Source organism: Sander lucioperca, chromosome 22 (genome assembly GCF_008315115.2).
Source record: "Sander lucioperca isolate FBNREF2018 chromosome 22, SLUC_FBN_1.2, whole genome shotgun sequence".
Taxonomy (NCBI): Eukaryota; Metazoa; Chordata; class Actinopteri; order Perciformes; family Percidae; genus Sander; species Sander lucioperca.
In genome coordinates, this window is record NC_050194.1 from 15,554,813 (window position 1) to 15,798,287 (window position 243,475).

The 243,475-nt window shown below is 39.9% G+C and overlaps 13 protein-coding genes and 1 long non-coding RNA gene across 35 annotated transcripts in view; 6 read left to right on the top strand and 8 right to left on the bottom strand.

The window, feature by feature from the left end:
- Window positions 1-5,212: 5,212 nt before the first annotated feature.
- afap1l2 (actin filament associated protein 1-like 2) lies at window positions 5,213-44,770 on the top strand. Of its 3 annotated transcripts, none has more exons than XR_004896339.1 (20): window positions 5,213-5,399; window positions 21,783-21,911; window positions 26,048-26,113; window positions 27,765-27,856; window positions 36,119-36,230; window positions 37,653-37,873; window positions 38,624-38,803; window positions 38,906-38,992; window positions 39,184-39,268; window positions 39,380-39,484; window positions 39,964-40,175; window positions 41,247-41,392; window positions 42,017-42,128; window positions 42,288-42,542; window positions 42,666-42,948; window positions 43,369-43,542; window positions 43,626-43,813; window positions 43,937-44,110; window positions 44,239-44,327; window positions 44,360-44,770. XR_004896339.1 is itself a non-coding variant. In XM_031315136.2 (19 exons), the coding sequence occupies exons 1-19, from the start codon at window positions 5,384-5,386 to the stop codon at window positions 44,263-44,265; spliced, it is 2,664 nt and encodes an 887-aa protein (XP_031170996.2). In that variant the 5' UTR covers window positions 5,213-5,383; the 3' UTR covers window positions 44,266-44,770. The 3 variants fall into 3 exon arrangements, 1 of the variants encoding a protein (XP_031170996.2); XR_004896338.1 differs by having other exon boundaries at window positions 44,239-44,324; XM_031315136.2 differs by having other exon boundaries at window positions 44,239-44,770.
- Window positions 27,852-30,586, bottom strand: LOC116061177 (kelch repeat and BTB domain-containing protein 13). Its single transcript, XM_031315138.2, has one exon. It carries the CDS (start codon window positions 30,343-30,345, stop codon window positions 28,828-28,830), a length of 1,518 nt encoding a protein of 505 aa, XP_031170998.1. The 5' UTR covers window positions 30,346-30,586; the 3' UTR covers window positions 27,852-28,827.
- Window positions 44,771-46,235: 1,465 nt separating the features above from the next.
- Window positions 46,236-60,865, bottom strand: vwa2 (von Willebrand factor A domain containing 2). 2 transcript variants are annotated; one of them, XM_031315786.2, is made up of 14 exons: window positions 60,693-60,865; window positions 57,347-57,408; window positions 53,615-53,689; window positions 52,922-53,055; window positions 52,726-52,835; window positions 50,635-50,832; window positions 50,424-50,557; window positions 50,126-50,255; window positions 49,054-49,109; window positions 48,857-48,964; window positions 48,188-48,766; window positions 47,237-47,788; window positions 46,956-47,078; window positions 46,236-46,653 (listed from the first exon to the last, which is right to left on the bottom strand). In XM_031315786.2, the coding sequence occupies exons 2-14, from the start codon at window positions 57,396-57,398 to the stop codon at window positions 46,523-46,525; spliced, it is 2,382 nt and encodes a 793-aa protein (XP_031171646.1). In that variant the 5' UTR covers window positions 57,399-57,408; window positions 60,693-60,865; the 3' UTR covers window positions 46,236-46,522. The 2 variants fall into 2 exon arrangements, with proteins under 2 accessions (XP_031171646.1, XP_031171645.1); XM_031315785.2 differs by having other exon boundaries at window positions 60,624-60,864.
- Window positions 60,866-61,869: 1,004 nt separating this feature from the next.
- Window positions 61,870-75,605, bottom strand: tdrd1 (tudor domain containing 1). 6 transcript variants are annotated; one of them, XM_035997772.1, is made up of 26 exons: window positions 75,474-75,605; window positions 74,971-75,138; window positions 74,786-74,808; window positions 74,635-74,695; window positions 73,104-73,218; window positions 72,902-72,968; window positions 72,687-72,767; window positions 72,404-72,583; window positions 72,149-72,292; window positions 71,838-72,003; window positions 71,603-71,686; window positions 71,105-71,281; window positions 70,913-71,020; window positions 70,352-70,522; window positions 69,646-69,915; window positions 69,180-69,311; window positions 68,813-68,920; window positions 68,496-68,660; window positions 68,060-68,410; window positions 67,850-67,966; window positions 67,644-67,772; window positions 63,535-63,702; window positions 63,029-63,427; window positions 62,633-62,695; window positions 62,455-62,498; window positions 61,870-62,259 (listed from the first exon to the last, which is right to left on the bottom strand). In XM_035997772.1, the coding sequence occupies exons 1-26, from the start codon at window positions 75,514-75,516 to the stop codon at window positions 62,188-62,190; spliced, it is 3,606 nt and encodes a 1,201-aa protein (XP_035853665.1). In that variant the 5' UTR covers window positions 75,517-75,605; the 3' UTR covers window positions 61,870-62,187. The 6 variants fall into 6 exon arrangements, 5 of the variants coding, with proteins under 5 accessions (XP_035853665.1, XP_031171448.1, XP_035853664.1 ...); XM_031315588.2 differs by having other exon boundaries at window positions 62,633-62,698; window positions 75,474-75,604; XR_004896405.1 differs by having other exon boundaries at window positions 62,187-62,259; window positions 62,633-62,698; window positions 63,040-63,427.
- A 713-nt stretch (window positions 75,606-76,318) lies between these two features.
- On the top strand, window positions 76,319-106,038 carry ccdc186 (coiled-coil domain-containing protein 186). Of its 5 annotated transcripts, XR_004896348.1 has the most exons (17): window positions 76,319-76,484; window positions 78,171-79,156; window positions 79,631-79,757; window positions 80,633-80,761; window positions 83,958-84,170; window positions 84,606-84,725; window positions 85,539-85,643; window positions 86,500-86,598; window positions 89,771-89,857; window positions 89,947-90,089; window positions 91,383-91,638; window positions 91,924-92,113; window positions 93,755-93,853; window positions 94,064-94,292; window positions 99,976-100,195; window positions 103,098-105,033; window positions 105,064-106,038. XR_004896348.1 is itself a non-coding variant. In XM_031315082.2 (16 exons), exons 2-16 carry the CDS (start codon window positions 78,189-78,191, stop codon window positions 103,179-103,181), a joined length of 3,069 nt encoding a protein of 1,022 aa, XP_031170942.1. In that variant the 5' UTR covers window positions 76,319-76,484; window positions 78,171-78,188; the 3' UTR covers window positions 103,182-106,038. The 5 variants fall into 5 exon arrangements, 4 of the variants coding, with proteins under 4 accessions (XP_031170942.1, XP_031170943.1, XP_031170945.1 ...); XM_031315082.2 differs by having other exon boundaries at window positions 103,098-106,038; XM_031315083.2 differs by having other exon boundaries at window positions 93,755-93,835; window positions 103,098-106,038.
- A 5,999-nt stretch (window positions 106,039-112,037) lies between these two features.
- On the bottom strand, window positions 112,038-116,450 carry adrb1 (adrenoceptor beta 1). Of its 2 annotated transcripts, XR_004107714.2 has the most exons (2): window positions 114,775-116,450; window positions 112,038-112,048 (listed from the first exon to the last, which is right to left on the bottom strand). XR_004107714.2 is itself a non-coding variant. In XM_031315576.2 (1 exon), exon 1 carries the CDS (start codon window positions 116,407-116,409, stop codon window positions 115,111-115,113), a length of 1,299 nt encoding a protein of 432 aa, XP_031171436.1. In that variant the 5' UTR covers window positions 116,410-116,450; the 3' UTR covers window positions 114,231-115,110. The 2 variants fall into 2 exon arrangements, 1 of the variants encoding a protein (XP_031171436.1); XM_031315576.2 differs by lacking the exon at window positions 112,038-112,048 and having other exon boundaries at window positions 114,231-116,450.
- Window positions 116,451-122,050: 5,600 nt separating this feature from the next.
- Window positions 122,051-140,458, bottom strand: nhlrc2 (NHL repeat containing 2). Its single transcript, XM_031315019.2, has 12 exons — window positions 140,220-140,458; window positions 137,717-137,869; window positions 134,802-134,851; window positions 133,825-134,230; window positions 132,868-132,989; window positions 132,650-132,779; window positions 130,388-130,481; window positions 130,002-130,233; window positions 127,152-127,274; window positions 126,738-126,947; window positions 126,398-126,611; window positions 122,051-124,252 (listed from the first exon to the last, which is right to left on the bottom strand). The coding sequence occupies exons 1-12, from the start codon at window positions 140,428-140,430 to the stop codon at window positions 123,990-123,992; spliced, it is 2,208 nt and encodes a 735-aa protein (XP_031170879.1). The 5' UTR covers window positions 140,431-140,458; the 3' UTR covers window positions 122,051-123,989.
- Window positions 140,459-140,531: 73 nt separating this feature from the next.
- On the top strand, window positions 140,532-166,091 carry dclre1a (DNA cross-link repair 1A (PSO2 homolog, S. cerevisiae)). 2 transcript variants are annotated; one of them, XM_035997392.1, is made up of 11 exons: window positions 140,532-141,317; window positions 146,951-148,345; window positions 148,439-148,572; window positions 150,009-150,127; window positions 150,733-150,876; window positions 151,152-151,297; window positions 152,253-152,407; window positions 153,499-153,640; window positions 155,290-155,476; window positions 161,001-161,011; window positions 166,068-166,091. In XM_035997392.1, the coding sequence occupies exons 1-9, from the start codon at window positions 140,903-140,905 to the stop codon at window positions 155,454-155,456; spliced, it is 2,817 nt and encodes a 938-aa protein (XP_035853285.1). In that variant the 5' UTR covers window positions 140,532-140,902; the 3' UTR covers window positions 155,457-155,476; window positions 161,001-161,011; window positions 166,068-166,091. The 2 variants fall into 2 exon arrangements, with proteins under 2 accessions (XP_035853285.1, XP_031170875.1); XM_031315015.2 differs by lacking the exons at window positions 161,001-161,011; window positions 166,068-166,091 and having other exon boundaries at window positions 155,290-155,777.
- LOC116061482 (pleckstrin homology domain-containing family S member 1) lies at window positions 157,812-169,312 on the bottom strand. Of its 3 annotated transcripts, none has more exons than XM_031315713.2 (16): window positions 169,226-169,312; window positions 168,702-168,742; window positions 168,188-168,285; window positions 167,971-168,089; window positions 167,725-167,859; window positions 166,956-167,031; window positions 166,742-166,771; window positions 165,397-165,447; window positions 164,739-164,810; window positions 164,506-164,621; window positions 164,297-164,347; window positions 164,063-164,188; window positions 162,043-162,165; window positions 160,375-160,470; window positions 159,161-159,296; window positions 157,812-159,039 (listed from the first exon to the last, which is right to left on the bottom strand). In XM_031315713.2, exons 2-16 carry the CDS (start codon window positions 168,727-168,729, stop codon window positions 158,968-158,970), a joined length of 1,329 nt encoding a protein of 442 aa, XP_031171573.2. In that variant the 5' UTR covers window positions 168,730-168,742; window positions 169,226-169,312; the 3' UTR covers window positions 157,812-158,967. The 3 variants fall into 3 exon arrangements, with proteins under 3 accessions (XP_031171573.2, XP_035853286.1, XP_035853287.1); XM_035997393.1 differs by having other exon boundaries at window positions 169,201-169,296; XM_035997394.1 differs by lacking the exon at window positions 168,702-168,742 and having other exon boundaries at window positions 169,226-169,296.
- A 645-nt stretch (window positions 169,313-169,957) lies between these two features.
- On the top strand, window positions 169,958-174,326 carry si:ch211-28p3.4 (E3 ubiquitin-protein ligase TRIM39). Its single transcript, XM_035997856.1, is given in 7 exon segments — window positions 169,958-169,965; window positions 170,379-170,439; window positions 170,567-170,656; window positions 171,537-171,770; window positions 171,891-171,910; window positions 172,007-172,149; window positions 172,344-174,326. Coding segments are annotated over 7 exon segments (1,134 nt in total). The 3' UTR covers window positions 172,922-174,326.
- casp7 (caspase 7, apoptosis-related cysteine peptidase) lies at window positions 173,912-183,101 on the bottom strand. Of its 2 annotated transcripts, XM_031315321.2 has the most exons (7): window positions 182,886-183,101; window positions 182,609-182,730; window positions 178,853-179,004; window positions 178,625-178,753; window positions 177,117-177,292; window positions 176,679-176,817; window positions 173,912-176,525 (listed from the first exon to the last, which is right to left on the bottom strand). In XM_031315321.2, the coding sequence occupies exons 2-7, from the start codon at window positions 182,728-182,730 to the stop codon at window positions 176,299-176,301; spliced, it is 945 nt and encodes a 314-aa protein (XP_031171181.1). In that variant the 5' UTR covers window positions 182,886-183,101; the 3' UTR covers window positions 173,912-176,298. The 2 variants fall into 2 exon arrangements, with proteins under 2 accessions (XP_031171181.1, XP_035853363.1); XM_035997470.1 differs by lacking the exons at window positions 182,609-182,730; window positions 182,886-183,101 and adding an exon at window positions 180,139-180,326.
- On the top strand, window positions 180,017-180,571 carry LOC118494239. The gene is made up of 2 exons (XR_004896345.1): window positions 180,017-180,091; window positions 180,267-180,571. It is a non-coding gene; the product is annotated as an uncharacterized LOC118494239 (long non-coding RNA).
- A 504-nt stretch (window positions 183,102-183,605) lies between the features above and the next one.
- Window positions 183,606-205,456, top strand: LOC116061349 (nebulin-related anchoring protein). 2 transcript variants are annotated; one of them, XM_031315499.2, is made up of 45 exons: window positions 183,606-183,689; window positions 185,464-185,539; window positions 185,722-185,816; window positions 186,397-186,491; window positions 186,675-186,762; window positions 188,206-188,310; window positions 188,741-188,848; window positions 189,029-189,136; window positions 189,282-189,386; window positions 189,634-189,741; window positions 189,848-189,955; window positions 190,386-190,493; window positions 191,144-191,260; window positions 191,939-192,043; window positions 192,198-192,305; window positions 192,630-192,734; window positions 192,916-193,014; window positions 193,148-193,252; window positions 193,373-193,480; window positions 193,619-193,726; window positions 193,822-194,019; window positions 194,123-194,227; window positions 194,335-194,433; window positions 194,522-194,626; window positions 195,669-195,776; window positions 195,938-196,095; window positions 196,518-196,671; window positions 196,779-196,883; window positions 198,310-198,408; window positions 198,637-198,741; window positions 198,866-198,973; window positions 199,247-199,360; window positions 199,463-199,660; window positions 200,032-200,136; window positions 200,426-200,524; window positions 200,637-200,741; window positions 200,870-200,977; window positions 201,299-201,610; window positions 201,689-201,793; window positions 202,133-202,231; window positions 202,383-202,487; window positions 202,611-202,718; window positions 202,932-203,243; window positions 204,120-204,275; window positions 204,408-205,456. In XM_031315499.2, exons 2-45 carry the CDS (start codon window positions 185,530-185,532, stop codon window positions 204,690-204,692), a joined length of 5,448 nt encoding a protein of 1,815 aa, XP_031171359.1. In that variant the 5' UTR covers window positions 183,606-183,689; window positions 185,464-185,529; the 3' UTR covers window positions 204,693-205,456. The 2 variants fall into 2 exon arrangements, with proteins under 2 accessions (XP_031171359.1, XP_031171360.1); XM_031315500.2 differs by lacking the exon at window positions 188,206-188,310 and having other exon boundaries at window positions 183,607-183,689.
- A 2,532-nt stretch (window positions 205,457-207,988) lies between these two features.
- LOC116061087 (dynamin binding protein) overlaps window positions 207,989-243,475 on the bottom strand; it is a 56,557-nt gene continuing 21,070 nt past the window's right edge. Inside the window, exons 1-16 of one of the 4 annotated variants that reach the window (XM_035997383.1) lie at window positions 243,156-243,170; window positions 241,921-241,963; window positions 237,950-240,187; window positions 217,974-218,182; window positions 217,162-217,261; window positions 216,138-216,285; window positions 214,648-214,665; window positions 213,467-213,666; window positions 213,243-213,373; window positions 213,031-213,135; window positions 212,365-212,493; window positions 211,926-212,261; window positions 211,581-211,769; window positions 210,884-211,082; window positions 209,416-210,116; window positions 207,989-209,144 (exon numbers count right to left, since the gene is read on the bottom strand). In XM_035997383.1, coding sequence (XP_035853276.1) covers window positions 208,959-209,144; window positions 209,416-210,116; window positions 210,884-211,082; window positions 211,581-211,769; window positions 211,926-212,261; window positions 212,365-212,493; window positions 213,031-213,135; window positions 213,243-213,373; window positions 213,467-213,666; window positions 214,648-214,665; window positions 216,138-216,285; window positions 217,162-217,261; window positions 217,974-218,182; window positions 237,950-240,187; window positions 241,921-241,945 — 4,914 coding nt within the window. In that variant the 5' untranslated portion in view covers window positions 241,946-241,963; window positions 243,156-243,170 and the 3' untranslated portion in view covers window positions 207,989-208,958. Of the gene's footprint in view, window positions 209,145-209,415; window positions 210,117-210,883; window positions 211,083-211,580; window positions 211,770-211,925; window positions 212,262-212,364; window positions 212,494-213,030; window positions 213,136-213,242; window positions 213,374-213,466; window positions 213,667-214,647; window positions 214,666-216,137; window positions 216,286-217,161; window positions 217,262-217,973; window positions 218,183-230,997; window positions 232,868-237,949; window positions 240,188-241,920; window positions 241,964-243,155; window positions 243,171-243,430 lie in introns of those variants that run through there. The other 3 variants (XM_031314978.2, XM_035997382.1, XM_035997384.1) reach the window with 3 other exon arrangements.

Here is a 243,475-nt window from a genome sequence, read left to right on the forward strand (position 1 = left end):
TGGCAGATGGAGCATGGCATAGTGTTGGGAATGAAAAAAGGCTTAATTCTTCAACTGCATTTTCACATAATAGATCATGTTTTTACTCAATATAACAGAAAAGCAAAAAATAACTTTCAAATATGCACAAAGTCAACATTAATATTCTTCATTTGTCATTTTTGGTTAGTTAAAAAGATTAATTTATCTGGAGCTGTCCACACTTCTACATCAACGCCTGCAGGTGGCAATGTTGCACAGCAACATACAGGCATGGATCCACAAATGCAAGAGAGTGGGAAACTACAGCTTTATGGTTTAGGCCTGGAGGAATAGAGCAGGAGAAACTGACCAGAAGTTTATGTTCTAACTGTCTAATAACATTAGTGATGGCTCTGTTGTATCCAAGTGTCACAGTAAGCCATAACATGGGAGACAGTCCCTGAAACCATTGTTGTTTGTACTATTTACACCTCTGCTTTTTCTGTGACATGTTGAAATGCGTTCTCAGGAAAAGGCCTATGACTGTAACCACTGTTTTTTCCATATGCAAAAGTTATGCCAAAATAATATTCCACTATGGCAACAAAGCTTGTCAAGAATTTCCATCTAAAAGCAATATTTATAGCCTAATAGAAGGGATTTTTGTTTTTGTTTGTTTATTCCATCTTGATTTACAGTAGATCGTCTATTGAGATACAAGTCTCTTGAGAGAGATGAAAATGGCAGCACAGTTACGGTATGAGCCAACACAGACACTATAGGATGAAGTGTAAGGAAAATAGGATGTGAGGAAAGAAATACAACTTTAAAAAGAATTGTTGATTCAAAGGGATAGGGATAGTTTACATTATTACATTATTTCATTAATGTAAATTGTACAGCTCAGCTCCTTTTGTAAATTTAAGACAGTCGCTCAATTAGCTAAAGACGATCTAGGAATAAATCCTGTAGCTGCGTTCCAGACACAGTAAAAACAACTAATGGAACAACTGCTAGGGCACCGTGACACACAGTGTCACATGTTGTCATGTTACCCACAGTGATTCTGCTGAGATATAGAGACTTTTCTGTTTCACAGCTGGAAGTCTTTGTCTGGAAATAATCAGCTCCAAAAGTCATCTAAAGACTTGTGATTTTTATAGAGACAGATAGACAGATAGTCTTGGATTGTACTGTACTTCAAAAGTCATTGGAATTGTGCAGCATACATCCTGTTTGACAGACTTGATTAATGTTTAAGACAAAATAACTTTAACACAGTATTGGTTACAAACAAGTAAAGCAACAAGTGTATTTCGGGCATGTTAAATTTTGTGAATCATCTAAATACCTGTCCTCTTCTAGATCTTATTTAAGACATGACTGTTAGGACATTCAACTTCTATACTCGCTCTGTGTTCCCCAAACAAAACCCCAAGATTTAAGCTGTCACAACAAGTATCACCTCGATATTTTCACGAGTCATCCGCACACACTTTGAAACCTGAAGAACCTGTGTTTACTTTCCACAGAGGTTACCATGAACCTGAGCACACATAAACTAAAAACAATATTATGGCGCTATGACTTAACACTCTTCTACTTTAGCCACAGGAGAGCCTCTTGACGTTTAGTCAGGTGCACGCACCTCTGTGGTGCGGGGAAACAAGCACCATCTCTACAAGGTGTAGTGTGTCTAAAAGCCAGTGCCCTCTGCATTCTTGGTCTAAATGTTCTTAAAACAACAGGGAGGTACAGCAGAGTCAGTGGATTCAACTTTCTTTGGAAATTCCCAGACGTAACAGTAAGAGGGGGGCGCATGGTTTAGACTAGAATTAGATGAAAATACCTAAATAAATGGGGGGTCTCTTTTCAGGGGATCGGTGGTGCATTATGTGTCTGTGTATATGTGTGCAAACATGAGAAAGGCCCCTGAATCAAAGAGGGTCCAGTGTTAATTTGGAGTTGAGTCAGTGACCCTTGTCCTCTGATTCACAGCTGAGGAATGCTCTTTGTGCTCCAATCCACAGCAGAAAAGAGGAGGGAAGCCCACTCTGCAGTTGCACCTCTAACTCAAAAATGTAATCTTGTAAAGTTCAAGTATGTCTGACCCACTCAGAAACACCTACACACACATACCTCACACACACAGGCAAGCATGATGACCGTAAATCATTCGAATCTGAATGTTCAAGACCTGGAGCCACCCGTAAAGCCAGGGGCTTCCAAATGTCTGCTACACAATAGGAATTCCCCAGCTGGATTAAAAAAGACAGTTCTTCTGCTGTGGACAGACAGACAATAGAAATACCACCCTTGTATTGCACTCATGCTGAGCCATCATGCCTGACTCACATTCACACTTTCACCATTCGCACAAGGCTATACGATAAAGTGTAAAAAAAACTGTGACATCACCACTTGGCTTTTAACTGACCTGTGAAGTCTGAACAGAGATTCAGACTAATAAACACCCTTCCAAGGCTAAGAACTGAATAAGTATTGTACATTGTAGAAGGTGAAAATATTTGTTCAAGAGCAAATTTTCTTTTGTATTTGTGCATAATAAACAAAAACAAATTATTGAGCAAGGAAGTTAATTCTTGACCTTGGAAAGTAGTTTGACACACAATGTATTTAATACATATGGTATCAGCCTTTGTTACAATAAATGAAGACACAGAAGCAAGCATTTCTTCAGATTGAAAACTAGCTGTGCCAAATTTTTGAGGCAGCTTACCATCCTGAAAACAGACCCTGTGGAGTTTAACATTTAGCTGAAAAGGAGTGTGAGGTATGAGGACTTTAGGAAGATTATTCAAAATGCATCTTTAAGACCTTTACAAACAACCCAGAGCAGGCTCACATTATCGGCTTCGGTGGCTACCAATTAACCAATTTCTTATTACTAAAGCTTTTCATAAATTGATTGTTTGTTTAAGTATTATTATTATTAGGCCTACCGTTAACGCACAAAAATAATGAAGGCTAGATGATAGGGCTCATTATATATATCAAGTATATACAGTGTTATATGACATTACAATGTTTTGGCAGGTTTTAAAGTAGACAATTTAGAGTATAATGTTATTACTGGAAAATATGATTTACAGAGATGGATACAAACCTGCATGGTCTTTGGTGTTTTTTGCCCCCAACGTCTCCTCCCAGGCAGCGCGGCAATGGTTATGTTTAGGGTTAAGGTTAGGGTTAGCTACCTGGAAGGCACCGTTGGAGGCAAAAAACACCATCGAGCAACCTGCATCCTAATAGGTTTACACTAATAAAACTTCCCATATGAACACTTTTTTCTCAGACACCGGGTTTAAGCTACTACATAGAGGAAAAGCATGCCAACACACAAATCACAGTGAGTTTAGTTTGACTCACAACATTGTATTTTCACATGAGAAAATGTCCAGAGGACAATGCTGCTTTTGTAGCTCATATTCACATGCAGAGGCACACACATACACTGCAAAGATAGTCATCAATGCTCATAAATAAAATTGTATCAATAAGTGTTGTGTGAAAGACAAAAAGCAAAAGAGATATCCCCCAGTGGAAATGTTTGTATCTTTGGAGAAACTGGGTTGTGATGTACAAGTTGAAATCAAAGCTGGGAAAATATATAGCACTAGATTTAAACAAGACCTTCTCTTAGGTTCAGACAAACTAGTCATGGGAAAGGACAGGGATTCTCATAGGATTGTCGGTAGTGTGTGCATTACTGAAAAATAGCAATGACGCTAAATACTAGCAATAGCTGTTTGGTTTTTTAAATGGCATGAGTTCAAAAGTCTTTTCAGAGATCTTTAAATCTTGGCACAGACAGAAGGGCAAAGAGACATCACCTCTGATGAATATACTATTTTACAATAATTCTTCATCAAACTCATGAGGCTAGAAAGGCAGGTTTTGCATTTGGATATATTAAAGGTCTAGGGAAGAACCTCCATTTGTCATAATTTCTTGCAAAATTTCAGCAGCAAGCACTCACAATACTGTACAGTGGGGAAGTCCTCATTTCTGATCTCAGCCTCTGCTGTGTTGAATTTGGATCTTGGCTTGGCTTGTCTGACCCTGATGACTGGTGACTCCTTCAGGGTGCCAGTTCTGACCATTGAGCTAGGAGCCGCAGCACCCTGTGACCCTGACTGTAAAAAACAAAACAAGAGGATGGATGAATATGTAAGATGTTGTTGAAAAACTGAACCCTCTATCATGACTAAAAAATGACATTTTTTTTGTGATTAACATTTACATACAAAACATACAACTTGCAACATGACACCCCATGACACCCAGACATGATGTGATCAATCAATCAGATATCCTTACCAAGGGCTTATAGGGGGACACTCGGAATCTAACAGACATGTGCATTAAAGTCACATGTATAGGCTATGTCACCTGTGAGAATGCAAAACAAAGTATCCTGTCTGCTGCCATTAGCTTATAGAGTGTATCATTAACCAGCATCAGATGACATCACAGCACTACCACCTGCCTTTTTTTCTAGCTTCAGTTAATGTTATAGGCGTGACTGGTGCAAACCGTGACCAAGTGGTACTCTGGTGCTCTTTTACTACTCATCCGCGTAATCTCCTTGATGGCGGCTGCGCCCTGTAGTATGTTCAAATAGAAAACCCTCAGCCAAGTGGAGGCTTTATACAAAACACTCGTTTTAATCATCTTCTGGAGCATGTTGCGTTTCTCTGCGTGACATTCCTCTCATACCTCCACGCGGTTCTCCCACGGAGGTGCGTGAAAGAACAGTAGGCTATGTAGGCTATACTCTCCCAGTGTTTTTAAGAAAGCCACAAACTGTACATGGGTAATGATATCTATAGCCTACCATGTACAAAGTGTTGTCCTCAGACACCATTTCCTCTGTTACTGTCAGATATGGCGGACTTTACCCCTAACTTGGGGATGAACTGTGTTATGACAATTTATGCAAAATTAGACAAATCCTTACTTCTGACGATAATCGCGCAATTATTTAGTATTATCAATCAAAGATGTGTTTGTTTTGTTTTTAAACCAAAATGTAAGGGTTCATTCATAGCAGGAAACAAACACAAATCGAACCTGATTAGCAGATAACAAAAGTAGATAGACGTCCTAGTGAAAAGTGAAAACTCTTCCTCACTTTGTTATGGGACCCATGGGAGTCTCTGAATGACCGAGCTGCAGTGTGGATGCTGCATACGGGAGGAGGTGCGGCCAAACTAGATTAGGAAGACGAGGAGAGCGCTGTTGTTCCGTCAAACCTCAGTGTGTCTGGTCTAAATCCAGCAGCCAGCCACTCAGCGGGTATTGTTGAAAACGGGAGCAACTTGTCCGCAAACTTTTGACATTGTTTGTTTTTATGAGAGGAGGAAAGCAAGGGACAACAAGAAGGTGAAACAGCAAGGGAATGGAGAAGCACAAAGGTAAAAGGAGGGTTTTCTTTTTTAAACTGTGTCAAAAACATGAACTGCTGACTTCTCGAGTGTCTCCATGTCCTCGCTGACAATGCATCTTTATGGGAATGACTTTACAACTAATGCAACCGTATTTAATAATACATGTTTGTTTTTTTAAATACACCAAATTATGAAATATAGATGTTGGCTGCATTACAGTGATTTGCATGTTGACAGAGCCGGATAGAAAGACAACTAATCTGATGTTTTGGCTACCAAAAAAGAGGTTTGAGACATAGGCATCTACATCTTGATTTTAGCTGTGGTTGGGCAATGCTGAAAGGAAACATTGTTTCACACTTTGGCTTGGACATGGTCACCTGCCACTAATACTGATGATTCAATTTCCTCTGCGGGTAGGAAATAGGTAGCCTACCAAAATAGACAGACTGTCTTAAGAAACTAGTAAGCTGCCTTTGGTAAATCAGTCAGTTGAACGCACCCTGTGAATATGAAGAACTGCCTTGCTATCCAAGTGGGCTCTATAAATTAGTTTACACTGTGGCCACTGATGAATTGCAATAGCAGCAACATTGTTCTCGCAGCATTCCTCATATCCCTGTGGTTATTTGCTCACGAGGGATGAGCAAGGCCGTTTAATACTTCCTGAATGACATAAACAAAGAGTTTGAAAGTAGTCATTGGAATGATTGGCCATGCAGTTCACCTCACATTGCTGTCAGAAAGAAAACTATTTTGCTATTAGATTTATTATCAATACTGTTATTATTATTTTATAATTAGCCTATACTGTAGCCCATTAAAATAAACCCAGATTATGTTTAGCCAATTTTCCTGATATTCTGATTGCTCTTATTGATGTGGCAAGGTGTTTGAAAATAATCTGCAATAATTGCTTTAGATGGGATAAAACTGGGAGGCCCCTGTTGCCACTACGACAGGGCCACTGTGTGTTGGACGTTCCCCTTGTTTAGCTGGGAAATCTGCTCAACTTGATAACAGTAAGTCGACATATCAGGACGACAATCATAACAACACACTAAAACTCCATATAACAACGACAGAGTGAAACGACACAAAGCAACGACAGAGTGACACGACACAGTCATGACACAGTCAGCATGGACACAGCAAGACAACACAGTCAAATGACAAGGAGGGCAACAGACGACAGGAATAAGTTGAGTTGACACAGACAAATGTTTTGTCATGTGAGCAATCAACATAGATAGACAGACATACCCATAGACAGTAAGCATATACATAGACATAGACACATTGACACATAGACATAGACAGTAGACATTGACACATTGACACATTGACACATAGACATAGACAGTACACATAGACATAGACATTGGCACATAGACATAGTCACTAAGCATAGACATAGACATAGACATTGGCACATAGACATAGTCAGTAAGCATAGACATAGACATAGACACATAGACATAGACAGTAAGCATGTTGACTTAATTTTGGCACAAATGGAACCCTATGTAGGATCACCACAATTTGAAATTCTTGCTGCAGCATTCCTGTTCTCCAGCTGACCAGAGAGTCCAGTATGTTCACTCCCACACTCTGTCAAAATAAATGATAGCCAGTGTTGCAATTTGTTTATTCATCTATCCGTCACGTGTTGAGCTGACACAATAAGTCAATGAATTAATTAGAGATCTGCATGTTTGATTCATTTTCAAGCAAAAATGTCAAATATTCTCTTGTTCCAGCTTCTTAAATGTTAAGACGTGTAGCTTTCTCTCTGTTATATGATTGTAAATTGAATAGCTTTGCGTCTTGGTAATTGTAATGAACTTGTTCTTCTTTCTGACATTTTATAGGCTAGATTAAACCCTTAGTCGACTGAAAAAGTAAGATTAATCGATAACGAAAAGTTTCAGCCCTAATCACATGTAATATATCAGTATACATCGATTGATGCATCTTATGTAATGTCATGTTTCAGAATTGATGAGATTACACTGATTGTCCACCAGGGGAGCTACATTGTTCACTTGACTGTATCCTTAACACTTTTGATTGTTGAAGTTAAATTGGAATGGACTGCCTATACGGCATGTTACTGTATTTTAAAAGAAAGGTTATCATTACAACATTAATTTGTTTCTAATCAACTCATCAGGCTTTGAAAGCTTAGATAATGGTTGCACTTTTTAAATCGAATCTATTGATTTTAGATAGGAGCTCCAATTATAAGCCCCAGACATTTTTGCAGGGCATGTAGAGACCTGAGTAATGAGGATGTAATTCATAAGAGAAAGGGAGAGGGCAGGTGGAGTGATGCAGGGAAGGATCCCACACCTGGTAGTTACATTGTGCAGAGAATGAACCGTGTGTGGGGCTGAAATAAGGACCGGAGTGTACTCTTTTGGCAGCTGTAAGCAGCAGCACCAGGCCACTAAATTAGATATAACGGCCACAGACAGCCAGTGGAGGAAGTACAGTGAAGGGAAACCTGGGAAACTTCAGGGAAGCCAATGACAAGGAGAGGCATTGTTTAGTATCCTGGACATGCGCCGTTTTTCTCAAACCTGATTTATGCAGGTTTCATTCCAAAGAAACAACTTTCAGCAGCTCATGTCACAGATTCTCACACCTTCTGCCAGAGATAGGGATCAAATTAGTGAAACCACCTGGAGCTGTGTATGGTTTGAAAGACCTTTGGGCTGGGGTAGGACATGTTTGAGGATCACTATTGCAGCAGAGGACTTAAAGCAGCTCAGCAAAGAGATAATAGGAGCATTTTTCAATGCAATTATTGGCTCACTTGCTACTTTCACCAGTAATACATATATAATAATTACAAGTGTGATTTCCCTAAATATTCCCATAAAGGGAATGGAAATGTTTGTTTATTGTTTTAGCAATATCCTTTCCAGTATTTATTATCTTCCTTTACTTGTCAATCAGTGCCTTCCATCTCATGCCCTTGCTTGTTTTGCTTTCCGTGTTATCATTGATCCCACCAGTTTCTGGTTAAAGCATGTCTATGTTGAATTCACTGTGCACGTTCTTTGCAGCTGGGTTTCACCCAGATAAGCAGCGATAGAGTCTGTGATGACGGCTCCTTTTCTTGCCTCCAGCGTCAGTCGTCTTCTCCAATAATAATCTGATTCTGTGATCACTGCCAAAATAAAATGTAAGACAAATGGAGACAGACTGACAGATGTATTGAAGGACATTTTTGAAGTGGATTGTTAATTGACCCACAAGCAACTACACAAAAGTCGACTGACTTAGAATATATATATGTTTTTATATTTTTATATATATTTTTTTTTTTACAATAAAATGGTTTCCTGTCTGTATAGTGTCCTGTAGTCAGGAAGGTTTGTATTGGATTCAAACAGCCTCTCAACATAATATAGTTCAAATACAGCTTTCACCCGTCAGCAGCACCATTTTTATGGTTTGTGTGCGCTGTATTATTTGATGTAGTGTCAAAAACAGTCGTTGTTGAAAAGTTATTTTCACATTTATTAGCATGTGTATTCCATACTGGCAGCGCTTTCAGAGCTGGTGTTTTAAAAAGCCTACACTCTGTGAACTGCATGTCAATCAAAATTACTCTCAGTCAAAATAAAGTGTGCAGTTTGAGTATTATCAGTTGAAATTTAGAGTTTCAAATGTGCTTTTTAGTGCAGTATGACAGCGTATGACAGAGTCAGTGGGTTAAGTGGGTTTGACCTCCCATAAGCTCAGAAGAGGCAGGCTAAGATGTAGGCCATCGGGGCTGGCATGGGGTCTCCTGCTTCACGTGTGTGTGTGTGTGTGTGTGTGTGTGTGTGTGTGTGTGTGCGTGTGTGTGTGTGTGTGATGGGCTGTACTTGCCAATGGGGGAGTGAGTCGAGTGTGGGTAATTCAGGAAGCTGGACTGAGCTATAAAAATGATGAAAAGAAAGACGGTCTTCCTGATCTGTGGCAGTGCAACGCTCCATGCGAGTTTGGCCCTTTTTCACCCTCTGGGTCTCGCTCCTGTTCATTTACAACACATCAAACGTGGCTTTGTTTATTGGATACAGGAGCTCTGGATCAGACCTGTATTGTGTTTTTATTTCCTCACCAGGTACTCTTTTGAAGAAAATGGCACTTAGAACAGGAGTTTACTCTCTTGTAATCACACACATGTGCACACTCACTAGTTCTTACTTTCCCTGCAGCCCTCCTGGCCTCTTATCTGTGGGATAATAACTAGCAGAGAAGCTTTTATGTGGATGACTCTGAGGCGGCATTGCTAGTTAGGTTTTTATTTGTCAGCATCTGCTTCTAGTTTTGTCGCTTTCTTTCTCATCAAGCCAAGACTGTGGAGCCTTGTAAAGCTTCACTTTTCCTTAAAAAATAATCTGCACGGTATACACATGCATATACACCCCCCACACACACACTTCAGAATATCTAGAGGACGATGCCTTTGACTGTTGGTGGGGTCCTGTGGCGCAAGGGAACATAAGGACAGAAGAAGATTGAGGGAGGGATGTAGTCAGGGTGCTGCATTAAGAGGATGAGGTGGAACCACACTGAGCGTCTTCTGCACCATAGCCCAGGGCTGACCGGTTTTTCATCTCTGTGTGTGTTTGTGAGGAAACCCAGTGGGAGTGAAAGAGTTACAGAGTTGTGTGATTTTGGAACAAGTAGTCTGGAATCACAATATTACTGTCATTTCCTGGCAAAACAAGCATTGAGTTTTCTGCATGTCCTACTGCACAGATCAATTAATTGATGATTGATATTAACTTATTTTAGATGCAATAAGAAAAAGGCTAAAACGCTTCTTAGAGCTGAGGGAAACTGCAGAGTGATATTTCTAGGGCTGTCCTCGACTAAAGAAATTCTTAGTCGACTAACACTTATATGATTTGGTCGATTAATCGATTAGTTGATCTAATCGACAGAGCTGTGCTCTTTGAGAGGTGTTTAAGACTAGAAAAGCACAATATAAATGTAGTTAATGAACCATCTGTAAAACTGAGTTTCTCCACAATTAATCCTGCAAAAGCACCACTTTAAATCTTGTGCTTACCAGAAATGTATTCATAAGTTTCTTGGAAATGAGTAATTACGCATGAATAAGCATAAAAAATGACTCATCAACTAAAGAAATCTTAGTCGACTAAGACCAAAACGACCGATTAGTCGACTAATCGACTAAGAGGTGGCAGCCCTAGATATTTCCCTGTGGGTTTGTCACCACGTTCATTTTACACAGTCATTTGATCCATTGTTAATATATTAATATTAGAGAAGCCGATGACATTTTAAACTTTCAGTTTCCATTTATGACACCATTTAACATAATTTAAGAAAAGCTTGGCTTTTGTCCTACAACTCTCTAAAAATGTTTTTTTTAGCATCATTAACATTCCAGTCCATTAAAACTGCAATACAAACTGTCTTGCTTGTTTATTTGTCTTTATTATAACTGCTTCATATTTAATTTGCCATTAAACTAAGGCTACAGAAATTCAAAAGAGGAAAGAACTTGTTAAAGAAATGTAATTTGTTAAAATATTAATACCAGTATTAACGGCAGATTGTGGCATAATCTTTCAAACTTTATTTTCATTCTGCTCTTTTTCTCACTTCCCACATCTTTGACTTTGCTCTATACACTCTATACACACACACACACACACACACACACACACACACACACACGCACGCTTGCACGGACGCACACTTCCTGTCATCAGCTATGCCAGAATGTTGATCCTTCAGCTCAGGCCTTCATCTGCAGTAACGTACTGTACACTGCATCCTAATCAAGTTTCTCAAGTACACCATGGGCCCTTTCTATATAAAAAAGTATTTACTTGGAGCCTATTAGCATGTTTCAGCTATGAAAACTGCCTGATTTCTCTAAGGGCAGAGCAGCTGTAAGCCTCGATATCACCGAGACAGCAAAGACTGGAAGAAAGAAAAGGGTGTTGGGAAAGATAAAGTGTGAGATGAATAAAGGCGAGATTCAATAGTTGGGGCAGAGGGAAGATGAAAGAGGAGAAACTTAAAAAATAACTATGCTTTATAAGTGACTCCTTTACTACTGGACAACCTTGAGCTCCTCCTACATCACATTTTTTCCCACAGTGTAAAAAACACTTCCTGTCACTAGTATTTGATCTACTTTATGACCTCAATTGACGACAAGACTGACACAGATTTTATTTTTTACTAAATTTTAACCATGCCAAAGTGGTTTCCGTTATGTATATAATGGAGGAAAAAGAGCCATTATTGATTTATTACTGTAATTGCAACTTTTGAGTCTGTTTTGCCTCCAGTCCCCATTGTGTATGAATGAATGAGTCCTTGGCCATTAGCTAGTAGATAGAAGCTAAACATGCAATCAATAAGATAGAACCATGCGGTGTTTTACTTAGGTTGTCACTCACTCTGCAGAGTCTGTTGGAGTTGCTGGAGTGTGAGAAACTTCCCAGTGGTTTTCAGACACAGCAAGACACTAAGACAGGAACTTGTAAACACTGATAACCGTGCACCTCAACATAAGACTCAGAAGTCATCCTAAAGCCCAGCAAAGCAAATAATATATTGCATATGAATACAACTTAAACAGAGAATGAAAAGTGACAAAGACAGGGAAACACAGAGGCTCGCCTTTGATCAGATGAATACTGCAGAGCAGAGGGACTGACGAGCAGAGTTTATCACAGTGTTGCGTGAGGCATGGAATCTGAAATGACGCACTGTTTGCTGTGAATGTGTCTTGCAACCAGAATTTGAACAATGTTGCATGGCCTTTTTCGACACTCAATGACTGTAAATACAAGTCAAGAGAAATCCTCTTCATCCTCCATCAATCTATATTCTATATTATCTTACTTAGATTCAGGGGTCATGGTGAGAGATATTTCTAAGGAAGTCACAGAACAATGCTTAGTTTTTCTCATTGACTGATAAACGTAAAAGATGTTCTCGGCATTGTGACAAGGACCTGTTAAAACAATAACCTAAAGTGAAATATAATGCTGAAGACACTGAAGATTTTTTAGGTAGATCACCATTTTAATGTTCCTTGCTTTTTGTGGGGGCAAAGTACAGCTGTTTGATAGATAAACAGACAGATAAACCTGTGATTACTCTCATTATAGGTGAGGTGTCTTTATTTGCACTCACAAACAAATCAAAACCACCTTTATGTTAGAACTGTTGACTTAATGCTGTGAGAAAGGGACTTATGTGCTTTTACCAGTAACGTTTAATATTACATCTTGCTTCTAGCTTCAATTCATTCTTTCACTTTTCACTCCTCTCTTGTGTCACTTTGTCCACTTCTTTCCAAAGTTCCTTCAGTGCTACTATCAGACACAGACGGCCCCTTCCCTGAAGTCATCAAGTTGACACCCGCTTTTTAATTTAGGTTTCTACGGCAATAACACCAAAACACAGCTTGGATTAATCCAGCCATGTCCACGCAGTCCCTGCCTCACAGCTGAACCCAGCATGTTGCAGGGAGACAGACCTGTGCCTGCCAATAGCATCAAACACCATTTAAATCAGTGTTTTATCCTTTATTCGGCTCTTCCCATCAGCCAATTATCTGCCACACTTACCAGAGCCAGGCCAGGCTGCAATCATACGTGGCTCCTTCTCCCAGTTGTATTGCATTGAAACTGACTCAAAGGTCAATGTCATTTGGGTGTTTTTCCTCTAGACGTTTTGGTGTGTAAAAGTCAAATGATAAGAAACAAATCTGCTCCGCCTCTGTCAGTTTCTTTCCTGTCTGCTGAAGCAGAAACAGCTTGAATCTGTTTGTGTACAAACCAAACATTTTACTGTCATAGGTGGTCACTGGTTCCAATTCTCCTTCTTTCTAGCACTTCCCTTTTAGGTGAAGTTGTAGCTCTGTCATTATCAGTCACAATATGGCACTAGATATCAGCTCGGTGCTGACATAACTTTGGTTGACTACATCTACCAATCATTGGTTTCTTTAAAAATGGAATTATGTAAGTTTATGTATTTTTCAGAGCAGGAATATTAATGATGAATTGTGTAATTCAACTTTTAATTGAATCTACTCACAAATAGACAACATACAAGTACAGTTTACCAACTCAACACAGACTGGGACAAAGTAGCACAAATGCTTTACCCAGCACCTATGGGTAGAAAGCCAAGCAAGATAATGGGTTGTTTGTCTTATTTTTTATATTATTGTTATTTATTTAGCCAAACTAAAATATGGTATGGTCGCAAACCGTTATAATCTGCGTCGAGGCATAAACCTCCAAGTATGTGTGCGCCTGCTCTACCCACTGAGCCAACCCGGACACAATCTATGAAGGTAAAACTTGAGCTTGTTGTTGCGTCTGAGACTGGGTCACTATAACCATATTTTAGTTTGGGTGAACAAACCAACCATAATATAAATATGATATTGCTGAGCATGTTTGCAAATCAAAATTACAATAAAGCACAGTGGCCTAAAACAGCTGTCCCGTCTGTAGAGGATACTGGGGCAGCTGCTCAACTGGGATGCCAAATAGATGGAATCACATTCAAATAAACTGCCAGTTAATCTCCTAACATGAGTAATGGTGCTAGCTGTGTTGTAAACAAGTTTTATGAGTTTAGAAAATGCTTGCTCAGGAAAGAGAAAGATGATTTTGCAGTTAGCTAAGCTAGTTGATTGTGATTTAATGTCCCTTCATTACTTAATCATGTTAAACAAGTAAACACTGTGGTGGTTTCTTGGTTGCCAGTGCAAAGTCAGCATTGTTTTCAGATTGATTAAGGTTCTTCGTCATTTGTTACAGTAGGCTATAAGAAAAACATTTGATACACTGTACTGTAAGAAAGAGTTTGACTTTTTTCACCATTGACATATTGACATAAACTTGCGTGAAAGCAGCACAAATATTGCATCAGTGGATATTTCCTGGAGCATGAATTGATATGCTAGAGTTGTTTTGAAAGTAAGACAGATGGAAGGAGATGATGTAAAGATGAGAGGAAACATGAAAATGGGGCCAGTTTGATTTTAGAAAGGAGAAAAGAAGATAGAAGGTAGAACACACCAGTCACACATTTAAAGCTTTAGTGCGTAACATTTTGATATTAATAAACGTCCGTTACATTCAAGCCATTGCCAAATGAGTTGCTACAAAGCTAATTAAGACTATCAGCTCCACACAACTCTCGGTTATGTTCAGAAGATTATGCTGTCCGGTGACTTTCCCGCGCAGAAGCTCGAATGAAGATAATTACCTCTTCTGAAGAGTCCATCATGTTTTTTTAATCCTTTAGTCCTCCTCGGCTACTAGCAACTGCGTGGAGGAGGGGTGGGGGCGCGTGTGCGATCACGGAAGGCTTGTATCATGTGGACGAGCTGACAGTGTTGTTGTCAGTACTTAGAATTCCTCATGGGGGTGACAGAAACTACGCACTATAGCTTTTAAAAATATGTGAGTTTGTTTTGGCTATTTAGTAGCCTGGCTCCGCCCTCCTACGTACTTACACTCAATTTTCATTTCCCTTCAGTACTACTCTCTGTACAAATGAAATGTACAAGAGTCTGGTAGGACCAGGCTAGCTATTTAGAGGACTTGGATGACAACTTAAGGGTTTTGTAAACATGCTACTGATGTGAAATTCTCACTGTGATGTCCCAAGTCACGAATTCAAAACTCAACTTAGCACAAGAGAAATAGTGTGTTTGTGTTTGAGATATCCCTACCGGACATGGAACAAAGCACAACAATGTTTTTCATATTCTCTTAGGTCTCCCACACATGACATGGGTTTTAGTATAACATGTTTTTACTACAAAAGTGGTTAAACTGACCTAAAATATTGTGACATACCCCATAAACAAAACAAGTAAGATACCTGAAGAGCCTGCTCCTCCAGCCTCCACCTGCTCTGCTTTTTCCAATATATTGCATGTTTACGCTGGAGGGTCTTTGTCCTTAGTCTTTGTTGTTAATGTTGGTGGGACTTTACATAATCCTGCATATCCAGTAGTAGAATGTAGTATCCTGGAGTCCAAGTTGAGCCTCCTCTGCCTGCAAAGGAACTCATTACTTTTTAGATGAAGACACAAAAATATGATCATCTTAAAACATATGATGCATTGTTACAGATTTAACCACCAAGCAGTATATAAAGCAGTTAAGATTAGCTACACCTCGAGCAACTACAACATTACAATTATTTTTACACGTGAATGCATAAATAATACTGATCCAGTAATGGAAAACAGGGATAGGGGAATTCTGCTGTCTATCTACTGTTACATAATATTTTTATTTTTCTTGTATTTATTAGTGAAATTTTCAATGCAGGATTTGACTCCTGTGATGTGCACGCACCTCTCTTCATGTCTGTGAACTCGGCACACATAGGCGAGAGAAAGGAGCCCTGAAAGTGCTTTAGTTTTCGAGATATCCCAAGATTCGAGATATTCCCTGCTGGAAATACAGGATTATATAAAGTCCCACCGTCATTATAACAACAAAGACAAGAACAAAAACCTCCAGGCTAAACATGCAGTATACATGTAGCCTACATATGAAAATCAGAGCACGTGGATGCTGCAGGAGCAGGCTCTTCAGGTATCTCACCGAAATGTTGAGGTGCTCATGCTTAACAAATCTGCTTTTAACCAGAGCAGCACAGATCTGTTGATCATCCAGTTGCAGAGGTGGAAGAAGTACTAAATTATTTTACTAAATTAAACAATACCACAACGTGGAAATACTCCGTTACAAGTAAGTTCTTCATTCAAAATTTTAAGTATTCAGTATTTCTTGCTGTTGTGGGAGATACTACATTTAAAGGGACACCTAATTAGATTCTTGACAGATAATATTAGCCCAGCATGTTTTGAGACCAAGTAGTATATCAGCAACGCGGAAGCAGTCTGATTGAAATGAGAGGCCATGTCTGCCTCGTTCATTTAATCAAAGGAAATGGCTGCACTCGTCTCTGCTGAGATGTGGCCTATCAGTGTTGAGTTGAGTATTGAGTCTCAATATAAGAAATGCTGCCAGGATCCTGACAAGACCCTCTTGTTCAGCAGATTTGTTCAAATTTAAGAAGGAGAATGGTGGTACAGACCTAAGTTCAATTCATTCTCTTCTTTGAATGAAAAGCCCTTATACAGAAAAGATTTTGACTTTTTGAACTCCCACTGTCCCATTTTTGTATATTTCACTCCTTAACTGACCAATTTTAGGGCTTGTTTCAGTTAGTTTTGGTTTTTAATAAGCTCTTGTTGTCATCTTCCTACTCATAGGACAGACAGGAGGTTAGCAACTGGGCTGGACATCTGTTAAAGATTAAAAAAAATGCTATCATTTGTAGTTCTGATGCACATATGTGCATCAGAACTACAAATGATAGCATTTTTTTTGCAAAGACATTCTTAGATTCTGTTTGCTATTTTTGAAGGGTTAAATAAAAAGATGTAGCCAAATTGAAAGAATGAGCCTTTTTTGTATTGACCACAGACAGACAAGGTAAACAGATCGACATGAGCACTGATAAAAGATCTAGTATCTTGAGTTCAGATCTGCCGACTTATCAGAGCACTTAATCAAACACAATATGAGTGGATTTTTTAAGGGTTTGAGAAATCAAACAAAAGCTTAATTATGTTTATTGTCAATGAAGCAAACCAGGAAGTACAACCTCAGGCACGAGGAAGAGAAATTCCCCTAATGCATGCTGTATGTGTTGTGTGTTGAAAAACTCAAATCAACTGATTACTAGGGGTGGCAATCTCTTGGCACCTCACGATTCGATTCCGATTCAGAGGCAAACGATTCGATTCTAAACCGATTATCGATACATCTCGATGCAACAATTTTTTTTATGTACATTTCCATGCGTGATTTTTAAAAATATACATACAAATCTGAGTTTGCTAATCACTTCCTAGACAAAGCAGCTAGACAAAGCTTAGATTTTGACATATACAATATTTGTCACACACAAGTTTTAATGAAATGTCTTGTCTACTGAGGTTTTTATTTTGTAGTCATTCCATGCTTAAGCCTTAAACATGCTTGTGAAAGTCACCTTCTCTCACAGTAATCTTCCATGTCAGAGGCTCAGTCATGTTTAAAGGTGGCTAATTGGCTTCTTAGAACATGAAACATGAGGTGGTCAGATGTAATGTGATAAAGTAGATGAACAGTCTATATGTGTTTTGCCTAATTATTTTATGTATGTCTTATTAGATCATGTGTTTATATACAAAAAATGTTTTTCCTTTTGGCCGTTTTTTTTCTGCACTCTTGCCTAAACTCTAAGTTGTTGTCCATTATCCCATCCTCTTTCAGTCACTGTTTTCTGATTTGTACTTGTCTGGATACAGTAAGTAAGTAAAAAAAAAAAACTTTAATAAAAATCAACACATTTGACAAAAAAAAAAAAAAATTATTATTAACTATAATCAGAATCGATAATTGAAAAGAGAATCGCGATGATAGATTATTGGATAATCGATTATTTTTCCCACCCCTACTGATTACTGACGCAAACTTTATGCAAAGTGTTCTCTTTGTTTTATTCTTAACTTCCTTTTTTACTTTGTTCTAATTGCATCACACAACTATATATTTTTAGTTGAAAACAGTATAGCACTCTGGCTGGCTGATGGTCTCTCAGATTCCTTTTGGACATTCTACAGAAGTGAATTGTTAATGCTGTGGAGGCTGCGGTCACTCACTGGATGTGCAGTTGGTCTCTGGCCAACCCATGGACCACAGAGACAGCCTGCTACAGACCTCCCTGTCCTGTCAGCTGACTCTGTTTCCCAGGGTCCTCCAATCCAAAAGGCCATTAGAGTCAATCTCTGCAAACACACAAGGAGGAGAAGCTGGAAAAATGTTTAGAGTCATACTGAACAGCCAAACATCAGCAGCTAAACAACTATTTAAATGTAATGAAAAGTTTTAATCATTATAGTAACATTTCATTTTAATTACTTTATATCCCCTATGTGTGTGTGTGTGTGTGTGTGTGTGTGTGTGTGTGTGTGTGCGTGCGTGCGTGTGCGTGTCCAAACCAGTGATGTTTTTTCATGGTGCAGGTCCTTCTACCACAGGGCCTCTCAGCAGACGTTGACTCAGCTTGAGCAGGAGTCATTAAAAACAACCCAGCTTGCCATAGCTTTGGGAAAAGCCTCTCGTCATCTCCGAAAGGCAAAGCTTACCGGTGTCTGACACCTTATTTTGCAGAAATTTCCCCCACTTTGCTTTCTCCTTTGAAGTGTGGGAGCGTAGGAAGGAGGGGAGAGGGCATGAATGTACTCTCCCCCCCCAAGCGATCACTTTGAGCCGGAAGGAGCCACTAAAACAAACAAGCTGACAGTTTTAAGAGTTCAGACAGAGAGGAGCAGTTTACTCTCCTTAGAATAGTTTGGATAGAATATTTAGTAGAGTTACATTCTTGAGTAGAGTCTGATGTTTTTGACATATAAATGATAGTTTTTGTATAATTTCAGATTTAGTTATAGCAGTTTGGTTAATATGGGTACAAAAAAAATTTGATGTGTCTAGTGTCTCAGTAAAAATGCAGTCACCTCATTAGTATGTATGTGTTAATGAAACAAAAATGACTGTACAGTATAGTGCTATTTGCAGTACTTGCAGACAGGATTAAACAGTGTGTGTTAAACAGTGTGTGTGTGTCTGCTCCAACATGAGCTGCAAACGTTATCATGTCCAGCTAACTAGCTTCATGCAGTAGTTACCGAACCCAGCATTACAGTTCCTAGCCAAGAAGCATTTTGTTACATTAAAAGGCTAATGTTGGCTAAATTTCTTTTATAACATTAAAATTGATTGTTTTAATTATTTGATTTTAAAAATATGAACAATAAAGTATAATTAAAGCTGCAAGCAGCGATGGACAGGCCCTCGCGCCTCAACGCGTGTCAGGGTTACTGGCGGACGCCGCTCCTTGCGAGAAGGAAGTCTCTGCTGAGTTCAATGATACCTCACACAAGGGTCTACATCAAATGGGTCATTAGTTATAAAAAGGGGCGTGGCTGAAGCTTAGGGGGCGGGTCAAACCATCACCAATGAAGAAGGAACTCTCTGCTGAGTTCTATGATACCTCACACAATACTCTACCTTAAACGGTTCAAATGTTATGAAAGGGGGCGTGACCTGAGACAGGGGGCGTGGTTAAAGTATAGGGGGCGGCTCAGTATCACATGTAGACCACACATTATAAGTTTCATGTAAATCAGATGATGTTTGTCATATAAGGCGCATTTCCTGTTGCCAGCGGGGGGCACTATGACCAAAAGTCAATTTTGGCCTGTAGATGTCCTTAGGCCTGGACCCTTGTCAATCCTGAGAAATTTCAGGCAGATACGACAACGTATACTCAAGTTACAACAACTTCTTTGTTCATCGCTAAACACTCAAAATGGCCGCCACGCCCACACTGTTTGACGAAAAGTTTTTCTTTTAATAACTTTTCATCTTTAAGGTGTTGAGATGGTACAGACCAAATTTGAAGTCCATCAGATGAAATCTCTAGGAGGAGTTCGCTAACGTCGAACAACTTGAGTTACACCCACTTCCTGTTTCGGCGGCGAAACGTACAAAATGGCCGCCCCGCCACGGCCGCCCCGCCACGGCCGCCCCGCCACGGCCACGCCCTATGACGAAAAGTTTTTCTTTTAACAACTTTTCATCTTTAACGTCTTAAGATGGCACAGACCAAATTTGAAGTTGATCGGATGAAATCTCTAGGAGGAGTTTGTTAAAGTACGACGTGGAAATGGCCAAAATCGCACTAATTTTGAACTTTGAAATCAAAATGGCGGACTTCCTGTTGGGTTTAGGGTATAGCTCTAATGGTGTTTTTTATACGTCTTTACATGCTACATAAGTCTACCAAGTTTCGTGAGTCTACGATAAACGCAGTGCAGGGGCTCAATTCTTTAAATTTTGTAGGGGGCGCTAGTGAGCCATTTTTGTGCGCCTATTCCCGAAACCCTAAAAATACATACATTTTCACCAGACTTGATGCGCCCGCCAATTTTGGTGAGTTTTTGAATATGTTAAGCCCCTCAAAAAGCCAATTCATTTGCAGAAAATAATAATTCCTTCAGTTCCAATAGGGCCTTCGCCGCTGTCGGCGTTCGGGCCCTAAATATCTAACCTATGTCTTGCTCGTCTAAGTGCGTAAGCTAAGGTTTAGTCAATTCAGCCAAAATACCAGCACCTCTAAAGCTCAGGAATGAACATGTACATTGTTTGTTTAATCTTACACCAACAGAAATGAAGCAGTCATTTTAACCCTTGGAGAGAGCTAGGCTAACTGTTTCCACCTGTTTCCAGGCTAAGCTAAGCTAGTCGCCTCCTCACCAACTCCATACTCAATACACTGACATGAGAGTGGTATCGCTCTTCTCATCTAACTCTCAGCAAGCAAATACTTTTCTCATGACATGTCATCTGGGGTTAAATTTGTGTCTATTTTTAACGTTAGCCAAGTAGAAGCAATGCTAAAACTAAAACAAAATAACAAAAGTTAGTGGTGTACATTCCGTGGGTGATTTCATACATTCTAGTATCTAAGAACAGTATGACATTGCCTCTGATATTAGCCCCACCTTTTCCTTTAATAAACGTCTCTTTTCTTTATCCCCCTTATGTCTGGTCTTTTGGTGAAGTGCTCACACACTGAGGCCCAGTGTAGCAAGGGGTCTATTCATGAGGCCAAGAGACAGTGAAGGGAAACACAAAGAACTCCCCACACAGTGGAGAGGGCTGTGAGCTCAGCGCTGACCCCTGAAGGATGTGTGTGGGCTGCACCCAGACACAGAGGTCCCGCCAACTCCAGGCCCAGGCTCCTCCCTGCTCTGGACTTGACCTTTCACTATACCCCTGCAACTCCCTAAACAACCTCAAACAGACGTGTAACTGTCAATAGCTACTGGATCAGAGTAATGACTGAATCACATAAAGTCTGCATGGTTATCGACTTGTTGCCAGCTAAAAACCTCTGAAGAATCTCTCCCATGTCAAATGTTGGCATACAGCACAGCCTGAGGCATAAAAGCCAAGCAGTGAGAATAAAATAGCAAAAACAATTGCAGCTGAATTCAGTGTTAAAAGACAAGTCATTGAGTTTAACTCCCTGTTCTCAACCTCAGCCGTAAATTAAAGTATACTATTCTAAATATTTCAGCCTGGAAACTTCACAGGCTTTATGTTGCTTGTAGCTCTTCTCTTTCTTGCTGATGGGAACTGTCACAGTTCTGGTCTGGAGTCATTATTTTAACACGCGCTCCAAGAAACGTTTAACACCATTTAGCATAAAGGAATTTTTATTATGCCATACCTTTGAGACCCTCTTGTCTGTCTGTGCTTCCAGTGCTGGACCAGCTCCTGATGGAGCTCCACCACTTCCTGCTCATCCTAGACAAGGAGAACCTGAGTGGGAGTGCCACCATCCAGAAGGGCTTGCTCTCCGATCTCCTCCAGTCCTACAGAGCTTCCAGTGGTATGAACAAAAATCTCCTTTCTGAGTTTTCAAAGTGTAGTGGCTACACATACAGCTGAGCACTTATTTGCATTAAAAAAAAAGTAGATTAATAGGCTCACCGGCTTAGTTTTCTAAACAAGGAAAGTAAGGAAGGGAAAATAGCCTGGGCTGACCAGTCCAGTCAGTAAACTATGAGGAGTGCATACCAGTAGATGATAACATTACTCACCCCTTAACTTAACTGACATGTATTAAAACTCTGCAGTAGTAGTAGATATATAAGGAAATACAATTATCACACTGCATGATCTAGTTCTTACTTTAAATGTATTGAGGAACCTATTTTGATGGATATTTTGGGGAAATTGGTCAACTTTTTTGACATGTGCAACTAAAAACAAAGACAAGTAGGAAGTGAAAGGTTGGAAACATCTTCAATGTGATAATACCTCATGTAACATAATATTGTTACATGAGTTGTAACAATAGTGTTGTATTTGGAAAATTACAGTAGAGGAAGAGAACGTTGCTCTGCCTGGTTTAGGCAAGATATATTCTAAAGTCTGCAAGAGAGTAGATGTAGCAATGCAAGCTATGTAACTGTATTGCAAATACCCCAGAATTAGACGGGAACTGAGAAAAGATTTGTGTTTCCCCCCCAAAATGTTGTTTGATTGTGTAAACCACAGTGGATTTTCCTTGTTGGTCTTTACTGTAAGACCACCATTCATTCCTTGTCTGCACTGTGTTATGAGTTGTCATTTACCTCCCACGAAGGCTGCTGAATGTCTAAGAGTTGCTTTAGACTTCCAGCTACAAGAAATATAAGATACTAAAACACTTTTCATTAATTAAGGCAGGTTCATTTAAAAGGTCAACCATAGCCTGGTCTTGGTACATAGGGGTATCAAGATGATGGCAATTTCCAACGAGAGCTTGGTCATTTCTAAAATAATTAAAAGAAATTGTCTCAAACATTTACTCAGTGTTCCTCATTTATATTTCCTAATGTTGTGGTATTTGGTATTACATGACAGTTACATTAGTTGAGGTGTAACCACAAATCTTTAAATATGGGTGACTAGAAGTTAATCTGCCTTTATGCATAGCACCTTATGTAACATGTGGTCATGCCCTGCGTTTCCCACAATTCAGTGGGCTTACATTGTCGTCTATCGACCCACTCTGGTATTATGTTGCTAGTATAAACTCTGAGTAACCACCATGTAATAATTATACTCTTGCAGGCTTCTATTAAGAAATACATTTGGGGTCTTTTATCCCATTTTTGTGGCTAAAAACCACACTGTGGCAGCTGAATTAAATACTTTTGCCTGCATTTCTACTTTCCTTGCAAAATTATCAAATTTACATTGTTTTTTTCATGTTGTGAATGTTTGAGGTTATTATTTTTACGCTTACAAGCAAGATATAATCAAAGTGCCTCTTGCTTCATCATAAAATGATGCATGGGTCGTTAACGTATCCTGTCAAACAGCTAAAGACAAGTTTGTTGTTCTTGCTCACTGGCTCTGACACTCAACATGAAAATGTGGCAACTGCCGGCGGTGCTGATGATGTGATTAATGGCGCCTGGAAGTCAGTAAGTTACGATGTGAACCAGTGCCACACAAGCCTCAGTCCCTAGGTGTGTGATTAATTGGGAATAATAAATGACACGCTGCTGCTCCTTCAGAAATCTTAGCTCTGTGTCATGTAGGGAAAAGTTGCAAACTATTAAAAACAGACGTCTTTACTTTATGCTGATCTTTATAACAACTTTCTGGCCATTTGTTTTACATTCACTGTCACTTTTGGATTGAAAAAGCCAACATGAGTTGTGCTACTACTCCTTCTTTGTCTTTCTCTGTCTCTCACACACAACTGCCCACCAACACACACACACACACACACATACACACAGCAGTCATGCTTTTCCATGTTCAGGTCCTGGACTCGTCTCTCTGTACTTCCTCTCCTGGCTCCAAGCTGTATCATTTTTCCGAAGCTACATTTATCCTCTGGGGACGCTCACTTCCTTTGAGCAGCAGTTTATTAATAGCAGTTCAACTCTGTTCCCCGAAAATCTGTTTTCACTGTACAGGCAAAACATAGTTTGTATCTGCTGTTGTTTGGTTTCACCTCTCGATATCTATTTCAAAGGAGAAAGCTTCTCCAGAGTATCACCCAAGGTTAGAGTTTTGTTTGATTTCCTCTATATATAATCGGTATAATCTCAAGTCAGCTAAAATATTTAATTCAATGACTTTCCTTGAAACTCCAGAACAAATTCCCATAACAGGTTATAGTAACCAGCTGGAGCCTGCTATGCTGAAACTGCAGGGTTTATTGCTTGAGAAAAGACATTCATTCAAACTGTTTATGTGGCAATTTTATGGCGATGTCTTCGTCAACTTGTAATTACTACACCATGCTAGAAACAACGTTTAACCAAACACAGCCCTTTTCTCACTCAGCTGAGTTCAGCACTGGTGTATGACATGAGGTTTCATCATCTCCGCTTATTGACCAAATGATTCCATTGCTCACACTGACCCATAAATATTTACGTTTGAATTCAAAGAGAAGTGAAGTTCAGTCTCTATGTTTAACTCCTCTCACCATGTGAAGCATTTCCTGTGCTTCTATTATTGTCACAGAAAACCACATATTTTCTTCTTATTTTCACTTCAATCAAATATTACTCTTTCTGGCTTTTTATGCCTATACAACTAAAAACTGATTGCATAGAAATAAACTGTTGTCCTACTTCTTGTTTGTGGATATAAATTCCTGCAGATATTGAGTGGAAGTATGATTTCAAACTTAACCACAGTCATACTTTTGGTTATGCAAAGTCTTTTGGACTGGTCTTAGCAGATGGACCAAGTTCAGGAGCTTCATCGTATATATTAGCTGTATTATCTTCAAACCTTCAAAGATAGAATTGACACAGTGCTGTATCTGTGCAGGCAAGGAGTTTTCTGACTAATGTCCGATGAATGCCAGTCACGGTAAGAGTGGGTGTCAATAATGGGCCCATCTGTCCACACAATAGGCCACTTGTTTGGGTCAAGTTCCCCCTTTTAATCTTGGACTTTTGACAAACATGTTGACAGTTTGTTTGACACTAAGGTGGAGCCAGATTTTTTTCATCAGCGCTACAAGAAATATGCATGCTCTTCTTACATATACGTTACATATACAGTTAAAGCTTTAGTGCGTAACTTTTTGATATTAATAAAAGTCTGTTACATTCAAGCCATTGCCAAATGAGTTGATACAAAGCTAATTAAGACTATCAGCTCCACACAACTCCGTCTGTATTTCTCAGTATCGCTATGTTCAGAAGATTGTGTCGTCCGGTGACTTTCCCGCGCAGAAACTCGAGTGAATATAAACCTCTTCTGAAGAGTCCATCATGTTTTTTAATCCTCCGTGTCCTCCTTAGCTGCTAGCAACTGCATCGAGGAGGGGTGGGGGTGCGTGCGCCATCACTTAAGGCTTGAATCATGTGGACGTGCCGACAGTGTTGTTGTCATTACTTAGAATTCCTCATGGGGGCGACAGAAACTACGCGCTATAGTTTTAAGTTACTTTGTGCACATTATACTGAGAGGTCTATCTCAAGGCTATTCACTATAGTGCAACTAATAACAATATAGGAGGAGTGAACAAACCTGAGTCTTGCAACAATGCACTAGTCTGAAAAAGTTGCCCACCTATACTGTACTATAGGTAGGCAACTTTTTACAATGAAATCCAGAGGGCTCTTGGAGTCAATGATTAAATCTACAATGCAATGATTCCTAGGTTGAAGAAGCATGCATGGACCTCTGTCCTGTAGATTAACTGTGCATGGGCTACTTTGGACAGTTCCATTCATTCTCCACCCAGTCACCTTCCTTCTTTAATTATTATTATCAAATGTAGAGACATTAGAAGTATATTTGTAAGAATACTGTAACTGTTTACTACAGATGCAAAACATGCATGTATTACTATGGTACATATTTGTCTGGTGTTTTGTCGAGTGGTATTCAAATGGCTTTTTCTAGTTTCTTCAGTTTAACACAATGTTAGTGTTTGTGGTAACTAGCCACAATGTAAATTTCCAGAAGTATGTTAATGAACCTTTTACTCTTTTCATGCAGGTGCTGATGAAGAGTATATCTACATGAACAAAGTCATTGTTACTGGGAAGGACAAAGGCGGCAAAGGTGTGAGTTTCAAAAGGTTCCTCTACAAAGTGTGATACTGATACTTGGTGATGATTTTTTTCTTCTTCTGAAAAGTAGCTGAAATATAATCTATAAAGAAAAGGATTTTATCGTTCCTATTGACAACGGTGGATACTGTCACGATATATCTTTTTTAGCCTTGCTGGTGACGTGGCTCTGTGGATGGTAATGACAGTCAGACCACTATTTTGGTCCAGACTGAAATATTTCAACAAATGTTGACTGGATTGCCATTAAATTTTATACACAAATTCATGTTCTCCAGAGGACATGTATGTGTGACTTTGGTGATCCGCTGACTTTTTCTCTAGTGCCAACATGGCGTTGAGATTTTTGTCTTTGTCTCAACAGCTTATTGGATGGAATGCCATACATTTTAGTAGGCCTACAGATATTAATGGTGCAGACATGGTGAATCCTAATGACTGGTGACCCCTTATCTTCATCTTGCGCCACCAGCAGGTCATAATGTAACCCCATCAGCCTCAGCTATATTTAGTTTGGTGCTGTTAATTAGCAAATGTTAGCATGCTAACTCACCAAAATAAGAGGGTGAACATGTTATGCCTGCTACATTTTTAGCATGTTAGCATTGTCATTGTGAGCATGCTGATGTTAGCATTTAGCTCAAAGCAACGCTTTGCCAAAGTACAGCCTCACAGAGCAGCATGGCTGTCGACTCTTAGTAGCAGACATTACTCCATTTAGGTCGCATTATATTTTCATTAAATTATGGTGTAATTGTATGCAACCTGGAACTAAACTTTTGGTCAATTCAGTCAAACACCAGTGCATACTTGTTATGTCATTGCATTTTATACTCCTTAATTTGACATGATTCAAGTGAATAGCAGATATGAGCATAAGCTGCCACAAGCAGCACCGTGTCCCCCCCACAACTGCTCTTACCCACCATTTCCTGTATGTTTCTTTCTTCTGAGACTGACCTGTTTTGTTTGGACAGTGTTGAAGAATGTGGTTTCCACGAACACTAGACTTAACACACACATATTTTCAGCAGTGACGCTAGCAAAGCCACAAGTTCTTTTCTCACAGACACTGAAAGAAAGTGGGGGACGATGTGAGAGAATTGAGAGTTCTGACTGAAATCATTGATCATTTGGTAAACCTAAACTTTCTCTTTCAGATGAAGTGCAAGAGAAAAACATTTTGGACTTAAATGTTAGTGTAAAATATTTTGAATCAAAAAATACAGTTAAACACATAACTGAAAGTGTTGATCCTCATATCAATATTCAAGTAGAAAACAGGTGAAAGGTTTGAGGAGAGAGGAAGTAGTAGTGGCCTAGACAATAGTATTGGCAGAGATATCATCCTAACCTGGGGGTCTGAGCTACAGTCTAAACCAGCAGAACGTTAGCTTAGCTTAGCGTAGCAGACAGATTGACAGCACGGGAAACTGTGCTAACAGCACATCTGAAGCTTAATGATTAACATGTTATATCTATGTTGCATCTGGACATCTGGAAATAGTGTTGAATAAAAAAATGGACTGAATTTTGACTTTGATTTTGAGTTATTTAATTTATTCAAAATTCCTGTACATTGATTTCAAAACAGCCAATTTCTGTTATTCGCTGACCTCCCTCTCTGTACTTCCATGACCTAGATGACAGATCAGATGCCCTGGTCAATGGAAAAGCAGCTAAATATGTCCCTGTCCCACAGAAGAGCCTTCCCGACCTGCCGCCCCCCAGAGCAGTAAGTGCTTTATTGCATCAGAGTGGATTAACATGTGAAATGATTTGTTTTTTTGAGCCACTGCCATTGTGGTGGGAATGGTAATAGTGTAATTGACCCCAGTAGGACTGCTGTACTCAACAAATTACGTGGGAAAATTCAGAGGAAATCGTGATTTTCAAAAGTATGCCAAAGGAGCCCAAAGACAAATTCGAACCTTAAATGTAATTGGCATTATTTTGGTCTTTTGTTACATTAAGAAAATTACTATCCATAGTAAGCACCAAAGTATTTAAAATAAAGTACTACGGATTGATATCACATGTTGCCAGAGAATTCCATGGGTTTTTATACACCAAAATAAATGCAGTCTGTGGTCATACAAGCCAAAAACATTTCCCACAACCCTCAGAGTCACAAGCTTGAGGCTATGTGTAATGTATTCTCCCACAGAAAGGTATTATAATCACTCATGGGGGCAGCAAACCTGGGAAAGTGAGTATCCAAGAGCGTGTGTGTGAGAGCTGTGGTGTGTTTTATGTCGACTGGGAGGCCGGTGGCTCCTGAATTGGCCCAGTGTGACTTCAGGAAAAACGTAGAGAATGAGAGGTTTGGAACATCCCGTCAGTGCCTTTGAAATTTGCACACACACACACACACACACACACACACACACACACACACAAACACACACACACACACACACACACACACACACAGACACACACACACACACACACACACACACACACACATGCACAGTGGCCTCCCCTAAAATAAACTACTGTAGCAGCTGTTGCTAATCAGAACAAATGTGTAGTGTCAGCACGTGTGCATGTGTGTGTGCAGTCTTAGTGCATTGAAACGAAGAACATTTGTGTTACTATGCAATCAGAATCATCTAGTATGAGTGTTTTTTTTAAATCTCAGACTTGTATTCTAGCTTAGAAACCCCTAGAAGCAAAACATTGTTTTTCAGTCTTGCAGTAATTTCATAGTTGCGGTACAGCTTCCACAAATCCTTCAGATGTGTCTGGCAAAGACATCTCTTCGTCCTCCCCATCTGCATCCAGCTGTGGTATAACGGGTCCTGTCTTGGGAAGCCTGAGTAAACACGTCCACAGTGAACCACTTTTCGGAAACCCCTTCATCTGCCTGCGCGGCTTCCATCCATCTCCCGTAATGGTGTATTCAAGAGTTAGCATGTGTTTCACAGTGAACACGGAGTCCCCCCTTATCATTGCAGAGAACAGCGCCCCCTTGCTGTTGATGTAGTGTCCAGGCATGGCTGTCCACTGGCCTGTCGTGATGTTGTAGCTGTCCATTAGACAGCGCAGGAAGTCGTCACAAGGCCCGTTGCGCATCACATATAAATTGTCTCTGTGGGCTACCATACAGTGGCCATAGCTTTGAGGTTTGATCATTGTGGTTGCAAGTTTCCATTCATCTTTCACTTGTATGTATTCATATATGTCTGTGGTGTCTGGTGGTTTCCAGAAGCAAACAAACATCCGCCGTCTTGCAACAGCACATGCTGCAGATAGTACAGGTCTTGGTGCATGTTGTATAAATGTCCACTCCCCCTTCTCAACGTTGTAACTCTCTGCTGTGGAAATTGTCCGTTTTTGGAATTCGCCGCCAATGGCGTAGAGTCGGCCCTCATGCCCTAGCAGGGTGAAGTCATATCTTAGTTGCTGGGGACCTGGAAGAACAGTCCAAACCCCTGATTCAGGGTTGTAGCAGAAGCTGCTGTCCACTGTGTCCTTACCGTAACCGTAAACTCCCCCCACAATGTACAATCGATTGTCAAGCACTGCCACTCCAGCCATGGAGGTGCTACAGAGAGTTGGGAGGTTTGTCAGATGCTTCCAATCTCCCTCTTTTTCATCAAGGTAGCAAACAACCCTAAAGGAGTCCTCTAGCAGTTCCATTGAAGGAGAGTGTGTGCCTAAAGCAATATAAGAAGCAGGAGACAATGATTGAGAATATTGAAGAAGGTCTTCAGGAATCGAACTCTCTGCAGCATCCTTCAAATCATCAAAAGCATCACGAAGGAAAAGAGCAGCATTGTGAAAGAGTGCATGCACCCCGAAGATGGAGGCTGCATGGTAAAGCAAGAGGCAGTTGTCTGAGTCAATAATGTCACAAAGGTGCTGCACCAAACATGCAACCTGCAGGAATGCAGCACACTCTACAGCTTCTACAAGCTCATCTGGGTCACTGATAGTGGGGACCTCTCCCCTGCAGACACCAAGGGCAATGAGGAAACCCCTTGCATGCACTCCTCCCTTCAGGTAGAGCTCGTCCTGGTGACATTCCGTCATCCCAGAGTGAAAGAGGGCAGAGAAGTAGTTGCTGTATCTCACGAGCAAGGCCCGCTCCACAGTGAACCAGCTCTCCTCCACCCTCACTCTCACCCAGCCCATCTGGTGCTCTCTGTACTCCACATCAAGGGACACATTCTCTGCACGAATATCCGGGTTGACTCCCAGGCCTTCAGGCACTTCCATGATCTCTTAAACCCAGGTCTGTTCTCTTCCTAAATCAGGCTCTCAAGTGACAATGCAGCGTATAGCTCGACTGTTTTGACACTTTTTCCGCAGAACTGGACGGTAAATAAAGGTTTGTGAGACTTCCATTGCGCCCTGTCTGCATGGTCTGAAAATAGAGTTGTACTATAGATAGCAGCTCTGCCACTCGCAAGTGCCAGGCAGGGAAAGGAAAACTGTTGACATGCACACCAAGCGGTACTGTGGCTGCCGGCAACTGGTGATTATCATAGCCGCAATATAATTGGCGAGCATAAGTATTTGCTGAATTATTCATGATTACATTACCTGCCAGCACTGCCCCTTTGCATTTTTTTCTGCCTCCCCAACTGGCTTTTTCCCTATTTTCATTCAGGCTTCAAATATAATTAGAACAGGTTTCATTTTAGTGTTTCTAACCAAAAATATATTTATGTCACAAGTGGTGGAGGGATAGCAAAGGCCAAGAGAGTTCTCCTGAATCTGGCTTTCCAAAGCCGATTATTTTTATCACTACCTTCTCCTCTGCTCTGAGCTCCCAGCAGACTTTCGGATACACTATGTGTGTGTGTGTGTGTGTGTGTGTGTGTGTGTGTGTGTGTGTTTGTGTGTGTATGTGTGTGTGGGTGGGTGTGTGTGTGCTTTTGCTGTGCCGGATTCTTGGCATGGGAACCAGGGATTTTCCATGTTGCTCTGACTGTTCGTTTTTTGGGCTCTTTTTCCCACTCTTTACTCAAAGCCCCTCCACCACACCCCTATTCCTCCTTAGCTGCCCCTGTCTTTGCTTTGTTATTTATGCTTTGACTCCTCGATCCACTCCTTCTACCCAATGTTTCTGTGGTGAGGATGTGTGTGAGAGAAGTGAAAGGAAAGGGCTAAAGTGACTTTTAGAGAGCTGGAGTGATTGCAGTCTTCTGGAACAAAAAAACATTCACTTACAGACACACACACACACACACACACACACACCTGCCGGCATGTTCTTTTCCCTTCTAGGTTTAATATCAGTCCTGCTGGTTTGAGGAATGGCTCACTATACTCCTCTTTAACCTTGGCCCAAAGAACAGGCAGATTTAGTTTTTTGGAGATGAGAGAGAGAGAGAGAAAAAGAAAGAAGATAGAGATATGGGTGGGTGGGTGGGCGGTCGGGTGGCTGTTGCTGCTGCTCTGGAATGCCTGGCTCTTTGTTTTAATTAACAACAGATGCCTGAATTGCTGTTGTTGTTTCACTGTGGAGCAGTTTACACTGTAAGTGCTGTTGTGTGTCTACGTGCGTGTACTTTTCTCAGAGGAAACACTTTTTCTTATGAAATTCATGTCAGCTTTTGTAGCTGTTTCGCTTACTTTTGGGGTCATGTAATCTCAAAACTCTCTTTAATGGTCATTCAAATAAATAAAGTCTAGTTTTTGGTCATATCCAAACCACAAAATGACACAACATACCCTTTTCCATATTTTTGTTGAGATTTAGTTTCAAGGTTTTTAATAGATTATCATTTAATTTAACTAATTCATCATTAAAAAAATGATTAATCGGCAAGCGCAGCGCTGTGGAGATAGGTCTGGCAATGCGAGACTAATCAGCAAGTAATATGTTAAAGTCAGTGACACATATTCTATTGGATCCCTTGAGCCGAAGGCTTATTTATTTCCATCATTGTGAAACTGGCTTAATTCATTTTGGTGATTGGTGGCATTGTCCATCTTGTTCTGTATAGACCAGGCCTGCGTCTGAAAAAAAAACAATTAAGCGTTGTCCCTTCTAACTTATTTACAGTATTTATGGGGCTCAGTCGTGTTGGCCTCTTTGTTTTGTGATGCTTAAAGGGTTTATCTATGCATACCAACGTTCAAAGCTGATAAATAATAACCATTTTAGCTGAGCAGCTTGGATGTAAATACAGTAGTTATAAGCAAATCAATTAGTAACAGTATAGACTTTTCCATGACAGACATTGTGTCCTTGTTATCGGCGTAACTGGTATCATTAATGATGGTTCTGTTCCACTTCACTGTTGAGCCACTATGCACAAAACTACTGCTTTGGCGCTAGCACACCTAAATGAGTAATTAGTTACACCTATGTTTGACAAGCCAGGGACATAAGTTTAACCTTCTCAGTTAAAAATTTGGTCATATTATGTTGTTGTTTTTTTTATATTTGCTCAGCATCGCATCAAATCATATTATATTCTTACATTTGTATTTGCTGACAAAAATCTTCAACAGCTCTAACTGATGTTACCCTCCTTAAACCGCAGTGATAACACTCCCACTCATTTCTTTTCCACACTCTCTAGCATGCAGGCTAATCACAAAAAAACAAGTATTTGTCACTGTGACTGTATGCTTACCATGACATGACGCCTGTTATTATGACAGATTATTGCATCTGCTTTGTATTACTGGAAATGTGTTAGATATGGTGGGAAAGGAGCTCACAAGCAGGGAATTCCCAGTTAACTGGGATCTGACTGTCTCTGACAGCCCACATCAGAAATGATGATTTTTATCCAAACAGATTTGTTTTTCAGTATTTTGTTGGTCTGTAAATCTAAACTTAACCAGTAACGTTATTACCACTATACCACCAACACAATATATTATTGCCTCTTTTCTCTTTAATTTGATTCATTTTTCGTTTATAGAGTAAGCATTGCTACACACCAAACATCATCAAACTCCCAAAGTTGATTTCAGAGTCATATTACAGGAAGGGAATAGCTTTTGCTGTATCAAACATTGAATGGAAGCAGTTTTGACCAGCTGATTTCCATCCTTGATTAAACAACAAACTCTAATCTTATGAGATACTTTAAGATGTTCAACTCATACTTTTACACAGAGCCAGCCTCCCACAGGCATGGTTTGCATGATATATGCAGCTCCTCTGCTTAAGGGTTATATTTCATATTTCTATGATCTTGCAGAGAATGTGACAGCCTTGGGGAGAAGTAAAATGAATATGAAGTAATACAGACAGCGTGCTCAGATCATTGGTTGGAGGAAACATTAGACATAGTTAAGAAATTGCTTTTTTGCCATTCAACTCGTGGGGTTTCACAGAGTTCACTTGAGAAAAACTTAAAAAGTAAATCCAGCAACCTTAGACTTCTGCGACATGAAAATATGAGCTGCATCCTTATGTGACTTATCCTACATGTTTTGCCTTTGCCACATTAACAGAATAGTTGAAATCATATTACATAATAATATGTAAGAGGGTATACATTACATCTTTCTCCATCATTCATCTCTTTGCTTCATGATGTTTCTCTCTTTACACTGGAAAGAATACACCGATTAAATCTTCACTGGCAGCTAGTGAATTTTTAGAGCTGGTATGTCATCTTAGTTGTAGTATGTACCAAGGCAAAACTTGCATATCTCCCATCTTCTGCTTGCTGCCATATATATGTGATAGCTTGAGACATGTGGTCACAGGTTGAGGAGATAAAGAAGAAATTCATACTGGTGGGAAGTTTGTGTTTCAACATACTGTTTCAGCATGAGCCAGAAAGTCAGCTTTCAATGCCTAGAGGGATAGTTCACCCCAAAATCAAAAATACATATTTTTTCCTCTTACCTGTAGTGCTATCAGTCTAGATTGTTTTGGTGTGATTTGCCCAGTGTTGGAGATATCAACCATAGGGATGTCTGCCTTCTCTTAAACAGATGGCACTCAGCTTGTGGTGCTCAAAGTGAAGTCCAAAAGCCAGAAATCATGACCCAGTTACTCAAGATAATCCACAGACCAGGGGGTATTGCACAAAAGTAGAATTTATAAATCCAGGATAACTGTAATATCCCGGCTTAATCCCTTATCCTGGTTTTGTGCAATAGCCCTCAGGTGGTAAGTAGTTTCATGTAGGAACTATTTTCTTTCTATCGAACTACACCCATCAACTGCATCACCGTGCAGGAGGAAGCGTACCCATGGACGATAGGCTCGTGCTCCTGACAGCACAAGATGTAAACATTAATGGCATCCTCCTCGGCTGAGCTGTAGCGGTAGCTAGCTCAGGTGAGCTAGCAGTATCAAACTACTATTCCACAGCAAGTCGGGTGCCATCTAGTTCCATTATTTTCGAGAGAAGGCACGGCCGATATCTCCAACACTCACACCACATATTTCCAAAACTCACACCAAAACAATCTAGATTGATAAATAGCACTACAGGTAAGATGAAAAACATGTATTTTTGATTTTGGGGTAAACTGTCCCTTCAAATATAAGCACCTAATGATGTAATTCCAGTGTGGCCTTTAAATAAACTGCAAACCAGGAACATAAGTAAGCTGTTTAAAGACTGGCTGCAGAATAGCCATTGTGCACAATTTCACTGAGAAGAAATCTGTGTTTATCTACCAAATAACGACTGTATCCCTGAAACATCATTTATAGTGAATGTGACGTGGTTTTCTCCAAAATTTCTACAGAATTTGCAGCAATTGCCAGATGTGTGGATGTATTACACCCTACAAGATGAAGATCAGCAAAACTGTTGCCAAGTGATAGATGATGATACGCAAACCTTCAAGTTTAATAGTCTAGCTCATGGCATGTCATCCTAAATGCTACGAAATGCCAACAAGTCTTTTTAATTTTTTTTTAATTTTTTTACATTCATATATGACAAACTGAATTTAAACATACAGTTTAACGGTTTAAAGGTTGTATTCAAAGAAATACTTCAAGATTCACAACTTAAGGAAAACTAAATAAGAAAAGTAATGACAGATGTCTTACAAAAAAGGATTTTGGATCATGTAGCTGATCATATAAGTATTGGAGATATTCTAAATGAATTGAGACACACTTAAGCAGCCACGCAGCAGAGAGTCTGGTGGTTTCCAGCAGTATGGGAAGGGGCAGACAGACTGTCTTTACCACACAGGAGATATGAAGAAAGACAGAAGTGAAGCCAGACTGCGCTACGCACGCAAGCGAGCGAGCACGTGCGCGCGCGCACACACGCACGCACACACACACACACACACACACACACACACACACACACACACACACACACACATTAAAATACATGCTCTGCCTCTCTTTTCCATGCTCACAGACATATACTCCTCCCTGAAGGCAAACATGTAACTCTCTACTGCACAGGGTTAGCCGAGGATTGGTTACATGAGGAATTCCCTACTTACTCCTGAAGTGACTGCTGAATTAGCCACATGTTCAGCCTGGTCGAACCCATGTTGATAATGTGCGTGTGGATGTGCGTGAATGTGTATTGTTGTTGTCATGGCCTGGCTCAAAGGTATGACAAAAGGTGGAGAACACACGTTTGCTCAATTAAATTAAATTAATTCAAATAAACGTAGTTAAACGTGCTATCAGTTTATCAGTAATGTGTGGTGTATAGATGTGTGAAGGTGTAGTGAAGTAAGAAAGCAAAAGTGACTCAACCAAAGTCCAAACAAACCAAGCAACCTTGGTGAGGGAGAGAGGGAGCAAGTGACTGCCCAGGCACTCCTATTCATGGACATGTGAGCAATCAACTTATCCAGTTGTCAATCATCAGTCCTTATTAGCCAATCCCCAGATCCCAGCAACCATGGGGACTTGGAATAGGTCTTGAGGCCTATGAGCCGTCACATTGTTAACCTAGACATTTTCCTCTTCAGGGTATTCATTAAACATACTTATATGGAGGCTGCCATGTCCCTTAAGTTGATAGATAAAAACGCTACATCTTAAATTCCCTCACCCCTCTCTCATCCTCCTTTTATCCGTCAGGGTGTGGTGTGTCGGGAGCCGTTCCCCTTACCTGCAGTCCCTGCTCCAGCCTGTATAGACACTTCAGAGAGTTACTACGAGGAGGCTCAGCCCTACGAGGAAGCTTTCAATGGTAAGAACTCTTTCTTCTCACCCATACCTGTTTCACAGGAACACATCTTAGTATACTCTCAGTGAGACCAAGCTGAAGGATTGCCAGATTATTTCGATTGCTACACTACTCCTGCAACGGATGCTGTATCTAAAAGCTCACCATCATGAGGCCATTACCAGAATCCCTGCTTAAAAAAGAATATGCTTTTCACGTATATTGTAGCTGTATTTTCCAACCCAAACCAATGACTTGCGTGTCATTTGTCAGGACAGTCATCTGCTCTGTTGTGTTTCTTGTTCTTCAGAAAACCAGAGCCTCTGAGATGTTAACCATAATAGAAAAAGCCAGACACAATAATGACACTTGTTTACGTACATATTCTCATCAGAACAATATCTGGTGTTGAGAAAGCGGTTTCATGCACTGCAACAAGTATGCCACGATAAAAACACAAGCTGTTATCATGCACTGAGACACCATGACCACATTCTATAAGAAGCTTTGTTCTGCTGTAACGGTGCAGCAGTATGTGAGACTGTGGTAAATAGGTTACCGTAATTGCTCATATATAACACAATAAGACGTGGCACATTTTTGTGCAGTGCTGAAAGCTAAAATACCTTCCGTAGTACTTCATAATTGCTGCATTGGTTAAATATGATTATACGACAGCCGTGGAGTCGTGGATTGGCCAGAGGATGCATCATGTTGTTCACACAACCTCATCATGAGCACTAAACAATATTTTTAATTAAAGGCAAGTTTTGATATTTTATGATATACCCAAAAAGGTTCATTAGGCCTACACAGTTTAATTTTACTTTTTTATATTTATCTTTCCTATAAATATTTTTAAAGGCATTTTTCCTTTGGATTTTCCCTATCTTGCCTTCTTCTTCTTCTTTCTTTCTTTCTTTCTTTCTGTTTCTTTTGGTGTTGTGTAGATCTGGACTGTTTCGGCCTCCACTCAGGGCCCTGGATGCAAGTGCAGAGCTCTGACAGTGTGGTCTATGCTGTTATCAACAGGGGTAGCTACCCTTCTATCACTGGAAGCGTGTGTTTATGTATGGCAGTCATGTGCACGGGCCAGTCAGCATGCCCTCAGCCCTCATTGTCCAGCATGACCAAGCGTCTTGCATGTAGAGAAACAACTTCATGACTTGTGACAACAGTCATCAATCAGTCCCATCTTATCATTTTCCTCCATTTGTTGTTTTCCTTTTCATCATATCTTCTTCCTGTCACCATCTTTCATCAATACTTTAACAGCTCATTTGCAGCCTGGCTGTTGCAAGGAAATCCTCTTCCATTGAAGAAGATCATCATGATAAAGAAGTCAGCCTCAAGCTCATTTAACAGTGTACTGTGTGTCGCTGCTACTCATACCCTTCCCACCTCTTTGTTTTAGTTTCTTATCAGTCTCTGATTTTTGTTTCCTAGATGATGGGGATGCAGTTAGCAGTTCGTATGAGTCCTACGATGAGGAGGAAGTGATCATCAGAGAAAAGTCACCGTCACCGTCAGCACAGCACCAGTGGCCTTCAGCAGAGGCGTCCATTGAGCTCATGAAGGACGCTCAGATCTGTGCCTTCCTGTGGAGGAAGAAGTGGCTGGGCCAGTGGGCCAAACAGCTGTGTGTCATCAAAGACCATCGCCTGCTGGTAGGTAAAAGATTACGTGAAAATCTGAATTAAAGCCCTGCTGAGGTTTAGTGTACAACAATTAAGGTCATGACCAAAGAAGGTTTTATAAACGTGGTTTGGTTGTTAAAGTTCATTGTAACTCAACATGGAAAAAGACTAAAGTAAGCAAACCCTCAGAATATATTTAAAACTCACTGAGACTTAGCTGTCACATGCTGTCCTTGTTTTGCCACTTATTTTTAGAATGGAAAATATGAATCCAATAAATCAACCTGTAGACAAATGTAGTAGTAGAACAGTCAGTATTATGGTTCTCTCCTCGTTTGGTCTTAGAATGACGTGAAAGGCCCTCATGCTACACCTAAATGCACAATACCAGGGGCCTGGACCTGGGACATTAATAAATATTAAAACATTTTGGGAAATATGCTAATTGTTCCCAAGTGTCCAAGAATTCAGTTAATGCAGATTTAAGCACAGAGCTAGAGCTCTGAGGTGATTAGCCTAGCTTAGCATAAAGACTAGAGGCAGGGTAAAACAGAGTCAAAAAGATGCCTTTAAAATAACAAAATACCTCTAACAAATTGTATCCTACTTGTACGTATTGCTTTAACTATTTCTTAATAAAGATTACCCGGGCTTAGTTACTTCCCTTCTCTTTTGAAAAACACGGATAGTATCTGCCCGTACGTGTTAAACTGTTCAGCGGGTGCCTGCATTCAGAACTTGTACAATCATAAAGTCCAGTGTTACCTCTGCCTCTCTCAGTGCTATAAGAGCTCCAAGGAGCAGACGCCTCTGCTGGATGTGAGTCTGCTGGGATGCAGCGTGGTCTACAAGGAGAAGCAGCTGAAGAGGAAAGAGCACAAACTGAAGATTATTCCGGTGGGAGGGGAGGCCATCGTGCTGGGCCTACAGAGCAAGGAGCAGACTGAGCAGTGGCTGAGGGTAAGACTCAAAAATTGTGTGGGGCTGTGTTTTACAATTATGTTTTAATCATATTTTAATTAAAAGGAATCTGTCGACACTAATCAGCCTCTTGTACATTAGGTGATTCAAGAGATCAGTCCCAAGCAGTCTGAAAACTGTGACTCCCAGCACTCTGTGTCCGACTCCCCAAGGCTCATTTGTTCAAGGGTACACTTACCTCAAACTTTTGTGCTTTAGAGTACTTGTCGTTCTATAATTGGACAATTTCTGGAAGAGGTCGAAGGAGCTTTTGATTGGCTCTACTTAAATCATAGGGCTCAGTAACAGTTTTTGTCATAATTTGTATCTCTGATGAACATGCCTCCTAAATAACCGGAAATGTTAATCTGAACTTTCAGGGAGAACTGAGTGAGAGATACTCAGTGGCTTCAGAGAGCGGCAGCAGCACTGATAGCCATGCTGAGACTCCCGAAAACAAAGATGGTGAGTCACTCCTTAGCGTTATTTCAATCAGTCCAAAATATGGGTTTACATGGTCCAGCTGAGAGTATCTTTTAACGAAAATGTCAAGAATTCTTCTCTTCCCCTCCACAGTGAAGAAAAAATGTGGTGCAGGTTTGAAGTTTAGCAACCTCATGAACATTGGCAAGAAGAAACCCTCCTCGTTGGAAAGCCAAGAGAAATGTGTGGACACCTCAGGTGAGCAGAGATCTACTGTACATGTTGTGCCAGATTATAAAATCCCAAAGCATGTACTGATTGTCCCTCAGGTGCAGTTCCTATCCTTTGACACAGTTCATTTCTTGGTATTCATACCAGCGGGGGCCATCTGGTGAAGGTGAAAGACTAAACATGTCAATATTTTCCCTTATGTAGCCTTCCGATTAAAAAAAATAGTTATTAGACACTCTTATAAGAAACCTATGAGGTCCTCAGCACTTTACATTTAATCTGGAGAATTAGCCTCATAGCTTTAAATGAAAAAGCTACACACTTTTGACACAGAACATTTGATCATTTTCAGTCAAAAAACAATAACCAATAATAATCAATGAGTTTATGACAATACACATACATAGATAACCATTGTTGAGGTCTAATGGCCATGGAACTAGTTTTGGTTAACATAAACATCACCGGTACCTCATGATTAGGTTACCTCCTCTTTTCTCCATCAGGCTACCTCAACGTGTTGGTGAACAGCCAATGGCGGACCTGCTGGTGTCTTATAAAGAACGGGCAGCTATGGTTTTACCAGGACAAGGGCAAGAACAAAGTGAGCCAGCCAGCTGTGACCCTGGGGGGCTGCAGTGTTTTGCCCGACCCCAGCCCCGAGCACCTGTACTCCTTTAGGATCGACATGGACGGCACACAGCTGGCAACCCTAGAGGTAGACACCCACTGTCTTTGCTGCTGCTTTGCAACATCGCTGGACCTGAATAAACGATTTAACACTTTAACACACAATGGTTTGACACCTTGATGTCTTTCACCAGTGACGGGTGTCAGTTGGTTGGGGGTGGTTTGTTACTGTGCGTTTCCGGTCTTCCTGTTTGCCTCAGATGAGAGCTCACTTCAGCGTTACTCTGTAGGAGAGGACGGGCTGCTGGTAATCTGAGAAATAACCAGAAATCTAACATGTTAGGAGAAAAAACAAATGTCAGCATCTCTCAAAAAGAGAAATGGTGTACAGCTTCTTATAGGAAACTCTAACATGTCCTCATTTGAAAATCACTTTCTGCTGACATCTAACTTAGCATGTGTAATATACACAAGGGTGGTCTGCGTGTTTGTGTGCATGTGTGTGTGTGAAGGGTGTGGATGTACTGGGATTTTGGGGACTAATGCTACGCCCTTTTCCATTAGGTTTACAGTACCACCCTGCTACAGTGCATATTTGGTCATGGAATTCAATGTTTAGTCTTGAGGTCTCTGATACATTTCTAGGTGTTTTTTGTTGTTGTGTTTTTAAATTTATATTTGACAAATTGAAACTTCCCCAGTCAAGTAATTACCAAAACAAACAAAAAAAATTCAACAAGGTTATCACATATAAAGTATGTGCCAAAGCATCCTCTGTTGCTTGCCTGAATCTCCCCAGATAATAATAGGCTGTGAACATGTGTCTCTTTATGAAACTGTCTTATTATGGGTGTAATTTAGTCTGGTTATTGTAAAGAGCTGTTTTATATGTATCACTCACACTGTTGTCTGTTCTCAAACTGCAAATTGCTATAGTTATAGAGTATAACTGGCCAATTGTGGATATTAGACATTTCACGTCTTTAAAAGGTTTTGCATATTGAAATACTGCTGGGAACAAATGCGTTGGAAATAATTTTATTAATACAAAGTGACAGATAGCATGCAACATAAACAATGAGCTGGTTTTAAACTCATGATGTTGCAAATGCATGGTATGTACTGAATGAACTTTGATCCACTCTTTCTTTTCTTTTAGGCTAAGACGTCTGCAGACATGGGCCACTGGCTGGGCCTCTTGCTGTCACAGACGGGGAATAAGACGGACCCCGAGGAGCTGACGTACGACTACGTCAACACTGAGAGGATCTCCAGCATCATCAATGCTGCCAAAGCTTCCTTATAGTAAGATCCTCCCTTCTGTCCTCTTAAAGTGCTCATATTATGCTTTTTGGCTTTTTCCCTTTCCTTTATTGTGTCATATATCTTTTTTTGTGCATGTTATAAGTTTACAAAGTGAAAAAGCCCAAAGTCCACCCCAAAGGCACTTACCATCTCCAACAGAAAACGCTGTTCACAAACTGCTCCAAACAGCTCTATTGTAGTCCAGCCTTTACTTCCGTGACGAACGTGCGTCACTTTGTAACACGTTGTAATGCCCGCCTAGCTGCTAGCGTGGCACGCCCTCATACTCTGCTTCTGACTGGCTGGTAGTCTTAACCTAGGTACTGCACATGTGCGACTCCCAACAAAGATGGAACAGAAGTGAGACGCCTCACTCTGTAGCTAAAACAGAGAGCTCAACACACAGGATGAAAATAGGAGCTGCAGCAATGTGCAGTACAACAAAAATAGTGTTTTTTGAAAATGAAACCATGTAAGCCTATTCTGATATAACCTCTAAATACAATTATGAACCTGAAAATGAGCAGAATATGAGCACTTTAAACACTGGTCCCACTGCTGTATGCATGCTTTGGCACATTATTCAAGTGGCACCTCTCTGTGTATTTGTGTGTGTCTCTCTAGCTTGATGCAGAGGAGGTATTCAGAGCCAAACACCTACATAGACACCCTACCGTCCATCGCTCACAACTCTGATGAACTGTATGATGATGTGGCGTCTCTAGCTGATCCAGAGGTATGTTATCTAGAGCCAAAACAACTGAGACATAAAACCCCCAGCCTCTCTGCCTGGTTTTGTTTTCAAATCAATTTTCAGTTTCAGTTTCATTTTTACATGGACTCATGCCATCTGGCCGCTTTCCATCTCATAACTTCCTCCTCCTGTGTAATGCAGGATGCAGAAGAGAGCAATCTGCCAGACAGTGAGGACAACAATCCTCAGGAACATAATGAAACATGCATGCAGGACATCAAGGAGTCAGTGGGAGCAGAACAGGACATTGAAAACAGGGTTTACCTGGACCTAGTCCCTCTACGCTCCTTCCTCCATACGTCCAGTGGGGGTAAAGCCCCGCCTGCCAAAGAAATGTCTAGACATTCCCCAGTCCCAGAAGAAGACCAGAAGGACCCCTCATCTCAAATGAAAGAGGTAGGCTCAGTAGTAGGGACTTATTTGCTGTATTTGGAGCAAGTAGCTTTTATTTTCTACTTGCATGACATTTAAATGTTATGTTTTGTGCTTTAATTCTATATTTTATGCATTCATTTCCAGGTCATTTCAACTAATCGTACTGAGCCTGATTCAACACCTGTGTTAAATGGAACAAGTTCGACCTTTGTTAGCAAACCAGAACAAGAACAACCCCCGACTCCCACTCCACAGCAGCCACAACCAGTTAAGACCTCATCCCAAAGCCAGGATACCCCCAAGAGGACCAGTCTGGGAATCCCACAGGTCATCAGCTCCTCTGGGGTACAGATCCATAAAGGCCCAACAGTTTCTGCTGGGCTTCCTCACAGTCCTCAACCCCTGCGGCCCAAGGCACATACCATAGGTGAGGACAAAAAAAACCTTGGGTTTGCTGGGTCATGTGTTTAAAGACCCATCGGTATCACTATCACCACCTCCACACACACTTTTAAGATATTTGTAAAGAACATTTTTTTTAACATTAAGTGAAAAATGGTCTAAAACTAATGACGTTTTAGTGAGTAAATGTAGCTATTTATTGTGTGCTGCCTCCCTTTCTCTGTAATCTTACATTACTACAGCTCCCTCTAGTGAAAAGCTGCATCCTCAACAGTCAAAGGCACAGCTTCACAGTGGAATGCAGATTCATATTACAACAGAAATGAACTTTTTAATAATGAATACATCTTTTGTTTCTATTTTTGGGCAAATTTAATGATAAACACTGGATGTTGTTTGATGTGTATGAGCTCAAATTTACACAATCTCAATCTTTAATTCCCAGGGTGTCCCAGTGCATTCGAAGGAAAACTGGGCAAGAACCGCACAGAGGCAGACATGCGCCGTTACATCGATGAGCGCGACCGACTGGAGAGAGAGAGGGAGGAGATGAGGAGCAGTCTGGCAAACCTGAAGAAGGAGAGGAGGGAGGCCAAAGAGGAGCTTAGTGTCTGCCAAGGTGATCTACACTTCCTGTGACACATTACTACTACTGAAGGTTTACAGTGATCTGTGTGCCTGATAGCTGTCTGTTATCCTCAGATCCCAAGCAGCAGGCCTCATTAGAAGGCTGTTTGAAACAGAAGGAGGAGGCGTGTCGGGAGGCAGAGCAACGCAGGGTAGAGGTGGAGCTACGATTGATGGAAGTGAAGGAAAGTCTGAAGAAGTTGGAGTCAGGGCCTTTCACACTGGGGACCACACTGGACAGCAGCCTCCAGGACACATCCACGGTTAGTGTACAGGTCATCCAGGTGAACACAGGAAACTGATTCCAAGCCTTCCACTCTCTATCAGAGAGTGCTCCTGCTGTTTTCTTCTCTCCCTAACTACCCTCTCTACCATTTTATCCTCAGCCTAAAGCAGTAACCCTGCCTGCTCCCCAGACATCATCATCATCATCATCATCCCAACCCTACAACAGTAACACCAATGCAGACCCAGCCTCCCCAGTCAACTCTGCCTCTGCGCTAAAGAACAGACCCGCCTCCATCATGGCCACCAAAGGAAAAGTCTTGCAGAAAGCTAAGGTGAGACTGTGAATTTCTACGTATGTACTGAAAGTATATTTGAGTTCCACACAGCACAATAATGTGTTCAATTTATATTTGTGTATACTTTCAAAATACCTAACTGTCATCCCTTTTTGTATTAACAGGAGTGGGAGAAAAAAACCACCACCTAAAGGGGAACCTGAATACCCTTTCACTTCTCAAATGCACAAGTTTCTCTTGGTCTGGTCTGCTGCCCACAACAGGAAGCGCAGTATTACCAGACCAGACATTCATATCAACACCCTTCATCCTCATCACCTCCTTACCCAGACTATAAAGAGCCAATCAGAGAGATGCACAAGCTGTCTTCTCAGACACCACTGGCTCAGCTTAGTTTCAATGACTTTTCAAGTAGTTTTTCTCCATTTGCTAAAGGAAAGACATTGATGTGTAGTAGCATTTTGGCCAGTCTGACAATTGTTCTTGATGATGGAAAACAGCCAAACATTTGAAACCACTGAGACAGAAAGACGCCCCTCTACTAAATTGGCCATTTTGTTCACTAGATGTAGCTTGGTTCATATATGCTGGTAGCCAAGATGTAAATATATTTACACCTTTATGCAGCCTCATTTGGCTTGTATTGCTAGCTAAAAATGCACTTTTTATTCAAATAAAAATGTACTGACAACAATACTGGCATGAAATGTGTTTATGAAAATGTCTCCTTTTGCCTTTAACGTTACATCTGTCAGTCCAGCTCGTCTGATGAAACTGGACCAAAGGTTCACTTTAGTACACTTTGAAATTTGCAAAGGACACTGGAAGCGTGCAGCATTAGAAATTGAACACGATAATTAGAGTCAACTCAGTCACTTCTCACTGATGAAGTAATAAAGCATTCATGATGGGGAGTCATTTGATAACAGGATGTTCATCTGGAACATATTAAAATTGTACTTTAGGTTAATAATTGAAATGACTTGCCATTTCAAATATATCATTTCAGGGTTTGTTGGGTGTTCTGTTTAAAAAACTGGATTGGCAAATCATGTATTATGGAAGTTTGTTTCTCTTTTCCGCAAAAGAGATATCAGTAAAGTAAAGGGTAAGTTAAAGTACAAAACCAGCCTTATTATCTAAATGTTATATAGCACTAATATAACTGATAATGAAATACATATATACATTAGGGCTGTCAATCGATTAAAATTTTTAATCTAATTAATTACATACTCTGTGATTAATTAATCGAAATTAATCGCATACATAATTAATGGTGCCTGAACCGATACTTTTTAAGAAAGTAAAAAAAAGAAGAAAAAAAAGAAGGGTACTAAACAACAGTCGGCGACATTAAAGAACGGCCTGTTTATTGCTAAGGCCATATGGTCAAAATGAAATGATTTAATAATAATTATTAAATGACAAAAACAACCACCAGATGGGAAAAGGACATTTAACTGTAGTTTACCAGTTTCATTGAACGCACCGTCTGTGTTGTTTTTCCGACAACAGCAGCTGCAGATTGTTACATCCTCTACAGTAAAACAGTCAAACTTTAGACCGTTCAGCGTTAGCTGTCACATTGTAACCGTTTTTAATCCAGCTACTAGCTAGCGGTAGGCTAACGTTAGCTGCTGTCGAGTATAGTGTTAACTAGCGTCACGTGCAGCGGTGTTTTTGTTCCTGTATTGTCTGTTTCAGAGCATCAGAGAGAATTTCGGTAGCCAACCCTATTCAGGAAGAAGATTTTTACAAGTAAATGTTCCAATCAATGATCCAGGCAGCGCATTCTCGTCTCCCTCCTTCATTTTACAGTCCAATGGTGGCTAGAACGGCTCGGGGTCAAACGTCAATATGGAATGGATTAATCTTCGTTTATTTTTTTCTCAGATTAATTAATCGAAATTAACGCGTTATTTTGACAGCCCTAATATACATATATTTACACAACAATGTTGTGAGAGCAAACAATCTTTTTACCTTCTAAAAAAACTCAATGAGTTAAGTGAATTCAGGAGGGGCCTTTTGTAAAATATGTTGAAACAAAAATAAAGCACTTGGTATAAAGCTTTTTTTGGCACAAATTTGATTTTTTTGTCTTGTCTGGAAGAAGGAAAGACGGTTGTGGTGATTATACAGTATAATAAAAATAAAATGACACAGATATACACTCTAATATAATATAAAAGTTTACATCTTTGTATAGACAAGAGAACCATGTTGAGACAAATGCACAACAGTGAGCACAGTGACAAACTAGGACACAGATAGACACTGCAGTAGAAGTACATGCAGTTTGAAGGCACTGGTTGAAGTTTGTGTGCAAGTTTAAATATTGAAACAGTAACATCAGTTTTCCCTTTACTCCATTGTGTACCCGCAAACATCCTTGGTTCTTAGGTGTCCATAGGTGACTCGTTTCTATGTGTGTTTATGTGTGTATCAGGTAGCATGTGTCCTACGGTGCAGTTTGTAGTGATGCAGGAGCTCCTGGTGACTCTTCTTCTGTCTGCTCTTCTTCCTGAGACCAGCAGGCCTCGGGAGATCTCCTCTGGATGAATTCCTGCTGCTTCCTATGGACAAACCACAGAAAAAAGTCATGCAAATGCAAATAATGCTGTTGCTGCAAGGACTTTTTGGTAGCTGTGAACATGGCGATCACAACATTAAAACAGAGTCAAGTTGTGCAAGTGACAAGAGTGGAAAACCACCTAACCGCATGAATAAAAAGCTTTGATTAGATAGACAGATAAGAGGAACGGTTTCTTTAAGAAGGAGTACGGACAGTGAAATTATTATAAACGTATGGCAGGAAGGTGGAAGCAAAGTAATGAAGTAAGAAAATAAGGAAAGAAGACTCCTTAATGCCACTGACTTGTTTCACAGTGTGGTCCTTCATAGCCTTGGCACTGACAGCGGAAGCTCCCTCCGGACAGGATGCAGGTCCCATCATTCATACATGGGTTGGGCTTGCACAGGTTAACTGGCTTTTTAACCTCTAATAGAAAGAAATGTATCATAAATGAGCTGGCTACCACAACAATAAGTTCATATTTTGTATAGGTCCCTGAGCCTTTTATATCTTAATTTCTCCTATCCATAGAAAAGGAGAGAACAAGCTGTCCTGCTTTGTAACATCCTTTCCTGCATTCTCACCTGAACACAGTATCTGCACCAGCACATCCTCAAAATAGTTGAGATCTTCATAAGACGACACCGCGATCATGTGCTCCTCTGAACCAGCAATCTGCAGCAGCCTCTCTCTCTGTATGTCTCCGATACCGATCACAAACACTGAAACTCCGTTATCTCTGATCTTTTGAGCTGGGACAACAGCGTCATCCCCGCCTGAACCGTCTGTCACCAACACCACAGCTTTGTTGACTCCGGGCCGTGCACCTTTGTCCACCGTCAGGACGTTGGAGTGGATGTGAAGTAAAGCCGCGCCCGTTGAAGCCACTCCACCCAAGTAGCTGGCGTCATCAACAGCCTTGAGGATGGCAGAACCGCTCTCATGGGTGTCCAGGTTGAAGACGGTGGTGGCTCTCCGACCGTAGGCCACAAGTGCCACTTGAGCTAAGTCACGGTTGATGTCGAACTGGACGGTGAGACTGCGCACAAAGTCGCGCGTGGTGGCAAAGTTATTAGGGCTGACACCACCTGAGGCATCCAGGGCAAACACCAGGTCTACTGCTTGGCCAAGACAACCTAAAAAATAAAAAAAAGACAAAAGAAATATGTTGTTTAAATATACAGACAATTACTACTAGTTGAAACATGCAAAACATGATTTAGAAGTGGTATTTCAAGACCCTAGAAATGTTTTTTTTTTTCTGCCAAAGTTTCTTGATCTACATGTCAGCCAGAAAAGGGAGATATTAAAGATTAAATATTATCTGTTACATCTTAGGTTTTTAAGTAAGTGCTGATCAAATTATTTTTTGATTATTTTTTTCTGCATGATATTTCATGCATTTCATGGATGAAAATGCCTCTCAAAAGGAATGACCATAAAATAACATTGTTATTCACATTCGGAACAGCTGGATCCTAATGGCAATTTGGATATTTTATAGGGTATTAAGCAGTCAGTCAATCAGTCAGTACCTTGTGTATCCACACTGCAGATCTTAGCCTTGAGCTCAGGGATCTTGGCACTGAACTCAGGTGGTGTGTAGGTGATAGTCCTCTGGGGATTTCCTGTAACATTATTCAGTTGTCCCCTTAAGAAGTCTGGTCCCACCCCTATCAGGAAGATCTCTCTGTCTCGTGCATATTTAGAGGGCTCTACCACCTCGTCCACAGCAGGAGTGGCAGTGAGCAGCACCACCACGCGGGGCAGGTCGTCTGTAACGTCCGCAAAGACTGGAGCGCTCACGAAGCCGTGACGTGTGACGTAGCGAAGTGCTTGACCTGTCCGGGTCTCGCCGCCAACTGGTCGAAGTGCCTCCACAGTCTTAACCAGACCCCTCAGGTCCCCTTTGAACTTATCCACCGGGACCTCGACTCTGGTCTCTCCACCAAACACCGCCAGGCCGACTTTACTGGGGCTGTCAGACCCGATCACAGTGTGCAGGAAGCGTTTTAAGAAGGACTTAAGGCGGAGGAAGCCTTCCAAGGTGAGTGTGGCAGAGCCTTCCACCAGGAACAGCAGGTCTACAGCGCAGTCCAGTGATAATGCAGGAGCTGAGGAGGGATGGAGGGTCAAGTTAGTTCATTTGAGTTAGTATGCAGCCAGTAAATATATCTCAGTAAGTCTGAAGACAGTGTTCGGACCACAGTGTGGGTCTCCTCCATAACCAGGTGGGCATACGCAGTGGTAACCCTCTGGACCTTCTGATACACATGTGCCACCATTCAGACAGGGCTGAGAGTCGCAGGGATCTACAGCATAGTAGAGAGAGTAGAATAGCAGGGTGTCACACAAATACACATCATCTCAAAAAGAGAAAGAGAAAGAGGAGTGTTGTTACCTGGACAGATAGTCCGATGGCAGACTGTCTGGTGTCTCTTGTACACCTTGTTGTACCTGCAACACACACATATGGACAAACACAACATTCACTTGTTTTGTCAGGTTGAAAATGAATGAAAAATTTATATTTTTCTTCTCTAAAGTAAATTAAGTTTTAATTTTCAAATTGGCAGACATCAAGCCTTGACTATCAGCTAATACACTATACAATTTGATAAGCATACACATTATATATTTACATTTATTTATGTCGAAAGTGATGTACACATTTGGTATCTCACTTGGATTGCACCTTCATTTATATGAATATTATATAGACCCAATTGTACAGTATTGAACAAGCAGCACTCCTAGTTTGTGTGGTACCAAAAAGTGCTTAAATTTAGCTCTTAACTAAATTGATGGGCAGTTAAGTGGATTTGTGAGAAAAAAAGATTTGGAAGATCAATTGAAAAGTTGTGATGGTTCTTTAAACAGTGAGCTCTATTTGGTTTCGGCCATTTCACTGTGGTAAAGTTGCAATGTGCTGTGAAATGAATATAGTCAAAGGCCATTTTAAATTTGCCCTGGGAGGGTCTGACAGAAGTTCACTTGTTTTTATTAACACCCTCACACTGACACAGCACATTAACAGATGGGAGTTGCCCTGTTAAACAACCACAGTCTAATGGTTCATTGAGCAATCAAAAACAAGTGTTACATATTTGGTTCCACTGCACAGATTGTTCTCCCCAGTGTGACCCAGAGCGACACCAGCATCCTTCTTTATCATCAATCCATTTCTGTGGCCTTTCAATACCTGCCAGACACTGCTGTGGGTCCATCATTCCCACCAAACATCGCCTGGTTATTTACAGGAAAGTTTGTATTGTACAATTGTAAAGAAATTGTCAGGAATTTTGGTTTTGAGGTGACGTTGTAGCTATTAAAATTATGTCTCCAGTTTTAGTGAATAGGGGTTTTCTCTTGTAAAAGTGCAAAGGTTCATCTTCTTATAAAGACTATTTTTGACTTCAGATGAGGAAGACGACGACAACATTTGCATTATTTATGCAATCATGTACACTTGCCTGTAGTATGGACAGAGAGACGTGTATGGGGAATACCCCTTGGAGCCTTTCCAACACATGTAATTCGCCTGCAGCTCTTTCACTGTCTCCAGTGTTTTCCTCTCACAGGGAAACAACTCCACCTGACAGCCTGGGGAACAGGAGGAGAGGATTGGGGAGGGACAGGTGGGGGTATGAGGGAAGTTACATATGGACAAGAGTTGGAAGGAGTTAGGGAGAGAAATACAAAACAAGGAATTTAGTGATGGACAGGGAAGTTATAATTTTTCTCCAGTGAAAAAGTGTTAAAGAATCCCACCTGCAGGTGTGGCATTGCAGACAGAGAAGGTGCTCAGTGTGGTGTACAGGCCATTGACAGCATCGTAGAAATGCTCTGCAAAGAAAACATGGCTCTCCATCGGCTCACTGGCCAAAGCATGTAGCTCTTCCCACCTAAGAACAAAACCATTTTTAAAGACTGCACTGCAAACATAAAGTAATATTATTATTTGTAATGATCATTAACAAACCTAGGGTAGCGAACGCCCACGGCAAACAAGACCACACCCATCTCTTTGAGCTGCGTAGCCGCCTGAACTGCGTTGCCCTGAGACCTCCCATCTGATAAGAGGATGGCGATCTGGGCCGCAGTGGAGGAGTTACGGCCACCTGGGAAACCCTTCCTCAGCACGTACTTTAGAGCCAGGCCTGTCTGGGTGCTGCCTCCCCTGGGAGTTCAGAGATTGGAATAGTGTTTTTTATGTTATTGCTAGAACAATACTGAAACAGAACAATTAGGGAATGTGTACTGTACTACAGAAGCCAACAGAGTTAATAATCTACCGCATATCCCTGCCAAAGTAAACCACAGACCAATTTTGGTAGGATTCCTCTTTCACGTCTTAGGACTGAAAATGCACAAGGAATTGTCTGAGTGTTGGCTGAAGTTTCATCACCCTAGGGCTCAAGAAACCCATTTAAAACCTATTATATATATATATTTTAAAGACAAAAATATGAGTGAAAGCAGAAGCCTATTTTACTCATCTCACCACTAGACACAAAGAAACAGATTCACAGTGTCTCGTGATTGTTGAGAGACAGAACTGCTGAAACAAAGTAGTGCAGGTAGTGAGGTGCTTAGATGGCATCCTAACATATCTCCCATTTTGATCCTTTTCTTCCAGCTGTAAAAAACAATATGTCTGCTTGGAGTGCTGAAACTACAAAACAATATAGTGAAAGGTTCAAAAGGCCTTCAGGCATGATTAAAAGAGCTTAGCTACCTTGAACAACACAGGGTATTGGTTTCTTAGCAATCAAGTACAGATTGAAATGTTGTCCTTTAATGCTCCACAATCCATCTTACATAACACAAACTCTAGACACATGTAGGACAAGTTATATCTTAGACACTCATAATGTATTTGATAATTAGCTTTTGCAGCTGTTTACAGTTTTTATCCCAGTTGAGACTTGCTGTTACAATATATCTTTTTATCTATGCTTACAAACTAAATCCTTGAAAAAGCAACTTAAACACAGACAACTATTTCCACCGAGTGGATTCAGCCACTGAATTAAAAACAAAGTGGTTATTTGGGAGTCTCTTACACACTTATGTTAAACTGTTTACTGCAGTGCTGCCATATGTAACCATGTACGCTATTCTTATTTTTAGTAATATCAGGAGTAGAGAGGAATATTGCAAAGTAAAAGTTTTATAGTGTTTGTAATGTAAAATATACAAAATGTAACTAAAACAGTGGAGTCCCAATAATGCATGAATAAACATGTGCCTACATTATACTGCAACTCTCTAAGGTACTAGTTGGATTTAAGGCGATGTGACACGCACGCACGCACACACACTTTATGCCCTAATCCAATATCCAGTGACTACCTGTGGTGCACCCCTCTAATCTGAAATTAATTTGTTTTCCTTTCCAGGGAGCATTAGCAAAAAACTACTACACTAGACAGACAATTGTGACAAGTTTCAGCATGCCAAAAAAGTTGAGAGCATAAAAGGTTCTCATCACTACAAACAACTTGTTTGTATATACAGCAAATACATATACTGTACATAAATAGGGTAATAACTGTGATTTCTGTCCATGTAAAAGCCAATTCCCTCTCATCTCTGACAGAGGCTCATATAAAAATTAACACTTGTCCCAACGACTTTGTCCTTCTTTCTTATGTTTTTTTGTTGTTGTTTTTATTACCTTTATTTATAGGACAGATTAAGTCAGGAAAGTGGGAGAGAGCAAAGGGCCGCAGGTCGGAAAAACAGAACCCATGGCCGCTGCGACAAGGACTGAGCCTCTGCACATGGGGCGCATGCTCAACCAGGTGAACTAACCAGGCGCCCCTAGAACATGTTTTTAAAAATGTATACACAGATCTTTTTTTAAAAATGTCCAAAATTAAATAAGTGTTAATGACAGAAATGACAATGAAGGTTCATTCTTGACCATGGGAGCAGATATCTACAGTATGATACAATATCCTCTCATGGTTCTCTTACTAGCTTTTTTTATAGGCCTTCTTGAGTGAATGTAACTTGCTCAGGTGTCATCAACATAAAACAAGAGGGTGAGATGAGAGGAGAAACACACCTGTGAGAAATCTTCTTCATCTGCTTCTTGAGCTCTTGTTTGGTGGTGTATGTGTCCAGGGCGAACTCCAGCCGAGGAGTGGAACCAAACTGAATCAAGCCGACTCGCACCTGGACAAGGGTGGGATCAAGTGAATATTGATTGTCATGTGAGAAAGAGAGGTAGGAAGACACAAAAGAACAGAAAGAAAACAAACCTTGTCTGGTCCGATGTCAAGTGCTTGACAGAGCTTGATTGCGTAGTGTTTGCACCTCTCAAAGCTGCCCTTCCCCACGCTGTAGGAGCCATCCATGAGGAAGAGGATATCCATGGCTGCTGAGCACTGCATCACTTCCCATGAAAAACAAAAACACACACACACACAGTCTAGATAAAGACATAGGTCTAATCTCATTCATTGTCTTCATTGCATTTCTGACAAGTTCCTATTCTATTGTTCTACAGTATATGGGCATTATGAGATTATCTTGGTTAGTGATCGAATTGGCTGGAGCAGATGAAAATAATACCTTGACAGAATAAGAGAAAAACAGCTTAGCATGCCAGAGCTCATTTATTTCCCAAGGAGCACACTCACAGAGCAAAATGCATGTGTGTACTCGCTGGAGGCATTAATAATCAGCGGTGCTGCTGTCATGTTTGAAATGTGTAGCTGATCATGAAGAGGGCCATTAGAAATGGCGAGAGTGTGTCGTCTGTCTGCGTATTCACCTCCAAACACTTTCCTCTGTGACCACCCACGACCTCAAAGGATTCTTCCAAAGTCTTGTCACTCTGCTTCACAATTTATTAGCTAATTACTACACTAAATAACGGCATTAAACTTTAACGTGTTTGTGTAACCCTGTCAACGGATTAATTCTCCCAGCAGAATCTTCACTCTACTCACTTTCTCCTGCCGAGCTGATCTTTACGATGTTTTCATGGCTGGTTTGGATCTCCTGCACTGAGGTGCCCTGCTGGACTAGGAGGGACAAACAACACAGAGGTCAGTCAAATGTCTAATAAATCTAACTTCACAGTATTATGCACATAACATTTAGATACAGAAGTTGGGCCAACCATAAAAATCAATGTGCAACCCAAAACAACATACACAGGTGATGTTTTTTTTTCAAGAATAACATTAAAGAAACATACTTCATTACCAGTGGTGGAATGTAACTAAGTACATTTACTCAAGTACTGTACTTGTGTACAAATCTGAGGTACTTGTACTTTACTTAGGTCTTTTCTTTTCAAGCCACTTTCTACTTCTACTCTACAACATTTCAGAGGGAAATATTGTACTTTTTACTCCACTACATTCATCTGGCAGCTTTAGTTACTAGTTATTTTACAAATTAAGGTTTTTTCACACAAAAGACATGTAGTTTTAAACACAAGGTATTATAAATTAAACTACCCAACAATATACAGGCCTACAAGTACAGCTGAAATGATTAGCCAATTAAACACTAAGTTGATTAACAGAACTGTTTTGAACGTTTCCAGTTGCTAAAATGTGAGGATTTTTCTACACTGAGTACTTTTACTTTTAATACTTTAAGTACATTTTCCTGATGCTACTTACATACTTTTACTTAAGTAACTTTTTCAATGACTAACTTTTACTTGTAGCAGAGTATTTTTACAGTGTGGAATTAGTACTTTTACTTAAGTAAATGATCTGAATACTTCTTCCACCACTGTTTATTACAAACAATAGTTTGTAAATGTCCCTAAGCTACCTGTAACTGTAAGTTAAAGCAGTGGCTCCTATGCTGAGGTACGGGACCCCCCACAAGGTGTTGAAAGATGATCAGGAGGAATGGAAGTTTGACAAAAAAAAACAAATAATCTTTGCAACACAAATTTATACTTATTTTAACTTTTCTCTCAGCTTTAGGAGCAAGAATTAAGCAAGAAAAATAATCACACTGATCTGTAAATCTCAACTCTTTTCCATGTTAGCTGTGTCTATTTAGTGCCTTTAAAAAGCAATCAGAGCCTTCAGAAGTACAAGAAAATAACATGCTGTCCCTGAAGCCAATACAGTGAGTCCGCTGTATCCAACTTGACCTATTCTGAAATGGATAATTAAGTATTCAAAGCTAATGTGAGTGGACAAGTAAAGAAAACCATTCTTTGGCTCCATTCACTGAAAGAACGTAGCTCTATTCAGGCACGTGTACGGCCCAGAGAAGAGCATGTGATGCCCTGTTCAGAACTCCATTTGAACACACCGTCTTGTTGTCCCTAGTAACCCCAACAAGTCACAGAGGCATTTGTTCAGCGCAGAGACGGAGTGCTCGAATGGTTTTACATGCATCTCCACATTAAACAGATTCCACTCTCTGAATAGCAAAACAGAAAGAAAATGTGAGTTTGTTCCCGTCAACTTTGCTGTAATGCCTCAGACTGTCTGCCTCATGTTGATTTAGTGCCTGCTAATCAGGTGAAATAGGTGAAGGTGAAGAAAGACAGAAACATCAAAGAAAGGTTCCATGTACTGCATGAGAGGATTTAGTGTTAACGTTGACTTTGTCCTCCTCCTCTGCTCATCTTTCTGTCACTGAAGTTGTGCAGTGAGGATTTAGGAGAAGAAAAATATGACAACAATGTTTTTTTTGGGGAAAATGCAATCCATTTTATCAGTATCAAAAGTAAAGTAAAAGATTTATTCTGAAAAACATCAGCTGCAACTTAACAAAGACTTAATAGTGAACTTTAGGAGAGTAGTGGTTCATGGTATCTTAAAGAATAGGGCTTTTTCATCGTATAAAGATCAACAAAAAGATTATTTCACTACAATTACAATCACCTAGAATTAAATATATGATTATAAATCAAAACCTGAAAGAAGTATTAAGAGTTTCATTGTTACTAAAATACGTTGATGTAATTTGTACCAAAAGACTTTCATGTCAGAGAAAAAATAGCCACTGACTTCACACTCCTCTTTAAATGTTGCTCATTAAATCCAAGTCTGTACACAAAGTCTTCCATCAACAATTCATTAAAGAAGGAGCAAACTGCATTAGGTCACAGAACATTAAAGTGAAATGTCCACCAATACTCCTTTAATAGAAGTACCACCTGCAACTCAGAGGCCTCAGCTCCCATCTTTTCTCATTCCTGACCATTTCATCTGCCCCTAATACCAATGTCAGTCCAGCCCCAAAGTCCTCCTGACAGTGAAAGTTTCAGGTCTTGGCAGGCTGCATTCACATGGTCTGCGGGGCCCCACTGCTCTGAACAAAAAGTCTGTCTGTTCAGCCAAATGCCTCTAGCAAAACGACAGTATCTTTAATGTCTGTGAATGAAAACATAGCTGAAAAAAATCAGAAGCAAGATAATGAGCAGGAATCCTCAGGCTGAGGAGTAAAATTCTAATTTGCATTAATCCCACCACCATACTCGCTTGAAATCAAACATAAAAACTAGGATCCACTCCTACCTATCTGAGCAATTTATCTTAACAGGCTGCATCACATGGATATCTAGCTGGTGAAGCACTGCAACATGTTATCTGTGTTGTCAGCACAGGAGGAAAAGGGGGCGTCTTGACAAGATGAAACAGTCTGGTTTGCTCAAGTTCAAAGTCTTAAAACGGCCAGTAATAAAATCCTCAGATGGTGCTAAAGCTGTCATTTTTGAAAACAACTCAAAGATTATATAGCCCCACAACTCTCGCCTCTCCCCTCAGGCAAATACCGACACTCCCAGGTCCGAGAGAACAATTGACCATACCCTATTAAAAAAAATGCAAAATTTTACTTGCCTGAAAATAGGCAGCGTTTTAAGCACAGGAGGAAATCACTTTGAAGAGAATATAATGGGAATTCTTCAGCACTGACAGGGTTAAGCAACATCTTGTAAAGAATCTCATTTTCCACCATGCAGTCGACGTAGACCTCAAATATGCTGACAAATGCAAATACACTGAACATTTGAATCCCTGTATTTGTTAAAAAATTACACTGACCTCAGTCTTTTTAGTAAACACTTACACCCATCCACATATGCCTAATATTAACAATAATTAATCCATAAACGGCCCATTTTAAAATCCTGAGGTTCATAAACACAAACTAACGCCTTTGGACAGAGTTAGGCTGTTTCCAACTTTAAGCTAGGCTAAGCTAACTGGCTGCTAGCTGTAGGGTCATATTTACAGAGTGGTATTAATCTTCTCATCTAACTGGACAAAAAAAAGACAGACAAGCGTCTTACCCAATTTCTTTAAATAACTAAAGAACATTTTAATTAGTGAGTTTAAGAGGTGTTGGTAAGCGGACTTTGTTACCTTTCGACAAAGCCAGGCTAGCTGTTTCCACCTGTTCCCAGTATTTATGCTATGTATAAATGTGGTACCATAGGTGTAAACACGTAACAGGGTCTCAGCCAACATCGTAGTTTGTAAAGATGACTCAAAGGTTGTGTACGAACACATTTAGTATATTGGCTGTATGCACCAAATTATTTTTAAGTGACCAAACATTAGTAATGATATGGTACATTAAAACCTTCCAAAACTGTGCTAAGGACAGTATTTGATCTAAATGAATGAATACCAGAGAGGTACAGAAGGCAACTCCTCAAGTAAAACTGAAAGCAAACAGTAATAAAACCAACCAACCTTGAAGAAGCAGCAGCGTTAAGAGAAGGGAGAGATGGATCTCAGGATGCATGTCGAGAGATCTGGAATGATAAACAAGGGCACACACTTACAAAAAAGGAAGAAACATGATACACCAAAGAGCAGAGGAGAGATTGGGTGAGAGTTAAAAAAAAAAAAAAGAAATGGGTACAGAGGTCATGGCGTTAGTGTGGACATAAGTTTGTATTTTATTTCATAAGGTTGTTGTGAAATGATCAAATACTTCAAGAAAAAAGGCTAAAAATATAAAAAAATATATTACTTTCTCCCTTTAATCATCCCGTGACCCTAAAATGACAGGGGAGAAGTGAAGAGAGGTCAGTGTAGCAGTAAGCTGCCTCAAGGACCCTGAGTACACCCTCACCATGTTTTCACAGCTAAGTGTGGGTCGAACCCTGACCTTTCAAAGTGGACTGTGTGAAGAGATACTGGAGACTGACAGCTGCAGTTCTGCACATCAGAATGATTTGGTTATTGTTCCCCATGGACCAATGAGGGGAGAAAATTGTTAAACAGCAAGTTTCACAAATTTTACCACAATGCACAGGTCAGCGCTTGTATGACAGCGTACAAAAAGGGACCCCCCGCCCATCAACTAAACCCACTGGTGTGTACCAAAACACACTAAACTGTACAAAGGTGTCCACGACACCCAACATGTGGACCATTCTGTGTTGTGTCTGGATCAGCAAGATAAGCAATATCAAAAAAACATCTTCCTTTGATGTGTGTGTGCGCTAAAGGAAGCTTAGAAGAAAGCATGTTTTAACAGGAATGTGTCAGACTTCGTGGATGCAATGAGGGCTGTACAAGTGTGCGAGGACTGTATGTCCTCTATGTTGACAGTGTCATCATCAGTGTGCTCACCTGGGAAGTGGGTTGTCAGCAGTGTGTAGGCTTATCATACAAGGTGTGCGGATAAATGATAAAGGTGCCACCCTGTGGACAAAAATATGTTAGAATTTATTCTGAATCACTATCACAAAAGGTGTAGAGTCAACTTTATGGTCATTTTTAAGCACCACACTTAGTGATTGTATGCTTTAAATATTCTGTTCCCCTTCTGTATGAGTGGACAGAAAATATATAAAACACCTAACAGTCCAATATATACATAAGTATGAAATATTCTGGCTGTGGCAACAAACTATTAAAACTAAACAAACTATTATAAGTGTCACAAAGATAGGACTTAATGCAAGGTTATATTAATTCAATCACACAGGTGTACCTGATTAATGCAATGTTATATTTGTTTAATCACACAGGTGTACTTGATTAATGCAAGGTTAAATTAATTCAATCACACAGATGTACCTGATTAACAGTTAATTGATTAAACAAACCCCACCTGCCTTATTCAGTATGGTCATTGCTGGGTACACATAAGAAGTTGAGGGGCTGCAGATAAGGTTTGATTAACTCTAGCTGCTGATAAGCTTGGCTATATTATCCTCTGTGTGTGTGTTGGGGTGGGCTAAAGAGGACGGACGTGCCAGAGAAACCCTACAGCTGTGTGTATTTCTGAGACAGAGATAGAATTGTGTGCAGGACGGAGTCTCTCTTTAAGAGGAGTCTGTGTGTCTGCGATACAGATCTGCAGAGCTGACATGTAGTGGCTGTTTGAGCAGCCACGGGCTGATAATATCACCAGGCGCTATTGATGCTCTATTTGTGCACTCGCTGGTACGTCGCGAGGACAAGAGATTTCATTACTGCCAGGACACACACACACACACACACACACACACACACACACTTGTAGGAGGAAGCAGTCATGCATGCACATTACACACACCTGTCTCAAAATTGGCTCCCTCTTCACAAGCATTCTTCTGGAACCCTCCACCCCTCATATTTCTGTCTTCCTCACTTTTTGCCTGTCTGTGAACACATTTCTTCTATGTTTGGCTGAAAGTTTAGTCCTAGCTAAAAGTCCTCTCTTGCTTTTGGGACTTTTTGGGACTAAATCAGCAATGACAATAAATGCCAAAGCAGGGTCATTTTGTGAGGTACAATTCCAATTTCTGACTTGAGATGGTTAAACTAATGGGCTATCAGTCCTTATCTAATAGAAACACTAAGATTCCAAACTGGGACATACCTAAAAATGTAACCACCTTAAAAAACAGGAAGGCCTAAGCCATTGATGTGCCGTCTGCTTTGAATTGGTTGGCAGGTAGGAAAGTGCTGCCTCTGTAGTCTATAATTAGAAAGGAGTGCTAGTTTTTGGACCAACTTCATACAAAAATCCCAAGCTAACCTTGGAGGTGTGAAACATCCTAACAGTTTAAATTATTTCAGGGTGAGTCACCTGAAAATAGCCACTTTTAAAACAACTGAAGAACAAATGTGGAAACTTTTTTTCCACAATGTGACATCTGTCTGATTAAAAGCCACAACCAACTATAATTTGAAATGTCCTAGTATGCATTTAAGCATAGGAATGGGTTGCACGAGCAAGCTGGCACTCCACAGAGGATGTAAAGTCCCAGACTTCAGTGGGCAATTACATTTCTAAAACTACTAGGAAACTGAATTAAAAACCCAGTCTAGTAGAATAAAACTTCACAATAACCACTACGTGGTGGCTCATTCTCACTTGATCAATTATCTGTCTGCAATGTAGATTACACCTCAAATTAAAAGATCCGGGTGCAGATATTAAAGACAAAGTCATGCAGACTTGAACACACAGCTATGCTCTTACAACAGGTAAACATGAGCTACCATTTTAAGATGAAATATCTCAAAAATCTACCAACATCTGGCCACTCTTAAATGTGTCAAGGGTCAAGGCAGGTCTAAGATGGGGCCAGAGGTCATTACCCTCACATGCAACAAAGCAGAAGAGGTTTACTGAAGAAGCCAAAGTGATGCCTGTCAGCCTACTTAAGTAGGAAGTAGGTAGATTGAGTTGTTGTTGGTCTAGTTAGCTTCAGCATTCCTTTAGACTTGTATTTAAGACTAGTCTGATGTAACAACTTCACTCTTACAGCATAATGCTAATCTTACACCAATAAGAGCATGGTAATGTTGTGACGTTTTCGTGCAATGCGTCACACCGACGGACTTAATCACATTCCTTTCAATTTATAAAGTGTACGATAATCTGTCGATGCACGGCTACTTTACGTTACAAATTTAAAAGCAAAGTCCATCCAAAACTCTAATGCTGCGCTACAGCAGGTTCCGCACTGTAGTAAAATATACGCTCTCCAGCTTTCCTCTATGACCTAAACATTTTTTCACTTACCATGCGCTGTTCAGGGTTCACAATCCTTAGTTACTCTTACAGGCAGCAGTCCTAACCGGCTCCCCTCACCTCTTCGTTTCCGCGCTGGTGTGTTCTGCTGGAGCCTTCTGGTCCCGACAGGAGGAGAGCAGCGACCCCACCTACTCGCCATGCCCACCTCTGATGTACCTGCACCGGTAGGGTCAGATGTCCTCCTCTCATCCTGCACACGATAGGTATGGAGACAGGGAGTGACCAAGCCACATTGTAAACGGTACCCATTTGTATTAGTTAGAACTTTCTTAATTTAAGATAATTGACCATTTTAAATGACTATAAAAGCCGATTTATAGGCTATTAATATACCATACAATATATTTGTAGAGCATATTTGGCACGCAAAGGTTTCCTTCTGTAGGTCTATTTGATCTAAAATGGAGGAATGTATCACAAAGCAATGATTTTTAGAGTTAAATCCCCGAAACTAGACATAAAACTTGGACCAATAACTGGAAATGTGCCAAATCTTCCCAAGAAATATGACCCTAATCGGCCAGATCGTGGCGCTGTAATTGACACCTAAAAATGAAATTTTGGAAAGGCCACCCCCTTTACACCGTGAATCCGATTGACTTGAAATGTAAGGTGCTCCACAAAAAAAACCTCTTGGACCATAAAAGTCCATCATGATGGATTTTTTGCCAATTTGCATAATGTAAAAACAGTAATGTGAATAGACTTTTTTTCGATTTCAAATTGAATCAGCACCAAATTTGGTATACTATTGGCGGACGGAGATGCACATTTCTACTATAAATTAGCAAGATTAGTACAAAAAAACATGGCAACCATCAATCAAAAACTCTTAAGTTGCTGCTTGCGGGTTCAATTGTGGCATTTGAGCTGCTTCCTTCTGTTGACTGAGAAAGGGTTTGAACCCTGGATTGCTGCTTGCTGCTATATTTATTTATTATTTGCTTTAAAGCAAAAATGTCCACAGAAATTCCCTCAAAAACATCACAAATTAAATCACTGTTAATCATAGAACCTTTATGTAAAAACTGAAACATGTCAAACATAAATCAATCAGGCTGGACATCCCACCTGAACAGGTGATTAGGACTGAACAAAGGAACAGATGGTAGCACAGCATGCTACAGCACACTTACAGGAGACACAAACACACTAATAATAATAATAATAATAATAATAATATAATATTATATATTATAAGATGATAATTGAGGTTGATCATCTTTTGTTACAGTTTTCTGCCAACTTACACAAACCTAAAGTGTTTTATGAAAACCTCCAGAAATATTAAAAAATAAAAGTCACTGGAATTTAACCACAGGTTAAAAACCTAAAAGTCCTGGATAAGGACACAACATTAAAGCTAGAAAGCAAAATTAAAAGCTGGATGGCATTAAAGGTGACAAAATTAAAATTACAAACTGTGTGGCTGCGTCTGGAGACCACATTCAGAGTTAACCTGTTCTAAATAAACAGGGTTGGAAGAATAAACAACATGCTTGGTTTTAACAAGTTGGCAAACAAGACTATAAAGTTATGTAATTGGTAAATCTTATTTTGTCTGTCCCACAAACTGCTTGATGAGAGAAAGCTGCAGCTGCACCAACTGTTCCAGGTGGTCAATCTGTGAAAGGTAACAAAAACAATGTTATCCATTTGCACTTCAAATTTCAACTGCTCAAGCCATTTCTTAACATGTATGACATAACAATGTAAGTCAACGTTGGCCATTAACTCCTAGCTTAACAAACTAAAAAACAATGCTCTATAAAATTAAAGTTCAAAGATGCTTTCCAAAAACAGTGAAGCCAGCTTTGACCTTAGTTGTCAGGTTCAGACAGCAGCAGCTAGAGGCCTGAGGATCTGGAATTCAAACAGAAAGCCAAGTCAATGCTATACCATCCAACTAATTGTAGAACGAAAGTGTGATAAAAAGTTTTAAAACATTTTAAGTTAGGCAGTCGCAGATCACTGTTCTCGTTTTAAAGCATACATACCGTTAGTTTTGGTATCAATTTTGCATGGAGGTTCCATTTGCGCAATTATCTCCTGAACGGGATCTTCTGAAAAAAGCAAGATATCAGTACAAATGCTGCTTGGTTTCAGCACTTACCATAACTCGTAAGCCATTATGGATAATTCTTTATTAGATTTTTTTTATGAAGATTCAATGATTAATCAGTAAAAATGAATAGATTAAACCAATGATTTAAATAATCATTACTTGCTGCACTTCTTTCCAGTATTTTGAATCTAATTAAGCACTTAAAGTAAAGCAATATGATGCATACCACAAATTGTGAATATAAAAAATACTGGGATAGCTAGGATATTTTGTTGAATTTATAATGCATGGAAAGACAAGCAACAAAATATAAAAAACAACAACAAACCATTGACTGACACAGCAGAGGTGTTTTTCTTCTGCTGGGGAGTCTGGGGTTCCCGCTCTGGGATGGTTAGGCCGGTGGTAGCAGTTGTATGTTTCAGCCCCTTTTGGGTTTCAGGTATGACCATGGGTTGGGGGGGGCAGTCATGTACAACTGTGGTGCTGTCAGTTTGGTCAGCATTCTGGGTGGTGGATGAGCAAGGATTACTATTGGCCTGGTCCTGTAGCGCATCCAAGATCATGGTGGTGAGGTGCCCCCCGCCCCTCTCAGTGGGCAGAGTGAGTGAGAGCACGTTAACAGAGCCATTGAAGGACTGGACAGTGGCGAGGACACCATTCAACAGCTGGCTTTGAAACATCTGCAGCACTTCCTCTGGCAACTCTGTAGGGAAGTGTTCCTTACCTAGAAACGGAGGACAAAGGGGGGGGGGGAAGAGCGATTACAAATAACACTTGTTTGAAACTTTAAAATAATTTCAGAGAACAGAAATAACGTCCCCTTTGTCTTACCAGTGAGGGTGCAGCGAGTGATCTGAAAGGGGAGCTGCAGCAGGTGCTTGGTGATGGGCAAGATACGGGAGAATGGCACCTTCTCACTGTTCCCGTAATCTGCATAGATGACACTCATCTCATTGTCACCGACCTCCAGGACCACTGCACGGTACCAGTTATTGTCAGCTGAAAAAAAAAAGTTCAGGGTTTTTAATTCCATTTATTGGCAGTTTTGTGAGCACCAACAGATGCTTATTAGATTTTGACAGGGATATCTGTTTACCTTCATGTCACAACCTCCAGAAGTTGTTTTTTGTGTATTTTACTGCCATGATCGGTTTGTGTATTCATGTATCTACGAAATGGGCTAAATAAGAATACATATTTTCTATTCATTTAGAGCAGGGGTCTTAAACTCCTGGCCAGCGGGCCACTTCCGGCCCGCGACTTGATGTTAAAATAATAATGTAATTCGGCCCTTGAGGGTATTTTTTTTTTAATTATTTTTTTTTTACCCCCACAATAATTAAGATACATTTTTAGATAATAAAAAAAACATTTAATTTTAGATAAAAAAAACAAACAATTTCATTAAAAAACACTTATTTTGAAAATGCAAAATAATTGCAAACGAAGTGCGCAGGTGTGGAACAACACGAAATTCACGACACAAAGACGACGACGAGGAGGGAAAGTATGTCGCTTTCAAAACCCAAGAGAAAGGTGGATAGCGAGCATAGACAGTTTCAAGAAAGATGGAAATCACAATATTTTTTTGTTGAGTTTGGTGGAAATGCGATCTGCCTCATATGTAAAGAGAAACTCGCTGTTTAAGGAATACAATCTCAGGTGTCATTATTCGATTAAACACGGCGAGCAAGATGAGAAATACATGGGAGATGATGACAGGAGATAACGAGCCGAGCAGCTACAAAAAGGACTACTATCCCAGCAAGAACTTTTCCACAAAGCCGGTAAGGACGCTGATGCTGCAGTTGAAGCAAGCTATGTGGTCAGTGAATTGATTGCCAAAGCGGGAAAACCATTCACCGAAGGGCAGTTTGTGAAGGACTGTATGTTGCGAGTTGCTGATATTCTCTGTCCCGAAAAGAGCTTATTCAACAACGTTTCTCTATCAGCAAACACTGTGGCCGAGCGGATTAATGGACTGTCAGGTAACATCTATAAAACAGTTACAGGACAGAGCCCGCAGTTTAATTGCGTACTCTGTTGCGCTTGATGAAAGTACTGACAAAACGGACAATACTCAGCTAGCAATTTTCGTCAGAGGTGTTCATGACAAGTTTGAGGTGACAGAAGAGTTGCTGAGTTTGTGTCCAATGTATGGCCGTACCACAGCAAAAGACATTTCAGCAGCTGTGCGGTGCGATTGAGCGGCTTGGTCTGCCGTGGAACAGACTGATGGGCATTACCACTGATGGAGCACCGTCCATGACAGGCAAGAAAAATGGACTGGTAGCGCTGGTACAGAGAAAGGAAGAAGATGCTGATCCAGCTATTGCTCTGCACTGCATTATACATCAACAGTGTGGCAAATGCTTGAATTTTGAACATGTGATGTCTGTCGTCCTGAAATGTGTTAATTATATCAGGTCCAGAGGTTTACAACACCGCCAGTTCCGGGCCTTTTTGGAAGAAATTGAGGCATCGTACGGTGATGTGCTGTACTTTACTGAGGTGCGCTGGCTAAGCAGGGGAAACGTGTTGAAGAGATTTTTTTTGAGTTAAGAGCTGAAGTGAAGAGATTCATGGAAAATGGCAGGCTAGATATTCCAGAGCTTGATGATCCAAAATGGATAGTGGATTTGGCTTTCCTTGTGGACATAACACAAGAACTAAACATCCTGAACCTAAAGTTGCAGGGCCCTGGTCAGCTCATCACAACAGCCTATGAGAGTGTGAAAGCTTTCTCCACAAAACTGAGATTGTGGAAAACTTTGATGAACGTTTTGCGGACTTTAAAAAAGGTACACCGGACACCTTTCAGCTATTTGCATACCCCTTCTCAGCTGATGTGGAGAGTGTCCCCAGTGTTTTGCAAAATGAACTTATTGACTTGCAGTGCAACAGTGACCTAAAAGCTAAATTCAGAGAGGCACAGGGAAAAGCAGACAAGATTGGAATGTTTCTGAGAGAGCTGCTTCCATCATTCCCAGAGCTGTCCAGAGTTTTCAGTCATGTACTGTGCCTTTTTGCAAGTACATATGTGTGTGAGAAATTGTTCTCAACAATGAACTTTACCAAAAGCAAGTACAGATCAAGGCTTACAGATGCCCATCTTGAAGCTGTACTCAGAGTTTCAACTGCAACGGCCATTAGAGCAAATGTGACTCAACTTTTGAGCACAAGCGCTGCCAAGTATCTGGCAAGAAATAAAGCACAAATAGGCTCAAAGATGATTCGTTTGTTGAGGGAAATACAATAAATTAAAATAAATAGTTTACAGTTAAAGAACAGTTAAAATATGGATACAAATGTATAATTGTGTTTGAGTGTTATTTGTTGTGTTAGCAAGAAGTAATGCATTCTGGTATTTCATTTATCAGTTCCTTGCCAGGTTTAAATAAGTTATGAGAGGAAAATATTTTTATTTGGTGTGAATCACACACATACCTGTTTTTATGCTTTGTTTTTATAATTTGTATTAATATTTATTTTATCATTATTTTATTTATAAGCTAAGGTTGCTAGCACAGGTGTCTAAAAAGACTTGCACTTTGCTTGCGGTTTTGTGTTATACAGTATTTAAAAAAAAAACTAAAAAAACTGCACTTTCAGAAATATCCGTTCTTTTTTTGTATTATTCTTGAACACTGACATGGCCCTCCAATCAGATGATGTTGGCAGCAGTGGCCCCCAGCTCATTTGAGTTTGAGACCCCTGATTTAGAGGCAATGTCTAAAGTCAACAACATGCAGAAAATGTCTTAAGTTCAGATTCAAATAGCCTTGAATCAACCCTTTAAGAGATGACAAATATGACTACCTACAAAGCTGCCCTTAAAAATAGATGAGCCTTTACCAGCTACAAACCTACAGACAGCACTGAAAACTCCATTAAAACAGACCCTGTTGTTAACTGAGCTGCGGAATGTATGCCACGCTATAGTCTCCTTCTTGCATACTGTGTTTACAGAGGAGCCGCTCCTACGCTCTGCAGCACACGCTGTGTAATTATATCTACTAGCAGACACCAAATTACCAGCTTAGGTCTGCAGGGGCAACAACTGCAGGTGGGGTCTCAAGAACAGAGAGCGAACATAAAAACTGGATGTAAGAATGAGAGAATGGAATTCATGGTGGCAGATTGTGTCTGTGTTTCCTCTGAGTGAATGATGGATCAGCTGGTCTGTCCTCATATGGTCTCTTGGCCTGTAATCAAACGATGTGTGGGAATGATACTGCCTGAGCGATGGGGCTTTCCCCTGCTGACAGTATCTATCAAACTCTGGATGCAATTTCCTTATAAACCACGATGTTGACTAATCCACCTACTCAACTGTAATCTTTTGTCACATACATTTTCTCAAATAAGATTACATTGTTTTAGCATAAAAGCAAAAAATAGTGTTTACCAAAAGTCTAGATATATCAATATGATTTTTCAACATTATTGTTAGCCATTATGCATGGCTAAATTTGAAGTTGCATTTACTAACTTTTTTGTTATCCATTGTAAAAATGACACTTAAAATCTTGTTAGGATGTGAAGCACCATGAATTCAGAAGCTTGTTCACAGTTACTCACTTGTAATTACCTGTCTGACACCTAGTGGTTTTAAGGGTCATGGCAATGCTCACAAACACTGAACTAGTCTTGCTCACTCACTCAATTTGCGTCTACAGTAGTGCAGAGAGCTTCGCATCTATTGTCTGTTTCCTTGTTACTGTTCGCTACCTGCCTCTTCAAAAGCTTTGATGGTTTAACAATGTACGTTGTTGCTTTAAGAAGAGCTGCATGCTATAGCAGTGTGTGTTACATTTTGGACATACACTTTATGTCTATCTGGCATTGTGATAGAAGGAATACAAATTGAAGTTCATCTCTGGACCTATTTTTTTTTATGATGTACAGAATGTATTTATGGAGTATTAAGTGTTCCTCACCAGAGAACTGGGCACAGCAGGCAGCCCCAGGAACTGGTCTGCTCAGGACAGTGGAGGATAAACAAGCACGAATGTTGCTGCAATAGGCAACCAGCTCCATCATCACCTCCTGAAGCTTCTGCTGGTCCACTGCACAAGAACACACTGAAATTACAACAGGAAGGAGTATCACATTTTCACCATTTGTGCAAACCGAGTGTTCTGACCCTGGCTAGGAACGAGCAGGTAGAAGAGGGAAGGACTCGTGACAGCTGCAATGCAAGGCTGAAAGGTGTCGTTGAGAGGCAGCTCCACTGTCTTCCAGTCCACTGGAAAAGATGGGGCTGAAACAAGATTACAACACACTATTTCAACTGGGCTCCTTAAAAACATAAACCATTGCATTTCATGTTAAGAACACCTCTATTCTTGCAGACCTTCTGATGGCACTGCAGAATGACCCTCTGTTGGCATCTTTTTGGAACTGATTCCTGTCTGGTCGGAGGCTTGCACATGCATTTGGCTGTTTTCATTTTCCTGTATGTTCTCTTGGTGTTTGTGTTCAGAGCCTGTGGTTGCATGTGTCTCTTTGGGAACCGCTCCAGGAACTTTGGCTAGTTGCGCAGAAATGAGGGCAGCTGCCACATTCTGCCCTTTGCTCTCTAGCTCCACACCATAGCCTTGTTCAGTGGCACAAAGGACACGTGCAGAGAGCTGCTTGCCATCCACCAGACTCTGGAACCACAGCAGGGCTTCACTGCTCCACTCTGATCCCAGGGGCTCCACACCTGATTCCAAACATACACACTTTGTAAGACGCATAATGTTGCAAAGTTGAATGCCCCTTTTATTCTCACACACACACACACACACCTGTGAGCCAGCAGCGAATTGCCTGGAAGGGTAGATTCAGGAGTCGGGGTGTAATGGATCGAATGTGGTCCTTTTCCACTTTCATGCTATAACCATAGTCCACGAAGTTTACAGACACGTCTTCAGACAGCTCGTTTACCATAGCCCGATACCACTCTTTATCACCTGGGGAGCAAAAAGCACATTATGTACAACTAAATCCCCCAAAACAAGAAGAACACAAATAATCCTGAATGCCATCTGATCAAGGCTGTTAGGAAACAGTTCCATTTGTCAACAGTGTTTATAACAACCAGTGGTACGTTAAATAATCTCACCTGGAAACATGGCACAACAGGGCTCCCCCACTTTGGGCACAAAAGGTGAGGCCTCTGCCGCACAATGCTGTTTCAACTCAGCCCCGAGCTCTATCAGCCGCTGATGGTCTGACAAGCATGAAATGAGAAAAGGTCACAATTAAGTATTAAAATAGAAAAATCAAGTCTTATGTGGACATCTGAAATTACCATAACCATATTAATATAAATCAATAAATTATAAAAAGGAATATAACAAAAAACAATAGAACCTATAATATACACAATGCAGTTTTTCCCATAGCTTTTCAAGTTACTTGCATTATTCTGGAAGTGCAAAGAATTAAATACTTAAAATAATTAATCTAGGCAGAAGAAACAACTATACCTGTGGGATTGTTGATCCGGCAGTAAAACTCTTGAGGGTTCTCCAAAACACTGGCCAGCAGTGCCACTGTCTGGCCGTCACATGGAAGCTCACTACAAGACCACACCAGAGGCTCACAGGCTGGGGCCGGTACTGAAAAGCATTACATAAGATTTAGGCCTTACTATCTTCCCACTTGAACAATGTATTTTAAAGAAAAAAATATAAAGTTAGTCATAAAATTCTCTAATTAAGACTATGGTAGGTACATTTGATAGAATGACTCAAGTGACATTTCAGTTAAACTAACATTACCCTAACATACAATATCCTGAAAAGGTAGAGGCAGTCATCATCATTGTTAAACACCCAAAAGGGTCAATCACTGCTTCGATTTGAGAATTTTCTCCCCCGCTATGTTTTAGATAGAGAACTGGATATAATTTTAATGTAATTATAATTAAGTAATTTAATGTTAGTCACTTACCACCATGTGGTTCCGCAGGAACAGTTGCTGTCTCGTCAGCCTGCTGGTCACTGCTGGTGGGAACAGGAGGAGGAGCAGGTGCAGCGAAACCAGCAGAGATCAACAGCTCGGCTACATTGGCCTGAGGATCACTGGCCTCGTCAATCATGGCCACCAAAGCCTTGCCCTCATGTGCTCCCTGGATCTCAAGGCGCAGTATTCGGTTCGATACCCTTCGCTGCAGGGCCAGCAGGCAGTCCTCTGACCAGCTCTCCCCAACAGGCTGCACCCCTGGAATGGAGCCCAACGACAGATGCTTGAGAGGATGTGAGACAACGCGTTTCAGAAAGACACAGATGTGCGTTTTCAAAGGTTTATTGTAAAAGTTAATAGTTTCATGGGCATTAGGGCTAGATTTGCTCTAATAAAAGGAATGTATAGGTCAAGGCATTTTCAACTATCTGAGATTACAACTACATTTTTCAGGTACCAAAATAGAATAAGTTACTTTATACACTATAGAGTGAAGGCAAGGCAACCTCCTGGTGACATACTGTCCTACATAACCAATAAGGTAAAGCGTTTTTTGAGTAGCTTTCTTTTGAAAAGTTGGGTGACACTACAAAATAAAGCAGCAGAAAACAATTAAAGAATATTCAGCCCTGTGACTCAAAGCAGATCCATCAAACAAACTTTGGTAAAGTTTGATTTACAGCGCATATACTACCTGCAAGACCACAAGCCATAGCCTGCATGGGCAGGGCCAGTAGTGAAGTGCTGATAGGCTGCAGGTAGCCTAAATCCACCTCCTCAGAGTTGCCAAAATCAAGGTAGCCGACACAGACGCGTTCCTCTGATGAATAAGCCAGAATTTTAGCCCTGTACCACTGCTTGTCCTCTAGAAGAAACACAGAGGTCAGAGCTAGATTAGGTTCACAATGCAGGTCATCAAAAAGAAACTAATTTGATATTATACTGTATGACACCATGTTTTAAAAGCTGAATTTAGAAATGTATACACACAGAATCTGAATTGGTCAGTTGGAGCACCTTTCAAACCTGAGGCATTTACAAATCATGAAAACGCATTTATAAAAAGGAATACACTAATCCTGTGGCAAATAACTCTTTGTGTGCGTCATGTATTCACTTGTTAGGCTACAATAAAAACACAGTTTTACTTTAGTAAATGGCATAATCAATTGCGCATATTCTCAATAACCCAACTGTCACATACTGGAATGTGTTAAAGGGTGATATATTCTCAATATGCACGTATGTGTTGTACCTGAGAACTGGGCACAGCAAACTGTGCTGGGGGCTGGCCTGAAGTTGTGGGGGGCTGGGGCCTGGCAGCAGTGTTCCCTCAGCTTCAGCTGCAACTCCTGAATCACTCCTGTAAACCAGAAGCTCTCAAGTTAAAGATACATGTCAAAGTCCAGAGGTTTTAGTTGCGTGTACCAGATGAAAAGCTACTTACCAGCGTTCTCCACCTTCTGTACGATAATTTCATTGGGTGACTGAAGATGAGTAACCACAACAGAGAAGGAGTCACCTACTGCCAGTGTCAGTGGCTCTGGTGGCTGAGCCCAGGTGTTGTCATCCTTCCCATCGGAGAGACGCCTGAAGTTATCCAAGGATGCACTTACCATGGCATCTGAGGAAAAAAAGAAATATATATAAAAAATATTGTATAATGCAAGACACCTATATATAGATAGATATACAGATATATAGATATCTTGATATCTTGCATTGCTCTAAATATTGGTTGCAATGCAACAAATCAGATGCTGAAAAATCCCATTACGTGTTGCCAGGGTTCCTGTAAAATCTTTGGATATAAATTAAATTACCTTCATGACTTTCAATACCTGAAAACAGGCACCTGTGTAATACATATTTCAGCAAACTTCTTTGTCACAGCCCTGGTCTGCAGTCTGATTTCAGATGGGATGGTTAAGTACATATGGCTTACTTATTTTTTGCTGAGTTGGTGTTTCGTTGACTGTTTCTTCTGCTGCATAACCGTGCTCAAGGAGGAAAGTGCTCAACTTCTTTCCTAAAAGACAGGTAGAGAATTGTCTTTATGGCTTCAAACTTCGGCAAATCCTTTATCTGTATAAAGGATACAAGGATTGTATTCCTGTCACAAATGACACATTTCCCATCATAAACATGTTTTTCAGCATTCCCAACTCAAGATAACCTACCCATGGAAAGCAGGATATCCACAGCATGGATGCGGCCATTTTCTAGTGATTCCACCAGTCTAACAGTCACAATCTTGCCGGCCAACAGCTGTTTCACTGATATACGGCACTCGCCTGACCAGTTGCCAGTCACTGGGACCACCCCAGCGATATGGCACTCCATTGCCTGGAAGTAATAGATGCAAGTGCTAGTGTCATCATGCAAGACACTGCAAACTGTCGGCGTGAATGTTATGTAGTGGGAGTGTGTTATCATTACCATGCTTAAAAAAATAAACAAAATAAGTTGAGTGGTGTGAATATGCACTCACGCATGGACAAAATGGCTGGATATTAGCAGCCAGGGGCTTGATCCTATCCACAGGTACATCCTCTTCATTGCCAAAGTCAATGTAAAGGATATTAGCCGTCTTCTGGTCAGCAGCTAAAGTCTGGACCAGGCCTCGGTACCAGTTCTAAACACAAAATAAAGGCAAACACACAAAGTGGCACTGTCAAGAACTGAGCCAATGTGCATATTAAAACATGCGTCTCTTATCAAATTGCTTGAGAAGACCTCTGCTCACCAGATCACAGGAGAACTGAACCGCGCAAACCTCACCAACATGTGGTACATATGTCCTCATTGATGGGCAGCTGTTAGTTTTCTGAAGCTCTGTGCTGATGTACTGCAGAGCTTCCAGCAGCTCAGGACTTTGGGCAACGAGAAAAAACCTGCCAGGGCTGTAGAACTCTACAACAGATGCCTAAAAGCCACACATAATTACAGCAAAAAGACATTGCGTGTTCGTATTAAATAACGTTGGCTAGATCAGTCTTTACAGTTGAGGCAAACTGGGAATGTTGTACCTGGATGTCTGTTCCCTTAATGATTTTAGTTATATGCAAGTCCTTGAAATAGACCCTCTGGAGGCTGGATGCATCACCGTGCTTCAATAAACAGAGGTTAAACATGGATGACAAAACATTGACCACAAATCCTTTACATTGCGTTATTTCAAACTTTTAAATGTTAAGCTTGACTTTTTACTTGCATAAGAAGATCTCCAAATCACTGCAATTACCTTAGACTCAACCGGGCCGGCTCCGTCTCCTGTCACCAGCAAAGCTGTTGTTTCCTTAGTTGTCTCTCTTAAATTAAAAGAAACAAGTGAGTGCACTTTGTCTATTAAATTCCTGACTGGTGAATCACAGTGATTGTTTTTTGTTGGTATTAAATATTATCACAGCTGACAGTTAATGGTAGTCAGGGTCTACGCATCTTACTTTTCAGGTTCTAGATCAATGGACTTGCACATGTGTCTGTGTGCCTTCCAGTCTTCTGTCTGACACACCACAGAGCAGTAAGGAGTCTTCTTGCAGCGCTTGCACCGAAAATTTCCTGTCAAGTGAATACACTTTTACTGCTTCCAACATTACATGATGGCCAAGCTAACTTTTCTTCATTTTCCAGGAGCACGAGCAGATAGCTGACAGGAACATCATGATGAAAAAGTTTAAGAGGAAAAAAAGGCATACCATAACACTGGCTCTTCCGTGTCTACCCTTCATAATAAAAGCCCAGCTTAAATTCCTTTACAGCATTTCGCTAAGAGGAAACTCAATAAAAAGCCATTTTGCCAACACTAAATATCAAACAAAAGCCAGACACTATATCGTATTAAGTTGCTGTGAGCTGTAAATGCGAGACTATATTGGAGCTGACCAGGCAAAGACAGCCGTTTTCATCAGACTCACCCTGGGTCCGTTAATTAAGTGGACTGCTAATAACTAATTACTGTCGGCAAAATACAACCGCAATTAAATCTATTCTTCAACGTTAACCATCAAGCCACTAAGCCTGCTTGGAAATGAACACCTCTGCTGAAGTATTAAATTTGTTAATGATAATGACTAGACGACACAGCACCACCGTCATTAAACGCTGACTGTGGCAATATCAGCATGCAATATCGTTAACGATAAAGACAACACTAAAATGTAGTTGAACAAAAACTCTCACTCTCACTCTCTCTCTCTCTCTCTCTCTCTCTCTCTCTCTCTCTCGTAAAGGTAGTAGTATAATGTCTTCCTCTGATGTAGAAGTACACTGTAAATCAGTAGTAGGCTATACAGTGGAGTTGCATATTAAGTGGTTTGGGTTCCTTCTGTAAGTAATTTTGGAGTACAATTTGGTTCTGGAGAATGCTACAAGTAGCAATACCACAGGCCAAGCAACGGCCGTTCCAAACAGGCATATTTTGAACAGGCACTGTACTAGTTTAAAATCATTACATAAAAGGCATGGCACACTCCATGATCTTTTTTATATTTTCACTTTTATAAATGTTTATTTATCTAATAGGGTCTTAAATATTGCAATTGATTTGCCTTCACATTTGCATGTTATCATTATCAATATGCCTTTCACCAGAAAACATCTTGCCATAGGTAATATAACACACATGATCTGAAGACAATCTTAACAGCTTGTCAGCATTATGTCCTCCATGAGTCTATAAGTACGATTTTTTGGAGAATGGAACGCTCCAAAACTGTATCTTAGCAAAGCCACTCTGATGTGGGACCAGTTTTGGTAATGCCAAAAAACCCAAAATATACATTTGATGTGAATCTGCTCATTAATAATCATAATGTAAATGTTTCAGAATTTGCCTTTCAGGTTGATTCTCATCAGTTATTTAATGGCAGGTGGATAAAAACTTGTATACTGTTGGCACTCCATGGTGCAAGGCTGCAGGAACTTTACATATGCCCTTCACATGGAGTTGTGCGACTTTAATGGCGACAATATTACCTTGCTGACCACAGAAGTTGCAGAAGTATACAGTCAGCGCTGGTGGTATGGATCCTAACACCTATGAAGACAGAAAATACTTGAAAAATGTCAATGTTCAGCAGAACACATTGGTTTTCCAATTATGAATAACTGCAAGTGTGTTACATACTGCAGATTGATCCCTGCTGATTCCTGCAAAAAATAAAAGAGGAGGAATGAACATCGTGGAATGTAGCTAAGGTCTGAGGTAGTGGCTAATAATATTGCCATGTTCTAGGATTAGCATTGTATTGCTGGTATGCCAGGCAGGTGTGTCCGGTAATGAACGATCAGCGAATGATGGCATTGATTTACCGTCTCCAATGGCGCCTGAGGCGGGGCGCACAGGTGTTGCATTGGGCATGGTTGGATGTCTTGGAGAAGGCAATGCGGTAATAAGAGCCACGGGGGTCGATGATGGTTTCCTCAAGGGCTGGTTAGGTCGAACCAGGTTTGGAGAAAATGAGCGGTACATGGTGGCAGCTGTGAATGTTATAAATACTATGTAAAGTCAGACTTAGTCAGAGTTAATTGAAATATATTGAAAAGTGCACAAAATGTCGTTTTACAAATAAAAAGTACTGCATTCTTAGCTAGCTAATCAGCGCCGAAGCAGCTAACGATTATATTACACTTGACGGTGATTGATGTTAGCTGGCTAAGTTAACGTTAACTAAAGTTAGCAAGCCAAAGCAAACGGCGACAAATACAAAACTTACAAAAACATACTTAAATAATGTTATATTACGAGATAACTGAATAAATAAACCAAAACAAATGACTATATCTGTACTTTATGGTTTAATATTGCATTTTACCTGTGTGCACGTGTTGATGGTAGAGGTAAAGTGTGTTGCACATGCGCAGTAGCCTCAATTGCGGATAGGTCAAGGGCAGAATGAAATTACCGTAATTCTCAACTTCTGCTTCTGTCCCAAGAATAAAGACACATTCTTTAAGACTAATTATATGTAGTGGGTTTCAGTATTGACCTGGGACATTAGTATCATAATTGCCTTTCATTTGCCCGAGCTGTGGGGACCTTAGTTTCTTGAAAATATTATAAGTGATCATGTCTGTCTGTGCATTGGATGCTGGCTCACTGCCTTGGTTATTGCACAATGCACACTGACTTAATTAATTGCATTTGAGTCAAATATAAGTCAAATATGACATTGTGTGGATGCCACATACAGTAACTGTACAGAAAATGCTTTTTTTCCCTGTTTTTCTTTCTTTATTTCAACAAAACACAAAGTCTGCTAACAAGGTATCAGCTAAAGGGCCTGTGGTGTTCAAAAGGCAGAATGCAGCAATCACTGTCAATAACAAGCATATTGCAACAAATATAATATATAATAATGACAGAAATAACAATTTATTCAAACACTGAGGGTTTAGGCTACATTAAACATTATAAGGGTTGGGGAAAAGTTTAGTTTTGGAATTGGTATCAACTTGGCAACATATACCCGCTACACTATCTCATATTAATACGAGACATATGTGTGATGTTTAATGTGGTTTACTGGTGTATGTGTGTTTATGTTTGGTATAACATTCCATTTAGGTAAAGGTGCATATATATATATCGTATATCAATGGGTGAAGGTGTATCTGTCGTGTGTTAACGTTACACTGACGTCATTTCTCACCGGCCCGTCATTGGTTTATATCGCTTCATCGTTTCTCCCGCAGTGGCCATATTTGTTGATGTGTCATATCAAAGTGACTTGTTGGGGCTATCAGCTGGTAAGGCAGAGAGCCCAAAGTTATCTCTTGTCTGGGTTCTCTCCGAATTGAACTACACCATGGGCTTTCCGCATTCGGTGGGTGAAAATCTAACCATGTTTATTAAGCTTTATTTGTCATTTATGTTAGACGCTAATGTTGGCGTTAGCTACGCTAGCTAACGTTACAGTGTAAGCGGATTGTGCTTGTGGCTAGCTAACGCCTCTCTTATCATCGTTAGCTTAGCTAGCTAGCTAAAGAAAGCAGTGCCTCCATAGTATAAAATGTCAGTCTGCAGTTATGCTCTTAATCTATTCGAACCATTCATTTTTACGTTTGTGTTGTACGTTTACGTTAGGTAAGGTGCGATCATAATGCCATGCAGTGTTAACTAAGCAGCTAGCACGATTAAGTCAGTGTTGGTAGGCTAATGTTCAATGGCCCGAAGTGTTAATAAAACGGCAGTAAATACAGATGGCACATCGGCGTGCTTCTTGCTAACTACACATTAACCAACCCGATGCATGCTCCAGCTAAAGGCTGTCTTTTAATAAGACTCGCTACTGCCATTACGTTAACTACTTTTGACAGTGTTCTTATGACACCTGTCGCAAGAGCATCAACGCCATTGTGTGTGTTTTATCGGTTTGTGCTTTCACTGCTTAACTCGAGAAGCTTGATTGTTTTGATCTATGTGATGGTGGAAAGCACAAGTCTTCCAGGTTTTAATTGTAAGTAAAATTACGATCCCCAAGTGTGTAATACGGCAGACGTGGGGCAACTGTGCGGATAAGATGGTATTGAAAGAGGTATGGAAAATGGTGCTGGGGGGATGTTGGGTCAGGAAACATGGTGTAACATATCATCTTTCAACAACTCAGAGAGCTGTACTAAAGATTACATCGCTTCCAGCTATTCTCAGTCAACTGTCAGTGATTAACAACACAGTAGATGCTGACAAAGCAATTCTCAGTCCAAGGGAATAATGTTTAACTGCTGAATATTTAATTTAAGAGGTTCAAGCCATGACTGAATGTTTCAGACTGAGACAGGGCCTACTTTGTCCATTACCTTTTTACCTGCCTTAAGTGAGCAGCGGTTGGTTAATTTTCAAGAAAAGTGTCATCAAGCTGACCCAAAAAGGTTGTATTTCTTATTCTCAAAAGTAAACACGAGAACTGATCCATGTGTTCACCATGTACCAGCCCTTAGATGTTGTATTGTGTTTTTATATTTCTTAATATTAGACACTGTTAGTAGAAAAGTTGTACACTTTAAATTCAAGTCAAACATTGTACAGTCCTTAATTGTCATAAGTGTGTTTTACCATCACTTGTAAATGAATTGATGATACACTTTTAAGATGAATGCAGTGAGGCTGTGTAATAATCTTGAATACCTATGTTAGTTATATGACGTACTGTGCCACACGCCCACAAGTGTAACAATGTAACAGGTGTTGAGAGGGCCACACCTCTTAGTGTGTCTGTTGGGCATGTCTTTGAGTTATGTGATCCTTTTGGTAACAGATATGAAGCTTATTCCTCGGCATTGGCAGGGATTTTCCTGGCTCAACACAAAGTCAAGATTGTACCTAATGACCAGAAAGGAACACCACGCAAAAAGCACAGGGCTGCTGTATTAGTAACATCCAGGAATTATAGGCTGTTCACAGAAAAACTGTTGTCAGACAATGTATGAAAACCCAAACCATTTTTTTTGTCTTTGCCCCAACTCGGTCTGCCTCTCCTCTCTGTGTCTGCTTCTCCATCTGTCTCTGGCAGATTTAAACCAGAGGGTCCATGGAACAGCCTGGTCCTGCCTCAGATACACACATGATGGAAGGATCGGAGGTTGAATCTGTGTTGGAGGGATTGCAACTGGTGAATCAACCTCATAACAGCACATCTAACATAGAAGAGGAGCAACAAACCTCTTACAACAGTGCAGATGAGGCAGAAAAGGTCAGTCAGGCAAAGGATGAAGCAGAGCTTGACAGTAAATTAATCAAGACTACGACAGATGTCCAGACAGAGATAAAGACAAAGTCGGAAGCTCCAACATGCAGTCAGGAACATGTAGAGGGGAGAGAGCTGGATGCTGATGACGGCTGTAATAACAATACAGTTTCAAAGGAAGGCAGGATCCCTTCACTTTCAAATGAGGCTGGCCCAGTCACCACTTTGGATGATGTGGTAGAAAGCTCTCCTTCTGTTCTTGAAGGGACAATAGAAACCTTATTGACTTTTGATAAAGGGAAGGATTCTCATTCCACCACTCCAAACAGCAATGAGCAGCCATCAGTCTTGGTTACAAATTGTCCCACAGAGCCATCGCCTGCTGATGATAGTGGATCAGCTGAGAGTCCATCATCCACTTCCAAAAACTCCCCCACCGACTCGACAACCTCCTCTGGGTTCTGTAATGGACCTTCTACCCCCAGTTCAGAGACTGTTGGCTCCTCCCTTGTTTCCAGCCCACAAACCAGTGCTAACACCTCAGCCCCCTCACATGCCTTGTCAAGTCCGTATGACACTGATTGCAGCCGAAAGCTCATCTCTCAGATCCAGCGCTCGCTGTCACAGGAGTCACTGCTGGATGAGCTAGAGTCAGAGCTGTTGGCTTTTCAGCTGCCTGAGGGGGGACGTGGAGGTGAGAAGAAAGAGAGCCCACCTGTCAATGGTCTCCCTACAGACCAAGAGGGCTGCATGGTGGTCTTTGAGAAGTGTGTGCAATTCAAGTATGCACAGCAGGAGAAATCTATTCAGAGGTAAACTGCTATTTCATCAGTTCAAATGGATGCAGTATGTTGTCAGTTTATTAGATGAATCAATGTCTCTGCTTTATCTGCTGCCTAGACTAGCTGATGGTGTACTAGGCCACCCTAATCACTTCATTTTAAACTGCTATTTGTACAGTACTTAGCTTCCATTGTAGTGGGTCAGTTTAGCAAGAGATTAACATACTTTCTAATTCTTTTTCTTTTTCTTTCACCTTAGTTGTATTAAATCTGTCTTAATTAAAACTGGTACACAAGAATAATTGTTTTAAATTCCAAGCAGTTTTATTGTGGTAGTGAAACTGGACTTTTTGGCTAAATGACACAGAATGACACACACATTTTCATATTTTGCTCTTTCTTCTAGCCTAAATAACAACGGTCTAAATTCTTCAGTACTTTGTGTGGACTTGACCTGAATTGGTAGTTTATGATTTTGTGTGTGTGGTGCTTCTGTGTATATAGGCTGCTTGAGGAGAACAAGAGGCATCAGGAGCTGATCCTGGGTATTTGTTCAGAGAAGGACAACATGAGAGAAGAGCTGAAAAAGAGGGCAGAAACAGAAAAGCAGCACATGGCCACTATTAAAAAGGTTGGTTTCATCATCTATGATCTAATGTTCATGGTCAAATGGCACTGACTGTTTTGGAGCACAAACCCAAGTTATGTTGTCTGTATCTATCCCTTGGTCGAAAACAAGCATATTGTTTGTCCTGCATGTCTCTCCAAGCTATTTTTAATCTGTTTTTTGAAAACAATGGAAGCCTATTTACCATATGTTTGTCATCAACAAGGAAGTGCTCCTCTGCAATGTTTTGTCGGACTGCCTGCCTGTGGCGGACATTGACTTCTGCTAATTGTGATCAAATTTTTAAATTTTTGCTGTATAATGTTTTGTGTTCGGTACTGTCACATCTTAAAAAGAAACAACTTTGCTCCACAGCAGCCTTAAACACTGATGGCTTATCAGAGTATTGCTCTCGACCAGCTTTTTCAACATCCTGTGTCCTTTTTGTGTGTGTGTGTGTGTCCTATGCTTTGATTTACAAAGCTTACCATCCATCTAACACACCAAAACACAAGTAGTTCTCTGTTCATTGGATCTGGACTAGTATTGCTATTGCCATAGACAGAACAACAATTGATGCATTCTTTCTTGGTAACAGCGTTTGTTTAGGCATTGTGTAGCCAGAAGGGTGTAGGAGGGATTTTTATGACGTGCACACAATGCATGCTTTTCTCTCCAACCATCATATATAATTAGTTTAGGCTTATCTTTTTTGTCCTGTCTTTCCAGTAAAAGTCTCTGATTTTGAGGACTGAAACAATGGCAAACTGCCTTCCTCTTAATGTGCTGTATATCTTGCCTCCCAACATTTTGTCAGGTGTCATCCTGTGAAGCAGGTTTGCCCAGTTGTGGCCCAAGGCTTACATGCTGCTTACCCTGTATACTCCCTGTTTCTGCAGTTGGAGGGCAGGGTGGAGGAGCTGCTGAAAGAACTTAAGGAGTCGCGGGATAAACTAATTCACCAGGACCAGGCAGCTAAGGCTGCCCTCCAGCACATGCATAAGGAGATGTCCCACAGGCTTGAACAGGTATAACTGGTACCCAAATACTGTGAGGGTCTTTGATAAGCTTGTCCAGCAACTTGGTTTTGCCCCAGTCTGACTCTTATTTGCATGTTTGGCCTTGTTCCATTTTAGGCTGCTACAGTACCTTATTTTGTGACCTTTCATCAGTGTTTTAACATGCCCTCCTTGAGAGCAGAGGGATTGAAATGGAAAGCACCTGCCCTTGTTCACTTTCAGCGCCAACTTTTTGAATCGACCGCCAGTTGTAGGCTTATTACTACTGCTTCAAGTGTGTCTTATTTTTGATCGTATTTTTTTTTAATTAATTATCGCATTCTATCCCTGTTTTTATGTTCATTTTATGTCTGCTTATGTCATGCAATTTCCTTATTGTAAAGTATTTCATGTATGAAAGGCGCTTTATTTATAAAAAAAAAATACTTATTTATTATAAATATAAATACCTGCAGACTCATTTCAATGAGGCTTGTTAACCAGCTGCATGAGATTATTCTGATTTAAAAAGTTTGTGTATCATGATTAATCATATTAATATATAGGCTATATTTCACAAAAACAGAATTTCTTCCCTACATTTACAGATAATGTTGGAAATAAAGAAATCACACATACAACTATCTAGTAAATAAAACGTTTAAAGTAGGCTACATATTAACTGATAGTTATATTACCTGTTTCAGTAAAATATCAAGCTATCGATGAGGAAACTAAAAAATCTAAATGTATTTATCCAATTTATTCATCGTCCCCTTCTTTAGTGGTCAGCAACAGGAGTTTTAGCGGTTGTACATGACTGACACCTAACCGAGGATGTATTTTCTTGCACCAAATGCATAACTGCAATGCATTGTGGGTGATATCCACCTCTGGAGTGACCATCATTGTTCACTCGCTCCCTCAGCCCTCCAAGGGTCGACCTCACCAAGTTCACTTCAATTTTTCAGACAAATGGAATGACACTAAAGATAGCAGTGGGGATTCTCCTAAGGGCAAGTGCTTAGGGAAAGTGAACTAGGGCATGTTGAAACACTAATGGAACACAGCCCGAGTTTGTCACTTAAAGGTGCTCTTAGCGATGTTGGGTGACGTCACTTCTTGTTGACGTTCAAAGTATTGTCAAACAAAACGGAGGCTAGCTCGCCCCTCCCTCCTCCTCATCCCGTCCCCTCCCTTCCGTGCACTAACCCCCCAACCCCACCCCCAAATCCTTCTTGTCAGTTATTGGCTGGAACACTGTTTGTTATGTTTCGTGGTGCAGGTTGGCGCAGTTTGTTTTTGTTGCTGTTTGTGGAGCCTGGGCTGTCTACAGAGACCGTGTTTTTTTACAGTGTGTTCAGGGGACAGGCAGCTGCGGATAGTGAGGAGATATTTGCTGTATGTGACAAAAAATGTTGTAGCCTAAAAAATGTGTGATCGTTTAGAGCACCTTTAACTCACAATGAAAAAATGCTATGGGTAGTTTTTTTCTAGGTTTTTTTTTTTTTTTTTTTGTTGTTACAGAAATGACAACCAAACAGTTGAGGGATACTTGGGGATATACTGTACATTTGACATAAGATGGTACAGGATACTCGGTGTGAGTATTATTGATGTATTGACATGAGCTCAGACTACAGCTCCCGTGGTCACAGATGTCCACAGAGCTTGTCGGAGAGAAATGAACAGCAGACAGTTAATGAAGACATTTTATACCACAACACTCATCATCAACATACAAAACAATAAGTGTATTTATACAATATGTATACAAGATAATGGATTTTTAATGTTTAATTGAGAGAGTTCAGAGACAAGAATCAGTTGTCTGAAATGTACTAAAAGATTTGCATTTACATCCACATTTTTGGTTTGTGTTGTAATGTCACTATCAGACAAACTGTAGCCTGAGTATCTCCTTCTACAGCATCTGGAGTACCTCAATCTATAAACTGAGTCATTGAATAACTTGTACCACTTTACACAAATAAATGTTTTCATCTTTTGATTTAAATTATTGCTAAAGTAACTGATATAAAGGTAACTCACAACTGGCCAAAAACACAGTACACTAGTTTTTGCCAGACATGTTTCTTTGACGATGTTTGCACAAAACTAGCCACTGAACAGTCAAGGTCTTTGCACACCAAACTCGTTATTGCAGATGTAATCACTTGTTAAGCGAATAGTGCAGGAGAGCACATTTTTCATCTGATAGTTTCCACACCTGGTTGAAACCATGTAGGGCACTTTTCTCTTGACAGTTTTGTTATACTTCACAATTTTTAATTTCACTGTTCAGTGAACAATAAGAGGTAGTTGTGTCTTTTAAGCCTTTCCCTTATATCAGTCCTCCCTTGTATTAAGATGGTGACCCGGTTATTTTATAGAAACTCTGTGCCACCTAAATAATCATTTCTTTTAACTTACTCTTTTTGTTATGATGCCTGATGCATAAAATGTGCTATACCTGTTTTTTTTTATTAAGTTGTATTGTTAAAAACAAACACACACAACAACTCTTATACAGTTTCTCCCTCCTTCTCTTGCTCTCCTAAAAGTCCAGCTTGTAAGCGCATGCAGTGAAGATTGTACATAAAAACTGTCAACTGACAAGCTAAGAAATGGCACATGAGCATCTCATTGGCATGAGGAATGAACACACACAGGTGTGAGACCAGTAGTTTGTACCACACTGTGCCCTGGTCTTAAAAGTGCTAGGATAATGAAAGGAGGATCGATAATGTACATAATTGTTACTTTCAGCCCTAGTAAGCAAAATATGGGATTAAGAAAGTGTGGGTGCATTACTTTATTTGTACTTCAATAATACACCATATTATACAGTGAAATAATGCAACAGGAAATTAACTTTTTAACATTGCTGACAAGGGGAAGCACGTCAGCTTCATTTGTAAAAGGTTGACAAGATGATAGTCGTACAGTCACTCAGCAGTTTTGTTTTCCATCTACACTGCAATGCAGGATTGTCCTATCTATCCAACTGTCCATTTTTTATTACTTGTGCCAGTCCAGGCTGAAGTTGCAGCAGGCTAAGTAGAGAAGCCCCCACACTTTTCCCCCAGCCATCTCCCTTTAGGTATTCCTAAAAGGAAACATCACTTTCTTCTGATCCTCTTAAGGATCAGTACAAGCAGCAGCTCAGTGACTGAAGTGTGGGAAATTATTTTAACCTATTTAATGACATAAACAACCATCTCAGGTGAACAAGAAGTGTGATGAGGCACGCCAAGAGAAGGAGGCCATGGTGATGAAATATGTGCGGGGGGAGAAAGAGGCCCTGGACCTGAGGCGGGATAAGGAGAGTTTGGAGAAGAGTCTGAGGGAAGCCACCAAGGAGGTAGACCGCCAGGCCCTCCGAGGAAACCAGCTGGCTCAGGAGAAAGGTCGGCTGCAACAGCTGTATGATGCTAAGGTAGATACTACTACTGTCAGTTTTAGGGGCCTTGTTAAAGAGTTCTTATTTTCCAAACTGTTAATATCAGCACATAAAGGCTCAATAACATCTCTGCTTACTGTTTTATTTGCATTGATCTTCAAAAAAATTAGCCTCTGATAAAAGTAAACATTTTCTAAGTGGTACAGTTGTTTTGATGTATCCATTTGAACCTATTGCATTTTGCTTTATGTGGTAAATTGATTGAATTTAGTATAATTTGCATCTGGACACATTATAACCATGTTGGATGTCCGACTTGGAACTTGTACGCTTCATAAAAATATTGGGGAATTAGCAGGGGAAGAACATCAGGACTAGTTAATTAACAAGTATCTCAGCTCAGCCAAATATCTGTTTTCTGTCCTATCCTCTGATATTGTTCCTGCTTCATCTATCTCTCTCTGTTCTCAGGAAGGCGAGGTTAGCAGGTTGACTCGAGAGGTGGAAAAGTTGAAGGAGGAGATCAACTCGCATCTTATCAAGGTCAAATGGGCCCAGAACAAGCTAAAGAGTGAGGCAGATGCACACAAGGTAATGTTAACTGCTATTTTGTGTTAAACCTTTTACTTACAAACAATCCTGTTGAGACAATCCTGTTGTATGTAAATGCAATCTTTGAGAACTTATTAGGTTAACTTATAGAGGTATTTTCTTATTTTTGGTCCACTACTATAAACTTATCAAAAACACAAAAGAGTTCACCATATTTTAATTACTTGTTCATAATATCCTTGGGCTTTAGATGCTATTGTAGTGGGTATGAACCTGAACATGCTGCAGTTAAGGTTTAATCAAATGATACAAATAGCAAGATTTACATATTTACATTCTAATAGAGTAAGTAAGGTTGAAACATACATTTGTTGCAGCTCCAGTATACAGTTAATACATTTCCCATATCAGTTTAAAAGAACATACTTTAATTTCTGGTTAATGTTGATGTTCTTAATTTAGTCTATAAACCACGCCTGTTGTTTGTCAAAGATGTGCGCCAGAATACAAATGGCATCCCCTTCAGTCATTTCATCTGCAGCCGCTCCATAAAAACATGATTAGATGTGTCATTTGATTCAGGGGCGAAATGGGTCGAAAATGGTACAGTAATGATCCTGCAAGGAAATCATCATTAACATTGTTGCTATTTTTGGAAATGTCTATTACGAAGTAATGCTTTTATTTTGAACTGCCTGTCTCCAAGCAGATACACAACAATAAATGGAGGAAAAAGCAGAAAGTCAAATCATTGCATGGCATTATCCATTACAGGCTTTGATTTGAAGTGAAATGCTGTTTTTGTAGCGTCATAATTACAAAAGCATGTTTATGTTGTTTATCTGTGTGCAGGAAACTAAAGACAAACTGAGAGAGACCACTTCCAAACTGGCCCAGGCCAAAGAAGAGACCGAACAGATCCGCAAGAACTGCCAGGACATGATCCGAACATACCAGGTCTGTGATATTTATCACATAGAAGTATTAGTTTGCTCATGACCAAGAATGTGAGCAAATGTAAAATATCTGTCTATATGTGAAAAACATGGTCTATGTCTGGATTTGTCGGATGTAGTTACAGATTGTTAGTTTTCTTTTTGGCAGCATCACAATTTGCGTGCTTATCAAAATCTACTTATCAAAATCAGTCCGCCTACTCCCTGAATTAAATTAATCAAATCTACAGTCAGTGACACATGAGGTGAGAAAACATTCAGTCTGTATCACATACAATGCTCTCACATACATGGACTGAATGACGCTTTTTGCATGTCAATACAAAAATATGCTTTTCAGTGAGTAAAATTGATTGATTCTGCTTTAGTAGAAAGGCAGTTTTCATTCATACCTTGTGATGGTAGTAGAGAGCTGCCTAAAATTTCTCTCTGTGCTGAAGAGATTAGTTAGATTTATTGTATTCGTCAGTAGTGTGTAATCAGAGCATACACAGACAGCATATAGGAGAACAGGACCTTAAAAATGAAAGGTCCCAAAAAAAGTAAAGCATATGATGAATTTTTGTATGTTTATGTATGATTATCACATTTAAAAAAGGTAACTTACAACATATAGTTAATAAGACCAGAAAAGGAGTTGAACTAAAACCAGATATCTTTTTTGCCAACATGGACATTATGTTTTGGTGTCTCGTTGTCATTAACCGTTGCTTTCTTTTTCCTATGCCCTGTATTTCACCCATCTGTCTTTCTTCCAGGCTTGCCTGACTTTATGTCAGCCCCTCTTTTACTATGCACTCTGTCTTTCACCCTGCTGACTGTCTTGTTTTTTAATCTTCTGCCCCTCTCTCCTCCAGGAATCGGAGGAACTCAAGTCGAACGAGCTGGATGCTAAACTAAGGAAGACCAAAGTAGAGCTGGAGAAACACAAGCAGGAACAAACGGACCAATTAGAGGTGCCAACTGCAGTGTGCACACATACAAACACTTTCTCACACACATGTATAAACAAGAACTCATTAGTGTGTACACATTAGCTTAAGGTGGCCAGTGAGTGGGCACTTAAAATCCTGGACAAAATGTGAAGCTAAGCAGCTTTACCACAAACATTAGTAGTTTATATGCTTGCTGCATACATAAATACAATTATGTTTCTACTGTGTGGCGATCCACCAGAAATACTAAATAAACACTAATGCAGGTTTGCTATTAATTCCAAATCACATATACAGTGCCTGACAAAAGTCTTGTCGCTTATCTAAGTTGTAGGAACAACAAATAATAACTTGACTTGTAGTTGATCAATTGGAATCAGAAATAGTTTATATGAAAGGCAAAGGCTTCTGGATTATGCTTATTATACCAAAATAAAGTTTTGTATCATTCATTGAGTTTTATCATTGAATTAGGACAGAAAGGTCAGATTTGGCTTGGACAAAAGTCTTGTCGTGTCTTTATATGATTCAACCAATCACAGATTAGAGTTTCACCTGTGACAAATACTGTAATTAACACATTCCTGGGTGTGTATAAAAAGAACTCCAGCACACCAGACCTTCATGTGAAGTGCAACCTGACCTCTCACAACATGCCAAAGATTCGACCACAGACCAAAGTGCTGATCATCAAGAGCCTGAAGACCAAGTCTGCTGCTGAGGTGGCAGACATCTTCAATGTATCCAAACGTCAAGTGGAAAGGATAAGAAAAAGATTTGAAGAAACTGGTGAAGTTCATGACAAGTCCAGGTCAGGCAGACCCCATAAGACAACTGTTCGAGAGGACCGTTTGTTGCTTCGACAGTCCAGGGCCAGCCCTTTTTCTGGGCTGGCCACCAGAAACCCCTGTATCTATAACAACAGTTTGTCGAATTCTCTCACGCAGTGGTCTCCATGGCCAAATTAGTGCTCACAAACCAGCATTAAACAGAAGACAACTAAAAAAGTGTGTTGCATTTGCAAAGGCCCACAGCTTGGTGAAAGGATGGACAGTGGAAAAGTGGCAGAAGGTTGATTTTTCTGATGAATCATCCACTGAACTGCATCCCAATTGCTGCAAATACTGCAGAAGACCTGTTGGAACCCGCATGGACCCAAGATTCACCCAGAAAACAGTCAAGTTTGGTGGAGGAAAAATCATGGTTTGGGGTTACATCCAGTATGGGGGTGTGCGAGAGATCTGCAGAGTGGATGGCAACATCAACAGCCTGAAGTATCAACAAATTATTGCTGCCCATTACATTCCAAACCACAAGAGAGGGCAAATTCTTCAGCAGGATGGCGCTCCTGGTTATACTTGAGCCTCCACATCAAAGTTCCTGAAAGCGAAGAAGGTCAAGGTGCTCCAGGATTGGCCAGCCCAGTCACCAGACATGAACATTATTGAGCATGTCTGGGGTAAGATAAAGGAGGAGGCTTGGAAGATGAAACCAACGAATCTTGATGAACTCTGGGAGTCCTGCAAGACTGCTTTCTTTGCTATTCCAGATGACTTCATCAATACGTTATTTGAGTCATTGCCGAGACGTATGGATGTAGTCCTCCAAGCTCATTTTCCTTTTCCCAAGGCACCATGACTTTACGTATGCTCTGATGTTATTGTAGCATGTTTGTGTATTCACAATAAAGTATAATTTCTACCGTACATTGCTGTATTTTTGTATGCGACAAGACTTTTTTTTGTCCAAGCCAAATCTGACCTTTCTGTCCTAATTCAATGATAAAACTCAATGAATGATACAAAACTTTATTTTGGTATAATAAGCATAATCCAGAAGCCTTTGCCTTTCATATAAACCATTTCTGATTCCAATTGATCAACTACAAGTCAAGTTATTATTTGTTGTTCCTACAACTTAGATAAGCGACAAGACTTTTGTCAGGCACTGTACATTCTGCTCCGCCAGGCCTTTTATTGATGGTGTTGATGCCAGCGGTTCTAGTAAAAAAAATGTTTTTTCAGCTGTTTTCATCAGTTTGAGAGGTGTAATTGCCTTAAGTAGAAATGCGTAACAAACTGGCACATGGGCTCTACAGGCAGACACACATGCATGCACGCACGGGCACAGACGTGGACTCAATCCAAACACAATGGCCTGTTTTTCTCTCTGCCTCATTCTGAGGGGATCACACTTTAAAAATAAATGGCCTAGAAATAATCAATATGAAGCTGTGGGTTTCAACAACAACACGGAAGACATCACCCAATTCTTGGCATCATTCCTCTGCCTGGTTTGTTTATCCAGGGTGTTTACAAGTCACAAATATCAGGATGTAGAAGTAATTAAATTGTCTTAAATGTTGATGTATTAAGATTAGCAGAAAAGTTTAATTTAATTCTATTTGTTTTTATAAATATTTTATCGTCTAATATTTGGTCATAAAAAAATATTAATACAATGACCTTTAACACTGGTGATATAAAGTATGGTGTGGGCCTATCGCTGTGTGCATACTGTTTTTAGGACCTCAGCAGATATCGCTGCCCTGCTGGTGGATAAATTGGAGCAAATCTGTGTTTATTTCAGTATTATGTGTTATGCTCAAGTTATGATGCAGTTCAGTCATAAATAATGCAAACAAAGTGGTTGGGTTTCCATTACTGTGTGGGTGTTACCATTAAAATGGGATGGGAAGGGATGAATGGAAGAAAATGGACACTAAATTTGCCGGCACCTCCATTACTGGCATGTTGTCTTGGATACCACAGGCTACTAAAAGCTTCTTCGAAAAGTTGACTAGCAGTCGTACTATTAATGGCCTTGTTCAAAAGATGAGACGAAACATTATTAAGCTTTGCGTTCGCATGCATAATGACTGCATAAGCATAATAATGTTAATGAATGCCACACTTGGAGCGCCAAGAAATTCATCTGCAATGAAATGATGCCACTGTAAGAATTTTTAATTTTTGTTTTTCAGAACAAAATGTGTTCCATTAAGTGTGCGTGAGGGTTAAGTTGATGGGTAAAACTATTGAACTGAATTGGTGAGGTGTTGTAAATCTTTGTGATCACAATCAGAATTGGCAGAGAAGAAAGAGATTTAGAAACAGAAATTGCTTTTATGACCAGACTCAAAAAGCCACAACAGTGGATACATATCTAATGTAGAACTTAATGCATCTGGCAGGTGCACCGAGTGAAGGCCAAAGAGCTGGATGACCTGAAAAGGAGTTACAAAGAGGGCATGGATGAGCTCATTACTCTACGAACCAAGGTTTGTCATACAGATAAGTGCTCGAACATCTGTGTGTGCACATGATATCAGCAGGTATTCAGGTTAATTAAGGGTGTGTTGTTCTGCAGTTAAAGTGTCTAGAGGACGAGCGTCCACGCTGGGAGGACGAGCTGAGCAAGTACAGGGAGATCATCAACCGGCAGAAAGCGGAGATCGGACGCCAGAGAGAAAAGCTGGAAGAGATCACTGCGCTCCAGGACCAGCATCAACGGTACAAACACACACTGACACAGTACTTACACAGATAGAACAGTGCAGGCTGTGATATAGTTGTCGTCCATTTTTTTTTTTTTTTGCAAGTACCTTATTGCTGGATTTAAAGATGGCCAGGGACAGATATAGCACACAGGGCAGGAATGGGCTCAGGTCCCTCTGTGGGTGTGTGGCTCTGCCAGCCCTGTGCAGATGACTTGATGGAGAATTTTTTCTACTTAATGAAATGCTGCTTTCTGTGTGTGCCAGAGTGCCATAAGTAGGTGGCGCCAACACTAATAGATTTATGCAAAAGCTTCTCTACTTTTTCTTTCTGGCTGTCATTTTGAGCAGCAGAAAGTTTTTCACCACTCGCACCAACATTCAACAATCAACATTTTTAGTTGTTGGCAAGAAAAAAGAATGTTGATGCCACCAGTTCTTCTTTAGTCTATAGATAGTCTATATCCTTGACGTTCCACTTCTGGGATTTCTCCGGTGCTGCAGGAAATTCCGCCGGATGCATGTCTTTTCACCGATGTCCATTTCCCTTGTGTTGGAATTTTAAACTCCGGTGGATTTATGAGGACTGTGGTTAACTGCTCCTCAGATCTCTGCAGGGTAAATTGAGACAGCTAGCTAGACTATTTGTCTAATCTGAGTTTTCTCTTGCACGACTATTTTACAGCGGCTCCGTGCGGAGCTTAGTGCCGCCCATGAGATTGTGATTGGTTTAAAGAAATGCCAATAAACCAGAGCACGTTTTTTTCCCATCCCGGAATGCTGTTTGGAGTAGCCAGACCTTCCTCCGCTCCACAGCGTGTGGATGGTCTGGCAAAGCGAGACTAGTCTGTAGACAACTTCACTACCAGTGAAGATTGTGACCTTCATCCTGACACATTATGTATGGCTCATATTTGCCAGTTATTTTGTAAATCAGAATCAAACTGCTTAAGCTGTTTGAATGCTGATGCAAAAGAACAGTCTTGTTTTTGTTCTTGGATTACATATAATTTGAAATGACAGTAAACAGTTAAATCTAACATGTACTCATGTTTCATGCATTTATGTCCTTCAAGTCAATAGTTTGTATCTTAATCTTGTAAATTATTTTTGTATTGGATCTTTGTGTCAACAATCTGTCTTACTTCATTTTCTGTATGTTAAGTATAATTTCCTGTTTGTCATACAATCCTCCTTTATATTTGTATCACTGTAGTATGCATTTCACACACAGGGAAGTTCATAGTAATTGCCCATTTAATGGGAGTTGCTGTCTTTATTAACACCAGGTCAATAATTATTTTGCCAGTGATAAACAGGAGATCACGGCTCTTCGCGAGGAAATGGACAGCCTGACCAACCAGATGGCAGATCTCCAGCGTGATGTACAAGGCAGCAGGGAGCGGGAAGCTGAGTTACTGGGCTTCACCGAGAAGCTGAGCAGCAAGAACGCCCAGCTCCAGTCAGAGAGCAACTCACTGCAGTCTCAGCTGGATCAGCTCAACAGCAGCTTCACAGAGCTCCAAGCAAAGCTGGAGGAGACCAACAGGCTGCTAGATGACAAGGTCGGGGAGGAGTGATAGAGATGAGATGTAGAAGTGGTACATAACAGCTGAGTTGTCTGACATAGAACTGACAATGTCCTTGAACAGTGATATTTTCTGGCCTAACATTCAGCAGAAAATCTTTAAAATAAGTTGTGCCATATTTTTTTCTATTCAATTACAGATTGCTAGCCTGTGAATGTTGTTTTTGGAACAAGCAGCCGTTGCCACAATATCTTTCCACTCTATCATGGCTGTTATTGCATCTTTACCCTAATTATTTCCCTATCCCCATTAATACTGTAGTCACGGCAGCTAAAACAGGAAGAGGTGCTGAGACAGCAGGAGGTGCAGGGCCTCCAAGAGGAGCGGGCAGCACTGCAGACAGAGATGGCTCAACTAAAAACCCGAGTTGAAGAACTGAGGGATGAGCTGGTGACTCAAAAAAGGAAACAAGCTGCCAACATCAAGGACCTGACGAAGCAACTAACACAAGGTTAGGAAACCAGCTTTAAGTATATTTCTGCAGCTCCTTCATGGTACAGCACCCAACCTAATATAACTATTTCATCAGCAGATAAGGAGGATTACACCTTATGAGAGCCATCCAGCGTAGTGTGATGTTACTTTCAGATATTTTCAGCCAAGGCTCTAATACCTACCATACTTAACAAATAGACACATCATATGATTCTTCACTGCAATGTGTTTGCTATTTGGAAGCATAATGGCTGATATTCAGGGCCAGGCAATAACAGCACATCACCTTTTTAAATTGATACCACTGTATATAAAGATAATAAAATATAGGATATAAAAAAATAAAGTGTTACATAAAGCATAATACACTTTAAAACCCTTTTTTTCTTAACTCAGTTTTGTTATTGCTAGCACACAAAATCAATTCCAAAGTGTTTGATTCATAGAAAAGCAGGTGATGTGTAAAACATTTTAATAAAAAGTAGCATACCCTGTGTCACAATTACTGTAAATATGATTGTATTTAGATTGTATCATTGCCAGCTCTGCTAACATGTTCCACTGTGTTCATGTATCTAAAACCATCAGAATGTAATAAGTGAAATGATAGATTTCCTGTTTCCCATCATCTAATTTCACTTCACTGTGATGTTTATCTTTTACTATATAATGTCTTGCCTGAGAGACTGTCCATACTCTGATTTAATGTCAGGTCACACATGCAGACTAAGAGGAGAAAGTGCTTAGTGATTAGAAACGGGGGAGATGGGAGTGTGCAGATAGGTGCAGTGTATTAGAGCTAATGTTCTTCTAATGCTTGGATTATACTTAATAGAGTGAGCCAGCTTCCCCTTCATGGGTCTCTGGGCACACACAATGATCTAAAAGTCCAGCGCTATTATCTTGTAAACACAAGCTTTTTACTTTTGGGACAGAAGGAAATTTTAGGTAAGGTTTGTGGTTATTCTTCAGTGTTGTAGTTTGAGTTTCTGACTGCACAGTACTTTTAAGACTTTGTTTATGCATGGAAGGTTTGCTGAGCGTGCACTCTTCTTCAAAAGCAGCCTGCATCACCTTTTATTCAGGTAGACACCTTCACAGAGGAAAACTTAGTTCAGTCAAGCAATAATGCTTAGCTTTGACATTTTAATTTTGCCTGTTTGTGGGCTTCTGCCTCTAATAATTTGTAAGATTTTATACTCTGCTCATTGTTGCACGGCATTAGTATGTTGTTTAAGTCATAGTACTGTTTCTTTGCTCACACAAAGCTAGTGTAGAAATGATTAGTTGAGGAAAGTTAATCAACAGAAAATAAGTCTTCTGATTCTGACAGTTTTATAATCAGTTATGTTATTTCTAAAGTGAAAATGCCAAATACTTCCTCATTATAGCCTATTAAATGTAAATATTTTCTCACTTGATTTTTTTTTTTTGACACCATTTTGGAATGTCCTAAATGGCAGTGTGAAACTAGTCTCTCAAGCACATAGCGCAAAATGTTGGTAAAGAATTTGCTTACTGGAATATTCAGCAGTTAGCAATACCAACAATAATTTTGTCAAAGCATGTATCATAACTTTCAAATTGTGTCTATTCCACGGACTTATTGGTGTTAATATCTCTGTTTGACAGTTCCTTACTTTCTCTTCTTCTACAGCCCGTAAGAGACTGGAGCAGGTTGAGAATGGAGGCTGCGAACGGGATGCCAGCAGTATGGGCAGTCGCTCAAGTTCCTCAGGTACTGCTCCTGGATTTGGTTAGTATTTAACACATACGGAAGTAATATCATAAAAGACTTTTGTTTTTCCAATATTTGTCCTGTTAAGTTTTTTTTTTCTCTCCCTCTGGTGGTATAAATGTCCCTCCAAAAAAAGGGCAATAATAGCTTATAGCTAGCTGATACATGACCAAAGTCACAAGCAAAAAAACTGTCTTCTAAGTTCATCTCAATCTCCTCTATTCCCAGGCTCCTTGAATGCACGCCATGGTGGGAGCAGTGGTGTTGAAGAGCGGTCACCAGAGAGCCAGTCAGGTCCTTCAGTGGTGGCCGTGGACAGCTTCCCAGAGGTCGACAAGACCATGCTTGTGGAGCGCATTGTCCGTCTGCAGAAGGCCCTGGCTCGCAAGCAGGAAAAAATTGAGTTCATGGAGGATCACATTAAGCAACTGGTGGAGGAGATCCGCAAAAAGACCAAGTGAGTTGCATGGACCCAATTACAGGGAGCAGAGAAAGAGAACATTTTCATTATTTTTATACAACAATTTTTATATACAACAGCAATTATTTATATATATATATATATATATATATATATAGATATAGATATAGATATATATAGATATTATTTATTTTTTATTTTTTTACTGCAATATACAATGCAGAATTTTTTTTTGGGAGCAGTTTGACCGAGTGCAGGGTGTTCAGATTTTACTAGTGTTGTGGATGGTTTATTGTGCTCAAACAATACTGATGGATGGATAAAGTTATAGAGTTTCAATAGACCCTACTGCAGTGTTAATGTAACCGTAGTGCGGTAATAATACAGTTTTGTTGTCAACCTCTCAGCACTGTGACTTGTTTAATAGATACAAAAGAACAAGCTACAACCAGCAGCCATTAAATTATACAAGAGGAGTCAGCTAAATATAAAAAGTTGCTCTCTAAAGCGAATAGAATGCTCCAAGGAAGATTCCGGATGCTCCACCACCACTCATTGATTACTCATACTTTGAAACATCCTGTGGAAACTTGTACAGCCACAATTTGTGTGACCTGCCTTAAAGAATAGTAGCTTCACCTCATGTGATACCATCAATAGTCACTCATTTTCACTTAGTTAGACATGTTGAACACGTTTGGTTTTAGTATTGCAGATAGATATACTGAGCAATAAGTAACACAAATTGTCTTTACATTTGGACCAAATGTTTAGGCACACCATACCTCACTCCCTGGTGTACTGCTGCTTCAGCTCACTTTCGCAAGACAGCATATGCTTACACACACAGTTTATGGTCCCCTACCTCCATCTGCGTCTCTCTCTCTCATCTTTAGATTCTAACTCATGCTCCACACTTCTGAATCGTGACAAACTTCATTCAAAGCTATTTATAGTCGAGCCGATTTAAGGGGGGAAGAATGCATCAGTATGGATCCTTAATGAGGTTTCATGGCCATCACCTATACTAAAGAGACAGTGTGAAGGACGTTAGAGCTATCTTAAGCACATCACTTCTTTATGTATACGTTAGTCCTTGAAAGTGGATCAATGTCGGGATAAAATGGGGTTTGCATATGAGATTTTCACAACACAGAATCTCAGAGGTTGAACCAAACGGACTTAAGACATGGAAAGATTTTTATTTACTGAGTAGGATAAGTGAAATCTTTTTAGTATAGATCACTCCAAACAATCATTAAGGTTCTGCGTCACGCTGGCTCTTGTTGCCATATCAGAGGTATTCAATCATCCCTACTTAATTCTTCTTGTATAATCTCATTTCTCATTTGTTTCTCAGCTATACACTTGTATTGAATCCATTAGCCTCAACCTACATTCAGGAGTTAAAATTGAGGATGAATCCCAAGGTTGCCAGGCTAAATTTAGCTCTGCAAAATCTTAGCTAAGCGGAGGGAGGGAGGTGTTGCACAACTTAGAATGTGGATGTGAGTTTGTCCTTTTTCCCCTTTCTGTCCCTATTCCTCCAGGACAGCCTGGTGAACACTGATGAGCTAACTGTAAGCCTGAAGCAGGTGATCAATAAAGAGACAAGAGATGTGGAAGCAGAAGCGTAGTGGCTCTCTGACAAAGGACAGTTAGTTTAAGAAAGACTAATGTTTTATTTACGTTTCCACATCCATACCACTACTTGTATGATCATAACGGTGTTTTTGCATCTTTAACCTCATTTACTATTAACGATTGTAACGAGGGCTCCACAATATACTGTTTTTTTTATCGCAATGTTAGCTATGTGATAAACTCATTGTGAAAGGCTGCCATATTGAACTTTGAGTATGCTAACAACGTATTAAATTACATTCTGTCTTTAGCCACTATTTGGTCTGGTACACACTATGCTGTTAGCTCTCTAGCCAATCAGACAGAGCCCTCCTCTGATTGGTCAGAATCTGCACGCATTCGAGTGAGGTTTATTAGACCAGCGTGACAAGATGAGTGCAGACGAAAGTGCGAATGCCAGAGAAGAACTGGTGTACTGGCAATATTTTGGGGGGCAGGCTGGCTATTTCAGGTACCCCTGGTTCAGGAAGTAAAAGTTCCATTGTGCATTTTGGTAAGAAATGTCCAATCACAGAGCTTACAACTCTGTTGCGTGCAGCGCTTGCCGTAAGCAAAACCTAAGGTCTACGCAATAGAGAAAACTGATGCTACAGTCTGCAGCTTTAATCAATTTTGGAAGAATTCGGCAACTATGGCGCCGTGTTTTGTTCCTAGCTGCAACTGCTATGTCATAGTGTTTTGAGTTTGCTGAAGCTTTGATCTGCGCCTCTGGCATCAACAGCAGCTGAGGCTCATGGGTATTGCAGTATTTAGAGCAGTATTCCAAGCCATACTGATGGAAAAAAACATGATGTTGAAATAATTAAAACTGGTGGCCATAAGATAAACCCATTGTGGGGGAAATACTCAAACTTTGTATCTCTATTGCTACATGATTATTTTAAGATTTTATTTTCACCTATCATGTAGCTTTTCATTATGTTTTCCGAATGGCATATTCATGTGCTGCAAAAAGTCAAACGCGGGTCATTGGCTGCAATGTTCATATAGTATATGTGATTTGTAGTAAATGAGCTAAAACATGCAGAAACAGCCGCGTCATCCTTCAAGTGCAGTGATGTCTGTCCTTCAGCACCCACACCTGGTTATTAGGACCATTAAGTCTAAAGGGGCCATTCGTGTGACTTGAATTAAAATGATGCTGATATAAACCAAATGAGCACAAAGCAGAAGGTGGCCTTCTGTTCAGAAGATGTAGATGGCTGTTTATCTAAAGAGCATCCCTTTTACTTTGTTTAAGCAATACAAGCTCTGTAGTAGGTTATTATGGATCCACACCTGCTGAATGTGTTACATTATAGTGGATCCTTTCAAGGTTATCTGGGAGTTCTGTCCCACTACCAGTAAGGCTTAGATTTTCTTGATGCTTTTAAATTTTGGTTGATATGCAAGCCAGTGCCTGTGATTTCTTTTGTGTATAATACAGAGGACCCATTTAGATATGATCATTTATCGAGCATGTACGGTTGTATATGTTGCAACAAAAAGCTTTTAAACATGAAACTGATAATTGCCTTTTTGAAATTCATGGTTTTTACCTGCATAGTTCTGAATACGATAAAGATAAAACATACAAACAACCACAGGCATATCGTTCTTTCTCTGCATCTTCGCTTTTTGTCTTGCCACCTTTTGGAAACAAGGTTTAGTCACCAAGATCTGGGCTATTTAGTGTGGTCCAACTGTGTCCAGAATTGCCACCTTCACTTCATGCATGCTGGACTTGCCGCCCTCATTGCTTCCACTCTCTCAACTGGGGAAAAAAAGGACGTATTACTCACAAATTCAAAAGGAAGTCTTGCTTACATCCCTGCTCCCCGCCGAACTGTGCATGCCATTCAGCACACCATGTGGCCACATCTTTAATTTCTGTCACTTTTTTGTTTTTACTAAACACTGTCGTGATGGAACTGGGGTATAAATATGGACCCTTGCAAGTCTAGTCAGAGGTAAGTCTCATTTTATGTCTGTGCAAACCCAGGGTGTGTGTGTGTGTGTGTGTGTGTGTGTAAGATTTATGATAGTGGCTTTTTTGTTGTGCTTACATAGCTGTTTCAATTGTTTTGCACCGTAGACGTATTTGTTTTGTTAGTGTATTGCATACCCTGTAACATACAGTGTTAGGGTTTATGTAGTGCATAGATATTTGGTTGACTTCTGTGTAAGACTTACAATACCAAGACAGAAAATACATTAATTATATAATAAAAGATGGATTGATTTATTTATTTTCCCACACAGAGTGAAAGTAAGACTCAATACTAAGTACCAGTATGAATTTTATTCCCTCTTCTTCAGAGTAGACTTATAATTTACTTATATTTATAAATGAAATTATCTTCATTATATGTCAAATGTTGATAAATGCTTTGAGGGTTTGAGACTCAAGTGTCCCAGGCTGCTGCATGCCCAGCAGTATGCCGCAACAGAATTCAGTTTTTATCTTGGTAATGGACACCATTATTAATGCATGGTAAATGTCTTAAACAGAAGTCACTGGCATGTTTACAGTCTTTCCAGGAGTTCTTTGGCAACATATTCACTTGAATAAAACAGGAGTAGTTAAACAGCAGGCTCTTTTTTTTTTTTTTTTTTTTTTGTCACCTAGTCCCCAACGAATGACTATCCCATGTAAAATCTTGGCGCTTAACATTTAAAGAGACTAGACTAGATCCATTAAGTTATTGATCTGTTAGACCTTTAATATAGTGTATCTGCACAGGGCAGTTAGATTTGCCACACATGAAGAATTAAGGCTATCACAGCATACAAAGGGAATATCCTTAAGGACGTAGTACGTAAACTTCTTATTTTCATTTGTGGTATTTATGGTTATAATTCCTGTTTTTCATTTTTGAGAGCTAGATAATGATCAGTATTAGTAGCTGTAGTTATAGTAGGAAGAAAATGTTCACCTCCAATCTACACTCCAGTTATCTTCTTGAGAGTCCTCTACTAAGAAACTCAGGCAGTCTCTGTAGAGAGATGCTGATTTTTACTGAGTGGAAATCTTACTGCAGAATCTCTCTTACGGTCATGAACGTCCCTTTGCTCATCCTGCAGTTACCCACCTTCAAAAAGTCACTCTCAGACACGCACTGAATTTGAACAAAACAATGCCAATATGGGGCTAAATATTGTTGACGTTTCAAGTCGGTGCTTAAGGTATATAGCTGGGTTGAGAGCAGGTTTAGAATATTGAATACTGACCTTTTCTGTAGGGCATTACCCAACCCTCTCCATCTGCCCGTAAGAAAATTAAGAATACTGTTGCAATTGCAAAAGCTTTGCAGTTCCAGCCTTGTACGTGTTTCCTTTATCTTTGATGCCTGGAGTCTAGCCCGAGCATCCTATTTCTCATGGCAGTAGACCTGCACAGAAGGCATTTTATGAATGTGCTTCACACACTAATTTCCTTAACCATCTTCATCTTGAATATTGCTTATTGTCTTCCCTTCTCTTTGGTGGCATAGGAAAAAGATAATGATGTAGGACGCAGTAATGAATTTCATTTACAATGGCGGCTCTCTGTTGTTCTCTTAATAGAAACACACTTGCTTGTCAGTGTTCTTTGTGCTGTGCTGGGGAAATTAGACAACAGGAAGATTAGAGCTGTTAGGCTAATGAATTCTCCTCTCCCCCTTTCTCTGACACAAACAGCTTAACCTCAGCAATCTATTGTTATTGAGATGAAAATGTATTATGAACATAAAGATTTGTCTCACTTTTACACAGAGATGTAGTTAATTAATTGAATCCTGGCAGCCTATTCTGATGTTGTCCTCCTCTGACTGGCACAATAATAATCTTTTGAAACTATGACTGAATGTATCCCGTGCACATACATAAGTACAACAAGCCATCCCACTGGAATTACTATTCCAGAAACGTCCAAATGCTTTTTCTGCTGGAAATGGTTTTATTGTTCTGTAGGAGCTCTCCATGCTCTCACCTTTTTTTAAATCCCAATTTTCTTTGCTTAACAGTCTGCAGCCGATGCCACACATTCACTTCGTTCCCCCTCCTTTTGAAGCTCACTGTTTGACTCATCTCCTCCCCCCCTTCCTCCCCACAGAATTATCCAGAGCTATGTGCTAAGAGAGGAGTCAGGGGCCTTCTCATCAGAGGCATCGGACATTAACAAGGCCAACCTTAGCCGGCGGGGAGGCATCATGGCTTCGCTTTACTCCTCCCACCCGGCGGACAGCGGGCTGACCCTGGACCTGTCACTGGAGATCAACAGGAAGCTGCAGGCTGTGTTGGAGGACACACTGCTGAAGAACATTACTCTGAAGGTAAGTTCTCCCCCAGAAGGCATCATACTCAAAAGTATTTTGCTCTAAGTGCAACAACAAAAATGATTCATGTGTGCAGTTTCCTTGAAAGCCACCCAATTCACATTGAGGGATTAATTAAGTTTAGATGACCTGAGTAAATAAATTATTGGCTGTGTCATGCTCCACCTTTGGAGCCACACAGCCTGATGTAACTTAGTCTCGCTTTGCCAGAACATTCACACGCTGCGGAGCGGAGGAGAGTCTTGCTACTCCAAACAGCATTCCGGGATGGGAGGAAAACGTGCTCTGGTTTAATGGCATTCCTGTAAACCAATTACAATCGTTATGGGTGGCACTAAGCTCTGCACAGAGCCGCTGCAAAATAGTCGTGCGAGAGAAAAATCAGATTGGACAGATAGTCTAGCTAGCTGTCTCAATTAACCCTGCAGGGATCTGAGGAGGAGTCAACCATAGTCCTCATAAGTATTCCAAATTTCAGGAACAGGAGTCTTCTTCTTCACCCCGAAAAAGTATATTGAAAAGAGCAAGAGACCGGGTTTTTGAAGCGTGAAGGCTACCGTAGCTGTAATACATACTTCGAACTGCATGGTGCGAGAGAGTTGATTGCGATATACAGTATGATCTCAACGCTAGATGGGAGAAATTCCTACACATTGGACCTTTAAGTCTGTGGGGGATTTTTTTTATGCATGAATCTAAAATAAACAGATAATTTGATGTTTGCTCACATCCTCTAAAGCCGTATTTCCATCAACCACTTAAGGTATAGTACCTTTAAAACAGTACGTAACCCATATGGACATGTACCAAATCACTGTTCTGTGTTTCCACAGCAGACGGTACTCCTTAAATGTACTTAAATGTAGGCTTGGCCGTTACTGGATGGTAATAGCCGTGGACAGCCATGCGCTGAGAAACGAGCTGAAAAACCTTGTTATTCTTTACTGCTCCTCCCATCTCTCGCTGTATTTCCTCTATACCGACGATGCAGAGGAACGTCTGCGCCAATCGCGGACTGCAGTGTTTCCAGCTCCCATTTTTAGTATTGGATCAGTGTGCTAGGTACCTCAACAGAGGGGTAACGAAAAAAACAAGATAAGGAGTGGTTCTATTGGTGCCATCCACAACTTTTGACAATGGAGATGCAAAAATAACCGTTCTAATGTGTAACAAACTGCACTTTTCAAGCCTACACCAGCCCAGAAGGCTGCAGGATCCCTGGATGCCTCTCCTATAGCACTTTAAAGTGCTCATGCAGAATACTGATGGGAGCCTCATTTAGTTCATAGGTCGTGCCAACTAAGTGATCATGCCCAGGCATCTCAGTCAACCTAGCCCTGTGCAGAAGCAGTTGCTATTCATGGGTACCTTTCAGCATTATGTTTTCAACCACTTGCTTTCACTGGACTCAAAAAGATAAATCATTTCACAGCTTCATACATTAACTACAACAAATCCTGATGCAAACAATCATTGTCTTTTTTTCGTTTCTGCTCTATATTTTTCTAAAAATTGACACCAAATGCATTTGAATGAATTGTAAATACATAATCTTGATTGATGGTGTATATTGTTGTTGATTTAAGTCTCAAAGGCCTTAATAAACAAAACATGAAATAATCAAGTTTACGAAGAGGGACTTGTTTTGCTTATATAAATCAGGCCCAGTCTGCACAACAGAAGTAGCACAGTTACAAATATGAAATCAATATTAATATTGTCAATTCATACGTCTCAACAGCTTTACTTCAACAACAACACTACAGGGACGGTAATAAAATACTATATCAACAATATGACAGTGTAGGGGTAGATGAATCGGAGCACAGGGAATGTCAAGCCAGCTTCACTTTTTGTCCAGTGAGGTTGTCTGACATTTTGGTCGTATCTCCCAAACCTTTCAAGTCAGTCACAGCATGTATCAAATTGTCTGTATGTGACTTTTTGTTTTATTTGACAGGCTGACAGTCCTGTCAGGACAGTGTGCTCGCCAGGTTGTCTATCAACTTTCTCCGTTTTTAAAGAGATGACATGTTGGAAATCGTGGTCTAATCCAGAACTTGCATTATTGATGCTTATGCTAAGAAAGGATACTGTGCCCCACAATAACTGCTTACTGGTTCATGTCCTGAAATAGTTGATTTAAGCCTAAATTCATAGTATTCATCCTCATTCAGCCCTTGTGTATGTGAGCTTTGTCCTGCTTCTGCACGTGAGGGTCTTTTGATAATTTAATTAAATTAGGCTTTCAACTGAACCAATGTTCTGATGCGTTAGTGTTAAATAAATGAATCCGTTCTACCTCTCAGCCCTCGGTTTATAACAGCAGTCTGTCTGAAGTGATGATGTAGCCAGATGATGTACCCACAAGGAAATGTAGTGCCAGGACAGCGGCACCCTGTTATGACTAGTTTCCACTAAAACGCTCCAAAGAGCGAGGGAGAGCTGAGTGAAATGTATATGCGGATTCATCACTACAAGCGACCCCTTTCACATTACACACAGTCATTTGAGCCGTTAAAACCTTATTGATTAGTGCAGCTTTAAGTTTGTGCATTTAATAAAGGGTAAAATCAATTTGTGTTGTAATTTTCTTACTGATTACTTGCTGATCCATTAGATTGCATGTAGATTAGTCATCAGATTAGATGGTGTGTTTACTTCAGGAAGAGTTAATAATATTAGTGAGTTGCAACCCATTTACCACTATGCCTGTCAGCGTGCAATACATGTGCTGCAGTGTAACTGATTTATTTTTCACCATTTATACATACTGGAGTGTCAAACGTACCTTGAATCCACGTCATATAACTATTATTGCTGATACAGTATGCAGCCTCTCATGTATTGTTACTTAAATGTAGTATTTGAGTCAAAAAGTCTTCACTCTCTTTAACAGGATAATCTACAGACTCTGGGGGCCGAGATCGAGAGGCTCATAAAACAGCAGCGAGATCCTGAGGACGGAGTGAGGAGGAAGTGACAAAACCATGTCACAGGGCAGAGGAAATAAATGACCAAGAACTACTTAAGGAATCTCCAACCAAAGGGTTTTAAAGGAACAGCATAATTGTAGATGTACACACAGTCATGATCTCAACATATAAAGGAGCAAATTGAATGTTATAAGTGCCAGTAGCACCTCAGACTGCTTTTTGGAAGGACCTCTTGTACTGGAGAATGTGTCTGAACTTACTTGAACTGTCATTATTCCATCCACTATGTACCACCTCCTCCAACACAACAAATCTTCCTCTGGCTAACGTCCGTCTCCCCTGAGTTTTGCCCAGATAAATCTCCTCGGGCCAGTTGCTTCAAGTTCGAAAGTCTGACTGCCTTGGAAACTAATTGACTGAAATGCCATAATTATGAATGTATAGTAAATTCTACCTAAGAAGTAGTCTTAAAAAAAAAAAAAAAAATTACAACGAACACTGATTTGCCAATGAATATATCCTATAAAAAAGATCTTCGTCTCCTCGCAGCTCTTTTCACCGTACAGTAAGTAAACTGAAATGAGATGCTCATTGCCCAGCATGCTCTCTCTGCTGGTCTCTCTGCTGGTCTCCGGATGTCAGTCTGCCAATAAGCCAAATGTATTTTTGAAAAGCTGCTTCTTCAGCTTGACTACACACAGCATTCCGAGAAGCAAAAGTGAAGAAGAAAAAAAAAAACAGATCAGCCCTGGCTTGTTGGGGACCTTGTGTGCCACCTGCGCATTTTTCATTATACTTTTGTTCTGCACAGCACTTAAACGGCCCGATCTGGTGAAGCAAGGTGCCTCGGATCAGCAGACCCACCCATCTGTGTGACACCGGTGCTAGACTGAAGGAAGCAGACTGTCTTTGCAATGTTTCATGCAGCCAACAGCACAATGCCATCCGATTGGAAGTATCCTCACGTCAAGTTGTGTAAAACTGAAGAAAATATAAATTATAATATACAGTTGAAATGTAGAGCTGGTCTTGAGTTTGCCCATTTTTGAATGTGATTATTTTTTTTTTTTGGCTGGTTGTCCATTTTTATTTTTATTATTTTATTAGTTTTCACTTAAAGCTTTCTTTAAGAATTTGTGTTCTTTGCTTTTAATTTAAAATAACGAATACCTTGAATATTGTTGCCTATCCTTCACTAATCTGTCTGTTTACCAACTGGAAACAACTTCTCTTAATCAGACACGAGCATCTAAAGCTGTTTATGTTTCAGCTTCCCTAAAAGTGGATTGTAAGCATCATTAGCATTCCTCATTCCAAACAGTGGACACAGAAATGCTAACAGCTTGTAGAAATGTTCGTTGCACCCTGTGCACACTATGATCTGGTAGGAGGGAGAAAGACAAACATGTTAAGGTTTTCCTATTACACTCCTTTTTTTTTTTTTTTTTTTTTGTCACAGAGTCCATTGAAGTAAATAAAGTGTCAAAGAATCAGAGGGACCGAAGATCTGTAGCTGTAGCTCAGGAAAGCCAATGGAACCTATATATCCAGGGACAAAGTGCAATGGTGTTCCTTTCATTGATTATTTTTTTTCTTCTTTCTATTTTGTCTTTTTTTTCTGAATGTGTTTGTGCACCAGTATACTGTTTTATGTCTGTTTTTATGCTTGTGTATGTGCAACATGCAACTGTGCTGGTGTTTGAATATTTAAAAGTGTCTAACGTGTGTGTGTGTCTGTGTGCATGGCAGCATGTGTGCCTTTTTAACCTCTCAAAGCTTTTGTGTTTACACCTTGTGTAGATGCTTTGGCATCGGAGCTTATAGGCTTTCACCGGGTTGACCATGAAGTTTGTTACATCCAGAGGCGTAAACTCGATTTGCATTTAAACCAGTTAGTCGGTCAAGAGACACACCTACACACACCTGCAGCTTCTGACACACACACACCCCTGCAGCTTCTGTCTCAAACACACACAGTCTAAAAGGTAATAGAGCAGGCAACTGGCTTGATTCAACAATACTACATTTTCTTTGGTCTTTATTTGATTGCAGAAGCTGTCACAAAACATAAGCCTTCTTTATTGCCACAATCGGAAACAGACTTGTGTGGGTCATGAATGGTTACAGCTTGATCCCCTTCCCGTATAGACAGAACACAGAGATTACATCTGAATTCTCCTTGATATTGAAACTGAATCTTTTAAACTCCAAAAGGTTTAGTCAGGTTGCATTTTTATCACTTTACATTTAGGTTTCTGTTTTTGGATGTGTAATACATCTTTAACAATGCAAAAATCAGCTGCTTGCTGCTGAATAGGTGGAAAGCATTGCAGTTGGTTTTGTTGTTTTGCAGTCTGTTTCTGGGACAGAAGTCGAATACAACCTATGCAAAACACCCGCATGGGACTTCCTAATTAATTCCTCATAATTCTCAGAGGTATGCTAATATGCTTCTTCTGAGTTGGTCACAGCATGTCACCTGTAAGAATCATGCTGATTCGAGATTTCACATATTCCCAATGAAGCCATGCTGCAGCATTGTGTGACTGACTGAATAATGTTTCAGTATATAGATACAGTATAAAGAAATGGTGTTGAGTATGTGTGAGTGTCAAAATGTGACATTAAATAAGTCATTTTTCTTTTTTTCTTTCCGCTGTGCAGTGATTCCCCCTGCTCTTGTTTTGTGAAATATTCAAACTGTGATTATATAATATATATTTGTAAATATATCATTCTGTAAAATTACAATGAGATGTTTTTAAAAATTCTGTTTCTGGATTCTGTTTGTATATGTGGTGTTTCCAGGGAATAAAAGGAGATGAGTAGCTTCTCTTGAATGTCCCGCAGTGTCTCATATCTCATGTTTGGTTTTTTTTGCCATAAAGATAATGTTGACACTAACATCTGTTCTGGTTTCAGTTTTGCAGTTACAGTGAAATTAAGTATAATTGCACAAAGACAACCTCTCACACAGCGGCACGCAGCTTTAGGTTCCACTTCAAAAGCAGCTGTGTCAGCAGTGCTGGAGGTCATGCACAACACTGCGCCACTGTCAGTCAAACCAGCCAGCCTTTCAGATGATTTAAAACCCAACGCTATGGGAATACTCCCAAAATCCAAACAAAAAAAAAAAATAATAATAATCATGGGGAAAATATATAATCACGATTACTTCGGTCAATATTGAAATCACGATAATTTATCACGATTACTCTTTGACTTCTGGAAAGATGTTGCAATTATTGAACTTAAAAAACAGTGGAAAAAGTTAAATAAATCAACAGTAAAAAAAAAAAAAAAACACATAGAACTGTGAACTTTGCCTTAATACTTTTCCTATTGAAACTTTATTTTTTCATTCAGAACACGAGAAAATAAGAGTTTACTTGCAAAATTAGCTTAATTGTTTTTCTCGATTATTCTGTTTTTGTGACCATTGGGAGCCGAAATCATAATCACAATTAAATTTTGATTAATTGCACAGCCCTAGTCAAGAGCGAACTTTCCTCCATTTTAGTGTCAATGAAAGCATCATTCTTGTGCAAGTGACCTAGTTTGAATATACATTTGATCTATAAAATGTTAGAAAATAGTGAAAAATGCCCATCATAGTTTCATAGAGCCCAAGGTAAGGTGTTAACATTGCTAGTTTTGTTCAACCAACAGTCCAAAGTCAATTTTAATGTCACATAAGACAAAAAAAAGCTGCAAACCTTCACATTTTGGAAGCTGGATATCATTAAAGGGGAACTTGTCACTTGAGGGGTGGAGTAAGAAAGAACTGATGTTACCAGACCTCTGTAGCCGCTTCTCACCTCTGCTTAAGGCTAGCGGCTTGAGGTTACATTAGCCGCTATTAGCATAACATACCTGAATCTCTGACTGAAATGTCGGCGGTCAAGTTGCATTGTGGGTAACGTAGGCACCAGGGTTTGACATGACGAAGAATGCATGGAAGAAAACAAAAACAAAATCTCTGCTGCTTTGATTTTGATACATTTTTTAAAACTCCATCTTGAGTCTGACATTGTTGCAGGAGTGTTTAATGCTAAATTGGTGGATTACTCCTAATGTTTTTCATTTTTGCGTTCCAGCTCTTGTTCACATGGAGAATTTTGTTCAGTCACCTTATCTATTCTTTTGGATCAAAATAGTTCAACATAGTTTTGTTGAACAATATCCTTAGTCACTCTGTCCCAATATCCACACATCAGAATTTAACATCATTTATGAGCTTACTCTTTCCCACGCATGCACGTGTACAGACATTACGAAACACCTACAGACCAACTGATAGCATCTGTCATAAGATAATGCATCATTTAGCAGGAAAATAAGACATTTGATTCCTTGGACATTCTCTTCACGTATGGGTGATATTTCCCATTTTTTCCGCAGGCAATGGGGCGGTAGGTTCAGATATCCAATTCAGGCCAATGGTTACTGACAGGCTATTTTTAGCCCGCTGATAAAGGATTCTCCTATCAGCTTAGATGACCACCCTTGAATTCATAAAGCATTGCTCATGTCCTTTAGACGCAGCAGCAACCATGACAGTAGCTCTCAAGGTCTAGAGATGCCTGTCCTGTCAATTTTTTAATTTGTTTACTGTATTCCATCCCAACACAGACACGGCTACAGCTGCAACATTAAGATAAAAACATTTGAATATGAATGGGTCTCTATAATGAGTGGTCCACTTATTGTCTTTTAACTTAAGTGTTTTGTAATTCTGTGTACAAAAATAGACCTTTTTAATTGTAAATATTCATGTTTCCATCTGGTCTATCATTATATACCATTAGAAAAATCAGCCCTCCTAAGTGTGCAACATCTCAGTAATGCTTTGATTGTATGCCACTCTCTTGCTCTGCCTCTTCAAATGCTTCACTTGAGAGGGGTGATTTTCTCCAGCAGTGCTGCTGTAATACATTAACAAACGGAGATGTTGTCATGTTCATTCAGATTTGTAATAAAAGAAAAAAATAAAAAAAATGTGCTATGCAACAGGTTTCAGCAGAGTACATTTTGTGAATGGATTTATGAATGAAATGTATTTTGTTTCATGCTTAAACCAGAACACAGAAATTGTCTTCTGTATATTTATGCTGGAGGCAGACAAGAGTAAACAGGCTGGTGTTTCGTTTGTATTGCTCCGCAGTGGTGGACAGTAACTAAGTACATTAATTCAACTGTACTTGTATTTCAATTTAATGATACTTTATTCTTCTAATGCTCTACATTTCAGAAGGAAATATTGCTCTTTTTACTCGTTACTGCATGTATTTACTGGCTGCTCCTGTAGTTAGTATTTAGATTAAGATACTACAGAAGATAACATTTTTGCTTGTGACCCATTACAAAAAAAACTGTTTGTTCCTCCCATCTATTTCCTATTACAAAAAAACAAGATTAGAGAAAGGTCCCAAAAATGAATAAACATTTGTTTAACAGAACTTTTTTATTTCCTCTGATTAATTGTCACAACCCCTCAGATTTACTGTGTGAATTTTGGAGGGGGCCTGACTGACTTAACTGTATATACTGTATGGAAGTTAGAAATAGCTTTGACCAGCTATGACACAGAAATGCTACTTATGCATTGATGCATCAGTCAAAATCTAATAATGTCATTTATAATAATATATCAGTCACATTCTTCTGCAGAATGAGCACTTTTATTTTTGATACTTTAAGTACATTTTGTATATTCTTCTTGAACAGCCAGTGTAAAGGTGCACTGGATCTACAGTGATGTACCATTGTTATGTTTTCCTGGAGTGACCCAGTGGCCTTTACTGAGAGGGGTAAACAACCCCAATGTCAGTTGGCAGTCTTGCAAAAGGGCACTTTTACCCTTTTGGACTCAGCGTAGCCTCTCAGAGGGCTTTGAACACTCTGTGAAGCCACTCATCATGTGTGTGCAAGTCCACCTCTTGAACCCCAATGTTATTGTGAAAGACTGGTAATCCAGCCAGGGCTTTTAAGATTATTCTTTAAAAGAAAGGGGCGTTTCAAAAGGTTGGGGGGGGGCTGCAAAGAGACTAAACTGCAAACATCTGTATCTCAAAATGCTTGCATGTGTGATAATGGTAGAGTCAGATCTTTGGAAGCCTGAAAAGAAGATAACTTATAGACCCAGGGGATAGAAGTGGACCCCATAATAATGTTTGCAGTAATCAGTGCAGTCCTGCTGGTGACTTAAAAGAATAGTTTGACATTTTGTAAAATATATATTTTTTTGCTTACTTTCTGAGAGTTAGAAGAGAAGATCAATATCACTCTCAAATCTTTCCATTCAATATGAGGTTGGAGCCATCTTTAGATGTGCTGGTAAAGTAGGGGGTTTGGTTACCTTTGAACAAAGCTAGGCTTGCTGTTTCCCCCTGTTAACCGTTTCCTGACATATTTAACAGACAGATATGGGAGTGGTATCTTTTCATTTGACTCTCAAAAAGAAATGCTAAACTACACCATCTCTGTTAGCACACACATTGTCATCCTGTACACAAAATCTCCTGGACCATTCGATGCCGAATCATCAGCTTATTGAGGAACAAAGAAAGTCAGAGTAGGTTTTTGGAGCCACAGTGCATCAATGTTCTGACAGAGCCACATCATATCTGATTTGGAGTGAGAAACCAGTGGACCAATGAAAAAATGCTATTGCCTACTTTGCTCCCTCTTGATTGCGAATGTTTCCAAAAGAATGTAGTCAGGAGTGTTTAGTTGCGTAGTTCATATTTCTTGCAAGTGCAACACAATAATTATAATTTTTACATTATAAAAGATCAACAAGATCAAAATGTTGAACATGACTGACAACATTTGCCCCAATCTTTACGTGAGCCGTAGTCAAAGCAAGCCAAAGCATGGCAGATGGAGACCGCTGAGCGCCAAGTTCACATGGGAATCCAAACAGATGGACACATGAAGCGTAGCACCTGCTTTTGGCACCACACCTGAACACTCGCAGCGTGATTTGGAGTGGAAAAAATCACAGGGGAAGTCAATCTTACAGGGTTACAAGGCATTTACTAGCCAATGGAAGTTGAGTTTTTTCAATGTTTGGCATCAGACGTGTGTGCCAGCAGAGTCTCCACAAGTTCATGCTTGTCATTTAGCTATATTGTACATTCATAAATACGACTTAAAATGTTGGTTCCCTTAAATTTCTCTCAAAATGTCAACTAAATCCAGCACTTTGGTGTAAATTGGTGGGCTTAACAGGCTAATGAAATATATTTTTCACATGTATATTTTATTATTATATATTTGATGTCGACAAACAAAAGACTTGAAAGTGGCTAAGGTGTGCAAAAGGTGCACTTTTCTGCTCCCCTTGGGATCTGATAAGGTTGTAATACTTAGCAATCAGCAGTAATTATCTCCAGGTGATGACATTTCTGGTGTTCCAAAATTTCTTCCATTATTACTGTTTTGTTTTGAAAAAACCTCCCCTCCAACCACCTCCCGAAGAAAATGACAGTAGCCTATTTGCAGAGCATTTAAGAAAATCATGTTTCATAATCATGTTTCTGTTGGATAAGTTGAATTACATCAAGTCCTTGGTTACCAAAGGAGCTTATTGAGTGCTAGAAATCTTCTTCAACTGACTTTGATTTTGTTGCTTTTTTTTAACAAAGTATTTGTACATGGCAAATCATTATTTAAAGGCTTGTAAAATATGTTATAAAGCAAATGTGTCTAAGCATAATATCACAGCAGCACAATTGGAAAGAATAAGATTACTGATTCACAAAGAAGTCTCATGGTCTAAATGTTTTTGATTCTCGTTGATGATAATGATGTTTGTGTCGGTCTTTAATCAAGTACAGATGGAAGTAGGCGGTGGTTGGCGGAGACAATATTCATAATCTGGATGAGAGGAGGTTCAGTCCATGTAATAACTGAATGAAACCTCACACCTGCTGCCTGAGAAGATCTGAAAGAGCTCCAGACACTCCTTTAAAGTCTCATTGCAGTGTGGATGTGGTGAATTGGGAAGTCATGGAAAAATGTCATTCTGCTGTGAAACCATGTTGAAATTAGATTAAGGGTGCACTAACATCTGGGAATATGGAAATTTCATAGTGAATGATTGCACCTCGAGTTGCACCTGGTCTTGTAAAATGTCCCCATATTTCATTGACTATATTTGACATCGTTTGAACAGGAGCAAATACAATAAAATTTAAGGTAACAGTTTCACATTTTGAGAAAAAGTACTTTGTCTTGCCGAGAGTTAGATGTGAAGATTGATACCACTCACACATTTGTGCAATTATAAAGCTGGAGCCAGCAGCCAGTTAGCTTAGCATTGGTAAACAGCTAGCCTGGCTCTGTTCAAAGGTAAGAAAATCTGCCCATAATAATTAGTCTCTCCTCCTTCACTACCATAGGCCTACAACTCCTGCAAGCCAAGAAATAGTCAGTTTTTTAGGTTTTTTTTGTACAGATTAAACAAAGAAGTATAATGTGTTCATAAGTCAGCTTTAAAGCTGCTGAAGATTTTGTTACTATTAGACAGAAATCAGGCTAGCTGTTTGCCCCTGGTTCCAATCCTAATGCTAAGCTACTATAAGCTAACCAATTGCTGGCTGTGGCTACATTTTTACTGTACAGACCAGAAAGTGGTATCAATAGATATATAACAATTGGCCTTGGCCTATAACAGTTAAAGCTATAGTGCGTAGTTTCTGTCTCCCCCATGAGAAATTCTAAGTAATGACAACAACACTGTTGGTGTGTCCACATGATACAAGCCATACATGATCGTACCCCCAGCCCTACCCCACGCAGTTGCTAGTAGCCACCATAGACTCTTAATATTTACAGTCTATGGTAGCCACAGAGGACATGGAGGAATGAAAAAACATGATGGACTCTTCAGAAGAGGTAATAATCTTTACTGGAGTTTCAGCGCGGGAAAGTCACCGGATGACGGATTTTCTGAACACAGCCATAATTGAGAAATACAGAGAGAGTTGTGTGGAGCTGATAGTCTTAATTAGCTTTGTAGCAACTCATGTTGCAATGGCTTGAATGTAACGGATGTTCATAAATATCAAAAAGTTACGCACTAAAGCTTTAAAGGAAACTAAACTTGATTGTCAATCACTCCAGTGAAACACACCAAAAGTACTGACCAGTCATATTTTTGAATGTAAACTCTGTGTTCACCAACAGTAACCTTAGTTACTGCATAGGTTACAGTGATATCAGTTAATCTACTTTGACTTGGAGCAGCCAAAATATCCACTGATACACATGCAATTTGGAACAATTATTCTTAAAGCTGCTGATTAGCTCCTCCATCTGTGAGCCCAATGCTAATCTGCCTAAACCCCCAACTGCCTGCCAAACAAACAATGCTTAATAATGAAGTGGGTCTTTGCCAGGAGGCCATCAATGATGCTGGCTGCACTGCTGTTGTTTTCTTTCTTTCTAAAAGCTGGGTCTCATTCAGACATTAGTCCAACCAATCATATATAAACAATGTTCATTAGCCAAAACAGCTGAGCTAAGTTCCGTTCGGATTTTCTGGTCTAATTGAAATGTACGACTCAGCCCTTCAGGGAGAGCAACATTAGCAGGACACATCATGCTAATATGTTATAAAGACGTCCAGCTAAAGGGCTAATTAATATTCCCCAGAAAGAAATGGAAATATTTCTCCTCAGAGTCACTTTATAACACCAGCTGTCATGTTTACTAAAACATCTTCTATAGGCGTTCAGAGTGAGGCCTATGGAAAGTGTAAACAATCAAACAGCAAGAGGCTCCTGCATGAGACTGTATGCAGCGGAGAGTATGCAAAATCTTTTGGGCCTATATGGCAAATATTGATAATGATAAACAAGAAGCTACATAATATGTTTAGAATTTTAAGACTTTTGATACATGTTCCAGTGAAACGTATTGTATTGTTTAATCTGGGAAAATGATTTGATGTTTTGTGTGCACTTTCCAAACTGACACAATAACCCTAATGACATCACTATGACATCACCAGGGTTAATCTTTCATTGTCTTGGGTTTTCAGACTTTTAACAGAAAGCCTGCCCTACATATTGGAGATGTTGGGTACAAGAGGCAGGGAGGGTCTAATGGAGGACGTTATCAAGATGCATTATGGGAAATGTAGGATCCAGTGTTTGTGGCACACAACCCACAGGGACTAAAAGTTAGGCTATTTCGGCCTCTGCTGCACAAATTGTTTGTTGTTTTTAATATGTCTCTTATGAGTTCCCCACATTTATGGAAGTACAAGATTGCTGCAGTAGATCTTTGAAGTTTTAAAATAGTGAATATTTTGAAAATCACACAATTCTTTACACTTATATATTAAGCTGGGGTCAAATGCTGTTAAAAGTAATATACAACAAATCAGTTAAAGGTACAGTAGGTAAGCCTTATAAAACTAACTTTCTGTCATATTTGCTGTGACTGATGTTTGAGTAAAACTACATGAAGCAGGTAATTTAAAAAAAATCTGGCTCCTCTGGCACCACCTACAGCCTGTAGTGCGATTTGCAAAAATCTACCGCTCCCTGTCCAGATGCACCAATCAGGGCCTGGGGTGTCTAACTGCGTGTCAATCACTGCTTATGCACACACATTCATTCTCCCTTGTGGGGGGAGGGGCTTAGGAGACTGTTTTGGGCTTTAGCGGAAAGGGGGAGGGACTGAGAAGTTGTCCTGGATCTTTGCAATCCTACCTATGGCACCTTTAATCAAAATTTGAATGTGAAATATAGCAACAATGCTTTAACATTTCAATTGATAGAAATATTTTTTCTGAAACTGATTCATCATTATCTCAAACCAACCATAATGCAGTTGTTTCAGTGTTTGATTTGTACTCTAATGCCTGCAGATGCTCTATCTGAATGAACCTTCATCAGGGCACAGCTGAGAATAAAGTAGGTTAAACATATAAACACTTTATACAAAACCATATTAATCCACTGTGCATGAATGTGTACAAAATCCATAGTTTAAAAATCGAATAGAGGCCAATCAGGTTCCAGGTGATCTCAGCAGTCTGAACCAATAAGAAAATGAAAATCCAAATAAAGCTCAAACAGTAGTTATCAATGAAACTTCCTTTTATTTCACAGGAGTCAACACACCACCTTACAATAGCAGGTAAATCTTAAATGAGAAAAAAACAAAAAGAGAGGCTCAAATTCCTCACTTCAAACACCACACTATGTACAAATGGCGTGGGAATCAGCCCCACATATAGGCCTATGTAAAAGACAGCGCGGAATAAATACATATTTATATAAATGTTTAATATAAACAAATACCTGTCTGCATTGCACTTGCCGATAGCTGTGAGGTAAAAACACATTGTGAGCACGACATTTACAGTACAGTCACTCCGACCAATGCTTTTAAATAACGCGTTTATTACAGTGCGCCTGAGCAGCTTATCAGTCATTTTAAGAATACATTGTCACCCATCACGATCCTGGGTTAACTTAAAGATACCCAGTCCCCCTTAATAGATGATCATCCTCAATAAAGCACTGAACTGATCCAATATAATAATAAATAAATTAAAAACATGGAATAAATAACAGGTGCGTATGCTCTCACTGAATCCTGTTTTATGGCAAAATGCAGCACCCATTATAATTCATCAGATCCACCTATCTTAAATTTTAGGGGTGATATTATTTAGCAAATTGGATCATCTCTTAGTTATTAAACTGTCCTATTGCGCATCTTGGAAAAAACATTGGTCCTGATGCCTCTTTTAAAAACCATGGCGTTCAAATACAATTCTGGTGATTTCGTCTGATGTTTTACTTCTCATACAAAACAGACACATTATATGATGCAGCTCGCGCATACCTTTCCCAAAAGGAAACCCACGCTCAAGGAGTCAACGCCCGCTTTTGTGACCATCCTATCCCAGGTAGTTCGTTGTAATCCAACTCAACAAAAGTTTATTTTTTTCCTTCACAGCTGTGATTCAGAGTGAGACAGCTTTGTGGTCCCCGCCAGGCTGCTGTCACTGTTGTCCAAACCGGCGCAATCCGACCACAGCCCCAATGTGCCGGGCTCCAGAGCAGTAACGAATCCACCGGAGCACCGGGACAGGTCGCAGGAGCTGATGTGCAGCCTGCGGTCGGCTTGCCTCGGGCAGCACAGCAGCCTCTTGAAAGCCTTCCTGAAGTCCGGGCTCCGGCAGTAAATGATGGGGTTAAACGCGGAGTTCACATACCCCAGCCAGTTTAGGAACACGAAAAGCTCCTTGTCCACCACCTCTGCGCAAAACACACGCACCACGTTGACTATGAAGAAGGGCAGCCAGCACAGGGTGAACGTCCCCATGATGATGCCCAGCGTTTTGAGCGCCTTCTGCTCCCTGAGTGCCAGGATTTTAGACGGCCTCTTCTTGCATTTGGAGGTCAGTCCAGTTAAAGTGTTGTGAAACCTGCCCTCACACTTGTCGATCTTCCTCAGCTGCTTCTTCGCCTCTCTATAAACACGGGCGTAAACAAATATCATGACCATTAGAGGAATGTAAAAAGATATGATGGATGAGGAGATGGCATATGCCCTGTTGGTGACAAAGTCGCAACATTCAGGGTCCTCGTAGCAGGCTGTGTCCACACTGTCACGGGACCAGTGCATCAGGATGGGGAGGAAGGAGACCAGCGCAGAGATAGCCCAGACTGCGCACACCACCGTTTTGGCCCGAGCTTTGGTTAACAAGCTTTGGTAGCGGAAAGGGGAGGTGATGGCCACGTACCTGTCTATGGCGATAACGCACAGGGTCTCGATGCTGGCGGTGACGCACAGGACATCCACGGAGATCCAAAACTCGCAGAAAAAGGAGCCGTACTGCCACGATCCACGCACCTCGAGCGCGGCGCCAAACGGCACCACCAGTAGCCCCATGATGAGATCCGCGCTCGCCAGCGACACAATAAACACATTGGTGAGCGTCTGCAGCCTCTGCGTTTTGGCTATGGCCAAAATGACCAGGATATTCCCGAACACAATAGACAGGACGATCAAACCCATCACCAGGCTCATCCCCGCCATCCACTGCTCGGACGCAGCTGTAGCGGAGCCAGGTGCGTCCGATGCCTCGCTCCCCGAGCCATTCAGGAAATTCACCGGCGAAAACGCGCCACCGTCCCCCATGACGGGCTGCTGCGCTGTGTGCGGGACCAGGTCGAGTTCATCAAGGCAGTGCAAGGCAGCCTTTCCAGTTTGTAGCGGTCGCACGAGCCACAGCTCTACTCCCATCGAGCGCCAAATCCATCTGGAGTTCTTCCTCTCTCGCCCTCAGCTTGTGCCCGAGCACATCCAGGTGGTGACATCACTGCTCCTCAGGACCAATCAACGTAGCTCAGCGGACAAATTGTCCCAGCAGTGTCCCAGAAGTTGAGGCAGCAAACAACACCTTAACCTAAAAAATGATACATTCGGTCTCATTTTCATATCATGGATGAATAGACAACACTTTCATTCAGGAAGAAGAGGATATTTTTGACAAGCAGCTTTGTAACCACATCCTAACTGTCTGTGACTGACTGATCTGTCAACAATCTACTAGTCTTTGGGAACATGAGAAGCCAACCATGGAGATCCAAAATCCACAATAACATGAACCACAGGGATTTTCCTCTTTCATCACTTGCCATCACAAACACGCTTGTTTTTCCACTTGTCCATTTTATATTTTTATCACAAAGATACATTCCACAGCTATGAGGTCAGTCAGTCAGCCAAACTATTGATGCATCCAGGTCATTAAAATCCATGTAAAACATACATTTACCTATAAGATAAGAGTTAAGAGTTAAAGGTTTCTTTGTTTTCATCCAGATGTCAACAAACTGAACAAACAGGCGGAGGAACACCAAGCCTGCATTGACTGACAGACAGCCTTATACACAGCCTATAGTTAATAAACAACACAAGAAGATGTGAAAGCTGAAGAAACAACAGTCGGGACAGAAATGTTGTTACATTCAAGCAAAACTGTAAAAGAAGGTCTTGAGACGTGATTGAAAAGATGACACAGTGCTGATTCTGCCAAATTGAGCTCCTCAGAAAACAACATATAATTATTACATTTACTTTCATTTATTTGTTCACGCAGGAAGGAAATTGTTTTGAAATGACAGCAGCCTCTATGTGCACATACCCTGTGAGTGTCAGGCAGCCTTTCTGACTCTACAGCTGAAAGACAAGACTTTAAAAAAATGAACACAAGGACAGACATCTTGATGATCAGACAGTGAAGTGAAAGCATTTGCACCGGCCCCGTGACAAACAGACTGCACACAAAGACAGGTGATGCGGCGCTCCTTGTTTTTCTGCCTGCTCATGAAGCTAACAATTCAGCGCCAGAGGCTGTGACACAGCTTGACCCCAACATAACAAAGCCTCTCTCAGAGTGTCAACGTCAGCTCTAGACCTGAGGCACTCACAGCCACCTATGTTGGGAGCAGGGCTTTCTTACTGAGATATGACGAGGCTGAAATAATAAGGCCACTTATTAGCTTAATTTCCCTTATGAAAAGTAGAAATCTGTGTTCCACTAGTACTACTTTCTATTAAGGCACCCTACAGCAGAAATAACACAAAACGGAGCAACAGCCCCAAAAAAACAATGTTTTATGTAAGCAAGAATATTCAATATCTTAAATGTACACAAATCATTTAGTAAAGCTTTATTGATCAGTCATCAATAAGACCAACTTTTGGGTTGCCAGGTTGTGAAAACTCCCTTTGATTGATTGGACCAAAGGACCCATCACTTCGTCAAAAAGAGCTGCAGAAGATGACTTGCCAACATTGATAACTGTCCTATTATCAAATGGAAAGGGTAAACATCAGCAAAAGGGATTTTCACAACTTGGAAACCCCAAATTTGTTCTTATTAATGGCCTACAACTGATCTGTAAAGCATTAATAAATTATTAATTTTCCATTTATTCAATTAATAAAACTAATAGTTACAACTTATAAACACTTCATAAAGGGCTTATTAGAAAGTGTGGCACAGCACAGCAAGCACGGCCTCCTCATTTATTTTCAAGCTTTACTTTCAAATTAGCTGCTTCCACCCTGTTTTCTTTTCTTTTTGTTTAATTCTTCATACCTGTTGAATGATACCTTCACCTATTAATATCATAACCTTTATCTATTTATCTACTTATTTAATCTCCTTAGATTGGGATGCACTGGCTGTGTAGGGAGGGGGGAGGGGGGGTGAGGGTTGTATTTGTTTATTTGTTTATGTGGTCTGTGAAAAATCCAAAAGTATTGTCCTTCTATATAACTGTCTTTCTGTACTTTGTTCTCAATAAAAAGATAGTTGAACAAAAAAAAAGAAAGTGTGGCACGGAGTTGGTTCACCTAAATTATAAAAAACACTGAAGTCATGTCTTCTTTTACTTTGTAAAAAAACTTTGAGTTTGGGACATTGCACAATTTCACTATATATTTAAATTTGACTACTTTTAGGCCAACAAAAAAACATATTTTTCCTGCACACTTGTCTACTAGGTGTGTATTACTGGAGACAACACTTAAACCAACAAAAATAGGATTAAAATAATGAACAAAAAAAAAATCTGTATTTTCCTAAAACAATTTATTCCTGTTAGTGAAGGAAATTCAATATACAGACTTTATTTTTTGTTCAGAGGGTTGCCTTGGGAGGATTTGGCTCGTGACCTCAGTATTTCTATTGCCCTGCTTATGTCTACTGGTGCATTCACAGGATTTCTTGGGTATAAAGTAGTTCCAATGAAAACTGTTCACTGTGAGGTCTGTGGAATTAGCCAGAGTAACAGGGACAGAAAATAAAATCAAAACTATCCGCATGTACAGATGCCACTAGAGGTGAAGCAGAACTGTTTCTATAAAAGCTGTTAACGCAGAAACATTGCCTTCAAACCCTTGAAGCAATTTCTCAACTTTGCTGGTGTATTGAAGTCTCTTAGAGGCTACATGTATAGCATGTATATCTCAACACTTTCATATTTTTGTGCAACTGCTCCCTCACTTTAACAAATGTAAGCTGAGCAAAGTGCTCTCGACACACTGAGCAGCAGCAGTTACCTCCCACATATGTTCATGCAAGTTTAGCCGGAATAAAGGGAAGTAGAGCAGGTTAAACTTGACTTAACGGCTTGACCTCTGGTGTCAACGCCGGCATCGAGCCAAAGATTAAAGTTGATTTCATTATCTGAAGGGATGCCTTTCTGTTGATTGATAGAGCTTAAGCTTCTGAGCAGAGGTGAGAAGCAGAGGCAGACAAACTGGTATGTGTTGCAGGTGAACATTTTCAGCAGCTCTATGCTGCTGTTTGCAGTCCTCCTGCCCTGTCACACAAGCTGATCTCTAACACAGATCTTAATGGAGCCCACTCAGCCACAATGAAGAGCGAATACATTTTTCTGTAATTAAAACCACGTAAAAACTGTGATTTTCCACTTCACTAAACCTCCATATGGTTTTTACTTTTAAAGAAACAGCCAGCCAACATAATAATTTCCCTTTTTATGAGCAATTAATTGCAGAGAGGTCAGTAACAATTAACCAGTGTCAGCTTCATGCATCATATGAGTGTCATAAGAGGCACAGGAGTTACAAGCCCTTTAAAAAATGCTTTTAAAAAGCCTTTTTTTTTGGCTGTTAAAAGCAGCTGTGGGCTATTGGAGGCTCTTATCTGATCAATACAGAATCCGCATGGCTCACTTGAGGGATGTGCTTCCTTTAAAAATAATATTGATTTGTTATATCACATGTTACCATACTCCATGGTGATGTTTCTAGTGTGGCACATGTTAATTGAGACTGTGTCCATGTGTGTGAGTGGCCTCTGGCAGCGAAGGCAGCAGCCAGAGGCACACAGGGTTAATGATGCTGCCAGAACGACGGCGAGGGAAGCAGCTGAGAGGGGACGGAGGGATAAGAGAGCGGGCAAAGATACAAAAGGAGGGAGAGAGGAGGAGGAGGTGGTGGAGGGGGAGCTGATAATAGCTCCTCTTCTGTTTCTCTCTCTTTATTATGACTTTTTAAGTATTTATCTCATCCGCTGCCATATTCATCCTCTCGTAGTTTTTCACGTTTAAAGACAGATTACTAATTTATCCATAGGATCTGTTCAGAGTCCTTCCAGATGCACAACTTCTCTGGATTCATACACTGGGCTCTTTACAACTTGAATGAGTTTGACATACGTTGAGTCATAATTTATGCCCGTACTGATAAGAAATGTAAGTCTTTGATGTTCTATAGTAACTTGGTTGACAATGGCTGATCCTGTTATTTGACCTCAATGTGTCTCATGACATTATGTAACCCAATTTGTTTTGCTTTGTATTTATTGTTGTATGTAGGCGCTGAGAAATATCTGTTGTTTCTCTGAAGTCGTACAGTATGTCGTGGTTATGTATACGTAAAAAGGTTATGAAACATATGCACATGGTCACACATTATGTATATATATTATTGTAATATTTATAATAAGGATATTTTTCTTTTGTCAATGAATCCTATGAAAAGACAAAACAACACCAATGAATTGATCCTACCATCGTCTGTGGAGCCAGAGCCTGACAAACAGTGCTGCCACTGTAATTTACTTTGAGTCATTCATACACTGGTCCTGCTGCCCACTAGCACTTAAAATAATCACCAACAAGTGCACTATTTCCTCCTGTTTGACTCAGTTTTGGTAAACACTACAGTGCCCAGCTGTTTTGGGAAATTATTCAGCCTTTTTAAACAAATGAAACTATACATTTGTGACTTGTTTTTAAAGATTTACATCTTCAGTAGAAAAGAATGAGCTTGGGGCTGAGTGCCACAGACAGCATCAGTCTTATATTGGAAGAGTACTGTCCTCTATCACCTTAGGCGTGTTGATTGATAATTGATGACCACTTCTTCCTACCCCTTTTGAACATGAACAATATAATTTGAGTTGCTTATATGTTGCTGATGACCTCTTTTGTTTTTGTTTTTTTTATTGCTTACAAGTTTTACATTGTGTTTGTATTTGTATTTTTTAACATGTTCAATCAATTGACTAAATAAAAACAATGGTGTTTGCAATGGTGACATTTGGTTCCAGCACCGGTTTGAACTTGTGTGTGTGCCTTCTCTGGAAAATTTTAACAACCACCGCTTTAAAAAATCTGATCATAACTGTTTCCTTTTTCTATCAGTGTTTGGGCTTTCATAGCGAGGGCAGCGCCTTACATTCATTCAGTATTTTAAAAAAAAGTGAAAAACAAAGCCAGACGTTCCTACAGGCCGTAATGTTTCTGATACCTCACATGAGCTGGATAATAAAAAATTGTCTTGGAGTTAAAAGGTGTCACAAGATCACTTTTAATGACATACATATTACTCTTAGCAGACTGAGAAACCCACACAAGGCTGCTTTTCTTCACTTGCTTATGAAAGCCATTGTGCACGAATTCATGACCAAAACCTAGTTAAAGCGGTCATTACATTAATACAAATCTGCATATATTAGGGAAACGTGCTGCTTCTGGTAGAAGAAAGGACACAATGAGAGGTATTTACTGTATGTTGTAAACAGGAAGGCTGGCCTCTGAGGTCAGCTCACATAACCTGGCATTAGGAAAAATTCATGCGGGAGCTATCTTATTAGTGAAGCCTTTGATAATATCTCACATAGCAGAGCTGCTTTAAATGTATTACTGTATCAAGTGGAGTTATGCTAAGTGACCTGATTCTGAAAAAATGTATATTAAATTGCAGCAATTGGTCTTTGAAGGAAACACAACCTGCACACACACGAACCAAACGTGATAAAAATGTTTTGTTAGTTTACTCTGTTGCATCTTAAAGTGCCGCACTAAGAGAAAAGAAATCCAGTGAAAGATGGAAAACAATATCAAGGAATTTAATGCCCACAAGCTCGAGCTCTTTACTGTTCATTAGAAAATGTCAGAGGGAAAACAAAGCTGAGCAGTTCATTTGAAATAAATAACTTGGGATTAAAACATTTCTCCCATTACAGAAAAATATTGTTATTGCTTTTGATGCAGTTTAAGTGTCACTGCATTCCCACCATCCATGGTGTAACACCCCTTTTTGCGAGGCACTTCTTGGGCTGAGCGATCCAAACCTAATAAAAACAGTCTTACAAGCACAATTATGTTTTGAGAAATGACAGCGATGATAATCAAAACACTCTCAGACCCATTTCTGACAACAGCTCATAACTTTGAAAACCAATGACAATAATACATACATATATTACTGTGTGTTACACAACAATATGAACAGTGTATTACAGTAATGCATTATTAGAGCATATTTTTCATATGTTCCCTTTGTGGAGTAGAGATGAAGCGTATTAATGCTTGTTAGAGAGATTTTAATAAAAAAAAAAGTAAATATATTATCCCTCAGAGCGCACAAGCAGAAGTCACTCGGTGTCATCAGTTTATAAGTGGATGCCTCCCCTTATCAAAAACAGGCACTTTATTCATTACAGATAACAGCAATATTTTGTGGTCTAACTCAAAAAGGGCTCCTTGTGTTGTGAATAATCGTAATCAAAAGTGTAATCAGTCATACAGGGAGCGGAGACACAGAACAAAGCTTTAAGCTGTGAGTGTGAACTTTGTAAACAACTTAAGACTGCTCGGCCTGTGGTGGTGAAACATATGTAGACAAATATTTATGAAAGCTGTAAACTAAAGCAAACACACATGGATATATATTATTTTTTTTTAAAATCTGAAAGTGAAGATGTGATTTAATACTCTGGAGTTTCTAACATATTATTGATAATAAAAATGTGGGTAGATAACTTCTCATCAACCTCTCAAGACGTAAGTTTAACTTCTGTCCGTTTATTCCTCTTTATAACTAGATATTAGCATTTAAAAGCAATGTTATGTGAGCAAAGGCAGAATTAATCTCTGAAAAAAATACTACGATGTAATTTCTCATGGGGCTGGAAGAAAAAGCTCCATTAATGTTTGTGAGAAACAGTTTCAAACACACGTAGAAGGCTTCCACTTATTTTTCAAAAAAAGATATTGTTCAATAATTACTTCTGGTGGGTGAAAAAGTGATTTACAACATCTGAATGTAAACAGTCTAGTCTTTAAAATTCACATCCGTCTGGTGGTTCAGGTGAAAATATAAAGCTCATCAAAGGTTTCTGCTTTTACTTTGTTTTCAATATTTGAAAGTATTTTTAATCCTCCAGTACATCACTAAATGATAGAAAATCTGTTTGTCTATCAACCGTGACACCATCATCACCACCTGCCAATTAGATAATAATACGTTTCTTAATAAATCCACAAAATAACATTTTTCTGAATTTATAGTCCCATGAAAGTGTTTTATAAATTAGAAGGTAACTTTGAGTGGAAACATTACTAATGTGGTCAGCTTTCTTACAGTTAGTCAATACAGCCTGTTCTTGTAGGAATGTGTTGCATACTGTAAATATATAATCATATACTGTAGATATAGATTTTTAGGCTGCAGTTGTATTTGCTGCAGCCTTTATAACATGCCTGGATGTGACTATTTGCATTCCTATCAATAACTGTCACTCACAGTCAAGAGTATTAAGCACTGATGCATTATGATTCTTAAAAGGGTCTTCTGAGTAGTTTGAAATGAAATTCCCCTGAAAATCAGGTTTGTATGAATTGCATTTTTGTCAAAATGACAGTCAGAGACAATCAGTGTTTTCTTCTTCCAGAAGTATGAACAAAACAGGAGCTGGAGGGTTAGCTGAGCTGCAAAGTAAAACTGACAGAAAGTGTTGATTCTGTGACTATTGCGACTAAGACAGGTAAAAGGTTTTAGAAGGCATGAGCAAACGCCACAGTGATTTCTGAATCTCCATGATTGGCACTTATTTGAAGAGGCTGGGTGAAGGAGGCTGCTTTCATCATACAAGCTTTACTTGTTTCCATACAGTAGTACACCCATACACCTAAAGTGAGGCTTGGATTGTTGTTTAAATCCTTTATAACAGCTGGAAGTTTGGCTGACATGGAGAGGGGCTTCGACAGATCCACAATGTCACCAGTAATCACCTGACTTTCTAGCAGCCATTCGTTACCTGTGAAAAACAGGAATCAGGGACAAAGGGACAAAATCAACAGTCTGATACAATCCGGCTAATAAAGAAACAGATAAAGTCCAGAAAACTAGGGTAGGGATTGTTAGAGCTACATGCTAACATGTTCACAATGACAATGCTAACATGCTAATATAAAGCAGATATAATGTTTACCATGCTCACTATCCTAGTAGCATGCAAACATTTGCTAATTAGCACTAAAACTAAAAGTATTGGACAAAGTCAAATGTTGACCTGATAATGGCCCTAGAGGAAAAGTTTAAAAGACCACTACAGTCCTGAGGATACATCCTATGGGGACCATGAATGTCTGAACAAAATGTCATGGCAATCCTTCCAGTAGTTGTTGAGATATTTCGCTCTGCACCAAAGTGGTGAACCAACCGACTAGCTGACACTGCCACAAAATGAGATCAATCTTCAGTTTAGACTCAGATCAGTCCTAATGTGCCATGTTCTGAAAGGGTCTTTTTTTCTGAATGTGTCTTTATGTAAATGTCTGTCTGACATCAAAATTTATGGTTGAGTGCGGCAAGGTGCACCCTGTGTACTAGATTGGCCCAAGTCTGAGCATTGCTAAATGGAGTCCTCTACAATATTACACTCTTGTAAGAATCACTTCCCTCCCACTGAATCAGACGGAGTGAGGGTGAGGACATGAATTTACTGAAACATGGGGGATATTTTTAGAAGCAAATACACATCTTAAGAGACGTGACCGCTGAATGATAAATGAAAGTCGAAAAGGAAAGGCTGGAACTTCGACTGTGAGAAAATATTATGCCAAAGAGACCGTCAAATCCATGCCAGCGGTGATTAATGAATCTGATGCCTAACATGAGGTCCCAGGGTAGCCATTTCTAAAAAGCCACTAAAAAAACAATTTAAATCTGCCGAGCACTTCTAACTTGATCCATTAACATTCCTGCCTCTGCTCTGATCCGATCAGCATAAGTCTAGACTCAGTATAATCGGACAGTGGAGGATCACGTAACATAGCCTGGTAGCTAATTATGTGAACCAAGGCATGCCTTCTTATCGAAATGTTCCAAAAATAGCTTGCTGGTATCGCTGACTGCATGCTGCATCGCACAGAATGATGGAAACACTATTGTTCCAAACCTAATGAACGGACTATCACCATTACTAACATGATATCTCAAATCACTTCACACTCTGTCGTAATATCAGAGTACTGTTGATTACAACTTGAGAACATGAAAAAAAAGCCTTTTGAATTGTATCTAGCAGTAGAAACCATACATTAAATTGCCCATGCCATGTATAGCCTCACTGGTGCTTTAAAAGAGCGGAGAACTATAAATCCCAGCCGTACTCCTTGACTACTAGCAACTGCGTGAAGGAGGGGGGGTGGGGTGGGGCGGTGCGTGGTCACGTAAGGCTTGTATCATGTGGACACGCCGACAGTTTTGTTGTCGTTACTTAGAATTCCTCATGGGGGCGGCAGAAACTACGCACTATCTTTAAGCATCATTCACTACTATTTTACTTTTTGACGGAATCATGGTTTACAGAGCAAAATTAATGGTAAATGGAATGCATTTATACAGTATAGCGCCTTTCTACTTTATCAAACAAAGTGCTTTACAATCATAATCACCCACCCTCCACCCATTCACACACATTCATACACTGATGGTGTTGGGCGCTGGTCTGCCCATCAGGAGCAACTTGGGGTTCAGTGTCTTGCTCAAAGACACTTCGACATACGGTCAGGAGGAGCCTGCATGGGTTACTGTCATTATCATTGGCACCATTAGCTGCTGTTGTTGTTGTTAAAACTAATGCTTTTTAGCTAGCCAAGTTAGCTAGCTATGATAAAATATGATAGCGACACTTGCCGTTTTAGCCGGCAAAAACTGACAGGAGCCGGGCAGAACTGAGAATCCTTCTACTAAGAATTTTGAGTGTTGAATATGCCACCTTTATCACTGTACTGCGTATGTGCCATGTGACAATGGAAAACCTGACAGGCGTAGCAACAGTAACAGGGTGAAGCTTAGTCAATGGTCAATGGTGCCTTACACCGAAGTAAAGTCAAATGTACTTATAGGATAAATCTCAATAAAACATTTACATGCATGACTGAACTTTGTATCTCACCCTCAGCTGAGAGAGCCCAGCAGCTGGGGGCCTCCTCGGTGAGTTTGGTTCCTTCTGGAAGTGAAAGGGTAAGCGACATGACGAGAGTCTGGCCTGCTGACACCGACACTGGTGGCATTTCTTTCCTGGCAGTTGATTTGGGCAGTGTGGGGGCCTTGGCAGGACCTGAAGGCTTTGAAGGTACTGAGTCTGTGCAGTCCATGGAAATGGGGAACTGTACAGGAGAGAGATTCAGATGTTCATTGGTGTTCATTGCACACACATGGACAAAATAAAAAGTGCTTTCTCAAGGTTGGAAGTGAGCTTTTCTTACACACATACACACACATACAGGTCTCACCAGTGAAACAGTCTTGGAGGACAGGTCCAACACTTTGACTTGGTGATTGTTGGTATCGGCCACATAGAGAAATTTGCCGCTGTCACCAACACAGATTCCTCCCGGTTCATTGAAGCAGGATTTGTTAAATTCAGTGCCCAGAGTATCTCCAGCCTCTCCAGTCCCTGCTAATGTGCTACACTGCTTTATCTTTGGATCCACCACCTTGATCTGAACACAATTACACAGGCACATAGATACAATCCAACAAAAAGGTCAAGTCCTGTATGTTCCCTGTTTGGTTTTTAGATCAAAAGAAGATACACGCTTTGTGTATCCACTCAACAACCTGAAGGGTCCCATTATGACAACAAAAACATTCAATGTGAGCATGCTACAGCTTTGAACTACAGCCTTGTGACATGCAACAGTTACCTTGTGGTTGTAGGAGTCGGCTACATAGAGCAGGCTTTGTTCAGGAGCCCAGGCAACACCGAGAGGATGCTGCAGCTTGGCGTCCACCCCTTTCCCGTCTACATCCCCGAAAGCAAAAAGGTTCTGGTTCAAAGAAGACAAACCAATCAGAAGAGATCAGGAGAAGATATAAAACTTGTACGAATGCCCAAACTGCAACTTCTATGTCTAAGCTTAATTTAGGTAAAGAAGAGAATATCCAATGTAATTTTGTGAACCGCCTCTAACGCAGTTGAAAACACATTTTTGCAAAAAGAAGAAAAGCGAGCGTTTTAACTATTAAGATAAGGGACTTTTCTGATGAAAATCCATGCCGAAGCCTTTCCCACTGTAAATGATCAGTTTTCATTTGACACTTGAAATAAAAACATGAAAGCAACTTTAGCTTCATTATTTTGACGGTTTCTGAATAATTCATATAGGAAGAGTAACACAAGAATTAAAATACCACATTTGTGAGAAACACCAGAAAGATCATCTTAAAATCGCATTAATTACTGTGCTAAAAATAATTAGATGAGTCCTTCTTGAGAAGTTTTGAAGCACAAGAACATTCATGATGAATATCATTGAAATATTACAAAGGGGAACATTCTTCATGTTTTTTTTTTCCTGAAAGTGACAAAAAGCTAATTAACAGTTCTTAGTGCTACAGATTGTTTAAGACCAACATGACCCAAACAGATAAATTACTATTACAGCGAACAACATAATCCACAACCAATTTCTTAGGAAATTGGGAATAATTAAAATAAACAGATTTTCATTCTGTATTACTCGGCTGAATAAATGAAAACAAATGAGACAATCTTATAAAAAGTCTCATGACTCTCCACAGCTGCAGAGTTCATTTAACAATGTAAACTGAGAAGGCGATTGCGGCCTACCTTGCTTTGGCGAGACTGACATACACTCACCAGCCACTTTAATAATAATAATAATAGATTTTATTTGTAATGCACTTTACATTTGAAGCAAATCTCAAAGTGCTACAGGTAAGATCATAAAAGCATGCTAAGAACACCGATATAAAATACAAATACTGCAACGACTTGCAGGGATAATTAAAACTCAACTCAAGTTTTTTTATAAGTTATAAAGTTATAAGTTACTTTATAAGGTACACCTGTTCAACGGCTCGTTAACGCAAATACATTTAGGCATGTAAGACAGTCAAGACGATCTGCTTCAAACCAAGCATTAGAATGGGGAAGAAAGGGGATTTTTAACGGGCTTGTTTGAGTATTTTAAAAAATTGCTGATCTACTGGGATTTTCACACACACACACAACCATCTCGAGAGTTTACACAGAATGGAAAGAGAAAATATCCAGTGAGTAGCAGTTCTCCGGGCAAAAATGAATGGCCAGACTAGTTCCAGCTGATTGAAAGGCAACACTAACTCAAATAACCACTCGCTACGGTGTCACTCGTCACAACCGAGGTATGCAAAGAGTTTCTCTGAACGCACAACACGTCGCACCTTGAAGCAGATGGACTACAGCAGCAGATGAGCTCACCGGGTGCCACTCCTGTCAGAAAACCGGGGTTGCAATTGGCACAGGCTCTCCAAAGTTTGACAATAGAAGATTGGAAATAACATTGCCTGGTCTGACGAGTCTCGATTTCTGCTCCAACATTCAGATGGTAGAGTCAGAATTTGGCGTAAACGTGAAAAAAGTGGGGGTGGACTGGGGTGTGTAGCTGATAAAGTGGTTTTCTTTACATGTATGAGCATTTTACATGGCTTTTTGATTATTTTTGTTTGTGTGTAAACATCTTAATAAAAATATTGTTTAAGAAAAGCAATGGCAGCTGAAAAAGAAAACCAAATCTTTGGGACAATCTGTTATTGCGCTAGCAGAATCACTCCACTTGTGCTCACGTTCACCTTTACTGCAGGAGTGCAATCCCTGTTTCAGATTGTGATGCAGCTGTTGCAGAAATGAGATGAGAATATCAATCAATCTTCTCATCTAATTTTGACATTAACTTGTAATAGCTTTAATTCTGTCTCCGGTGTTGTGCTTCATTGTCTCAGTTAAATAGCTTAATAAATATCTATGGGCAGCAGACTATTAATGTTTTTTTGCTGATTCGATGCCATGTTGGATAAACTGTATATGACTCTCCAGTTAATTACTCCCTGTTCTCATGGGTGACTACCAGCTTTAGAGCTTTTGGGACTTTCTAAAAATACACCAGTGTGGCAGGATAATAAAACTACAGCAGAACGGCTGTGAGGACATGAACGTATTACCAAAATATTTCTTCAGGCTTTGTTTCAGCCACAAATCAATATTTCCTATCTATAGAAAATCGATAGCCCTGAAACCCTGTGACTGCCTAGGAGTGATCCAAAGCTTTGTGCAACATTTTTGTTTATAATTGTCAAAGTGTTTTCTATGGCTGGAAATGTAGTAGATCAATGTGCAGGTTTTACAGTGTGCTGTTTGATGGATGGGGGCAGGACATATTATCATTGAAGATACTGCACATTCCGTTCTTGCAGTCTGCTTTTGATTTCCTACCTATTGTTCAAGCTGCTGTTCACGGCATTGTCTTAAACATTATTAGAAAATATTTTCTCCTTTTACAGAAACACTAAAACGGACAAAAAATGACCCTAACTATGAATAAGAGAATTTATGGACATTAAAATGAACCAAAGAGGAAAACTTCATTAAAGCCACTTGGGATTCACTTCGTAGTAGAAAGAAAAAAGTACGAAATAAAGTTAAGAAATCCATTCATCCAGATATAAATGAATCCACCATCTAGTCATCCATCTAACAGCCATTGCATACCCACCAGTGGGTCTCGCTCTCCCCCGACCAGCAACTTGACGGCTCCGTCCTTCAGTGCCAGCGAGCGGATGGTGCTGCTTTCGCTATCGGCCACATACAGGCAGCCCCAGGGCTCCTCTGGGGCTAAAGCCAGGCCTGAAGGCTGAGCAAAGCCAGCCTTTTGGGGGTAGGAGTTGTTTCTGTTTTCCTCGTTGCCACTGCCTGCCCATCGCACACACATCCCCGCCTTGGACTCGCTGTTTACGTTGTAAAATAGAAGACAATAGACAAAACACTTCAATACATTGCTGGATAGGTTGAGTTCATATGACCTTTTATGATTTCTTTAGTGGCTTAGAAGGGTGGCTGCTGCCAAGTGGCCGTGGTGGTTCTGTCTACATGGTCTCTCACCTTCCTTTGGGCAGTTTCCCATCTGCTAGGAACAAAGCCCAGATCTGGTGGGTCCCCGCCATGGCTATCCACAGCACGTTATCTTCAGCACCGCCTGCATGTACAAATGAAACGCACATACAAGCGCACACAAAAACACACTCTTTGAGTTGAGACCCAGGAAACTTGTGTCACGGCTTTTGGCTGTCTATCAGTCACCAGAGGTGGTGCTAATATTTCTCCTAAAAGCAGAGACAATACTGTCATCGACACACAACCCTTACAGACAAACAGTATCTTAGTTGTATTTTTAATGTAGCACAGAGCTCAGACCTTCTTGATCACATCTAGCGGACTGTCAGGAACATCTGACAACTCTGGCACCTGCCTCACAGCATCAGTATCACTGTAGTACTTTACAGTTCAAAGAGTGCAGGGTCATCTTGATTTGGTCAATTTAATTATTCATACGTGTGGTGAATAAATCATGAATATGCAATGAGTGTTGTGGATGTACTCTCAGAGGACAATGTTAGTGGAGTTAAAGGTCTGATATCACATCCTCAGACCAGCCGGTTGTGTCATCCATCAAGCTGTGCAGAAAAAGTGACTATGACTGATTACCTCTTGCTTACAGGCAGGTGTGCAATGAGGAAATAATTGTGCTAATGGCCCTTTAAATTCTTAGAGTTAATATTATACATTTACACGACTATGATTAAACACCATACCTGTAAAATGTAAACTGACTGTTGCTGAGTACAGTACATACGACAGGCAGAGTACACAACTCCAGGTGTACACACACACTCCACTTTACTTAACTACTACTACTTAACTGTTGGCTCTTACAACACCTCAGACTTGAAGAACCACCTAATAGTAAACAATGTTAACCTGAGGCAAGAAAGTTGTAAGAAAAACAGGTGACATTATAATTTTAAGTAACTGTTTGTTTGAAATCCTTTACAATTTGAAATAATAATTTGTGTTAATTGTTACTAAAGTCATTAATTTGTTTTTTGAACAAATAAATAACTCACTAATAAGGCCATGTGGTATGCTCCTAAAGTGAGGAAGGCAAAGAAATGATTACAAAATATTGGAATAATATTTAACTTAATGATTAAAAAAAACGCTAAAGCTTGTATTAAACATTTCTAAATGATACCAGCCTGGAAAGGAAAAACATATATGTATATGTAAAATCTGCTGCAAGCTCATATTTTATTTGCTCTGGCAGATACTAACTCGCGTTTTTGAATTGGCCTGCCGATGTCAGGCTAATGGCATCTCTGTCTATGACAACAATTCTTGAATCTTAATGTCCACAGGTAACAAGGCCTGATGGCAACACAAAACATACACAAACATTTAGAGACAAAGGGTGAGAGATTCAAAAGCTGAGTTAAAAAAGCTTTCTGCTTTGATGAAAAAAGGCACTCAGTGAGAAATATTAAAAAAAGACTAATAATAAACAAACTCTGAACGGCCAAGGCAAAAATAATCAAAGCAAAGCATTTAGAGAGACTGAGCTTTGAAATGGAGGTCTTGAATTTCTTTGAGAATATGAAAGACCTTGTCAGGTACTTTACAGTAGTTTGTGACTTGCATAGTTTTGACTTATTATTGATTTTTGTCCTCAAAATGATTCAGTACAACTAAACTGAGGGATTTTTGGCAATAAGGTTTACTCCGTATCAACCATGGCTGAGATCCTATACGATACATATTCTATTCACAATGTAAATAAATTATGAAGGGCAACTTTATAAAAAGTGTAATCCATTGCAACTGATCGGGGCCTCCACTTCGACCAGAAGAGCTGTTTTGTTCTTGTAAAGCTTGGGAGCTATACTATTTTGTGTATTTGTCATTGTGTTTTACCCAAGAAAATATTGTCAAGTATCTGTGTATGCTTTTAGTGCACTCTAATCTAATTATGTACTAAATATGCAAGTTGCAAACAATCTGTCTAAAGGTGTGATATCACACCAGAATTAGCACCCCAGTCTGTATGTAGTCGCTTCCTGTTGTTTTTATACACCTTCACCACATTCTAACTGAACTGTGACCTGTAAAATGTTGAGACCCAAAGATATCCAGGCAATCTGAGACGAGAGGGTTGGACTGACCTCTCCCTCAAGAATTATTGATTGTTTAGCAGCATGCAGAAAGTAAACAACAGACAATGAGAACAAAGGAAGGCACAGAGGGGAAAGACAATAACATGTTGTAAATGTTGTCCTTCAAGTTCTGGTCTGACAGCCCCACAACACTCACCGGCAGTGCCAAGAGTCACATCCCAAGGGGAGCTGATGGGCTGCTGAGGTCCCATGGCCCCACCCTCTTTGTCTGTGCCTTGAGCACCTACTCCAGCTAGAGTGCTGACTCTTCCCTCCAACAGGTCGATCTGAAACAGACAGAAATGTACAAATAAAGTGACATCAAATTTAATTTTAAAAAATGCAGTTATTTCAAGAGATAGTTTGGGGTCCTACCTTTCGGATCAGGTGGTTTTCTGTGTCGGCCACGTATACAGTGTCCCCTTTAATGGCCACACCCTGAGGTGAGTTAAAGGAAGCTTGGGACAAGTCGCCATCTTGTCTCCCACTTTTAGGCCCTGGGAAAGAAGTGATAATCCAATTAAAATAGTGCATCTTTAGACTCGGCACATTCAGGTACTTAACATGTATTTGTAGTCCTCAAAGTCTATGACATTGAAAGGTTATTACTAAGCAACAGCAGTTTTAATTGTTCCTGACATATTCCATTCCATTATCTTCCCTGCTTAAACATTTGGTAGAAAAAAAAAGATATGATGGATGATTTTATGATTCCTTATACGAAGGATACGTACAGGAATACTTGCCCATTTACAGCTGGAGCATGGGTGGCCTTTCATTTCTGCAAGTGGATTAATTACTTACATTTAAGACTGAGGAATTTTAATCTAATGTGCTGATACTGCAACAAATTTGCTCAGGAAGATGTGAGACAGAACAAAAAAAAAATTCTGTCCTCATAAATACCATCTTTAAATTAGCTTGATGCTTTGAACTTCTTATGCAAATATAAATGTATACATTTCTCATACTGCGTGTGGATAGGGATGAGTGGAGTCAACCCACAAAAATAATACAAATCCTGCATTTCTTTCCCTCATCGGCCACACTTAGGTCAGTGCCAGTTCACAGCGTCTACTAGTCCCTGCGGATGCCAACCACTCTGTTGGGCCGGGGACAACATCATCTACCATGTAGCTCCTCTGAGGGCTGTTAGGGGACTGAGTAATTTAGTATTTTGTAATTAATATCAATGATGCTTAAATATTTTTGTATAATTTGTAGATGTAAAAAGCAAGAACAAAACTTGATTTTTATCAGATATCTATGCAATTGAATGCATTTGAACCCTTATATATACTGTATATCACCATCCTGTTTCCTACTTCTTACCTCCTATGACATGTAACAGCTGTCCAGTTGACGACACCACCAGAATCCGGTGATGCCCAGTGTCTGCTATGGCCAGTCTTTTCTTGCTGCTGTCTACGGCCACCTTCCCAGGAAAAGACAGCATGCTGGGTGGCAGGGAGTCTCGGTACAGCTTGATCCCCACTGTGTGTGTCTTCAGCAGACCTTGCTCCCCGTAGTGACGGAGGGCGTTGTCAGTAAAAAGCACCAGCCTGTCGCGGTGGCCTTCGCCCACCAGGGAGAAGAGCAGGTTGCCACGTGGGCCCAGTAAGACCAGTGTAGGCCAGCAGGACACCTCCAGTTCATGCCAGAGGTGTGCCTCGCTGTCATTCACAACTGGGTGGCAGATGTCATAGCGGAGCACAGCGCTGCGGACGTTGTCCAGGACCTTTGAAGGGTTGGAGACAAGCATAGACAAATGAGTAAAAAGCTGTGAATATGTAAGAGCTATTCATTAGTAAATTATATTCATAATAAAGTATTTTCATTATCGATTCTAATTTTCAAGAGCCCAAGGTGACCTCTTCAAAGTGCTTGTTTTACCTGATCAAATGTCCAAAATTGAAAGATGTACACTATCATGTATGAAGAAAGCATCAGTGCCATATTGGCAAACAGCTTCATAAAGAATAGAAGAGAGATCGACAGTATGAGGAGGATTTTCTGAAGATCTGAGCATGTTTTCTGGTCTTAAGCAGATAACAGAAATCATTTTAGATACGATCATTTGTCTGATATCTCGTCTGATATCTCATGCTGGTATACTGTTGTAACATTACAAATGAATGCTTTGGTGCTTTGATTTCTTGCTTGAGAAAAGAGTGGTTCACGTTGTCCTCCATCATACTCACAATTACACATATTTGTCGATACTTTGCAGTTATGACAATGCAGAAAGAACAACAAGCAGAACAGCCTACTCAAAGGTAAAAATGATAATAAACAATAAAATCCCTCACCTTTTCATTGGGGAATTTAGCTGAGTGCACACCAACAACAACCAATCCATCTGAGAGGGAGATTAAACAGACAGAGACAAACAGACAAAAATAAAACAGCCAAACATAACAGTAAAGTAAGTGCTTTGACTTAACTGTGCTCATGATCAAAACTAGCCCCAATTCCAAATTTTCAGGATGCATTTTTGAGTTTCATTCCCTCACAAAAAAGCAAGTTTGCATGACAGTAACTAAAAATTACACAAAGGTTCAAACCTATGTCCATTTAGTAATACTGTAAATATCTCTGTAAAATATTGTCTCTATCAAACAGTTGTAATCAATAACAAGTTCACAAAGACACAAACATCACACACACAGATGTGCAAGTCTGAGAGAATTGGGGAGGAGGAGGGTAACGGATGTGATTTTCAACTTAAAAAAAAACCCTCTCCAGCATAATATAACGTACAGTAGGTCTCATTGAGGTTCCTGAAAATGTTTTAGCACCTTGTTTATTTCAACATTTTCTCAGTAGTCATCAAAGACTACTAACACTATCCTTATTGTACAGAGCAATTGGTTGAAATTTTTGACTCTGATAAGGCTAACGGCTGTTTAAATGTTATGCAACTAAATGGCCTAAAACTGTGAAAAATGCTTGTTTGTGATGCTTCTTTTGTTCCTTTACATAACAGATATCTCCATTAAGTTTCCTTCCTGTTTCCCAATCAGTGTGGGACTCTATTAAAACAGTCAGTTTTGTACATTCTGAAGTACAGTCTGAAACTGTAGTATATAAATCACAGACATGAAAAAGATCAATTAAAACTGGCCTAATACCCACTTTGGACCTTAAATGAGCAAATAAAATGCCTAATTCTGTTGTGAAAAACTAATTGAAGTAAGTTTCTTTACATAATAAGATGTTAAGTTGTTGTTTTTTTTGCCACACAAAAAGAATCATGTTTTTATATTTTAATTTAGATTTCATTATGCTTTTCTCACAGCATCACAGGCCATTTTCAGTGAAAATAAAGCAAACAAAAGCTTTTTGTCCTGCATTAATGGATTAACTCACATCATTGAGCTGCCCTTAACAGACAAAAATCCCAAAATACACAATTCCAAACCTTTAGACTCACACCATCTGCAGTGGATTTCATCACCCACGCCCTCAGCCAAGCAGTATAGTAGCAGCACAGATTGCAGTGACGATGGGTGGGTGGGGGGTGGACTGTGGGAGTGACTGGATAGGGTGGCTCCCACACCTCTCTGACCAGTGCAGCAAACAGAATGTACCCACAGCATTGCCAAAGATAAGGCGAGTGTGATAATGTGTGGTGGCACTGCAGTGTGTGTGCTCCGTGTTCCGCATGGCTCACAACTGAATTTCCTCAAATGATCCCTTGAAGGGCCAGCAGGATGATAGAGTCAGTCGGATGTGATTATGCTTTACATGGAGTGGCTAAATAAAGAGCCATACAGTGAACTACAGCAGGGTACAATTATGGACCCTGTACACTGCAGCTTGGACTTATTTTTAGTTAGTGTCTCTTCACAGCTGAGATAAGGGCCTTCATGCTCTTGGGTAAGAAGAGAAGAGAAGTGGAGTTGATGTACTACAGCTTCTCTGCCCCAGTGAACTTACATGTGTTCCCGTGATGCAGCATGACACATAATAAAATACCATTGGAATTGAGTTCCCTCAGCAATAAGGCCTGCTAGGCTGCTGCTTCCTGCCCGGCCCACTGTATTTGTAGTCTGAAGGAATACATTTAAAAACAAATCAGTTTGTCAGCCCAATGCTGCTTATTAGTATTCATATTTTTATTAATATGGCAGGTGAGCAATGTCACTGGACTGAAACTTGTACAAATCAGCATTTTGTTTTACCTACCTATGTACCTTAATCTTCCACCCATTCAACATGCAGAGCAAATGAATGGTAACTCGCCACAGCTACTTTTTAATTGGCCCAAAGCTTACTATAATTACGGTTTAACAAGCACTGGACAGGGACCAATCATTCCTTTGTTTACAGACACTAGGCAAAGTTAAACTGAGGCCGCTAGATAGGCTGCTAGACTCAAGCAGATATGAGGTGCGTGCTACAGAAGTCTAGTCAGAAGTCAGAAGTCACTTCTTTCTATTTCCACCCCCAGACTGTTTTCATTTTTATTTTTTGACGCTGATTCAAGTGACATTTGTTGGTTATCATATTTCATGCAGTTCCCTTTGCAGCCACAAAAGTCTTTTTACCTTTAAAATCACATCAACAAAACACACAGTTGCACTTATTGACTTGTTGCTGCATTACCATAAACATCAACATCGACATTGTCTATTTTGAGTAAATCCCACACACACACACTTGTGTCGTAAACAGTTACTTGAGCACCAAATGTCTATTAATCCGTGGCTTATAACAGTCCTCAACGGCCGGGTTAGCTCAGGTGGTAGAGCAGGCGCACATATATAGAGGTTTACTCCTCGATGCAGCCTTTATCTGTCCTGTGGAAATAAAGGCCTAAAAATGGCTACAAAAATTATCTTTAAAAAAAAAAAGAAAAACAGTCCCCAACATATACACTATTCACTCCTGTTTGTGTAACGTTTGCTGAAAAATACAGTTCCCAGCTGAGCCTTTAAATAATTAAACTACCGTTTGTCCATTTTCAAACATTTACGTCTTCAGTAGAAACAAATGGGCTCAGTGCTGAGTGCCGCAGCCAGGGTAAGGAAGTCAAAGCATTGATAAGAAGTTGATGAGAAGTCTCCATGGGGAGAATTGTCCTATAGTCCCACATTTTAAAGGTAAACATTTATTTATTTTCAATTGGAAATTAGCTATATAAATTGCCTCCATCTCTCAACCCCTTTAGGATCAGGACACCCATGTTGACTGCTGCTTTAAAGCCAATCTAAGTCCATACCTTTAGCAGAGTACTTCTTCTCTAGCTGGTGCAGGTCAGGAAGGATGTGCATGCAGTTGATGCAGCAGTAAGTAAAGAAGTCCAGCAGCACCACTTTACCAGCCAGCTCCTTGTTCAAAGACAGAGGCCCCTCCGTGTTCAGCCATTCCAAGCCTGGAGCAAATCACAGAGTGGAAAATGATGCTGTCATCTTATTAATTATGTTTAGTCACAGCACAAGCAAACGCTTTACATTGCCCATCCTCTGTCTGGCCTGATACTGCATTTATTTCATGTGGGAAAAAAAGTTGATCAAAGCAATGACTTGGAATTGCCTACAGCTTCAGAGGTGTTATGAAGCTATTAAATGCCATGACATAATTTCTGTAGATCTAGATCTCGTTTAAAGTTGGTATTTTTTTACATTTACCTCACATGCACTCTAGATTGTGTCTGATAACATTTGTCACACTTAACTCACATGAAATACTGAGCACCAAAATCCAGCCTGAAGTACTTGGAAATAATATTCTACCCTCCATATAAGCTTCTTATATACAGCATTCCTGATATTTGTTCTGAATATACTACTGCCTGTTTGACAGTCTGTGTTTTAGTTGGGCTGCTGCCTTGCTTTGCAATGTCTCCTTAGAAAGAACAATTCTTAATCTCCGTAGCACTTGACCTGGTTAAATACAGGTTGAATTAAAAAAGGCGTTATCACTCTTTTTTTCCAGCTTTAAGAATGATGCTAGCACAGACCAAGTAGGAGAAAGAAGAAATAGTTATCCTGATTTCAAAGTCTCAGCATTGGATTTGTTGAGGAGAATGATTCATTTTCTTGTCTGGCACCCAAAATGGTTTGATGTGCAAATAAGGTAATGGCAGCCCAAATGATCTCACAAATTCTTTTCTACTTGTTTGGGCTAAAACTTTGCTGGTATTTATTTAAGATCTACGTGAGGAGGAGATTATGGCATCACAGAAAATTAATTTGTTACATATTGTATATCTTAAAATGTCTCTTTGACTCTGCAAAAGGGAGGACATTGGATAGATTTATGCAAATACTATAATGAACTATAGTGACTGAACATTATATGAACAGCCATAAGTGATTTTGTCAACCTGTTGAATTAATTTAATGTATTTATTTTTCGACACACTTACACAAATATTTAAAAATTGTGTCTGTTATATGGTCCTGAGAGGTTGTTTAAAGGCCCAGTTAAGAACCCATGCAGCTATGTTTATTCTGCTGTTTGATGTTATACTGTAGATCCCCATCTACTGGTGCAATAGGATATTGACAACATGCTGCATTACTCAACAGAGGACCTAACTGTTGTGTTGACACCAGAAGTATTTGATGATTTTTAAGCTGCTTTATTTGGAAACTGCAATGGCAACCCTTTTCATTGTTCAATGGTCCAACACTATTCATATTATTTGGTGTAGTGACAACAATTACAAAGGGCAACTTTATGTAGTTATTCTCAATCTTGTGCTGTTAAAGGGACAACAAACAAAAACAAAAACTGATGACTGAAACACCTGAGAAAGCAGAAGTCTGCCCAGTAATCCTTCATGTGATGGTGCTATCTAAGAAAAGCCTATTACCAACATTATATGTGTATTATGCATTAAAATTATAAACTAATTAAACATTATTATTATTATTATTATTAGTCTTATACTGCCAGTAGCATGAAGGTTATACAGTGGAGTGTGTTGATAAAGCCATGGGGAGGACAAATACAAAAGCAGAGAAAAGGACAGAGCTGCAACGATTATTCCAAGAAAATACAAATACAAAAAAATAATCAACTAATAAGCAACTATTTTGATAATCACTTAATCATTAAAATATTTTTTAATGCAAAAATGGCAGAAAACGCTGTTTAAGTCTCTCAAAAATGGAGATTTTCTGCTTTTCTGTTTCATATCATATTAAAGTGAATATCATGGGGTTTTTAGACAGACAAAACAAGACATTTTTAGACATCACCTTGGACATTAAGAAACTGAAACCTTTTTTTTTACTGTTTTTTAACATTGTATAGCCCAAACGATTAATCTAGAAAATAATCTAATGAAATAGTCGTTTAGTTGCAGCCCCAGAACATAATAGTATGCATTCTCTCTTTATATAGATTTGTGGCTTCCTGATTATGCCATACTCATTGTTATGAAACAAAAACGCTGAAGAAAGCATAATCTGATACAATGTTGCAACAAAACACACCACAGGAAGCGTTGCACTTTAAAAAGTTGAACCAACAGAAAGCAGCTACTTCTCTGCCTGACTGTGTTTTGGAAGTACATAATATTCGTAGCTAACTAACTTATAAAAAAACACTTGTGGTTTAAAGTATGTAAATACTAATAAAGGAAAGAAGAGGAAACCCTAAGCGTTCAGTTTACATACTGTAATGTTGAGATCCTAATGACGTGTTAGAAAACTCGTCACACTGTAGAGCAACAGAGAGACACTTAGCAAGCTAGAGCTGCAACATGGTCTAACCTGTCTGGAAATCGGGTATCTTCAGATCCTCTCTCTCGTCTAGCTTTTTCAAATACTCGATGACAAGATTTTCTTTCTCTTGTTGTGTCGTAGCGTCATCTAGGGCGCAATCCAGTTCACTTTGGATATGAAATAAGGCAGAGAGGTTGCACTGGGACGCCATGTTTCCACCAACAACAACCAACCTGCTAGGTAAACTCAGAAAGAACATTCAGACCGCTGATTTCGACACAACAGTAACAATTAAACATGATTCACCAGAAGGATTTGTTGTCTTCATTTTAGGTTACCTTAAACTGGGTTAATTATCAGTAAGAACGTTTTGTAATTGTTTTAATGGTCTTTAGCTTGAATGGGCTCGTGAAATGTGTGGAATGTGCTGTTCTGTTTCTCTACTTGTCTTTACTATATTCATTGTTGTTGTGGCGGTAAGTAAGCCAACATGTCTACTATACAGTATGAAGAAATTAGCCCCAAATCGTAATTATTAGTTATGAAAAACTATTTTCGCAGTGGGAATTCTCCTCGCAATATTATGGAATCTACAGTAGCCATTAATGTATTGTAATGTTTATTATTTTCGGTAACCGCGTGATGTTATCTAGCTAACGTTAACACTTAGTCCCGGTCGTTGGGTAACGTTAACGTTAACTTAAGGGACTTTACGCTTTTGTGTGCTCCAAATGTCAGAGAAGCACGACTCTGAAGATGACATTTGGGAGTATAAACCTCTTGAGAAGAAAAAGAAGAGACACGAATCACCGTCTGCAACTGTGACAAAAAGAAAATGTACTGTCAGAAAAACCTCCAAGAGAGACTCTTCTTTCTCAGTCAAGTCACCTGACAGGGAAGTTAAGACATCTGAAAGTAGAGATTGTAGTTCCGTTGTTACTGGAGGCAGCAGTTTAGAGGCGCATAATCTACCCTTAAAGTTATCTCCTTCTAGTGACACAGTGCTAACAGACAATGCTGCTGCAGAGGGACCATCCTCTGGAGACTTTTGCCCCATGTGTCAGATGCCCTTTTCCATATTGGTGGTACAGACTCAAAGATGGCATGTTGCTGAATGTCTTGACACCCCCAGGGACACATGCAAAGGTACAGACATTCATACTTTCATTTCATTCCTTCCTTTATCTAAAAAAATAAATACAGATACACTTATTCTTTATTATTATTACACTGTACATAACAAAAATAAAACACTTTGAAATGTTATATGCAAGATGTTCTTCATAATCATTCCATCATACTTAAAGAAGTACTCCAACAATTTAGCACTAGACTTCCATAAAATTGGTGGGACTAACAAGAGACAGATCAAAACTATGGTCAAAATCACTGTGGTAGAGCCCGACTTTTAATCCTTAGGATGGTCAGAGCTCCAAAATACCAGATTATACATTTCCTACAATGCAACTTGATAGCATCCTTCATCATGCTGCGTTCATGTCATAAGGGATGGATGGTAGAGACAGGAAAGCTTCCCGTGTTATTAGCGAGTGTTCACGTTATCTGACAACTCAAGGAGGTTGTATAATTGCAGAGTTGGTCATGTTGGGGTGAAAAAATAACATACAGTGACAATATAGCACTATATCCATTAAACGTATGTTTAATTACATTGTATGGTGGATTTTGGCTAATGTGAGGCACTTTTGTATTATAAACCTGTGATTACAACTTGGGTGTTAAAAAACATTATTTACAAGTCAGAAACTGGTAATTGCAGTTAGGGATCTCCCGATCAGGTTTTTTTGCCCTAGAGTCTGAGTCCGAGTCATTTGATTATGAGTATCTACCGATACCGAGTCCCGATCCGATACTTATATAATATATAAATAAAAAAAAAGAATAAAGAAGAGCGAAAAAACAGATCCAGGATGTTCCTTATTTTTTATTTAATTCACCTTATTTTAACATTCAACAACTCTGTTAACAAACAGAGCCCTTCTGTTACATATCTCACAGTTTGCTATGGCAATGTTGTTGTCATCAACTTTATAATACCTCCAGACCGCAGACATACTCGCGCTTTCCGCTTCAAGCTGCTTCTGTGTTCTACTTTGCCGGCATTTAACCAATAGCGTCTCTGCAACAAAGTGATGTCATGCCGCACACGTTGCTGTTTCTGTGTGGAGTCAAAAGGGTCTAACTCTGTGCCACCGCATAACTATAGATGTGTTAAAAAATAATGAGAATATATATTCAATTCAATTCAATTCAATTTTATTTATAGTATCAAATCATAACAAGAGATATCTCGAGACACTTTACAGATAGAGTAGGTCTAGACCAAACTCTGTACTTTACGAAGCCCCAACTATTACAGTGGTTGCCTCAAGAGCAAGCATTAGCAGTAGCTATTGCGACAGTGGCAAGGAAAAACTCCCTTTTTTTGTTAGGAAGAAACCTCAGACAGACCCAGACTCTTGGTAGGCGGTGTCTGACGGCACCAGTTGGGGGAGTGGTGAATGGTGGCAATAATAGTCATAATAAAGATAGTGAAGCAGTGATCACAATGGTAGTCATAGTAGTTCATGTCATAGTAGGGCACAGCAGGGCGTTACGGGGTGTAGTGTGGCACAGCAGCCTGGGTGGACGCGGTTGGACGCGGCAGGACGCAGTCGGACACTGCGGGGAAACGCAGAGCGTAGCAGGGTGTAGTAAGTCCATAGCGTCAGCTGCACCCAGGACCCCGGTGTAGGTGCCACCCAATTCCAAGGCGATGTTCTGGGTGAAGAAGAAGCAAAGGGACTCCGGGGAGAAAACTCCCCAGAGCTAGGTTAGTAACAGGCATTTCTGGGACTAAGATGCACACAAAAGGAGACAAGTGAAAAGAGAGAAGAGGGAGCGGCTCATTGTGTCCTTGGAAGGAGCTTCCCACAGCAGTCTAGAGTTATAATAGCATAACTAAGAGAGGCAGGCTAAAGAGAGGGGCCCTGGACCGGGCTCGTACTCTCCCCTGCCGGAACGGGCTTGTACTTCCTGCCTCCCTCTACTCTACTCTACTATGCTGCAACTCCTCACTCCCTAACTATAAGCTTTATCAAAGATGATGGTTTTCAGTTTATTCTTAAATGTGGCGACGGTGTCAGCCCCCCGAACCCAAGTTGGGAGCTGGTTCCACAGGAGAGGAGCCTGGTAGCTGAAGGCTCTGGCTCCGATTCTACTTTTAGAGACTCTAGGAACCACAAGTAGCTCTGAGTTCTGGGAGCGCAGTGCTCTAGTGGGACAATAAGGTACTAAAAGCTCTTCTATGTATGATGGTGCTTGACCATTTAGTGCTTTGTAGGTCAGGAGAAGGATTTTAAATTCAATCCTGGATTTTACAGGAAGCCAATGCAGAGAAGCTAATACAGGAGAAATGTGATCTCTTTTGTTAGTTCTTGTCAGAACACGTGCTGCAGCATTCTGGATCAGCTGGAGGGTCTTGAGGGACTTATTTGAGCAGCCTGATAGTAAAGAATTACAGTAGTCCAGCCGGGAAGTTACGAATGCATGGACTAGTTTTTCAGCATCGTTTTGAGACAGGATGTTCCTGATTTTGGCAATGTTACGAAGATGGAAAAAGGCTGTTCTTGAGGTTTGTTTTAAGTGGGCGTTAAAGGATAGATCCTGGTCAAAAATGACTCCTAGATTTCTGACAGTAGTGCTGGAGGCCAGGGCAATACCATCTAGGGTAGCTATATATTTAGATAATGAAGTTCGGTGGTGCTTGGGTCCCTAGCACAATAACTTCCGTTTTGTTTGAGTTCAACATCAGAAAATTGTGGGTCATCCAGGATTTTATATCTTTAATGCACGCTTGAAGTTTAGCTAACTGACCGCTTTCGTCTGGCTTGATTGACAGATATAATTGGGTGTCGTCTGCGTAACAGTGAAAGTTAATTGAGTGTTTCCTAATAATATTGCCTAGAGGAAGCATATATAAAGAGAATAGAATTGGTCCAAGCACTGAGCCTTGAGGAACGCCATGGCTAACTTTAGCGTATTTGGATGGTTTATCGTTAATATTAACAAATTGGGATCGCTCAGAAAAATAGGACTTAAACCAGCTTAGTGCGATTCCTTTAATGCCAACTAAATGTTCCAGTCTCTGTAAGAGGATGGTATGGTCAATAGTGTCGAATGCAGCACTAAGATCTAATAAGACAAGTACGGAGACAAGTCCTTTGTCAGCAGCAGTTAGAAGGTCGTTAGTGATTTTCACCAGTGCCGTCTCTGTGCTATGATGCATTCTAAATCCTGACTGAAAGTCTTCAAATAGACTATTTCTATGCAGAAAGTCACACAATTGATTAGCGACTACCTTCTCAAGGATTTTGGAGAGAAACGGGAGGTTAGATATAGGTCTATAGTTGGCTAAGACCTCAGGGTCGAGGGTGGGTTTTTTCAGAATAGGTTTTATCACAGCTACTTTAAAAGACTGCGGTACGTGACCCGTTAATAAGGACATATTGATCGTATCTAGTAATGTGGTGTTGACCACGGGTAGTGCTTCTTTAAGTAGCTTCGTTGGAATGGGGTCTAAGAGACAGGTAGTTGGCTTAGCTGAAGAGACCCTTAACATTAATTGTTGGAGGTCTAAAGGATAAAAGCCGTCTAAATAAGTATCAGGTCTTATCGTTCTCTCTAGCCCTCCTGCGCCCAATGGTGAGTCGTTGGAAGCTGTGGGCAGAAGGTGATGAATTTTTTCTCTAATTGTTATAATTTTATCATTAAAAAAGGTCATGAAGTCATCACTGCTCAGAGCTATAGGAATAGATGGCTCAATAGAGCTGTGACTATCTGTCAGCCTGGCTACAGTGCTGAAAAGAAACCTTGGGTTGTTCTTATTTTCTTCTATTAGTGTTGAGTAATAGTCTGATCTGGCATTTCTGAGGGCCCTCCTATAATTTTTTAGACTATCTTGCCAATCCACACGAGATTCTTCCAGTTTGGTGGAACGCCATTTACTTTCAAGTTTTCGTGAGATTTGTTTTAATTTGCGAGTTTGGGAGTTATACCAAGGTGCTAGTTTCCTTTCCTTCATCATCTTCTTTTTGAGAGGAGCAACCGAGTCTAAAGTAGTCCGTAGGCAGGCCGTAGCAGCGTCTACAAAGTTATCAAGTTGGGAGGGACTAGAGTTAACATAACAGTCCTCTGTTATATTAAGGCATGACATTGAGTTAAGTGCTGTTGGAATAGCTTCCTTAAATTTAGCTATAGCACTGTCAGATAAGCATCTAGTGTAGAAACTTTTATTTAATTTCGTATAGTCTGGTAGTAGGAATTCGAAAGTTATTAAAAAATGGTCTGATAATAAAGGATTCTGCGGAAATACTATTAAATCGTCAATTTTGATGCCATATTCTAGCACAAGGTCGAGGGTGTGGTTAAAACAGTGCGTGGCCTTATGCACCCTCTGACTGAAACCAATAGAATCTAGCAGTGAATTGAAAGCAGTACTAAGGCTATTGCTCTCAATGTCCACATGGATATTAAAATCACCTACAATAAGTACTTTGTCTGATTGAAGGACTACGCATGATAAAAACTCTGAGAATTCAGATAAAAACTCAGAATATGGACCTGGTGCTCGGTAAACAACAACGAATATAATTGGCTGTACTGTTTTCCATGTTGGGTGTTGAAGATTAAGAACAAGGCTTTCAAACGAGTTATAATTTAGTTTAGGTTTAGGATTAATTAACAGGCTCGAGTCAAATATGGCTGCAACTCCCCCTCCTCGGCCTGAGCCTCGTGGAATTTGGGTATTATTATGACTGGGAGGAGTGGCTTCGTTTAAACTAACATATTCGTCATGGCCCAGCCAGGTTTCGGTGAGGCAGAATAAATCAATGTGGTTATCTGATATCAATTCGTTTACCAATAATGCTTTCGATGACAGAGATCTAATATTTAATAGTCCACATTTGATTTTCCTATTCTGTTCTATCGTTGCAGTGGTTGTTTTAATTCCAATTAGGTTGTTTAGTATAGCACCTCTTTTGTTAGCGTTTGGTTTAAACGGTCTCAGTCGGGGGACAGACACGGTGGTTATGGGATTATGAATGGGTGATTGCTCTGAAGGGAGCACAGAGGGGCGTGTAGCGCTGTATCTCTGATTATTGACTTTGGGAGAGTGTGTCTGGTCAGTGTGCTTGTGGGAGTGTTTACGGGATGTAAACAGTCAATCAGAGGTCTGGGTATGCAGGGCGTGGTGCAAATTTCCACGTAGCATCTGGCTTCCGCGTGTATTGGGATGATATACATACATATATATCCGAGTCCTGATCGGGAGGTAACGTCTGATTCCGATCGAGTCTGAAACCACGTGATCGGGCCCGATTTCCGATCATGTGATCGGATCTGGACATCCCTAATTACAGTAATTCCCTCGTGACATGAACATGGCATCAGATCCTCCCTTACTGGTGAATGCCTATATCGTGCTCTCATGCCCTAAGTTTGTACCACAGGGTTTTTGTTCAGCTTTGGAGTCTCAAGCCCAACTCAAGAAAACATTGACTACATAATCAGTGTTATTTGTTCTAGAAAGCTCCCTCGAGCCACAGCAGACTTGGCATGACGAGTAAACTATTGTGTAAAATCAGGCACCTCTAAGTTTTTGAATATCTGTGTTGTCAAACTGCTTTAGCAGATTTTGTATGTAGGTGCTTTTGAATGATTATCATTTTGTACCCTGCTGAAAAGCCTAATTTCTACATGTTTGTCTGTTCACACAGAATGTCCAGATGGCCTCCGGTGCTTCTCCACCATTCCAAACCATTACAAGAAATTCAACCACACCCTCTTGGCCCATAGTCGAGCAAACAGTGACACAGCCCTCCTCAGCCTGTCCCAGCAGGCAGGGACCAGCGGGAAGACCGACCTCAGTTGTCTCCCAGGACTGATAAACAATGATGTGGATGGCTCTATTTTAGAAATTTCACAGGATAATGCTTTTAGTCTTTCTGCCATTTCCAATCATAGTGTCTCCCCTCACAGTAATCTCACTGGAACACCTCCATCTAAACTTACAAATGGACTTCTGTTACTGCGTTCACCTGGCCCAGAGGATTTTAAGAAAAAGAAAGGATGGTCGTCCTCTACTAAAAGACAAAAGCCTATCAGTGCTTCTCAAGAAAGTAAAACAGAGCTTTCATCCACTCCTGTCAAAGCAGAGAGTGGAATACAAGCTTGTGAAGGTTTAGCCAATTGTGAACCTTCCCCTGACAACAATGATGCAATATCCTATTCACCACTTTCTGAGTTCCCTGCAGAGACTGAAGTCCATAGTAGTGAATGTCGAAAAGCCCTTTTTAATAATGATGCATTTGAAAATGAGAATGAAAACTCAATGGTGCTGTTCAGTGACGGTTTCTCAAGTGAAGATGAGCTCCTCACTGGATTTATAGATGCTTTGGAAACTGATAATGTGCAGATAAAGGATCCTGCTTCCTTAAACACCCAGCTAGAGTCAATTACCTCATTGCCGCCTACTAACCAGCTAGCTGCTTCTGCAGTTGCTGAAAATAGAGCTGATTCCACAGGTGAAAAAGAAACTTACGGTAAATCTACCTGTACCATCAGTCCATGCAAAAGCAGTATTCAGTCTCCACAAAGTATTGTTTTAGAGCGCCTGAGAGAAACTCTTCTAAGCTCAGATAGCCTGCATTTGAGAAACTTGAAAGACAGCAATGTTCAAGTGCCTTCATCACAAACCTCCATTGTCCAAAGATCTCAAACCATGCCACCACAGAAGGGACAGATCAAGGCAGGTCAAGCCTCCTGTCTAAAGCAGACTGACATTGGAGTGTTTTTTGGCCTCAAACCGCTCAAGGAGCAGGAGAAAGTGGCTGAGAGTGGACCACATGAAATCAACACCACCCCTGTTCCAACACTTGGTGAAAACTCAGGACTGAGGCGACAAAGGAGAGCCAGGCAAAGAAAAAGCAAGCCTGACACAAATGCAGATGCCTCACAGGGCACAGGGACTGTAAATACTAGTAATGTGGTGGATGCCCAGGGAGAAGCAGGGAAAGGTAGGACCAGAGGATGGAGAGGAAGAAGCTGGAACCGAAGGAACGCGGTGGGAGAAGTAGAGTTACCACGTTGTCCCTTCTACAAGAAGATTCCAGGTCAGTGAGTGACCATATATCATATATTGCTGCATACATTTGAAGGTTAATTATTTTGTAATCTAAAAATATGTAAAATGTTATTGTACTTAGGGACAAAGTTTGTCATAGATGCTTTTGGGTATGGAGAGATCCAGGGCATCACTGCCTACTTCCTCACACATTTCCACTCAGACCACTACGGAGGGTTGACCAAGAACTCCACATTTCCAATCTACTGTAACAGAGTAAGTCAAGCTTTGGTTACTGTAAAATACGAATGACTGACTTCCGGTATTATTTCATTTTATTGGTGCTCATGCTGTGTATTTTATCTGGTGGCTAAGTGCCTGATGTTTATACTGGTTGGGTTGTGCATCAATTAGCCATATTTTAATCTACACCACTGTATTTTGAAGTAGGAGTCAATTACATTACTATATTATTTTTATTACCTTCTCTGCATGAGACCATGGCATTTGTTTGGAATTTATTTTTGTTTTTACATTAAAAAGTGTTGGACGGTGGTTTTTACCCCAGATTTCATTTGACTATCACTGAAACTGCATCCCACAAAACCAACATTTTTATATTTCATACAGGGAAAGAACAGTGTGCCAGTTTAGATATGTCTGCAGTTTTGTGTCAAAAATAAATGACAGGTCTTTTGCCCTCCTAAGGCCTGTTAGTCCTGTTCCAATACTATGGAACAGATTCATTCTTTGAAAGTGCTACAGAACTTTATTTTATTTATTTGCATCTCATTAAAAAGCTCCTGACTGCTCTCTTTCACAGAATGCATGGAGTGAATACCTTACCCATTTGTTATCTCACTGCACTGCATTGCCTCGGTAATGGAAAATTAGCTTCCAGTTGGCAGCTATGAATACCAATTTGCCAATGGCTCTGACCATATTGGAGTTGATTGAAATTTGAAGACCTTTTTTGACACAGTATTGGATAAAAACACTTCATATCCAGGAAATTGAGTTTGTCTGGGGCCTTAGTTGTTCTTTCTGTTTATAGCGTTAGCACTTTGTTGTTACTTTGCAAATATTGCATCCAATTATGGGGTGTGAATTAAGCAATAAACTGAATTGAGGTATACAGCAAAACAATTTTTAATTCATACTTTGAACCTCTTTCATTTTTAAATTAAACATAATGTTGTTCAGTATTTTATTTCATGCGTTGCACATTTTCTATTTATCTTACTGGGATATTTAAGAACATACCTCTGAAGCTAATTAAAAAGCCCAATAGATTGTATCCAGAATAAAAATGTTTTGGTGAAAGAGGCCAGATAAGTTCTCCTGTCAAATGGGTCATGATTTATCACAGTGTGTGCTATCTTGGGATTAAAACTAAAAACAGATTGGCAGACTCAGACATAGACATTGGGACTCCATTGGGGTTTTATTTTTTTGGTAGGTCACATAAATTCAATTTGGATGCTAGGTGGGTCGCAGCCCAGAAAAGTTTGATCGGTGAGTAGGGGGTCTTACTTAGTTGTTTATAATATACAAATTTATAGAGTAGTTATACTGTGTTTACTTGACCAGTTTTTTTTTTTTTTAAATAGAAAAGTCTAGTTTTTTTCTAGCTTTAGTGGCTGCTGCCGCATCACTATATGTAAGTTAACCATAGAGATTTATGTTGACTGACAGCTGCCTCTCCTGGTCAGATTACAGGGAACCTGGTGAAGAGCAAACTGAGGGTAGCAGAGCAGTATGTCCACATACTCCCCATGAACACCCAGGTCACCGTGGAGGGGGTCACGGTCATCCTCCTGGATGCCAACCAGTAAGTCATCGACCTGACCTCAACATCAGCCAGTTGAATGTCTGACACTAATGCTAGTCTAGCCAAATAATAATAATAATAATAATAATAATAATAATAATACATTTTATTTAAAGCAACTTTCATGACACCCAAGGTCACTTCACAAGCAAAAAAAGGACATTAAAATTATAATCATCTCATAAAAAATAAAAATAAAAGTCAGTCTTGATGAGATATGTTTTAAGTCTGTTTTTAAAGTCAGTAATTGAGTCACAGTGTCTGATGTAGTCTGGCAGTGACTATGATGATAATGGCAAATGCTAGATTGTTCCACTTAGGAATACTAATGTTTTTTTTTTTTTTAGGAAAACTCTAATTCTGCATGACAGGGCATTTTCTTCAGTTGGCTTTTTTTGATAGTTTCCACCATTTTGAATTCAAACCTATTCGTACCAACAATTGTGAAGGCCAGTCACTACTGTATACCTGCGTTATTGACCACACTTTTCTTGGCAGTCAAAGCTTCTAAGAAGACACGTATCTTTGTTTATCACACACACTGAGTACTTCCTTCACTTTTCATATAGCTAGCTTCACCTCCTGTCTGCGTCTTTTTTTTTAAGTTGTCCAGGAGCTGCCATGCTGCTGTTCTTCCTGCCTGATGGACAGAGAGTCCTCCACACTGGAGACTTCAGAGCTGATCCGTCAATGGAGACCTACCCTGAGTTACTCAGCTGCAGGGTACAGACGCTCTACCTAGACACCACGTTAGTACCTGTCTCCTCTCATATTCATTGTATGTAGCAGTGAGGTTACTAAATGGCCAAAACAGAGGACTGTTGTTACTGTATATGTGACCTTTTTTTGGGTGGTTACTGTAAATAAGACTCTTCTCAGCCAATGTGGATCAGTATTAGCTAAAATGTTAAAACTTTGTTTTCACTTCATGTCCTCAATCCTCTCAAGCAATAAACTCAGTAAAAGTGATGCAGAAGCCCAGAGGAAACTCAGATTTTCAATGTAAGCTCTTGTATCCCTATAGCTACTGCAGTCCTGAGTATACCTTCCCCAGACAGCAAGAGGTCATCACCTTTGCAGCCAACACAGCCTTTGAACTGGTGACGCTCAACCCACGTACACTTGTGGTGTGTGGATCCTACTCTGTGGGAAAAGAGAAGGTCTTTCTAGGTGAGTGTTTAGTGGAAATCATACTTTCCGCATCTGCATGGCTACAATTTGTTGTGGCAGACCTGGCATGATGTCTTACAACAAATGATTTCATAGAGTTATGCAGTTTTTAAACAGTTTTATAAGTTGAACAGTATTTTCTCAAATCAAGGAGGAGTGAAATGAAAACATAACTTACAACTTAGGTCATCCTGTTGCTTAGAAAAAAAGTAGGTGTTGTCGAACCTACTCCTGTGGGCACCCACTTAGCTGAAGTGACTAATTATACTAAGAGATTTAGGTATGGGGTTGATATAGCTTGGACATGATTCGAAAACAGTTTGAGCATTAGACAGGTTGATGATAAGTGACATTTTTTTGATGACTAATTATATGTTAATTTATTCATTCAATTCTGGGAACAGTGATATTTCTTTGACACAAACTATTGCACAGAAAGTAAAATATATTTCTAAACCTAAAAGGAAGGCAATTGGATTTTTGTCTGTAGCTTTTGATCACTACCTGACCTTTCCTCCCTCTGAAAGGGCATGTGGGATTACGTGTACCGAAAGGGAGTGGTGTGGAGAATTGTGGATTTGTCTGTTTTGAAAAAAAGAGCCACTCTTGTGTCCTCTAGTGATGCATGAACAATGCTCTGTTCCACTTTGGTGTGGTGGAGTGATGAAAAACCAATGTCCTCACAGAAGGTGAACATCATGCATTCATTATGTAATGCTTCAACAAGCTTTGCATGGAATTAGTACATGGACTGTACAACTGTACTCAGCCAGTTAGTTCTCCGTTATTCCACGAGAGTATCTGTGCTCAGAAATATATCCAGATTGTGTTTTGATTTGGGGGGGGAGGGGAGTGGGGTCTTATTAACTGCAAGTACATACTAGGTCTTAAAATTAAGGGCTGAATTGCCCACATTCCTGCTTCTTACATAGACCTTGCTCTGCTTCATTTGTAGCACTGGCAGAGGTTCTGGGGTCTAAAGTGTGCCTCTCTCGAGACAAATACAACACCATGTGCTGTCTGGAGTCGGAGCAAGTCAGACAACGTATAACCACCGACTGGAAGGCAGCCCAGGTCCATGTGCTGCCCATGATGCAGCTCTCCTTCAAAGTAGGTGCAGCAGTCTCATTTTCCATTAACTGATCTGAAAAGAGGAGTTATTACAGTGGGACTCAGGGATATAGAAATTAATCCTATTTTAGGGGCATGTTTAGGAAACAAAGTACATCAGTGATAAGAGTAAAACAACTATCAAATATATCATATCAGACTTATGTCCCCCAGACTCTATCTATATTTACAGTATTCACTGCATATAAGGCCATGCATTTGGGTAAGTTTGACAGTTCAATGTAATAATACACTACTTAGTAAGATGAAGGGGAATAGAACTAGTTACACACTGTTTCTCAAATGGTCTGCAGACCTTTTGTGTAAATGTTTCTCTTGTTTAACCAAGGGCCCGTGTCAAATGGACAGTTTATTTGGATGTGCAAACACATCTGTTATTCTGCTTATTATGTTATATGCTAGTATCTAGAACAGCAATTTAAATAATTAGGAAATGCTAATTATGATGGCCAAGCACAACATCTCCCCAAAAGGACTAACTCATTTAAATTTGCCATCTGTATCACCACAGATAAGTCCCTGAGTTGGTATAATTCAAGCATCACTAGGCACCGAAAGGCTGACTTAGGGGAAATATGTGCAGTTTAGGTTTGCATTGAGACCTTTGATTAGTGACTGTTTGAGCATTTTTTATCAAGAAGACCTGAGCTACTAGAACTTGGACAGAGTCATCTTGAAATAAATTGATAGATTGATAAAAAACTGTATAAAACCATTTGAATTTAAATGTTTGCATTGTAAATAACCTATTTAGTTTTGTTTATCAGCTGGCAAACGAGTGATGTGTGTGAGTTTGTTTGGAGTCATGTTTGGAAGTTAAGCTATTCGAAAACACAAAGCAGGATGGTGGTTCCCAGCGTGAGCACAACAGCTGCACAAACATAAGTTATCTTTACACCTTTTGGAAGAGAGCTTTATGTATACGTTTAGCAGCTGTTCTTGGTAGCAACAGCGTTCAGCAATATGTTGTCACATTTCAGTTCATCAGCATGTAATACATTTTCAGAGATCATGCATGAATATGAAATTCTCACTTCCATGTCTCCTTCTCACTTTCATCTTGTCTCCAGAAACTGCAGGATTACCTGGCACGCTTCTCAGGACGGTACGATCAACTGGTGGCCTTTAAGCCCACAGGCTGGACCTTCAGCCAGCAGGTGGAATCAGTAGAAGATATTCAGCCTCAAATCACCGGCAACATCTCTATCTATGGTACTGTAGTGGGAAATTTTATTTTAACATTATTGTTTTATATCTTACAAGATTCTCTTATATACTTTACAGGAGTTTCCTAATATTCTTTAATTTTGTTATAGACTTAGAGACTCCAAGGAAGAAGCAACTGGCATCATAAACTCTGGCCTAGTTGAGAATATCCTTCTTTTTTATGGAACTCAGCGTTCCTACTGTTTACCTTTAGCAGATAAGGGGGAAAAGGACCATAACATTTGAATAGTGGCTCCTTCTGTCTTCTGAGATAAACAGACGTTTAGGCTGAAAGAGAGGACAGGAGCAGGGCAAGGTTGTAAAGGCATTGTGACTCTTTATGGTGTTTTTTCCTCTGAGGCTCTGAGGCTTCTAAGGATATCCTGGAGGGGGGTGGTTTAAGTGAGTTTTTACTATATAGATGTATGGTTAGCTCAGGTGGTCAGAAGACCTTTCAGATGTGCCATGAATACTTGTGAAACTGTTTTCTCTGCATTTGCAAGACCAAACTTTGGTTCCATTCTCAGTAACTCTTTATTAGTTTCATTACTTGTGTTTTTAATCTACTCGTCTGCTGTTAACAAGAAAAACTTCCACTACAGTACACACTTACATACAGCATTAACAGAGAAATCCATGAATACTCCGCTAAAAGGCCTGAAAACATTCTAATGAATCAGATGTTTTTTCATGAGTAAATCTTTATATATCTCGTATAAATTAGGACTCTTAATGCCATTTAATGATATTTGAAGGTCTTCTGCAAAGTAGATATTCAAGTTGTTAATGCACCCTCGCTCTTTTCCTGACCACACAACAGATCCTTATAATGGTGAATAATCTTAATTTTCATCTTGACACACTGCTAGGACTTATCAGCCATCTGGCCAGTAGCCTACAATCACTAGCAAGAGGCTTTTGCCATGCACACTCACACATAAGTTCTTCCTCCTCAGCAGGTGTGTGTCACTCAGGCGGATGCCAGCTTGTGATCTCTCTCACCGACTTGTGTTGTTTTCCTCTTCCTTACTCTTCCCAGCCATTACTGCTCCTAATATTGTTATCTGCATGTGGGAGGATTGACTTTGTTCTTGAGTAGGTTCAGTTTCAGCTAGATCTGTTTAAAGCAGCGGAGCACATCAAATCTGGAGGGGCGAAGGTAGGTTAAACAAGAGGCATCAGCTTTCTGAGACAGTGCCAGATGTCTTCTTATTCTCTCCTCAAAACAAAAGAAATGAGACATTTGATAGTCTTATATAATTGTCTGAAATGTGCCTTGAGCTCTCAAAGGGGGAAAGTCTGAGTCTGTGGGTCTCTTTGTTGAGCACCTAGCCCCGTTGCTTATCTGACTGACTCCGCCATACATTTAGAAGTTCTATGATGAGGGTTAGGGTTATCTAATCTAAGCAAATGAGCCGATTGAAAGGGAAAAGTCCTCTGGTTCAGTTCTAAACTACTGCTTGCCTCTTTCCCTACAGGACTTGTCTCCTTAATAAATAGAAAATAGAGATAATTATAACCTTCACTTAAAATAACCCTGTGAGGAAACAAAACATGGGTTATCTTTGGGCTTATTAGCTGTGCTCCGCTTGGCTACATATGAATTGCCATCGTTTGGGTACACAATGATGGCAACCCTTTTGTTTACTTGACAGGAATCCCATACAGTGAACACAGCAGCTTTCTGGAGTTGAAGCGTTTCGTCCAGTGGCTTCAGCCCCTCAAGATCATCCCGACAGTCAACAATGGCAGCTGGGCTAGCAGGAAGGCTATGGAGAAGTGCTTCAATGAGTGGCTCATGGAAGCTAAAGCTGCACTGTAATAAACTTTGTTCACAGCTGGACTCAAAATCGCCTCTATTGCTCCTTGGTTATAAGAGCAAAACCAATCGATTCTCAATACTGTATGACCATGGGGAACAAATATATTTAAACATTACTCATTGTTTTACTTTTAGTGAAGTTGCCTCAGACTGCTGAGCTCATAACACTAGTATTCCAATGCAGAGTGAGGGGTTGTGATGAAGTAGGTGAACATGAAGTGCATTCACATCTATTATAAAGGTATGAATTAAAACAACTCTGAAAGCCATTTTGTGTAAACATGATCTGAGGTCGTACACACATTGTCTACAATTAGACCTGGTTTTTTGCTCAATGGTGTTTTAAGCCCCCAACGTCTCCTTCCTAGGCAGCGCTGCGACCGTTGACTTCAAGGCACCTAATCCTAACCTTAACCATTGCCTAATCCTAGTGCCTCGCTGCCTGGAAGGAGACGTTGGGGGCTTAAAACACAGATAAACTGTTTTTTTTTAGTAAAAATTATTATACAATGGAACTGAATTAATTGGACGTGTTCACTGCCTGCTGTGCCCACCTCCACCGTTAGTGTCAACAATATACTACTGCTTTAAAATTGTGCAATTTTATAAGTATCTGTATTTTGTTCTATTTTAACAAAAAATAAATGTTTTAAACTTTCTTAACCCCCCCCTGTTTTTCATTTTTTGCAACATTAACCTGTTCATACTACTTACATACATGAGATTGAAGATGAGTTTTATTATAATTAGCAAACTTGGCACAATCAGTGGTTTTTAAGTTTGCATTATTTTTATTTATTATTTTGGATTTTCACTGCTACTGTACACTAAAATCATTCCCCATTAGTGCCTCTTCGGGAATGAATAGTGTTGGAGGAATGCCACTGTTGGGGAAATGCAAACTTGTCTTGAACAGTGTGCTGCAGTCAGACCTTTCAGCAGTTTATCTCTGAGACAGCAGAGACATGCTTTACAGAGATGGAGCTTTCTGAATCTCAGTTTCTGATAAAACAGGCTTTTCACAGTCACTGTGATTTCACCTTTCATGTAGAACTTCAACTTATCCCATCTGCCTGAGTTGTGCGTGTTCAATCTCAGGGGCCAGAGTGAGGAAAATGTTTGCCGCAAAATCTGTACATTGAAAAGGTTCAATGTTGTACTGTAGATTCCCACAGTATATCCCAGGGTGTGCAGTCAGTGATGTATAATTAATATCTTAATTTACTAATGATTTGATTTTAAAATGTAACATTTATGAACACTGAATCTTGTAAATTTTCATCACTTAATTTTTTGGCATAGCAGTGTTCACAATAAAATGTTGCCCTGATAATTGGTTTATAAAACCATCTCTAGGCATTTCATTACACCCCTTGCCTCTCTTCCTATTTCAAATCATATATGTGTTGCATGTTTATCACCCACTTTACTTGGCTGATGTAATAACCACTGTATTACTATCTCTGCCCACAGGGAGCCATTTCCAGTGAGCCATTTCTAATAATGGCGTATCATATTCTTCCCTTCTTGCCAAACTGAAATTGGATTGACTGTGGTGCTTGTTGAAATGTCTTTCTATTTCATTCTTTAGGTACAGTATGTCTTATTGGTGTCTGATTTTGAGTTTTGCATATGAATAACAAAAGAATATTCGCTGTTACTGTCAGACTGTGCCAGATGTGATGGTTTTTGGCACGGCATCATCCCCCAAACATGAGACCATTGCTCAAGGCAGGTAACTCACCCCATTGACTACCGAGCCAAAGACTACGTGGAGGAAATCCGTAAAATCAGCCCAAAGGGTGAGAAAACACACAACTGCACATAGTGTTTAAGCACAAAATCCACAAATCCTTACCTGTCATGCCTGGCCAGTCATATTTTCATATTTTAATTTTAACACAATGTCAGTGTCTTTTGTTTGTTGATTGAGACAAAGAACATTCCTTATCTTTATATTTCTTTTCCATCCAAGGAAGTTCAGGTTCTTGCCCTTGCAAGCCTTTACCCTGCTGACAGGGATACAGAATCCCCACCAACTTTTTTAAATAGATGCCCTTTAGCTCTGACTTTATGCTTCAGTAAATAATATATCAGCTGATATTCCTTGAAAAAAGAATAAGATTACGAGAGGTTTTATGAAACTGGTCTAAAATGATATTGTCAGAATGTCTTCAGATGTAACAGGACTCCTGAAATGTAAACATGAAGATAATCAAAACTTTTAAAGCTTAAAACTCAATTTAATGGCTTTTGGAAGTAAAGGAATTGGTAGTAACTGAGTTATGTTGCTTAGTAACAATTCCAATGAATTGCGTATTTTTGCTGCATAAACTCTGCATTCCTTAGTCCAAGAAAAAGGCAGCGTTTAAAGTTTATTCATATCATTTTACAAATAAAACACAGATTCAATGTCCCAGTACAACCTGTATTTGTTGCACACTTGCAAAGAATGCATTTATTTGTAATGGAGAGTATTTATAATACATCACAGCTTGATCATCACAGTTGAAGAATGGCCTTAAGAAATAAATGTCCTGAATAATTTCTTTGTTAGAACTCGTATCTGTTTAATAGCTCTATTAAAACTTGAAACATTAAGCTTGGAAAGACTGATACGATGTCATGGGAATATTAACAATGTTTTTAGAGGCCAGCTTTGTCCTTGTTCACTGTGGACATAATTTAGCATTTTTAAATATAAAAGAATGGTTTGTAGCACTTCAAGTGAACGGGTTTTGCAGATAATTTCCATTTGATGTTGTACGGGAGTGGCATTGGTCACCAGACATAATTTAAAAAAAACATCCTCCCAAGCTATAATTATTTTTTTTTATCATTTCTGCCTTTAATGGATAGGACAGCTGAGATATGAAATGGGAGAGAGATGGCTGTTGATGAACACCGTTGCTTCCTGTCATCTTGGATTAAAGTTAATTATTAAAAATAGCATTTTTACAGAAGTCTATATACAGTAACCGTGTGCATTTTGCACCATTTTATGCACTAAGTGCCTGAATTTGAATTTTATCCTGTGAGCACATTTGTTTTGGGTCCAGGAGCTTGTGGCATGAGACTGTCCTTTTTTTAGCATCATACAGGCGGTATGAGGAAATATGTCTTAGTAAAATCTCTGCCTTTTGTTTCCTTCTAGGGATGGCTTTTGAGAACAAACCTCTTATTTGCAGTAAATACAATACACAATAACATTTCATTATAAATCACGCTCTGTTAAAACTGTAAATCATTGTTCACACACCAAGTGCATTTGATCTTTTGTAAATATGTGAGTCATGGTGGATGAGATATTAAAATCATGAAATTTTTTTTTTTACTTTTACCATCACTTAAAGCTTTTCTAGACATTTAAATTGAATAAACTAGTAGAGTGACAGATCAATAGGAACTGCCCACAGCCCTGTCAAAATACTGTTGGTTGTCTAAAGTGGTCAATACATGGTACAATCCAACATGAAAAGTAACTGTTTCATCTCTAATGGTCAGTTTGCAGTCAGTCACTGCAAGGACAGTTTGATGAATGCAGAGGCTGGCATCCAGGTAGACGCAGGATGGTCACTTTCACCTGAAAAGAGAAATAATGTACCCCTCAGATGAGCTTGACTCGTCACACATTCATCGATACATGCAAATATCATTGGGCGCTGACAATGTGTTAGTGTTTTGGCATTGGCTCATAAATGTACCTCATTCTTGAGACATTTGCTGAGATAAACGTTGAAATCCTCCATGCTGCTGGCATGCAAGTCATTAATTGCCAGAATTTGGTCTCCTTTGTGAAACAGACATGCTGTCTGTGGCTGGCCTGTCCATCCAGACACACTGTGACACACGCACACACACACACACACACACACACACACACACACACACACACACACTGTTTTTTAGATTAATTATGTAGCTCTCGTGACATTTGTGATTTTAATTATTTGTATTTTATTTGTCTATCACGGTCAAATAGACATATTAACCCCCTATTTCCTCCTATTGGAACTAGCATATACTAACACTATAATCCTCAACACCTTACATTTAATGGCTGAAGCCACTGAACGTCTTTTGAAAAGCTAAACCCACATGTATTTGCAATCAGAAGATTACTGTCTGTTCTACTGCAGGTTTGACTTGCATCTTACGGCTTGTTTACACCGGAGGCGTTTCAGCCGCGCTGTTCACTCGTCCTTCTCAAACACGTCTGATGGGACAGATGCACGTCTATTTAATGAATCCAGCTGTCTTCACAGGTCACGTTTCACTTGCACTTTACCTGTTTAATAATGACCTGAAGCAGATGTTCACACTTCAAATCTATTTTCTACCGTTTTACATGTGTGACTACAGTGATTGTGTGTTGGTGACCTACACTCAATACTGGGCCTGAATGCGTCTTGTAGACAATGATAGAGGACTCAATCTGCTCTGCTGACATGTTGCCTTTACTACACAGCCTGTGTAGACATTGTGTGTTGGGCTCCATTTTTGTAGAATCAAACAAATTGCAAAGCAGTTACTAAATCTCAGTCACAGCTAAATGCTCTGAATCATCCACTACAAATGAATAGACAGCTCCTGCAGCCGAGCATTGAGTCTGACTTTTCTCAACTGCAGAAAGAGCAAATAAGGGCGTGCAGCATCGCGGCCAGCATGTCCTGATGTTAACTTTGTTTTTAAACTGTCAATTTGTGGATTGTGGGATCAGACAGTAGGGAATGTGGCAAACACATATGTGGTTTCAATGTTTACATTATTATCAATGCATACAGAAAAATAAAATTTGTGTAGAACATTTGTTAAGCATTTACAAATATCTCAATCAAAGCAGTCCAATATTTGAGGCTTTAATTTTATTTTATATACTACAATTAGTTAATGGGTCCTGTTTCATAGACAAACTTACCTTGGTTTCCCATCCACTTCTGTTAGTGTCAGGTGTTTTTTCAAATCTGCCTGCTGGACCTTAATATCTCTCTCCTCTGGGGTGATGGTGTTCAGGCTTGAAAGAAAAAGAAAAAACAACAAAAGCTTTATTTAAAGCTCCTGTACACAATATTCAGAACATTATTATAGCAGCAAACAAATATTTGATATGTAAAGATATAGTGGAATAATGGCATCCTGAGCAGAAAATAAAGCCACACTCCCTCTGTGTGTAGCCAGTCCAGCTGCAAGTGCATGCTAGTGCATTTAAGTGCATGTGAGTCCCTCACTTTGGCACCGGCATTTGACGACAATGAACGGGTTGTTGAAATTTGGCCTTTCCAGTTCACAACAACAAGCACATAGAAGCAGAAACTTGTGGTTGTTATTGCCTCCTCCATTATAGTTGCATGAGTTTCTGCATAGATAAGGACATCTAATTTTCTTTGAACAACACATTTCAAAGTCGCTTGTTTAATGTTGAGCACTGTTTATTATTATTCAACTATCATCATACAAGTGGGGCAGTGGTGGCCTAAAGGTTAGAGATGTGAGCTTGTGACCAGAAGGTCGTCGGTTCAATCCCCAGACTAACAGGATAAATCTGGGTGGGGAAAGTGAAAGAACAGCGCTTGTCCCTCCCCCATCACCACCACTGAGGTGCCCTTGAGCAAGGCCCTTAACCTCCAACCGCTCCAGTGGAGCTGCTCAGTGGCCAGCAGATCAGACTGTGGTTGTACTGGGCAGCTTCCAGGTATGAATGTGGAACTGTGTGAATGTGATCAGGGCGTTCCTGCAAAAGAGAGGCTGCCTCTCAGTGAACCTTCCCTGAATAAATAAAGGTTAAAAAAAAAAAAAAAAAAAAAAAGTGTCTGCTTGCAGAAACCACTCTAACCAGTCCAGCAACATATAAATTGCAGGTTCCAGCATTCCTCTCTAGTTACTTTTATTTGTTCTCTGTAACCATGACAAAGACAATGACTTTTTGTTTGGCATGGTCATTTACATCCGTCCTGAGAGATCCAATCACAAGTGGACAGCTCCGTCCAGGTGTAAATGTACCCAGGATATTGAGATCCGATTGCCCAGACCACTTCATCTGGGTTGCACATGACCACATTCTTATAGCCATGTGTACTAGTATGTGTCCAGGGCCGCATTGAAGGACTACCTACTCTACTGTAAGCTCACAAAATATTACAATTAAAATGTGTGAGTATAGACATTTGCCTGATGAACTCATGGCAGTGCGCCGGCAATCATTTAACGTTGGAAGCAACAAAAAGTAAACCGCAGTCAACGCCGATGAACGTGAAGGTTTATAAAATGTACTCACTCTAGACACATTTGGAGACACATGCTAATGCCAGATCTGAACAGACGTACTTAGAGCTGTCTACTTGTGATCTGAATACCAAAGATGAATGCCAGGTCTAAACAGTCTCGCAGACAGTGCCACAGTTTCAAACGAGTCCTTGTACTATTACAAGTAAAGCAAATGTTGAATGAATACTCGTGATAACCTTCTGCTTCAGTTGATCATCACACCCTACATAAAATGTCCCTATTTGTAATGTATATTATTATTACAAGAGAGGTCATAGTGCCCACTTGGTAGTTACGTTTTTAGATTCAGGGTCAATCTCACCTTTCAGTCGAGCTTTGTCTTTTCAGTGTGTGCACATCTGGTATCTCCAGCATCTCTACAGGAGAGTTGGCCCCATTGTCACTGGAGCTGCTGCTGAAATCTGACGTCAGACGTTTTTCTTCCCTGCAAAAGCAAGTAACGGCATGAGGGATTATATCATCAGATCTTGGTACATGTCTCATTTACATTCAGTCGCTGATGTATTCTTAGTTGGCATCTAACAAAAGTCCATGAGACATCTTGGAAAGACAGTGAAAATAAACCATAACACTTCATGAAGCAGGAATGGTAGTGCTTTGTGTTGACTATAGAACGGCATCTGAATATGCCCTAACTCACAGCCAGATAGTATAACAACAGATTTTGGCGCTGTATTAAAAACCTTTAATGGGGCTCCTGGATAGCTCAGTTGGTAGAGCAGGTGCGCTTATATAGAGATTCACTCCTTGATTGCAGTGGGCCTGGGTTTGACTCCAACCTGTGGCCCTTTGCTGCATGTCATTCCCCCTCTATCTCCCCTTTCATTTCTTCAGCTGTCCTGTCAAAAATAAAGGCTGAAAATGCCCAAAAAATTATCTTAAAAAAAAGAAGCCTTTAATGGACAGAAGTCCAGTTTTTTGGCAGAATATAATGACAATGAAAGAAAGGAAAAAACGGTTGACAGAGGGTCAAAGAGCATTGTACACTCCAAAAAACCAAACAAGGTTTCTCTGTTATACAAAAAGGGGACCAGATGTCTTGAGATTTATTCAAAAATAGTTTATAAAAGCAGCATGGTAGAAGCAAATCATTCTCAAATCACTGTAGAGGCGCAACAGGAATTCTAATTACGAGGCCCTTTACAAAGGAATCGTTTGACCCATATGCCAAATGTAGCAGGAAAAGTGTTCTTCAGTGTGGCAGCACAGCAGGTGGCCAGCAATCAGTGTGAAATGCAGAATTATCACACAGTTTTGTACTTTAGCAAATGGAACAGCAGGAAAGAGTATTTTCATACAGGAAATGATGGCATGAAACAGCTGGAAGAGTCACAATGTGGATGTTATTGCTGATTAACACAGGGGGGCTTGGTAAACAAGGAAGTTACATCTGATTGGCTAAAACCTGCCATCTGACAAAGTCAGATTCACACAGTGAAGTAGTTACTCAGACGTGCAGTGTGTTGTTTTACATGCTACTGCCTTAAAGTGACACAACGGTTTGAGGAAATAGGACATTATTCCCCTTCCAGATGAAAAGATGATTCATACGAATTTCTTATTACTTTAGAAAGGTTGTGTTTCTTAATAAATAAAACACACCCTTTCTAAAGTCGCTGTGCAGGCGTTTTCCAGCTACAGCATTACTTGGTCTGGTATAACCAGTGGCTTATGGTGACTAATGTTAGCTAAAGATAGACATGGTTTTATAATGTTCATCACTGAGTTGGTAACTTTATAACTCTTCCTTACTTCTAGCATTTACAATTATCCCATAATTGTCACTTGTAGCCAAAGTGGCTTCTGTGTTATCAAAAAGGTACATTATTTCACTGTGACTGCAACATGCAATGTATCTTATTAGGGATCTAAGAATAATAAACAAAGTACAGCTAACATGTAGAGGATCAGTTACATCTGACCTGTAAGTTCAGCTTATACAAGGTCTATCACCACATACACTCTTATGGCTCAGTTCTGTAAACATAACAAAGATGATCATCAGTACCATCTTCTTCCTCTTGTACAAGATAAAAAAATATGTTTCATCTTGTTAAGCACATACGTTGCCAAACAGGCTCTGAGGTGTTGACAGTTCTGTGCTTTACAGATAATGCCCTCCTTGTTGTCAGTCTAGGTGTTTGAGCCAATGAGGCCACGGTTACCACTGATGAGAGAGCTATTTTGGTATCTAGGGCACTGGCAAAACATGTTACACAAAGAGCATAGGGCACTGACACTGAAGACAAAGTGAAAAGTCAAAAATACACACACAGCCCACAAAGAAAAAACAACAACCTTGCAATCAATCTGAGATCTACCTGTCCTCAGTGTCTGTCTCCTCACTGAATGGGGGTAGTGGCGAAATCAGTGTCTTGAACCTGTCAAAGACTTCAGTTACATGCCTCATCAGGGTGCCCGTTGTAACCTCCTCAACTTCAAGGTTCCTAGAAGCATTTGGCACAATTAACAGCTTTCAACAATAATCAGCGATTATTTATCATCACTAAGAAACATCTTTGTCAGTGATCTGTCACTCTGTAAATCAAACTTACACTTCCTCAGCCACTTGTGCATTTTGTCTAACTCCCATCATCGATTCATATCTACAAATAACAAGCAAAAAAATAATATGCGTATGTTATTTGAACAAAGTAAAACTAGTGAGGATGAATTTTTGATTTTGGGCAAATTATAACTGGAAATAATGAAATGTAGGCTATCAGAACAACACACTGTTACATATACAATAATTAACACTCACACTGAGGCCGTTTTTTTGTGAAGGGTTTCCCTTTGTGATTGTCTTAAGTAGTCTCTTGGATAGTCATAGATTGGATTCACAGGTTCCGATGCACGTCTTTTGGCATGATCTTCACTCTGCCGACCAATCGGAAAGCAATATGACATACTGTGTGCAACCAAGAGTCACCTCAAATTCTCCATCACCCAAACTAACATCATTTGAATAAGATTTGTGTTTACTAATTACTGCACCTTTGGTTTTACAGTGTCGTTATCCAAAGCATTTGAGGACGGATCAGACAGGGACCGGAATTTTAACTCTGCCTAAAAAAGAAAACACATATATGTGTACAATATTCACGTGAGTAGATTATTTTTTACATTATTCTGACAGCAGAAAGTTTTCTTCATAGATGAATAAGACAATCCCATTGAAAGAACTGAATTTGAGATCTATGGGGGCATTTCACTGAATTTTTATTTTATTTTACCTGAATAACAAAACTGACATCAAGCTGCCTTAAATTTATCTGGATTGATATTTAATGAGAGTTAATCATTCTAACATTTTGTGAGTCATTCTTTATTCCTGACACTGAACTGCCGAATATACCTAAAATAACATGTTTTGCATATAACAATAACATGAGCTAGAGCACCATGGATGTCTCTAAAACGATGGATACATGTAGAGGTGGTGTTGACATTTTATATACAGATAAATAGTGAAGATACATGAATTCACATGTCTTTCCCCACGCAAAAACAAACCAACACATCAAATAGAGTCACACAAAGGAATGTGGTGATTCATTGATGTCGTCAGTCTCGGTGATTCTGAGTAAGTATCGAATAGACAAGAGGCTCGAAAGTTTCATGCAGAGCTGTAGTTGCAAAATTACGGACCAACCTTTTCAGAAGAATCAGAATTCCTATTCTTCATAAGGGGATTTGAAATAACCTGGTAAACAGGAAGAGAAGTATATTTTCAAAAGTCAAATAGATGATTGATAAGCATGTTTCATGGATGACTAATGTAACTGTACGGTGGTTGCTTGTTGCGTTCGCAAGGGACACTGATAAAATTGAGACTGAGCAAGTGTTGTGAAAAAGGAGGCAGAGGTTGATGGCAAAAAAATAAATTAATGAAGTAAATATTCAGAAATAAAAGAAGTAAAAAGCAAATTATTGGTTGATAAAACGTGTTGGCATTCATTGGAGCCGGGTGACGAGTAACACAAAAAACATGATGGAGAATTAAAGGAATAGTTCAACATTTTGTAAAATATGTCTATTTTCTTTCTTTCCAAGAGTTAGAAGAGAAGATTGATACCACTCTTTATAGTATAGTAAATATGTATCTGGAGCCAGCAGTCTGTTAGCTTAACTTAGCAAAGTCTGGAAAGGGGGACACACCTAGCCTGGCCCTAGTCAAAGTCAAAATCTGCCTTCCAGCACGTTTACTATCTCAGTTTTCCATTGTTTGCTGTTTTACAGGAAGTTATGTGTTGAAGTATTTCTTAGCCAGGAGCCGACTTATTGGAGTGTCCACTGGTTGCCTGGTAAACTAAAAAACTGAAGAAAATCGATACAGCATGGTATCGCGATATTTTCCGTGGCAATACTGGATCGATACACAAGCACCAAGTATTGATCTTTTATTATATATGTGTTGGTCAGTTTGTCTGCTTGACAATCCCATTTTGCAGCAATGAAATTGAAGTGAGATGAACAAACAGAGAAATTTATCTTTTTAGATAAAACAGGTGTTGACAAAGTTTCCTTTTGGGGACATACTTTGAAACTGGGAAAAAATTTGAAGTTGGGAAAAGGGTGATGAATTGCAATATAATCGCAGAATATTGCAATATCTTTAAAATCACAATAATATCGTATCGTGACATAAGTATCATGATGATATCGTATCGTGAGGCCTCTGGTGATTCCCACCCCTAATGGCAACTGCTGCCAGCCATGAAATAGTTCAGCACATAACCACATAACCACTTGTCGTTTTAACACGTCAGTTTTTGTACGGATTAAACAAACAAGATATAATGTTGTATTAGTGAACTTTCGAGGTGCTGATGGGTGGATTTAGTTACCTTTGGGCACAGCCAGGCTAGCTATTTCCAGTCTTAATGCTAGCTGACTGTTGGCTCCAGCTACATATAAATTGTACTTTAAATGTTGATCTATTCCTTCAATGTTTGTGGTCAAAATAGATGAGAAATGGACTTAATTATAATATTTACCTCAATTGTTGGTTGCTCATATTGCATTTCCTTTAGCAGAAAAAAAGAAAAAAAAAGATACATATAAAATATATATATATATATATATATAGTGAGTGACAGTGACATAGCTAGTAAACTAACATGATAGATACAAAAAGTGCAGTGTAGTAAGATAAGCTTGGTTTCAATAAGCTGTTACAAAACATGACAAAGAACTAAAATCTCAAAGTACCTCTGAACTCATACATCTATGTGGCCGGTTTTTCAGGGCTTCAAACAGGTCAGAGAACCAGCCGTCCACTTCTTCACTAAAAGCAAGAAGGGCATATAACTCCAAACTTCAATTCCAAAATCAACAATTTGGTGTGAGCAGAGTGGAAGGCAAAGCCATTATCAGCTGATGGAGCCACTAAATAGTAAAGCAACATCATTATTTCTTTTTGATTGTTAGAACTCCCAAAATAGTAGACCTGTAATGGGCGGGGGGGGGGGGGTTATGAGGCGCTGTGAAAGTGTCATCGAGGGCCTTGAGAGGAGGATTGGCCAACCCAGATGTGTGACCTGAGTCCTAGTTACACCATCACCAACTTTCCCTTTTCAGTCATCTGCACATTGCCATTTAACAATCTAAAACCAAACTCATTTGAAAAATGTATACTGATTTAAATGGCAGCATTTCTACTCAATACAAATAAATTAGATTTGGTTAGAACAAAATGGTGAGCGACTGAACTTTATTTTTAAAATACTTTGAAAAACTGTGATTAAAATTAATAACAGGCTTTTAATAAAAATATTAGATAAGGTTTTTGACATTCTTCATTCTCACATATCCCTAAATGTATCTACTTATTTGTTGTTGTAGATGTCTTTTTAAAAAGACATTCTATCTTGAGTGTGGCAGGTCAGGAGTTTTTACAGTACAGTGTAGTAATATGCATAGGCGTTGGTAAATAAGCTATAAAGCATATCGCCTGTAAAGAACAGGTCAGATGACTGACCTGTTCTCCCCAATGAGGAAGTAGTCCCGGTTAGCTGCCTTGATGTAGAGCACACAGGATGGGGAGCACTTGAAGCTCTTCTTGACCCAGTCCCATCTCTGGTGGTTTTGAGGGCTCACATACAACAGTGAGATTCTGACAGAGGGACACAAATGAAACAGATGCTACAGGGGATCTGCACTCAAAATACATTAAATGACTTATTTATGAATGAATTAGCATTGAATGTGCTTTGTGAGAACATACTGCGATAAGTCTATCCCTCCAAGTGGCTTGTCCCTTTCTTCTAGACTCCTGAAGTACGTCAGCTGGTGTTCTTGTTCACTGACTTTGTACAGCACAAAATACCGCTTCTTCCATGCCTTCTGCAGGAGAAACATGACAAAATAAATAAGGAAATGTAATTTAAAACAACAACACATAAAGAGCTGCAATTAATTGCATCCATTCTGCCAATTCTCACCTCCGTCTTCAACATTCTTTGGGGAGGAGACTTGAACAGATATCCAGATCTTATTTCCGTCGTAACTGCAACTGGTTTGTAAAACACTGCATTTCCCCCTGAGGGGAAAACAAAAGCCTATTGTTGTTGTGATCAATTTGCTTAAATCTCATCTTTGTTTACAGAAATCTTCAACTTTATTTTCCTGTAGGTGCTATCTGGAAAAAAACAGCAAAGGATTTATAGAGGAGAATGCACAAGAAACAGTATGAAGAACGGAAAATAACTATTCGTAATAATATTCATTACAAAAGCAGTTTAAAAAAACATCAACTAAGTGACTAAAAGTCCCCCAAACTATTGAAGAGTGTGTAAACATTGGTACATTCCACATTTTCTTGTCAAATAAATCTATTGTGATTTGACAAGATCAGCTGTAAAACAGATTTTCTGTAAGCAGCACCCAAAATGCCAGTAAGTAACTACAAACACATAAATCAAACCATAAAGCAGATTTCCAGATGTGATACGCTACCTGTGTTGTTCTTCTGGTTCTTATACATTGTGACACAACACCTAAACAGAAATAACACAGGAATGTATCTTTGTCTTTGTCACCTCAAAACAGCATTAAAAGAAACTATACAATGTAGGGTTTAAAAATAGCCTCACGCCTTTGTGAAAGCAGAGCATGAAATAGAGCTCCATTCACAAAACAGAAGCCACGTTAAGGTAAAGGTGTATAAGACAGGACAGAAGTGCAGTTTTGAAATCCATCTCCCTGCCAGTGTGTAGTGTGTTTAAAAATAAATACATTGTGTTCAATGGGAATTTTTTTTTATTTTGTTACCCATACATTTGAAAATAATACATTTTAAAGCTGTAATTGCAATTCATCATCCTCTTCATACCATGCACTTTAACACTCAAAGACAGAACCAAACGTGTTTGCAAGTGGACACATATTATTATTTTGTATCACATCACAAAGCAATACAATAGGAAAAACAAATAATTCTAACACTATGACTCACTAAATGCACACCACGATGTTCTTACCTGCGGAGCACCTGTTCAGAGTCTGCTCTTCTCACTCTCTTACAATAAGTGTTGCTTCATAAGGAAGCTGGATGATTTTCTGCACCTGACAAACAGAAACAAGATTTTCATACTGGAAAACTGGAGTTTCTGGTTCTTGCTTCAATGGCTTTTAAGGTCTACCTGCTGTGTTGTAGCTGCATAATTATATACAGTGAAATGTCTGTGGGAAAGAGATTTGTGACAAGACAAAAGAAAAGATTGATGATTAAATAAGTTACATAAGTGCTCATACATGCTAAATAGGGACGATTAAAGTTAAGCGGTACCAATATGTTGATAGCAAGCCAATATTCAGAAGTTAGACCTATGCTTCATTAGAAGTAGTAGGGGGATTAGTAGGTGCAGGCTAGTTAAAAGAGACGCAATGTTCCTGATTGATATTTTTGGAGGTTAACGTCAGACGATTAAATTATGTACTGATTTTTACTATATACTATACTTATGTACTATATTTTTCAGCTGAGTCACAGTCGTATACATCGCATAATCTAAGATGACAAGCATATTGTGTCTCTCTAAAGTGGCTGTTTTGAAATTGTCTTGCATATGTCAGTCTGAGCGATCAGTCGATGTTGTGCTCAGATGGAGCCTTGTGGCACTGCTGTGCCATGCCTGCTTTTGACCTTTCCTGTTTGTGTTCATATGCATGGGCCATTTGTGCTATGCATGTAAAATGCCATATTAGTAGGCATGCTATGGTAAGCATTTAAAAGAGGCATCAGCTGAGACTAATTTAACTCTCTCAGGGTGAAGTTGCACTTTAACACTGATTGAACACACACACACACACACACACACACACACACACACACACACACACACGCTCTTATGGGCTTCTTGTTTATGTTTATTTATACATGGAATAACTATTCCTCAAGTCTAACAATGTGTTTGTCCTGCTCCACTGGAAACATTGTTTCCCTCCTCTTGTCTTCAAAGTTTTGATTCATGCCCTCTCCTTAATAAAACAATGCAAGCACATGCTTGCAAGTGCACCAGGACATATATCACAAGGCCACCCTGTGCTCCCCCCTCCCACATAAAACCTTCACATCTGCGACAGGTCTATAAAAAACCCTTGTGGTCGTGGTGTTGCCACCGGTCAGTGAAGTTTTGTCTGCATTACTATAAAGAAAATGAATAGTAACGTAGGAGGGAAGGCCACACATGAAGTAAGCACTTCCACTATGGTTTCTCTTTGGGAAGAAAAGCCAATGTCACCATTGATCAACCACCCTGAGCCTTTGTTCCTTTTACCTGAAGTTCTTGATCTTTTGATTTTCTTCATGTTTTTCAAAGGAAATGCTGCTGAAACATCAGCAGCACCTGCAGAGACAAAGAGATGGCATGGCCTACAGGATGAAGAAGCTGGCAGCTTTGCAGGTGGAGATAACAGTAAGTCTATTATATTGTTTACGAGTGTTCTGTTGTGAGTAGAAATACAATACAGTACAAATTGCAACACCTGCAAAATCTTACATAGTGGACTTTTTCATTTTGTGATTTCTAAAAATGCATCACATTTGATAAAGGTTGGTGGGAAGAGTCTGAATATTGATGTATTAAATAAACTATTGTTTGATTTGATGTTACATACAGCATGTCCTTGTGCTGCTGTGGCAAAGTCACCTTAAGGTTAAATAAATTCTGAGATGCAATTTTTAACATCTCTGTTATCCTGACTGTTTCTTTTTTGTGGTCCTCCTAGCTTTCCATCAACAAAGCACTTTCCCCACATAAAACTGGCTTATTTTTGTTTATTGCACTCTGTAGACACTGTGCTGTATGAAAACTCGTTTTTATAGATGAGGGCCCCAACTATACTGTGATCTAGAGCTGAAATGATAAGTCAGTTAACCAATTAGTTTTTTGGCAGAAAATGAATCGGAAATTATTATTTGTCAAGCAAAAATATCCAAACATTTTTTAAATTGCAAACCATAATTGATTAATTGCGAGGATTTGCTGTTTTTTATTCATCAAATGGCATCATAAATTGATTTGGGGGTTTTGAACTAAAGCAAAACAAGCAGTTTGAAGCTATCAATTTAGGTTTAAGGAAACTGTAAAGGCCATTTTCATTATTTCTAACATTCTTAGATGAAAAAATTGATCGATTACACAAAAATAATTGGTAGATAAACTGCTAATAAAAATACATTTATTGTCATTAATTGTAGCCCTACTATGTTCAGAGGTGGTCATATCAGAGTTTGCTGCTCATATACTGCAGTATGCTATTAAGAATGCATTCCCATGGCCCTCTCACCTCAGAAAAAAAAACAACGCAGTGAAGGAGAAAATCAGGAAAAAATATGAAGACATGAAGCGGGTCCTGGATGAGGATCTTCGGATTACACTGACCCAGCTGGACACTGAGTACGAGGCCATGGAGAAGTTGTTGGAGGACAGGATAGAGGACTGCTACCACCTCACTCAGGAACTAGACCAGGAAATGTTCAACATCGGTGCCAATGTGAAAACACAAGAAATTGACATTCAGGTAAACACAAGGACAAATTTAAAGTTCTGATTTCAGTTAATCAATCGATTGTATTGTCTCAAGCTGTTTTGTCAGTGTTTTTAGATCAGTAATTATTTATTCTTTTTACATCTTCTACAGAATGCTGAAACAGAAAAAAGGTTTGTTCACGTCAGGAAATAACAGCTTGCTACAACATTTAATTTACAAGCACCTTGAGCTGTGCAAGAGGTATTAATTGTTTTGTCTGAAATTAGAATATCTGATACTCTGAAGCGAACTGACCCTGACCTGATTCAGATGGATGAGTTCAAGAATGAACAACTACTGAGTTTCACCATCAACTTGCTGCTTTTCATCCGATCCCAGGTCCCTGTCACCAAGAAACTCTTTCAGACCTGAGAGTTCACCCAAAAAGACAGGTAGATTAATGACATGTGAAGAAGTCTTGCTCTTCTCTATGTCAAAGTTTGCATCTGTCAATAAGTACATGCCGTTTGTGTCAAGTGTTTGTCTTGCTTGTGAACTTGAGTGGAGAACATGACAACTGCAAAATCTTTTGCATAAGACAAAATTTTGACATCTGTTACACAGATGCTGCAGATGTTGTCCTTGACGGTGACACTGCTCACCCCAAGCTGATCATCTCTCCCAAAGGCGACTCAGCCACCTACACAGACACCTGGCAGGATGTCCCAGAGACTCCCTCCCGCTTTGACACCACCCTAAATGTAGTCAGCCGGGAAGGCTTCAGCGAGGGCCGCCAGTACTGGGAGGTAGATGTGAGTGGGAAGACCTACTGGGAGCTAGGGCTCACCTACCCAAGCATCCCGCGCAAGGGCCGCGAGGAGGACTCCTGGCTGGGCCGAGGCAAAGAGTCTTGGTGTGTGGAATACTTTAATGGAGACTACACAGCCTGGCATGGTGGTGTCTAGCATGAGCTGCCTCTGCTGGCAGGAAAACAGTTCACTCGCATCGGGGTATACTGCAGCTTTCCTGGGGGTTTGGTGTGCTTTCTAGGAGCTGATACCATGACCCCGCTCCATTGCTTCTGCACTGGGACCTTCACTGACACTCTACATCAAGCATTATGTCCTGGTCATGACAATGAAGGCACAAACTGGAAGTCCATTAAGATATGTGATGCCTCCCGATCAGCTCCTGTTCTCTGAGGTGGGGCAGGAATGCCTCTGGGGCAGAAATATGTTGCACTGTGGGCTATGCGCATCAGCTGCCTGATCTGACATTCTTAAATTGTGACATTGCATCACCTCCGGGAACTGTGCGTGTCAGGCTAGTCTAAATTTACCAGAAGGAATCCTTTTTTAGACTCACAGATCATGTTGTTCTTTTTCAGCCATTCATGCTAATGTGCTAAGTTAATGTGATGTTAGAGCTGTTCTTCATACTGCAGCAAAGGGTTTATTTGTAATGCTATGATTAGTCATGGAATTGCAGAATTGCAAAAGACAGAAGTTGAATTGGCAAAGGGAGAATTTAATTAATAAATATTAATAAATAATTTGGTTAGATGGATCTGCTTTTGAACACTCAATCAGTATGTTTGGATTTGTCTACTATTAGTTAGCAAATTGAACTTTAAAATAATGCTGGTGATATTACATATTTTTCCAATTGTCAACAAATCCAGTTCCATTTTACTGTAAAAACAATTAAGTAATTTAAAAAAAACATCTGGGCACTGTAGTTTTTTATCAGATGTTACTCAAACAGTAGTAAATAGTGACTTTGTTGGAGACTATTTCCAGCTGTGGATTAATGCACATTTGGCGCTTGAGTGAGTATTTACAACAGCAATTCATTGTTGATTTTGTTTTTTTGTGATATTGGTTGACAATGAGAAGAATAAAGAATGATGACAGCCTTATCCTTTATGTGTTAACAGAAGGCTAAAGATGTTAGTCTACTATTACTATGGATTGCTGAAAATTAAAGTTAACAGTGAGTATAACTTTTTATAGGGACATACTGTATTTCAAAAAAGTCTAAACTGTTACATTTTGTGTTTTTTTTAATGTAATATTCAGTGTATTCATTGCCAGGCTACAAACATCTTCTTTGTGTTAAAAACAAAAAGAAATGTGGTCAATGTGGTCTGTGTTTACAGATGGGCAAGAAAAATAACACAACTCATTACAGAATAAATTCTTTATGTTTAATACAATAAAATGTTCACATGAGCATTCCTCTGTTTTGAAGTTATTTAAACAAGGTATTGCCCCAAATTAAAAAGAAAATTGGGCCAGATTATACTTATAATGTAATTCATTCATTTTTCCAAATCTTTTCAAATATATTCCTGAGGACAACAGCATTTAACACTGGAAAGCATTTAAAATTTTACCCTTAAAAGTATTTTTCCCTCCTTCAATTCCAATCCAAAACAAGTGGAGCAAACACTCCTTTCAGCACAGGCTGGGCACCACATCACTGATCAGAGATCCATGTGTCGAGTTGTGGCTATATTGGACAGGTGCACTGGGTGTAGAATGGGACATGTCTCTAACTTTAGCCAGTATTGAACACACTTCTGGCAACTAGAATTATGATGTAAAAGAGTCACAAAAAAACAACTGATAAAAAAAAAATAATACAAGGAGTGAAAAGGGGAAAATATAATTAAAGCTATTGTTGACGTTTTCCCCAAAGTTAGTGACACATGCTATCATGTGAATAATGTAAAAACATTGCAGCAACAATGAGAGTGTGGATTGTGTATGTTCAGACTTGTCACCACCAGTTATAGCTGCCTCTGTGATTGACAGACTTTGGCACAATAACACAGCATATTTGCAGAAACAAACTTTGTGTAAGTTGTAATGACCATCAGCAAATGTCTATTATATTAAATATGTTATCATATAACTCAATGATATTGATTAATTTACTAAATTATGCAATATTGTTTGAAAACTTGACAAGGTGCACTAAGTGCTTAAAAATAACTAAATTTATCTAAATCAAAGATCAATAAAAAAAAAATTAAAAAAAAGACTTCGCTGGGTACCTCTTACCAGAGTGTAGTGTATGATATGACAATGTACAACAGTAATATACAGTGAAATGTGGCATTTGTGCTTTGGGCCCTAGTCCAGCTTTACACTATGATATTTCCCAAATGTATGACACAGGTTTTGACATTCTTAAGTTCTCTTTCTAGTATAGAAATCTTATGCATGTATCCTTATATCCATTCAAGTTATTAAAGACGAATGTCTTACCAAAAAAAGGGAAATTCATAAACTGAATTTTTGGACCCTGACTAATTAGACAAGTGCGTACTGTAATTTTGATTATATGCAAATACACAAACTTCACTTACCCAGGGTTAAACACCAAGCAAGTGAAGTTTTTAACATCAGGCTGAGTAAACTGGGAAAATGCAAATAATCCTTGGACTATATACTATGCACTTGACTCAAAATCTCATAGAACTAATCACTACACAGCAAAAGATCACACCTTCCTAGCCATACGTATATGACATTCTTTAACATGACATTAACCCACTTCATGGGACATTAAAGAACCTGAGGATGCCAACATGCTGCTACCAACTTAAACTTGCTAGGAAGGCTGAGACACTGAGCCTTTGGCAAAAGCATTGTTGCATGTTTTTGCTCAGAGGAGTGTTGTCTTTCCTGTTGTCTCTTTCTTTTACAATTAACAGCTTAAAACATTAAAACACAGATAGCTGAAAATGATCTGATCCATTTTCCAGATGCTTTTTCCGCCTCCCTCTAACAATTCAATCAGACAGGGTTTGTAATTAAGGCAGGTCCACTATCTCTCTGGCAATCAAAGATGTTTGTTTCACTCTCTTCACTTTCCTAGTGGGAATATCTATAGACTTTCTAAAGGCTTTTAAAACATTCAACTGTCACCTGGTTTCCAATTCAATTTTACTGTGTAATGGTGACAGTATTGTACACTGTACAAATGCATCAGACTGCATTAGACAGTTTTACCATCTACTTCTCTCAGAACACTAAATCATAAATTATTTCAGTTATATAAAACCCATTTCATGTAATAAATGCAAAAGCCACATTTAGCCTGAAGACTCCTGTCCACTCTATAAAGTTCCCTTCAACATCTATTACAAATGCTGGAAAATGGAGAGACACATTCAGATATGATTCCCCCAAACCCACAAAAACTGGCAGTAAATTTTCTGGGCTGGTGGAATAACATAGATATTTCACATGCCTGTCAAAAAAAGATCAGATTAAATGTGACGCCATTATTCCGAAGAATAACCTGAAGAAGAGGAAGAAGTTTCACCATCAGCACATGAACGTGGAGTGCCACTGTAAATATATATATATTTTTCTCTCACGGAGTGCTTGTTTTCGGACCCAACTACACATACAAAATGGCATATGTGCTCCAAATGTGCAGTGTCCTGCTGGGCCTGAATCATCCCTGAATGCTTTGACCGCATAGTCGGCATCTGAAACAGTCAGTTGGTCAATCAGTCAGTCAGTCAGTCTGTGTTGTCATACAGTACAGTCAGTTAGTCTGGCGGTCAGTTGAAATACAGTTCTTTCGTCAGCATAGAGACTACACAGGGAATCTGCTTCTTCTCACTGAAGCGTGGGTCTTCAGACCAGGACTCAAAGCTGGTGGCCACCATGTAGTTGACCCGTGTCAGGATCTGCATTATCTCCAGCTGTTTGCCGAACTCGTTGAGGACGTTGCAGAGCGCCTGGACAAACCAGGAGCCGCGTCCAGGGTTCCTCCATGAGTAATACCCTGGAAAATCAACATGAGTCACTGAAATGAGGCTCCCAAGTGCTTACCGATAGATCCAGCACAGGTATGTGACAGATACCCAGGACACTTCCACTTCAAGCATTAGTTGATTTGGCAATAACAATATATACTCTAAAACAAAACTTGGTTTACCTGGCACAGTGGAGTAGGCAAAGAGGAAATCTGCCTCTACAGGGATCTTATGTCTTGGATTAGCATCTGTCTCCAGGGTATCATTTGGCGGACCCGAATCTGTCTGTATACCATCATCAAATTCGGAACCCCGGCAAGCCTGGTGAAGTAAATGAAATGACATTTCATTGTGATCCTGAGTAGCTTTCTCAACGATGACCTGGTGAAGCAATTCAAAATTAACTTTTTTTAAAAACTGAGATGGGCAAAATTTGACACAATAGCTATCATCTCTCCGTGGGGAGCAACTGAAAGCCATTTTAATCTGTCTTCTCAATAAAAACAACTCACTCAAAAGTGGTGAACTCAACACAAATCTACAAGTTAATTAACAACTGTACAACATTTTGTTTTATATCACACTGTCATTTATAAATGAAAGTCTTCAGAACTTCGTACCTGGATGAAGAAGAGTTTTGGCTTTCCGACTAAGCTTTTGCACATGTCCCCCCTGAACAATGAGGTCATGGACTTGATGGGCATGGCTCCGTCTGTTCCGTAGATCATGCCCTCCTCACCATGGCTTAGCAGGATACAGGCGAAACACGAGCTGTCACTATGGTCTTCCTCCGAGGCTGACCCATACACACACAAACAAACTCTTAGCTCGGCTCAGGCCTATACTTCTAAATTAATGAATAATATCAGTAACTTAATGGATCTGGAGTTTATTTAGCACTTAATTTCGTCTATCAAGAATTTGATCAAATTATAAATTATAAACTTAATTTTGAGGAACTATTAAAGGAGTTACTATTAAGTTAATACTAAGTATCTTAAAATATATAGCTTCTAGATAGTGTCCTCGGAGGAATTTTAACATTATACAAGACTTTTGTCTGTAATCATTTACATTTTAATTTGTGTATTATTTAAATAGGTTATCATTTTCTAATCTTATAATAAAATATTGCCCCCCAGCATATTGCCTGACCCTAACACAAAGCAGTGTTCATCCCTTTAGAACCATGAATGTGCTGAGCAAATTCCATAGTAAACTGCCTATAATAAGATATATAGTGTGCAAAGTTGGTAGCCCAAGGGGTTGCACTGGAAGGAAGTGATCATCCGCAAGGGAACACAATGTGCCGATTAAACTTCATGACAATCTATCCATTTGATTTTTAAAATGTATTGTGAACTACTTGGAAATGTTGGCCTGATATTGATACTAGAGGAAAGGTTGACGGTTCACCAAAATGCCATGGCATCTATTCTGCAGTTGTAGAAGTATCTTGTTTTGGACACAGTGTTAAATCGAGGGTCGGACCTGAGAAAGAAACTCTAACAACTATCGTCAGGCCTCGCTGCTACATGGACAAAATGCGTGCAGATTCTAAGGAATAGCAACCATTAAAAGGTCATATCATATTATATTAAAAAAGAAAGTCCATTGGTGTTCCCAAAGGCCTGAGAGGTGACTTTCTGTCATTAAACCAAGCCAGTAGAGCCGCAAAAGTATTAACCTTTTGGTGAAATTGGTAGCACCTTCATTAGGATTTATGTAATTACTTATACAACAGCGCCACCTGCTGTCTGACCTGGTGGTTTTAAGAAACAAAACATGCTGTGACAGTCATGAGAAGTTGTGCATGTAGATCACACTGATCATAACTTTACTGTATGTAATTTAAAACTAAGAATCTGGTAGAGTGAGGTACAAGAGTCCTGCAATAAATCTTGTCTTTGTGAGTGTTGTTAAAACTGTTTTTCACAGGTGTTGATTCAACCTGTTGTGAACTACCTTAGTATGAAAGAACATCTGAAAATGTTTTCATGGTGTTTTTTGAAAGGTTTCTCTATAGTATATCTTATGTGTTGTGATTGGTATTGGCATCCTGTTAGTTCAACATTGTTACTTACCCACATGAAAGAAACAAGAAAAATGTGAGGACTTCACTACTTACCCTCTCTGAGAAGACGCTCCATCTTCTCACATGTCTGATCATTGTAGATGAAGACATCGAAGCCCAGGCTCTTGAAGCATTTGAACAGCTCACCTGCATCTCGGTCTGTGCCGTTGCGTACATTCATCCCTGCCAAGACAATCTGCTTAGAATACACACTCTTTATGCAATAAGATAAGGTAAAATTAAATTAGGTATACAATGTGTTTGAAACATCCTTCGCTGTACCTGTCTTTTCATCAAAGTTTTTGTTGTTGATGATGATGCACTTGCCCACTCGCTGGTGGCTCATCTTATACTGGAATGTTGGTGAAACAATTCTGTAATGGCTTTCAGAAGAGTAGTCCTGCTCCCGCGTCTGGCCATCCTTATTCTTCTTACTATTAAGAGTCAGAGAGAAACAGAATATAAAGGACAGTTACAACTTTATGGTAGCACTTTTTTAACATTTATACTTAAAACTTAACCCCTGCAATATTATTTACTTTTGAGCTGCATCTAATGCAAAATGTTTTAAATTCAGCTGATCTTTACAAAGGCTGCAACTTTTGTGGATATAAAATAGATACACACAATCCACACAAATCACATGCATAATATTATTCCTTTGTTAATGTATAGACCTTACACAACAAACAAAACAAAAAATAAACATAAATGAGAACAGCAAAAGGAATAAAAAATAACAATGAATACAATAAATAAATACAAATGGACAGGCCATTTGATTTTTTAATTTCCATAAAGTAACTCTTATCTTACATGGCAGCATCTTGCAAAAGTGAAACATTTCCTATTAAATATTCTTGACTCCTACAGAACATGACAGTCTTTTGATCCCAAATGTTTCTACACATAGGTTACTTCAACATAAGTAAATGTCAAGACTTCCAATGCAAAGAAAACTCACATGTAACTGACTCACTCTGATCCACTTACTCAGAAACCTAAGAGTACATACATTTTCAAATAAGGCATTAATATCACAGCCAAATTTGGTCGCAGTAATCCACTATCGGGTTAAAGATGAAACTAGAAAATGTTTGCTTAGCGCAGATATGAAAAAAATCACAACCACGTCAATGTGGATTGAGCGAGAGTTAATCTTCCACGAGAGGAAATTCTCACAGACCTGTCATATTTCTATTCTTTAAAAGATGCATCCAGATAGCAAAGCCAACAGTGGCCCATTGGGGGCTCAGAAAATCCAGGCTTGTTCCAGAAGAGCCTAGTCATCAAGTTACTTAAGCATGGGAACAATACACAGCAATGCGCACTAACAGTCTCATGCACATACACCCACAGGCAGCCCAGCAATATTCTAACAAACATGTGATCCAGAACTTTTCAAGCCCCCCTCCCACTTCCAAATTGTGCCAACATACTGTACCAAACAATTGCACGAGGGTGGGCAAAGAGCTGCAAATCTGTGTTGCTGTGGGCTGGGCATGGCAGAAAGAGGAGCAGGTAGGAGGCTGGTGAAGAGGAATATGAGGCGGTTGTGTCCGTCTTACCTTGGTTCGTCATTAAGCGCTACGCCACTCTGCATCTGAAATGCGTTGGTTTTGTCTCGTTTCTTTTTTTCCCCCAAAAAGAGTACGTTTCTCCAGACCTGGCTGCTTAATTTTTGGCTGTGTGCTAGGATACTGACATGCTCTCTGTACTGGATGGACACCTGACTGGGCCAGCGGATGCTGAGGACAGGGGCGGCGCACTGTGAGCCCCCTGAGTCAGCAGCCTCGCTACCACACCAGTGCTTTCTAAAGACCTATTCACACATGGCCCCTGAGCCTCGTTCCCTGCTGAGGTCAGACAGGGCAACAAGTTGCTCCTCTGCTGACAAGCACATAATCCACCTGTAACGACATACATACTGTAAGTGCCTAATTGCCTTAACTTTAGAGCTGGATGCACAAGAAGATGTACAACTAAAAAAAGATCCATTACTCATAAAAAAATAGCCACTTTGTACCCACCTTAACATACAAAAGAATTACTAAAAACAAATCTGGTCATCATTAATTTTGTTCTTGGTTTAAAGCAAGATTTAGCCAAAATCTAACAAGTTAAAAAAAAAATATAGACAATTATCATTACAATCAAGGGCGTAGGTTTTCTTTCAACACTGGGGTGGACACATTATAACCTGGGGTTCTGGAGCATCAAACACTTATTTCCTGCATTCTGGTGAATTTTTATGCAACAATTTGTGCCTTTTTTGCATACATTTATTGTACAAATGTATCTATGTAAAGGAAAGTATTATTATTTAGTTATTATTATTAATTATTCTCCTATATTGTTAAAAACTCAAATTCAGGTGTTTCTTTTTTTTAAGGAACCATGTACATCTCAATGACAAATCTATTAGAGAATGAGACCTTGTTAAAGCCATAATAAGCTCCAAAGTTTAAATCTACATTACAGACAAGACATTTAAAATCACAAGAAAAAGCCTCTCGACATTTCCGACCGCATATGAAGGCAGCTTCATTTTATAGACTATACATCTGCCCATGCACATATTATGTATTATTGGCACATTTTGCCTCTTTTTCCTTATGCAACAGTTATTTTTTATGTAGATATTTGTTTATAGTTTATTTCTAATAATATTTAATATGTTTGTTTCTGTATCCACAATTCACCAAGGCAAATTCCACAGAAGTGTAACTTATTGTGGCAATAAACCCTTTTCTGATTGTGATTCACTACAGAGGTACACAGTGCCACCTTGTGAGTCAAACTGGAACAGAGGCTACTCCCTAATGTCAGTCAGTGTCACACTTTTAAAAGACAAAGTCAAACACAAGACATTGTGAAAGGGCCCAAACTCTATGATGTCACACTGAATTCACATATCAACAGTATCTCTGCTGTAATACAGTCTAATTTTGAGCAGCCACTTGAGGACTGACATCAGTCCCAAAATTGACATTAAAATCGTTTCCACGCTCCTTGCCCCATTACACTAATTAGGCTATCCAAAACTGGGTTGCTGTGTCAAATCAAAAGGTATGAATTTCATAATTTTTTGATTAGTTGAGGCTAAAGAGGAACAAATGGCGCCAGCATGTACAAAGATGTGTCATTCTTACTGAAAGAGCATAGTTGTGTGACGTTTTTCATCTCTTCTTCTCATTGTAAGGAGCCCATAAAAAACAGTTTGAGTTAATAAATATGAGTGTGCACATTTAGTTAATTTCTAAGTGGTTTAGCATCACAGCAATACTTTATCGACCATTCATTTTTGTTATTGTTTGTTTTTTGTCCTTAAGTTGAGGGGAGGTCTGTTGTGGCTTCTTGACCTCTCCTGACACATTTATTTATTTATTATTATCTGGATTTTATGCAGTTTTATTGTGTGTGCAAATAAAATAAATGAATAATTAAAATTAAGAAAATGTGCAATTATGATATGAGAGATATATGTCAATTTGCTGTTAAAATAAAGCACAGCTAATATTCTTTTAAACTGGATAACCAGCATACTGCTTTATAACAGTATCAGGGGTGAAAATAGGGACAAAAGGACAAGCCACAGACTACCAAAAAACTATCACTGAAGAAAATCGGTATTACTGAAGGCAAGCAAAACAACAGAACAATGTAGATACATTTAGTAGAAAACCACACTCTCAATAAAGGGGAACAGGATTGCAGCTGTAAAGCACTCAAACCATGTGTATTTGGTTATGCACAGCCTTCTCAATGCCACACAAAAGAATAACAACTAATGGCAAGACTCACCAGCAAAATCTCAACAACTAACATTGATACAAGGCCACAGATGACAGGACCCATACGTTATTGTGCTATAACTCCCGTATTAAATAACCAATTATCGTACACTAACTGGAGAGGGAATAATAATGAAAGTAAATTTGAAGTGAATTAAATTCCTTATGGCCCAAACTCTTATGTAAGTGACGTTATGGGTTTCCATGTCCACATAGCTACAGGAAATAATGAAAAGGAAGTCACCTCCCGAACAGAAGAAATCTTCCTTTGCGGTCAGGTTTGGCGTCTGTTTGGTCTCCCGTCAGCGTCCCTTCCTCAGTTTCAGCTCCACGTTCAGTTGGCTCAGCAGGTTCTCCAGTGGCCATCTACAGTTATAGCACACGTATTAATTGCAGCGTTATGGATTGATTAACTTACTGTACATTATGACACCTATACGAGTCCTGATCAGTTTAGCGCCAAAAAGTTGTTAGCGAAAACAGTTTGCAATTTAGGAACAGATACGTTAACATGAACTTACACTCGGATTCGTGTTAAATGTGCTTTGACAGCTTAGCTAATGCACAAAAGTGGATCGATCTTAATTCTCCAAGGTTTTTTGCCGAGTTTCTGTTCCTGACAACTTGAGAAAGCGAAAGAAAGTTCAGCGTGAGGTCTCTGAGGTGCGTGACTACGTCAGAGCCCTGCGTCACATTTGCAAGCGTCTATGAGTCTGCCCAGTCTGCCACATTTCACATTCTTAAAAAAATAAAATAAAACTCATATTCATATTGACATGCAAATAGCATACAGTCACTTTTAAATCAAACTCTACAGTGTATCTTACATATCGGACTTGATAAGCAAATGTAACAAGCAGAATATAGAAAACTGTAGTCAATATGTAAACATTGTAGACTGTTATGGTAAACATAGATAAAACAAAGAATATTAATATGACATCATAAGACAAATACCCCACACCATATGGTTATCATGCACTCACTGTTTACAGACTACCACAATTATGCAAAGTCCCTGATCAGTAAGAGAACATGTTGTAGCCTACTGTTGAATTTGTAACCTGCAGATTATTTCCTGTGTAGCCCCAATTTACAGATGTTCCCTAAACCCCTCCCTCCCAACGCAATTCAGACAGGTGTGTGAGACGCTCTACAGGGAGAGTGAAATAAGACATTTCTAAACTAACGTTAAGATTTCCAAGACGTGGAATTGAGTGGAGTTGGCACTATTGCTAGAGAGAAAACTGTCAAGTTGTAGAGTGTAGAGTGGCCGTTGAGAGAGAAGTTATCGTCAGGACGAACTCCGTTGGGCGTTTCTTTAAGTAAGATAAGTTGATTATCCTGGGGAGTTAGCTAACGTTACCTGGCTACCAAACGTTTTACTTGGAGGAACATGGTAAAGCAAAACCAGTCAGAATATAACGTTTTTCTGGATGTGTTAAGTTAAACACCATGGTTGTTTTAATGAGCTGTTTAGCCGCCCACGGCCTGGAAGCTAATTAAGTGCAGCTGCTGCTGATCTAAACTGGTTTCACACCCGCCTAGCTGCAAGAGCGCTTCCCAAAAAAGCAAAGCGTTTATAAAAGCGGTTCCTGCTGCCCGGCGGTTACCGCCAGAAGTTCAGGACGGTAGTATTTAGTTACTCTAGGAGGCGGTAGACCAGAATTTGTCCACCGCTTCACCCCTACCCTACCTATACTTTCTTTTACTGTCTATGACCCTACCACGCTGTGCGAAACCGCTTCCACTCTGCCGCCAAATGACTGGAGACGGTGAGTCAGAGTTACCGCCGCGGTGTGAAAGCCCCTTGAAACAGCTCTAGTCTCATAAAGCAGTGTGTGTGCAGTTAAAGCTACTGTAATGTGCTATGACAAATGCAAAAAGCCAATTGTGTATTATTTTGGAAATAAAATAATAAAAAGAGACATTTTAGTTCAAAACTGTTTATTACTGTAAAGATGTGTTCTACTAAGATGGACAGTGAAACAGGAAAAATCGGAGGATTCTCTCTGTTGACAACGTAGAGCTACTTCTTCTGCAGGATACTGTCTGGACACTGACACCTAATTCAAATGTATTAGGATAAAGCCCTTGAGATGTATCATCTCGTTTTGGAGGGGGTCCCAACAGTATCACTCACTACATAACAATAGAGGAGTGACAGAGAAAAAAAAGACAGTAATAGAAATACAATTAACATACAACAACTTACATACAACAGGCATATCAAAAAAACAAAAAAACCATACATTACACATACATCAAAACATTACAACCACTGGGTAGCCAAACTGGCCAGTAATAGATAAGCAGTAGTGCTTGACTACTTGAGTTGGTGATCCACTTACAATCATATAAAAACAGTGGACAGTGACAGCACCATTGATAAAACCTGGATGTTGTGCCATTTCAAGGCACGGTAGGATCTAAATAAAAGAAAGTAAGGAGGCTTAATATTATTTGCGCTTTTTCTGAGATCTCAGTTTGTTTCTTTTGGCCCTAAACTGAGAGAAACTGGTATTTTTAAAGAGGCAATTAGTGTCAACAAAAATGAATGAATTCCCCAAAAAGTCAAGGCACAACATTTTTTTGTTTTGGTACAAAAGTTAAAAAGCCTTTATTAAAGTGGCTTTGTGATTAAAAACAAGACAAATGCATTTTGACTGCACACCGCTCTTCCTTAGGGTCAATATGGTTTTGATCCCAAGGAACTTTTGTAGTCTGATGAGCCAGTCTGCCTTGGCTGTTTTGGGGAATTCATTAGCCTTTTTATGTATGTTTAACTTTGTTGTCTGTTTAGTTGTCAATACTTTCTTCTTGTATGTCCATATTTATTCCTGTGCAGTTTGCCCTTGGTACTTTTTTTTGTAAGTAAATCAAGAACTGCTAAAAACTGTTCTGTTAAAAAAGTTAAATTATTTTGATGTGTCAACATACTAAACATACAAAACTATTGCACAATGTATTATGCTTTTATGTCTTAGTGTCATGGCGAGATGCCCAAAGTTGAACTAGCTGTCCAACTCAGGATCATTACACATATACAGTGACATTTGACCTAGCTGTCTCTTTCTGTCCCCCTCTCTCTCCCTGCAGACAGACAGCTGGATTTAGCCAGTCTTCTACCATGGTACATGGAAGGGGGTTGGTCCATCATAGGACATGGTGTCAAGTAAGAGACAGTTTCAAAGTTTCACAGTCACAGAGCTAAGTTTACCACCACCAGAGACGCACTACCACAACTGTTGGTGAATCACTGCCAGTTCCTCCACTAAACTGTCGCCTGACTGACCTGACTCTTGTTTCTGGCTAACATTTCTCATTAGTTCACTTCATCTAATATTCTTCCTGAAGGTTTTTTGAGAAAAGGACAAGCCTTCACAATGCAGACCTGTGCCAGGTGTGGGTTTGTGGTCTACCCGGCTGAGAAGATCAACTGCATTGACCAGGTAATACACAGAAATATTGTGATTGCAAGAAAGTTTCTAGTGTCTTTTGAGCATTTAATCTTAAAAATCAATTTTAAAATAAAATACTTAAAATGGCTGTAAAAGTAACAAGAAAGTCAGTATTAACGTATTAATATTAATGCGCGGTACAATCTTTCAAAAGAGCTGAGGCACTGGATTTTATATTTTTATACATCAATTTCTCTCAGAACACATTTCTCACCTGGATATGTCAACATTTAAGTTATACCAAGGATTTCTTTGCGTCAAATACAATACATGGCTCAGTGTACAAAAAATCTGCCAAGAAACTAGTTTTAAAACATAAAGTGTATATAAAATGACATACTTCTTTAAGTAAAAGTTTTTAATGTGCTATGGATCCGAGCATATGTTTGATGTAAAATGAGTAACAATGCATTCCGATCGCTACGTTGTAATATATGCAGCATGAAAAACATCTACGTTGCTCTCACAGGATGCTGCTATGAAATGTAAAAAACCTGTGAGATGAAAAGCAAGAGGTATACAGTTTAACAATCGCATGAATAATAATGTTATTTGTCTTTTCTTCTGTCAGAACTGGCATAAAGCGTGTTTTCACTGTGATGTCTGTAAGATGGTGCTCACTGCCAATAACTTTGTCAGCCACAAGAAAAGGCCATACTGCTCTGTGTAAGTACTAAGCACCAGCAACACCTGCTGATATCACTTGTTTGAGTATAATTCCCAAAACTGATCAAAAATCTATATTTAGGGGCGAGTATGAAAATAGATTCCTTTTTTCCTTTTGTTTCCATTAACTAAAAATTGGTGATTAAAATGATGAACATTTTTTTTCATATCTCATCTCTCCAGACACAATCCAAGGAACAACACATTCACAAGTGTCTATGAGACCCCCATCAACGTCAACGCAAAGAAGCAAAGCAAGGCGAGCAGTGAGGTGAGATGATGTCACATGCAAAAACACACAAGCAGCAACATGAGACAAAATATTTCGGCCTTGATCTTAGCCATGGCGTATTGTTGACAGACTGACATAAGTCAATGTCTATGCCATGAGTGAAATGACCATGTATCATTGGTTTGTCATGAGATTGCTATTCATAGTGGTCATTGTTTATGTTTAAAAAAAAAAGGATTAAAGCATGCATTACAACTGAATTTAAATATAGTTAAATTTGTCAATAGTATACCAATATTATTCTCATTAAGTACAACAATATTTTGGATGGGCAAATTGTTTTACAAATTCGAAAATGTAGTTGGAAATGGACAATCCTGCTTTTCAATTCATCACACACAACCACTGATAAGCTCACATATGAATCAGATCTATTAACCTACACACAAACACATACAATCAGAAAGTTCAAGATTGGAGCCCCAAAAAGATGTATCCATTACAGTCAGATCAAAAAAGGTCTAATTCCGTCTTTACAAGTGGAAGAGAGAGAGGTAGACGGCTGCTCTAAGTCTATGGTGACGGCAGTGGTGTGGAATGGAGAGTGCAGCTCAGGTTATTTCTGTTCCTGTGACAGAGGCGAGACAACCCCCTCTGCTTAGCCCACTTTATGCTTTAGGGGGCTAAAATTATACATCAGGATACACAGCCTTGCATCCCTTCTTCTCCTCTGCACTGCCACCTGTTCCCGTCTGTCTGTTTCTGTCTGTGTCTACGAGTTCATGCAATGCTTTTATGCATATATTAGCAGTGGGCTAGCAAGCTCATCAGCTACTGCTATATGCCGCTAAAGATATAGGACTTAACTTGTTGATATTTGATCTGAGGGCTGACTTCAGATCATGCTAAGTGACCCTAAACCCTGTCCACTGAACTCTCTTTAAAATATCTTGCTATGTTTAACATGCAGAGATTTTGTTTTCATTAGTTCCTTGGTGATACTTGACTTGTCTTCAGTGAGTTTTTAAAATGGCTGATACTAAAAGTTTACATTAAGCTTTGATAGAAAGTCCTGTCACGTATTTATTGTTAGCCCTTTTAGCAATGATTCTCCAGAGAAGTCACTCTTATACCCATCTATCAAGCTATACTGATATTAGTTTTCCTGGCAGCTCCATCTTCTTGATTGGAACATCTCAGTTATTATTACAGCACACTAATATTATCCCTTCGTCATTAAGCATGTGAGCTCAGGTTGTCTGGTTTGAAGTAGACAACATAAGAATAGAGTGATGTGTTGCTCTGTGGGTCTTTAGTCAGAGTAATAGCAGTGTGGGCTGACAGTTAGCTTTTCTTATTTGTTGTCATTTTTATGCATCCAACTACCAAAGTGGATGCTGTAAACATGTCTATGTCTGACCTGTGTATGTGCAAATGTGTGCTGGCCTTGGCTTAATGCTTGTCGTCTATGTGCACTTGTAGCTGAAGTATCGCGAAGATGGCGAGCGCTTTATGTCCACCTTCCACCATGACATGAGGTCCATGGAGCTGGAGAAGGCTCGCCTAGCCAGTCAGATGGCCAGCCAGGTGAGCTCCTGGTAGAGCAACTGGCCATTACACCCAGTTAAAGGGAGTTTCAGCCCAAATTCAGATCAAACAGTCCTACTTCTCCTTTTGTTCCTTGTACCGCTGACCTTCTTTGCAAACAGCATTCATCTACTCTGTTGTATTGTAATAGGATTGGATGTTGGTCAAATATACTGAAATTGTATTTTATATGATTTCATGTAACAAATAAATTGATTGATTAAAAAAATATTTGGGCTTTGCTGACAACTGTGTAGACAGATGTATTTCCAATATAGTGAATTGTCACTTGTTACCATCATTTAATAGAGGTTAAGTAAAGCAGGGCTGGGTGGCTGATTTAACAAGGTCCAACAGGCACGACAGGTAAAGTACTACCTGTCTTGTGAATGGCTGGAAATGAATAAGTTTGTCCTCTATATCCAAACAGGCCTTTCAGTCTAAGTCTGAGTTCTCACAGCAGCAGACATGGTACTCAGGCATGGTGACCAACCAGGAGATAGTAACAATGTCTCAGGCCCAGAAGACCATCAGTGATGTGAGGACAATTTTTATTTATTTATTAATAAAAGCTAAATATGGTTTATTTTTGTGTCTTTAAATAAATAAATAGCCACTGTTGCTAGTGTGGATTGTGTAAATGCCTAACAGACACAGTTAAACTATTTTGCATCAACATTGGTCAAATGCCTTGATTTATTTTGTGCTTATTTGGCAGGTGAAGTACACACAAGATTATGAGCAGTCCAAAGGAAAAGGCAGCTTCCCTGCCATGATAACACCAGGTTACCAGGCTGCTAAGACAGCCAACACTCTGGCCAGTAACGTAAGCGAATTCCTTTTGATAACACAGTTCCGGACCAAATAGCTAAAATCGAAGCAATTTGTTTGAGGTGAATATGTGTCTCTGTCAGTGGTTGTTGCAACGTTATAATGAGCCAAATCAAGTTCTTTGTTTTTATTATTTGCAGCTGGAATATAAAAAAGGACATGAGGAGAGAGTTTCAAAGTACACCACGTTTGTTGACCCCCCGGAGGTGCTTCTGGCCAAGAAACAAGGACAAATTGTTAGCGATGTAAGCTTTAAGTCTTTCATGATGACTAAATAATATCTTATTGTGTTGTATGTCACTTTAGAGCAGTTTATAAAGCAGTACTACAGTATTTTACTGTTAACTCTGTTAACTTTAAAATCATGTAGGTTCGGGCGCCTGGGTAGCTCACCTGGTAGAACGTGCACCCCACCCTAAAATGCCCAAAAAATTAATCTAAAAACAAAAACCTTGTAGGTGTGTGCCTGAACCATTGCTTTTGTTCCTCCAGTATGCCTATACAGAAGAGTATGAGCAGCAGAGAGGTAAAGGTAGCTTTCCTGCACATCTTACACCTGGATACAAGATGTCAAAGAAGGCTGGTGAGCAGGCCAGTGATGTAAGTAGCCAGTATAAAAATATACACTCACACTGAATTCATACAAATGCTGTTGCAGACCTCTGATCATTGGTTGGTAATGGATTTTTAATGGGTGCCCAATCAGATAAAGTATCGTCAGATGTATGAACAGGAGATACGAGGTAAAGCCAGCACTGAGGCAGGAGTAACTGAAGCAGTTCACGCCAGAGAAAACGCAGAGAACTTCAGCCAGGTAGGACATTTACTTTTACTGTTTTTTTAATAGGTTTAATGTAAAACCATATAGGACGCAACATTATTTTTATATGCTGTTTAAAGTTTTTTTGTCTTTAATTAATGACAGTGAATCACAGAAAATATACTGTAGGCAGAGACAACAGAGGTCGCTTGTCAGATCCAAACCAATCCAATCCAATATATACATACACAATAAATACATGGTGTGCATATTACAGTACTTAGGCACATCTTGTTATTTTTTAGGTATTCATAGTTTGGGATTCAGACCCACAATGGTGTGTTAACGTTATTGACACCTTATCCTGTATGATTTAATTTCAATCCACAAAAAATGTTTAGAAAATTGTTTAAAGCGCTTTTTGAATTATTTGTATTACTTTCTGTAATTTTGGAATTACAAATAAGTTATCCTCTGTTTGCAGATTGCCTATACTGAGGAGTATGAGCAGCAACGAGGCAAAGGAAGTTTTCCTGCCATGATCACTCCTGGTTATCATTTGGCAAAGAAGGCTCAGGAAAATGCTAGCAATGTGAGTATCAACCTGACAGCAACATTGATTTACAGAATCAACAAACTTAGTGCAGTGTTAATAAACACTGTAAATACTATATTTTTGATAAACATAAAGTATGACCTTCATGAGACTTTAATACATCTTGAGTCTGAAATGAAAGTAGTTGGAAGCTTGGTCCATCTAAAAATGGAGCCTGTATCCATTGTTTAACCATGTGAACCGGTTATAAATGCTGTCAAAACATAACAGAGTGTAGAGTGTAAGAGCTACAGCTTCATCCATCATCTGGCCTTGTCATCATTGGGCAGAATAGCTGAGGGACTACAATGTGAAATCGTCCTTGTGTGTTGTCATTCTTTAAACTGTCCACACTGACTAAATTAGACTCTGTGTGTGCATGTTTGTGCACCGCTAATCTCCTACAGAAACGCAACATATGGGCGCCTGGATAGCTCAGTTGGTAGAGCAGGCACCCATATATAGAGGTTTACTCCTCGGGTTCAACTCCGACCTGTGGCCCTTTGCTGCTTGCGGCCCTTTCATGTCTTCAGCTGTCCTGTCGAATAAAGCCCTACAAATGCCCAAAAAATCATCTTAAAAAAAAGAAAAGAAACGCAACATATTGTCCTCCTATATGCACTCAATCATCTTTCATCTCTTTACAGCTAACATATAGGAAGGACTTAAACAAGATGAAGGGCACCTCGCACTTCCATAGCCTGACATCCGAGGACAATCTGGCACTAAAGAACGCCCGAAAGATCAACAAGATTGTCAGTGAGGTGAGCTTGTTTGTGAGTGATTGTCAGGCTCTCAAGGCAAAGACCAGAACTTCATCTAGGCTTTTATCTTATTTCTAGCTTAATGACAAAGCGTTTACTGGTAAACATGTTGCTGCTCAGTGCATGTGTGCATGTATAAGAGCTTAAATATTAGACATACTGTGTCAGTTTCCAGCAGACATGAAGTCACCCAACTTGCATTTTCAGCATTTCTCTCATATCTGTCCGGTGTGGTTACAGCTTACCTCCAAGGCCACAGGACATCCTGTCAAACTAATATTACTTATTAGCTCACACAGGAGCACAGTGCTTTACTCTTAAGCAACTATTCTGAGCCTTGGGAACATGACATTGAAATGCCACTAGTTATTTGCTTGTCTGTGAACAATGAACAATGTTCGGATTTAACTCTAATAACCATTCAAAGGTGACAAAATTCTCCCTGTGTGGTATTTTAATGGTAAAGCTGACAAGTCATATTTAGGCTTAGCAAAGCATATTTAAGATTAAAGGTTTGTCTCAGTGACTCTTGAGTTATGATGGAGTGTCAGTGATGGTGACTGATTAGCGGCAAGCACTTTATATTTAGCACATAACAAAAGCTCCGACAACAAAAAAGGGTGTTGCAATGGAAAATGTTACAAAGCAGCTGCTGTAATTTTTCATCTTTTCTAACAGGTGGAGTATAAGAAGGACTTGGAGAACACCAAAGGTCACAGCATCAATTTCTGTGAGACACCACAGTTTCAAAATGCTGCTAAAATTGCCAAGTTCACAAGTGATGTAAGTAATTTATTTCACGTTGTTTTTATAAATTACAAATAAGTACAACAAACTTATAATAATATCTAATAAGGGCACATGTGTGGATATTAAGGTTGTATCATACAATCCTGTATACTGATTTTTGTTTTCACTCTTGCTATATTTTTAAAAGAACAAATACAAAGAGAAGTACATCAGTGACATGAAGGGCCACCATGGAGACTCAGGAATCGATAAGAAGACCATGCATGCCATGAAAGCCAGGAAACTGGCTAGTGATGTAAGCCTTGTTTTTCATGGACTTATGATAGAAATTCATTAAATATTAATGCAAATAATATTTACATACAACATCATATTTAAATTGGCGCTGCTTAGATCCAGTTTTGTTATCAAGGGCTAACATTTTGGATTTTAGATAACTATTCTCCTTCACCTACTATTCTCTTTTTCTGAAAAAAACATAAACATGATCAGTATAGTATTATAAAAATGTATGGGCAGATGTTTACTTGATGAGGATTGAATTATGAAACTTGACAAAAAAAAATAACTGATGTGCCAGAGAGTAAAATCACTGATATAGTATTCTTGTAAATTCCAGATTTCGTATAAACAAGGCTGTGAACAGGAGCAGTGTGACTACAACTACCCAGCCACGCTCACACCAGGCTACCAAAGCCAAAGGAAACTTGACCCACTAAAAGATGTGAGTTTTCTCAAATCCAATCCATAAGTGTCTTTTTTTCTTTTTCTTTTACCTATATGCAAATTACATTAGAATTGCCATGAAAAACATTACAATTGTACAAATATTTTTTCTCAGTAAGGTGGATCATCTTATGTGATACATTTATTATTTGAAAAAAAAATGTCCTATATGATTGCAGAAGAACTACAGGCAACACATTGACCAGGTCAAGTACAGTCAAGCCACAGACACACCTGAGATTGTTTTAGCAAGAAAAAACACTCAGCTTGTCAGCAACGTAAGTAAACTGTCTTATAACAACAAGGATTGATGATGATCATACCAACTTTATCAGCAGGTTTTAGCTGCACACTGTACTAATGAGCTGAGCTGAGTGTAGAGTTCAAATGTGTTAATCATGTGTCTTTTAGCTAAATTACAAAAAAGGCTACGAAAAGACCAAACATCAGTACACGCTATCCCAGGACCTGCCCCAAATCAAAACGGCCAAAGCCAATGCTGCCTTGTGCAGTGATGTAAGTTACCACAGACATTTTCTCATATATGCATGCACATGCAAGCTCAATCACATAGTTACAGAAAATCACTTCTCATTCTTCAAATGATAATTTGATCACTTGAATGTATCACTCCAGATTAAATATAAGGAGGAGTGGGAGAAAACCAAGTCTAAAGCCTGCGACATCGGTGTGGACGATCTGAGTGTCAAAGCAGCTAAGGCTTCCCGTGACCTCGCAAGTGATGTAAGCAAACACACACTCTTCTCCACTGCAAGGAGATACAGTCTTAGTGAGACAGAGCTAATGTCTGAGTAAAAACCTTTAGTGTTTAATCAAATGTAATATTTGGCAAATGAAATTAATTTAGTGCATGTGTTTTAGATTAAATACAAAGAGACCTACATGAAGAACAAGGAAAAGGCAGTGGGGGTCAACATGAGCGACTCCAAGACTCTACACTCTCTTCACGTGGCCAAGATGAGCAGTGATGTAAGCAGAAGTCATTTTTATCAGTAATTACAGGCATTAAAATGCATTTTACACATAACGCTTAAAATGAACCTTTTTTATCTTCACCACTTCAGATTGAGTACAAAAAGAGCTCCAAGGAGAGCCAGGCCCAGTTCAGCCTTCCTCTGGATATGATCAACCTGAGCCACGCCAAAAAGGCTCAGGCCCTCGCCAGCGACCTGGAGTATCGCACAAAGCTGCACGACTACACCGTCATGCCTGATGACATCAAGGTCAAGCAGGCCAAAAAGGCTTATTCCCTGCAAAGCGAGGTGAGAGACGGGAGGAGGGGATGAGCCCTAGTCTGTTATTCAAATTGTAAATGCAATACAAAAGTATTTTCCCTGGTTAATGACACTTTCTGTTGCTCCACAGAACCAATATCGTTCAGACCTGAACTGGATGAAAGGAGTGGGCTGGGAGACAGAAGGATGTCTGAATGTTGCCCAGGCCAAGAAAGCTGGAGAGCTGCTTAGTGATGTCAGTACAATAATGTGTTTGTGTGTACATATTTCAGTTTGTTAATGACTATACACTATATTACATACACTGTTTATCTAGCGTATCCACTTCTCTTTTCATCGCAGACTAAATACCGTCAAAAGGCAGACAGCATCAGGTTCACCCAAGTGGCAGATGATCTCTCCATGAAACATGCCAAGAAGAGCCAGGAACTGCAGAGCGATGTAAGGTCTTCACTTTAAAGCTAGAATTGTGTACATTTTAATTATGGCTCACTCTCATATCCTATGTCTATCTGATTCTGATTTTCAGCTGGCGTACAAAGCAAACACAGAACAGATGATACACCAGTACACCATGACAAAAGATGAACCCCTCTTCAGACAAGCAAAGGCTAACGCCGACCTTCTTAGTGGGGTATGTTCAGTGCATTTCATTGCAAAGAGAAGATATATGAAAACACTGGCGTATGCAAGAGTTATACAACAATATGAAGATTATTAAAGCTATTAAGCAGATAATAGTCTTAAATCTTTGTTTTGTAACATCTCTTATCGTTTTAATAAATTCTATCAAATGGATCACACATTGCATATTTTTTCCATCCCATGCAGCCCCAGTATATACCTTATTCTGTTGAATCAAGTATTGGACATCATAGTTGTGTTCTTCTATATTATAGCTCCTGCACACCCATAGTCACACAGGTGTTTTCACATACAGTATATTGCCTAATTATACTTCTAATCAGGACAGTATGAGCTTGTTTTGTTGTACCTATTAGGGTGGGACAACCTATCCGATTATCATTTTTATGAGTCCATAGAGTTTGGTGGTATTACATAATTCCTGGCATAGCTCCACCCAATTTACACGTGACTAGAGGCTAGAGCCTTCAAAGTATTGCTTCATCCACAGTTAATACAGTTGTCAAACTGTTTCTCGTGTTGTTCTATCTGTTGATTATAACAGTTTTCTTTTCCAATGATGATTATGTCTGGTGTACTTCAATAAAGCCTTTGCAAAAATAGACTAAATTTGGAACAGTAATATTTTGTTGATCACTGCACTTAAACTACAGTGATGCTGGCTTCATTTATATCCTACATTTATTATGTCAAGAATATACGGAACAGTAGCAGCCCCTTCACTTTAATTGTGGCTGGGCAACAATCATGCTCAATGCTGAGGAGGAAGTTTCCATTGTGATGTACAGTAAAGCATATCATACAGTTAAGATTGTGTGACCAGCTACTGGTTCAACATGTCTTGTTTATGGTCTTCAACACAGGATTCTTAGTTATTTGTTGTTCCCATCAGGCACAAAATAAACTTTGTTTCATATACTGTATACATTTTATTAACCAATGACTTAGTCCATTAATAGGAAATTATGAAACTTAAATTAATATTTAAACCAACCAAATCCTAACTGAGATTTCTACTTCTTCTATTTTAGAAAGTCTACAAGAGCAACTGGGAGAAGCAGAGGGAAAAGGGCTTCGAGCTGCATTTGGACTCTCTCTCTATACTCACTGCTAAAGCCAAAAGAGACCTTGCCAGTGATGTGAGTTATTCTAAAAACAGTCTGCATCTTTAAGGTTTGCCTGAGGAGAAGGTTATTTTTTTCAAGTGCAATAATGTACACTATATTCTAACTTCAATGTTACAAAACAAAATCATAGACTGGCTTTTTAGTGAAACCACTAATATATTGTATCCTTGCAGGTCAAATACAGAGAGAAGTATGAGAAAAACAAAGGCAAGGTGATTGGCATTAAGTCAGTCAGCGATGATTCTCAGATGGCCCACTCTGCTCTGGCCACTAAACTACAGAGTGGCCGCCGCTACAAGAAGGACTATGAGGACACTAAGAGCAAATACAGGTGAGGCTCTTGACCTTGATGGAGCCTTTTTTAACACGTGTCTCCAATCTTGGGACCTCAGAACCAGATCATTATCAGGGATAATGTCACACCTGATACACCAGTTGAATACAGTTAACTGAAGCTATAAAGCTGGTAAGATAAACAGCAGAACACTTGATTACTGTGTGTGCTGTGATGATTTAAGAGCTCTACAATTCCGAAAGAATGTTGTTTAAAAGAGGTTTTAATTCAGCATTCACAGTAATTTTTAGAGGTAAGAATCATAGACGTCTTCTTAAAACATAGACAATTACATTGAAATAATAACGTTATAATAACCAAAGAGTACTGCTTCAGCATAAAACCATGAGTACTGGCCTTAAATCTTGCGTCATTTTGAAACAAAACTCTTTACTGTATGAAATCAATCTCATCCCCAGCGTTTCTCTGGATATGCTGAACATCAGCCATGCCAAGAAGGCTCAAGACCTGGCAACTGAGACCAACTACAGGACTGTCCTTCATGAGTATACTACTCTGCCAACTGATATGAACGTTGCCTGGGCTAAGAAGGCCTATGGACTACAGAGTGATGTAAGTCTCATCATCACCTCATCATTCAAATACCAACTTGTTTTATGCTAAATGATTCATTCACTACAGGAATGTAAAAAGTAAAAGCTGTGTGTATCTGTATTTAGAATCAGTACAGGTCAGATCTGAACTGGATGAAGGGTGTCGGCTGGGAGGCCTCAAAATCTCTCGATGTCCAGCAGGCGAAGAAAGCCGGGGAGCTCCTCAGCGAGGTAACCTCCAACCCTATGACCCAGAGTGCACTGCTGAAATCAGCTGCAGGTTAAGGAGTGAATTTGTGGGTAGTATTAATTAAAAAGATAAATGTCCTCACCTATATGGTTAAATGCTAACACACAGCAACAGTTTCCGTCTTCGACCTTCATTAACATTTCCCTCATTTATGGTTAATTGAATTGGAAGTCAAATGTAATTGAAACCAATAACCATGCAGTATATGATTAACCACACTGAAGTGCTATGTAGGTAAATTAGCACAGAGAGCATTAGAAAGTGATGAGCATGATTGTGTAACATCTGACTGGAAAGCACATATCTAGGTTTACAGCTTTGGTCAGAATGTATTTAAAGAGTCGTGGACCATTCCTGTTCTCTAGATACTGGGTTAAGTATGTGGACTACACCCGGCTAGAGACCAGACTGATTATAGTAACTGAAGCTGTTACGTATAAAAAAAGATTCAACTTCACTAATAGGGTTCCCTCTTTCCTTGCTTCTTTCTCTTTACTAAATGAATTAAGTTTGCGGGTCCACGGTGCTTACATTGCAGTATTACATCACCCTTTTTTAGAGATTTAAAGGTAGATCAGGAAACACAGGATGCATTGACAAAATGTCATTTGTGCCATCCAGACCTTCTGAGGGAAAGCTGTGAAGCATCCCTCATTAACACCAGTGTTAAAGCTTCTTGGTGCCCACATCTTATTAGTTCAGTGTGTTCATAATTTGGAATAAGAGCCCAGCAGCTTCATCAGGGAAACATCCAAGCTCTGATATCTTATCTGTGAACCTTGAACTACGTTTATCTTTAACAAATTTAGAGGAACAAACCCAAGAGGTCGTCAGACATTTTGAAAATATCACAGATGAGATAACTAATGATGTAAGAGTCTGTTGAATTTCTATAGCTATAATAATCAGGCAAAATTATTGTCCTGTCAACTCTTTCCTAAACTTTTTGCCTCTTTGTCACAACACCCTTCTTATCCAAAGACTTTATAAACTATTTTTTGTAAATGCTTGCAAATGGTACATAAAGATATTTCTGTGACACATCCAGTGCAGACTGGAAAACACCAGACTCTATTCATAACCTCTTCATAAGAAGCCACTTATTTTAAGGGTCATTCCAGTCAGGGTTACCAACATTAGACCATGAAATGACTGTACATAAATAGAAGAGTCTTGAGTTCCTCCGGAACAGACTTCTATCTATCTATGTATGTACTGTATATTTGTCTATCTTACAAAAATATAGTAAAAATATAAGGATTTTAATTTTGCCAGGTAGTTAATTTGCAAGTTCAATTGTTTGTGATGATACTGTGCCCTCTACTGTCATTCAAATGCATGTGCACTTTTTATGGCTTTATCTCACTATGACAGTATTTAGATATTCATCACTCTTTTCTTATCTAGAAAAAGTACCGTCAGGACGCGAGTGCTCTGAAGTATACCAGTATTGAAGATACTCCAGAGATGGTTCAAGCCAAACTCAGCAACAAATTGGCTGTTGATGTAAGTTCAGCTTTCATTTGTTTAATTCACCAAATACAGTATACAACTAAAATGCAGTGAATCTGATGTATTTCTGTCACCTATGAATATTATAATTTGTCACATCTTGCTAAAATGTATACTAGATTTCTTTTCACTGAACTTGGAGCTGTGCCAAACTTCACGTCTAGTATAGAAATAATAGAGGTATATTGAGTGTTCAGTAATGCCCTGTGTTCTTCTTTACAGAGGTTGTACAGGGAGAAGGGTGAAAACATGAAGCACAACTACACACTCAGCGGAGAGCTGCCTGAGATGGTTCAGGCCAAGCTCAATGCTATGAACCTCAGTGAGGTAAAACCACACTTACAAGAACTCACACAGACACTTGAAATCCATCAAACAGCCAGTAAATCAATCCATTCAGCTGTCTTTGTGTGTGAGGTCTTGAACTTAGTTTACATATCTGCATTTTCAGAGCTGTTACAAAGAATCTTGGACTAAGATACGTGATGGCGGCTACAAGCTGCGTCTGGATGCCATACCTTTCCAGTCTGCCAAAGCGTCTGCAGAAATTCTCAGCAATGTGAGCTTGCAACTTCTTGTTATCACATTATGTAATTTTCACCGTTGGCCTAAAAATTGTTTGCTTGAGTTGCTGATTATTTTTTGACACAGAAAGTAGCAGATTAAAGAACAGCTAAATCTCTTTTATATAATGGTCTTAACAGCAGATCGCTTATATGTACATGATGTCATTCATTTTAGTTGAACTGGCTATGGAACACACTGATGCCTTAAAACATTTTACACAGCATTTCACTACAGCATCTTGAAAGTGAATGATTTGTCATTTCAGCAAAAGTACAAAGAGGAATTTGAGAAGACCAAAGGAAAGATGATTGGACTGAAGGGACTGCAGGATGACATTAACATGGCTCACTCGGTCCATGCCAGCAGACTGCAGAGTGGTGTAAGTGCTAACTGTTACTTAGAAGGCAAAAAATAATTCAAATAATATGTTATGTTACAAACACCCTCTCTCTTCCTCTCTTGTTCCTTTGTCCCTCTCCAGATTAAGTACAAGCAGGACTCGGCGAAGGAACTCTCAAAGTTCCACCTGCCCATGGACATGCTGGAGGTCTCCCATGCTAAAAAGGCCCAGTCGCTGATCAGTGATCAGGACTACAGGCTCACCCTGCATCAGTACACCTCGCATCCTGATGACATGAAGGTGCAGGCGGCCAAGAAAGCGTACGCTCTGCAGAGTGAGGTGAGACAGAAAAAAAACCCATTACATTTTTCAAGTTGCCACAGCAAATTTTAATGTACACTTTTTCAACCAATGTTTGATCAATCAATTGGATCTTACATACAACACCCACAAACTTTGAAATATGTTGTTTAAATGTGAGTGATTTTCCTGTTAGTTTATTTAATAAACAAAGTGTTTATTATAAATGTGTTTTAGCCACCACACAAGGTAGCGTCACCTCTGTAATAGATAGCACAAAGTCTAAAGGAGTAATTGATCAAAGATTTTTAATACAATATTATACAGTATTTCACTTTAGTAATTTGTTGCATATCTAGTCTTTGTCTTGTTTATTGAAAGTTGTATTTACATGTGTGTGTTTGTCACAGAAAGTGTATCGCTCTGACCTGAACTACCTGCGTGGTGCAGCCTGGATAGCAACTGGGGCTCTGCAGATTGAAGGCTCCAAGAGGGCCACAGACCTCATCAGTGATGTAGGACATCTTCTTTTTTCTGTTTTCTCTGTTGTTATTTTTTTTATTCCTTTTTCAATTTAAGTGTACATACAGTACTTAAGGCTGCTCTTGCCTACATGTAGGTCTAGATCTTAAAAAGTCTATTCTACGATATGTAATCATGAACATATCTTGTGTGTTGATATTGCAATTTTTCTGGATTTTGAATGTTGATTTCCTTGTTAAGAATGCAAACAAATCTACTTGATTTACCCTGAAATCTACAAAAACGTAACAGAGATTAACTTTGTTGTTTCTTCTGTAACAGAAAAAGTACCGTCAGCAGCCGTACAACTTCAAGCACACTTCTATCGCTGACTCTCCAGATATCGTCCATGCCAAATTCAGTGGACAGATCACAAATGAAGTGAGACATTGAGCACATTTTTTTAGTTCCGTTCTAGTAACCTTGGCTTAATTAAGTTGCACATGTGAATCCTGTTGTTTCAATACTACGCTGTTTTATATCTCTCTCCCAGCGTTTGTACAAAGAGAAAGGGGTGAATGATCAGCATAACTACACTGTAACAACGGAGAGACCAGAGATCACACAAGCAAAGATCAATGCAGCCAACTTCAGTGAGGTAGTATAAGTTCCTGTGACCTTATACATTAGACCAAATGCATTATACTGTAAACATCTGTGACTTTTTTTCATAGTATGTGTTATTTTAAGGTAAATGATCATTTGTTGTTTATCTCTCTGCTCCAGATCAAGTACAGAGAGTCCTGGAACACTCTGAGGGCTCAGGGCTACAAACTCACCATGCAGGACATCCCCTTCCAGGCTGCCAAGAGCTCCACAGGCATCGCCAGTGATGTGAGTTCATACTAGACCTGCAAATAAGAACCTGTTCTCAGCGGCCTACCTGGTTAAATAAAGGTTAAATAAATAAATAAAAATAAATGTCTAATATTTGTCAAAAATATCCACCTATAGAGAGACCACATGCACATGTCCAATGCCTATAATGCATCCAAATACAGCAGCACAAAGTACAGCCTTTTAAAATGATCATAGAGTTGAATAAACCCCAGAGTTTAAAAATGTGCATTCTAAGCTTGAGAAAAGTAGGATTTATAGCAGGGCTATTGCACTGAATTACAGTGAACTACAGCTCTTACTTATGTGTCTCTGCAGAACAAGTACAAACACGACCACTTGCTGGAAAAAGGGAAGCACATTGGGATCAAAAGCGTCATGGATGACCCGCGTCTCCTGCACTGCCTGCAGGCGGGCCGGCTGGCCAGCGACCAGGAGTACCGCAAGGACGCGCTTACGGCCAGTGGGCAGTATCACCTCACCCAAGACATGATTCACCTGGTGACAGCTAAGAATGCCCAGGCCCTCGCCAGCGAGCAGGACTACAGGAAGAGACTGCACGAGTACACGGTGCTTCCTGATAACATGCAGGTCAAGTGGGCCAAAACAGCCTACGACCTGCAGAGTGAGGTGAGAGGTGTGGTTGAGGAAGGGCAAATTATTAATATTAGTCAACTTGACTGACACATTTTATTGCCTTATGTCTAGAAAATCTACAAGTCAGACCTCAATTCCATGAAAGGAGTAGCCTGGGATGGTGTGGGTGCACCTCAACTGGAGTCAGCAAAGAAGGCTGGAGAACTTATAAGTAATGTGAGTTGATGTGGCAAATGGTATTAGTTAAAATATTATATATGTCCATTATAGCATACAGGGCCGTAAGCAGGAAAAATAAGTAAGTAATCTTACACTTGAATCTTCCAGACCATATCTATTTTTTCACTATTTTATCACTAAATAAAGCCTATGGTTCATTTTACTTTAAACATGACTTGTTTTTACACAAGTCTCAGCCGTGTGTGTGTGTGTGTGTGTGTGTGTGTGTGTGTCTGTCTGTCTGTCTGTCTGTCTGTCTGTCTGTGTGTGTGTCTGTGTGTGTGTGTGTGTGTGTGTGTGTGTGTGTGTGTGTGTGTGTGATCTTCCTTCATGCAGAAGAAGTATCGTCAGCTGCCAGACAGCCTGAAGTTCACCTCAGTGACTGACTCTCCTGATATGGTCCATGCTAAGGCGAGCTATCAACAGTGCAGTGAGGTGGGGTAAAAAGATTAACATGCTTACGAAATGATTCAGTCTCATTGTACGTTTCGTTTGTTCCAACTGAAAAATCCTAAACACAAAAATAGTGGATGTTGTGTGATGCTAATGACAATGTTGATATCCTGCTCATGTCTTTACACTGCAGAGGCTGTACAAATCTGGAAAGAATGACGACATGCACAAGTACACTTTACACTCGGATGATCCAGACTTTGTTAGAGCCAAGATGAATTCCCAGCAGATTAGTGATGTAAGGCACGGCTCAGATACTTTCTCACAATCCTAAATACAAGCAAATGATTTCAAATCCACATTGAAAAAAAACAATTTCACTTTGTGACATTTTTATCTTTAAAATGATTCCCCCATTAAGAAAGTTTACAAGGCGTCTGGGGAGCAGGTGAAACATCTGGGCTATGACCTGAGGCTGGATGCTATTCCCTTCCAAACTGCCAAGGCCTCCAGAGAAATTGCCAGTGATGTGAGTTCATGTGATAGTTTGGTTTGTCACAAGATTTGAGTCCCGTTAGCATAATCAAAGTATTTAACTCATTTTAAGGCAGAGCATTCAAAAGTAGCTGCATGTCATTTTAATCCCTAAAACAACATTTTGGTCACAATAACTTTAATTAAGCTGTAGAAGTTTTGTTTGTTCTTAGTTAGTCTCAAAACTGTGTTTTTCTCCCTCCCACAGTTCCGCTACAAGGAGTCCCATCTGAAGGAGAAGGGTCAGCAGGTGGGACTGCGCTGTGTGGAGGACGACCCTAAGATGGTGCACTCTCTGGCAGCCAGCAAACTCCAGAGCAACCTGGAGTACAAACGCCAGTCCAAGGAGGACCGAGGCCACTACAAAATCCATGCCGACCAGCCTGAGTTCTTGCAGGCCAAAAAGAGTCAGGCTCAGGCTAGTGACCTCACCTACCGCAGCAAGCTCCACGACTACACCTGTGACACCGAGCAGCTCAATGTCAAGCATGCCAAGCAGGCCTACAAGCTGCAGAGTGATGTAAGACATGCTGCATGAAGATGTAGAGTATATTGTAAAAATGTTTTCTAAGTGGCTTTGTTACAGCAAGCCTAATCATTTAATTCACATTTATTTACTATCTGTGTGACACTGAAGAATTCTTTAGATCAGGGTCCTCGAAGACCCTAGGTTCACTTTGTGGCAATGACTTTATGGTAATTTGATTAATTACAAATTTCTTTGGTAATATGCACCACTAAAGAAAAACTAAAACGATAAGGTTTTTCCCTAAGGTTGCATTTTTAGCTAATATTGTTGCCCTTATAAAGCAACCCTGTGTCAAAATATATACTTTAATACCTTTTATATTTCAGTTGATTTTAATTCTTACATTGTGCATATCCTAAATGTAGCAACAACCACTGTCATTAGTGTTGTTTTCGGCCGTAGCAGCAAGTAGCTTTTTTCAGCAAAAAAAAAAAAAAAGACTATGCTACCTGCCCAACACCAAACGGCAGACAGACAGTTGGCAACTAGCTGGTGAACACAGTGGAGCATTTAGCAGCTAAAGAGCCAGATATTTCCCTCTGGAGTTGGTGGAAACCAAATGCTGAGCTAAAAGGAGAGTGAATAGTGGACTTACATTCATCAGATGCCCAGAAACAAGACTACATGGTGAATGCTAATGTTGCTCCATATCAGTGGGATGTGTAAAGGCAATTGTTTGTTTGCTGTGACGTACAGTAAACTTGGGGCAGGATAGTATTCAAGTGTAAAAGTACTGGTTGATTTTTGGGATCACTTTGATTGGAAATATTGCGAGACCACATCTAAGTATTTGTCTTGTAGGCCCATTTTAACAAATGTAATTCCTACAATATCAATGTCCCTAATCGTTGCTCCCTTTTGTTGCAGGTGAACTACAAGTCAGACCTGAACTGGATCAGAGGAGTGGGCTGGACCCCTCCCGGCTCCCATAAGGCTGAGCTGGCCCGCCGGGCTGCAGAGCTGGGGCTGGCTGAGGGAGTCACCACTGACGAGGCTATTGCAAATTATCAGCACATGATGATGGTGAGGGAACATGGAAGATGAATTCTAGTAATTTATTATGGATAAACTTTTTCTATATGGGATGAACAAATTTAGGTACAATAAAGTGATCAAGTTTCTTAAAAATGATCCTATTAACTCTCCTTCTATTAGCTGCGTCACCAGCAGCAGATGGAGCAGCAGCAACAGCAGACTTCAGAACAGGTGGAGACCAGCGAGGAGATTCAACAAGGCGTCAACATGGACGCCATGGAGGTCCTTCACGTTAAGAGGAAGAAGACCATCCAGACCGTCCAGAAAAAGTCCACCACCACCACATCCTCGTTCAAATCCATGGAAAAGAATTCCAGCACCACCTCGTCGTCTTCATCGGCTGCCCTCCAGAATACAGTCAAGATGTCCATGTCTAGTAAAGCTGCTGCGATAGAAGACGCGTAGATCAGAGGATTTTGTATAGATCATAGTGTTTAGAGATGGCCACTTTCAGAAAGTGTTAACTTTACAGGTGCTATGTGGTATCTACTTTAATGAAATGACTCTGTAGTTACATGAGATGCCACACTGAGTTACAACGAGCTACTGTAGGTGCAACAATGAACTGTAAAATAATGATTTGATGGAAGGGATTAAGTATGTTGAGTCAAGACAGGACTTGTCAAGTTAGTTAAAAGGATTGTCAGTGTATGTGGTGAGCAAAAAAGGAATTCAGAAAGAAACAAGTTTTACATTTTATCAAAACAACTGAATGGGTTAAATCGCTTCTGACGGACCACGTTCAACACCAGTTAAAGCAAAAACATCAAGAATACCAAAACTGAATTCAGGTTGTTTAATAAAGTATATTGAGTGTGTTTAGAAGATACAAAGCTGGACCAGAGATTAATGTATGGCCAGCACTGCAAATCATTTGTTTTAATCTTTAAAGATGAACACAGACTACAACTTAAAATGAACAAGGCACAAACCTTGTCGCAGCCATGCAAAACATGTAGTTTTCTGACGAGGTCTACAAATCTAGTGCACTTTGAGCTAGACTCAGTGAGAAAAAGCATAGGCCTTCTGAAATGATGTGTGATCTACATTTTGTCTGGCAGGTTCAGCTTCTTGAGTTCGTATCTGTGCCCCTTTAACTCAAAGCTGGGCTGGGAGTAAATGCTTGGTTTTATTGCTAATAAAATAAACGTTTTTTTTTCCAAGGCAAACTAAGCTGTAGTCTGTTTTTCTTCCCAAAATAAATGATATTGTTTAGGGCAAACGCCACAATAAATACTGAACTATGTAGTTCAGTTGATCTTGGCTTTTGATCCAGCTGGTAAACACGTGGACAGGCTTGTTCCTCTCAGCACAGCCGACACCCTAGCTCACCACATTGGTGATACAGCGTGTGCCATTTTGCTCACACACCAAGGGTTCACCTGAGTAGAAAGATTAAGTTAAGAATATATTTTCTGTAGAAGACCGCTGAGGAAAGGAGTAGCATTTTGCAGGTGTAACACAAGACTGATGCCAAAAAAGTTATCTAAAACATATAATCTTATAGTTTGGAAAAACCTTTGCTTCCTTTAATACATTGTTGTAATACCAATAGCTTTGAAGGCAGATGTGAATGCATTAACAGCTCTTGCATTAGCACAGGGGTCACCAACACGGTGCCCGCGGGCACCAGGTAGCCCCCAAGGTCCACATGAGTAGCCCTCAGGCCTGTTCTAAAAATGAAAATTGAATATTGTTATCTGTTTCCCACCTTGTTAAGTCATTGTTGATAACTATTGTGAGAAATCATTAACGTGATCAGTGTCTTCACATAGATAATTATCATTAATAATCATATATAACTAAAGGCAAATTTCAGAAGAGTGTATCAAACTGGTAGCCCTTCGTATGACTCAGTACCCATGAAGTAGCTCTCAGTTTCAAAAAGGTTGGTGACCCCTGCATTAGCACGTTGCATGCAGATTCTTCACATTCATAAACATAGGCTATTGCCAGACTGTGAACGCCTCCCTGCAAAGTCCCTGTACATAACATGCTGCTGTCCATAGACTGTATGAGTAGACTTCAGGAGTTTTGCATCACGCATCAGGAAAACACGGACGTTCAACAACTGGCTGAAAAGTGGAAATGAAACGACGTTCAGCTGTTTCAGTTTCAGGGCCCTAGTATTGTGCATGTTAGCTCACTTCGAGAAACGCCTAGTTACACTAGTGGAAGTATTATCATATAAAGTAACCTAACATTGAATCTACTAGCATGCTAATCTAGGCGGCTGTATTTAAAGTAGTATTCAACGAGCCTATAATCCGCTCGATGGTGTCTCATACATTTACCAAATGAATTACGGTCCAACTAAATAATAACAGTTTTACATATGCAAACGTAAAGTGTTTGACTCACAGCTCTATAAAACATTTCTAAATGTAGTTAAAAAAGGATTAATGGGCGATTTGAGGTTCAAAACTGTGCCCGCGGAATTCTGGGTTATAGTAATTATGGACATGCGTACTACTGCAATGCCAAAATTCACACAAAAGAATTAGCTAGTGAGGTTTCAAGACAGTAAAGTAACAGTTAGCTAAGTGAGAGACGAGCAATATGGAGTACAAACGCAAAAGCGGGCTTCAGAAGCGAAAATTTTAAAACAGCCGAGAAAGAAAAACCAAACCTTCCAAAAAAATATGCTGAAGACGAGATTGCTAATGCTAGCACCAGCACGCTGTGGGGGTCACCACAACTGTAGTGCTTTTACTGCTTCGCACAACGAACAGACCGGAGTGCGCCTATGATGTAAGCAGAACATATTTATTATTTATTCGACTAATAATCAACCTACACACGTTTCTGCCTATGCGCAGACATGAATAATGTTTTCAATGTGCGGGTGCGCCGTCACCGATAATGTTTTGAATTGTTCTGCTGTCTCCAATACGTTTCATCTGTTTTAAGGTGCGCTGTCACCAATTATAAATTTAATCTGTTTCAAGGTGCGCTATTATAATTTTTATCTGTTTCAAGGTGCGCTGTCACTAATACGTTTCATCTGTTCTGAGGTTGCCCTGTGATCTTTATTTCTGCCGAGGCCATCACAAGTAAACAGTTTGTAGTCATCAGGGTTTTTCTATAAACATTACTGAGTGACCTGAGATTTCTCAATATGTAAGAGTGGATTTGCTTTGCTAAAGCTAGCAGCAAAAATGTTATTACAAAATCTGGTTTACAATTAACATTTTTTTGGAAATTCTTAATGTTTTGCAATATGTAAAATACCATACAGTATTGCACTGTATACATTCTTGCAATTTTTTTTATGCTATGTATCATATTTCCGCAATATTAAAATGTTAAAGTAATTACTACCATAATCAAAGGACCATACTGGTGTTTTTGTGTACAATAGCCTCCGATGTCTTTACAGTTTACCTTTTAGAGAGCATATTATAGTTTAGTACATTTAAACGTATTTTTTTTCCCCATCTTTCATGTTGTTAAAACAAATATGCATACAAATGAGCTTGTACAGATATGCAACGTCTTTTGTTGTTAAAAAAAAAAAAAAAAAAAAAAAAAATGCCTTATTGTTGCATGGTAAAACAGCTGAACGTGTAGATTGATTTGTAAAGTCTGTCTATGTGGCGTCTACTGATGGCAGATTACATTATTTTGTAGTAGTCATTAACCCTAAAACATGACAAAGTACTAACACTGATCTTCCACAACAGAGGAAAAACAAACAAATATTCTTTCAGAGCTGTCATGATTTATCAGCTGAGCTGTTTTTTTATTCAAACAGTGTGTACTTTACAGTGGGTGCAATAGCATATTCTCAATATACAGCACTATATAAATGTACATAGGGAGTATGTGGAGAAAGGAGAGTGAAGATCAGACCATAATCTTTCTCTCTCTCCCTGTTTGTTAACCTCTTACAGGGAAAATGGGTCATCATCACCTGATTGCACAGTGTCAACCCAGTCAAAAGTGTATTCAGGTTATTGACAAGGGGGCTGCTTGTAAACCATATAGCATATGCCATTCAACTTTGTACTTGGATTTAATTCAAATAGTCCATATTAATTTCATACAACACTCCAAATTCTTGTTGATGGCTTCACCGTAGACACTTCAAAACTCGCAACCAGTGGATAATCCTCATAAGTGCCTCAAACCTCGATTGTTAAACAGTATGGTATAAATCCATCTAATATTCATCATTCTAGTGGTGTAATAAACCACATGCAGGAAAACGTCATTAACACAGTGTTTAGGTCAGTCTGTCTGCATACCACTTGATGTATGTTTATAAGAACCAGTCTAAACCCAAAACATTCACATTTCCATTGCAATCTCCCAATGCACTAACCTTTAAGACTGTTCTCTTAAACATACAATTCATTGTCTTCAGCTCCAGAGAATATGGCAAAGATCTGGTGCAATTCACAGGTTTTTCACTGGAAACAAGAGGGAGTAGGGTGCAGTTTCCAGTAAGTACAAATAATATAAAAAAAGTCTTTAAATATAGGCATATAATGTTAACTTTTAGGAGCAAAGTCAGCAGCAATAGTCAGTCCTTTTCACTATCAAACTCTTTGACAACAGATCAAAAATAAGTCACCGTGTGTCCAGATGCTCGTTTGTCTTTTTTGTTCTGTCTGCTCGCAGAGTGAGCCTTCTTCAGGTCGAAGTACAGTCTCAGAATAAAACTTTTTTTCAAGTATATTCTGATTTGCGGATATAGTTGGAAGGCACGTAGCCTCGCCGGCCTCCCGCCTCCGCCAGCCACCAGTCACTGTTGCCGTTCATGTCCTTGAACTCCAGTATCCGCAGCCGCTGATTGGCTGAGATGCTTAGCTCATTGGCACAACGGGCATCAAATGAGTAGAGAGCGTAGTAAATCTAAAAACATAGAAATAACAATGTCATCGTTAGTTTGTGTTTTTTAAAAGCAGTATGAATGAATGTTGTTGGCCCTTTTAGTGGTTGTATTCAGGATCACCCTGTGGCAATGCACACCCCTCAGCACCAATTGTTACCAGGATTGTATCATTTTTCTACACAGACTAACTTAAAAAAACAAGTTTATTTAATCACTTGAAAGTAAACTGTCTGCCATTGTTTTGGTATGGTAAATGTCTGATTACATCATAGCAGTCACACTAAATCTCACCTGATGACCATCTAATTCACTCTCTGGTTCTGGTTCTGGTACTGGTACTGGTACTGGTACTGGTACTGGTTCCGGCTCTGGCTCAATGTACTCATCTCTGGAGTAAACAGTCCTTTTCTGGCCACTATTATCTCCATTTCTCCACTGGTATGAACTGTAGGTTTTGTCTGTGTGCCCATACCGCTGTGACCGACCATTTCTGAGTGAAGAGTAAGAGTCTGTCTCTGAGAGGTCTGACATCTCCTTGTGGCTGCTTGGACTTGCACAACTCGTATCATACGTGTCTCTGTGATTGCCTGAATGCCGGTAAGAAGGCTCGGTGTCTCTGTGACTGGAGGAATTTCGGTGCGTTTGGTCTGAGAATTCCCTGCGGTTGGAGGGATTTCTTGGGGAGGAGTTGATGGAGTTGCTCTGACTGGATGAGTCAAGGTTGGGTGGATCTCTGTGACTCCTACGAGATGAGGCAGAGTCCAGCGAAGGGTGTGGCGATGAATGTATTTGGGGCTGCGATGTGGAAAAGCTGACGGTGGCTGATTCCTGGTTAAAGGTCAGTGTGCTGTTGCTGTTTTGGCGGGAGAAAACAGGGGAGGAGCCGCCGTAGCCTGACTCATTAGATGATTGGCTCTCGATTGACACGTCCGACTGACTCCTGCGTGGGTTGTAGGGTTTGAGGAAGGAGCTGTACACAAAACCCTTGCCAACTGCAAAACAAGAAAAGCAAGAGAAGACATTATAAAGTGTATTGCTGCTAGGGTTGCACGATATTGACAAAATGTGATATTGCGGTATCGATTATAAATATTTCGATATCGATTATGAATATTTCGATATCAATATTAATTATATAAATATAACATGTAAAATTACAAAAGTTACGGGAAAACGCATCAAAATAGATTCATAACAAATTGAACAAGTTTTCTTACAACACACTGTTTCTCAACTGACAGTCATATTGGACTGGTCCAACATGAATAAATAAATAAGGGCCATGTCTACTGAACAGGACATGTTTTACTGGTTGTACAGTATAAAATAAATAAGTAAAGAGAACAGGACACATCTATTTCTTCACTTACACTACTAGTCTGTCACTCTGTCGAAATATGCACACACGTGGTACGCTACATAGGGTTTGTCACGTTGTGGACCTGTGCGCTGACATGTACTAACGTGCAAGTGGCACGGTAACTGGCCAATGAAACATGATCATTATAGCGTTTCAAGCGGGCTCTAAATCGAACACAACTAAGCCACACAGCCAACGGACGGGACGCAGCGCTCCACAAAATAAACAAAATATTCGATATAATATTGCACAACGTGATATTGCGATAACGATATTGAGTCGATATATCTTGCACCCCTAATTGCTGCACCATTTTTTTTCCCAATGTTGCATCAAAATATGTGGCTCATTTGTTAAACATTTTATTTCAAATCAAGGCTTAGAGTACAAATAACCCACCTCCAGTATCAATTAGCCAGCGGTTGTGACTACCCATGGGGTCCTGTTGCTTGATTACACCTACAAGGTCTCCCTCTAGTATAGAGATGTCCAGATCCTGGGCTGCATTGAAGTTTCTCTCTGCCTGGAAAAGTTTCTCTGGACCATAGCGTACCAGAAGTCCTGCACGGTGCTCATCTGTTTGCATGATGTGGTTCGGCTGAAGGCGACAAGGACAAGACTGGTTAGATCATGAACTCCTTGTGCATTATTTATTAACCCTCTGAGGTCTAAGGACATTTTCACATATATTCTTAAATTTAACTTTTTAGGGTTTGCATAAAGCCGATCCCCATGTGTTTCATATCACAATTTTCAGAACAAACTCAGCTTTCCGTATAGCCACGGCCCAAAAAATTCTAGAGCAATGTGTAAAGAGATAATTTGGCGCTAAAGCTGAAATGTTGATGTTGGCTTTTTGAAAACAAACCTTAACTTCTGATGTGTAGTACGAATTGTTTCGGTGCTTGAAATGAGTTTACCAAAGTCTTAGGTTATATATGATTAAAATACTAAATTAATGTCTGAAATGACATTTTGTAATATCGCTTTTTGACTAGGAGTTTTGTCAAACATTGTTTGGACGCTCCGGTGCGTCTTCCGTCCTCAAGAGGGTAAAAATACACTATGGCATAAATGGGATGAGGGTTCAACTCACAGCTCCCTGCAGTTGTCTTTTAGAGGTCTGCTTCTCTAGAGTCTTCTTCTCAAAGGTCTTTTTTGTGGAGGTGGCTGGAGGAAGGTTCTCCGGGCAGAAGCTAAAGCTCTGCAGAAGTTGGAGAACTCGACCGTACTCTTCTTGGAACTTAGCAATCAGGTTGCCCTCTGTGCCAGCTTTGTTAGAAAACTGGAGACAAAGGTAAAGAAAAAGGTCAAGTTAATAACAGAATGTAATGAGTACAACTCATTGGGAATGGATTAGTATTTTTTCAAAACGGGTCCATAAATATTCATGAAAAAATGTCCCACTTCCTACAACACCCACATAAACAAAGTAACTCACAGCCTGTAGGAGGGGCTTCAGCTCCCCCAGTGTCGTCTTCATGAAGTCCTTCTGGGATTGAGCGAAAGCCCTCACACAGCCAGTAAACAGCTCCTCTGCTGCGACGTGGAACTTGGGGAGTTCGTCCAGAAGTTGGGCGTTGAGCGCCTCATAGTTGTTTCGTGCCACCTGCAGCTCATCCTGGACACGGCGGTCCTTGAGGCGGTCAGCCCTCTCCTTGCAGTTGTCGTAGTCCAGCAGCTTGTCGAAGCGCTTTTGGATGAGTTTGTGCGGCCCGGCGAACATGAGGAGGAGCTGGGTGAGCGGTTTGATGACTAAGGCCTCTGTGCGCTCCTTCTGCTCAGGGAACAAGGGAAGGGGGTTGGACAGATAATGTGAGAGGTTATTCCCAATGCACTTTTACAGCATCTAAGTGAGGCTAAACAGGAAGAGGACTTACAAATTGTGTGAACTGTTTGTCGCTGATGCAGCGGTGAGCTCTCTGGAAGCGCTCCGGGTCAAGGACACTGCGCTCTGTGTAGATGTCACAGAAACTGATGGCTGCCAAGACCTTCACAGATGCCGATTCCTAAAGAGATGCATTTCATTACAATCCATGTTGCTATGAGAAGTACTCCAAAAAACATTATATGACAAAATATTTATAGTGGAATATGTGTTGAATGCACTGATTAAGTCAAATGTAAAGTTTTTATATGATAAGTCTTTCCCTCCTACAAAATTGTTATTGTTATTCTTTACTATTCTAATGATCCAAAGTGTTGAAACGTTTCATAATCCTAATACAATATTCAGCCATTTCAATATAAATCAAGAATTATTAAATGTACATTTTCATTACAGACACTGGAAATATGGCCCATGACAAATACGGTTCTGCACAGGTGTTGGTTAACATATTGATTATGTTTAAGAAATAGAATTAGTACTGAAATTTAATCACATTAGATCACATTGCATTACAATTTTGGAAATACTTACAAAATGGCACAAATCAGGCACAGTAAGTATTTCTACGTGTATCTACTTTCAGTTTCAGATATGGTCTAAATAACAAAGACACTGAGTTGGAGTTTTCCACGTGACAGTGGTAAATTGCTCCTACCCTTATATGTTGCAGGTACAAGGAAATGTCTCTAATAAAAGACTTGATGAGTCTCTCCTGCAGTCTGAACTTCTTCTCAGCCTCATCAAACGCTTCATCTTTAATCTGGGAAAAAGACAGAAAGAGAATCAGAAGCAGCAGGTTTTCATTCGCTGCATTCAAGCAGTCTTCCTTAACTCGGGTTAAGAACTTAGCAAGGAGCAGTGATGTACCTGGGGTGACATTCCTGTCAGGTGTTTGAGGTGGCTGCTGACTCGGTTGGATTTCTTGATAATGGAGTGCATGCTCAGCTTGGAGATCTTGTCAATGAACGTGTCTCCGTCGCCTTTCCTGTACTTCACCACTGTGGGCAGCAGAGGGAAGACAGTTCAGACTTTGTACTGGATAAATACTTTCCCAAATACAGACAAACCAGCAGGCTTTAAGAGGTCTTTACCAAGGTCCTTCCTGCGCTTGTACTCGTTGATGTTTACGTTGATCTCTTTGACGGCCTGCAGAGCCTGAGTCAGCTGGGGCCGGTCGTGGTGGCTCTCCGGTGTGGCCCCCAGCAGCTCCATCAGCAGCAGCGGGTAACGCATCACCCGCTGCACCGGCTTGATTAAGAAAGAGCCGAGGTTGATGTAATTTGTTTTCCCCCTGAAAAGGTGACAGAGACAGCAGACAGCGTTTGGTTGGAGGGAAAAACAAGAATATGTGAAGAGTGAGAGACTCTCACATACAGTCAGCATTCCAGCCACTATTACAGTCACAGCTATTGAATTACGTTCCCATGTTCATGTAACACATGTCTCTATATCATGTGGATTACATGATCCAATGATATGTAACCATCATCACATAATCATATATTCTGATGATGATCAATACAATTTTTGGGAGACATAAAAGAACAGGGAAGGCACAATAGAAAACAATATTGATTTGCTTAGTTTTAATGCAATCTAGAGGACAGATGAATTTAGCAACCAATTAAATTGCTTAATTTGGTTGTTTACAGACAAAATGTAATTTGATGTCTGCATGGAAGCCAATTACTTTCTTCTAAAATGTAAATATTTTCTCATTATTACAAGATCATTTCTTGCTATTTTACAAAATAAAGAGAACAAATCGATGGCATGTTATTTGCCAATTTAAGGTAAACCCATTTCCACCTCTAAACAGTAAAACGTGTCAATGCACACATTTTTCCCATTGTCAATGGAGGAAAAGACATGCAGTTTCCCATGTTTATGGTGTCAGAGGTGGATTTTTGGTCAGTGTTTCTCTATTCTCTATAAAATAATGTTCAGCCCTTCATGTTACAACATTCTCATAATATTGAGAAAAGATTTTATAGCAGTTTTTTTTTGTATGGATTACACCAGTTACTTTAAATTGCAGTTGCTGTTTTAGTCCATAAGATGGCATTAGATGTGTTTCCCAGGGTCAACAATATCCACAGAAGAGGAGGAATATTCTTTTCACAACAATAGTATACAGTATTCACACAAACACACACACACACACACACACACACACACAGGTAATTTCCAGGGAGGTTAGTGAGCAAAAGGCATGCGTTCAAGATGATTCTCATGCTGTAAATCATTGACGGCACTCATTATTGAGACTTACCACTCGCGATAAATGGCCCTGTTGATGGAAAGGTTGGAAAGAGATAAAAATAAAAACAGGATTTATAAACCTATGATCTGGTAAAAACTTTCATGAATGTTTAATTTTCTAGTCTTAAATTCTGCAGAACTCAAAAGGAAGTATTTGCTTATGCACAGACAAAATCCAGGATTTTAGTTTGCAAGGTCAAAAAAACAAGCCAGCTGCACCCGCGGTTGTTATGGTTTTGTTGTGCGAATTCTCTCTTAAAGCTGGAATTGGCCCAGTGTGGCAGTAAGACATGGCAATTTCTAGTAGGTGGCAGAAAACATGACCTTTTAAAAGCTGAATAGGCTGCAGGAGACGCACACACACTTTAGAAAAGACTATTTTCCTGAAAACACTGGCAACATTATGGTCAACTTACAAAATGACTAGAAAAACTGTGTTTCAAAAACAAAACTAAAAACAACTTAATGTCAACAAAGGATTGGCCGTGTGCAAACACAGCTGTACATTGTCCTTTTCCTTTTATTTATTAAGACTTCTTGGAACCATCTGCCTTTTTTGCCTAAAGCTTCCGGTCTAACAAAATCTGTGTTTATCTTCAAACACAGATGACTTTATTTTACAGCAGTTCCAACTCAAGTGTCTGAGTCACTGATGGTGAAACCAGACAGGTGAAACCAGGTAGGGCACATTCTTGGACTGCTCTACATTTCTGAGGAACAGTCATAGTGCTCCATCTCCAGGAACATTGAGATGGAGCACACACGGTAAAGGCATCTTTACAGAAAATGTTACTACTATATATACCATGGTATAAAAAAATGCTTCTGTTTAAAGATTTACTAAGCCTGCAGCTCTAGCATAACTTGCCCACGCATCAAAGTTCAAAGTCTGCTAAAGAAACTCGATCATAAATTAATTCCATGTGACTATCAGCTAACAGGAAACCTTACTTGAACTTTTTTCAAAACATATAGTGTGATGCCAGGAAATCTGAATGCCTTAAAGGTATACTTTGCCGTATTTAGTCCAGCTTTGTGTCATCTTTGTGCGTTTAGATGAACGGTATGTGCCTTCACTCATGCACTGGCGCCATGGAGGAAAGGCACACATCGTTCATCTAAACACATTGCCCACACTGCCATTACACAGAGCTGGATTGAAATCAGCAAAATATCTCTTTAATTGTCCACAGACTCCATTTTAAAGTTTTTATTCTACTGCAAAAACCTATTTAAAGTTACATTTTGAAAAGGGTTTCACATAACACACTGTGACCATACAGCTCCCATTACTTTTCCACTTACTGCACTGCACTCTTCGTCTTTTACAGTTAATGTTTTACTTCAACTGTTTGTTTGTATTAGTGGCCACTCTTACTAAGTTTTCATGCTTTTACAAACACAAACATGCAAAAGATATTTTTTAAAGTCAAAGCTAAAATCTAAAACTAGTGAGTGACTCCGTTTTTTGGACATATTTTCCTCCTCTTAGTGACTCACCTCAATCTCTCCAGACACTCCAACACGTGACGCTGGATGTTTTCATCCTTCTCATAGCTCTCGAGCAGAGAGATGGCATCATCATGATTCTGGCAGTAGATCTTGTACACCTCTTCCAGCTCAGCTTTGAAGCCCAGAAATACATTTCCTGAGAGCACAGGGTACAGAAACATAAGTTAATGTGTTTTCTTTTAAAAAGGGAAACAGGAGAGGAAGAAGGAAGATATGTTTCAGTAATATAAAACATTACACCCTAACAGACAGAACAGTTGGGAAGTTGGTACAGACAGAAATCTGAACTGTTACAATACTTTACTTTAACAGTGACTAATTTCAAAATGCGTTCAAAGTCTTATGGCGTTTTTCCATTACATGGTACCTGCTCGACTCGCCTCGCCTTTTTAGTTTTTCCATTATGAAAGAAAGTACCTGGTACCTGCTAACAGGTACTTCTTTTAGTATCACCTCCATCGAGGTTCCAAGCGAGCTGAGGTGATACCAAAAGGTGACGTGAAAACCTGCAGACTACTGATTGGTTGGAGAGAATCGTCACTAATCACTGCATCATCATTGCTAGCGACAGACGGGGGTGTCCTGAACAAACCTGCCATTTTTAAATAGTTTAGCCAGCAGTGTTTTTTTTGCTGCCCCAGCTTCTTTTGAAACAAAATGTGTCTTCTGGCTGTGGCAACAGCCACATGCCGAGAGTAAAAAACAACACACCTTCGACGTTCGGTGTGTGTGTCGCGTTAGGTCACGCAGTTTCCTGCGGCGGCGCTATGACGACCAGCCACGCTCGCCTCACGCATGAGGCAGTACTAAATCTGGAATGGAAAGTCGAGCCGAGCAGAGCTGGTACTAGCAGTGGGTAAGCGCCATATGTCAACTACATTAAGATTAGGTGACAGTTTATGGTTGTAATGTGAATAAAGTACAAAGCACAGCACGCAGAAAGAAGTCGCTTAACTCGACAGTTTCATTAACAATTACTTTATAGGATATGCATCTTTTTAAAGCTTCTTACCAATAGAGTCTGTGTCCTGCAGTGTTTCATACAAGCGTTGTGACAGGTCGATCACAGAGCTGATGTTGCCAAAGAGCCCATCAAAGTCCACATTCTTCACCTTTAGGAAATGCAGAACATTTTAAAACAGTGCTAAAAGTTCCTCTGTGCTGTTCACTGATAAAACACTTGTATCCCTGTCATGACAGTTTTTTCGAGTATCCTAGTTATAAATATATCCTATCCTTGATTCAGAAACCTAGAAAAGCCCTTATCCCGGGATTGAGAAACCTGTTTATACTAGCTGGAATACTTACTTGTTCGCAGGTGCCTCCACAAGTAATGTAGTAGTCAGTAAAACTAAAAATAAGATAATGACTAAAAATAAAAGTCTGACATTTGTAATGTAGACGATACATTTTAAATCGTCGCTCTCATCTTCCATTTCTGAAGATTAGATGAAGAATGTACTGTTGATCCAGCAAAGGGGTAGATGCAGTCAGAAACCAAACTGAGTAGTGTATACTCATTTATAAAGGAGAGGTGAATAACCAGGTTTCTCTACAGTATGATCCATGTAAACTTCATGATCAAAAAATGTATCTCAAAAGCCTCTGTTGTCTCTGTAAAACTCAAACTGTATCTGTTGCAGGTTGATAGTGTTTACAGGCACCTCATATCAACTCTGCCTCATGAATCTACATATATGAAAAATAAATCGATAGATCCCGTATTTTACAGGGTTTCAGACCTTCAACCTTTTTTTTCGAAACCATGCTCTTAACATACTCTTAATCCACCTCCACAATGTCTGGACTCCCGATCTTTTTTACCTGCTTCTTCTGCAGTGGCTCGACGATCTCCTCGACACACATCTGCAGGTCTTTGATGTAGTCCTTCTCCGTCTGCAGAAGCTCCTCAATGACCTTTAACCTTTTCTCCATCATCCTCAGCTCGGGGTCCTCGGTGCCGGCAGCAGGGCTGGCGTCCGAGGTTGGGGGGGCATCCAGGGGTGTGGGTTGGGACGACAGGAGCGTCATCTCTGGAGAGACGGAAAAGAGACACATTTAGTTCCATCTAAACTAAAATGACAATGGTTTTTGATCTTACAGCTACTTTTTTTAATCATTGTAATATTTTTGATTAAGCAGTATTGAAGACAAATCTGTGTATTTGTGTATACATTTCTCATTAATTGCCATGGAATTGGCATTAACTCAAAGATTGTTGTAGCAAAAAAACACAAAGGGGTTATTCTAAAGATGACAAAGGCCAAAAAGGGAAAAAGAAGAACGTTCCCAGCCCAGTCCCATTCACTGTATCCAAATATACTGCTGCCCGCCCACCCAGCCGGCCCGCCCTTTACTCTTCCTCTTGTCTGACTAGCTTTTGATCAACGTCTCTGCTCTCACTCCCAGAGGGGTGATCTCTGGGGATGCCTGGGACTGGAGGGAGAGCCTGGTTCATGCACCACTGCTTTTTATGAATGAACCCAAAAGTGGAGTGGACTCAGGCTCTTTGTGTGTGGCACAATGGCCTGTGACAGCAACTAGAGACGTACAGGCTCTCAGGGACCGAGCAGACATTAAATAAGAGGCAGTTAGAGGGGGACTGAGAGAAGGGAGATAACGGTACTGGAGAGTGAATATACGTGTTGTACATATTTCTAAAGATAACTTCAATTGCCACATCTGCCATTTGTATATTTTATTACGCAGTGACACATTAGGCTCTTATGTTAACAGGATATGTCTGGTGATATTCTATATATTTCCTATTGTCAACCAATCCCACAAAAAGAAAACGGATGATGAATTGTTTATGTATCCAAAGTCTGGGCTTATTCCTTTGTGCCATAGAACTCCATTGTCATCCAAAAGCTATTAAATAAGCCACACAGTTCGACTCGCTGACATGCTCCTTCTATACCATGAACATGGGCACTGTGGTTTATTTAAAGTCCACATACACCATCCTGCTGCTGTAAATCCTCACTAGAGCACCAAATCTGCGGCTAAAAAAAGTCCCCCAAATTAATGCCCTATTTACTTTTGTTTGAGTAACTTTTGCTAACACCCACAGTTTTAGGAAATTATTTACGCTTTTTTGAATATTAGAGTATATATTCATAACCCGTTTTTTTTTTTTTTTTTTTTTTAAAGATTTACATCTTCAGTAGAAATAAAAATACTTGGGGCTGCTTATGTTATAAAGTATCATGAGATTAACGAAGACAATGTTGGTTTAGGTCTTCTCAGGAGTTTGTTGATGATAATAAAAATATAGATCATTAGCAGCCCTATCCTTATGTTGTGGAGGAAAAGATACAGTAGCAGCAGAAACATGGGTGCATACAATGCAAGTACCACTGATAATAAGAAACTCCCATAACTAAATCTGTGGAGGGGAAACACTGCTGCCATTAGAGGTTGTGTATATTTTAGTATAAAGGTCTGTTACATCTCAGTAGGTCGAGATGTGCAGCGTTGTGTTGACGGACGAGGGTAACGTCACTCTGGCTCCTTGAACAGATGCTGTCAGAGGCTAATGAAGTTAACTCTGCTTCTTACCCTCATGTTACCCCATGCACTTGACAATACTTGCATGCTTCATACAAACACACACAGCCAGACTGCTGCAGCATAACAGTTTTCTTTAAATTACATAAAAAGCAGTTTCATCCTTTTGAAAATGTTGTATCTAAGTGTGACCACTTCTCACGAAAGTAAGAACAAACGTAAGACCTTTTTAAAACTTAATTACAAAGCTTTTTACATTTTGATAAAAATATAAAATATTATATTTCATGACCCGACTGTGTGTCTGATCCTCGGGCTTCCTGTCTTGTCTCCTTCCCACCCTGACCTCATCCTTCTCTCTCTTCACGTGACTTGGCTAAAGCTCAACTCAAAGGAGCTTTTCTCACTGCTTGCACCACCATACCTCCCCGCAGCATCAGTCACTGCTGCCCAGGTAACTGCCAACAAGTAGCTCACTAATGGGTTTTAAAAGTCATACAGCAGCAATGCGATACAAAGAGAAACCGAAAACAAAAGACTCAGAGTTTAATTGGAATCAATCGGTTCATTCCCACGTTTGATCCTCCACATACACACACACAACCACATCATATGCTCCACTTCACAGGCTTAAACATGCAGCTATTTCCATCATAACCAACCTGTGAACCCACATGACCACATTTTGACCCACTTCTATGGATTTTTCTTTGTTCTATGAAGTATTATAAAGAGGGTACATACACACACACACAAAAAAAGGCTTTAAACAAAGTACATTCATTCATTCAAACATTAATTTCAAATTTAATGTACAGCAGAACTGCTATTTGTTAGTGATCAAGAATGTATTCATTCCAAAATATTCTACATCTGACTACTGAATTTGAAAGAAATATATTACATGAATTAGCCAAACACACAACAGGTGCCTAGGGCACTGTACCAATACCGTGAATTCCTAAACATTTTTCGATGTAATTTTTATAAAATCCATTTTAACTAAAATTTCAACATTAAACTCTCCAGGGGGGGGGGAAAACAATGTTTAAACAGCTCTGGGTGTGTCTGTCATGTGCTGGATCATTATTTGCTGTAGCATACAGTAAGCCTTGGGTGTATACAGGATATGTAAACACACACACACCCACATACTGTAGAATTGGTGTGATATGCATATAACCGTATGATCGACTCTTTATGGGGAGCAAAGATCCAGACGAGGAAAAACAGGGTTCATGACTCTGCAGGGGGCTAGAGGGTGTCTGCACAGAAACCCGGCAGCATGAGGGTTAGTCAATGAGTTGCATTCAAGTGCTGACCTGGTTACACACATTAGAGAGTTTTGAAAAATCAAACAAAGAGACTGCCTATGTAATCTCTTGAAATATAGGGGGTTATATGGGCTAATGAAGGCAGAGGAACTGTACTCCCTTGATTCCCTGCATTTACTAAATGTCTCCCCATCCGACTGTAATGTGCAGTTTATTAAATTAAATTATTCCCCCAATCAAAGACTCATTTGAACACAAACTCTGAGATTATGTGTCCCAGCTTTAAGTCACTGTTTGCAATGCAAAGGCATAAACAGGTGGAATCAGTAGAGCGGAGCCGGTTTCCAAAAAACAGGTTAATCTCGATACCGTTGCAGCGTAAAACCTGGATCAGTTTTATATCCTCTTACATCATTCCAGATTTGGAAAGGTTTGGAGATTTACTCAGCAAACGTATCCAGAGAACTCAGTAAACCTGCTTCTTGGAAACAGGTGCCTGGACACTTTACAGGAATCAGACTATTTCAAAATGGTTGCAAGTTGGAACCAGTTCTTGATTGCCATCCTTATGAATCATGTTCAACACTTAGCTTATAGTAAAAAATATACAGATTGGATTTCGGGGACAGCCACAACAGGGAGTGTACTTTATAGCACTATAAAATGACTTCAGCCAGAAAACATCTCTCACTGCACCGCACCTTCTGTCTTCAGACGCCCAGTATGACGACAGTCAGAGTCACAACTAACACAGGTCATCATGATTTAACAAAAAACAAAGTAGTGGATATCAGGTGGCACAAACAATGGACAGCTGGCTTAAAGCTTTAGTGTGTAACATTTTTATAGTTATAAGTCCATTACATTCAAGCCATTGCCAAAAAAACTAAAATCAGCTCCACACAACTCTCTCTGTATTTCTCAGTATGGCTATGTTTAGAAAATGACGACTTTAGCGCGCAGAAACTCGAGCGAAGATAATTACCTCTTCTGAACAATCCATCATGTCTTTTTAATTCTACGTGTCCTCCTCAGGCAACTGCGGAAGGCTTGTGTCATGTGGATGCAACAACAGTGTCGTTGTCATTACTTAGAATTCCTTATGGGGGAAACAAAAACTGCGCACTATAGCTTTAAGGTTGCCCAAAGACTAGTGAGATTATGACTGGAGTGAAGTCCTGGGTAGCGATGTCACGAGAACTGGTACTTCGGTACCAAGCCGGTACCAACATTCTTAAAACGTGACGGTACTTGTTTTTCTGCATTAGCGTAGGTACCGTTGGTAATGAAGGTACCAAGGTTGCAATTCTCCCCAAGTTTAGTCTAATATGGAATAATAATGGAAAAACTTCCCATTCTCAGCAGATGACAACGGACAAATAATTGATGCTCTGAAGCCAGTATGCAAACGATGTCATCGTTAATTTTCAAACACCTCAAATTTGGCAAAGGTGAGTGAGTTTCAAATCATATTAACATTAGGGATAGACCGCTCATCGGCCCTGGCCGATTATCGGGCCGTTTTTTGGCAGTTTGCAGATTATCTGTATCGGTGTTTTATTTGCCTGATAACCAATAATGTTTATTATTAAAAAAGTGCGCTATTTAGCTCCGCTACAGCTCTGTTTCTGTCCCTCTATTTTGGTTTCACTCACCACTATGTCTGACAATGTCCCGCCCACAACACTATCTGACTATCTTTTACTGTGTATTATGTTGAAAGTTTCCAATTTATGAAATAATTGCTTAAAACAAAGTTTTATTTTGGAGTTTGTAACATTCCAAAATCTTACTTTTGACTTTAAGATTTTCATTTTTACTGTAAATGCATATTGATTCTAAATTTCAGTTAGTGGTTTCATTAACTACTAATAATTGGTATTGGCATTGAAAAACCAGTATCAGTTGATCCCTAATTAACATCATATACTGTAAAACTTCTAATCCTTATCCTGAAACACAGGCCCTATATGATTGTTTGTTTGAGGCAGCTGGCATTGTTGCTGTGAAACCAGCTAACGTTATGCTCCATGTAATGTTTGCGATAGCCAGTTATTTAACAACGCTAACGTTATAAACTACCATGGGCTACAATGCGTCACCATTCGGCCTGTGTCCTGTCAGCAAAATGTAGCCTAATGTCACTGGATTTAATAATTATTGAAATGTTAATGGTTTTAATGAATCTTTTCGACCTGCCACCATGTCAGTGAATTTAAACTAATGCTTGCATTTAGAGTATAAGGTGTGTGTGTGTGTGTGTGTGTGTGTGTGTGTGTGTGTGTGTGTGTGTGTGTGTGTGTGTGTGTGTGTGTGCGTGTGCGTGCGCATGTGCATTTATGAGTGCACCTTAGCACATGTAGCCTCCACTGTTTTATTAGTCATTGTCAGACAGTATGTTTGATAACTAAAATATCTCCCTCCCTCTCTCTATGTTTGCCAGTATCAGCCAGAGGAGGATGTCCACCAGGAGAGTACAGTGGTAAAAGTTGATCTTGTTTGCAATTGTAATAATTTTATTTGATTTATTATTATCTTATGGCTACATGCCACCATTGTTGTGTTTTTATAATGTTCAACTGTTACGTATTATACATCTATTTTGTAATTATTTTTTTATTATGTGACTGTTGCCACTATTTTTATAATGTTAAAATGTTTAAATAAAGGAATTATTCTTTTTTTCTTTCTTTTTTAAACACCGTGGTATCGACTTTCGTGTACTTTTGGTGGTATTGGTACCGACTACTAGATTTTTAGTATTGTGACATCCCTATTCCTGGGTATCACATACTCCCACTATGATTTATGGTTAATATGCATTGTCACATTTGTATGAAATCAAATCTTTGTTTTTGTTTTTGTGAGTCTGACCCAGAGAGTAAGAGGCATCTTTACCACTTTATCTGGCTTTGCCCACTTTAATGCATGCAATGATGCAATTCTGTCATATTCAGAAAAACACATTTAGTGCTACAATGTCCATCTAGGACTGGTTAAAATTTTTGATAGGCAGAAAACAATAGATCAAAGAATGGCATGTTAATGGTTACACATTTAATTTTCAGTCCCTTATCAATGCTTTTGTAACATATATTAAAAGAACTGAAAATTCTCCTTTAAATCTTAGCTGTAAAAACACAAAACAAACATAAGAAATATTTTCCCTAAAATTCAAGGATGCATTCTCTGCAAGGCACTATATGTCCGCTGCCTTGTACACAGGCAAAAAGAGAGCAAGAGGGAGGCAAGAGAACTATGATGAGGCTTCACCCACCTGCTGCTCGCAACTTTCTTCAAACCACTTCAAAAACAAGCACACACACACACACCCCCACACACACACATAGTGATTCAAACAACGGCACCCATTCTATGATAGTCCATTGTCAATATGAAGTCCAGCTCCTGAGCCTTGTAGAGGACTGTGCGTCCCGCTGCAAAAACTCCATTCCAGACCACCAATTACCATGAGAATGGATGGGAACCCACCATCATTAAACACACACACACACACAGACACACAGACACCAGGGAGGACGACCACTCTGGCAGACAATAAAACCTGGAGCTGGACTATCGCTGCTTGTTGCTTAGAATGAGATGAGGAAACAGGTGTCCTGCTTCAACATGCTGCGTCCCATCCATACTAATCATCATAGCATACTGTTTTAGCAGTTAGTATACAAAAATACATACATACAAATACAACATCCTTGTTCATTTTATACTAACAGGAAATTATATAATACGTGTGAAAATGTTTTTGGAACTGTTTTACCATAACTCACAAGTCACTTAAAGTACGTACTGCAGTATGCATACAATTATGACACACTACCTCTTCATAACATTGCGCGAAACTTGGACCCTCTTGCTCATATATGCTGCGCAAAGGATTGTGGATAAAAATAGCCCGAAAAGCATGCTGGCTTGCATACTGCAAAATCCAACCGGATGCAGTAGGACGTATTTTTGGCATACTACATTTGACATACTATGTATTGGGACATACTAAAACGTTTTTCTGGGATACTAAATAGTATGGTATGGCTCTTTTAAAGTTATGTTGATAGATCTCTCTTTGCTATGGTTAACTATATATCCTAACTCTACATTGATTTCTAAACTTAATTCATCTATTAAAACTTTTGGTGGTGGAAATTCAGAGAATAGCCCCTAGTTTATCTGATCATGCTTCCTTCAGATTTTAATGCGGTTTTTGCTGATGGAAATAATCATTTCTGAGTTGTTACGAAGCATTAACTTACACGTGGCTACTGTAACATTTAAAAAGGGGTTATGCTGAATAGGATGGCTCAAGTGCAGTGAAGTGTAAGTCCATTTCTGTGATTAATCTGTTTCATGTTTCACAGTCTACTGACACCTGACCTGGCTCCTCCTCTCACAGGCAGAATTTTATCAAAATGATGATGCCTAGACTCAATATCTTCCCCTCAATGTCCCCAAGTTTAAACTCTTTTTCTATAAATACAAAACCATCCAACTAAACTCAAAAATATTCTTTATATTCTAAAAAAATGACTCTTTTAAAGACGCGCTTACTTTGTTGCACAACTGCAACAAATCCACTTTTAAAACAATACTTCTCTGAATTCATGGTCTGTAGTTGGCGTGCTCCAATAATAGCCGTGCACAGTCAAAAGTTTTGGCCTGCACAGAGCGCTCTAAGGTCAGACACAACCAGTGCTGTGTGTGTTCTGCTCCAAAGTTCACAGCAGAATGCACAGTCACCATGGTGACGCGAATAGCGGGGGCCCTTCTTATATCAAGCCAAGTTTTGTAGAGCAGGGAGTGGCTTTGCTGAAATAATCACATGTGAAACTCTGTGTGAGTGTGTCTGTGTTCAGTTGGGACATGAGAATAAGTTCATACAAGCTCCCAGACTCTTGGAAATGCCAACACTTGCAACAGTGTTTACTTAACAACCTGCAAGCCATGACATGTAATTATTCTGGATGCATTAAAAAAAAATCCATGACGCTGTTAACTGGCTTAAGAAAACCATGTCAGCACAGGTGGAGCAATATTAAAAAGACTTTTAAAGGTCCTCAAACTGTGGCAAAGTTTGTGTTTTAGAGAAAGAAGCAGCACTGCTTTAATTTGAACTGAAACATTTTGAGCATATGTTTGAATCCCCAAAATTTTATTTGGCTATATCCCTATCCCTTTGTCCAGATTTGTACCACCAGCTGTTGCACCATGCAGGAGGTCACTTAAAAAATTAAATATAGGGGAGTTTATTCAGTGACACACCATCCTGTTTATCTTGTTTTAGGGTCAAATGTCAAAAGGTCACATTCCTGCTCCTGGCAGAATCTCACAGCAACCTTTATGTGCCATTGTTGGAAATTCCTTGTATTTACAGTCCTCCATGAAGTCTTTATAAAAACAGGTTGTGTGCTGATACATGTAGCATTCAGCATGTGATTTTCTCCAGACTTAATCCTGTGATTAGTGTCCACTCCAAGAGGTACAACTCTTCTGGTTTCCAGGTGGATAAGGCTACAGTCTAATTAACAAGTAGAATAAATGCGTTGCTACAATGCTGAATGGTAAATGGGACCAAGACTGTGATCTCTGGCTTCCTTGGAATTTCTCATTTCGTCTAATTTCTATGATGAACAATGTCCAATTACTTCTAGAGACCATCAGTTTTGCATATGTGCAGAGGAAGCTTTAGGAAGAACCAAAGCCATTAAGTGAGGGACCTTTTCTACCCAAAAGCTGTAATGTATTCAAGTAAATGAAGAAGGAGGTCTATTGGATCCTACAGGTGCTTTGGTGATGCACAGTGGTGCAACAACATAGTAAAAATATCCTGGATCTTGGATCCTAATGCAAAGAAAAAAACAGTAAATTAAATGACATTTTCTTTGTTTTTATACGGCCATTTTGCATTCAGTCTGATGACTATTTCCTAAGAGACTTTTGCCTTTACTGCCTGTGTGGGAAAATATTTTTTTCTTCAGTACAACCTGAGTGTGAGAACTGCCTTGAGACTTTGAGATGACTGAACATGCAGCATTATATCTGTTGCTAATTGTAGGACAAGTAAAGACAAAGATCTGCCTGAGGGCTTTATGAGTTTTTCCACAAGCAAACAAGATTATTTAGATAAACTGTTCTGGGCATTGCACTCTACAAAAGGGCTGGGTGACAAAATGCTTTCTTTATATTCCTCAAAGCACAGCCCCACATTTAATGTATTATTGCTACAGACAAGGAAGTAAGCTTCTTAATTTAAACACCATCTAACAAGAGCATACAGTATATTCAATAAACTGGACCAGACTGACAGTAACAGCAAATTATCCGGCTTGCTATTGCTCTTAAAATAAAACTAGATGTTATAACTATCCTAATAACAATTGAAAACCAAAACATATACATACACTGATACTGGAAATGTAGCTCTTAGGAAAATACTGCATTGACATTGCTGCAAGTGCCTCTGTTCATACAGTCAGTGTTTGAGAAGTTTGTTTGACAAATACTGACAAAAACTGAGTATTTGGAGCACAAAACTGAGGGAAACTAGCAGAATGACTGTCTCTATGAGTTAATGGATCCTAATTACAGCGAGTGTACAGACGAGAACGGCTGTCATGCATACACTGATGTGTGTAGCAAATTGCAATTAGTACATACTTAGTAGTGACGACCTGGAATTTTTAGGTAATGACTGGTTATGAACATGACTATTTTGCACGCACGTGAGTGACAACCACATAAACTGGCAGTACTATGAACGAGGCCTTATCAAGAGTAAACTAGTATATCAAATGTCTTTTTCCACTTCTATCTGAAAAAGTACAGATAACATCAGTCTTGTTACTTATGCAGTTACCAGTAGCGTCCTCTAACCCGGAACGTAGACGTGAAGAGTTTTTAACACTGATGTGCTGCGGTTACTATGTATGTGTGTCTGTACCAATAAGTTTTACATTTTGAACAACAGTTAATATGGAGGGTATATGACTATATATGAGGGTATATCACTCATATTATCTAAACTTCTTCCACTATGATAAGACAAGGATTGTTGTGAAACCCAACATTGATCAAAGATATGTTAATGTCAATGAAATGCACTGGAGATTTAACAAGCTTCAACTATTAAATCTAGATGACATTATCAGAAATGATTTAAAAAGAAAAGCTAGGATAAAGATGAACCAAAAATAAAAGCATACACAGGATGTGAGTGTGACCACCACTGACTCATGCAGACTTTTGGACTAATGAGCTCAATAATTTTTTGCCAAATGACTTTTTTGCTTGCCAGCAGTGAGATAAGACGTCTTAAGAGCAATGTTGTCAGACGATTTGAGATCTTGTACAAAGCTTTAACTCCTAACTCCCCCACCCGACCCCAGTATCGCTGCCCACCAATGGCAGCGACTGCTCAAGGATTACAGAGCATACGCTGCCAAATCATAGCTGGATGACGACACATTACTCACACTCAGACACTCAAACACTGTCCACAAAGCAAAAGGCTTTTTTTTTTTTAACACATTGCGTTTCACTATCTTTGTGGGGACCCGTCATTGACATAATATATTCCCTAGCCCCTTACCCTAACCTTAACCATCACAACTAAATGCCTAACCTTAACCCTTACCCTCACCCTAACCCTAACCATAACCTAATTCTAACCCTAATTCTAAAACCAAGTTTTAATCCTCAAACAGCCCTTTAAAGTTGTGGGGTCCAGCATTTTGGCCCCACAAAGCTGTCTGGACCCCACAAGTACACTGTATTCCTGGTTTTTGGACCCCACGAATATAGTTAAACAAGAACACACACAGACAGACAGACAAAGTTAATAACACAAATTATAATAATAGTTACATATGAAACATTGATTAGTGGCTGCTCTTTACTAGGCTCTAGGGATGTCCCGATCAGGTTTTTTTGCCCTTGAGTCCGAGTCATTTGATTTTGAGTATCTACCGATACCGAGTCCCGATCCGATATTTCTATAATATATAAAAAAAGAATAAAGAAGAGCGAAAAAACAGATCCAGGATGTTCCTTATTTTAACATTCAACAACTCTTAACAAACAGAGCCCTTCTGTTACATATCTCACAGTTTGCTATGGCAATGTTGTTGTCATCAACTTTATAATACCTCCAGACCGCAGACATACTCGCGCTTTTCGCTTCAAGCTGCTTCCGTGTTCTACTTTGCCGGCATTGAACCAATAGCGTCTCTGCAACAAAGTGATGTCATGCTGCATGCGTTGCTGTTTCTGTGTGGAGTCAAAAGGGTCTAACTCTGTGCCACCGCATAACTATAGATGTGTTAAAAAATAATGAGAATATATATACATATATATCCGAGTCCTGATCGGGAGGTAACGTCCGATTCCGATCGAGTCTGAAACCACGTGATCGGGCCCGATTTCCGATCACGTGATCGGATCTGGACATCCCTACTAGGCTCTATAGATTTTTCAGACCCAGAGAGATGTCTTATATCTAATACTAGATTACTGAGAACAAAGGCCCTTATGCATGCTCAAAAAGCCTCGGCCATCACCTCAATGTCACTGAATCACAGTGTAAGCCCAATAAGCACTGCAACAAGATGGTCTAATGTTTTTAGCCATGCTATCAAATGCTTTATTCGGACCAAACCCCTGACAGAGCTGAAACAGTTTAACAAGATTAAAGGATGACAGGACACTGCAGAAGCAAGCGTGCATGTGTGTGCGCATGTTTTAAAAAAATGGCGTCATCTCTCAAATAAGCCTCCCAGGGCCTCACTAACACACACACACACACACACACACACACACACACACACACACACACACACACACACACACACACACACACACACACACACACACACACACACACACACACACACACACACACACACACACACACACACACACACACACACACACACACACACAGTATCAGGCTAGTCTTGCAGTGAAGGAGCCAGCAAGTGCCGGCCACTGCCTAACACCAGACAGACCCCCGCCATACACTCACCATGCTGACGCTAGGGATTAATACTTGGACTCCCGAAATGGGTGTGTGGTGGGGGCCAATGTGTACTTTGTGTGTGTGGCTATGGATGCATGTGCGGTGTGTGTGTTTCTAGGTAACTGGGGGAGGGGTCATGGGGCGCCACCTGCTTCTTCTCAGACACAATGAAGCGAGTCAGAAGAGTGCTCTCTTTCTTCGATTGCTAATGAAACATACTGTACTTTCTGATGTAGTATTAGTTTGCTTTTGTGTTTACAGTATACTGCACTTTTGAACCTTCTCTGTGTTAACAGATTACATCATTCCCCGGGGGCTGGGTCTTTAACCTCAATTTAACCAAGTGCAGACCAACGGAAACTTGTACATAGCATTGATGGTAAGCATCAAATGCCAGGATAAATTCTTGTGCTTAAAACACGTTCCTGTTCCCAAAACGTCCTCTAAAAGTGTCAAAAGTATTGATAAACTGCTTTTATAGAGTGACTTTTAAGTGTATCTCTGTCCAAAATCAACCAAGACTGTAAAAGACAGACCTTTCAGTCATGCAAGAACTGAACAGACTTGTTATGGGTGAAAACATCATTAGTGATGCAGAGTATGGCAGCAAACAAGAAGACTGGAGACAGGGAGGATGAAAGACAAAACCTGTTCTGCAGATTCTTACGCCTACAAATTCCTGACAGTTTACTTTCCTGTGAGATAGGCGATACTGACACATGCACGCGCGCATACACACACACACACACACACACACACACACACACTCACACTCACTAAGGAGGTGAGTCTGGCTAGTCAGCACTTTGTAGCCCCCCAGCATTGATTAGAAAGAGGACCTCTGGAGGTCACCAATTATAAGAACCAAAGACTGTCAACCTCACCACCATGTTTGATCTAATGGGGATGGGAATGACACTTGCAAACTATGTGTCTTCTTATTTTTTCAAGATCTGTTTAGTAAAGTGGAGTTCCTGAGCATAACATAAGTACCTCATACTGTGCAAATACAGCAGTGTAATATCCTTGTGTTTACCTTGGTTTTGTCTCCTGGTAGTGGCGAACTGGGACTTTCGCAGGGAACTTGGAGCTGTTTTCCTGTAGAAGCTGTTACGATCTAGCGAGCCCACATAAACAGGCTTGCGACCCCGTTTTGAACCAACGCTACCAGCGCTCGACTCATATCCCTTTTCTTGATCGTCACTGTGCCGGTACATAACGGGATCCTCAAAAGAGCGCATTTCTCTGAGCGCCAACTTCTGGTTCTGCTGCTCAACCCATTCCTCACAGTGTGTCTTGCACTCTTTTTTAGGGTATTCCTCATGTCGCGAATCAACGGATATTGAGCGTAAATCCCAATATCTGTCTCTGAGCTTGTAGTGGGAACGATCCCCTTCTCTGGATTTGTAGCGGTCTTCATTCTCATGGTCGTAGTGGTCCACAATCCTGCGCTCATAGTTGCCCCTTGCTTTGTAGTGGTCTCTCCTTCTGTGGTCGTAGTGCTCATCTCTCCAGTCATCCCCTGGATCCTTGTACCTGTCATAGTGCGCCCTCTCCTTATAACCACAGTGCTTGTCCAGTTCAGAGTCATACTGGCCCCTTCCTTTACTGGTGTAAGTTTCCTCACCCCTTCGATTATACTCATCCCTGTCTTTGTAGTTATTTTCTCTGCGGCCATATCGATACTCTGCTTGTCTGTCATAGTAAGGATCCTTATGTTCTTGTTCATCATAGTAGCGGTCCTCCTCTCTACGCTGGTAGTATTCCTTTTCTCTATAGCGACCACTCTCTTTAGAGTCATGATAATCCATATCATTGTTGCAGTAATGATCACTGTCCCTGTAATTTTCTCTGCGAGCATAGGTGTTTCTACTATCATAGTAGTCTTCATACTCACTGGTGTAACTGTCATGTTCTCTGAGATCATGTTTACGGTGTTTCCTGCTGTCAGAATATTGCTGCTCTCTGTCATCACAGCGCTCATTGTATTTCCTGTCGTAATGATCCCTGAAACTGTGTTTGTCCTTATGGCCTTCTTGAGTTCTTAAGTCTTTATTGTCTTTTTCTTGTGGCACTCTGCTGTGGTCCTCGTGGCTGTAATCCTCAGGGCCCTGGTAAAAACAATGTTTGCCTTTCCATTCAGATATCCTCACATTTAGGTGACCATCCTCTGAACCAGGGTGGAAGTAAACGTCGTGGCCTTGAGGCCTCTTTTCTTGGAAAGCTGCCTTGTGCCGGTCATCATACTCCCGACTTGGCTGTTGGCAGACATTGCCCTGTCTAATTTGGGCTTGGTTCTCCCATTGTGCTGGCCGTGGAGCTGCCACATGCACTGGAGGTGGCCCCAGCCCACCTACAGGCACCATCATGCCACCATGTACTGGCATAGGGCAGCCTGGAGCTGGGTCACAAGGACTTGCTACCATGACTAGTCCCTGTGGCTGTCCAGGAGGAACTACTCCATACGCAGGATATCCAACCTGTTGTTGCTGAAGCTGCAGTTGGTGTAGTTGTTGTAGCTGTTGCAGATGGGCCATCCTCTCCCTCTCTCTGGCCCAGCCAGCATCCCCCAGCTCCTCCACACTCTTTCCTCTCCTTACCGGGACACCAGCTGCATAGTTCCAATCCACTGGACCAAACATGGCTTGGTTGCCATAAACCACCGGGCTCTTCATGGCTCTTGCTGTTTAAATCAGCCTACCCGGTGCTGATACAGTTTCCTGTTCAACGTGGCGTATTCCCTCTTTCCAAAGTCCTGCATTCCATAACAAAGCGCTGTGGGAGACTCCACCTGTCAGGCATATTGTCTGTAACTCTCCCACTTGTTTTCTCTGTCTCTACTCCACTGCCTCAGCAAGACTGCCTGGCCCAAGCACCTCCCAACCCTCAGTGTAACTAAATCGTATCCACCCCACAGCTATCTCAGCGAATCGTGGAAGGAGAGGGGGGTAGGGTTATTGAAGGAGGGGCCTCCTTGGGTTAATGATTGAGTAGAGTCACATGAGTGGAGGATTAGCCGGACAACCCCTCCCATTGTTTCAATTGGCTAGTACCTCTGTTTGCAGGAAAACAATCTGCTGGTAGATTTTCTTCGATGGAAGATAGAGACCAACTTCAGAGTTTGCCTTTAAAGGGCTTTTGTTTCCACTGCCATTAACAATTCTCCATCCTTCCTTGTATCCTGTTTTCTTTGTTTTTGCTATTTCCTGCAGGTTTCACTGATATGTTCACCAGGTCATTAATGCAGCCTACAGTGAAAAACGCAGCTCATTCCTGTCTGTTTAGAACCAGCTCTAACTTCTTTATTCTAACTTTCAACACTGGTCCAAAGGCCATAATATTTGAGGGTAAACTGAAACAGAGCGAGAAACTGACCTCAGTCTGTGAGTTTGACTTTGCCTCCCATTTCAGGGAGGAGCAAACATTTACACAGGAAGATGTCCATGTGACTTTGTTTGAAATCAGTTTTATTTGATTGGAGAGAATGACTGAAAGATGAGTTTGAAGTAAAACAAATAGGGAAAGGGAAGGATCTAATCAAAGGAAAGTTATTATATTTAGATGAGCATGGGGAGGGAAAGTTTTTTGAGTACACAGCTTGATTAGGCCAGGGCAGCTACTGATAACGTGGCTGCTGGTGTGTACAATGAGTTATTGTTGAGGACTGTCCTGACTCTCAGAAGAGACACAATCTTTTAGTGTGAGAAAAAAACTCTTTAGGCCTATTCATAAAGCTGGAGTATAATATATCCCTCCCCCTCCTTAACTCTCCATGAAAGAGGCAGGCACTAAAGGAACAGGTTTAAAGGACTTGCATACACTCAAGTGCACGTGATACACGCTAACACACACATGTGGGACAGTTTCAGTTTACCATCAATTCAAACAATCTAAAATGTAATTAGAAGTTTGAACTTGTTTGTTCTCTGAAAAGCAACGTTTTTTTTTCCAGGATTTATATTGTGAGTAAAATTCAGTTCCTGGTTGGATTATCTGGTGTCAAGTTAGCCTAGCCTTAATAAACCTTCTCACAAACCAGGAAATAACATGTGTACAATAAAAACAGACAACCAGGCAATCAGAAATATGCAATAAAACTAGAGCTGTAACCTATATAATATGCTTTGCCAACATCAAATGTACCGATACAAGGAAATGCCAAAACAACAACTTTGACTTAAGCAAAGGTACAAAAGGCCTTAAGAATTCTATGTATACACTACAAAATACCCTCTTACTGAATGATTTTATCTTGCACTGTTATTGTTTCTTGTTTACTACAAAACAATTGAAAAGTATTCTTGTTTGCTTTCAGTGAAATTTGTAAAGACAAATCAGATGAACACATTTGCAGTAAGGCTGAGCATATAAATCTTGCTTAGACATTGTTCTCTTCTGACTGTTTAATTATCAGTGTTCAACATCTCAGCTTTCAGTAGCAGAACACGACCAAAACTATGCGTTTGTTTACGTGTCAACTTCAGGAATGTTAAATACACCATTCCTCTGTGGCTGTGTTATGCTTATTTAAATTAAGCTGTTAAGGGCTTGAAAACTGGTGTGATGTCCAAGAATAAGGTTATATAAGGTTATATATCATAGAAGTATCCCAGTTTGTACGGCTGACTAAGGGAAACCTGAAGCTGCAACAGATCCTCACAACAGTGTTAAATAGATCAGGCTGTGGTGTCATGGAGGCTGATGGAGAAAACTACTTAAAAAAAAAAACAGTAAAATGAAAAGATATGATTGATTCTTTCTGTTTTGAGCTTTAGTATCACGCCTCTTTCAACTTCTATGAGGACTTTGAACTGGCCTCTCCACAGTGAAGTGCAGGCAGAGCTTAATGTTGAAGTTACTCCCTGCCTTGTAACAATAAGCTGCCATTGTCTTTCAAGCATCCCACTCAGGAACACACCCTGCAAAAGCACGTGTGTGTGTGTGTGGTAACATGGCAACATGGCAGTAGGACGACCAACACATTTTTTTGCAACAAACATCCTGAGACTATGCTTGATGTGTACACACCTTCCTGTGAGCCAAGCGTTTAAGGGGAAACATAATCTCCTATTAACAAAAGCTACTAAAAGCTTTTGTGTCTTAGTAATGTGTTGATAATTACCATATCAAATATTCTGCAATGGTAGTGCTCTTGGCTGTTTTTCCCTTGCAAGTGCTGAATCTCAGCTCTTACAAATCAATTCACTATCTTAGTCCTTTTCCACATCAAACAGTGTTATAAATATCAAAGGAAAAACAAAGATTGAATATTTGATTTTATTAGTGTAAAAATAGGGTGTTATAATTCCTGTAGTGTGATAAGTGAATAGAACCAATGTGGTTGCATGACACAGGGCACCTGTAGCCAGGTCGAGTTCCTACCCTCAGGCTGAAACATTCATTGACAGACATAAAGATCATCTATCGAAAAACATTGGAGAATGATTGATCAGGATATGAGTCATTTGAATGCATCATGAATAGAAACAAACAAAGACAGGCATTTACTGATTATTAGTGTACTGGTACAAGGACAAACAAGATTAAAGCAAAAGTATTTAATTAGAATAGACTGGAAAACATCCGGTAGTAATCAGATTACTTTAGCAAGATGAGTTTAGAGTAGGTGAACAATAGCCTCGACTGTGAGTGATTCTGACAATCTAGTTTTCGATTGCCAAGCATTGAGAAACATTCTATTAGCATTAATTCAATACAAATTAAATATAACTGAAACTTGATTACAGTGTAAAATGAGACACGTTAACATTACAAAGAAACCTGGCTGTTGGCAGTGATTAGACTGAAAGCTTGTAAAGGAATGAGATTTGTGTGTGTGTGTGTGTGTGTGTGTGTGTGTGTGTGTGTGTGTGTGTGTGTGTGTGTGTGTGTGTGTGTGTGTGTGTGTGTGTGTGTGTGTGTGTGTGTGTAATAGGGAGCTCTGCTGAAAAGCAACAACATCATATCATATTTGGTTAATCCAGCAAATCAAATACTTAAAAATCAAGTTAATTCATTACATTGATTAAAAAATATTTTTGTATGAATCCAACGTTGCCAGGAAAAATATGCTCAGTGATTTGCAACATTGCCAACATTGGATCAATATACCCAGAGGAGGTGAAGCCAAAGGCTTTGCTTTGACCAATCAGAGCAAAGCTAGATAACGTGTTGCTGTGACGTTGGTAGTGAAGCTACCATGGTACAAAAAGTATCACTGATGATAAATGTATATCATATGACAGTAAAAGTTCAGGGAATTTTTCCATTAATAATAAACTACAACACGTCATGTCCCACACAGTCATAAAAATATTCATAGTTCTACCCTGCTTCCCTCATAAGAAGTTGAAACCATACAGGTAAAGTCAATTTGAAATTGTCTCAACAACTACTCTCAGTGCCTCTGAGCAAGGCAAACCCCCAACTGCTGTGCTGACTCAATGACCAGTGAGTAAAGAGCTGCTGCTGTAGCAAGTACTTGTGCAGCTGTGGCTATGAGAAAGTAATGTTGAAAAACTGCAACAATGCTCGGTCCACACAACACTGACTGATAAACACCATCTCGAGTTCAAGCCTACCTGCAACTCTGTTGGACCTGGCGTCCCGAGCATGTCCAAACAGTGTGGTGACGTGTGCCACAGGCCATGTCACAGCTCGCCACAACCACACTTTAGGTCGTGCTCTAGAGTGGGCCATGGTCTCCACTACTGCAAAAATCCCAAAAACCACATCCAATGTGTTCACTCTCCTCACTCCTTTTTGAAGAACAGATGGAGGAAAAGGATGAAAGGTGCAGTTGCAGATTGAGGAAACTGATGAAGGTGAAAGCGGTAGGACATTTGGATAGAGACAGAGGGACTAAAAGAAAGAGAGAGGGTGGAAAAAGAGACAGAGGCCCACGTGCATTGCTTACCCTTTCACTATGTGCAGGAATGCATTTCGTACCTATGTGAAAAAGTGTTAGGCTACCAGAGACTGAACTGTGCACCCACACAGTATGAGATGGTAAAAACAAATCTGAGCCAATTAGCTTTGGCTCTACAACTATTGTTGTATAAGCAGTTAACTATTAATACTTAGAAACTACATTAAACTCAAACAGTACCTGACAAAGCTTATCTCAAATTCACAAATTAATTTCCTATTACTCCACCTAAAATCTGCAGCAACATGCTGATTCTGCCACATTCACTATACTTTTCAATTCCAATTTCAATACAATTTCCTCAACACACACACACACACACACACACACACACACACACAGAGAGAGAGAGACTGGTAGAAGCCTCTGGAGTGGGCTGGACAGTTATGATAACCCTTAATTTAAATAATTTAAATACACAATCTTCCTCCCCTGATCATTGTGCACAGTAAATAGGGAAGTCTTGTTTGCATAGGTTACAGTGGAATTCAAATAAATAGTGAGTGTGTGTGTGTGTGTGTGTGTGTGTGTGTGTGTGTGTGGGTGTGTGGGTGTGTGGGTGTGTGTGTGTGTGTGTGTGTGTGTGTGTTGGGATAACAAGTCACAAAGGAAATCTGGTAAGCACTGATGGCTCATTTTTAGATTCCTGCTATATTACATTTTGTGTTCAGTGACTGGGTATTACTAACCTGCAGGCAACAGGGCCTCAGAAGTAAACTATGACATCAAGTAAAAGACATTCTACTTTATTTGTCTTCTCTTTTGAATTGTTTCCGACTAATCCTTTCGGCTATAGTAGCTTACTGACAGCCAACGCAAAAACATCCACATTAGTGCGCAAAAATGTCCACAATTTCTCAGAATCAAAAGAGATGTCTTCAAATTTCTTGTTTTGTCGGGCAAACAGTTAAAAACCCAAAGATATTTACATTTATTACTCTGAAACTCCCAATCTCAGAGCACCCAGGTGGTCTAGGCCATAAACCATCAATCGCAACATCCCCATTTATGGAAACTGACACAAAAATACTTCTCCCACTCCACTGCCCAACAGTCTTACCTTGTAGCTGCTGCTGCTCCAGGGCCAGTGTCTCCAGCGTGTAGTTGCAGAACTCCAGATTCTCCATGGCTTGCATGCGGGCTGTCTCATCCTCCTCCTCCTCCTCCAACATGGTCCTGAGTTCCTCTGCTGTGTGTGCATATGCCTCCATGTCATGCTCCACCTCTTGTAGCCGTAGCAGCAGCTGGTACCTTTCCTCCTCTTCCTTCTCTCTCTGACTCTCTAACTCAATCTCTCTCTCCAGCTCTTTCTCGGCTTCCAGCTGGCACTGGATTTCACGTTCCTGGGCAGCCGCAAGGTCACCGAACTCAGCCTGCGCTTCTGTCATTTGGTCGAGGAGGTTTATAGCTGATTCGTCTGGGGTGTAGAAGATGGTTGGCGGAGCTGTATTTTGTCTCGGGCAACGCAGAGGGGGACGTGGAGCAGGGCGGGCTGGTTTGTATGCAGGTGGGGCTGGGGGACGAAGGACTCTAGGACGAGGAGGGGGAGGGCGAAGGGTCCTGCGTCTCTCTAGTGAGGAAGAGGCAGAGTTCGACTGCAAAAGGTGGGACACTGGTGAATGCGAGGAGCCTCGCATGATATCGCTTTCATCGCCGTAGTCCATAATAGAAAAGTGGCGCGAGATATGGGATTGCTGGTTCAGGTCACCTACCGAAAGCATGTCCCTGGGAGCACCAGAGCTCATGTTAGTATCACTATATGAAGAAGTCAAACTTTTCTCAAATTCAAAAAGCTGCTCGGATAGCTTGGCCTCCAGGTCACCGGCTGAGGTTACCAGGGCATCTAAGGTGATGGATGTTGGCATTATACCATTGGAGCCGCGCACCGTCTGCTGGGAGCGTTGCCGTGTCTCAGCGCTGCCCATCATCATATCGGCATCACTGACACTAGCATGGCGAGTTAGCTTATTCTGCCTATGGCCCTCAGCAAGGTTAAATAACGCCTGGCCAAGACTGCGACTTTTGTTACTGGTGGTGGCACCATCCTTTGGTGGCTTCTGTTGGTATCTACTGTTTTTAGACCAACCAGACTGAGAGCTAGGGAGGGTTAGGCTATGAGTTAGTTTGGATTGTAAGGATCGAGTGTTACCATTAGTATAGCTAGACCGATTTGCGCCAGAAGATGGGCTATGATGCCTATGGCTACGTGCAGACAGGCTAGGCTGTGATGGGAGTCTGGGCCTGGCTGGAGGAGTGGATTTGGGTCTCTCAGGCCCTCTCTGTGCTGGGGTAACAGGTCTACGTGGCTGAGAGTCAGGCCTGCTACCTCCACCCCTCTGTCCTCTGTTGTTAGTTTGAGCTTCAGTGCTTTTGTTTTCACTTTGCCACCTCTGCTCTTCAGTCCTCTCAAAGTAGTCCAGGTCCCACACTGTATGATCCTCATATGTTCGCCATTCAGGATCATTCCCTGACCCACTGGGACATAAATGACCTGAGCTGTATTCAGAAGTACAACTGTTCTCCTTGTCTTCTGGTTCAACAACATCTGTTTCCTCTGTTTTCTGCCCACCGTTCTCCATTTTGACAAAACGATGAGGAAAAATACCATGTTGCCCTCGCAGCTTCCCCTCTAGCCAACCATCTTCCAAAGTGCTTATAAGACGTATGCGATCCCCCATATCAAAGTCCAACTCGCCTGGTTCCATGGCCCGAAAGTCATACAGTGCCAAAACATAGACACCGTCCTCCTCCTCCTCTAACTCTTTTTCTAATGCAGATTCCTTCTGCTCCTCTTCCTCTCTCATAAACACCTCTCCTTCTTTCACACCTTCCTCCTCTGTTCTGTCTCCTACATCGTATGGGTCCTCGTAGCAAAACTGTTCGGAATCATCGTCCAAATACTGGTAGTCCGTGGGCTCCTGAGGAGATCGGAGGGATCCCTGGAGCTCCACAAACCCCTCTGGAAAGATGCCCCTGCGGCCATCCAGCTCCCCCTGGAACCAGCCCGGCTCAGGCAGGCCAGTGATAATGATCAAGTCACCCTCACGGAAGTCCAGCTCCTCATTGAGCTGCGCATGGAGGCTCATGAGGGCCCGGGCCTGGCCCAGAGCGTAAGGTGGGAGCTCTAAAGCCTGGGCCTGAGCTGAGCGCTCAGACAGCTGCCTGGAGCGACCTGAGAGAGTCAGCTCCTTCACACATGATGTGGGGAAGAGACCACGGACGGCCCAGGCATTACAACCACGCTGCCAGGTTTCTCCGAGGTCCATGGACCCTCCTGCATCTCCAACTACCACATCACCTACAAAGACATAGAATAAGGGGGATCACATTTAACATTAATTTTACTGATGTGAATCATGTTAGAGGAAACTGTTTTAAGTTTTTAAGTTTTATATTATTATTTTAAATATATTTAATTTGTCTTTTTAGCAAAACGCATATGAGGGGAGTTGTAAGCACTGAGAGAGATGCACAGACTGGGTAACTCCGATTCTCCACCGGGCGTGTCTGTGCTGCGTTCCGGCTGCGCCATGGTTTTGTTCCGTCCTCCACCTGGAGCGTCTCAGAAGCGGAGCGTCTTGCCTGCCCGACTCGCAGATTTTATTGTACTTTACAGAACAATCACATGTTTATTAATCTAGTATCTAACTTCCACTCCAAGCACTCCTACAGTTAAACTCCATGCCTTCTCTTTTCTGGCATTGTCCTTAAAAAAAAGATCTGTGGTGTCTACTATGTTTCTCCACCTCCAAGATGAATCTCTCGTCGTCCATGGTGTTGTAAAGGAGACATAAACGATATTGGGGGGTGTCTTTTGGTGAATTGACTGGATAGTCTTGCTGTTTCACTTCCTGTCCGGCTGTCCGAACGGCCCGTGGCTCGCGTGAAAATAGACCTGGCGCGTATCTTTAGCGGAGCAGAGTGCCACTTCACGCATGCTTCTGGCACGTGCCGTGGCAACGGCTGGTGGGATACCAAGCATTAACTTGAATGGCTGCGATTGCTCGCGGGGGTCGCTGTGCCTCCAGAACGCATCGCAGACGCACCCGGTGGAAAAAAAAGGGGTAAGCCTCAGGATATGAAAGGCAATGACAGCAGACGCAGGCTGCCCTGATGGTTGCTCTAATCAATCTACAATATATGTATATTGTTCATATTCCTTTGATTCTCTAATTCAATCTTTTGGTCAATTAATTATACAAAGAACGAGCCTATAGGTGCTGCTTGTGGGGCAGCCAATGGGTGTGCCTGGCAGAGAGCTTGATAGTTGATTTCTTTTTTCTTAGCACAACTAAAGATAAATACTGATTTGATTTGGAAAAAAAACTAATTTGAACTGACTTGACTTAACTTGAATGGAATTAGAAGAACTGCAGTGAAGTATCGGGTATTTTAGACATTTCTGTTCAAATATTTGTCTGCATTCAGGTACCTCTGGTCATGTCAAGACATCTCAGATTACCTTTATTATTGCATTCCTAATACCTGTACTAGGGTCAGCACTGCTGCTAATTTATGGAGAATCAGGGATTATGGGAATGTTGACTGGTCAGCCAGAAGTCAGGGGGGTCACATTCCAAAGACCTGCGGCTCCACCTCCCATTGTGTCTGGGACTGAAACTGGAACGCAGCCAGTAGGGACATTGGAAAATCATACTGGAAACGAACATTTAAAGATGGCCCGTAAAGACTGTTTCCTTTGTTTCCTATGATCCAGGAAATGTTATGTATCTTTGACAGTACAGAAATATACTGTAATTTTGTTGTTGAGTAAATTTGGGCATTGGTTACATCAGAATAAAATCAAAATAAAATAAGAAATATGTATATATGATAAAAGGACACTGAATGAATGAATTGTTGATTAATTATTTGACATAGTGGGGCTATTGAAGAGCAAAGTTCCCAGCGCATACTAAACATGCTTTCAATGCAAAATTTCAATTTCTTTCAATACTTCAACTACTACTATCACTACAATTACTACTAGAACTTCTAATGACATGAAGAGACAACGGTGAAAAGTTTTACCAATGTAAAGGATCTCTGCAAACATCGGTGTTGTATGCCTGAGCTTGTTGTTGAATGAAAAATCAGAAGAAGAAAAAACAATAGCGTATGTATATGAGACAATTCAGGAATGTGAAAAAAAAGAAAAAAGTCAGCTGGAGACAGTCTATGTAGGTTTTAGTTTGGCATCTGGGGACATCTAGTGGGGACTTATGGAAAGTAAATGTGTATGTTATGTTTTTATTGTGTTATGTGTTGTACTGTAACAATGGCAACCAGGTTTAGTATCATATTTTACTGTATATATTTAACCCTGTAGAGGTCTTCATGTTTTGCTCAAGAGAACAGAACAACCTGCAAATGGAATTACAGTAGAAAATCCCCATACTGTATGAACAATACGGTTCAGCAATAAACTGCCATAACCAAGAATTCAGGTTCATTATCTCCAAGTTCTTAGGAACTGAGAAAAACAAATAAGACATGTTCCTACTTTTAAAAACCATCTCTTTCTTTATCTAAATAAGATTATTCCATTTCTAAACAGGTGGAATCTGTCAGTGAAGAGTAGATCAACTGACTGATAAAATAACTGAATTCTGTTTTGGGGTAGAAGAATAGCATTTCCTTATAATAATCGATGCTACTTTAATGGCCTTAATCAATCATGTCAAACCTGTATCTGTAGCTGACTGTGAATATGAGACTCAATGTGTATGGTTTCTTTAAACTTGACTCTTATGTCGTGGCAGCTGTTCTAACTTGTCTTTTGAAATTCCCTGCACAAAGTGACATTTTCCTATTATCTATAGAAGTTCAACCAGACATCACGCCAGAGTGACATCACAAGTTTGATCCTATGCTAATTGTTTCTAGTTCTGGGTTAGAGTTGTTCATGTTGATTTAAAATGACTTTGACTATGTAAAATAGCATAAATATTTTTCAAAGAGGATGACATCAAGGAAAACCAGTGCCTTGTCTCCATTTACTATGATAAATGCAATCAGTGCTTGCTTTGTTACAGTTACATATTTGTATACATTTGTAGTTTTTTTAAGAGTCACTCATTTTGTTGTACAGTTATTAGTACAATACCCGATACTTCTAAAATTGAATGGCACATGAAAAACATTGTTTGATTTTTATTTCTGGCAACATTCAAGTGAGTGGGTCCCGGTTTGTGGCAGTGGGAACAACAGGTCACAATGTCCAACACAACACAGAACTACACTGCAACACAAAACAAACAATTTACCTGAGCACAGAGACATCAACGTTTGCATAGTAGCGTTAAGCTAAGTGAGAAAACATGACCCATTAGAGTTAACAGTAGTACTACTTAAAACAGTATCCAGTATCCTGTGCAGAACATCTACAGTACTTACAAATAACAGATAACAAAGCCTATGTGTACTCTGATAAAAGTATTCATGTTGTATGACTAGGAATCATAAAGATAAGGAGTGATTCATACTTTAAGGTTTATTCTAAAAGTCATCATTGTCTATATGCCATACAGTATGTCTGTACCTCTCTTTAGGGACAGGTTGCCCGGCTCTGCTGAGTTGAAATCAT

What these genes read in the sequence shown, in the direction of transcription:
- afap1l2 (XM_031315136.2), top strand. An exon ending in CGTCTCTAGCTGATCCAGAG is followed by an intron (nt 42,129 to 42,287) that starts GTATGTTATCTA and finishes TGTGTAATGCAG; the next exon opens with GATGCAGAAGAGAGCAATCT. An exon ending in GGAGCTTAGTGTCTGCCAAG is followed by an intron (nt 43,543 to 43,625) that starts GTGATCTACACT and finishes TGTTATCCTCAG; the next exon opens with ATCCCAAGCAGCAGGCCTCA.
- LOC116061177 (XM_031315138.2), bottom strand. Translation starts at nt 30,345, where the DNA reads ATGGAAGTGCCTGAAGGCCTGGGAGTCAACCCGGATATTCGTGCAGAG.
- vwa2 (XM_031315786.2), bottom strand. Translation starts at nt 57,398, where the DNA reads ATGCATCCTGAGATCCATCTCTCCCTTCTCTTAACGCTGCTGCTTCTT. An exon ending in TGGAGGAGACCCACACTGTG is followed by an intron (nt 48,767 to 48,856) that starts GTCCGAACACTG and finishes ATCCCTCCTCAG; the next exon opens with CTCCTGCATTATCACTGGAC. An exon ending in CTGCAGTGTGGATACACAAG is followed by an intron (nt 47,789 to 48,187) that starts GTACTGACTGAT and finishes TTTATTTTTTAG; the next exon opens with GTTGTCTTGGCCAAGCAGTA.
- tdrd1 (XM_031315588.2), bottom strand. Translation starts at nt 75,516, where the DNA reads ATGTGCAACACACTTTACCTCTACCATCAACACGTGCACACAG. An exon ending in TCAGCAGGGATCAATCTGCA is followed by an intron (nt 74,696 to 74,785) that starts GTATGTAACACA and finishes CTGTCTTCATAG; the next exon opens with GTGTTAGGATCCATACCACC. An exon ending in ATTGATCTAGAACCTGAAAA is followed by an intron (nt 72,969 to 73,103) that starts GTAAGATGCGTA and finishes TTTTAATTTAAG; the next exon opens with AGAGACAACTAAGGAAACAA.
- ccdc186 (XM_031315082.2), top strand. Translation starts at nt 78,189, where the DNA reads ATGGAACAGCCTGGTCCTGCCTCAGATACACACATGATGGAAGGATCG. An exon ending in ACAGGCTGCTAGATGACAAG is followed by an intron (nt 91,639 to 91,923) that starts GTCGGGGAGGAG and finishes TTAATACTGTAG; the next exon opens with TCACGGCAGCTAAAACAGGA. An exon ending in AGGTACTGCTCCTGGATTTG is followed by an intron (nt 93,854 to 94,063) that starts GTTAGTATTTAA and finishes CTCTATTCCCAG; the next exon opens with GCTCCTTGAATGCACGCCAT.
- adrb1 (XM_031315576.2), bottom strand. Translation starts at nt 116,409, where the DNA reads ATGGGAGTAGAGCTGTGGCTCGTGCGACCGCTACAAACTGGAAAGGCT.
- nhlrc2 (XM_031315019.2), bottom strand. Translation starts at nt 140,430, where the DNA reads ATGTTCTTTCTGAGTTTACCTAGCAGGTTGGTTGTTGTTGGTGGAAAC. An exon ending in CTAAATTCCCCAATGAAAAG is followed by an intron (nt 134,231 to 134,801) that starts GTGAGGGATTTT and finishes AACCCTTCAAAG; the next exon opens with GTCCTGGACAACGTCCGCAG. An exon ending in GGGAAACTGCCCAAAGGAAG is followed by an intron (nt 130,234 to 130,387) that starts GTGAGAGACCAT and finishes CAACGTAAACAG; the next exon opens with CGAGTCCAAGGCGGGGATGT.
- dclre1a (XM_035997392.1), top strand. Translation starts at nt 140,903, where the DNA reads ATGTCAGAGAAGCACGACTCTGAAGATGACATTTGGGAGTATAAACCT. An exon ending in CTTCTACAAGAAGATTCCAG is followed by an intron (nt 148,346 to 148,438) that starts GTCAGTGAGTGA and finishes TATTGTACTTAG; the next exon opens with GGACAAAGTTTGTCATAGAT. An exon ending in AAAAGAGAAGGTCTTTCTAG is followed by an intron (nt 151,298 to 152,252) that starts GTGAGTGTTTAG and finishes CTTCATTTGTAG; the next exon opens with CACTGGCAGAGGTTCTGGGG.
- LOC116061482 (XM_031315713.2), bottom strand. Translation starts at nt 168,729, where the DNA reads ATGTATAAGAACCAGAAGAACAACACAG. An exon ending in GAACCAGAAGAACAACACAG is followed by an intron (nt 168,286 to 168,701) that starts GTAGCGTATCAC and finishes TTTTCCCCTCAG; the next exon opens with GGGGAAATGCAGTGTTTTAC. An exon ending in GGAGGGATAGACTTATCGCA is followed by an intron (nt 167,860 to 167,970) that starts GTATGTTCTCAC and finishes TCCCTCTGTCAG; the next exon opens with AATCTCACTGTTGTATGTGA.
- casp7 (XM_031315321.2), bottom strand. Translation starts at nt 182,730, where the DNA reads ATGGCCACTGGAGAACCTGCTGAGCCAACTGAACGTGGAGCTGAAACT. An exon ending in AAACTTTGATGAAAAGACAG is followed by an intron (nt 178,754 to 178,852) that starts GTACAGCGAAGG and finishes TTGTCTTGGCAG; the next exon opens with GGATGAATGTACGCAACGGC. An exon ending in TGCCTACTCCACTGTGCCAG is followed by an intron (nt 176,526 to 176,678) that starts GTAAACCAAGTT and finishes TTGATTTTCCAG; the next exon opens with GGTATTACTCATGGAGGAAC.
- LOC116061349 (XM_031315499.2), top strand. An exon ending in TGGCCAAGATGAGCAGTGAT is followed by an intron (nt 193,727 to 193,821) that starts GTAAGCAGAAGT and finishes TCACCACTTCAG; the next exon opens with ATTGAGTACAAAAAGAGCTC. An exon ending in GCTATCAACAGTGCAGTGAG is followed by an intron (nt 202,232 to 202,382) that starts GTGGGGTAAAAA and finishes TTTACACTGCAG; the next exon opens with AGGCTGTACAAATCTGGAAA.